Source organism: Podarcis bocagei, assembly GCF_964188305.1.
Source record: "Podarcis bocagei genome assembly, chromosome: 3".
NCBI classification, from domain to species: domain Eukaryota; kingdom Metazoa; phylum Chordata; class Lepidosauria; order Squamata; family Lacertidae; genus Podarcis; species Podarcis bocagei.
Window position 1 is genome coordinate 103,396,154 of NC_138127.1, and position 288,358 is coordinate 103,684,511.

The window sequence follows — 288,358 nt, forward strand, 5'->3', positions numbered from 1 at the left end:
CCGCCATCCCGCTGTCTCCCGAAGTGGTTTGGAGGCTGATGGCGGGGAGACCCCGCCGCCAGCCCCGCAAGCTCCGGGGACAGTGGGGAGGCGCAGGCTCTCCCCGCTGCCAGCCCCACAAGCGCCTGGGGGGAAATAAATATTTGTTCCTTTATTTCCCCCCCAAAAAACTTGATGCGTCCAATGGGCCGGTGCGTCCTATGGGACGAAAAATACGGTAGTATGGTGAGCACTTTGAGTCTCTTTGTCTTAAAACAAGGTTTCCTTGTTGTTGTTATTTTAAAGAATAAGGCCACATTTAGAATTCGGGGAGAAACTCCAACTGGGCAAAATATCTGGATTAGTTTGGTGTGCACCTTCAGTTGATAAGGCAGTCCTCAGGTTTTCTGGCACCACTGCTCCCATGACTGGCAAGAAGATGTGACCAAAAGGAGAGCCTTGTTGGATCAGACCAAAGGTTCATCCAAGATCCTGTTCTGACAGTGGCCAGGCAGATGCCCATGGGAAGCCCACCAATAAGACATAACCACAGGAGTGTGCCTCACCCACAAGTGGTATTCAGAGGCTCTGTGTTATCAAGGCTGGGACTGGACTCCTGACCTTAAGTCTCTGAGAAGACAGAGAAGTTGTAATATGTTCTGCTGTGGTTTTTCTCTCTTGCTGTAGTATTTGAGATCCCCTTCAGGCTTCAACCATGTGGACTGGCATTTTTCACTTTGCCCTTTAACTGAAATTTGTCAGGGATAATCTTCATGTGTGTTTAGGTGGTGGGGAATGTTGTTTCACCATTGGCATCTAAGTATAAATATTAAAAATTATGATGATGATGATGATGATGATGATGATAATAATAATAATAATAATAATAATAATAATAATAATATAATTTATACCATCTGACTGGGTCTCCCCAGCATTCTGTGCGGCTCCCATCAGAATATTAAAAACACGATAAAACATCACACATTAAAACTTCCCTAAACCGCGCGGTCCTCAGATGCCTTCTAGAAGTCAGATAATTGTTTATTTCCTTGACATCTGATGGGAAGCATTCCACAGGGCAGGCACCACCAAAACCCACAGTAATGAATGTGAATAGGGGAAGCATAACTTTGTTCTTAAGAGATATAATTTGCTCCTGAATAACTACTGGAGTTGGAACTAGAATGCAGAGCAGGTTTAACACAGATAGGGTACCTTTTCATAGCAAATTTTCATATAAACAGGTACCAGTCAAAGCTTGTAACCTGTACACAGCCCTCTGACCTCTCAAGGGTGGAGGGGTGAGTCATGCAAAACCCAATTTCACATTAAAGGGAAAGGCTGGGTGAGGAACCCCATTTACAACCTGAATGTTGGGCTCCTAGCCATCTGGATTATGTTACAGGAAGTAAGTGAGCTAGTATCTTTGTTATATGTACTTACAAGCCAGCTAAATAGATGGCCTCTTCTAAGGGCAGTTCTGTACTTCCTTTCAGTCAGTTCCCATCCATCCCTGGGTAGCATCTCCAGCAGAATCGGGGAATTCTAAGGAACTTCAAAGGCCCAAAGGCAAGGAATCCACTCATATACCATCCATTCAGCCCCTGCACCAAACCCACTAAAGACTCTCCTCCCTGAAAGGGAGGGGAGGGGTTGTGGTCGGGAGCCTGAGCACCGCCTAGCAGGGGGCGTGGCCCCCTGCCTCCAGTTCACCTGGCTGGCGCTCACGCCTCCCCGGTGGCCACCCAACCAGGTGCCACGGAGGGGGCGTGTTCAGCAGCCTTTTGCTGCAGCGCCAGCCTTTCCCCGGCCTCATTCTTCGTCGTCGCCCCATCGCGAGTCAGGCTCCACCTACTGGTGAATAACCCACTTGTTTCGATCCAATGCCTAAGCCAATACCTTTTCATTGCTGTAACCAATAAAGTTGTGGCCTTTTCTAGCCCATCAACCTTATATCACGTGTCCTTGTGTCTTCATTTCACTTCGCGGGGGTCGGGTCCTCGAACCACAATCACGGATTGCCTATCATCAACAGGGACAGTCTGTCGCCCACTCAATGACAGCATCCCACTGAGAAGTTTTTTATAATACCTCAGAGAAATGTGTTAATATAGATGAAGTGGTGGCTTTTGGCCAACCGATAGCCAAATGGCATTTAAACCACTGGGGAGTCTTGGCAGAAAACTTGTTCAGAATTTTTGGTATACCCATAGAGAACCAACATGGAGGACCTGATGGTTTCCTTATCTTTACAAATAAAAAGCTTTCTGGAAGTTTGCAAATCCTCCGCAAGAGTGGATTCACATCTCACAAGAACACAAGCCCACACACATTTTCCAGCAACATATTACATTTTATTCAAAATAGTATACAGGGTTGTTGTTGATGATGTTTCAAAAAATTCAATTCTACTGAAGTATTTTCTGGAAGCCAAACAACAGTAGATCAATCTATTCATCTGGGTAATATTAGTTGCTGAAATAAGCAAAAGTTGCTCTCCACCTTAGCCTTAATAAAATCTGCAGAAAGAAAAACATATATTCTGTGATTACTGGGTTTATGTGTTAACACAGAGACAGTACACACACACACACACACACACACACACACACACACGGGGGGACACTCCATAAGCAACAAACTTTTATATCACAAAAATGCCAATAACCTGTACATTATTAATTTTGACAATTTCTCAAATGAAAATTTACATATGAGCAAATTTGACTGAACATCCAACTAATATGAAGCACTAAATCTGACTTTTATAATGCACAGGGGGGAATGAAAAACAAAACAGCACATCCGCCACTGGATTAGGACCTTCAGGCTGAACACTTCCCTCACCCCTGACCTTGATACAGTCCAAATCCTTCTCGTTCCAAGTTGAGGAGTGACTTCTGAGAGCATGCCATCAGATTATAACATGAGGAACAGAGACGTGAAAACTGAAATACATGTTCCATTAGAGTTCATAGATAAAATATTAATCTTACGCTGTGCAGCATAATGTTCCATTACCACATGTTCCTAGGTTTGGTTGAGGTGTGTTGCATTTAGGCTCATCAGTGCAAAATCCTTCAGCATTATGGCAATCTTCACTAGTTTCTACTTTATTTGGCCAAGCTGCAGATCCTAGAGAAAGGGAACATTGTTTGATTAAGGGGTTCACTCATTCTTACTTGATAATTATAGATCGCAACCTGCTGCTGCTGCTGCTTTGGAATGGAACGGATTACCCTTTAACCCTCTAATAATAATACATTGGTACCTCAGGTTAAGTACTTAATTCGTTCCGGAGGTCCGTTCTTAACCTGAAACTGTTCTTAACCTGAAGCACCACTTTAGCTAATGGGGCCTCTTGCTGCTGCCGCGCCACCAGAGCACGAATTCTGTTGTCATCCTGAAGCAAAGTTCTTAACCCGAGCTACTATTTCTGGGTTAGCAGAGTCTGAAACCTGAAACGTATGTAACCTGAAGCGTATGTAACCTGAGGTACCACTGTACTGAAGTTCAGCATGCATTGTCCTTTGGTTAGCGTTGTGTACTTTCTGGTGACAATGCATTGCTTGCGAAAACACATATATGGAGGAAAATGATGAACAGAAATTTGTATGTTAAGTGAAAATGCACACAAATGTATGTTCACAGCTTTGTGTGGAATCTTTTTTTTTTAAAAAAAAATCAGAGACTGGTGCAGAAATGCAAGCAGGAGAAATCAGAGAAACCAAACACCTACAGATTAATTCATCACAAGGGAAGGGGGTCATATATTATTCTGCTAATGCTTCCTCTCTTCTAAAGAAGGGTTCACCTATCCATTCCACACTCCTTCCTTTTGCTTGTACAGTACTGAGAGATTTTCTCCCCTAAGTTTTCTGTGGATACATATTCACCAGCCCATGCCACTTTGCATTTTGTATGGTGTTCAAAGTTAGATGTCTATCAGTGTTAGAGGAACAAGAAACCCATTATTTTAGAAATCCACCTCTCAAACACATCTACACACACCCTTACAAGCGAGAGCAGGCAGCATGGTAAAGAGATGGCTTGAGCAAGACAGGATGATGGGCAGGTAGAAGAGTCCAAGGAGGACAGCAGCAATTGCTGAACTGAAACAAGAACGAAGGAGTCAGAGGAGAGGTGTGTGAAGAGAGAATGAGAGAGATCTTGAAAAGGAGGGGGAGAAGAGAGCAAGATAGACGAGGGCATGTAGTCTTCATCTTAATCTTGAGGGGAAAGTCTTCTGCAGAATTGGAGGAGAAGGCTATCTTGGTTATTGAATCCCAATTTTCACATCATCTCTGAACATTCTGATCTTGATGTACAGCTTACCTGGAAAACCTAGGAGCATCCCTGAAAGGGCAATGATGTAAAAGATGCTGATCTGCATTGCTGAAGTTTGAGTGGGAATTTCAAGTCAGAAACCAAGGAAGGGAGACCAAGAGTGCTATCAATTCCCTGTGTCATCAAAAAGAATGCATACTCACGTATTTATAGGTCTGTAAATGGCACTTGGAAGTCAGCCCTAGGATGTGCTGTACTAAAAGTACTGGATGTGGTAGCAGGAAAATTTTGGTCCACTGCTCCTCTTGAAGTCTTGGAGCATCAAAAAGAAGTAAAATACACTAACTTAAACATTCAGAGTAGCCACGTGGAAACATTATATTTTTATTGTTTTCAATGTCTATTTTAAAAAACATTAATTGCCTGTATTTTCTTTCCACTTTCTGGCTGCTATGGTCCATTGCTAAAACTAATGAACTGAACTGAAGAGTGCATGCAGATTAGTACAGTGAGCCCTCAGAGAGAGGGGGAGGAGGACTGCTCCCAGCTGTCTGAGATAGTACTCATGCTGTGTTTCTCTACATGGGGCAGATGTGTTCATGACTCTCAGGCACATATGGCAGTGGTTTTCAATCTTTTTGAGTCCACAACTCCCTTGACCAACCATATTCGGCTTCTAAAAAACGTTCACAACCCGGAACACTTACTTCTGGGTTTGCTGCATTTGGGAGCCGATTTGTTCAGGAGTCAAGTCGTTTGAGTACCAAGGTACCACCGTACAGGCAATCCCCACTTTTCTGCGGGTTCCGCTCTGGTCCCCTGTACACCTCACCAGGATGCAAGTAAGTGGGGATTCTCCATTGCGCCCTGCTCATCTCCAGCACTATTTTCAGCATGCATGTAAGAAGGAACATGCATGCCAATTGCGCACAAGTGGGAATTCCCCTTTTTCACTTTTCACTAGTACTTGCCAAATGAAAGAATCCTTCCATATTGATGGGTTTAAAATGTAAGCATGCGGCCCAGGTGCAAGGAATTCTGGAAGCAGAAGGAAGAATAAAATGGCAGGCAATATTAGGTCAAAACAGATGTCAGCTGGACATAATTAGTGGCAGTCATAGAGGAATGCCATCAGTGTTGACACCTGCCTTCACTTGGAATTTTATATCTTACTTTCTATTAACTTGTTTTATTTATTGCAAGATCTTTTGTTGAGCAGCATGCAAATAATGTCAGTAAATAAATGCTTTATTATTTGGAGCAGTGGGTGGTGACTGGGTGATTTTCCATAGCTACAGCTACAAGCGAAGTCTAGCAACTGGTTCACACCCCAATCTATAAGGTAAAAGGTAAAGGTAAGGGACCCCTGGACAGTTAAGTCCAGCCAAAGGCAACTATGGGGTGCAGCGCTCATCTAGCTTTTCAGGCCGAGGGAGCTGGCATTTGTCCACAGATAGGTTTCCGAGATATGTGGCCAGCATAACTAAATTGCTACTGGCACATGGAGGATTGTGACAAGTGCCATAGCACACAGAAATGCTGTTTCCCTTCCCAGTGCAGTGGTACCTCTTTATCTACTTGCACTGGTTTGCTTTCGATCTGCTAGGTTGGCAGAAGCTGGGACAGAGCAACAGGAGCTCATTCCGTCACACGGATTCAAACAGCCGACCTTCCGACCGGCAAGCCCAATGGTTTAGTGGTTTAGACCACAGCATCACCTGCCTCCCCCATCCCCCAATCTATAAGACTGATAGATAGTAGAGGTGTAAGAGAAACAATGAGTTATGTAAGCAAGATATTGCAAAAACCAATTTAACACTAAAGGCAAAGGTTGTGTTGCAAACCATGTGTACAACCTGAATGTCTAAAATTTCACTAACACTCTTGGTTATGTGGGCAGGAAGCAAGTGAGCTTGTTTTTTGTTATGTTGGTGGGTAGTTAGAAACTTGTGAAAGAGGTGACCTCCTCTAAAGTCAGTCTTACACCTCCATGCAGGCAGTAACTATGCATCAGAAATTTGAGGGTTGCAGTTCTGGTAGAATAAGGGAATTGTAAGGCACTAGCAGTCTGCCAAGAGAGGAAATCTACTAACCAGTGTCTGCCCCACTAATCAATTACAGCTTAGCACTTTGGTAACAGTTTATTGCACTGCAAACTCAACCCAAGCCCCCCCACATTTCCCAGCAACATGTCACATATTTATTATTATATTACAGTTCCCCGCCCCAAAATAAATCCATTCCATTGAAGTATTTTCTGGAGGTCAAGGTGGCTTTTCAAGATGGCGAACGGCACTTAGTCAGCGTGAGTGTGAGCTCCCTGATTTATCTTTTAAGATTGTTTTAATGAATATAGAAACCTATTATCTTTTAGCCTTTAACTTTAGTTTTTAGTTTTTTTAGTTTTAGTTTTAAATTAGTAAGTAGGAGGACGTCTCTTTTTATCGGGGAGACAACCATTGACCTTGAAACTGGGGCGGCTGCATGAAGAGAGAAATGACTAAGCAATTATATGGCCCTGCTTGTGGGAGAGGAATTGGGAAACGTACCAGAGATTCCGGGGATTTAGACGACACAGAGGAACTGAGATGCCTGCCTCTTGCTAAACAAACAAAAATTAGTGAATCTGAAAGTACAAAGGATATTTTTAATATTCCGGTTTCAAACTCTTTCACACTGCTAGCAGAGATGAATGACGAGGAAACCATTGTGAAAGAACCTTTTGATAACCTGCCTACTAAACCTTCAAGCAATAATAATACTGGCATCCACTTGAATGACTGCACTAGAGCCCGTGAAAGCTGCATTGATGAGATACTATTTGAACACTCGACTACTCTAGACCTAGTTGCTAAAACAGTGGACTATATCTTTAAATACATAAAAGACATCCGAGGATCCTTGGAGAAGATTATCTCGCTTGTATCCCTAACAGGTAAAGACAGTTCCCCTGATGTACCACCTGAGATGAAGCCCTTACAAATGCCCAGAGCACCCGTTTTACCTCATATCTCCTGTATAATTCCTCAAGCTGCTGGCAATCAGAAAAGTGAGCAAAGTGAGCAAAATAAGAAGGAACAACACTTTGCATCTCCTCACAAACTGCTGCTGCAAGCTACCAAAATCTGCCTAACGGTTTGCCCCTTTAGAGGCAAGGTGATAAACTGGCATTATAAGAGTGATATAAGGAGACACCTAGCGGAGCTTCTGATGGTAATCCCTAGCTCTATTGACCTGAAGCATACTGAGCATATTAGCAGCAGACCTCAGAGGCAGAGAGTGCTGCTCTCCTTTAAAACCAAAAAGCTCCCTGCACTTATTATGTCCTCAAGAAGCCTTCTAATTAACTATGGAATCCTTGCTACAAGAGTCTTTACCAATACCAAGATCTGCCCCCTCTTACCAAACTGCTTGTTCAAAAAGAAAGCAGATAAGTCTGAGGGTCCGCCAATTGCCACGACCCCAACTCCCCTGGCCGCAGATCTAATCAGCTGGATTGACATCTGGAGAATTCTATGGAGCGTGAGCTACTTCTATCCTTCTCCCAATTGCCAAATCGGGAGCGAACAGAGATAATGGACAGATTGGACGAGTTGCTACTCTGTCTCCGTAACTCAGAAGATCATGCTCATGTAAATAAGATGAATTCCTCACCAATTGTAGATCAGTCTACACAAGCCCAAGTGGTACCTGTTTTAACAACCTTTGATTTGCAACCTGGCTGTACACGGCCTCGAGATGTCAAGCCTGGGCAGGATACAGTGGAAGATTCGACAACCCTCTGGTCAAACTCGGAAGCTGTGGCAAGACTGAATGCTCTTTTGCAGTGGCGTAGCGTGGGGGGTGCAAGGGGTGCAAGCTGCACCGGGCGCAACATCTGGGGGGGGTGCGCTCGCTGCCTCCGGAGTCGCCGAAGAGCCTCGGGCGCAGGCTGTAGCAGAGCCGCATGTCTCGCGGCGCCCGGCTGAAGGCGCCCGGCAGGCAGCGGCTCTCAGCGCTCGCCGCGGAGGACGCGCCAGGCAGCCCCTCCTCACAGCCCCGCCTCCGCCGCTGCTGCTGCAGCTGCTGGGCCGTTGCATTTTCCTCGCCTCTCTGCCCCCCTCCTCCTCCAGGCAAGCGGCGTCGTTTGGGCAGCAGCGCCAGCGGCAACTCGCAGGTTAGGGGTTAGGGGGGGCGCAAATTACGTGCCTTGCCCCGGGTTAGGGGGCGCAAATTACTTGCGTTGCCCCGGGTGCTGACAACTCACGCTACGCCACTGCTCTTTTGGAGGCAAACCAAAAAGGATGCCTTCCATCTGCCTTACACTGCATGTTTCCTACAGCAACCACAGATCCAAAAGGCCCACCCCCTCAATCTTAGAGCATACTTTAAATGTAGAGTCTATGGACCTGTCGTTAAGTGATACTCCCGTGCACCAGAATCCATCCCTGCAGCTACCAATAATTAATCCTCAATCCATGGCTGCTGCTGCGGTAAGTGGTGCTCGGAAATTGCCCGGTAAGCAAGCTACAATCACTTCCTTCTTCCAGCCTCAAGCCCCCCCTCACCGCATGCATTCCCAGGTGGATTCTGCCGTGCTGGTTCCACAAGGCCCAGCATGACTTGAAGGGGTGACCAGGAGATTACTTACTTTCTTATCCTGGAATGTAGCTGGCATTAAATCTAAGCTGGGACCTAATTCCCAAAATTTCCAACTTTAGGGTGGTAACGAGGCTGGAAAGTGACCATTTTCCATTAGAACTCTCTCTGACTCTGGATGGAGAATTGGCTACCTATCCCTGTGTGCCTATTACAAATAACCAGCTTCAGATGAGGCCCACTGCCTTAAAATGGACCGACAATATGGCTCAACGGATAAATGAACTCCTTTGGCCTGACCAACTGCAAGAGACAAGGGACTCCCTTGTCCAGGCAGTTGAGCCACTGCCAATATATGACAATTTAGTAGAACTGCTAAAACCTTCGTTGGCTAAGACCCCAGTAATGAATAGTAACCATTTCTCTCATAAAAAGTGGTTTGACGAGGAATGTAGGCTCTTCAAGAACAACCTATATAATGAATTCTTGGCATATAGGGCATCAAATGACCCCGCACCTAGTAGTCACCTTATGAACCTCAAGAGAAGGTATAAAGCACTATTAAAGGAAAAGAAGCTTGTGGCAGTTTCTGGGGCAAATTCAAAGTGCTGTTTTTGTCCTATAAAACTTTAAACAGATCAGGACTGTAATACCTCAAGGGCCTCCTCTCCCCCATACAAACTCCCCCAGACCATGCAACCATCATCTAAGACCCTTCTTTGTGTGAACAATTAAGTGGCATAAAAAAGTTAAAGGTAAAGGACCCCTGACAGTTAAGTCCAGTAGTGAACGACTCTGGAGTTGCGGCACTCATCTTGCTTTACTGGCCGAGGGAGCCGGCATTTGTCGGCAGACAGTTTTTTTCTGGGTCATGTGACCAGCATGACTAAGCTGTTTCTGGCGAGACCAGATCAGTGCACGGAAACACCGTTTACCTTCCTGCTGGAGCGGTACCTATTTATCTACTTGCACGTGCTTTCGAACTGCTAGGTTGGCAGGAGCTGGAAGCGAACAATGGGAGCTCACCCCATCGCAGACCTCTGGAACAAATTAAGTTCGTAACTAGAAGTACCACTGCATATGTGTTAATAAACCATATATCGTAATATAATGAACTGCCCTGAGACCTCTGGGTATACAACGGTATATAAATTCAATAAATGAAATGAAATAATAACAACACGGTTGTGCCTCATTTTCAGAAGGAAACATAAACCCAGGGTAAGCACTTGTAACCCCTGGAATTTGCACCACTCAAAGATTGGGGTTTTGTGCAACAATATTAGCAATAAAGCTCAGCATGTTTTGGCATTCTGAATGTTCAAATGCATCAAATGAAGCATTTGTATGGTAGGTGATGGATATTATCTCAACATTGTACATTGCACTTCAGGGTGACACTGAAAAGTGATGGACTCTATGTTCCCCCATGCACACAGAGCTCCTGGGATGGGTGAGATCCGGATGGGGAGAAATTCATTTGGTGCAGAAGTCTAATGTGAACGTCCTTCCTTTGCATTTCCTGAGCCGATGTATGAACTGAAACACAGCCATCCTACTATGCAGCTTAGTTAGTTAATACTTTATTCGGCTATAAGCCCACAAGGTAAAAACCCATCAATAAATAAAATAGCATTTTACATTCTAAAATATCAACTAAAATATTTCAACGCATACTCTCCTTGACCTTACATACAATCTCTAGATGTACCATATTGTGGCCTTGATTATAAAGATGGTGGATAACAGCATTCCATGAAGTCTTTTATATGAAAGAACTGAATTCAGGAATCTGGCAACCTGTAATGTTCTATAAGAATCAATGTCCTGGAGTAGATAGGCTAGATGTGATTCAGGTGGTTTTGCAAGAGTTTCCAAAATGATTGAACTCAGAATCCTTGATCGGGGAACAATATATAAAGGACAATTAAACAAGATATGATGAAGGGATTCTATTGATTTGTTGTCACATGCGCATAAAACAGAGGTTTTACCATTAGAAAATCTATTGTTCAGCACATTTGAGGGGAACACATTAAATCTGGCTCTAACAAAAGCGAATCTATGCGACGCAACCGATAAGGTAGACAAATATTGAGGTATCTGGGGCATAAATGTAATGCCCTGGTTTATCAGGGAACATGTACCTCCACCTGTAGTAAGATTTTGTTGCAAATCAACCTCCTCCAATCTTTATTTGATGACCCTTTTTGCTGTAATTAGATCTAAATTTAGTATATCGGAAGGAGAGATTCCATATGTCAACAGTTTGGAATGGATTTTTCTTGCCCATGGGCTGGTAAATTCATCTCTCCAAAGACACTGAATAAGATGGTAATTTATGCCAATGGGCAATTTATGCCAAAGGGACAGCCAGTAATTAAAAGCATGTCTCCACATCAGGATCTCTAAGGAGGGGTCTTAAGTTCTAAGCGAATAGCAGAATTGCTTACACAGGAGGGTAGCTTCAAAAGGCGTCTGAGAAAAAGATTTTGCAATGTCACCAGAGGCATGAGGTTTACAAAAGCGCCCCGTAAAGGGACCGCATAGGCCATAGTTGCTACCATTTTTGCACTATAAACTTTTAAGGCAGATGGAACATGCATAGCCCCCTCTGTAAAGAAAAAGCGTAATAGAGCGTAGATAAGGGCTTTGCCCTTATTTTGTAAGCATGTGATATGCGCCTTCCATCCCATATTATGCTGGAAGTAAATTCCTAGATATTGAAATTTGTAGACTTGTTCAATTGGCTTCCCCTCGAGTTCCCACCTATACAATTTACGACTCCTGGAAAAAATTAGGACTTTAGTTTTAGAATGGTTAATAGTAAGTAAATTTGTTTGGCAATATAACGAGAAGATCTTAAAGGCCCTCCTCAAACTGATTCTTGAATATGAGAGGATCACCGCATCATCCGCAAAAAACAGTAAGGGGCAGTGATAGTCTGCAAGCCTGGGTGCATGAATGGTGGTTTGGGCCTCAACTAGGGGAGTTCTCATATCACTAATATAGAGGTTAAAGAGATAGGGGGCAAGGATGCACCCTTGTCGTACCCCCTTATTTATTGGTACAGAGTTTGTGAGATCACCCTCGGGCTATATGTTCCCCCATGCACACAGAGCTCCTGGGATGGGTGAGATCCGGATGGGGGAGAAATTCATTTGGTGCAGAAGTCTAATGTGAACTTCCTTCCTTTGCATTTCCTGAGCTGATATATGAACTGAAACACAGCCATCCTACTATGCAGCACACATGTCTTCCTACGTCACAATTTAGTTTTCCAGATTTTTTTGTAAGTGTTTAATTTTTTTAAATGGTTTTATCACAACCCTGAAACCCCGGGAGCAAATCTAAATCAGGAGGAGGAGTAGAAAACAATGCAGCTATTATTGGATTTATTTTAGAGAAATATTTGGATAATAATGCCTTACATCAGGAGAGTTTTCTTGCAAAAACACATAGATTGAGTAAAACTATGAACAGAAAAGCATCTTTTGGGTGAGAACGAACACCAATGATTGTTCACAGCTTTGTGTGAAAATTAGAAAAGAATCACCAATTCTTTCAGAAATGGGGTAAACAGAGCAGAGAAACTGAAACTGGCATATTAATTTATCCCAAAGGTAGGAGTAGATGGATTATTCAGTTTACACTTTGCCCCTTCCAAATATGGGGTCTCCTTTCGGCTTTCCTTTGCCTGTAGTTATATAACTTCTGCTATGAGAAGGCCACATTCATTCTTGTTACCCAATTTTGCATAAAGACTCTCCTCCTGCAAAAGAGGGGAGTGGTTGTGGGTGGGAGCCGGTCTCCACCTCAAGCAGAGGGTGTTAGCCCCCTGCCTCCCACTCACCTGGCTGGCACCCACGCCCATGGGCAGGCACCCAGCCAGGTGCCTTTGAAGGGGCGTGGACGGCAGCGTAAATTGCTGCAGCGCCAGCTACCCGGCCTCAATCTTCGTCGTCCCGTCGTGAGTCACCCACCCTCCACTCCCTTAGAGCTCAGGGTCTCAGTTTTCTTTTGGCCTTGCTATGGACCTTAGGTTGGTCACCCTAGTTGTCCGGGGGGGCTGGTAGAAATTTTTCCATTTGGCATTAGGCTTTGTGGTTTTTTTACCTACCTCGTAGCAATTGTCACAACTTTCGTGGTATTGGTGGGTAGGTTAGGCATTGGAATAATGTGTTGTGGTGTGTGGAAGGGCTAGGTGTGGTCATCGCCTACGCCTTCAATTTTTGGGTATTCCGTTAAAGGAATCCGGCGGTCGTGTATTCTGTCCGATGCCTGCATGGCAGGGGGCCATGGCACGAACCTCGGTGACATAAGGGGAAAGCTTATAGTTGGATTAGCATCAACAGGCTCCACCTACTGGTGAATAAACCCCCCTTTTAGACTCACCCCTCTCCGAGTGGGTGGAGTCAACTGACGTAATCCAATGCCTAAGCCAATACCTTTTCACTTGCTGAAATCAATAAAGTTGTGGCCTTTTCTTGCCCATTAACCTTATCTTACGTGTCCTTGTGTTTTCATTACACTATGTGGGGATCAGGTCCTCGAACCACAAGTCTATATTTCTTTAGGTCTCGATATTTCTGATGTTGATGTATGCCTTACCTGGAAAAGTTAAGAGCATCCATGAAAGGGCAACAATGTAAACGATGTCAAACTGCATTGCTGAAGACTAGGAATCTCAAGTCAGAAACCAAAAGAGGAAGACCAATAGTGCTGTTGATTTCCTGTGTTATCCAAAAATCTGTTTGTTCAGATCTTTGTAGGTGTACATGTAAACTTGATGACACAGTATTCCTGAAGTAATGGATGTGATAGTAATAAGTCTTGGTCCTCTGCTCTTCATAAAACCACAATGTACCCAAAGGAAGGAAGGAAAGTAGATTAACTTGAACATACTGTATATTCAGGATTCAGTGGACTGAAAAGATGATTTTTTATTATTTTCATAGTTTTTATTGTCTGTATTTTCTTTCCTATTTCCGGCTGCTATCACGCATTACTATTGAAATGAAATGAGCAGTACACTGAAATTAGTACAGTGAGCACTTGTCCTGAAAAGGGTTTTTATTTTTTTAAAGGAACATGGTTGTTGTTGTTTAGTCGTTTAGTCGTGTCCGACTCTTCGTGGCCCCCTGGAGCAGAGCACGCCAGGCCCTCCTGTCCTCCACTGCCTCCCGCAGTTTGGTCAAACTCATGCTGGTAGCTTCAAGAACACTGTCCAGCCATCTCATCCTCTGTCATCCCCTTCTCCTTGTGCCCTCCATCTTTCCCAACATCAGAGACTTTTCCAGGGAGTCTTCTCTTCTCATGAGGTGGCCAAAGTACTGGAGCCTCAGCTTCACAATCTATCCTTCCAGTGAGCACTCAGGGCTGATTTCCTTAAGAATGGAGAGGTTTGATCTTCTTGCAGTCCATGGGACTCTCATGGACAAAGACAACAGGCATATAAAAGGAACATGGTAACATTTAGTCAATGCAGAACTGTTGGAACTGTTCTGGTTTAAGTTCATATGCACTTTGGGTTAATGGGTCTTGATGGTTTCCTGGCAGTCCTCATATTTTCTGGCAGCAATGGTGACATGACTGGTAGAACAGAAGAAGATTCTTCAAGATCAGACCAACAGTGTGTTTCCCCAAGAAGTGTTAGCTTCTATTTTGTGTTCAGGAGTGAACCAAATATGGATTGGGCTAAACCAAAGAACCATGTATGCCCATGTACCACCTTATAGTGGATTTTTCTTTGCTTCGCCTTCATGTCAGGGAGGTCATGAGGATCCAGAAAGTCCATTGGTTGACTCAGCAGGAAGCTAGGTTGTAGTAATGGTAATAAAGTAAAGTAAAGTAAAGTAAAGTAAAGTAAAGTAAAGCAATTGGTAAACAAATGATCACCAGCTTCATGACTGGTAAGAGCAGAAGAAGAGAGAGAGGCACATAGATATAAATCTTTCTTATCTTGAGGTTAACTCACTTTTAACATTTATTTTTCTCAATAGTTAAAGGAATATTTTCCATTCAGTGCCAACTTCTTAGAGAGTATGAATGATTAAGAGATATAAAAATCCTGTTAAGTCAAGCAAGCAAATTAACCCTTTGATATAACATTATATTATTCCCCACTGTTTTTTTTTTTAAAAAATGAAAAGCAGAAGAAGGGCAGATTTGTGTGCTTCTGTGTGTGAACAGTGGCATATAAGTACAAATAAATAAATAAAATGTCACCATAGATAAAAGAAAGAATAAGAGAGCAAGAAGAACGTATATTTAAGTGTGACAACGTATATTTAAGTATGACAACGTATATTCAGAGAAGTGTAACAACCCAAGGTCACCCAGCAACTGCATGTGGAGGAATGGAGAAGCGAACCCGGTTTCCCAGATTACGAGACTACCGCTCTTAACCACTACATCACACTGGCAAGAAAAGTTAATGGAATACATGGAAATGGCAAAGCGGAGAGACTTAAAGACAAAGACAGTAAGGACTTCAAAAATGATTTGGAACCTTTTAAGATATATATACAGAAACAATATATTGAAATGAACTCACTTGTACACTTACAATAGACAAATACAAATAGTAAATATAAATAAAGACAAGAGACTAAGTACATATTAAGAAATAAATTTATTTTATCACAGAAGGGATATAAAACTATATGCAGAACAAAAATAACACATTCAAAGACATTCAAAACCAAAAAGGGAACATGGGGAAATTTGCGGGGGGCGGGGTATACTGAGTATGTAAAATGTAATTTGAGTTTTTGAATATGTTAAAATTTGTTTTAAAACCTAATAAAATTATTTTTTAAAAAAATAACACTGCTGCATTTTAGTAAATGTGGCCTTATACTTAAAAGAATGAAAAACAACTTGTTTTAAGACAAAGAGGCACAAAGTGCTCAATGTACTAATCTGCATGCACTGTTCGGTTCAGTTCAGTTCATTAGTTTTAGTCATGGACTATAGATTCCAGAATGGATGCGGGTGGTGCTTTGGTCTAAACCACAGAGCCTAGGACTTGCTGATCAGAAGGTCAGTGGTTTGAATCCCCGCGATGGGGTGAGCTCCTGTTGTTCAGTCCCAGCTCCTGCCTACCTAGCAGTTCAAAAGCATGTCAAAGTGCAAGTAGATAAATAGGTACCGCTCCGGCGGGAAGGTAAACAGCGTTTCCATGCGCTGATCTGGTTCACCAGAAGCAGCTTAGTCATGCTGGCCACATGACCCAGAAGCTGTCTGCGGACAAACACCGGCTCCCTCGGCCTATAGAGCGACATGAGCGCTGCAACCCCAGAGTAGTCCGCGACTGGACCTAATGGTCAGGGGTACCTTTACCTTTACCTATAGCATCCGGAAACGGGGAAAATCACAGGCAATATAATTTAAAAAAGGCATCAAAAACAATAAAAATCATGTTTTGAGCTGGCTGGACTCTGAATGTACAAGCTACTGTATTTTACTTCTTTTTGGTGTACTAAGATTTATTGAGGATCACCGGACATAGACTTCCTGCTATCACATCCATGACTTTAGGAATATTAAATCTGAGGGCTGATGTGCAAGTGCCATTTGCAAACCTATAGGACGTATGGGAAAGGTATTAGACAGGAAGCAAATCCTGAAACGTAATGGTCATAGGTTGAGGATGTTCTGCAGAACCAGAAAGCATTCTTCAGAAGGGTTAACTGATTCATAAGTCACAGACATTCAGTTAGACGTCCAAGGCTAATTGTTTGTATTGCAATAAGTCTTCATGTAAAATACGACTTGCGTGCTGTGTTATCAAGACTGCAGCCTGGGCTCCTGACACTGAGAACTGCCAGGAAACTGCCCTGCCCATTATCCCAAAGTGCATAGCAACCTAAGCCAGAGATTTTGCCCAGTGGGAGGTTTTTGCTGTGCTGTGTTACTAAATGTGGCCTCGTTCTTTAAAATAACAAAAACCAAATAGCAACCTGTTTTAAGACAAAGTGCTCAATGTTCTAATCTGCATGCACTCCTCAGTTCAGTTAATCAGTTTTAGCAATGGTCCATAGCAGCCAGAAAGTGGAAAGAAAATACAGGCAATTAATTTTTTTTAAAAAAATAGACATTGAAAAAAATAAAAAAATCATGTTTCCATCTGGCTGCACTCTGAATGTACAAGCTATTGTATTTTACTTCTTTTTCATGCTCCAAGACTTCATGAGGAGCAGTGGACCAAAACATTTCTGCTACCACATCCAGTGCTTTTAGTACAGAAAATCCTAGGGCTGACGTGTAAGTGCCGTTTGCAGACCTATAAAAACGTGAGCATGCATTCTTTTTGATGACACAGGGAATTGATAGCACTCTTGGTCTCCCTTCCTTGGTTTCTGACTTGAAATTCCCAGTCAAACTTCAGCAATGCAGAACAGCATCTTTTACATCATTGCCCTTTCAGGGATGCTCTTAGCTTCTCCAGGTAAGCCGTACATCAAAATCAGAATGTTCAGAGATGATGTAAAAATTGGGATTCAATAACCAAGATAGCCTTCTCCTCCAATTCTGCAGAAGACTTTCCCCTGAAGATTAAGATGAACACTATATGCCCTCATCTACCTTGCTCTCTCCTCCTCCTTTTCTAGATCTCTCTCATTCTCTCTTCACACCCCTCTGCTCTCCTTCATTCTTGTTTCAGTTGAACAATTGCTGCTGTCCTCCTTGGACTCTTCCACCTGCCCATCATCCTGTCTTGTTCAAGCCATCTCTTTACCATGCTGCCTGCTCTCGCTTATAAGGGTGTGTGTAGATGAGTTTGAGAGGTGGATTTCTAAAATAATGGGTTCCCCGTTCCTCTAAATTGATAGACATCTAACTTTGAACACCATACAAAATGCAAAGTGGGATGGGCTGATGAAAATGTATCCACAGAAAACTCAGGGGAGAAAATCTCTCAGTACAGGCAAAAGGAAGGAGTGTGAAATGGATAGGTGAACCCTTCTTTGGAAGGGAGGAAGCATTCGCAGAACAATATTTGAACCCCTTCCCTTGTGATGAATCAATCTGTATGTGACGCAAAAATTTTTTTAAAAAAATCCTTCCAGTAGCACCTTAGAGACCAACTAAGTTTGTGAGTGGTTAATGCTATGAGCTTTTGTGTGCATGCACACTTCTTCAGATACACATTCAGAAGGATTTCTATGGCAGACCAACAAGGCTACTGTAACTAATCTATAGGTGTTTGGTTTCTCTGATTTCTCCTGCTCGTATTTGTGCACCAATCTCTGATTTTTAAAAAATATGAATCCACACAAAGCTTTGAACATATATGGAATTGGCAGAAATGACTGGCAGAATCCGAGACCAGGGAGAAGAGATGGTGAAAGAAGACTGGAAGAAATTTAAAGACTATTTACAGAAATATTGTAAAATTAATGAATGCTAGAAAGATGTTGGATAGAAACTAAGGGGTTTCCAGCTGTAATGCTTTAGGAGATACGGGAAAAAAAAGGTTTACAAATGGGTAAAAGCTTAATGGTAAGGATTTGCTGAACTAACAAATTGAAGTGGAATACAAAGAAGGGAGGTATGAGGAGGTCTGGGGAAATAAGCTGTATTTTGTATTTTGTTTTCTTTTCATTTTCATTTTCATTGTTATCTTTTAAAAATTTTAATAAATAACTTTAAAAAAAACAAAAAAGCAAAGCTGTGAACATACATTTGTGTGCATTTTCACATACAAATTTCTGTTCATCATTTTCCTCCATATGTGTGTTTTCATAAGCAAAAACCTCTCATATAACGCATTGTCACCCCAAAGTACAGAAAACCAGAGGAAAATGCGTGCTCAACTTCAGTATTATTATTGTTGTAGCGTTAAAGGGTAGTCCGTTACATTCCAAAGCAGCAGCAGTAGGTGGTGATCTATAATTATCAAGTAAGAATGGAGGAATCCCTTAATCAATGTTTTCTTTTTCTAGGACATGCAGTGAGGACAGAGCCAATACAATCTACTGAAGATTGCAGTGCAATTAAAGGATTTTGCACTAATGAGCCTGGATGCAACACACCTTACCCAGTCCAAGGAACATGTGGAGAAGGCACATTATGCTGTTTACAGTAAGATTAATATTTTATCTATGAACTCTAATGGAACATGTATTTCAGTTTTCACATCTCTGTTCCTCATGTTATAATCTGATGGCATGCTCTCAGAAGTCACTCCTCAACTTGGAGTGAGAAGGATTTGGCTGTTCCATCTTTCAAATATGTTTGGTGACATTTTTATATATTTATTTGTGTTTATATACCACTTTTCATCCACATAGGTCAAGAGGGTGTTTGTGGGTCTCCCATTATTTTTTAAATTAACGAAGTTGGCAATAAAAAGCCAGAACAACCACGTACTGTTTAATCAAAGGATTCATTTGTTTGTTTGATTTAACAGGAATCTTACATGGCTTTATCGTTCGTAATTTCTAAGAATTTTACATCCCATATAAAATCAAACATTAAAAGCAAGTTAATCTTGGGTTGCCATGTTTCAAAATGTGAATATTCAGACAGAACTGTTTTTTTTTGGGGGGGGAGTTCTTGAGCTGCTTTTTGGGGGATGGAAAAATTGTTGAGGTTTTTCTTTGGGGGTGGGATCTCAAAAATAAAGGAATTGTGGAGCTTTTTAATGAATTTTCACCTAAAAAATTCACAGGTGTTGCCTATTTCCAAACAGTGAACCAAATCGGGCAAAAGTGCATCCATCTCCAACCTGGTGCCCTCCATACATTTTAGACTACAAGTCCCACAATCTCTATCTGCAATGATGGGGGTTGATGGGTCTTAAAGCCCAAGAACGCTAACATATGATTCAGTGAAAAAGAACAAATAAGAATAAGTAAAAAAATAATAATTAACTTATTTATATCACAATCCTTGGAATGGAAATTATTCCAAGGCACCTTGCATGTAACACTAAACTACATTTTTTACAGAAGACACACTGTATCGAGGTCAGGGGTGGGGGAAGTGTTCAGCCTGAAGGTCCCAATCCAGTGGCAGATGTGCTATTTTGTTTTTCATCCCCCCCCCCCGTGCATTTTAAAAGTCAGATTTAGTGCTGCATATTAGTCGAATGTTCAGTCAAATTTGCTCATTTGTAAATTTTCATTTGAGAAATTGTCAAAATTAATAAACAAGTCACTGGCATTTTTGTGATATGAAAGTTTGTTGCTTATGGAGGAGTGTTCCCCCCGTGTGTGTGTGTGTGTGTGTACTGTCTCTTTGTGTTAACACATAAACCCAGTGATCACAGAATATATTTTTTTTTCTCTCTGCAGATTTGGTACAGGGTAAGGTGGAGAGAAACATTTACTTATTTCAGCAACTGATATTACCCAGATGAACAGATTGATCTGCTGTTGTTTCGCTTCCAGAAAATACTTCAGTGGTATTGAATTTTTTGAAACAACAACAACAACCCTTTATACTATTTTGAATAAAATGTAATATGTTGCTGGAAAATGTGTGTGGGTTTGTGTTCTTGTGAGATGTGAATCCACTAATGCAGGGGATTTGCAAAGGTTCAGAAAGCTTTTTATTTGTAAAGTTAAGGAAACCATCAGATCCTCCATGTTGGTTCTCTATGGGTATACCAAAAATTCTGAACAAGTTTTCTGCCAAGACTCCCCAAAGTGGTTTAAATGCCATTTGGCTATCGGTTGGCCAAAAGCCACCACTTCATCTATATTAACACATTTCTCTGAGGTATTATAAAAAACTTCTCAGTGGGATGCTGTCATTGACTGGGCGACAGACTGTCCCTGTTGATGATAGGCAATCCGTGATTAGTGGGTTTGGTGCAGGGGCTGAATGGATGGTATATGAGCAGATTTCCTGCCTTTCGGGATTTGAGGTTCCTTAGAACTCTCTGATTCTGCTGGAGATGCTACCCAAGAATTCTAGATGGATGGGAACTGCCTGAAAGGAAATGCAGAACTACTCTTAGAAGAGGCCATCTATTTAGCAGGCTTGTAAGTATGTATAACAAAGATACTAGCTCACTTACTTTCTGAACATAATCCAGGAGGCCAGGAGCCTATGTGACATTTTAGATACACACCCAACGTTCAGGCTATAAATGTGGTTCATCACCCAGCCTTTCCCTTTAATGTGAAATTGGGTTTTGCATGACTCACCCCTCCACCCTTGAGAGGTCAGAGGGCTGTGTACAGGTTACAAGCTTTGACTAGTACCTGTTTATATGAACATTTGCTATGAAAAGCTACCCTATCTGTGTAAAACCTGCTCTGCATTTTAGTTCCACCTCCAGTAGTTATTCAGGACCAAATTATATCTCTTAAGAACAAAGTTGTGCTTTCCCCATTCCCATTTATTGCTATGAATTTTGGTGGTGCCTGCCCTGTGGAATGCTCTCCCATCAGATGTCCATGAAATAAACTATCTGACTTCTAGAAGACATCTGAGGACAGATGTTTAAGTTTAATGTTTTATCATGTTTTTAATATTCTGTTGGGAGCCACCCAGAGTGGCTTCAGGGGCCCAGACAGATGGTATAAATTATTATTATTATTATTATTATTATTATTATTATTATTTTGGTGGTGGTGGTGGACATGGCAGTCGACACAGAGATTTCTCCAAGTGGTTCTTTATAATAAGCTGGAACTAAACTCAACTGCAAACAGGCCTGCTTTTATAGGCAGCCGGCTGTCAACATTGTAACAACTGTTAGGATATTTCCGTTCCACCTTAAAAGGGAGCAGGCTGTGAGTCACAGAGTCTGTGTATTTCCTGTTCACAGGATGTTTATGTTTTCTGTTGCTTTCGTTTCTCTCTCTGTGCTGGAGACACTGACACAGGCAGTCATGTCTTTCTTTGTTCTGATCAACGCTTATTAAAACTTGTAAATAATGCTCTCCTGAGTGCGACTTTTGCTGTGACTATCTGCTGATAGAGTGTGCATGAGCTCTAGAATGTGGCAAGATATTTTCTAGAAACTCATATCGCTAATTGCTGATACTGCGTGCCTATGGGAGATCGATGGATCGTCCGACAGACGACTTGGGGCCATGATGGACTTTGTCTCCCTGGCAGTATCCCAACAACAACAACCCAGGGTTTCCAGCCTAAATTAACTTTCGTGAACCTGAGTGAAAACTATATACAAAATATCTCTAGTAGCCAGGGTGAGAACTTCAATACATAACTATTATTATTATTATTATTATTATTATTATTATTATTATTATTATTATTTTACCGTAACTTTTTATATTTATACTTAGATGCCAATGGTGAAACAGCATTCCCCATCACCCAAACATTCCTTAGGATTACCACTGTCAAATGTCAATAATTATTAAAGATTTTATTTTAGTTTTGAATGGGCAAGGTGAATAATGCCAGTCCACATGGTTGAAGCCGGAAAGGGATCTCAAATTCTACAGCAAGAGAGAAAAACCACAGCAGAACACATTACAACTTCCCTGTCTTCTCAGAGACTTGATGTCCTTGGCTGCTCCAAAACCTAATGTCCAAGACATAATGTTCAAAACTTAACATTTACTTACATAACATTTATGGATTAATGTCCCTTTGAGGAGAATGATGAAAGAAAAGCACCGTGCCTTATTCTTCAAGAGATAAGGTGTTCCAGGGAAAGGAAGCACTGGGCAGTACATTAGCTGAAGGAACTTTTCAAGGTTCCCTGGATACAGAGATATATTGTATATTACTTATATTAAGGACCCTGAACCATGCCTGTCCCACCCCTCCTGATTGTATGTGGCAAAGCTAAAATTTCTGCCGTGCACCTCACCATTTGAGTAAACTAATGGGATTTCACTCCTGTTGCTGTGATCCCAAAATGAGGATTTTAAATATTTTTCATGCTTCTTCTTCATATGGAAAGTGTCCAGGGACACACAATAGCATCATAGTATGATGTACAGGAATCATGCTTTCCTGAGAGGAAGAAAAATCTTGAAAAAATTACTGAGGCAAGAAGGGGTACATGGCTGCAGTTCATGCATATTCTTCAGTTGGAGATTTCCTCCACTATTATCTGAAGAGAGCATTGCTGCTTTCCTTGTTGCCACAACTTGTATTCATTCTTTGGACTTAGCTTGTAATATTTGTAGTGCATTGTAGTCTTCTACTACTTTGTACATGCCTACATCATTGCTTCTATGACTCCTAAATTGGCAGTCATTGTTGCTTTTAACAATAAACCAAATGGCCACTGTCAGAACAGGATCTTGGTTGAAGCTTTGGTCTAATCCAACAAGGGTCTCCTTTTGAGAGCCCGTGTGGTGCAGTGGTTAAGAGCAGAAGATTTGTAATCTGGTGAACCGGGTTCACGTCTCCGCTTCTCCACATGCAGCTGCTGGGTGACCTTGGGCTAGTCACACTTATTTGAAGTCTCTTAGTCCCACTAACCTCACAGAGTGTTTGTTGTGGGGGAGGAAGGGAAAGGAGAATGTTGGCCGCTTTGAGACTCCTTCAGGTAATGATAAAGCGGGATATCAAATCCAAACTCTTCTTCTTCTCCTTTTGGTCACATGGGAGCAGTGGTGCCAGGAAACCTGAGGACTCCCTCATCAACCGAAAGTGCATGCCAAACTTATCCTGATATTTTGCCCAGTTGGAGCCCGCCCCCCCCCCCGAATTCTAAATGTGGCCTTATTCTTTAAAATAACAACAACAAGGAAACTTTGTTTTTAGACAAAGAGCCCAAAGTGCTCACCATACTAATTTGTACATACTGTTCAGTTAATGAAAACACTAAAATTACTGTCTTGAGCTGTATTTTACTTCTTTTTGGTGCTCCAAGACTTCATGAGGAGTACTGGACTTCCTGCTAACACATCCAATGCTTTTCGGATACCAAATCCTAGGGCTGACATGTAAGTGCCGTTTGCAGACCTATAAATACGTGAGCATGCAATCTTTAGGATGGCACAGGAAATCGAGAGCACTCTTGGTCTCCCTTATTTGGTTTCCAACTTGGCATTCCCAGTCAAACTTCAGCAATGCAGATCAGCATCTTTTACATCATTGCTCTTTCAGGGATGCTCTTAGCTTCTCCAGGTAAGCCATACATCAAAATCAGAATGTTCAGAGATGATGTGAAAATTGGGGTTCGTTAACTAACATGGCTTTTTCCTCCACTTCTGCTAAAGACTTTTCCTTCAAGGCTAATATGAAAGCCATATGGCTTGATCTATGATACTCCCTCTCCTCTCTCTTTCTAAACCTCTCTCTTTCGCTCCTTCTGCACCTACTCTCAACACTTCCCTCCTTCATTCTTGTTTCCCTTGATCTATGCTGTCGCCCTTCTCAGACTCTGCCCCATCATCCAATCCCGTTCACACCATCTCTTTGCTATGCTGCATTTTCCAGATTTATGAGGGTGTGTGTAAATGTGTTTTGAACATGAGATAAGGATTTCCAATATAAAGGATTGTCTGATATTGATAAATATTTGACTTTTGCTGCCATATGAAGTGCAAAGTCTTATGGACTGGGGTGGGAGAGTGCTAGAGTCCTGTCTAGTCAAGTTGCATGGAATCATTTCCAATCTGTTACCTCCGAGGATGTGGACAGGCTGCTTGGATGAGTGAAATCAACCACCTGTTTCCTTGAACCTTGCCCATTCTGGCTAATAAAAGTGAGACGGGAAGGGCTGGGAGATGGGTTTTGCAGGGTGGTGAATTCTTCACTCTGTGAGGGATCCTTCCCAGGCCCGCTAAAAGAGGCGGTCATTAAACTGCTTCTTAAATTAAACCACCTACGCTCGAATATTCCATTCTTGGCAAGGTGATTGAGCAGGTGGTTGCTGAACCATGCCTGGTTCAACCATGCCTGGAGGATGCATACCATTTGGATCCCTTCCAATCGGGATTCAGGCCTCATCATGGGACTGAAACTGCCTTGGTCGCACTGGTTGATAATCTCCGGTGGGTTAGGGACAAAGGGGAAAGCTATTTCCTAGTTCTGCTGGATCTCTCAGCAGTCTTCAATACCTTCAACCATAACATCCTTCTGGACTGTTTAGAGGGGATGGGAGATGGGGGCACTGTTATACAGTGGTCCTGCTCCTTCCTCCTGGGCCATGTCCAGAAAGTGATGTTGGGGGATGAGTGCTCAGACCCCTGGGTTCTCACTTGTGGGGTGCCTCAGGATTCCGTCCTCTCCCCCGTGCTTTTTAACATCTATACGAAGCTGCTAGGAGAGATCATCAGGGGGTTTGGGCTGGGTGTCCATCAATATGCAGATGATACCCAGCTCTACCTCTCTTTCAAATCGGAATCAGTGAAGGTAATGAAGGTCCTGTGTGAGTGCCTGGAGGCGGTTGGAGGATGGATGGTGGTTAACGGATTGAGGTTGACTCCTGACAAGACAGAAGTACTGTTTTTGAGGGACAGGGGGTGGATGGGGTGGGGGACTCCCTGGTCCTGAATGGGGTAACTGAGCCCCTGAAGGACCAGGTGCACAGCCTGGGAGTAATTTTGGACTCACACCTGTCCATGGAGGCGCAGGTCAATGCTGTGTCCAGGGCAGCTGTCTACTAGCTCCACCTGGTACACAGGCTGAAACCCTACCTGACTGCAGACTGTCTCACCAGAGTGGTGCATGCTATAGTTATCTCTTGCTTGGACTGCTGCAATGCACTCTATGTGGGGCTACCTTTGAAGGTGACCTGGAAACTACAAGTGATCCAGAATGCGGCAGCTAGACTGGTGACTGGGAGCAGCTGCCGATACCACATAACACCAGTGTTGAAAGACCAACATTGGCTCCCAGTACATTTCCGAGCACAATTCAAAGTGTTGGTGCTGACCTTTAAAGCCCTAAATGGCCTCTGCCCAGTATACCTGAAGGAATGTCTCCACCCCCATCATTCAACCCGGACACTGAGGTCCAGCTCTGAGGGCCTTCTGGCGGTTCCCTCACTGTGAGAAGCGAAGCTACAGGGAAGCAGGCAGAGGGCCTTCTTGGTAGTGGCACCCACCCTGTGGAACACCCTCCCATGAGATGTCAAAGAAATAAACAAATATCCAACTTTTAGAAGACATCTGAAGGCAGCTCTGTTTAGGGAAGCTTTTAATATCTGATGAATTTTAATCTTTTGTTGGAAGCCGCCCAGAGGGGCTGGGGAAACCCAGCCAGATGGGTGGGGTATAAATAAATTATTATTACAGTGGTGCCTCGCAAGACGAAATTAATTCGTTCCGCAAGTTTTTTCTTCTTGCGAGTTTTTCGTCTTGCGATGCACGGTTTCCCATAGGAATGCATTGAAAATTAATTAATGCGTTCCTATGGAAACCACCTTCAGACCAGGTCCGGGGACAGTCTGTCCGCCGACCTCTTCTGAAGGCTGGGGGGGGGGGACAAGGGCTTTTCTTCCCACCCCCAGCATTTTAAAAAACCCCGGGACAGCGGAGGACTTCTCCGCTGTCCGGGGCGATGTAAAAGCCCTTGGGAAGGCAGGCAGGGGGGGACAAAGACTTTTGCCCCCCGCCCGCCTTCAGAAGAGGTCCTGGACCTCTTCTGAAGGCGGGCGGGGGGCAAAAGTCTTTGCCCCCCCCCCGCCTGCCTTCAAAAGCCGTCGGGGACAGCGGAGAAACGCGCTGCCTTTCTCCGCTCTCCCGGGAAGGCAGGCAGGGGGGAGCAAAGACTTTCGCCCCCCGCCCACCTTCAGAAGAGGTCCTGGCTTGCCGGCATCTCCCCGAAGCAGAGGACGGGCTCCACAGCTCACCCTCTGCTTCGGGATGCAGACTGCCGCCCCAAGCCTTGCGCGCAAGGCTTGCCGGCATCTCCCCCAAGCTTCCCCCGACCCCAGCTCCCAGAACAGGCTGCCACCCCAAGCCTTGCGTGCTAAGCGGGACCTCCCACCGGGCATGTGAGGCTTGCCGACATCTCCCCGAAGCAGAGGACGGGCTCCGCAGCTCACCCCCTGCTTCGGGATGCAGGCTGCCACCCCAAGCCTTGCTCACAAGGCTTGCCGGCATCTCCCCCAAGCAGGGGGCGGGCTCCGCAGCTCAACCCCTGCTTCGGGATGCAGGCTGCCGCCCCAAGCCTTGCGCGCAAGGCTTGCCGACATCTCCCCCAGGCAGGGGGCGGGCTCCGCAGCTCACCCCCTGCTTCGGGCTGCAGGCTTCAGAAGAGGTGCCTTCAAAAGCCGTCCGGGACAGCGGAGAAACGCGCTGCCTTTCTCCGCTCTCCCTGGAAGGCAGGCAGGGGGGAGCAAAGACTTTTGCCCCCCGCCCGCCTTCAGAAGAGGTCCAGGACCTCTTCTGAAGGCGGGCGGGGGGCAAAAGTCTTTGCTCCCCCCGCCTGCCTTCAAAAGCCGTCCGCGATAGCGGGAAGCTCTTCCCTGCTATCCCGGACTGCTTTTAAAATGCTGGCGGTGGGGAGCAAAGCCTTTCGGCCCCCGCCGGCCTTCCTGGACCTCTTCTGAAGGCCGGAGGGGGGGGGAAAGGCTTTGCTCCCCACCACCAGCATTTAAAAGAGGTCCCCGGAGATTTCCCTATGGGCTTTCTTCTTGCGAAGCAAGCCCATAGGGAAATTCGTCTTGCGAAGCGCCTCCAAAACAGAAAACCCTTTCGTCTTGCGGGTTTTCCGTCTTGCGAGGCATTCGTCTTGCGAGGTACCACTGTATTAACAATAGCTGCAAAAGTCACTCTGTCCCAATAACCTCTTTACACTATTTTTCCTCTCAGCCTGGGAAGAAGAGTGGTCTGTTGAACTGCAGATGACTCAATAATGAACCTTATCAGTTTTTGGGGCAAGTTCACAGACTCCTTTCATCCTTCCATCCAACTGAAGACAAATGAGCAATTACAGTATACTTCCAATTAAATTAAATTCCAAGTCTTTTTAGGGTTATTCAGTTCACTCTGTAAATAATAAAGGATGGGGAAGAGTCAGCTCTAATTTTCCATTGTAAACCTTTTGCAAAATAGAGCTTCCCTCCCTTTACCCCCTTTTTTCTGCACACACAGTTCCGTTGAATGTTATATTCCATATCTATAATCCAATTTATTCCCTCCTCACTTGTACAAGTATAATTTGAACTAACATTGAAAGGAGGGTTGCTGAATCATAAATGTAGAGAAGAAAACTTTATATAAAGAAACTGTAGGGTCCCCTCACCCTACACCGTCTTTTGCACTGAATGAAGTCTTCTCTCAAGTTCAAACCTTAAAGTCCTTGCAGTTGGTTCTGTTCCATAGTTTGTGATCTCATCTCTTCTAGCATGCACCTGCACTTTAGTCCAAATTAAGCTCTAATTATCAGGAGAGTCTCTTCTTCTTAATGGTGGCATAGGTGGGTTTTCAGCAGCTGAAGTGCTTATGCACTCAGCGCCTCCCTGCCTCCCACATTTCATGCTGGAGCGAGAGCCAGGTACCAAGACGAACTGTGAGTGAGGCCTCTCTGTCCCTGCAAGGAACTTGCAAAAATAATTACCCTCAATCATCCTTGTTTTTCCTTTGCCAGTGATTTCCCATTTGCAGCATTTTTGGTGTCCCATGTTGAGCTCCTAATGCCTTACTCAGAATGGAATCTGCAGGAGAGATTCTACATAATTAGCTATTTATTTACATAATTAAAAGGCAAAGGTACCTCTGCCCATACGGGCCAGTCGTGTCCGACTCTAGGGGCCAGCGCTGTCCGGAGACACTTCCGGGTCACGTGGCCAGCGTGACGAAGCTGCTCTGGCGAGCCAGCACCAGCGCAGCACACGGAAACGCCATTTACCTTCCCGCTATAAAGTGGTACCTATTTATCTACTTGCACTTAGGCGTGCTTTCGAACTGCTAGGTGGGCAGGAGCTGGGACCAAAAGATGGGAGCTCACCCCGCCACGGGGATTCGAACCGCCAACCATACGGTCGGCAAGTCCTAGGCACAGAGGTTTTACCCACAACGCCAACCACGTCCCGCATGTACATAATTAGCTAGTCCTTATAATTAAGAAAGATTTGCAACAATAATTTAAAAGACACAAAAATTTAAAACTAAAATAAATTATACCTAATTAAGACTCACATCAAATGCACTAGTTGAAATTCACATCTTATATTGGCTCATGTTAAACCTTAAACCCTATGGTTTAGCTCCATTGTGTTGGCTATTTGCAGTTGAGCAGCGCTGCAGAGAGCATGCTGGGGAGACCATGCATTAAAAAGAGACTCAAAAATAACTTAAACAAGGTTTTAATAACAAAAACAAAAACTCCATTTACACTAAATACATCAACAACCATGACCCAACAACCAACCCATCCCCCAGGGTAATGGGAGAGCTAGGTGCTGCTCCTTATATACTACACCCAATTGCTGACACAGCTTAATCAGTACAACTCAGCAGCACCTGCTGTTTCACAGCTGCAAAGCTGGGTCTCGTTATTTTGCTCTGGCCCTTGCTCTGGCCCCTTAAAGACATACACATCGAGTGGAACAATGATGAACCTTTACATTTAAAGAAACCATTCAACACATTGATGTCAGCAAAGCTCAGGTGCTGACAGGAGGAGGAGAAGCAGGCATAGGGAGAGGACAGTTAACACTGGAAGGCAGAGAGGAGGGGGAGAGCTGCTGTAACCTGAGCTCTGAACAAAGGGGAGGAGAAAAACAGGGCCAGAGGGACAGGCAGCTGTGTGAGAGCGACGATAGAGACATCGGTATGCAGGAAGCATTCTCTCCCAAATCTCATAGGATCTTGAAAGTGGTGAAAGATACTGGAAGAGAAGGTGGGGGCTTCTGTGCAGGGGATGGTGGAGGAGCTCATCCTGGGAAACTCCATCTTCTGAGGAGGAGGATGAGTAGAGGAGCTATGTCCTAGTTTGTTGTTTTAGCAATAAATCTGAAATAATTAACAGCCAGAGTCGTCTCACGTTTGTGGGAGAGACCAAGACTTAACAATTGACTATAATTTTGCCTCAATTTGGGAGAGACTATCACACCATGGGGGATACTGCCAGGGAGACAAAGTCCATCATGGCCCCATGTCGCCTCCGGACGTTCATCGATCTCCCGTAGACACGCAGTATCAGCAATTAGTGATACGAGCTCCAAAAATAGCTTGCCACATTCCATAACTGATGCATGATCTTATCAGCAGATAATGCACAGCAAAAGATGCACGCAGGAGAGCATTATTTACAAGTTTTAATAAGCGTTGATCAGAACAAAGAAAGACATGACTGCCTGCGTCAGTGTCTCCAGCACAGAGAGAGAAACAAAAGCAACAGAAAACATAAACATCCTGTGAACAGGAAATATGCAGACTCTGTGACTCACAGCCTGCTCCCTTTTAAGGTGGAACGGAAATATCCTAACATCCTCCCCCTTTCCGTGTAACCTGTAGTACCTGTGGTTCAACCCAATTGCAACTTCTGTACATAAACCTTAAGTTGTTCTCTGTTAACAACCTTAGACAACAGATCAGCAGGAATTTCATTTCCTGGCATGTAGGACACCCGAATGAGTCCTTTCTGAATACACTCTCTTGCACGATGTAGCTTAATCTGAAAGTACTTGGTTATTTGCTTGCAACTCTCCGAGTTCCGCAAAGCCAAACACGATCTATTGTCTTGATACACTTGTACAGGACATTTCACAGAAACTCTGATGTCCTTAAACAGTTGCATCAACCATTCACAATCCATGAGTGAAAATGACAGAGCATTGAGTTCTGCTTCACAAGAACTTAGGCTCACTGTTGTCTGCTTCTTGCACAACCAGTTAAACAGGCAGTGGTTGTACATGTAGCATACTCCAGAAGTGCTTGTACCATCCGTGGTGTCACTTCCAAAACTTGCATCTGCAAAGATTTCAAGACCTCCAGTCTTCTGACTGGTCAACCTCAGCCTGTAGTGCATAGTCCCTTTCAAATAGGGACTATATGCGCTTCAGAGCTTTCCAATCCTGAACAGTAGGATTGTTAGCATGTCTGCTAAGCAGGTTAGTGCTTACAGCTATGTCAGGTCTTGAGCATCTAGCAATGAAATTCAACTTGCCTAGAATGCATCTGTACAGCGTTGTGTCAGAAAACGCTTCAGCAGTACTATCTACCTGGTAACCTGTCACCATCGGTGTGTCTGCTGCGTTTGCATCAACCAAATTCAACCTGGTTAATACATCAGCAATTTTCTGTGTTTGGTGTACCAGAAAATTACCTGCTTGGTCCCTCTCCACTTGCAGAGAAAGATAGTTGGATACCTCACCAATATCCTTCATGTCAAAGTGCTCCTTCAGCTGAGCTAGGGTGCTTTGGTAGAAAGCCTGATTCTTCCAAAACATCAGAAGATCATCAACAAAACATAAACAATACAGTTTGTTTTGCCCCTCCTCCTTGACAAACACACATGGATCAGCCTTGCCCTGGTGAAAACCTAGAGAAAGCAATGTCTCAGTGAGTTTCGTGTTCCAACACCTGGCACTCTGCTTGAGACCATATAAGAATTTCCGCAGTTTACAGACCATTCCCTTCTGTATCTGCATTCCATCAGGCGGAAGCATATACAGCTCCTCCCCCAAAATCCCGTACAAAAAAGCTGTATTAATGTCATGATGGGAAACATGCAGTTTCTCCTCCACAGCGATCTTGAGCATCAGCCAAAAGCTCTCATATTTGACTGTGGGAGAGTAGGTCTCATGGTAATTCTGTCCTGGTACCTGTGAAAAACCTCTGGCAACCAATCTGGCTTTGTGTCTGACAACCTTGCCATTCTGGTCTGTCTTGGCCTTGAAGACCCATTTGCTGCCAACCAGTCTCATCCCTGGGACTACCGGTACCAGTTCCCAAGTTTGGTTCCTATTCAAGGAATCAACTTCAGCCTTCATGGCATTAAGCCAAGGCTCAGCATCTTTAGAGGTTAACTCCTGAACCTCTTTGAAGTTTGAAGGTTCCCACACCTTCTCTGAGCTACTAAGAACAGCTTTTGCCATCTTAGCAAACTCATCAGCAAATCTCTTTGGAGGTTTGCCCTTTGTCGCTCTTTCAGATCTGCGTACTAGACGCAAGTCTTCTGGACTCATCTCCTCTTTCTTAGGAGAAAAGTGACCAATGGTGAACAGTGGTTCTTCCAGTTCATTGTCAGACGCATCAGATGGTCTGACTGAGGCCTTTGCGCTCTTGTAGTCTGCTGTGTCATCACTGTCACTGACATCAGCAGCAGCGCTGCCCACTGAGCTGGAATCCGAACTCTGATCATCATCATCATCATCATCCTCAGCTTCCTCAGCATCATCTGCTTTTTTTCACATCACCTTCATCTTCCTCTGGGTAACTCTGGAAAATTCCCACATTTCACCCCCACTTAGGATTGTACTCAACACTCCTTGTGAACTTAATGGACTTAGAGTCAGTCATCCATACCCTGTATGCACCTTTTTCATACCCCATGAACAAACCACGTGCCCCACGCTTCCCAAGCTTGTTGCTTTGTGGGGTGTCTACCCACATGTCAGAACCAAAGATTCTCATGTGCCTGACACAAGGTTTTTTACCAAACATCTTCTCATAGGGAGTACAACCAATAGGTGATGACAATATGTGATTAAAAGTGTAAACAAAATTCGACAGAGCCTCCCTCCAAAACTTTTCAGGGATATTGGCATCATGCAACAAGGTTTTCAGGCCTTGAAGCAAAGTTTGATTTGCTCGCTCTGCAAGCCCATTCATCCATGGCGATCTAGGCGTTGACATATCATACTGGATTCCCTTCTCAGTCAGGAAAGCTTCAAACTGCTGAGAAGTGAATTCCCCACCTCGATCAGTAAACAACCAATGCGTTTACTGTGAACATTCTCCAACCAAGCACAGAATGCCTTGAACCTAGGAAACGCTTGTGATTTCTGCTCGAGCATAAACACATGAATGTACCTGGAAAAAGAATCAGTTAGAACCATGAAGTACCTTGCTCCACCCAAAGAGGGCACAAGTGGACCAACCAGGTCTGTGTGGACTAGCTGGTAGGGATTGGAAGCCTGCCTGCTAGACTCCTTGCCTTTTGGAGCAACCTTCACCTTGTTCTCTGCACAAGATACACATTTCATGTGATACCTACAGGGTTTGATGTTCAAACCCTGAACCAACTCAGGCATCTGGGCCAGTGCCTGCCAAGAGAGGTGGCAAAATCTTCTGTCTGCATCATGAATACATCCTGCATGAAGAATTTTGTTAGTTTGTGCAACACAACAAGAATCAACATTAGACACAGCAGCACCTTTGTCATCATAAGTTATACAGAACAAACCATCTATAAACTTTGCATGCAAAATGTCCTCTTTGCCTTTTCTCATGACACAGATGCTCCTCTTGAAGGATATCTCAAAGCCACGCCCAGTCAGCTGTGGGACACTGAGCAAATTGTCTGCAGCACCTGGAACATAAAGTACATCTTTGATGGTTGTGTGCAGACTTGCCAGTTTCACAGTCCCTTCTCCTGCAATTCGCAACGTCTTTCCATCAGCCAGGTGGATCTCTCCATCTTGAGGCTTGAAGGAGATAAAAAGATGCTTATCTTTTGTTAAATGGCGGGTGCATCCTGAATCCACAATAAATATGGCCTTGGCCTTTGGAGCAGCTTTTGCAGCAAGCAAAACCTTGTTTTTCACTGGCGTGGGCTTTTGCTGCTTGACCCCCTGCTCCTGGCCATCAGACTTGCCTTTAGCCTTTGGTGAAGCTGTGCCAGCAAACAAAGCCTTGTTTTCCACTGGCGTGGGCTCTTCACCCTCCCTCTGCTTCTGGCCATCTGCAGGCATCTGTCTCCGTTTATTTCTGGCTTTCTGGTATCTGTGAGGATGACCTTGGCTCCCATGAGAAACAGAGCTCTCAGCTGCCGACTCCTTGGCTCCCCCTGGAGGCTGGAATGCTGCCTGGGATGACATCACAGTCAGCTCCCCCTTAAGCTTGCAACCGGTGCCCTTGGCATCCCTGCATACACTCTCATTCTGGGAAAAAAGCCAGGACCTCCGATGCAGTCAAACTCTGGGCTGGGATGACCGGCAGATGAGCTACTTTCAAAGCATTCCACATCTGATGTGCTGTCGCATTGCCAGCCAGCGGTTTGTTTTTTTTATAAAATTTTTATTAGGGTTTTCAAAATTTTTTTTGACAAACACAAAAACATACAGACACAACAAACACATAACAAATATAATTTTAAAACCTTAATTTCTTAACCACTTTCCCAGACTTCCCCCACCTCCCCTTCTTGCATCCCTATTCCAATAATTAACTCAGCAAGTTCTTATCCCCAAATTATCCCTTATTAACATTTTACTTAAATCATCTTAATTAACCGAATTTAAACTTCTAAACCTCATTTTAAAACATGACATTCACCCCAAGTTCCCTTTCACGAGTTTCCCAATTTTTATAATTATTACCAAACAACTTATCCAATAAAAATATATAATTATACCCCTTTGGATTCCAAAATTTTCCCCCCCTTCCCCGGTTTTGATCCCCGAAAAATTGTCTTTCAGTCTATCAATTCTCAGCCTGGGTCTATCACGTCCGAGGCCCTTAAGTCTCTTTCAGTCCCTCTCAGCCAGTTTTGTTGACAATCCTTCATGTTGAACATCAAGTTTCGGAGCAGCTTTGACCCACTAGGGTCTATATTTTTTCCAACCAGGCCTCCATATTCGAAGAAAAAGTCCAGATCCTGTTTCTTAGTCTTTTCAGATACCAATGTCCCAAAAGTCCCAAATACCTCAATTTTCACCTTTATCAAATTTGTAATCCAAGGGTCTTCCATCGAATTTGTAATCCAAGGGTCTTCCGGACTCCCCATAAGGGAGAGTCCCCAATCTTCATTCTCCATTTCATACCAAGTTTTCATCATCCAAACCTTGCTTTCCTTATATTCCATCCTGACAGGCCTCTGGTTGTCCTTTTCCACCTGCCGCATTTCAGCTCCTCCATTCGACTCCTCTAAAACAAAACAAATTTCTTCTTCTCCAGCTGCAGTTTCTTCTTGAATCAAATCCTCAACAGTTTCAACAGAATTGTTTACTTTAGAGTTCAAGGTTGTAAGATTTGTAGCCATAACATCACTCAACTCTTGCAATATTCCCAGGAAATGAAACACTCTATCCAACTCTGCCTGTACTTTTCCATCTACAGCCATTGTAGTATCTCAGAACCCCCTCTAGAGGGATTCTGGTTACGATATTCTTTCTCCAACAATCAGGTTATTTTGTTATTTTGTTCTTATTTCTTCTTAATTTTCCAAAGCTTATAGTCCAATGTAACAAAAATAACCGGTGAAAATAGCACAAAGCCAAGTTTCCTGACTTTGACAGCTCATTTGACAGCTGTCAAACTCTATTTAAAACCTCCACAGGCTCTCTCTCGGTTCACTCCCGGATCCGGGGGGTTAAACTTCAGCTCTCCCAGTCAATTCTAATCCTCCAGCACCAAACATATGTAGTCAAATCGTGAAATTAAAAGTTTTTATCTCAACGAGAGAAAGACAGTCTCTCGACCTTAGTTATCCAAATTCTTGCTTTAAGATGCCTGCAAGGGGGGGGGGGAGGTGGACTTCCTTTTAGCACCTCCCCCGGTCGTGCCAAATTCAGTTAAAAGAAAATTTTAAGTCCAATTTCCGTATTACTCACGGGTTGTTACTTTGTAGTCCAAATGGTCAAGGAAAGAAGTCAGCGCTCTCCAGCCATGGCTTGCGGCTTCACTCCGTGGAAGAAGCGGTCTACTCACAGCACCACGCCACTCTCCGTCACCCGCTCCGGAGCCTTTAAAAAGGCTTCTTTGCGGGTCGGGGAGGGCGCTAATGGTGCCCACCGAGTCACCAAGTCCACAGGCTTCAGCACCTGTGGTTTCTAAGGGTCCCCGCGTTGCCGCCGCGGCAGGACCCCTCTTCTACAGAGCCGATTCCCTCCGGAGCTCGGAGGGAATCCGCCATTAGCTGATCGCGCCAACCCGGAAGTCGCCAGCCAGTGTTTTAATTTCCTCCAGAGAGACGGATAAGACTATTACGTCTATCGCCCTTAAATTTTGGGCCTTCCATCTATCTGTCAGAGGAACTGCAGGGGCCTCAGACACAGTATGCCTCACTCCAAACTGTCGTAGTAAACTTTCACTCCACACAGCCCACGTCTTGTAATTGTGGCCATTTAGCTTTGGGCACTCAGCAGCTTGAGAAGCTTGGAAAAACTCCATTCCAGCTTTTTACCTGAGCCGTGAGTCTATTTCACTTCAGAGACTTCTTATCTTGGCAGCTCATTAATCACGAATTCTGTTTGGCTCGACTCCCAGGCCAATTAAGCCAGCTGGACATCTAAGTCTCTCTCTTGCCGCGGCAAACAGAAAAGCCTTATTTTCTTTCGCTATCCCCACATACCTCAACACAGTCTGTTGCAGTCTTACTCTCCTGTAAGTTCCGTGAATCTGGGCCCATAACGTGTTGTTGGGATACTGCCAGGGAGACAAAGTCCATCATGGCTCCACGTCGCCTCCGGACGTCCATCGATCTCCCGTAGAAACGCAGTATCAGCAATTAGCGACACAAGCTCCAGAAATAGCTTGCCACATTCCAGAACTGATGCACGCTCTTAACAGCAGATAATGCACAGCGAAAGATCATAGAACCATAGAGTGGGAATAGACCACAAGGGCCATCGAGTCCAACCTCCTGCCAAGCAGGAAACACCATCAGAGCACTCCTGACATATGGTTGTCAAGCCTCTGCTTAAAGACCTCCAAAGTAGGAGACTCCACCACACTCCTTGGCAGCAAATTCCACTGTCGAACAACTCTTACTGTCAGGAAGTTCTTCCTAATGTTTAGGTGGAATCTTCTTTCTTGTAGTTTGGATCCATTGCTCCGTGTCTGCTTCTCTGCGGCAGCAGAAAACAACTTTTCTCCCTCCTCTATGTGACATCCTTTTATATATTTGAACATGGCTATCATATCACCCCTTAACCTCCTCTTCTCCAGGCTAAACATGCCCAGCTCCCTTAGCTGTTCCTCATAAAGCATCGTTTCCAGGCCTTTGACCATTTTGATTGCCCTCCTGTGGACACGTTCCAGTTTGTCAGTGTCCTTCTTGAACTGTGGTGCCCAGAACTGGACACAGTACTCCAGGTGAGGTCTGACCAGAGCAGAATACAGTGGCACTATTACTTCCCTTGATCTAGATGCCATACTCCTATTGATGCAGCCCAGAATTGCATTGGCTTTTTTAGCTGCCGTGTCACACTGTTGGCTCATGTCAAGTTTGTGGTCAACCAAGACTCCTAGATCTTTTTCACATGTACTGCTCTCAAGCCAGGTGTCCCCCATCTTGTATTTGCGCCTCTCATTTTTTTGCCCAAGTGCAATACTTTACATTTCTCCCTGTTAAAGTTCATCTTGTTTGTTTTGGCCCACTTCTCTAATCTGCCAAGATCGTTTTGAAGTGTGATCCTGTCCTCTAGGGTGTTAGCCACCCCTCCCAGTTTGGTGTCATCTGCAAATTTGATCAGGATGCCCTTGAGTCCATCATCCAAGTCGTTGATAAAGATGTTGAATAGGACCGGGCCCAAGACAGAACCCTGTGGCACCCCATTAGTCACTCTTCTCCAGGATGAAGAGGAACCATTGATGAGCACCCTTTGGGTTTGGTCAGTCAGCCAGCTACAAATCCACTGGGTGGTAGTATAGTCAAGACCGCAGGAGGTTAAGGGGTGAAATGATAGCCATGTTCAAATATATAAAAGGATGTCACATAAAGGAGGGAGAAAGGTTGTTTTCTGCTGCTCCAGAGAAGCGGACATGGAGCAATGGATCCAAACTACAAGAAAGAAGCTGTCAGGGAACTGCCATCAGAGGGAAGAGGAGAGGAAAGTCGCTCCAGTGATGCAGGGGAGGGAACTAGCAAGGAGAGAGAGAGAGCTTCCACGGGGGAAAGAAATCCAGGGGACACCAGGGAGAAAGGGGAAGCTGAGAGTAAGGCGGAGGGGAGGCTCAGAGACTCTTCCAGTGAAATCAGCGGAGAGAGCACAGGACCTCTGCTTGGAACACCCACGCTGCGCAGAAGGCTTCCACGCAGAGAATCTAGGAGGAGACTTGGAGTCAAGCAACTTTTATGTTGGAAGATATTTAGGTCCCGCCCACTGACGGATTCTGCCAGTGACTAAGACAGTCACGTTTCAAGGGCTGTCAAACCAGGGAAAGTTTTAGCTATACGGCTAGCTTGGAGCAGTTTGCAGTTTACGCACAAGCAACCCCAATTCTCATTACAGCAATTACTGCAGAAGTACGCTATTAGCTCTTTCTGCTTGTCCGTTGGTCTTGGTCCGTTGAGAGCCAGTGTGGTGTAGTTGTTAGGAGCGGTAGTCACGTAATCTGGGTAACCGGGTTCGCGTCTCTGCTCCTCCACATGCAGCTGCTGGGTGACCTTGGGCCAGTCACACTTCTTTGAAGTCTCTCAGCCCCACTCACCTCACAGAGTGTTTGTTGTGGGGGAGGAAGGGAAAGGAGACTGTTAGCCGCTTTGAGACTCCTGAAGGGGAGTGAAAGGCGGGATATCAAATCCAAACTCTTCTTCTTCTTCTTCTCCAGGTGTCTGGCCGTCGAGAAGCTCACTTCGATGTCCAGCAGGCCCATGTGCTTCTTCCAGAATCTGGAAGTAAATTGTCTGCCTCTGTCGGACAAAACCCTCAAGGGGGCGCCATGCAACCTGAAAACGTGATGTATAAACAGCCTGGCTGTCTCCTCTGCTGTCACTGCATGCGAGCAAGCAATAAAATGGCACATTTTGGTCAACAAGTCCACTACCACCATGACTGCTGTTTTCCCCCTGGACTTGGGTAAATCGGTCATAAAATCTATGGATTCCGGGGTGGGTAAGGGCTCCAGTAACCCCGTGGGTGGTGCCCTCTCCCCTTTAGCCCTCTGGCAGCGCTCACACCCCCTTACGTATTCTCTAACATCTTCCCTCACTCTTGGCCACCAGAACTGCCTGGTGACTAGCAACATGGTCTTGTGTTGACCAAAATGTCCCGCCGTGGGGTTATCATGTAGTTGTTTGAGTACTTTTCTCCTCAAGTCCCCTTCTGGTATGTACAATGCTCCCTTATAGTACAGCGCCCCCTCCTTTTCCTCAACCCCCCCCTGATTTTCTTCTGCGTCTCGTATCTCCCTGATTTTAGTTTGTGCGTACTCGTCATTCCTCGTCAACTCGGTTAGTTCTTGTCTCCCTATCAACACTCCCCCACACACCCATCAGTCCTCGGGTATCACATATCGTGCTTCTGGCTCTCCCTCTTCTTCCACGTACTCTGGTTTACGGGAGAGGGCGTCTGCCCTGACGTTTTCTTTTCCGGGCACATACTGAATTTCAAAGAAGAACTTGGAAAACTCCTGTGCCCATTGCACCTGTCTTTGGTTGAGAACTCGAGCAGTCCTCCAATATTCCAGGTTTTTGTGGTCCGTGCACACCTGGATCTTGTGCTTCGCGCCTATCAGGAAATGTCTCTAACGTCGAAAGGCTTCATGAATTGCCTGTAATTCCCGGTCATACGCTGTGTAGTTCTGCTCTGACTTGTTCAGCTTCCTAGAAAAAAAGGCACACGGCTTCCACTCTGATCGATTTCCTGGCTGGAGCAGCACGGCTCCGACCGCTCTGTCTGACGCGTCTGTTTCCACCCTCATAGGCTTCCGCAGATCCACGTGTAAGAGTTGCTCCTCCGAAGCAAACACCCTCTTTAGCTTTTCAAAAGACTCCTGAGCTGCTGCTGTCCATTCAAACTTCTTCTTGCTGCTGAGACAATCAGTTATGGGTGCCGTTAGGTGGGCGAAGTTCTTGATGAACTTTCTATAGAAGTTTCCAAACCCTAGGAACCTCTACATGTCCTTCCGGGTCTTGGGAGCCTTCCATTCTAGTACTGCCTGCACCTTGCCTGGGTCCATTGCCAGGCCTTTGTCTGACAACCTGTAACCCAGGAACTCCACCTCTCGGGCGTGGAATTGGCATTTCTCCAGTTTGACCCACAGCTGGTGCTCCTGCAGCCTTTTCAGCACTTCCCTGACATCTTTTACATGCTGCTCCTCGTTCTCTGAGTAGATAAGCATGTCGTCCAGGAAGGCCACACAATTCTTGTACAGCAGGGACCCCAGCACGTGGTGCATGAATGCTTGAAATGTGCTGGAACCCGATTGTAATCTGAAGGGCATCACGAGGTACTCAAAGGCCCCCAGAGGGGTGAACATCGCGGTTTTCCATTCATCCCCCTCCCTCATCCTTATCAAATTGTACGCCCCTCGAAGGTCCAACTTGGTAAAAACCTTCCCTTTCCTTACCCTGGCCAAAATGTCATCAATCCTGGGCATTGGGAAGGTCACTGGTTCCGATACCCGGTTGACGGATCGGTAATCTACGACCAAGCGGGGCTCCTTGGACTCTCTTTTGTCCACAAAGAACACTGGACTGCCCCCCACCGCCCTTGATTCTCATATAAAGCCCCTCTTCAGGTTCTTGTCAATGAACTTCCGCAACTCCTGCATCTCCCTGTCCGACATGGCATACAGCTTACCCACTGGTAACTGAGCCCCTGGGAGTAGGTTGATCTGACAGTCAAAGGGCCTGTGAGGGGGTAGTCTATCTGCCTCTTTCTCGCTGAAGACTTCTTCCAGGTCTGCATACTGAGGTGGTACTCTCACTTTTTCTCCCACCGCCATCCCTGCCACCCTGGCTACTGCCATCCTCGGGGTTTCCCCTTCGTGGCAGTGCTCTACGCAGTGAGCTGACCCAAAGGTGACTGTCCGCTGGTGCCACCCCACTACTGGATCGTGCAGTGCTAGCCAGCTCATTCCCAGTATGATTGGTGGCCCTGCTAATGTGGCAACGTGAAAGGCAATAGTCTCAGTGTGTCTGGAGACCCTCATTTTCATGGGAGGGGTCTGGTGGGTCACTTCCCCCCCCCCCAAGAGTTCTCTCCCATCAATGGTTGTTACTTGCAGGGGGTGTTCGAGAGGCACCACCTGGAGTTGGTGTTCTAGTGCAAAATCCCTGCTAAAGAAGTTGCAAGAGCTGCCAGAATCCAGCAATGCCTTCAGCTTAATAGGGTGTCCGTTGGGGAGCTCTAACACCACCTCTATGGCTATGGCTGCCCGGGGGGGGGGTCTGGTTTGGGCACCTTCACTGGTTGCTCGCCTGGCTGCTGTGCCCACTCTCCTGCAGCCAAGCCTTGCCGTTTCCCTGCTCCTGCTCTCCCCCAGCGGCCCCCACCATTCCTTGCCACGCCTTTCTCTGAGGGCAGACTCTGGCAAAATGTCCCGGCTGTAGGCAGAGAAAACACTTCCTGGTCATTTTCCCCTCTTTCTTGCGAACCTCGCCGGAGTTTGAAACCCCGCGCGCGCACACTCCTCCAATTTCCATTGGTTCCGCGGGCGGCACGGGCGGTGCAGGTGGCTCAGGCACGTCTGGAATGCGATTGTCATGCCAATGCTCCGCTCTCCCTTCCCGTCTTTCCAGAGCGCACGCCTCTTGGTGTACTCCCACAGCAAGCGCCATTTTAGTCAGCTGGTCCATCGATTGCGGGCGGGGCGAGCGGGAAAGTTCATCTTTTACCCAAGAGGATAAGCCCTCCTCAAATAGCATTTGTACTGGTTCGGAACCCAGTTCCCACCCAAGTTTGTGGATTAGCATGGCAAATCGTGACCAGTACTCTCTCACTGATTGGTTCCCTTGTTTGCACGCCATCAGCTCCTTGCGTGTCACGCTTTGCTCCACATCACTTGAGAACATATGGTCCATGGCGCTAAAAAATTTCCTCAAGTCCTTTAAGGCGGCATTCTCCGATGCCATTAAGGGCCTAATCCATTCTCTGGCCCCGCCTTCCAGGTGCCCTATCACAAAAGCGACCCTCCCCCCATCGTCTACAAAGTCCTCATACTGCAGGTCCAGCGCATATTGCACTTCTGTCTTAAATGCATTATAGTCTCTGGGGTTGCCTGAAAACTTCTGTACTTGTCCCGGTACCTTCCTTGCGATGGGGGTGGGCTTCCCCTGGGCATCCTGAGTCCGCCTTTCATCCAGCCGTGCCGCTAGTATAGCCAGTTGCTGCTCCAACTCTCTGTTTCTCTCTTCGAGCGTTGGTTCCTTCCTGGCCCCCTCTCCAGCGCCTGCTCCTCCAGTTTGACTCATGACGCTGCCTCTGCTGCTCTCCGCACAAGCAACGAGGAGACTGACGGACAAGCAGAAAGAGCTAATAGCGTACTTCAGCAGTACCTTCGGTGCTACGTCAACAAAAGGGGAAACGATTGGGTGGAAAAGCTAGCGCTGGCCGAATTTACATACAATAACGCTGAACATGTGTCCACGGGGATGAGTCCCTTCATGGCCAATTACGGGTGTCACCCCAGGGCCTTCCCAGGGGAGGGGGAGGGGAGGTGGAGTGTGCCGGCGGCCGAACAATTTGTGGAAGAAATGGAAGCTTTACACCAACAACTTAAGGTTAACCTGGAGAGGGCTAAGGAAGTATACAAGAGGCAGGCAGACAAGCACCGAAGAGAAGGGGAGACTATAAGGGTTGGAGATCAGGTGTGGTTGTCAACCAAAGGGTTACCGTTCAAAGGGGGGTGTAAGAAATTACAGCCGAGATGACTGGGACCCTTTGAAGTAACGCAGCAGGTAAATCCGGTGACCTTTAGACTAAGATTGCCCACCAACATGAAGCTACACCCGGTGTTCCACAGGTCCTTGCTCTCACCGTACCGGGAAGGGTGGGAATTGCAGGGAGGAGAAAGAGAAATCCCCAGGCATCCATGGGTGGAGGAAAGGGAATTCAGTGGGCAGGCAGCGGAAATCCTCGATTCAAGGTGGAGAGGGAGAAGGGTGGAATATTTGGTGGCCTGGGAAGGGGAACCAGAGTCGGAAAACGCTTGGGTTCCTGCGGAAGAGATCAGGGATGAGTATCTGCAGGAGGAGTTTCATAGCAGGTTCCCAAGGAAGCCCAAACCCCTTGGAAGGTTCTGGGGAGAGCAATTTGGCACCACGGAGGATGAAGAAGAGTTTGAGGGGTGGCCAGCCTCAGCAGAGGAGGAAGGAGGGGAAGCCAAGGGAGAGGAATCCGACTGGGGAGATTGGGCAGCAGAAAGAGATAGCAACAGATGGAGAGCGGTGTTTGAATCCTCTGAGGAAGGGGAGAGCTCCTTCCAGGGGTTTCCCGCGTTGCCGTCCGAGGAACGGAGGGGAGAGGGGGAGGGCCCTGGGAGGGAGGTGGATGTCAGGGAACTGCCATCAGAGGGAAGAGGAGAGGAAAGTCGCTCCAGTGATGCAGGGGAGGGAACTAGCAAGGAGAGAGAGAGAGCTTCCACGGGGGAAAGAAATCCAGGGGACACCAGGGAGAAAGGGGGAGCTGAGAGTAAGGCGGAGGGGAGGCTCAGAGACTCTTCCAGTGAAATCAGCGGAGAGAGCACAGGACCTCCGCTTGGAACGCCCACGCTGCGCAGAAGGCTTCCACGCAGAGAATCTAGGAGGAGACTTGGAGTCAAGCAACTTTTGTGTTGGCGCAAATTTAGGTCCTGCCCACTGACGGATTCTGCCAGTGACTAAGACAGTCACGTTTCAAGGGCTGTCAAACCAGGGAAAGTTTTAGCTATACGGCTAGCTTGGAGCAGTTTGCAGTTTACGCACAAGCAACCCCAATTCTCATTACAGCAGCTTCCACCTAAACATTAGGAAGAACTTCCTGACAGTAAGAGCTGTTTGACTCCTTTGCTGCCAAGGAGTGTGGTGGAGTCTCCTTCTTTGGAGGTCTTTAAGTAGAGGCTTGACAACCATATGTCTTTTTTTTTTGCATATATTTTTATTAGTTTTATATATAGTCATACAATTTTATCCAAATTTTACCTAATTTTAACAAAATACAACTTTTGACTTCCTTCTACTTCTCTGGTAATCATCCATTTTTACCCTTCAATACGCATTCCTTTAGTTGCATTGCCATTTGTCTTCCCTCCCCTTCTATTTTCTTTCAGCAATACCTCTTAAGGTTTTACAGTGCTTCTTGAAACCCCACTAGCGTTGTTTGTACCTCACATATATTTTTCAGATAATCTACAAATTTTCCCCAATCTTCGATGAACTTTTGGTTTCGGGCATATCTTATTTTCCCGGTCAGTTTATCCAGTTCCGCATAATCAGTCAGTTTCATTGTCCAATCTTGAATCGTCGGTATTTCCTCCTGTTTCCATTTTTGGGCCAGTAGAATTCTTGCTGCCGTGACTGCATACTGGAATAGCTTACAGTCTCTCCTTTGAATGTCTTTACCTGTAATCCCTAAAAGAAAGGCTTCTGGTTTCTTAACAAAGGTGTATTTTAACATCTTTTTCAATTCGTTATATATTGCTTCCCAGAAACTCTTTACTTTCTTGCATTCCCACCACATATGGTAGAATGTTCCCTCTTTTCCTTTACATTTCCAGCACTTATTACATGTCTTATACATTTTTGCCAATTTTACCGGAGTAATATACCATCTATAAAACATTTTCATTACATTTTCCTTCAATCCCATGCATGCAGTGAATTTTAAATTTTCTTTCCATAATTTCCCCCAATCTTCAAATTGAATGTTATATCCAAAGTCTTTGGCCCACTGTATCATTACTGATTTAACCTCTTCATCTTTCGTACACCATTCTAACAATATTTTATACATTTTTGACAGAGTTTTGTATTCATTATTTATTATCTCTGTTTGGAACCTTGAATCTTTTTCTGCATATCCACTTTCCTTTATATCTTTTTTAAACATTTCGTTTACCTGAAAATAATGCAACCAGTCATACACATAATCCTTAACTTGTACATATGGTTTTAGTTTCCATTTTCCTCCTTCTTTAGTTGTTAATTCTCTGTATGTAGCCCAATTCCCTCTCATATTAATTTTCTTTACACTCATTACCTCTAACGGAGATAGCCAATGTGGAACTCTTGGCTCCAGAAGGTTTTTATACCTGTCCCATACTTCTATTAATGAACTCCTGAAAATGTGGTTCCCAAATCCTTTATGAACTTTCTTCTTCTCACACCATAAATAAGCGTGCCACCCAAATCTGTCGTCATGACCTTCTAAGTCCAACAATTCCGTATTTTCTAATTTAATCCATTCCTTTAACCAGCAAAGACAAGCTGCTTCATAATATAACTTCAGATCTGGCAGGGCGAAGCCTCCCCTTTCCTTCGCATCTGTTAATAATTTATATTTTATTCTTGGCTTCTTGCCCTGCCAGATATACCTTGAAATCGTTCTTTGCCACTCTTTAAAAATCCCTACCCCCTTAATAACGGGGATAGTCTGAAATAAAAATAACATCTTTGGGAGCACATTCATTTTTATCGTAGATATTCTACCCAAAAAAGAGAGCTTCATTCTACCCCACACCTCCAAGTCATTCTTAATTCCTTTCCACATCTGAACATAATTATTCTGGAACAGGTCAATATTTTTAGGAGTTAACCAAATTCCTAAGTATTTTACTTTCTTTACCACCTCTATCTCTGTCTGTTGTTGCAACATTTCTACCTTATTGAACTCCATGTTTTTCACCATTATTTTAGTTTTTTTCTTATTCAATCTGAATCCGGCCACTTTTCCAAATTGTTCAATCTCCTCTAATACTTTTTTGACACTCTCCCCTGGTTCCTCCATCGTTATAACCAGATCATTGGCAAAGGCTTTTACTTTATATTCGTTCTGACCCACTGACACCCCTTTGATTGATTTATTTTGTCTAATCATATTTAACAGGACCTCCAGTACCGTTATAAATAACAATGGTGAGAGCGGACAGCCTCGCCTTGTTCCTTTGGTTATTTTTATATCTTCTGTAACCACATTGTTAACAATCAGTTTAGCTTTCTGTTCTGTATATATTGCCTTGATTCCATTAAAAAAGTCTTCCCCTACTTTCATATACTCTAAGTTTTTCAACATAAAATCCCATACAATATTATCAAAAGCTTTTTCAGCATCCACAAACATCAATATTGCTTGCTTCTCATTTCTGGCAGTCAAATATTCCAAAATATTAATTATATTCCTTACATTATCTTTCATTTGTCTGCCTGGCAGAAAACCTGCTTGATCTTTGTGGATAATATTTGTTAAAATCTTTTTCAATCTCTTCGCCAAAATTGCTGTAAATATTTTGTAATCCATATTCAATAAAGAGATGGGCCTATAATTTTTAACTTGAGTCAAATCAGAGTCTTGTTTCGGAATCAAAGTAATAAATGCTTCCTTCCATGTTTCTGGGATTTCTCTTAATTTCAAGATATTATTCATAACCTCTTTCAATGGAACTAACAAGGCGTTTCTCATTTCCTTATAGTATCCTGGTGTAAATCCATCCGGTCCTGGGGCTTTGCCTCTCTTCAGTTCTTTTATCACCTCTTTAATCTCTTCCACTTCTATAGGGGTATGCAGCTGGGCTTTTTGTTCTGTCGGGATCTTCTGCACCTTTTTATCTTTAAGAAATTTTTCTATTCTCCTTAAATTATTTCTCTCTTTATTGTTGTATAATTGACTGTAAAAGTCCAAGAATCCTTTTCTGATTCCTTTCGGGTTAACAATCTCATCACCATTTACAATAATTTTGTTAATCGTGTTCTGTTCTTTTCTCTTTTTGATTTGCCATGCAAGTAGTTTCCCTGATTTGTTAGCGAACTCAAAGTTTTTCTGTCGTAGTCTCTTTATATTCCATTCTACTTCTTGATTTATCATCATTGCAAATTGAGTTTGTAGAATCTTAATTTCTTGTTTAATTTTGACATTGTTTGGTTTTTTGATTAATTTCTGCTCATTGTCCATAGTCTGCTTCAAGATTTCCTTTTTTCCTTTTTCTCTCTGTTTATTCTTTAATGAGTTCTGTTGTATGAAAAATCCTCTCATAACTGCTTTGCTTGCATCCCAAACAATATTCATCTTTGTACCTTTGTTAGAATTATCCATAAAGTATTCCAATAATTTCTTTTGTGCTTTTTCCATAATATTCTGGTCATTCAACAAATAGTCATTAATTCTCCATCTAAAGGTTCTTTCTTCAAAACACTTTATTTCTAATTTTATTGGATTGTGGTCTGAAATCACTTTAGGTTGTATTTCTACTTGCTGGATTCTTGGAGTCAGTTCATTTGAGACCCATATTTGGTCGATTCTAGACATTGACTGATTCGGCTCTGAAGAATAAGTAAATTGCTTCTCCAATGGATGTCAACCAAATTACAATTCTTAATCATCGAGAAAAAAGTTTTTGGTAATTTCCCTTCTTTATTTATTCCTTCTCTTAGTCTGTCCATTTCCAGTGACACCACTCCATTCATATCTCCCATTATTACAATTTTCTGGTCCAAATATTCAAATAATTTTTCTTCCAATACTTTGTAAAAATCAGTCTTATTTCCATTAGGTGCATAGATCCCGACAATTATTAAATTTTCACCTTGCCATTTGATTTGGACTGCTATAATTCTTCCTTCCTCATCTTTGAAAATTTCTTTAGCATCAATTTTATTTTTGATATATAACACAACTCCTCTTTTTTTCTCCTTGTCCGAAGATACGAATTCATTCCCTAATCTTCTATTAATCAAAATTTTCCTGTGTCTTCTTGCCACATGTGTTTCTTGTAAACAAATGATATCCAAATTTTTCTTCCTTAAAAATTGTTCAATTTTATTTCGTTTTCTTTTATCATTCATCCCATTAATATTCCAACTCCAAAGTTTTAAAGCCATAATCAGATCAAATTAAATAAATTTAATTTAGATTTAAATTTCTATCTTCTTTTGTTCCATCTTCTTCTTCTACTTCTTCTTCTTCAGATCTCGATCCTTGGTCTTCTTCCTCTTCTGTCGATTCTAACTCATCCTTGGGTCGCGCTCCTGCTCCTGCTCCTTTTCCTCTTCTTCTTCCACTTGCAGTGGAATTTCCCTATTTCTTCTGGGCTTGTCAATCTGCATTTCTTAGTTTTGTAAAAGAATGAAATTCCTTCTGGATATTCCCATCTGAAGTCAATCTTGTTTCTCTTCAGAATCTGTACCAGTGGCTTGTAGGGATCTCTTCGTTTCAACAGCCGAATTGGAATATCTTTAAAGATGATTATGTAGCTCCCGTCAATGTATAATCTTTTCTCTATCTTCTTTTGTAATATCAAATTTCTCATCTCACGATCTCTGAACGTAATTAAACAATCCCCTGGAAATTTCTTTGCCTTTGTTGTTCTTACTCTCATTCTGAATGCATTTTGTACAGTTTTTCCAACTTCCTCTGTTGACATCTCCAGCCACTGCGCAATTTCTGTTATCAGTCTATCTTTAATGTTTTCATTCTGTATTTCTGGTACTGATCTCAACCTCAGATTAACTTCCCTCTGTCTCAATTCATTCATAGCAATTGCATCTTTAATTTCTTCCTGGGATTTATTTATTTCATTCATCTCCACCTTCAATTTTTCTTCCTCTCGCTTCACTTCCCTCATTTCCGATTTTGTCTTTTTCAACCCCTCTTCTACTGATTGTGTTCTTTTAGAAACCTCTTTTATTTGTCCTCTCAGTTCGTTAACTGTCTCATCAATTTTTTTATCCATTTTCCCAACCTTATTATCAACTTGTTCCATTTTTGATTCTAAATTCTTTTGGCTTTGTTTGATAGCTGCAAACATCTTCAATATTTCTGTTCTGAAATCCGATTCCTGCTTAGATGCCCTCCTGTCCATTGGTTTCCCCCCTTCCACCCCTTTCTTTTGTTCCATTTCCCAAATCTCTTATCAATTCCTCCTAATCAAATCACAGATATATTTAATTTACAAATTTCAGTTCAAAAAAATAAGGAAAGAAAGTAAATAAACACAATTGAATAATCAGGGAAATGACAAAAGTATCTTATCCAAGTCTTTTGCTGATGAGAGTAATTTATAATACCTCCAAAAGTCAAAAACCAAAGTACTTAATCCCTCCTTAATTTCTGGAGGGTGGGGGATGTACCACCACCAGATGATAATGTTCTTGCCCCCAAATGGGCTAATCCTTAATTGGAGTCTTCCCTTTATCTTTATATTTGTAATCCTAATAGGTTTATAATCCCAATATAATCCAAATAAAATTGTAATCCAAGTGAAAAATCCCAATGGGTTGAGTCTAATAAAAACCAGTAGAGTTTTATTCCAAAGGAGACATCCAAACAGAAATCTAGTCCAGATAAATTTGTAGACCAATAAAAGAGGGGAGCATCAACCGTTGCTGTCCGTGAATAAACAAAGGGTAGAATCCACTTAGAATGAAACAAAAGAACCAAGTAGGAGCCAAGGTCACACTTGAAAAAAATTCCACCAATTTGAAAGGCAGCTCAGAAAAACAAATTGTAGTAGCACAGTCCCACCACTGGGGAATTTATATCCAAATTTAAAAGGCAAAAAAAATCAAGAAAAAAATAGAGTTATTTAAACCAAATTCCCGCATTTCGTCTGTTATTTTATTATGTCCAAAGTTTATATCCAATTTGGAAAGATTTAAAGATTGGAGAATGGAGAAATAGGAGGTATATGCCAAATTGTTATAACTGTAGCCTTTGAAAAGTGCACTTTGTCTTTAAAAGTGAAAGCGGTGCAGCGGTAAACTTCCTTCTTTGATTATCCTCCGTATCATCGAGGATCTTTATATACCCCTTTAGTTACATTCTGTTCCCCTAATAATCCATTTACTCCTTTACATTCTTCCAAATTAGACAAACTTACTTTTAACTTCTTTATCTTGTTTCTAAAAGTTACGGGGAAACGGAAACAATAGCCACTAATGGCAACTAACTTTCATTTTCCAGCTCTGCATACGTTGCTGCGTCAAAAGTGATTCCAGACAAAAGTTGAACTCGAAAAATAAAATCTTACTTAATTCTGAACTTTCCTTAAGTCGCACCTTCAAAACAGCACTTAAATTGAGTCCAAATTTCCTTTGGTTTGAGAGCGGAGAGCTGTTCTTCGCAAGCTCGGGGCTTCGCTATTCGGATGCAGCAATGGCTTCCCGATAGCCCACTAACCCGTTCTGCTGTGCTCTTCACCCTTTTCAGGGTTACCTGACGGCCGGATGAGCAGTTTTTGGGCACCGCCGGGAACCTGATACCCTGGACACCTTCCACAGATTTTCTGGGGAGCTACTGCACCCTGTAGCCCCCCTTTCCCATTCGAAATAGCTGGGATCTCTCGCTCCGAGAAATCCCTCGCTTGCGGCAAGATCGCGCGCCACCGGAAGTCCAGCTTGACAACCATATGTCAGGAGTGATGGTGTTTCCTGCTTGGCAGGGGGTTGGACTCGATGGCCCTTGTGGTCTATTCCAACTCTATGATTCTATGATTCTATTCTATGATTCTATGATAACTCAGCAATTGTGTCCCATTTACAGTAAAAGGTACCAATGCCTGTGAAAGTCATTGAAGTAGCCAACAGAGGAGACGAAAAAGGAATAAGTACCCCTTCTGTTGGACAAATGAGAAAGCAGAACTTGAGAACTTCTGCCTTACCCATAGAAGGTGACCACTCACTCAGATCTCCCCCGGTCATAATCATTAAATGGTTTTTCTTTCGTTTATTAACCAATTAATATGAATCCTGTGAAGCGTCTAGAACATATTGAATAATGCAATACTACAATAATAACATGTACACCTGAAGAAGGGCTGAGGTGAGTTTATCAGATGGGGAGGCCAGTGCACATCATGCTGCTCCTAGTTTCCTTGACCTAAAAAAAAATAAATGAAGTAACTTAAACTGCAGAAACAATTGTGCAGGGTGTGGGTGCTTTCCAGCGTTTTTCTTGGTTGGACAGATGTTGTGGTTGTGTTCAAGGTGCCATTAGCTCCTGGCTCTCCAGTAGCACCTTTTCTCTTTGAGGTCAAGGTTTCAGACCTTGAAAGGCTATGAGAGGTTGCTGGATTAAGCCTTCAGGACAGTATAGCTGTGTCCCACTCTCACAAGAATAGCTCCATTGGCGTAAGGAAAAGGAGGGTGTCAGGGACAGAGGGCATCACTTTGAGTAAGAGGGAAACATTCCCTTAGGATGGGCCAATTCCTTGGGGAATGAACAGCTATTCTCTTGTGCCATGGGTAGTTCTCCAAGGGGTGTAGGGCTTCTAGTAGTGGGTGATTTGCTCATTAAGAACATAGATAGTTGTGTATGCGATGAAAAGCCAGGAACTCCAAGATGTAGAGGGTACAGATAACTAGGCACAGCTTTGTAGGCATGGATGAGACAATCTACTGGACATTTGAAACATGCCAGAGTGTGTGCAAAGTAGACCACACAGATGGAAACACTGAAGAGACACGAAAATATATTTGCATGATTTAATAACAAAACTCCTCTAACATACATCTTACATAGTGTCTATAATCATCACCCACCCACCCACCAGGGGGCAAAGTAAAATACATACTATACATTATATATCATTGACAATTGCTGACACAGCTAATTACAGTGACTTATCAGCACCTACTACACTGCTACACAGCTGTAAAACTAGGTCAGGATATGCACCCTGGCTTTTAAAGTGGTACACACACTGTGGAACAATAATGAACCCTAACGTTTAAACAACATTTCCCCTGTGGTTCATAACTGTGGAACAGAAATGTAAAGGATATTCTGTACATATCTTTCATGTGTGACCTTCAGAGTGCCTTAGTAAAAATGTCAGCAATTTGGTTGTCACCTGAAACATACTGAAAAGCGATTATTTTGTCAGCAATTAGCTTATTTGCAAATTGCAAACATAATCTCAAAACTCTAGTGCGTTGCGTATTAGTTTCTGAACACAGAATAGCGAGTCCACTCTGGGAATCGAGGTAGACATTGACTGGTAGTGTTACTTGTATCTGTAGATCTGCAAATACTTGTAGGTACCATTCTACATTGCAAATAGCCTGAATGCATGGGCATAATTCACTCTCCATCGTGGAGAGACATATAATGGTTTGTTTCTGGGACTTCCATTCAAATGGACACCCGTTATAGCAGAAAACCATACCAGACACACCCCTGTAATTATTTTGTTCTACTGCATGAGATGCATAGCAAAAAATTTCAAAACCTGAATTGACACTTGATATGGAAATGATTGCCTCCACACCCAGCACATTCTGATTTGTCCTTGTACCTCTTGTTGAACTTCCTGCGCTCCTGCTTCGTCTGGTATACGTCATTGTCTTTGCTGGGGGATGCTTCATTACTGCTAGCCTCCTCATGGTGCACTGGGATTAGCTTCTTATCAGGATGCAGGCTGCTGTCCTTGAGAATATCCTGGGCGAAGAGTTCAGCAGCTTTTGAGGCCACAGCCTCCTCAATGGTCTTCTGCAGTGTGAGTTATGGCTTTGAGAGAAGACGCCGTTGTGTAGCCTTATTGGAATTCACTGATTGGGTATGCGTTGCTCCGGGGCAGGAGGAAGGTAGTCAAATGACACCTGAGGTTGATTCAAAGAAAGAGTTTATTCTGCTCTCCGGATAGCAGAAGGCACTTGCGTGATCAACTCCACAGCAAGTCCAAAGAAATGACAAGTTTCATGCAGTACCGTATTTTTCGCTCTATAGGACACACTTTTTCCTCTCCAAAAATTAAGGGGATATGTGTGTGCGTCCTATGGAGCGAATGCAGCCTCCTTGGCTTCAGTGATAGCAACGCGAAGCCTCGGAAGCGCAGAGGGAGCGCTCCCTCCACGCTCCAGAGGCTACACGTTGCTTTCGCTGAAGCCTGGAGAGCGAGAGGGATCGGTGCGCACCGATCCCTCTCGCTCTCCAGGCTTCAGGGATAGTCGCCTGAAGCCTTTGGAGTGCAGCGGGACCTCGCGCTGCGCTCCAAAGGCTCCGGGTTCCTTTTGCTGAAGCCGGGAGAGCAAGACTCTCCTGGCTTCAGCAGAGAGGGAGAGCTGCGCAGCGCCCTTTCAGCGAAGCGGGAGGAGAAATGGAATGGGCTCTGTTTCTCCTGCCGCTTCGCTGAAGGGGTGCTGAGCAGAGAGGGGGATAAATTTTTTTTCTTGTTCTCCCCCTCTAAAACAAGGTGCGTCCTATGGTCGGGTGCGTCCTATAGAGCGAAAAATACGGTATTTATATCCTCCAGACACTCTCTTCCCCAGCCACGTCAACTTGTAAACACAGGTTGACTTCACGTATGTTTCTGCTCTGGTACTCTCAACCATAAAAGGATCTTCCTTCCTGTACTTCTGACCATAAAAGGATCTTCCTCTTCCTACTCTTATCTGGGAAGATGTAATCATCTCCGGGAACACACTCTAGCGTTTGTTCCAGGACCTGGGTTTGTGTGTTAGAGTGTGTTCAGGATGTAAGATAAAGCACACACGCATCATCCCTGCTGTACTGGAACTTGGCAAGGTCACTCATTGCCACCACGGACTGATAAGGGAGAGAGCTCTATTCTTGTTATGGATTAACTCAACGGCTTGAGTTTATGCATTTTAGCTAAGGAAAAATAGGGATTTTAGTGCAATTTAAAACTGCCTGCACAGTCAGTTTTGGGGTTTTGGAAACGCATTCCTTCATTCCCTACTCTTCTTTTGGACAGCCTTTCGGCTCGTCCCAAGGTACTGGCCTGTATTCTCGTGTCAGTGCTATAATCTGGGGCCGAATCATTCGTAACATCATTTTATGCATCATATTTTGTAAGCATTGCATTAAGCAGGGTATACAGGAGCAGAAAAGAAGCAAGATTAGTCCATTAACAGCATTACAAGTCCTCTAAGCCACCCAAGGTTCAGAAGCCACTGAGTCAACCAAGACATGTCCCATCCGTTCCAGGTTGGGACAGGAACATGGGCTACTTTCTCTCTTTCTGTTGCCACGTGTCAAATAGCTATACCATGGTCAGAGCCATGGTCAGAGATGTTAAAGCCACAGGCTCCTTCTGTCAAATTTAACGCACCCCAAAATCCGGCGGAAGCCAAAATCAGGGCCGTAACTGAGGACTCATTCCAAGGCACAAGGAGGAGGGGTACTCCTCCCAAAGCATTTGTAGGTCACAGAGTGCAAGAGGTTCCGGGTGCAGACTGTGCAATTGGTTCGGTTTTGCAGAACAGGCTTCCATTTCTGCGTGTTGCGGGCACTCCATTCTCCCATTAGCCGCTGGTGTGGTCATGTGGTGTGGGCATGGCAATGGCCAGAAATCAGAAGACTACCATCCCGGCTAAAACCATGTCCCCCCACAGCCCTACATGAATCATTTGGGCACAGGGATATATTTATTTCCTAATACCTTCTTCTTCTAATACCAAGGGTACCTCCCACAAAGCTATATACAAAGCTACATATTCAAAGGGAAAGAAAAGAAAATGTCCTCTTTTAGTCCACGCTGGATTTTTCTCGTGCCGTGCGTAGAGATGCCAGCTTCCAGGGGTGGCACCAGCAGGGCAGTCGTCTGGTGGGTGCTGAGCCGATGCGGTGAGGAGAAGCGTGAGACGGCGTCTGTAGGGCACTGAGAGATGGTGAGTTGAAGGGGTTGGTGTAAATCAATCGTAGCAGTCCAATCTCATACTGCCTGGGGTTTGCTTCATCCTTCAAATCAGGCCTGCTGGAATATATGCAGTCAGGTGTTGGAGGCCCATTCTCTCCCATAGGTGGTGGCGTAACCGGGTTAAGAACCTCAGTAACTCGAAGCTGCAACTGCGGGTGCAGGAGCAGTGCTTGGCAAAGGGAGATAGAAAAATAAGTTCTTTTCATGTCCAACAATTCTGGCCCAGCGTGAGGAAGACGCACGTGATTTCCTGTCCAAAGGTGAACTTGTCAGCTTTTGTAATCAGAGTGGCAGCAGTCACTGCTGTTCGCATGCAGGGAGGCAAACTTTGTTTCGTATTGGTTAATTTTTCAGACAAATAGGCTATGGGTTGGTCATCATCAGGGTCTAACAATTACCTTGATAAAATTACCTTGATAAAAAACATATTTCGCCATGTGCAAATGGCTCTGGGTACCTACTAGGTCCACAAATCACCATATAGCATATATTCAATACACACACACAAAACGACAATTTGAGCCCAACAAAGGACTGCTGGACATCCAAAGGGCCCCATTACCCCATTAATGCCTTCTGTTTCTTCAGCCAATTCCCATCCCTGTACTATAATGCCCTCAGGACCAAAGGCGCTATGCCCACTTTATCACTATATGATCTTATATACTGAAACACCCTTTTGTACTGTCAGTTTGTCCACTTCACCTCCTTTTCTTAGCTCCTTTCTAAATTCTTCAGTCCCAACATCATCATCATTATTTTCCCCCCTTCCTTTTCTCTCTCTCTCTCTCTTTTTTGACACTGACACAAAGATGAAGTACGTTAACAAGCTAACACAGGTGATGATCTGGCATCTGAAATCATTCACACAAACAGAAGGCTTAAAAACACATAAAAAACATGTACCAGATGCTGGCTCTTCTCCAGGGTTAAATGTGATTGTAGAATACACACACACAAATTGCAAACAGAGATTAAATCACAAAAGAATGAGATCCTCTTGGAAGGTAGCATATTACTGTGATTATCCTACCTTTGCCTTTTAAGATATGCTTCTATCTTAAACTCTTTCTGCAGAATATTTACTGCGAAAGGGTGTTCTGTTGGGCTGCATTTGAAAGTTGATTGACCTTTTGAATAAACTGTAGGACAGTCCTTCCCAGTTTTCCCTATTATTATCTATTATTTATCTGCAAATGATTTAATCTTGATATACTTATCCACGTACTTAATTGACTTGGGACAGTGGTTCAGTTATAATTATGGTACAACAATAAGTTAAGTGCTACCTGCTGTATGGCTGAATTTTCTTATAAGAAAACATCTGATGACAGTCAGAAAGGGTATTCCTATTAAACAGGAGGAATAAGCAACTCATGCTGACTAAATATAAACTCATTTCTGCATCTGTATATATCACACACAGAAGGAGACAGAGTGCAACTCAACTTTTTTTGCATATCTATTTAATTCAATCCTATGCAGAGCAGATGGGGGGGGGGGGGTTTGAGGACTTTGATTGTACATTTGTGTTCTTCCTCTTCCTTCCTTCCTTTTTTTTGGGGGGGGGATGGAATCCTTTCTGATTTCTCCTGCATTTTTGGTCCTGCTTGCGTATGCTACAGAGGATGTAAACAAATCTTACACTAGAGAAAAGCTCTGTAGCTTTTGTGTATCACTGTAGCTTTGTGTACACTGTATCTTAAGTGTATTCTGCTGAAGGACTAAGCTTGCTTGGTGTTATTTGCTTTATGAATTAAGGTCCCAGTTTCCCAATACACACATTTGCTATTTCACCCCAACACTCTTCCTACATGGATTCACACACACACAAAATTCTTATCAAGTAGTTACAGGAATATTAAACTGGAGTGTGCCTGAATTTGCGTCAGTGTAACCATGTTTGATAATAATAAAATTCTGCACATTTATGTAATTCAGACATACAAATTATAATGCACTTTTACATTCAGTTGGGCCAGTTTTCAGAACATTCTGTTTTACTTAGCATTTTGGTTTGAAAACCCAAGTTCCACTTTCTCTGCACTTCCTGCAAGATTGTATATTATTAAACAATAAAAGGCACAATTTTCCAAGAGAACATATGTCTTGGAATTGCATATAATCCCCACCAGGCATCAGAAACTGGCAGATATTACTTGGAAATTTCAAAATTAATGCCCAGATAATTCATATCTTTTCCCCCTGGGTGGTCGCAAATATAAACTTGAAAGTCTTTTGATACATTCATATAAAAGTTCATTTACACCTTACATACTTCAGATAGAAATGGTTCTGGAAAAATGCAGTTACAATCAGAACACAAAATTCTTCCTCTTCCAATTATTCACCATGGTTCATTGTACATACTTTCTCCATTTACCTTAATACATCAATTTGCATGCAAACATTAAAAATCACTTTTCCTTCAAAGGAACCGTACATAAGGTAACTTTATTCAATATTGCCTTTCACCCTTAGAGAAACCTAGGAGGAATCACCTACTGGGTGACTGTATCAATAAGCATTGAGGTATTTGTCTATCAACATCTTAATTCTGCTGTCACTAATGCATTTGACAACTTTGGAGGTTCAATCAACACAAAGAGCTTCAATATCTCCCTTTCTCATATAAGATGTTTCTTCTGGAACACTTTCCACAGCCTAATGTGAACAGGGAAATAAAAATTATTTTGCCTAAGACCTCTCCTGGCATGTACACTCAGAGCCATCTCAATTTTCAATTAATAGATGTCCAAGGAGGTATCTTTCATGGGAGGGACATACTAAAAAAGCACAAACAACATTCCAGGTCTCTATTCTTGCTGTTAATTTATAGATGGTTAGCTGTCCAGCTAGCCAAAAAGAGGGCTGTTCCATAATATATTATATTCTTAGTTCTTAATTCAGAATTCTTTAAAAGTTGGTTTTAACAGCGCATGCAAGACTTTGACTAAGTGTGTCGCTGGTCACACACAGCCTTTATGCAATTCAGCTTTTACTATATTTAGTAAACTCTCTCTCAATAATAGCATCTTAATATTTTACTTTCTTAACATATTACTTTCATAGTAACAGATGGTTGTTCCTCAGTGGTCTTCTGCAGTGTGAGGTCTGGCTTGGCGAGAAGAAGCCGTTGCAGACGGTTGTTCCAAACCCTGCAGACAATTTGTTTTGAGTTCTAAGTCTCAGAACTCACAGTGCAGTGCGGCCTTTCGGAGGGTGACGATGTGGCTGTTGATCGACTCCCCCTCTGCCTGGTCCTGGTGGTGGAACGCATTGCAACAGCAATTTTGGACAGCTTTGGAGTGTAGTGGTTTTTGAGCTTCTCTTTTAGCACGTCCCATGGTGCTGCCTGGACTGCTAGTGGCGAGACCAAAACTTGGGCTGTCCTGAACACCTTAGGCCCACAGAGGCTGAGGAATAGGCCCCGCTTATGCCCCTTTGACCCTTCCATCAGCTTGTTTGCTTGGAGGTAGCAGGTGAGCCGAGCAAGGCTCTGCCGCGAGTTTGTGGGGAGGACCGCACCCCCCTGAAGCCCTTTTTCCACCTTAGGCCTGGGGGTGGGCCCCATACTCCACCTCAGCATATAAGGCTCCAAGGAGGCCCGGGACATTGCTGCTGTTGCTTTACCGGTGAGTCTTGGGGAGGACCGCTCCCTCCTGAAGCCCTTTTTCCACCTTGGGCCTGGGGGTGGGCCCCAAACTCCACCACAGCATATAAGGCTCCAGGGAGGCCTCGGGTGTGTGGGGTGGGGTGGGTGTTTAGTTGGGTGGGGGAATTTGTTTAATTTAATTATGTTGTGTTTGTAACTTTGTTTTTTGTTTTTATAGTTTTATTGTTCTGTTAGTTTGTTTTTTGTATAGGTTTTAATTTGATTTTAAGGGGAGGGGTCAGGGCTGCCTGGGAGTGGGTCCCAGCAAACAAAATGGCTGGGGCAGGTTCCACGGGGGGGATGCACTCGGACAACCAATCTCAGTGATCATGGGTAGGAGGAGGAGTTACGCTAAGACCAGACCATGTCATTACCGAGGAAGCAGGCATAGTCGTTGTCTGAGGACTACCCCTGCCTCCAGGTCTGGTCCTGACCGGAAGGATACTGGAATCAACAAGGGAAACCCACATGACCTGAAAGTGTTGCTGTGCAATGCCAGGTCAATGATGAATAAAACTACTGCCATCCACGACCTGATTGTGGATGGAGGATTTGACCTGGCATGTGTGACAGAGACCTGGTTGGATGAAGCAGATGGGCCTGTCCTTGCCGCTGCATGTCCACCAGGTTTCTCTAACGCACAGCAACCCAGGCCTTGTGGGCGGGGAGGGGGGGTTGCAGTGATTTTTAGGAAGTCATTAGTTTGCACCAGGCGTCCTATTGGAAAGACCCAATTCTCTGAGTGCATGTTCTGGAAGTTGGGCAATAGGGGCAGTACAGGATTCCTATTTGGGACTTCCGGGTTGGCGCGAAAAGCTAATGGCGGATTCCCTCCGAGCTTCGGAGGGTATCGGCTCTGTAGAGGACGGGTCCTGCTGCGATGGCGACGCGGGGACCCTTAGAAACCACAGGCGCGGAAGCCTGTGGACTTGGTGACTCAGCGGGCACCGTTTGCGCCCCCCAACCCGCGAAGAAGCCTTTTTAAAGGCTTCGGAGCGGGGGACAGAGTGTGGCGTGGTGCTGTGAGTAAACCGCTACTTCTACAGAGTGAAGCCACAAGCCATGGCTGGAGAGCACTGACTTTCTTCCTTGAAATTTGGACCATAAAGTAACAACCCGTGAGTACTACGGAAATTGGACTTAAAATTTTTTTTTTAATTTCGGCACGATCGGGGGGAGCGTCAAAAGGAAGTCCCCCCCCAGTCTTGTAGTCAATTTAAAGCAAGAATTGGATAGCTAAGGTCGAGAGACCATTTCTCTCTTTGCGAAACAAAAGTTATTAATTCCACGATTTGGTAATACAAGTACAGTGTCTAAGGATAAGAACTGTTTTTTAAAATTTGATCTGTAACCTCCCCTGGATCCGGGAGTGATCCGGGAAAGAGTTGGCTGAGGAGACATAAGGAGTTTGACAGCTGTCAAACGAGCTGTTAAAGTTAGTAAAAATTAACTTGTGGCTATCTCTGCTGGTTATTTTGTTACATTTGACTTTAAGTCGCTGAAAGTAAAGAAGAAACAAAACAAAACAAAGTAAACTGACTGTTGGAGAAAGAATTCTAAGTAACCAGAATCCCTCTAGAGGGGGTTCTGTACATTACAATGGCTGCAGATGGAAAAATACAGGCTGAGCTGGAAAGAATATTCTTTCTCGTGGGAAAGACCAGAGTGAAGCTATGGCTACAGATATTAAGACCTTGAATGCTACAGTAAACAAACTTGCTGATGGTACCAAGGACTGGATTCAAAAAAATATTGCAGCTGAAAAAGAAGAGAAATATGTTGTTCCAGAGGAATGGGAAGGAGGAGCTGAAAAGCCGTTGGTGAAAAAGGACAACCAGAGGCCTCCAAAATTGGATTACAAAGAATATAAGATTTGGACAATTAAAATTTGGTTTGAAATCGAGAAGGAAGACTGTAGAGACTTTCCCAAGGGGAGATTGGAAGACCCTTGGATTACAATCTTGCATAAGCAGAAAGATGGAGCCTTTGGGACATTTGAGACATTTGGACTTAAAAGAAATATGAAATATGTTTTGGGCTCCAGTTTTGTTTGTGGAGGACTGGCTGGAAGAAATATTGACCTTATTGGGACAGAGCTTCTCCGAGAAACGAGGTTCAACTTAAAGGACTATCAACAAAACCGGCTGAGAGGGACTGTGGGAGATTTGAGGGCCTCGGACGTGAGAGATCCAGGCTGAGAACTGATTGGCCTAGGCTATTTGGGGGGGGGGGAATCGAAACCGGGAAAGGGTGTGTGTGAAAATTTTGGAATGTAAAGGGTGTATAATTATAAGCTGTCTTTTAGTTATTTGTTATGTAATCTATAAAAATTGGGAATTTTGTGGAAGGGAATTTGGGTCGACCTTAGAAAAGGGTGTAAGGATTTATATTATGGTTTAACTTAGACATATAAGATAAATGTGGTTTTTAAGACGAATTAAGTAAAATATTGATAAGGTTAAAGTGGAAATAATGAACTTGCTGAATTAACTATTGGAATGGGGATATAAGAAGGGGAGGGGTGGGGAGGTCAGGGATAGAGGTTAAGAAATTAAGGATATGAGATTATACGTGTGTGTCTTTGTTTTTGTATGTTTGTATGTTTGTCTTAAACGTGTAAAACCAATAAAAATCTTATTAAAAAAAAAGTACAGGATTCCTATTTGTGTACCGACCTCCCCACTGCACCAAGGATTCCCTGCCTGAGCTGCTTCAGGTCGTGGCGGATGTCCACCTGGAGACACCTAGTTTGGTTGTCCTAGGGCAGTGTTTCCCAACCGGTGTTCCGCGGCACACGAGTGTGCCGTGAGACATCGGCTGGTGTGCCGCGAGATGCCTGGAGGGAGGCGGGCGAGTCGGGCGGCGAGAGGCGGGGTGGCGGCGGCGAGGAGAGGCCGCGCCTCCTGCTGCTGCCTGGCGCTCCTCCTCGCAGCCGGCAGCGCTGCCTGGGCGCCTCCGCGCGACTCTGCCTCGCTGGGTTTGGTCTCCCAGCAGAGACGGGTCACACGCGCACCTCCCTCCCTCCCTCAGCCTGCGCAGAGGGAGAGCCAGAGAGAGGCATCGCTCCTGCGCGGCGGGAGAGGGAGCAGCCGGAGCGATGCCCCAAACAAGCTGAATTCCGAGCGAGGGACTGAGGGGGGAGGGAAAAAACTTTCACTTTCGTGCGTCCCTCCCGGCGTGACGCTGCGCGCTGACGTCACGGGGCGGGGCTTTAATGGTGGTGTGCCGCGAGATTTTTTTTCAGTAAACAGGTGTGCCGTTGCCCAAAAAAGTTTGGGAAACACTGTCCTAGGGGATTTTAACATCCATGGCGACACGACCTTACAAGGGGCTGCTCGAGACTTCGTGGAAAGCATGGCCTCCATGGGGCTGACCCTGAATAAGTCTGGCCCAACTCATAGCTTGGGGCATGCCTTAGACCTGGTGTTCACCTCTATGGATGTTGGTGATCTGACACTAAGTAAAAGCGAAACCAAAGAAGTGCCATGGTCAGATCACTTCCTGGTGCAACTGGACTTCTCCGCGACCCTTCCCCTCTGCAGGGAGGCGGGACCGATTCAGATAGTCCGCCCCCGCCACTTAATGGATCCAAATGGTTTCCAGAGAGTGGTAGGGGATGTTTTATCCCATGTTGATGGCCTTTCAGCTGATTCCCTGGTGGCCCGCTGGAATGTGGATTTAACCAGGGCTATTGACTGTTTGGCTCCAAAGTGCCCTCTCCGATTGCATGGAGCCCGGACAGCCCCGTGGTTTTCCACGGATCTGAGGGCAATGAAACAATCGTTGAGATGGCTAGAGAGCCGGTGGCGGATAACCCATTCTGAATCTGACCGGACATGGGTTAGAGCTCAATGTCGAGCCTACCAAGTGGCGATAGCAACGGCGAAGAAGACTTTCTTCACCGCCTCTATTGCATCTGCGGAAAACAGCAGCAGGAGACTCTTTCAGGTGGTTCGCACTTTAGCGGAACCACCTGCTCCATCAGGGCCCAGTAGGGGCAACATAATCTCCTGCAATGACTTTGCAAAGTTTTTTGCAGATAAAGTCGCTCAGATTCGATAAGAGGTAGACTCCACCGTGGGAGCAGGGCCGGGGCGGGAGAGTGCTAGCGTCCTGTCTAGTCAAGTTGTGTGGGATCAGTTCCAATCTGTTACCCCCGAGGATGTGGACAGGCTGCTTGGACGAGTGAAACCAACCACTTGTCTCCTTGATCCTTGCCCAATCTGGCTTATAAAAGCTAACCGGGAAGGACTGGGCGATGGGCTTCGTGGGGTGGTGAATGCTTCCCTCAGTGAGGGAGCCTTTCGAGACTCGCTGAAAGAGGCGGTTATTAAACCGCTTCTTAAAAAACCATCTTTAGATGCGGCCACAATAGCCAACTATCGCCCAGTCTCAAATCTTCCATTCTTGGGCAAGGTGATTGAGCGAGTGGTTGCTGAACAACTCCAGGCACGCCTGGAAGAAGCGTACCATTTGGATCCCTTCCAGTCGGGATTCAGGCCTCATCATGGGACTGAAACTGCCTTGGTCGCACTGGTTGATGATCTCCGGTGGGCTAGGGACAAAGGTGAGAGCTGCTTCCTAGTTCTACTGGATCTCTCAGCGGCGTTTGATACCATCGACCATAACATCCTTCTGGACCGTCTTGAGGGGCTGGGTGCTGGGGGCACTGTTATACAGTGGTTCCGCTCCTTCCTCCTGGGCCGTGTTCAGAAAGTGGGGGGGGGGATGAGTGTTCAGACCCCTGGGCCCTCACTTGTGGGGTGCCTCAGGGTTCTGTCCTCTCCCCCATGCTTTTCAACATCTACATGAAGCCGCTGGGAGAGATCATCAGGGGATTTGGGCTGGGTGTTCATCAGTATGTGGATGATACCCAGCTCTACCTCTCTTTCAAATCAGAACCAGTGAAGGCAGTGAAGGTCCTGTGTGAGTGCCTGGAGGTGGTTGGAGGTTGGATGGCGGCTAACAGATTGAGGTTGAATCCTGACAAGACAGAAGTACTGTTTTGGGGGGACAGGAGGCGGGCAAGTAACTGTGCCCCTAAAGGACCAGGTGCGCAGCCTGGGCGTCATTTTGGACTCTCAGCTGTCCATGGAGGCACAGGTCAAATCTGTATCCAGGGCAGCTGTTTACCAGCTCCATTGGGTACGCAGGCTGAGACCCTATCTGCCTGCAGACTGCCTCGCCAGAGTGGTGCATGCTCTGGTTATCTCCCGCTTGGATTACTGCAATGCGCTCTACCTTTGAAGGTGACCCAGAAACTACAACTAATCCAGAACGCGGCAGCTAGACTGGTGACTGGGAGCGGCCGCAGAGACCACATAACACCGGTCTTGAAAGACCTACATTGGCTCCCAGTACATTTCCGAGCACAATTCAAAGTGTTGGTGCTGCCCTTTAAAGCTCTAAACGGTCTTGGTCCAGTATATCTGAAGGAGCATCTCCACCCCCATCGTTCTACCCGGACACTGAGGTCCAGCACCGAGGGCCTTCTGGCAGTTCCATCACTGCGAGAAGCCAAGTTACAGGGAACCAGGCAGAGGGCCTTCTTGGTAGTGGCGCCTTCCCTGTGGAACACCCTCCCACCAGATGTCAAAGAGAACAACAACTACCAGGCTTTTAGAAGACATCTGAAGCTCAGCCGGCCTGCTTTTATAGGCAGCCAGTTGTCTACATTGTAACAACAACAACCCAGGGTTTCCCGCCTAAATTAATTTACGTGGACCTAAGTGAAAACTATATACAAAATACCCTTAGTGGCCAGGGTGAGAACTTCAATACATAATACTAATACTAATACTGCTACTACTACTAATAATAATACCATAACTTTTTATATTTTTACTTAGATGCCAAAGGTGAAACAACATTCTCCACCACCCAAACACTGCTTAGGATTACCACTAACAAATGTCAATAATTATTAAAGGTTTTAGTTCATTTTTGAATGGGGAAGGTGAATAATAACAGTCCACATGGTTGAAGCCGGAAGGGGATCTCAAATTCTGCAGCAGGAGAGAAAAACCACAGCAGAACACATTACAACTTCCCTGTCTTCTAAGAGACTTGATTTCCTTAGCTTCTCCAAAACCTAATTTCCAAGACTTAATATTCAAAACTTAACATTTAGTTACATGTAAACTTTTTGGATTAAAGTCCCTTTGAGAAGGAGAATGAGGAAAGAAAAGCACCGTGCCTTATTCTTCAAGAGATAAGGTGTTCCAGGGAGAGGAAGCACTGGGCAGTACATTAGCTGAAGGAACATTTCAAGGTTCCCTGGATACAGAGATATATTGTATATTACTTATATTAAGGACCCTGAACCATGCCTGTCCCACCCCTCCTGACTGTATGTGGCAAAGCTAAAATTTCTGCCATGCACCTCGCCATTTGAGTAAACGAATGGGATTTCACTCCTGTTGCTGTGATCCCAAAATGAGGATTTTAAATATTTTTCATGCTTCTTCTTCATATGGAAAGTGTCCAGGGACACACAATAGCATCATAGTCTTATTCAACATCTTTATCAACGACTTGGATGATGGACTCAAGGGCATCCTGATCAAATTTGCAGATGACACCAAACTGGGAGGGGTGGCTAACACCCCAGAGGACAGGATCACACTTCAAAACGACCTTGACAGATTAGAGAACTGGGCCAAAACAAACAAGATGAACTTTAACAGGGAGAAATGTAAAGTATTGCACTTTGGCAAAAAAAATGAGAGGCACAAATACAAGATGGGGGACACCTGGCTTGAGAGCAGTACATGTGAAAAGGATCTAGGAATCTTGGTTGACCACAAACTTGACATGAGCCAACAGTGTGACGCGGCAGCTAAAAAAGCCAATGCAATTCTGGGCTGCATCAATAGGAGTATAGCATCTAGATCAAGGGAAGTAATAGTGCCACTGTATTCTGCTCTGGTCAGACCTCACCTGGAGTACTGTGTCCAGTTCTGGGCACCACAGTTCAAGAAGGACCCTGACAAACTGGAACGTGTCCAGAGGAGGGCAACCAAAATGGTCAAAGGCCTGGAAACGATGCCTTATGAGGAACGGCTAAGGGAGCTGGGCATGTTTAGCCTGGAGAAGAGGAGTTTAAGGGGTGATATGATAGCCATGTTCAAATATATAAAAGGATAAATAAAAAAATTCCTTCCAGTAGCACCTTAAAGACCAACTAAGTTAGTTCTTGGTATGAGCTTTTGTGTGCATGCACATAGAGGAGGGAGAAAGGTTGTTTTCTGCTGCTCCAGAGAAGCGGACACGGAGCAATGGATCCAAACTACAAGAAAGAAGCTTCCACCTAAACATTAGGAAGAACGTCCTGACAGTAAGAGCTGTTCGACAGTGGAATTTGCTGCCAAGGAGTGTGGTGGAGTCTCCTTCTTTGGAGGTCCTTAAGCAGAGGCTTGACACCCATATGTCAGGAGTGCTCTGATGGTGTTTCCTGCTTGGCAGGGGGTTGGACTCGATGGCCCTTGTGGTCTATTCCAACTCTATGATTCTATGATAGTATGATGTACAGGAATCATGCTTTCCTGAGAGGAAGAAAAATCTTGGAAAAATTACTGAGGCAAGAAGGGGTCCATGGCTGCAGTCCATGCATATTCTTCAATTGGTAGGAAGAAGCACAAAATGAGGTGCAACTTTGGAGATTTCCTCCACTATTATCTGAAGAGAGCATTGCTGCTTTCCTTGTTGCCACGGCTTGTATTCATTCTTTGGACTTAGCTTGTAATATTTGTAGTGCATTGTAGTCTTCTACTACTTTGTACATGCTTACATTGGCAGTCATTGTTGCTTTTAACAATAAACCAAATGAGGAAGGAAGAAGGTAAAACAATTCCAGGTTGCCTTGTCATTGAATATACAGTATCAGCTCCATCTCCATTTTCTAGAGCAGCAACAGGGGTCCAACACCCAGAGAGGATAATTAGAGCCTCTGAATACCACTTGTGGGTGTGGCACACTACTGTGGTTATGTCTTGTTGGTGGGCTTCCCATGTGCATCTGGTTGGCCACTGTCAGAACAGGATCTTGGATGAACCTTTGGTCTGATCCAACAAGGGTCTCCTTTTGAGATCCAATGTGGTATACTGGTTAAGAGCGGAAGACTCGTAATCTAGTGAGTCGGGTTCACGTCTCCGCTCCTCTACATGCAGCTGCTGGGTGACCTTGGGCCAGTCACACTTCTCTAAAGTCTCTCAGCCCCACTCACCTCACAGAGTGTTTGTTGTGGGGGAGGAAGGGAAAGCAGAATGTTGGCCGCTTTGAGACTCCTTCAGGTAATGATAAAGCGGGATATCAAATCCAAACTCTTCTTCTTCTCCTTTTGGTCACATCTTCTTGCCAGTCATGGGAGCAGTGGTGCCAGAAAACCTGAGGACTGCCTCATCAACCAAAAGTGCACAGCAAACTAATCAAGATATTTTGCCCAGTCCCCCCCAAATACTAAATGTGGCCTTATTCTTTAAAACAGCAGCAACAAGGAACCCTTGTTTTAAGACAAAGAGACTCAAAGTGCTCACCATACTAATTTGTACATACTGTTCAGTTCATTTTACTACTTTTAGCCATGAACTATAGCAGCAGGAAACAGGAAGAAAAATACAATTTAATGAAAACACTAAAATTATTGAGCTGTATTTTACGTCTTTTTGGTGCTCCAAGACTTCATGAGGAGTACTGGACTTCCTGCTAACACATCAGTGCATTTAGGATACCAAATCCTAGGGCTGACGTGTAAGTGCTGTTTGCAGACCTATAAATACGTGAGCATGCAGGAAATCGAGAGCACTCTTGGTCTCCCTTCTTTGGTTACCAACTTGGCATTCCCAGTCAAACTTCAGCAATGCAGATCAGCATCTTTTACATCATTGCCCTTTCAGGGATGCTCTTAGCTTCTCCAGGTAAGGCATAGATCAAAATCAGAATATTCAGACATAATGTGAAAATTGGGGTTTGTTAACTAGCATGGCTTTTTCCTCCACTTCTGCTAAAGACTTTTCCTTCAAGGCTAATATGAAAGCCATATGGCTTGATCTATGATGCTCCCTCTCCTCTCTCTTTCTAAACCTCTCTCTTTCTCTCCTTCTGCACCTACTCTCAACACTTCCCTCCTTCATTCTTGTTTCCTTTGATCTATGCTGTCGTCCTTCTCAGACTCTGCCCCATCATCCAATCCTGTTCACACCATCTCTTTGCTATGCTGCATTTTCCAGATTTATTGAGGGTGTGTGTAAATGTGTTTTGAACATGAGATAAGGATTTCCAATATAAAGGATTGTCTGATATTGATAAATATTTGACTTTTGCTGCCATATGAAGTGCAAAGTCTTATAGACAGGGGCAGGAGAGTGCTAGAGTCCTGTCTGGTCAAATTGCATGGAATCAGTTCCAATCTTTTACCTCCGAGGATGTGGACAGGCTGCTTGGACAAGTGAAATCAACCACCTGTTTCCTTGAACCTTGCCAATTCTGGCTAATAAAAGTGAGAAAGGAAGGGCTGGGAGATGGGTTCTGCAGGGTGATGAATGCTTCCCTCTGTGAGGGAGCCTTCCCAGACCCGCTGAAAGAGGCGGTCATTAAACTGCTTCTTAAATTAAACCACCTACTATCGCCCAGTCTCAAATATTCCATTCTTGGCAAGGTGATTGAGCAGGTGGTTGCTGAACCATGCCTGGAGGATGCATACCATTTGGATCCCTTCCAATCGGGATTTAGGCCTCATCATGGGACTGAAACTGCCTTGGTCACGCTGTTCCGCATCCTCCAGACATGCTATCACCCAGTCTCAAATCTTCCAATTGATGCTTTTGAATTATGGTGCTGGAGGAGACTCTTGAGAGCCCCTGGACTGCAAGAAGATCAAACCTATCCATTCTGAAGGAAATCAGCCCTGAGTGCTCATTGGAAGGACAGATCCTGAAGCTGAGGCTCCAATACTTTGGCCACCTCATGAGAAGAGAAAACTCCCTGGAAAAGACCCTGATGTTAGGAAAGATTGAGGGCACAAGGAGAAGGGGACCACAGAGGACGAAATGGTGGGACAGTGTTCTCGAAGCTACCAGTATGAGTTTGACCAAACTGCGGGAGTCAGTGGAAGACAGGAGTGCCTGGCGTGCTCTGGTCCATGGGGTCATGAAGAGTCAGACATGACTAAATGACTAAACAACAACAAATTTTTGATTTCACCTCCATAATACTCTCCACTCTTGCACGTAACCTGCAATATTATGGATTTACCTTTTACAGCATATGCCTCTGCTTCCATTCTGACAGTGTCTATAGAAAACAAACTGTTTTTCACAGCTAGTTCTTCCGAAGCATCGGCCACCCTTTTTTAAACATTCTTGGTGATCGATTTTTGTAGGCTTTACATAACTGTACACAAAACCTGTTCAAGAAACATAATATACCAGAATCAAATAACTGGACACTTTCTCATTCAATTCCTCTTGAATCTCCTACAACGGCTACTGTTTATTTTTTTACCTTTTTTAAAGCAAAGCCTCCAAACAAATGCTGAGTTTCCCAAACAGGTTGGACATTCGAGGAAATCTGAGAGGAGCAAATAATACCTCAAAAAAGCTGATGAATTTTCTAAGACTTGTTTCTGAACTGGAGGTCTGCATTAAAATATAAACATGAGGCTTATAGTTCAGCTACTCCTTGTTTTTATTTAGGGCGGATTGAAAGTTGCCTATTAAAATTCTGCCTGCTTGCCAGGGTTGGGGGAGGTGAGGCAACTGAGCACCTTTCTTCTTTTCTTTTGTAGAGCCAGTGGCGAAGCTGCATGCTCCGCTACCGGGGGCGGAGAGCAGGCGGGGGAATGGCATGCACCCTGGGGGACATGGAGTGTGTTCTGGGGGTGTGGTGCGCCACCTGCGGGTGTGTGGCGCCCAGCGTGCGTACGTGTGCATGGCGTGTGTCCGGCGGGGCCACCGCGATGGCACCCTACCTGAATAGTGGTGCTGGGGGTGGTCCGCTCCCTCTGCAGCCCTAGTCCTCTGCCAGTGTTTAGAGCAATGTCAGATTCCAATCTCTTTATAAGAGAACTTGGTGGGGCTTACTGTTGAATACACCTGCATAGGATTTTATTCACTGCAGATGGTGACAGCAGTCACAAAATTAAAAGACGCCTGCTTCTTGGGAGAAAAGCAATGGCAAACCTAGACAGCATATTAAAAAGCAGAGACATCACCTTGCCAACAAAGGCCTGTATAGTTAAAGCTATGGTTTCCCCAGTAGTGATGTATGGAAGTGAGAGCTGGACCATAAAGAAGGCTGTTCGCTGAAGAATTGATGATTTTGAATTATGGTGCTGGAGGAGACTCTTGAGAGTCCCATGGACTGCAAGAAGATCAAACCTCTCCATTCTTAAGGAAATCAGCCCTGAGTGCTCACTGGAAGGACAGACCATGAAGCTGAGGCTCCAATACTTTGGCCACCTCATGAGAAGAGAAAACTCCCTGGAAAAGACCCTGATGTTGGGAAAGATTGGGGGCACAAGGAGAAGGGGACGACAGAGGACGAGATGGTGGGACAGTGTTCTCGAAGCTACCAGCATGAGTTTGCCCAAACTGTGAGAGGCAGTGGAAGACAGGAGTGCCTGGCGTGCTCTGGTCCATGGGGTCATGAAGAGTCGGGCACGACTAAACAACTAAAGAACAGGATTTTATGTTAAATTTGAATTAACTGGGCATTAATTTGTATTTTTTTTTGAGAATCAATAAAAATTAGTTGGGGGGGGGAGGATTTCAATTGTGGGCCACCTACACACCTCCCCCCCCCCCGAGCTACCATTACCAGAGTTTCTTGGAAAGAGGAACTGACTGTTAAGCCGTTCTGGAAGTGCCACTCTCACCCTTGAGTGCAGGTGGATTTGGCACATCTCAACTCCCCTGGGAAGAAGACTCAAAATGGTTTAGCCCTGCGGAGGAGTTGGGGAAGGGTCAGGTGAGATGGCAGGCCAATCAGGATGGGGAAGAAGCCAGGCTTTATAAGATGGCTCCACCCCAAATACTTTACTCTTCTCTTTGTGATTCCTTCCCTCCCTTTGTGGCATGGACTTTGCTACTTGCATGTTTGGGGGATGAGTAGGATTTGGGGGGGAGCCCTAGGAAGCCCCTCCTCTTTTTCCCCTACTCCCTACTGCTGGGAGCCCAATTTTTGAAGTGGTGTTTTTAATTTGTTTGTTTGGCTTTCAGTATTGGCAGGAAAGTCAAGTGGGGTGTATATTAGGGCAGTTCATAAAAAACGTTTTGAAAATGCCTGCTCCAAAGGTCTTATCTTACTAAACTAGGGATTATATAGCTATATCTGAAATTTCATGCAAATCTTCCATTCTTGGGCAAGGTGATTGAGCATGTGGTTGATGAACAATTCAAGGCACACCTGGAAGAAGCAGACCATTTGGATCCCTTCCAGTCGGGATTCAGGCCTCATCATGGGACTGAAACTGCCTTGGTCACACTGATCGATCATCTCTGGTGGGTTAGGGACAAAGGGGAAAGCTGTTTCCTAGTTCTCCTGGATCTCTCAGCAGTCTTCAATACCATCAACCATAACATCCTTCTGGACTGTCTAGAGGAGCTGGGAGATGGGGGCACTGTTATACAGTGGTCCCGCTCCTTCTTCCTGGGCCGTGTCCAGAAAGTGATGATGGGGGATGAGTGCTCAGACCCCTGGGCTCTCACTTGTGGGGTGCCTCAGGATTCCGTCCTCTCCCCCGTGCTTTTTAACATCTATACGAAGCTGCTAGGAGAGATCATCAGGGGGTTTGGGCTGGGTGTCCATCAATATGCAGATGATACCCAGCTCTACCTCTCTTTCAAATTGGAATCAGTGAAGGTAGTGAAGGTCCTGTGTGAGTGCCTGGAGGCGGTTGGAGGATGGATGGTGGTTAACGGATTGAGGTTGACTCCTGACAAGACAGAAGTACTGTTTTTGAGGGACAGGGGGTGGATGGGGTGGGGGACTCCCTGGTCCTGAATGGGGTAACTGAGCCCCTGAAGGACCAGGTGCACAGCCTGGGAGTAATTTTGGACTCACACCTGTCCATGGAGGCGCAGGTCAATGCTGTGTCCAGGGCAGCTGTCTACTAGCTCCACCTGGTACACAGGCTGAAACCCTACCTGACTGCAGACTGTCTCACCAGAGTGGTGCATGCTATAGTTATCTCTTGCTTGGACTGCTGCAATGCACTCTATGTGGGGCTACCTTTGAAGGTGACCTGGAAACTACAAGTGATCCAGAATGCGGCAGCTAGACTGGTGACTGGGAGCAGCCGCCGATACCACATAACACCAGTGTTGAAAGACCTACACTGGCTCCCAGTACATTTCCGAGCACAATTCAAAGTGTTGGTGCTGACCTTTAAAGCCCTAAATGGCCTCTGCCCAGTGTACCTGAAGGAACTTCTCCACCCCCATCATTTAACTTGGACACTGAGTTCCAGCTCTGAGGGCCTTCTGGCGGTTCCCTCACTGTGAGAAGCAAAGCTACAGGGAAGCAGGCAGAGGGCCTTCTTGGTAGTGGCACCCAGCCTGTGGAACACCCTCCCATCAGATGTCAAAGAAATAAACAAATATCCAACTTTTAGAAGACATCTGAAGGCAGCTCTGTTTAGGGAAGCTTTTAATATCTGATGAATTTTAATCTTTTGTTGGAAGCCGCCCAGAGGGGCTGGGGAAACACAGCCAGAGGGGTGGGGTATAAATAAATTATCATTATTATTAACAATAGCTGCAAAAGTCCCTCTGTCCCAATAAATAACCTCTTTTCACTATTTTTCCTCTCAGCCTGGGAAGAATAATAATATAATAATAATAATTTATTATTTATACCCCGCCCATCTGGCTGGGTTTCCCCAGCCACTCTGGGCGGCTTCCAACTGAATATTAAAAACAGTGCAGCTTCAAACATTAAAAACTTCCCTAAAGAGGGCTGCCTTCAGATGACTTTTAAAAGTAAAATAGTTGTTTATTGCTTTGACATCTGCTGGCAGGGCGTTCAACAAGGTAGGCGCCACTACCGAGAAGGCCCTCTGCCTGGTTCCCTGTAACCTTACTTCTCGCAATGTGGGAACCGCCAGAAGGCCCTCGGTGCTGGATCTCAGTGTCCGGGCTGAACGATGGGGATGGAGATGCTCCTTCAGGTACACTGGGCAGAGGCCATTTAGGGCTTTAAAGGTCAGCAGCAACACTTTGAATTGTGCTCGGAAACGTACTGGGAGCCAATGCAGATCTCTCAGAACCGGTGTTATGTGGTCCCGGCGGCCACTCCCAGTCACCAGTCTAGCTGCTGCATTCTGGATTGATTGCAGTTTCCGGGTCACCTTCAAAGGTAGCCCCACGTAGAGCGCGTTGCAGTAGTCCAAGCGGGAGATAACTAGAGCATGCACCACTCTGGCAAGACAGTCCGCGGGCAGGTAGGGTCTAAGCCTGCGTACCAGGTGGAGCTGGTAGACAGCTGCCCTGGACACAGAATTAACCTGTGCCTCCATGGACAGCTGTGAGTCCAAAATGACTCCCAGATGTTTTTTTAAGAAGCGGTTTAATGACCGCCTCTTTCAGCGGGTCTGGGAAGGCTCCATCACAGAGGGAAGCATTCACCACCCTGCAGAGCCCATCGCCCAGCCCTTCCCAGCTCGCTTTTATCAGCCAGGATGGGCAAGGATCAAGGAGACAGGTGGTCGGTATCACTTGTCCAAGCAGCCTGTCCACATCCTCGGAGGTAACAGATTGGAATTGATCCCATGTAACAGGACTAGACAAAACTCTAGCACTCTCCCACCCTGGCCCTGTTCCCACGGTGGAGTCTACCTCCTTCTGAATCTGAGCGACTTTATCTGCAAAAAACTTTGCAAAATCATTGCAGGAGATCTTGGGGTCCCTACCAGGCCCCGGTGGTGCAGGTGGTTCCGATAGATTGCGAACCACCTGAAAAAGTCTCCTGCTGCAGTTTTCTGCAGATGCAATGGAGGCGGTGAAGAAGGCCCTCTTCACCGTTGCCATTGTCACTTGGTAGACTCGACGTTGAGCTCTAGCCCGTGTCAGGTCTGATTCAGAATGAGTTTTCCGCCACCGGCGCTCTAGCCGTCTCAACGATTGTTTCATCACCCTCAGCTCCAGGGAAAGCCACGGGGCTGTCCGGGCTCCATGCAGTCGGAGAGGGCGCTTCGGAGCCAGACAGTCAATAGCCCTGGTTAAATCCACATTCCAGCGGGCCACCAGGGAATCAGCTGAAAGGCCATCAACTTGGGATAAAACATCCCCAACCACTCTCTGGAAGCCAATTGGATCCGTTAAGTGGCGGGGGCGGACCATCCGAATCGGTCCCACCTCCCTGCAGAGGGGAAGGGTCGCGGAGAAGTCCAGTTGCACCAAGAAGAGTGGTCTGTTGAACTGCAGATGACTCAATAATGAACCTTAGTTCTGTTGAATGTTATATTCCATATCTATAATCCAATTTATTCCCTCCTCACTTGTACAAGAATAAATTGAACTAACATTGAAAGGAGGGTTGACAAATCATAAATGTAGAGAAGAAAACTTTATATAAAGAAACTGTAGGGTCCCCTCACCCTACACCGTCTTTTGCACTGAATGAAGTCTTCTCTCAAGTTCAAACCTTAAAGTCCTTGCAGTTGGTTCTGTTCCGTAGTTTGTGATCTCATCTCTTCTAGCATGCACCTGTACTTTAGTCCAAATTAAGCTATAATAATAATAATAATAATAATAATAATAATAATAATAATAATAATAAAAATTTTTATTTATATCCCGCCCTCACCAGAAGTAGCCGGGCTCAGGGCGGCTAACAACAATAAAACAGTACAATAGTACAACACAACACAGCACTCTAAAATCATTCCTAATCAAATTAAATCAAATTAAACCACTGGCAACCATTGGGCCAGAGCTCCGCGAAAATTGCCAAAGGAGGGAGTCAGGCTGTGCCCTGGCCAAAGGCCTGGTGGAACAGCTCTGTCTTGCAGGCCCTGCAGAAGGATGTCAAGTCCCGCAGGGCCCTGGTCTCTTGTGACAGAGTGTTCCACCTGGCTCTAGTTGAGGCCAGCCTAACCTCTCTGTGGCCTGGGACCTTCAAGATGTTTTTATTTGAAGACCGTAAGTTTCTCTGTGGGACATACCAGGAGAGGTGGTCCCGTAGGTACGAGGGTCCTAGGCCGTATAGGGCTTTAAAGGTTAAAACCAGCACCTTAAACCTGATCCTGTACTCCACCGGGAGCCAGTGCAGCTGGTATAGCACCGGGTGAATGTGATCTCGCAGTGAGGACCCCGTAAGGAGTCTTGCTGCAGCATTCTGCACCTGCTGGAGTTTCTGGGTCAGTCTCAAGGGCAGCCCCACGTAGAGCGAGTTACAATAATCCAGTCTGGAGGTGACCGTCGCGTGGATCACAGTGGCTAGGTCAGGGCGAGAGAGGTAAGGAGCCAACTGCTTAGCTTGGCGGAGATGGAAAATTGCCGCCTTTGTTATAGCTGCAATCCGCGCCTCCAAGGAAAGGGAGGTGTCTCAGATTACACCCAAACTCCTAACGGACGGTCTGGCACTAATTGCACCCCCGTAAGAGATGGGAGTTGCCCCCCCATCCCATATCGTCCCGTTCCAGCCACAGGACCTCTGTCTTCGAAGGATTTAGCTTCAACCGGCTCCCACGTAACCATCCAGCCACAGCTTCCAAACATCTGGTCAGTGTGTCTGCGGCCAAGTCAGGATGGCCATCCATCAACAGATAGAGTTGGGTGTCATCAGCATATTGATGGCAACCCAGCCCAAAACTCCGGACAAGCTGGGTGAGGGGTCGCATACAGATGTTGAAAAGCATCGGAGGGAGTATCGCACCCTGAGGTACTCCACATACCAAGGAGTGGCGCGATGACAATTCCCCCCCAAGCGCCACCCTCTGTGCCCGACCAGAGAGAAACGAGCGCAGCCATTGAAGGACTGTGCCCTGGATCCCCACGTCGGCAAGGCGGTGGTCCAGGAGCTCGTGATCGACCATGTCGAAAGCTGCTGACAGATCTAGAAGAATCAGCAGCCTCGACCCGCCTCGATCCAGCTGTCTACGAAGATCATCTGTTAGGGCAACCAGAGCCGTCTCGGTCCCATGACCAGCGCAGAAGCCGGACTGGAATGCATCCAGAGCCGATGTTTCATCCAGAAACCCACCAAGCTGTTCAGCAACCACTCTCTTAATCACCTTACACAGGAATGGAAGATTCGAAACCGGGCGGTAATTGGATAGATCTAAAGGATCTAGTTGTTGGGAAAAAGCACCAGTGCAAAAGCCAGCTCCAGATGGCTGGAATGCAAAACAGGATGTTGTTGTTTCCTACTGTACTGTTGGAGAAAAGGAGGAGCCTATTCTCTGTACTGAGCACCGGATGTTAGCTCAGAGTGTCATCTGACCTGTGCTGGAAGTACAGGGGAGGAGTTGTGACTCTTCTGCCGGAGTCTGGAGGGTACAGACACGTTTTCTCTGTACTGCTGAATGACAGGAATAAAACATGTAAATAGGACTCCTGTCTGTCTTTCTTCCCCTCCCTGGGGCGAATGCAGGGAGGGAGGAGGAGGAGGAGGGTATGTTCTCCTCACGTCTGAGGAGAATCGCCGATTTATGACCTTGCCTGCCGGAGGACGCAGACGGAAGGTCAGCAAGGATCCCAGCCGAATGCCTGGAGTGAGGCCGGTGTACCTCTGACCGCGGCTGGAATCCTAACATCAATGATGTTTTCTTTAAGAGCAGGCGCACCACTGCCTCCTTCAGTTCCCCTGGGAATGTCCCCGTGCCAAGGGACAAATTGATGATATCCCCCAGGAGGGCCCGCACCTCATCTGGACATGCTCTAATCAGCCAAGACGGGCAAGGGTCGAGAGGACAGGTGGTGGGCTTTCCAGCTCGTAGGAGTCTGTCCACATCGGCTGGGGATATCCGGTTGAAGTGGTCCAATACTGGACCCGAGGACAGTCGGGGGGCCTCCAGTTCCTTTATTGTATCCAAATTGGCGGGGAGGTCATGGCAGAGCAACAAAACCTTCTCCGCAAAAAAAGCTCGCAAATGCCTCACAGCTTGTCCAAAATGTATAACTTGCTGTTGAAATGGAATACGCAGGATGAAACTGTTAAATCAGCGATGATTAAGTGGGCACAGGATATAGGTCATAACATTATGTTTGATGACTGGGAATGGCTGTGGACCACCGGTATTAAATTTACGGCATGTAATGCCTTAAAAGAAAATATTATGAAAATGATATACAGGTGGTACATGACCCCAGTCAGGCTTGCAAAAATCTATCATTTGCCCGATAATAAATGTTGGAAATGTAAGGAAACTGAGGGTACATTCTTTCACCTTTGGTGGACGTGCCCTAGGATTAAGGCTTTATGGGAAATGATATATAATGAAATGAAAAAGGTATTTAAATATACCTTCCCTAAGAAACCAGAGGCCTTTCTTCTGGGCATTGTTAGAAGATAGAACATTCTTTATGTATGCTACAACAGCAGCAAGAATTCTCATTGCAAAGTATTGGAAGACAGAAGACCTACCCACCGTGGAAGAATGACAGATGAAGGTAATTGACTATATGGGATTGGCAGAAATGACGGACAGAATCCGAGACCAGGGAAAAGAGGCGGCAGGAGAAGATTGGAAGAAATTCAAAAACTATCTTAAGAAGTATTGTAAAATTATTGAATGTTAGAATGACGCTGGTTTTAAAAACTAGGGGGTTTATAGCGGTAAGGGTTAAATTTAAAGAAAAATAGAGGATGTAAATTAAATAAAATTAGAGTAAGGATTTGCTGGGAAAAATTTGAAAATAGAATGCAGAAAGGGGAGGTATGGGGAAGTCAGAGAAAGAAGTTACAAGAAAATAAGGATTTGAAATTATACCTGTTATTTGTTTTTAGTGTTTGTGTTTGTTTGTGTTATTTGTATTTGTTTAAAATTTGTGAAAAGTGAATAAAAATGTATATATAAAAATAAAAAAAAACAAATGCCTCACAGCTGTGTGTCAAATTATTATTTAAATTTGGCTGTCCCTCAAGGGACGTTAAAGACCTAATTATACTAAATAATTGCGCGGGGCGAAAGCTAGCGGATGCAATGGAGGCCGAGAAGTAAGACTTCTTAGCAGCCTTCACCGCCATCTCGTAGGTTTTCATAAAAGCCCTATAAGATGTTCTTGAAGCTCCGTCACGGGCACACCGCCATACTCGCTCTAGCCGTCTGAGGTCCCGCTTCATTTTCTGGAGCTCCTCGGTAAACCAGGGAGCCCGGTTTCTGTGGGGTCACAGAGGGCGCTTAGGTGCGATCTCATCGATGGCTGCCAGGAGCTGGATATTCCAGCCCTCAACAAGCTCAGTCAATGAGTCGCCAGGGGGAGCAAGGTCCCGCACAGTTTGGCGGAATCTATCAGGGTCCATCAGCGTCTGCGGGCGAGCCCAAATCGGCTCCCCACCTAAGCAGGGTGGGTGTGGAAAGTCAGTCCTGGCTTTCAGAGCATAGTGATCAGACCATGGCACCTTCATCGAAGGAGACATGATCACATCTATACCTACGCCAAAGATCAAATCCAGCATGTGGCCTGCTCTATGTGTGGGGCCTGAAACAAACTGGGAGAGCCCTAGTGTCGCCATGGAAGACACCAGGTCCAGAGCCTGTGAGGAGGGAATGGCATCAGCATGGATGTTGAAGTCCCCCAATACCAATAGGTTTGGGAACTCCAAGGCCCAGCCGGCCACCACCTCCAATGGCCTGACAGGGTGGCTGCTGTTGCGCTAGGTGGCCGGTACACCAGCCAGACAGCCAAGCTCTCCTCGGAGCCCCACACTAGGCCAACACATTCAATGCCGGGGATTGATGGCGATGGTAGAGCCCTGAAAGGACAATCTTCCCGGATTAATAATGCCACAAGACCCACAGTCTGCGACTGGTGGAGGACGGAGAAACTCGGGGGTGCCATCTCTCATAAGGAAACGGTTTCCCCTTCGCGCACCCAGGTCTCCGTCACACAAGCCAGGTTGACCCCCTGCGAGGTAAAGAAATCTCGCAGGGTGGCAGTTTTGTTGCCTATAGACCTGGCATTGAAAAGCACCAGTGACGGAGGTGAGTAATAATCCTTGCTCACCCTACCCTCGTCCCTCGGGATGAGGCGAAGCTCTAATTATCAGGAGAGCCTCTTCTTCTTAATGGTGGCGTAGGTGGGTTTTCGGCAGCTGAAGTGCTTATGCACTCAGCACCTCCCTGCCTCCCACATTTCATGCTGGAGCGAGAGCCAGGTACCAAGATGAACTGTGAGTGAAGCCTCTCTGTCCCTGTGAGGAACTTGCAAAAATAATTACCCTCAATCATCCTTCTTTTGCCTTTGACAATAATTTCCCATTTGCAGCATTTTTGGAGTCCCATGTTGAGCTCCTAATGCCTTACTCACAATGGAATCTGCAGGAGAGATTCTACATAATTAGCTATTTATTTACATAATTAGCTAGTCCTTATAATTAAGAAAGATTTGCAACAATAATTTAAAAGACACAAAAATTTAAAACTAAAATAAATTATACCTAATTAAGAATCACATCAAACACACTAGTTGAAATTCACATCTTCTATTGGCTCATGTTAAACCTTAAACCCAATGGTTTAGCTCCATTGATGTCAGCAAAGCTCAGGTGCTGACAGGAGGAGGAGAAGCAGGCATAGGGAGAGGACAGTTAACACTGGAAGGCAGAGAGGAGGGGGAGAGCTGCTGTAACCTGAGCTCTGAAAAAAGGGGAAGAGAAAAACAGGGCCAGAGGGACAGGCAGCTGTGTGAGAGCCACGATAGAGACATTGGTATGCAGGAAGCATTCTCTCCCAAATCTCGTAGGATCTTGAAAGTGGCGAAAGATACTGGAAGAGAAGGTGGGGGCTTCTGTGCTGGGGAAGGGGGAGGAGCTCATCCTTGGAAAATCCATCTTCTGAGGAGGAGGATGAGTAGAGGAGCTATGCCCTAGTTTGTTGTTTTAGCAATAAATCTGAAATAAAAAACAGCCAGAGTCATCTCACGTTTGTGGGAGAGACCAAGCCATAACAATTGAGTATAATTTTGCCTCAATTTGGGAGAGACTATCACACCATGGTTTCACCTCTCAGTTCTACAACATTTAACTCCCCTAAGAGCTGGGATGTAGACCTCCAAGACTACAACTCTTTATCTACTTGCAATGGTGTGCTTTCGAACTGCTAGATGGGCAGAAGCTAGGACAAAGCAACAGGAGCTCACCCCATTGCGGGGATTCAAACTGCCAACCTCACAATTGGCAAGCCCAAGAGGCTCAGCTGTTTAGACCACAGCACCACCCACATCCCAGTGGAAAAGCCCTAATAGAGGCCTACAGAATACATACCGATCTTAAAGTATAGAATGAGACACATCATATGCCAATGAGAGATTGAAGTTTAGAGAGTGAACATGAAATTCAGATTACAAGGATTGACTTTCACTCTGCTCTGAATCCACCAGGTCATTCTTTCTCCCGTCTGCACTAGGTAGAGAAGAACACTAATTAAACTGACAAGATTTGTATGCATGGTGAAACTCAAACATAGCAGTCGGGAATTCAAAAGCACTGAAAATATGCAAAGTCATGTTATTATTAGAGAGTATCCAAAAGAGTATCCAAACTCCTGTTATTATTAGAGAGTATCCATTCAGTAGAAATGATGGCAAACTAGAAGAAAGAGAAAGTTCAGCCATGATGGGTGGTATTAGATGTGTCAGAATTTAAGAAATGGCTTCTGCTAAGTAATCTCATTTTCCCTGTCCAGATGGTGGCATAGGGGTTGATTCTCCAGAAAAGGTTTCCTCCGTGGAAGAAGACAAGAAGGTAAGCTTCACACTGAACATACAAGCTGAAGGAACTGAAGTTTCCATGAAGAGGTTAGTCAGAGACATCAAGGCCTTCCTTACCGGGGAAACTGGAATCACAGAATATTCCCTGAATGCTGGAGGCCAAGGAATCCCTCGGAAACCCAACTCAGCAGTACAGCAGATCCAATTTACTCTACATATAAAAGGGCAAGGCATGGAATCAGCTCTTAAGAGATTACTTGAAAAGACCAGGTTTCTTCTCCTAGCACAAAAGGATTTCCGTGATATTTCAATGTACATAAAAGGCGCAGGAATTAGTCCTTCCACCAACAGTTTAATACAAGAGATCAATGTTTTCCTAAAAGAAGAACGTGGAGGGACCGAGGTTTACCCAATGGACGAAGAGAAGAAGGTCAGCTTCACACTGAACATACAAGCTGAAGGAACTGAAGTTTACATAAAGAGGTTAGTCGGCGACATCAAGGCCTTCCTTACCGAGGAAAATGAAATCACAGAATATTCTCTGAATGTCGAAGGCCAAGGAATCCCTGGGCAACCGAACTCAGCAGAACAGCGGATCCAATTTACTCTGCATATAAAAGGGCAAGGGATGGAATCAGCTCTTAAGAGATTACTCGAAAAGACCAGGTTTCTACTCCTAGCCCAAAAGGATTTCAGTAATATTTCAATGAACATAAAAGGCGCAGGAATTAGTCCTTCCACCAACAGTTTAATACAAGAGATCAATGTTTTCCTAAAAGAAGAACGTGGAGGGACTGAGGTTTACCCCATGGAAGAGGACAAGAAGGTCAGCTTCACACTGAACATACAAGCTGAAGGAACTGAAGTTTCCATGAAGAGGTTAGTCGGCGACATCAAGGCTTTCATTTCCGAGGAAAAGGAAATCACAGAATATTCTCTGAATGTCGAAGGCCAAGGAATCCCTGGGCCAGCCAACTCAGCAGAACAGCGGATCCGAATTAGTCTGCATATAAAAGGGCAAGGGATGGAATCAGCTCTTAAGAGATTACTCGAAAAGACCAGGCTTCTTCTCCTAGCCCAAAAAGATTTCCGTAATATTTCAATGAACATAAAAGGCGCAGGAATTAGTCCTTCCACCAAAAGTTTAATACAAGAGATCAATGTTTTCCTGAAAAAAGAACGTGGAGGGACCGAGGTTTACCCCATGGAAGAGGACAAGAAAGTCAGCTTCACACTGAACATACAAGCTGAAGGAACTGAAGTTTCCATAAAGAGGTTAGTCGGCGACATCAAGGCCTTCCTTACCGAGGAAAATGAAATCACAGAATATTCTCTGAATTTCGAAGGCCAAGGAATCTCCATGCAACCCAACTCAGTAGAACAGCGGATCCGATTTACTCTGCATATAAAAGGGCAAGGGATGGAATCAGCTCTTAAGAGATTACTCGAAAAGGCCAGGTTTCTTCTCCTAGCCCAAAAGGATTTCCGTAATATTTCAATGAACATAAAAGGCGCAGGAATTAGTCCTTCCACCAACAGTTTAATACAAGAGATCAATGTTTTCCTAAAAGAAGAACGTGGAGGGACCGAGGTTTACCCAATGGACGAAGAGAAGAAGGTCAGCTTCACACTGAACATACAAGCTGAAGGAACTGAAGTTTACATAAAGAGGTTAGTCGGCGACATCAAGGCCTTCCTTACCGAGGAAAATGAAATCACAGAATATTCTCTGAATGTCGAAGGCCAAGGAATCCCTGGGCAACCGAACTCAGCAGAACAGCGGATCCAATTTACTCTGCATATAAAAGGGCAAGGGATGGAATCAGCTCTTAAGAGATTACTCGAAAAGACCAGGTTTCTACTCCTAGCCCAAAAGGATTTCAGTAATATTTCAATGAACATAAAAGGCGCAGGAATTAGTCCTTCCACCAACAGTTTAATACAAGAGATCAATGTTTTCCTAAAAGAAGAACGTGGAGGGACTGAGGTTTACCCCATGGAAGAGGACAAGAAGGTCAGCTTCACACTGAACATACAAGCTGAAGGAACTGAAGTTTCCATAAAGGGGTTAGTCGGGGACATCAAGGCCTTCCTTACCAAGGAAAAGGAAATCACAGAATATTCTCTGAATGTCGAAGGCCAAGGAATCCCTGGGCAACCGAACTCAGCAGAACAGCGGATCCAATTTACTCTGCATATAAAAGGGCAAGGGATGGAATCAGCTCTTAAGAGATTACTCGAAAAGACCAGGTTTCTTCTCCTAGCCCAAAAGGATTTCCGTAATATTTCAATGAACATAAAAGGCGCAGGAATTAGTCCTTCCACCAACAGTTTAATACAAGAGATCAATCTTTTCCTAAAAAAAGAACGTGGAGGGACCGAGGTTTACCCCATGGACGAAGACAAGAAGGTCAGCTTCACACTGAACATACAAGCTGAAGGAACTGAAGTTTCCATAAAGAGGTTAGTCGGGGACATCAAGGCCTTCCTTACCGAGGAAAAGGAAATCACAGAATATTCTCTGAATGTCGAAGGCCAAGGAATCTCCATGCAACCCAACTCAGTAGAACAGCGGATCCGATTTATTCTGCATATAAAAGGGCAAGGGATGGAATCAGCTCTTAAGAGATTACTCCAAAAGACCAGGTTTCTTCTCCTAGCCCAAAAGGATTTCCGTAATATTTCAATGAACATAAAAGGCGCAGGAATTAGTCCTTCCACCAACAGTTTAATACAAGAGATCAATGTTTTCCTAAAAGAAGAACGTGGAGGGACCGAGGTTTACCCAATGGACGAAGAGAAGAAGGTCAGCTTCACACTGAACATACAAGCTGAAGGAACTGAAGTTTACATAAAGAGGTTAGTCGGCGACATCAAGGCCTTCCTTACCGAGGAAAATGAAATCACAGAATATTCTCTGAATGTCGAAGGCCAAGGAATCCCTGGGCAACCGAACTCAGCAGAACAGCGGATCCAATTTACTCTGCATATAAAAGGGCAAGGGATGGAATCAGCTCTTAAGAGATTACTCGAAAAGACCAGGTTTCTACTCCTAGCCCAAAAGGATTTCAGTAATATTTCACTGAACATAAAAGGCGCAGGAATTAGTCCTTCCACCAACAGTTTAATACAAGAGATCAATGTTTTCCTAAAAGAAGAACGTGGAGGGACCGAGGTTTACCCCATGGACGAAGACAAGAAGGTCAGCTTCACACTGAACATACAAGCTGAAGGAACTGAAGTTTCCATAAAGAGGTTAGTCGGGGACATCAAGGCCTTCCTTTCCGAGGAAAAGGAAATCACAGAATATTCTCTGAATGTCGAAGGCCAAGGAATCCCTGGGCAACCGAACTCAGCAGAACAGCGGATCCGATTTATTCTGCATATAAAAGGGCAAGGGATGGAATCAGCTCTTAAGAGATTACTCGAAAAGACCAGGTTTCTTCTCCTAGCCCAAAAGGATTTCCGTAATATTTCAATGAACATAAAAGGCGCAGGAATTAGTCCTTCCACCAACAGTTTAATACAAGAGATCAATCTTTTCCTAAAAAAAGAACGTGGAGGGACCGAGGTTTACCCCATGGATGAAGACAAGAAGGTCAGCTTCACACTGAACATACAAGCTGAAGGAACTGAAGTTTCCATAAAGAGGTTAGTCGGGGACATCAAGGCCTTCCTTACCGAGGAAAAGGAAATCACAGAATATTCTCTGAATGTCGGAGGCCAAGGAATCCCTGGGCAACCCAACTCAGCAGAACAGCGGATCCGATTTACTCTGCATATAAAAGGGCAAGGGATGGAATCAGCTCTTAAGAGATTACTCGAAAAGGCCAGGTTTCTTCTCCTAGCCCAAAAGGATTTCCGTAATATTTCAATGAACATAAAAGGCGCAGGAATTAGTCCTTCCACCAACAGTTTAATACAAGAGATCAATGTTTTCCTAAAAGAAGAACGTGGAGGGACTGAGGTTTACCCCATGGAAGAGGACAAGAAGGTCAGCTTCACACTGAACATACAAGCTGAAGGAACTGAAGTTTCCATAAAGGTGTTAGTCGGGGACATCAAGGCCTTCCTTACCAAGGAAAAGGAAATCACAGAATATTCTCTGAATGTCGAAGGCCAAGCAATCCCTGGGCAACCGAACTCAGCAGAACAGCGGATCCGATTTATTCTGCATATAAAAGGGCAAGGGATGGAATCAGCTCTTAAGAGATTACTCCAAAAGACCAGGTTTCTTCTCCTAGCCCAAAAGGATTTCCGTAATATTTCAATGAACATAAAAGGCGCAGGAATTAGTCCTTCCACCAACAGTTTAATAGAAGAGATCAATGTTTTCCTAAAAGAAGAACGTGGAGGGACCGAGGTTTACCCCATGGACGAAGACAAGAAGGTCAGCTTCACACTGAACATACAAGCTGAAGGAACTGAAGTTTCCATAAAGAGGTTAGTCGGGGACATCAAGGCCTTCCTTTCCGAGGAAAAGGAAATCACAGAATATTCTCTGAATGTCGAAGGCCAAGGAATCTTTGGGCACCTGAACTCAGCAGAACAGCGGATCCGATTTATTCTGCATATAAAAGGGCAAGGGATGGAATCAGCTCTTAAGAGATTACTCGAAAAGACCAGGTTTCTTCTCCTAGCCCAAAAGGATTTCCGTAATATTTCAATGAACATAAAAGGCGCAGGAATTAGTCCTTCCACCAACAGTTTACTACAAGAGATTAATCTTTTCCTAAAAAAAGAACGTGGAGGGACCGAGGTTTACCCCATGGACGAAGACAAGAAGGTCAGCTTCACACTGAACATACAAGCTGAAGGAACTGAAGTTTCCATAAAGAGGTTAGTCGGCGACATCAAGGCCTTCCTTACCGAGGAAAAGGAAATCACAGAATATTCTCTGAATGTCGAAGGCCAAGGAATCTCCATGCAACCCAACTCAGTAGAACAGCGGATCCGATTTATTCTGCATATAAAAGGGCAAGGGATGGAATCAGCTCTTAAGAGATTACTCCAAAAGACCAGGTTTCTTCTCCTAGCCCAAAAGGATTTCCGTAATATTTCAATGAACATAAAAGGCGCAGGAATTAGTCCTTCCACCAACAGTTTAATACAAGAGATCAATGTTTTCCTAAAAGAAGAACGTGGAGGGACCGAGGTTTACCCCATGGACGAAGACAAGAAGGTCAGCTTCACACTGAACATACAAGCTGAAGGAACTGAAGTTTCCATAAAGAGGTTAGTCGGGGACATCAAGGCCTTCCTTACCGAGGAAAAGGAAATCACAGAATATTCTCTGAATGTTGAAGGCCAAGGAATCCCTGGGCAACCGAACTCAGCAGAACAGCGGATCCGATTTATTCTGCATATAAAAGGGCAAGGGATGGAATCCGCTCTTAAGAGATTACTCGAAAAGACCAGGTTTCTTCTCCTAGCCCAAAAGGATTTCCGTAATATTTCAATGAACATAAAAGGCGCAGGAATTAGTCCTTCCACCAACAGTTTAATACAAGAGATCAATCTTTTCCTAAAAAAAGAACGTGGAGGGACCGAGGTTTACCCCATGGACGAAGACAAGAAGGTCAGCTTCACACTGAACATACAAGCTGAAGGAACTGAAGTTTCCATAAAGAGGTTAGTCGGGGACATCAAGGCCTTCCTTACCGAGGAAAAGGAAATCACAGAATATTCTCTGAATGTCAAAGGCCAAGGAATCTCCATGCAACCCAACTCAGTAGAACAGCGGATCCGATGTATTCTGCATATAAAAGGGCAAGGGATGGAATCAGCTCTTAAGAGATTACTCGAAAAGACCAGGTTTCTTCTCCTAGCCCAAAAGGATTTCCGTAATATTTCAATGAACATAAAAGGCAAAGGAATTAGTCCTTCCACCAACAGTTTAATACAAGAGATCAATCTTTTCCTAAAAAAAGAACGTGGAGGGACCGAAGTTTACCCCATGGACGAAGACAAGAAGGTCAGCTTCACACTGAACATACAAGCTGAAGGAACTGAAGTTTCCATAAAGAGGTTAGTCGGGGACATCAAGGCGTTCCTTACCGAGGAAAAGGAAATCACAGAATATTCTCTGAATGTCAAAGGCCAAGGAATCTCCATGCAACCCAACTCAGTAGAACAGCAGATCCGATTTATTCTGCATATAAAAGGGCAAGGGATGGAATCAGCTCTTAAGAGATTACTCCAAAAGACCCGGTTTCTTCTCCTAGCCCAAAAGGATTTCCGTAATATTTCAATGAACATAAAAGGCGCAGGAATTAGTCCTTCCACCAACAGTTTAATACAAGAGATCAATCTTTTCCTAAAAGAAGAACGTGGAGGGACCGAGGTTTACCCCATGGACGAAGACAAGAAGGTCAGCTTCACACTGAACATACAAGCTGAAGGAACTGAAGTTTCCATAAAGAGGTTAGTCGGGGACATAAAGGCCTTCCTTACCGAGGAAAAGGAAATCACAGAATATTCTCTGAATGTCGAAGGCCAAGGAATCCCTGGGCAACCCAACTCAGTAGAACAGCGGATCCGATTTATTCTGCATATAAAAGGGCAAGGGATGGAATCAGCTCTTAAGAGATTACTCCAAAAGACCCGGTTTCTTCTCCTAGCCCAAAAGGATTTCCGTAATATTTCAATGAACATAAAAGGCGCAGGAATTAGTCCTTCCACCAACAGTTTAATACAAGAGATCAATCTTTTCCTAAAAAAAGAAGGTGGAGGGACCGAGGTTTACCCCATGGACGAAGACAAGAAGGTCAGCTTCACACTGAACATACAAGCTGAAGGAACTGAAGTTTCCATAAAGAGGTTAGTCGGGGACATCAAGGCCTTCCTTACCGAGGAAAAGGAAATCACAGAATATTCTCTGAATGTCGAAGGCCAAGGAATCCCTGGGCAACCGAACTCAGCAGAACAGCGGATCCGATTTATTCTGCATATAAAAGGGCAAGGGATGGAATCAGCTCTTAAGAGATTACTCGAAAAGACCAGGTTTCTTCTCCTAGCTCAAAAGGATTTCCGTAATATTTCAATGAACATAAAAGGCGCAGGAATTAGTCCTTCCACCAACAGTTTAATACAAGAGATCAATCTTTTCCTAAAAAAAGAAGGTGGAGGGACCGAGGTTTACCCCATGGACGAAGACAAGAAGGTCAGCTTCACACTGAACATACAAGCTGAAGGAACTGAAGTTTCCATAAAGAGGTTAGTCGGGGACATCAAGGCCTTCCTTACCGAGGAAAAGGAAATCACAGAATATTCTCTGAATGTCGAAGTCCAAGGAATCTCCATGGAACCCAACTCAGTAGAACAGCGGATCCGATTTATTCTGCATATAAAAGGGCAAGGGATGGAATCAGCTCTTAAGAGATTACTCCAAAAGACCCGGTTTCTTCTCCTAGCCCAAAAGGATTTCCGTAATATTTCAATGAACATAAAAGGCGCAGGAATTAGTCCTTCCACCAACAGTTTAATACAAGAGATCAATCTTTTCCTAAAAAAAGAAGGTGGAGGGACCGAGGTTTACCCCATGGACGAAGACAAGAAGGTCAGCTTCACACTGAACATACAAGCTGAAGGAACTGAAGTTTCCATAAAGAGGTTAGTCGGGGACATCAAGGCCTTCCTTACCGAGGAAAAGGAAATCACAGAATATTCTCTGAATGTCGAAGTCCAAGGAATCTCCATGGAACCCAACTCAGTAGAACAGCGGATCCGATTTATTCTGCATATAAAAGGGCAAGGGATGGAATCAGCTCTTAAGAGATTACTCCAAAAGACCCGGTTTCTTCTCCTAGCCCAAAAGGATTTCCGTAATATTTCAATGAACATAAAAGGCGCAGGAATTAGTCCTTCCACCAACAGTTTAATACAAGAGATCAATCTTTTCCTAAAAAAAGAAGGTGGAGGGACCGAGGTTTACCCCATGGACGAAGACAAGAAGGTCAGCTTCACACTGAACATACAAGCTGAAGGAACTGAAGTTTCCATAAAGAGGTTAGTCGGGGACATCAAGGCCTTCCTTACCGAGGAAGAGGAAATCACAGAATATTCTCTGAATGTCGAAGGCCAAGGAATCCCTGGGCAACCGAACTCAGCAGAACAGCGGATCCGATTTATTCTGCATATAAAAGGGCAAGGGATGGAATCAGCTCTTAAGAGATTACTCGAAAAGACCAGGTTTCTTCTCCTAGCCCAAAAGGATTTCCGTAATATTTCAATGAACATAAAAGGCGCAGGAATTAGTCCTTCCACCAACAGTTTAATACAAGAGATCAATCTTTTCCTAAAAAAAGAAGGTGGAGGGACCGATGTTTACCCCATGGACGAAGACAAGAAGGTCAGTTTCACACTGAACATACAAGCTGAAGGAACTGAAGTTTCCATAAAGAGGTTAGTCGGGGACATCAAGGCCTTCCTTACCGAGGAAAAGGAAATCACAGAATATTCTCTGAATGTCGAAGGCCAAGGAATCCCTGGGCAACCGAACTCAGCAGAACAGCGGATCCGATTTATTCTGCATATAAAAGGGCAAGGGATGGAATCAGCTCTTAAGAGATTACTCGAAAAGACCAGGTTTCTTCTCCTAGGTCAAAAGGATTTCCGTAATATTTCAATGAACATAAAAGGCGCAGGAATTAGTCCTTCCACCAACAGTTTAATACAAGAGATCAATCTTTTCCTAAAAAAAGAACGTGGAGGGACCGAGGTTTACCCCATGGACGAAGACAAGAAGGTCAGCTTCACACTGAACATACAAGCTGAAGGAACTGAAGTTTCCATAAAGAGGTTAGTCGGGGACATCAAGGCCTTCCTTACCAAGGAAAAGGAAATCACAGAATATTCTCTGAATGTCGAAGGCCAAGGAATCTCCATGCAACCCAACTCAGTAGAACAGCGGATCCGATTTATTCTGCATATAAAAGGGCAAGGGATGGAATCAGCTCTTAAGAGATTACTCCAAAAGACCCGGTTTCTTCTCCTAGCCCAAAAGGATTTCCGTAATATTTCAATGAACATAAAAGGCGCAGGAATTAGTCCTTCCACCAACAGTTTAATACAAGAGATCAATCTTTTCCTAAAAAAAGAACGTGGAGGGACCGAGGTTTACCCCATGGACGAAGACAAGAAGGTCAGCTTCACACTGAACATACAAGCTGAAGGAACTGAAGTTTCCATAAAGAGGTTAGTCGGGGACATCAAGGCCTTCCTTACCGAGGAAAAGGAAATCACAGAATATTCTCTGAATGTCGAAGTCCAAGGAATCTCCATGGAACCCAACTCAGTAGAACAGCGGATCCGATTTATTCTGCATATAAAAGGGCAAGGGATGGAATCAGCTCTTAAGAGATTACTCCAAAAGACCCGGTTTCTTCTCCTAGCCCAAAAGGATTTCCGTAATATTTCAATGAACATAAAAGGCGCAGGAATTAGTCCTTCCACCAACAGTTTAATACAAGAGATCAATGTTTTCCTAAAAGAAGAACGTGGAGGGACTGAGGTTTACCCCATGGAAGAGGACAAGAAGGTCAGCTTCACACTGAACATACAAGCTGAAGGAACTGAAGTTTCCATAAAGGGGTTAGTCGGGGACATCAAGGCCTTCCTTACCAAGGAAAAGGAAATCACAGAATATTCTCTGAATGTCGAAGGCCAAGGAATCCCTGGGCAACCGAACTCAGCAGAACAGCGGATCCAATTTACTCTGCATATAAAAGGGCAAGGGATGGAATCAGCTCTTAAGAGATTACTCGAAAAGACCAGGTTTCTTCTCCTAGCCCAAAAGGATTTCCGTAATATTTCAATGAACATAAAAGGCGCAGGAATTAGTCCTTCCACCAACAGTTTAATACAAGAGATCAATCTTTTCCTAAAAAAAGAAGGTGGAGGGACCGAGGTTTACCCCATGGACGAAGACAAGAAGGTCAGCTTCACACTGAACATACAAGCTGAAGGAACTGAAGTTTCCATAAAGAGGTTAGTCGGGGACATCAAGGCCTTCCTTACCGAGGAAAAGGAAATCACAGAATATTCTCTGAATGTCGAAGGCCAAGGAATCTCCATGCAACCCAACTCAGTAGAACAGCGGATCCGATTTATTCTGCATATAAAAGGGCAAGGGATGGAATCAGCTCTTAAGAGATTACTCCAAAAGACGAGGTTTCTTCTCCTAGCCCAAAAGGATTTCCGTAATATTTCAATGAACATAAAAGGCGCAGGAATTAGTCCTTCCACCAACAGTTTAATACAAGAGATCAATGTTTTCCTAAAAGAAGAACGTGGAGGGACCGAGGTTTACCCAATGGACGAAGAGAAGAAGGTCAGCTTCACACTGAACATACAAGCTGAAGGAACTGAAGTTTACATAAAGAGGTTAGTCGGCGACATCAAGGCCTTCCTTACCGAGGAAAATGAAATCACAGAATATTCTCTGAATGTCGAAGGCCAAGGAATCCCTGGGCAACCGAACTCAGCAGAACAGCGGATCCAATTTACTCTGCATATAAAAGGGCAAGGGATGGAATCAGCTCTTAAGAGATTACTCGAAAAGACCAGGTTTCTACTCCTAGCCCAAAAGGATTTCAGTAATATTTCACTGAACATAAAAGGCGCAGGAATTAGTCCTTCCACCAACAGTTTAATACAAGAGATCAATGTTTTCCTAAAAGAAGAACGTGGAGGGACTGAGGTTTACCCCATGGAAGAGGACAAGAAGGTCAGCTTCACACTGAACATACAAGCTGAAGGAACTGAAGTTTCCATAAAGGGGTTAGTCGGGGACATCAAGGCCTTCCTTACCAAGGAAAAGGAAATCACAGAATATTCTCTGAATGTCGAAGGCCAAGGAATCCCTGGGCAACCGAACTCAGCAGAACAGCGGATCCGATTTATTCTGCATATAAAAGGGCAAGGGATGGAATCAGCTCTTAAGAGATTACTCGAAAAGACCAGGTTTCTTCTCCTAGCCCAAAAGGATTTCCGTAATATTTCAATGAACATAAAAGGCGCAGGAATTAGTCCTTCCACCAACAGTTTAATACAAGAGATCAATGTTTTCCTAAAAGAAGAACGTGGAGGGACCGAGGTTTACCCCATGGATGAAGACAAGAAGGTCAGCTTCACACTGAACATACAAGCTGAAGGAACTGAAGTTTCCATAAAGAGGTTAGTCGGGGACATCAAGGCCTTCCTTACCGAGGAAAAGGAAATCACAGAATATTCTCTGAATGTTGAAGGCCAAGGAATCCCTGGGCAACCGAACTCAGCAGAACAGCGGATCCGATTTATTCTGCATATAAAAGGGCAAGGGATGGAATCCGCTCTTAAGAGATTACTCGAAAAGACCAGGTTTCTTCTCCTAGCCCAAAAGGATTTCCGTAATATTTCAATGAACATAAAAGGCGCAGGAATTAGTCCTTCCACCAACAGTTTAATACAAGAGATCAATCTTTGCCTAAAAAAAGAACGTGGAGGGACCGAGGTTTACCCCATGGACGAAGACAAGAAGGTCAGCTTCACACTGAACATACAAGCTGAAGGAACTGAAGTTTCCATAAAGAGGTTAGTCGGGGACATCAAGGCCTTCCTTACCGAGGAAAAGGAAATCACAGAATATTCTCTGAATGTCAAAGGCCAAGGAATCTCCATGCAACCCAACTCAGTAGAACAACGGATCCGATTTATTCTGCATATAAAAGGGCAAGGGATGGAATCAGCTCTTAAGAGATTACTCGAAAAGACCAGGTTTCTTCTCCTAGCCCAAAAGGATTTCCGTAATATTTCAATGAACATAAAAGGCGCAGGAATTAGTCCTTCCACCAACAGTTTAATACAAGAGATCAATGTTTTCCTAAAAGAAGAACGTGGAGGGACCGAGGTTTACCCCATGGACGAAGACAAGAAGGTCAGCTTCACACTGAACATACAAGCTGAAGGAACTGAAGTTTCCATAAAGAGGTTAGTCGGGGACATCAAGGCCTTCCTTTCCGAGGAAAAGGAAATCACAGAATATTCTCTGAATGTCGAAGGCCAAGGAATCTTTGGGCAACCGAACTCAGCAGAACAGCGGATCCGATTTATTCTGCATATAAAAGGGCAAGGGATGGAATCAGCTCTTAAGAGATTACTCGAAAAGACCAGGTTTCTTCTCCTAGCCCAAAAGGATTTCCGTAATATTTCAATGAACATAAAAGGCGCAGGAATTAGTCCTTCCACCAACAGTTTACTACAAGAGATTAATCTTTTCCTAAAAAAAGAACGTGGAGGGACCGAGGTTTACCCCATGGACGAAGACAAGAAGGTCAGCTTCACACTGAACATACAAGCTGAAGGAACTGAAGTTTCCATAAAGAGGTTAGTCGGGGACATCAAGGCCTTCCTTACCGAGGAAAAGGAAATCACAGAATATTCTCTGAATGTCGAAGGCCAAGGAATCTCCATGCAACCCAACTCAGTAGAACAGCGGATCCGATTTATTCTGCATATAAAAGGGCAAGGGATGGAATCAGCTCTTAAGAGATTACTCGAAAAGGCCAGGTTTCTTCTCCTAGCCCAAAAGGATTTCCGTAATATTTCAATGAACATAAAAGGCGCAGGAATTAGTCCTTCCACCAACAGTTTAATACAAGAGATCAATGTTTTCCTAAAAGAAGAACGTGGAGGGACTGAGGTTTACCCCATGGAAGAGGACAAGAAGGTCAGCTTCACACTGAACATACAAGCTGAAGGAACTGAAGTTTCCATAAAGGTGTTAGTCGGGGACATCAAGGCCTTCCTTACCAAGGAAAAGGAAATCACAGAATATTCTCTGAATGTCGAAGGCCAAGGAATCCCTGGGCAACCGAACTCAGCAGAACAGCGGATCCGATTTATTCTGCATATAAAAGGGCAAGGGATGGAATCAGCTCTTAAGAGATTACTCCAAAAGACCAGGTTTCTTCTCCTAGCCCAAAAGGATTTCCGTAATATTTCAATGAACATAAAAGGCGCAGGAATTAGTCCTTCCACCAACAGTTTAATAGAAGAGATCAATGTTTTCCTAAAAGAAGAACGTGGAGGGACCGAGGTTTACCCCATGGACGAAGACAAGAAGGTCAGCTTCACACTGAACATACAAGCTGAAGGAACTGAAGTTTCCATAAAGAGGTTAGTCGGGGACATCAAGGCCTTCCTTTCCGAGGAAAAGGAAATCACAGAATATTCTCTGAATGTCGAAGGCCAAGGAATCTTTGGGCACCTGAACTCAGCAGAACAGCGGATCCGATTTATTCTGCATATAAAAGGGCAAGGGATGGAATCAGCTCTTAAGAGATTACTCGAAAAGACCAGGTTTCTTCTCCTAGCCCAAAAGGATTTCCGTAATATTTCAATGAACATAAAAGGCGCAGGAATTAGTCCTTCCACCAACAGTTTACTACAAGAGATTAATCTTTTCCTAAAAAAAGAACGTGGAGGGACCGAGGTTTACCCCATGGACGAAGACAAGAAGGTCAGCTTCACACTGAACATACAAGCTGAAGGAACTGAAGTTTCCATAAAGAGGTTAGTCGGCGACATCAAGGCCTTCCTTACCGAGGAAAAGGAAATCACAGAATATTCTCTGAATGTCGAAGGCCAAGGAATCTCCATGCAACCCAACTCAGTAGAACAGCGGATCCGATTTATTCTGCATATAAAAGGGCAAGGGATGGAATCAGCTCTTAAGAGATTACTCGAAAAGACCAGGTTTCTTCTCCTAGCTCAAAAGGATTTCCGTAATATTTCAATGAACATAAAAGGCGCAGGAATTAGTCCTTCCACCAACAGTTTAATACAAGAGATCAATCTTTTCCTAAAAAAAGAAGGTGGAGGGACCGAGGTTTACCCCATGGACGAAGACAAGAAGGTCAGCTTCACACTGAACATACAAGCTGAAGGAACTGAAGTTTCCATAAAGAGGTTAGTCGGGGACATCAAGGCCTTCCTTACCGAGGAAAAGGAAATCACAGAATATTCTCTGAATGTCGAAGTCCAAGGAATCTCCATGGAACCCAACTCAGTAGAACAGCGGATCCGATTTATTCTGCATATAAAAGGGCAAGGGATGGAATCAGCTCTTAAGAGATTACTCCAAAAGACCCGGTTTCTTCTCCTAGCCCAAAAGGATTTCCGTAATATTTCAATGAACATAAAAGGCGCAGGAATTAGTCCTTCCACCAACAGTTTAATACAAGAGATCAATCTTTTCCTAAAAAAAGAAGGTGGAGGGACCGAGGTTTACCCCATGGACGAAGACAAGAAGGTCAGCTTCACACTGAACATACAAGCTGAAGGAACTGAAGTTTCCATAAAGAGGTTAGTCGGGGACATCAAGGCCTTCCTTACCGAGGAAGAGGAAATCACAGAATATTCTCTGAATGTCGAAGGCCAAGGAATCCCTGGGCAACCGAACTCAGCAGAACAGCGGATCCGATTTATTCTGCATATAAAAGGGCAAGGGATGGAATCAGCTCTTAAGAGATTACTCGAAAAGACCAGGTTTCTTCTCCTAGCCCAAAAGGATTTCCGTAATATTTCAATGAACATAAAAGGCGCAGGAATTAGTCCTTCCACCAACAGTTTAATACAAGAGATCAATCTTTTCCTAAAAAAAGAAGGTGGAGGGACCGATGTTTACCCCATGGACGAAGACAAGAAGGTCAGCTTCACACTGAACATACAAGCTGAAGGAACTGAAGTTTCCATAAAGAGGTTAGTCGGGGACATCAAGGCCTTCCTTACCGAGGAAAAGGAAATCACAGAATATTCTCTGAATGTCGAAGGCCAAGGAATCCCTCGGCAACCGAACTCAGCAGAACAGCGGATCCGATTTATTCTGCATATAAAAGGGCAAGGGATGGAATCAGCTCTTAAGAGATTACTCGAAAAGACCAGGTTTCTTCTCCTAGCTCAAAAGGATTTCCGTAATATTTCAATGAACATAAAAGGCGCAGGAATTAGTCCTTCCACCAACAGTTTAATACAAGAGATCAATCTTTTCCTAAAAAAAGAACGTGGAGGGACCGAGGTTTACCCCATGGACGAAGACAAGAAGGTCAGCTTCACACTGAACATACAAGCTGAAGGAACTGAAGTTTCCATAAAGAGGTTAGTCGGGGACATCAAGGCCTTCCTTACCAAGGAAAAGGAAATCACAGAATATTCTCTGAATGTCGAAGGCCAAGGAATCTCCATGCAACCCAACTCAGTAGAACAGCGGATCCGATTTATTCTGCATATAAAAGGGCAAGGGATGGAATCAGCTCTTAAGAGATTACTCCAAAAGACCCGGTTTCTTCTCCTAGCCCAAAAGGATTTCCGTAATATTTCAATGAACATAAAAGGCGCAGGAATTAGTCCTTCCACCAACAGTTTAATACAAGAGATCAATCTTTTCCTAAAAAAAGAAGGTGGAGGGACCGAGGTTTACCCCATGGACGAAGACAAGAAGGTCAGCTTCACACTGAACATACAAGCTGAAGGAACTGAAGTTTCCATAAAGAGGTTAGTCGGGGACATCAAGGCCTTCCTTACCGAGGAAAAGGAAATCACAGAATATTCTCTGAATGTCGAAGTCCAAGGAATCTCCATGGAACCCAACTCAGTAGAACAGCGGATCCGATTTATTCTGCATATAAAAGGGCAAGGGATGGAATCAGCTCTTAAGAGATTACTCCAAAAGACCCGGTTTCTTCTCCTAGCCCAAAAGGATTTCCGTAATATTTCAATGAACATAAAAGGCGCAGGAATTAGTCCTTCCACCAACAGTTTAATACAAGAGATCAATCTTTTCCTAAAAAAAGAAGGTGGAGGGACCGAGGTTTACCCCATGGACGAAGACAAGAAGGTCAGCTTCACACTGAACATACAAGCTGAAGGAACTGAAGTTTCCATAAAGAGGTTAGTCGGGGACATCAAGGCCTTCCTTACCGAGGAAAAGGAAATCACAGAATATTCTCTGAATGTCGAAGTCCAAGGAATCTCCATGGAACCCAACTCAGTAGAACAGCGGATCCGATTTATTCTGCATATAAAAGGGCAAGGGATGGAATCAGCTCTTAAGAGATTACTCCAAAAGACCCGGTTTCTTCTCCTAGCCCAAAAGGATTTCCGTAATATTTCAATGAACATAAAAGGCGCAGGAATTAGTCCTTCCACCAACAGTTTAATACAAGAGATCAATCTTTTCCTAAAAAATGAACGTGGAGGGACCGAGGTTTACCCCATGGACGAAGACAAGAAGGTCAGCTTCACACTGAACATACAAGCTGAAGGAACTGAAGTTTCCATAAAGAGGTTAGTCGGGGACATCAAGGCCTTCCTTACCGAGGAAAAGGAAATCACAGAATATTCTCTGAATGTCGAAGGCCAAGGAATCCCCGGGCAACCGAACTCAGCAGAACAGCGGATCCGATTTATTCTGCATATAAAAGGGCAAGGGATGGAATCAGCTCTTAAGAGATTACTCGAAAAGACCAGGTTTCTTCTCCTAGCCCAAAAGGATTTCCGTAATATTTCAATGAACATAAAAGGCGCAGGAATTAGTCCTTCCACCAACAGTTTAATACAAGAGATCAATCTTTTCCTAAAAAAAGAACGTGGAGGGACCGAGGTTTACCCCATGGACGAAGACAAGAAGGTCAGCTTCACACTGAACATACAAGCTGAAGGAACTGAAGTTTCCATAAAGAGGTTAGTCGGGGACATCAAGGCGTTCCTTACCGAGGAAAAGGAAATCACAGAATATTCTCTGAATGTCGAAGGCCAAGGAATCTCCATGCAACCCAACTCAGTAGAACAGCGGATCCGATTTATTCTGTATATAAAAGGGCAAGGGATGGAATCAGCTCTTAAGAGATTACTCCAAAAGACCCGGTTTATTCTCCTAGCCCAAAAGGATTTCCATAATATTTCAATGAACATAAAAGGCGCAGGAATTAGTCCTTCCACCAACAGTTTAATACAAGAGATCAATCTTTTCCTAAAAAAAGAACGTGGAGGGACCGAGGTTTACCCCATGGACGAAGACAAGAAGGTCAGCTTCACACTGAACATACAAGCTGAAGGAACTGAAGTTTCCATAAAGAGGTTAGTCGGCGACATCAAGGCCTTCCTTACCGAGGAAAAGGAAATCACAGAATATTCTCTGAATGTCGAAGGCCAAGGAATCTCCATGCAACCCAACTCAGTAGAACAGCGGATCCGATTTATTCTGCATATAAAAGGGCAAGGGATGGAATCAGCTCTTAAGAGATTACTCCAAAAGACCCGGTTTCTTCTCCTAGCCCAAAAGGATTTCCGTAATATTTCAATGAACATAAAAGGCGCAGGAATTAGTCCTTCCACCAACAGTTTAATACAAGAGATCAATCTTTTCCTAAAAAAAGAACGTGGAGGGACCGAGGTTTACCCCATGGACGAAGACAAGAAGGTCAGCTTCACACTGAACATACAAGCTGAAGGAACTGAAGTTTCCATAAAGAGGTTAGTCGGGGACATCAAGGCCTTCCTTACCGAGGAAAAGGAAATCACAGAATATTCTCTGAATGTCGAAGGCCAAGGAATCCCTGGGCAACCGAACTCAGCAGAACAGCGGATCCGATTTATTCTGCATATAAAAGGGCAAGGGATGGAATCAGCTCTTAAGAGATTACTCGAAAAGACCAGGTTTCTTCTCCTAGCCCAAAAGGATTTCCGTAATATTTCAATGAACATAAAAGGCGCAGGAATTAGTCCTTCCACCAACAGTTTAATACAAGAGATCAATCTTTTCCTAAAAAAAGAACGTGGAGGAACCGAGGTTTACCCCATGGACGAAGACAAGAAGGTCAGCTTCACACTGAACATACAAGCTGAAGGAACTGAAGTTTCCATAAAGAGGTTAGTCGGGGACATCAAGGCCTTCCTTACCGAGGAAAAGGAAATCACAGAATATTCTCTGAATGTCGAAGGCCAAGGAATCTCCATGCAACCCAACTCAGTAGAACAGCGGATCCGATTTATTCTGCATATAAAAGGGCAAGGGATGGAATCAGCTCTTAAGAGATTACTCAAAAAGGCCAGGTTTCTTCTCCTAGCCCAAAAGGATTTCCGTAATATTTCAATGAACATAAAAGGCGCAGGAATTAGTCCTTCCACCAACAGTTTAATACAAGAGATCAATCTTTTCCTAAAAAAAGAAGGTGGAGGGACCGAGGTTTACCCCATGGACGAAGACAAGAAGGTCAGCTTCACACTGAACATACAAGCTGAAGGAACTGAAGTTTCCATAAAGAGGTTAGTCGGGGACATCAAGGCCTTCCTTACCGAGGAAGAGGAAATCACAGAATATTCTCTGAATGTCGAAGGCCAAGGAATCCCTGGGCAACCGAACTCAGCAGAACAGCGGATCCGATTTATTCTGCATATAAAAGGGCAAGGGATGGAATCAGCTCTTAAGAGATTACTCGAAAAGACCAGGTTTCTTCTCCTAGCCCAAAAGGATTTCCGTAATATTTCAATGAACATAAAAGGCGCAGGAATTAGTCCTTCCACCAACAGTTTAATACAAGAGATCAATCTTTTCCTAAAAAAAGAACGTGGAGGGACCGAGGTTTACCCCATGGACGAAGACAAGAAGGTCAGCTTCACACTGAACATACAAGCTGAAGGAACTGAAGTTTCCATAAAGAGGTTAGTCGGGGACATCAAGGCCTTCCTTACCGAGGAAGAGGAAATCACAGAATATTCTCTGAATGTCGAAGGCCAAGGAATCCCTGGGCAACCGAACTCAGCAGAACAGCGGATCCGATTTATTCTGCATATAAAAGGGCAAGGGATGGAATCAGCTCTTAAGAGATTACTCGAAAAGACCAGGTTTCTTCTCCTAGCCCAAAAGGATTTCCGTAATATTTCAATGAACATAAAAGGCGCAGGAATTAGTCCTTCCACCAACAGTTTAATACAAGAGATCAATCTTTTCCTAAAAAAAGAACGTGGAGGGACCGAGGTTTACCCCATGGACGAAGACAAGAAGGTCAGCTTCACACTGAACATACAAGCTGAAGGAACTGAAGTTTCCATAAAGAGGTTAGTCGGGGACATCAAGGCCTTCCTTTCCAAGGAAAAGGAAATCACAGAATATTCTCTGAATGTCGAAGTCCAAGGAATCTCCATGCAACCCAACTCAGTAGAACAGCGGATCCGATTTATTCTGCATATAAAAGGGCAAGGGATGGAATCAGCTCTTAAGAGATTACTCGAAAAGACCAGGTTTCTTCTCCTAGCCCAAAAGGATTTCCGTAATATTTCAATGAACATAAAAGGCGCAGGAATTAGTCCTTCCACCAACAGTTTAATACAAGAGATCAATGTTTTCCTTAAAAAAGAACGTGGAGGGAACGAGGTTTACCCCATGGACGAAGACAAGAAGGTCAGCTTCACACTGAACATACAAGCTGAAGGAACTGAAGTTTCCATAAAGAGGTTAGTCGGGGACATCAAGGCCTTCATTACCGAGGAAGAGGAAATCACAGAATATTCTCTGAATGTCGAAGGCCAAGGAATCTCCATTCAACCCAACTCAGTAGAACAGCGGATCCGATTTATTCTGCATATAAAAGGGCAAGGGATGGAATCAGCTCTTAAGAGATTTCTAGAAAAGACCAGGTTTCTTCTCCTAGCCCAAATGGATTTCCGTAATATTTCAATGAACATAAAAGGCACAGGAATTAGTCCTTCCACCAACAGTTTAATACAAGAGATCAATGTTTTCCTAAAAAAAGAACGTGGAGGGACCGAGGTTTACCCCATGGAAGAGGACAAGAAAGTCAGCTTCACACTGAACATACAAGCTGAAGGAACTGAAGTTTCCATAAAGAGGTTAGTCGGGGACATCAAGGCCTTCCTTACCGAGGAAAATCAAATCACAGAATATTCTCTGAATGTCGAAGGCCAAGGAATCCCTGCGCAACCGAACTTAGCAGAACAGTGGATCCGATTTATTCTGTATATAAAAGGGCAAGGGATGGAATCAGCTCTTAAGAGATTTCTAGAAAAGACCAGGCTTCTTCTCCTAGCCCAAAAGGATTTCCGTAATATTTCAATGAACATAAAAGGCGCAGGAATTAGTCCTTCCACCAACAGTTTAATACAAGAGATCAATCTTTTCCTAAAAAAAGAAAGTGGAGGGACCGAGGTTTACCCCATGGACGAAGACAAGAAGGTCAGCTTCACACTGAACATACAAGCCGAAGGAACTGAAGATTCCATAAAGAGGTTAGTCGGGGACATCAAGGCCTTCCTTACCGAGGAAAAGGAAATCACAGAATATTCTCTGAATGTCGAAGGCCAAGGAATCCCTGGGCAACCGAACTCAGCAGAACAGCGGATCCGATTTATTCTGCATATAAAAGGGCAAGGGATGGAATCAGCTCTTAAGAGATTTCTAGAAAAGACCAGGTTTCTTCTCCTAGCCCAAAAGGATTTCCGTAATATTTCAATGAACATAAAAGGCACAGGAATTAGTCCTTCCACCTACAGTTTAATACAAGAGATCAATGTTTTCCTAAAAAAAGAACGTGGAGGAACCGAGGTTTACCCCATTGACGAAGACAAGAAGGTCAGCTTCACACTGAACATACAAGCTGAAGGACCTGAAGTTTCCATAAAGAGGTTAGTCGGGGACATCAAGGCCTTCCTTACCGAGGAAAAGGAAATCACAGAATATTCTCTGAATGTCGAAGGCCAACGAATCCCTGGGCAACCGAACTCAGCAGAACAGCGGATCCGATTTACTCTGCATATAAAAGGGCAAGGGATGGAATCAGCTCTTAAGAGATTACTCGAAAAGACCAGGTTTATCCTCCTAGCCCAAAAGGATTTCCGTAATATTTCAATGAACATAAAAGGCGCAGGAATTAGTCCTTCCAACAACAGTTTAATACAAGAGATCAATGTTTTCCTTAAAAAAGAAAGTGGAGGGAACGAGGTTTACCCCATGGACGAAGACAAGAAGGTCAGCTTCACACTGAACATACAAGCCGAAGGAACTGAAGATTCCATAAAGAGGTTAGTCGGGGACATCAAGGCCTTCCTTACCGAGGAAAAGGAAATCACAGAATATTCTCTGAATGTCGAAGGCCAAGGAATCTCCATGCAACCCAACTCAGTAGAACAGCGGATCCGATTTATTCTGCATATAAAAGGGCAAGGGATGGAATCAGCTCTTAAGAGATTACTCCAAAAGACCCGGTTTCTTCTCCTAGCCCAAAAGGATTTCCGTAATATTTCAATGAACATAAAAGGTGCAGGAATTAGTCCTTCCACCAACAGTTTAATACAAGAGATCAATCTTTTCCTAAAAAAAGAACGTGGAGGAACCGAGGTTTACCCCATGGACGAAGACAAGAAGGTCAGCTTCACACTGAACATACAAGCTGAAGGAACTGAAGTTTCCATAAAGAGGTTAGTCGGGGACATCAAGGCCTTCCTTACCGAGGAAAAGGAAATCACAGAATATTCTCTGAATGTCGAAGTCCAAGGAATCTCCATGGAACCCAACTCAGTAGAACAGCGGATCCGATTTATTCTGCATATAAAAGGGCAAGGGATGGAATCAGCTCTTAAGAGATTACTCCAAAAGACCCGGTTTCTTCTCCTAGCCCAAAAGGATTTCCGTAATATTTCAATGAACATAAAAGGCGCAGGAATTAGTCCTTCCACCAACAGTTTAATACAAGAGATCAATCTTTTCCTAAAAAAAGAAGGTGGAGGGACCGAGGTTTACCCCATGGACGAAGACAAGAAGGTCAGCTTCACACTGAACATACAAGCTGAAGGAACTGAAGTTTCCATAAAGAGGTTAGTCGGGGACATCAAGGCCTTCCTTACCGAGGAAAAGAAAATCACAGAATATTCTCTGAATGTCGAAGGCCAAGGAATCCCTGGGCAACCGAACTCAGCAGAACAGCGGATCCGATTTATTCTGCATATAAAAGGGCAAGGGATGGAATCAGCTCTTAAGAGATTACTCGAAAAGACCAGGTTTCTTCTCCTAGCCCAAAAGGATTTCCGTAATATTTCAATGAACATAAAAGGCGCAGGAATTAGTCCTTCCACCAACAGTTTAATACAAGAGATCAATCTTTTCCTAAAAAAAGAACGTGGAGGGACCGAGGTTTACCCCATGGACGAAGACAAGAAGGTCAGCTTCACACTGAACATACAAGCTGAAGGAACTGAAGTTTCCATAAAGAGGTTAGTCGGGGACATCAAGGCCTTCCTTACCAAGGAAGAGGAAATCACAGAATATTCTCTGAATGTCGAAGGCCAAGGAATCTCCATTCAACCCAACTCAGCAGAACAGCGGATCCGATTTATTCTGCATATAAAAGGGCAAGGGATGGAATCAGCTCTTAAGAGATTACTCCAAAAGACCCGGTTTCTTCTCCTAGCCCAAAAGGATTTCCGTAATATTTCAATGAACATAAAAGGCGCAGTAATTAGTCCTTCCACCAACAGTTTAATACAAGAGATCAATCTTTTCCTAAAAAAAGAAGGTGGAGGGACCGAGGTTTACCCCATGGACGAAGACAAGAAGGTCAGCTTCACACTGAACATACAAGCTGAAGGAACTGAAGTTTCCATAAAGAGGTTAGTCGGGGACATCAAGGCCTTCCTTACCGAGGAAAAGGAAATCACAGAATATTCTCTGAATGTCGAAGTCCAAGGAATCTCCATGGAACCCAACTCAGTAGAACAGCGGATCCGATTTATTCTGCATATAAAAGGGCAAGGGATGGAATCAGCTCTTAAGAGATTACTCCAAAAGACCCGGTTTCTTCTCCTAGCCCAAAAGGATTTCCGTAATATTTCAATGAACATAAAAGGCGCAGGAATTAGTCCTTCCACCAACAGTTTAATACAAGAGATCAATCTTTTCCTAAAAAAAGAAGGTGGAGGGACCGAGGTTTACCCCATGGACGAAGACAAGAAGGTCAGCTTCACACTGAACATACAAGCTGAAGGAACTGAAGTTTCCATAAAGAGGTTAGTCGGGGACATCAAGGCCTTCCTTACCGAGGAAAAGGAAATCACAGAATATTCTCTGAATGTCGAAGGCCAAGGAATCCCTGGGCAACCGAACTCAGCAGAACAGCGGATCCGATTTATTCTGCATATAAAAGGGCAAGGGATGGAATCAGCTCTTAAGAGATTACTCGAAAAGACCAGGTTTCTTCTCCTAGCCCAAAAGGATTTCCGTAATATTTCAATGAACATAAAAGGCGCAGGAATTAGTCCTTCCACCAACAGTTTAATACAAGAGATCAATCTTTTCCTAAAAAAAGAACGTGGAGGGACCGAGGTTTACCCCATGGACGAAGACAAGAAGGTCAGCTTCACACTGAACATACAAGCTGAAGGAACTGAAGTTTCCATAAAGAGGTTAGTCGGGGACATCAAGGCCTTCCTTACCGAGGAAAAGGAAATCACAGAATATTCTCTGAATGTCGAAGGCCAAGGAATCCCTGGGCAACCGAACTCAGCAGAACAGCGGATCCGATTTATTCTGCATATAAAAGGGCAAGGGATGGAATCAGCTCTTAAGAGATTACTCGAAAAGACCAGGTTTCTTCTCCTAGCCCAAAAGGATTTCCGTAATATTTCAATGAACATAAAAGGCGCAGGAATTAGTCCTTCCACCAACAGTTTAATACAAGAGATCAATCTTTTCCTAAAAAAAGAACGTGGAGGGACCGAGGTTTACCCCATGGACGAAGACAAGAAGGTCAGCTTCACACTGAACATACAAGCTGAAGGAACTGAAGTTTCCATAAAGAGGTTAGTCGGGCACATCAAGGCCTTCCTTACCGAGGAAGAGGAAATCACAAAATATTCTCTGAATGTCGAAGGCCAAGGAATCTCCATGCAACCCAACTCAGTAGAACAGCGGATCCGATTTATTCTGCATATAAAAGGGCAAGGGATGGAATCAGCTCTTAAGAGATTACTCCAAAAGACCCGGTTTCTTCTCCTAGCCCAAAAGGATTTCCGTAATATTTCAATGAACATAAAAGGCGCAGGAATTAGTCCTTCCACCAACAGTTTAATACAAGAGATCAATGTTTTCCTTAAAAAAGAACGTGGAGGGAACGAGGTTTACCCCATGGACGAAGACAAGAAGGTCAGCTTCACACTGAACATACAAGCTGAAGGAACTGAAGTTTCCATAAAGAGGTTAGTCGGGGACATCAAGGCCTTCCTTACCGAGGAAGAGGAAATCACAAAATATTCTCTGAATGTCGAAGGCCAAGGAATCTCCATTCAACCCAACTCAGTAGAACAGCGGATCCGATTTATTCTGCATATAAAAGGGCAAGGGATGGAATCAGCTCTTAAGAGATTACTCCAAAAGACCCGGTTTCTTCTCCTAGCCCAAAAGGATTTCCGTAATATTTCAATGAACATAAAAGGCGCAGGAATTAGTCCTTCCACCAACAGTTTAATACAAAAGATCAATCTTTTCCTAAAAAAAGAAGGTGGAGGGACCGAGGTTTACCCCATGGACGAAGACAAGAAGGTCAGCTTCACACTGAACATACAAGCTGAAGGAACTGAAGTTTCCATAAAGAGGTTAGTCGGGGACATCAAGGCCTTCCTTACCGAGGAAAAGGAAATCACAGAATATTCTCTGAATGTCGAAGGCCAAGGAATCCCTGGGCAACCGAACTCAGCAGAACAGCGGATCCGATTTATTCTGCATATAAAAGGGCAAGGGATGGAATCAGCTCTTAAGAGATTACTCGAAAAGGCCAGGTTTCTTCTCCTAGCCCAAAAGGATTTCCGTAATATTTCAATGAACATAAAAGGCGCAGGAATTAGTCCTTCCACCAACAGTTTAATACAAGAGATCAATCTTTTCCTAAAAAAAGAAGGTGGAGGGACCGAGGTTTACCCCATGGACGAAGACAAGAAGGTCAGCTTCACACTGAACATACAAGCTGAAGGAACTGAAGTTTCCATAAAGAGGTTAGTCGGGGACATCAAGGCCTTCCTTACCAAGGAAAAGGAAATCACAGAATATTCTCTGAATGTCGAAGGCCAAGGAATCTCCATGCAACCCAACTCAGTAGAACAGCGGATCCGATTTATTCTGCATATAAAAGGGCAAGGGATGGAATCAGCTCTTAAGAGATTACTCGAAAAGGCCAGGTTTCTTCTCCTAGCCCAAAAGGATTTCCGTAATATTTCAATGAACATAAAAGGCGCAGGAATTAGTCCTTCCACCAACAGTTTAATACAAGAGATCAATCTTTTCCTAAAAAAAGAAGGTGGAGGGACCGAGGTTTACCCCATGGACGAAGACAAGAAGGTCAGCTTCACACTGAACATACAAGCTGAAGGAACTGAAGTTTCCATAAAGAGGTTAGTCGGGGACATCAAGGCCTTCCTTACCGAGGAAAAGGAAATCACAGAATATTCTCTGAATGTCGAAGGCCAAGGAATCCCTGGGCAACCGAACTCAGCAGAACAGCGGATCCGATTTATTCTGCATATAAAAGGGCAAGGGATGGAATCAGCTCTTAAGAGATTACTCGAAAAGACCAGGTTTCTTCTCCTAGCCCAAAAGGATTTCCGTAATATTTCAATGAACATAAAAGGCGCAGGAATTAGTCCTTCCACCAACAGTTTAATACAAGAGATCAATCTTTTCCTAAAAAAAAAACGTGGAGGGACCGAGGTTTACCCCATGGACGAAGACAAGAAGGTCAGCTTCACACTGAACATACAAGCTGAAGGAACTGAAGTTTCCATAAAGAGGTTAGTTGGGGACATCAAGGCCTTCCTTACCGAGGAAAAGGAAATCACAGAATATTCTCTGAATGTTGAAGTCCAAGGAATCTCCATGCAACCCAACTCAGTAGAACAGCGGATCCGATTTATTCTGCATATAAAAGGGCAAGGGATGGAATCAGCTCTTAAGAGATTACTCGAAAAGACCAGGTTTCTTCTCCTAGCCCAAAAGGATTTCCGTAATATTTCAATGAACATAAAAGGCGCAGGAATTGGTCCTTCCACCAACAGTTTAATACAAGAGATCAATGTTTTCCTTAAAAAAGAACGTGGAGGGAACGAGGTTTACCCCATGGACGAAGACAAGAAGGTCAGCTTCACACTGAACATACAAGCTGAAGGAACTGAAGTTTCCATAAAGAGGGTAGTCGGGGACATCAAGGCCTTCCTTACCGAGGAAAAGGAAATCACAGAATATTCTCTGAATGTCGAAGGCCAAGGAATCCCTGGGCAACCGAACTCAGCAGAACAGCGGATCCGATTTCTTCTGCATATAAAAGGGCAAGGGATGGAATCAGCTCTTAAGAGATTACTCGAAAAGGCCAGGTTTCTTCTCCTAGCCCAAAAGGATTTCCGTAATATTTCAATGAACATAAAAGGCGCAGGAATTAGTCCTTCCACCAACAGTTTAATACAAGAGATCAATGTTTTCCTTAAAAAAGAACGTGGAGGGAACGAGGTTTACCCCATGGACGAAGACAAGAAGGTCAGCTTCACACTGAACATACAAGCTGAAGGAACTGAAGTTTCCATAAAGAGGGTAGTCGGGGACATCAAGGCCTTCCTTACCGAGGAAAAGGAAATCACAGAATATTCTCTGAATGTCGAAGGCCAAGGAATCCCTGGGCAACCGAACTCAGCAGAACAGCGGATCCGATTTATTCTGCATATAAAAGGGCAAGGGATGGAATCAGCTCTTAAGAGATTTCTAGAAAAGACCAGGTTTCTTCTCCTAGCCCAAAAGGATTTCCGTAATATTTCAATGAAAATAAAAGGCACAGGAATTAGTCCTTCCACCTACAGTTTAATACAAGAGATCAATGTTTTCCTAAAAAAAGAACGTGGAGGAACCGAGGTTTACCCCATTGACGAAGACAAGAAGGTCAGCTTCACACTGAACATACAAGCTGAAGGACCTGAAGTTTCCATAAAGAGGTTAGTCGGGGACATCAAGGCCTTCCTTACCGAGGAAAAGGAAATCACAGAATATTCTCTGAATGTCGAAGGCCAACGAATCCCTGGGCAACCGAACTCAGCAGAACAGCGGATCCGATTTACTCTGCATATAAAAGGGCAAGGGATGGAATCAGCTCTTAAGAGATTACTCGAAAAGACCAGGTTTATCCTCCTAGCCCAAAAGGATTTCCGTAATATTTCAATGAACATAAAAGGCGCAGGAATTAGTCCTTCCACCAACAGTTTAATACAAGAGATCAATGTTTTCCTAAAAAAAGAACGTGGAGGGAACGAGGTTTACCCCATGGACGAAGACAAGAAGGTCAGCTTCACACTGAACATACAAGCTGAAGGACCTGAAGTTTCCATAAAGAGGTTAGTCGGGGACATCAAGGCCTTCCTTACCGAGGAAAAGGAAATCACAGAATATTCTCTGAATGTCGAAGGCCAACGAATCCCTGGGCAACCGAACTCAGCAGAACAGCGGATCCGATTTACTCTGCATATAAAAGGGCAAGGGATGGAATCAGCTCTTAAGAGATTACTCGAAAAGACCAGGTTTATCCTCCTAGCCCAAAAGGATTTCCGTAATATTACAATGAACATAAAAGGCGCAGGAATTAGTCCTTCCACCAACAGTTTAATACAAGAGATCAATGTTTTCCTACAAAAAGAACATGGGGGGACCGAGGTTTACCCCATGGACGAAGACAAGAAGGTCAGCTTCATACTGAAAATTCAAGCCCAAGGTGCTGACTATTCTATGAGACTTTTAGTCACTGGGATCAAAGCTTTCCTTAGTAGGGAAAGGGAAATCACAGATCATTTCACTAAAACTGATGTTGAATGGATGGGTGGATCAGGAAACAGCATAGAAGACAAAAAGCTCTATACCTTGAACATAAGAGCACAAGGAACTGAACCATCTATTAAGAGATTAATCCAAAAGGTCATGTTTCTTCTAAAAGGCAAAAAGAAGATCCATGATATATCCCTGAACATACAAGGCCAAAGAATTAGTACATCAATTAAAAAATTAATCCAAAGCAGTAATGAGTTCCTGAACACAGAACACAGAGGGACTGAGGTGTCATCCAAGGAGGACAGAAAGGTCAGCTTCACGCTGAACATGCAAGCTCAAGGACCAGAAGTTTCCATGAAGAGGTTAGTCACCAACATCAAGGCTTTCCTTACCAAGGAAAAGGAAATCACAGATCATTCCCTGAATGCTGAAGGTCTACAAATTGGTGGGGCACCCAACTCAGTAGAACAGCAGACCCGATTTACTCTGATCATAAAAGGCCAAGGGACGGAAGCAGCTCTCACCAGATTAGTTCGAATGATCAAACTTTTCCTTTCAGGCAAAAAGGAAATCACTGATATTTCCTTGAACATTAGTGGCCAGGGGATTAGTTTTTCTCTCAATAAATTAATCCAGGAGATTAATGTTTCCCTTAATGTTTAAGGTGAAAAGTCTGTTGCTTCCTTCAATAGTAAATGTGTTAAAGTGCAAAGGCAGTGTTCAGTGCTAGATAACGGAGACGTTAAATGTAGCAAACTATTAAACTATAGCAAATGTCCTAAGTAATACATTCTAGGCCTAATAGCTAATTTTTATCTTAACAGAGGTTTCCCAGTGAGCTGATTCCTTTCAGAATAAAACTTTCAAAGTCACATCAGAGATTGAAATGAATTCTTTTCACAATATTGGAATTGTTCCCTGTGCACCAATATTTGTTTTTATTTGTTTTTAATTTTTTTGCCACTATGGAATGTTCTCCCCTCCACACCCCTTAGCTCTCTTTTGGGGCTTCTCCTGTCTGTTTCAGAGGCTATTATTATTATTATTATTATTATTATTATTATTATTATTATTAGCATATGCTCTGGATGGAAATGGGCTAAAGCCCTGTTTTGCACTTGTAAGTGCTTGCACTATGCTTCTGCTTTTGGGATTGGTTAAATGAATCCTTTCCATTGCAGAATGGAAAGAGTCATGGTATTTCAATTGGTATTATGGTATTATGATTTTCTTTCCCCAAAGTGTCTGGGAGAGGGTTTTTTTTATTTTTGGCCTCCTCTGTTAAGCGCCAATGGTTTCATTTAATGGTCAAGTATATTTGTCGGGGCTACCAGCATGAGTTTGACTAAACTGCAGGAGGCAGTGGAAGACAGAAGTGCTTGGCGTGCTCTGGGCCATGGGGTCACGAAGAGTCGGACACGACTAAACGACTAAACAACAACAAGAGGAATATTTGTCGACAATGATGCTGAAAGTGCTTCTCTTCACCCTTGCTGTCTGTTCTTTCTAGCTGCACTGTATCTTGCTTTCTAATCTATTGCATCTGTGACTCATTGTTATGCTACCAGGGCTTAATTTTGTGCTCTAGCCCAATCCAGGATGAGTCAAATGCTCCTCCCAGATGCTGTCACTAAAACATCATTAGTGAGAAAAAGCACTACTGGCTGTGGTGCATATTCCTGATGGTGCACGGCTCTCTTCAGACCCACATCCATATGAATTCCTGAGTCACTGAATTCTAAATGTTCTTTTTTATGTCAGATGTTTACCTCACATTAGGAATGGGGTAGAGAGAAGGAGAGGCCCATAGAATCACAGAGTCACAGAGTAGTAGAATTGGACTGACCCTAGGGGTCATGTAGCCCAATTCCCACCCCCATGCAGGAATCACAAGTAAAGAATCTCTGGCAGATGGTTATCCAATCTGTGCTTTACAACTTCCAGTGGAGGAGATTCCATCACCTTCTGAGCTGTACCATTCCACAGTAGAACATTTTGCTGCCAGAAGATCTTCCTAAAGTTTAGTAAGAATCTCCTTTCTTGTAATTTCATTCCATTGGCTCTAGTCCTACCTTCCTTCCCTAGTCCTACCCTTGGCAGGGGGTTGGACTCGATGGCCCTTGTGGTCTCTTCCAACTCTATGATTCTATGATTCTATTCTATGACTCTACCCTCTGGAGCAGCAGAAAACAAACTTGCTCCATATTCCATGTGTCAGTCCTTCACATACTTGAAGATTGCTATCATTAGGGTTTGACCACAGGAATGATCCCTTGTAATCATGAAGTCTCTTTTGTGTCAGACATGAAGACGGTAAATGTGTGTCAAAGCCCCTTTGCATTAGAAATTTCATCTTTGAGTCATCTATTTAAAACCACATTGACCTCATAAGTAGCAGCCCACTTTGTATCAAGTTTAACACTAGAAATACAATTCCTGCGGGACGCGACTGGCACTGGGTTAAACCACAGAACCTAGGGCTTGTTGGTCAGAAGGTCGGTGGTTCGAATCCCCAGCTGTATGCCAGCTCCCTCAGCCAATAAAGCGAGATGAGCACCGCAACCCCAGAGTCAGCCACAACTGGACCTAATGGTCAGTGGTCCCCTTTACCTTTACAGTTTCTGCAAGTAATGTTGAATAGATGATCTCACTAAGTCTACCAAAACAGAAAGGTCCTTTTCAATAACTATGGGTGTTAATGTGCCATGGAGGTGCATAAACCATCATCCTCTTTCTGAGTCAAGTATAAAATCCTTTAGGTTGTTAGAGCCAAAGGAGCATCTGGACCTGTGTACTATTGGAGATAATCTTAAAAGGAAAGCCCCCGTGAATTTTTTAATGAAAGAACCTTTAAACGACAAAGTATTAGACAAAAATACTAGTTAAGGGGAAAGTTCTGGAACATGAAAAACTGCTCAATACCTTAAGCTAGGAAATTAAATATAGTGTGAATATACTAACTAATAAACTTCAGGTAAAATGAAGCATGGCTGTTTTAAGCAAAATATATCAGAAATGGAATTGATTAGGTGGGAAATAGTGTAAGAGACTAATGCTAAGAGACTATGGAGCTGTATGGAGAAAGGTGTTGAAAAATATCCTATTAAGGTGGGAAAATATCATATTAAGGCTTTGAATGAGGTTGTAGACCTGGAAGTAGAAGACAATGCCAAGAAAGCATGGTGGTAATAAGGAAGCGTGGGTTGATGAAGAATCTCTGGCATGATACAAGGTAGAGATAAGATGAAGACCATCTGGTAATATTGCAAAAGGAATCTGGAGTAAATCATATAAATAGCCTATTTTAAGTCCATGAGACTCACACTTGACAGGACAATGAACATCATTGGATTCAGAACATATCATATAACTCCTGGCTTGGTCAGAATCTTGCCTGCTAGGTGGCAGTCAACCTGTCTAATAAGGCTTGTAATCTATCAACTATTTGTTTATTGAGTTCAGTTTCTAGAATAGGATGTGTGTGTTGAAGTTGTTTACTGCATATGAAAGCTGGATTAACAAATTTATGAATAAATAAAACATTGAAAAAGCATTCTGAATCTGTCTTCTCTTGAGTCTATAAAAAGAAATGCTGGTGGTGCCTGAGAGTTGTATAAAATCTCTTTTTCATACATTCAGATACTCCAATAGTGAAAAAATGATAATCAATAACTCAGTTGAATAATACATAGGTCATCATTGCATGCCTCTTCAATCCAGTTGGCTTAGCAGGCCATCCTCCACTCTCCACCACAATGTGTATACAATTATCCCTATGGGTTCTCAAATGTGACTCTTGCAAACTGTCCCACATTTCTTTGGCTGAGGCCTTGTCAGGGACAAACTAAACCTGATGGATGCTAACCCTGTAGACACACCGATGACAACAGGTTATCAGCTAGATGACACTGAAGAAGCATTTTCTGACACTACACTGTACAGAAGTGTGCTAGGCAAACTAAACTTCGTTGCCAGATGTTCAAGACCGGACATTGCAGTTAGCTGTAATTTGCTAAGCTGACAAGTCAACAATCCTACTGTTAAGGATTTGAAAGCTCTGAAACACATAGCACACTATTTGAAAGGCACTATGCATTACAGACTGAGATTTAACAATCAGGACTTCCGGGTTGGTGCCTCCGGCACTTCCGGGTTGGTGCCTCCGGCAATGGCGGAATTCCTCTGATCGGGAGGAATCTGCCCCGTGGGAATTTCGGTCTGTACCGCCACGGTGAAGGCGGAGACCCGTACAAATCACAGGCGGGAGAAGCCTGTGAACGTGGGATTCGGCGGGCACCTTTTGCGCCTCCCCTACTCGCAGGAAAACCCGGTTTCGGGGATCCGGAGCCACGTGGGGTGAGCGCCGCGGTGCTTCTAATCGTCTGCTTCTTCCACGGAGTGAAGCCGCATAGGTGTTGCCGGAGAGCACTGACTTTTTCCTGTGGACAATTGGACTCTAAAGTAATGACCCGTGAGTAGAACTGAAGTGGGAGAATTGGATTTTTAAATGTTTAATTTGGCATCGAAACAGGGAGGTTCAATACAGGAAGTCCGCCTCCCCTTTTGTAAATAAATTAAAGCAATGAGCCTGCAAGCTGAAGTCTTGGAAACCCTTTTGTAAAAAGACTAAAATCTCCATCAGCAAAGAACTAAACCCCCCTTTGGAGACAGGAGACGGGGGGCGAAGTGGTGGACTGAATATGCCTGTAGGAGAGAGTTAAGAGAGTTAAAATACCGCCGCTCAGACCCTGGAAATGGGCTGCTAGCAGGATCGATGTCTTTTGGAATGTTCATTGACAGCATTTAGAACGTTCATTGACAGGTAGTGAAATAAGAGAATACATTGTTTCTACTGTCTCCGGCTGCTTTTAAAGAGGAGTAAAAGTAACTGAAAACAAACTAACTTTGGATTATTGGAACATTGTTTAAAAGAGGACAGTACTGACTAATACAAATAGAAACTGTTTCCCTAGCGGAAGCTTTTGAAATTGGTTGCTCCATAGGAGCTGGGCTAGGGGAATTTCCAGCTGCAAGATAAAGTGTGACACTCTGGGATTGACCTTGAGTCTCTTAAGTGCTATGGCAAATGGAAAGGAAAAAATAGACGGAATGTCGACAGAAGAGGCCTTAGCGGCCGTATTAGTGAAAATAAACGATTCGCTGGAACAGCTTCACAAGAAAACAGACGTGATGAATGTGAAAGTAAATGCTGCAAATACTAAAATAGACTTAATGGTAGAAAGTTTAAATAATCTGGGACAAAAGGTGAATACCAATACAGAAACCATCCAGAAATTGAAACAGGAATCTACTCTGATACGGCAAACTGCGGATGAAGTCAAGGAGAAAACCCTTGCCGCTGAATTTAAAGCAATTCAACTGGAGAGAGAGAGAGTCCCATCCATACAAGGACAACTTGATGAACATAAGCTGACATTTGTTATGATTGAACTTAAAGAGAAACAGATGAATTTGAGGATCAGAGCCCTACCTGAGGAAAAGGAAAACTTGACAGAGTTCCAGGAGGAGACAGGACTATCATTGGTTTAGAAAGAGAGGTTTTTGGGGGTTAGTATGACCGCCAGAAATGTGAATTTATTCAAGGACAACTGTGAAGGACGTTGGATTGAAGAGAAGGGGGATTTGGAAATATGGTCAAATCTGAAGTTGTTATTGTTGGGCCGAGTTGCTGTGGTGGGAATGAGGGTTGGTGTGTTGTCGGGGATGTTGCTTTTGTTTCAAACATTGCAAGCTTTGGATGGGATGGATTGTTTCAGGAGGTGGCAGAGGGACGTATCTAGAGTTTGGCAGGGCAGGAAGCCACAAGTAAAATTTAAGATATTGACGGATGCCAAAGAAGGAGGTGGACTTGCCCTGCCAGACCCCTAAACTTTGTTGTGAACCACCTGCTTTTTGCTGGCTGAGAGAATGGTTGCTTCTTGAAAGCACTGAAGTGTTGGATAATGGCAGATAAAGTTGATGGACTATATGGAATTGGCGGAAATGACTGGCAAGATCCGAGACCAGGGAGAAGAGTTGGGGAAGAAGACTGGAAAAAGTTTAAAGACTATTTATAGAAATATGGTAAATTATGCCTCAGGCATCAAAAAAATGTAAAACTAAAGAATGATTGGAATAAATTTTTAAGTTATATTGAAGGTAATTTGGGAATTAAAAAAATAACAGTGGACGGAATTTAAAACCTGTGATGTATAGAGTTATTATAATACAACTGCAGAATGGTTATAAGTTTATCTAACCTAAATCGAGATGGAAGGAAGCCAATGTGTAACGTCTGTAAGTTTGTTTCTTTTATGTTAATATGTGTTAATCTGATATCTATTTTCTATTCTTTTTCTTTTCTATCTTTTTCTATTTCTTTATTTTTACGTTTTAAATGTCTGTATGTTTTGGCTGATGTAGTTTGCAAGAATTTAATAAAATTTACTATTAAAAAAAAAGAAATAGGGTAAATTAATGAATGATAGAAGAATGTTGGAATGAAGTTATATGGCTTTAGTAGTAGAAATGTTATAAGGAATTAAGTATAAATAGATTAATAGAAAATTAAAGGAAAAAATAAGGTAAGAATGTGTTAAGATAATTATAGGATAGAAAACAGAGGAAGGTAGAAAGGAATTGCTGAAATAATAAATAGAAGTGGAATACAAAAAGGGAGGTGTGAGGAGGTCGTTGGAAATAAGCGAATGAAAGATAGGATATTGAAAATGTTTAAGGTGTTTTTAAATTGTTTTTGTTTTGTTTTGTATGTAGTGTTTTTGTATTGTATTTGTATTGTCTTTTTTCTTTTTTCTTTTTTCTTGTAGTGTTGTGTTGAAATTGTTTGAAAAGTAATAAATATCATTTTTTAAAAAAAGAGATTTAACAATCAGAAGTCTGGAGGTCGTGAAACATTTGCAGATGCAAGTTTTGGAAATGACACTACAGACAGGAAAAGCACGTCTGGAGTTTGCTATATGTACAATCAGGGTCTATTTGATTGGTCGTGCAAGAGGCAAACCACAGTTAGCTTAAGTACTTGTGAAGCTGAACTGAATGCACTGTCTTATTCTAACCCACAATAACTCAGCAATTGTGTCGCATTTACAGTAAAAGGCACTGATCATTGAAGTAGCCAACAGAGGAGAGGAGACGAAAAAGAAATAAGTACCCCTTCTGTTGGACAAATGAGAAAGCAGAACTTGAGAACTGCTGCCTTATCCATAGAAGGTGACCACTCAGATCTCCCTTGGTCATAATCAATAAATGGTTTTTCTTTCGTTGATTAACCAATTAATACGATTCTGTGAAGCGTCTAGAACAGACTGAAGAATGCAATACTACAGTACATAACACAATAAAAACATGTACACCTGAAGACGTGCTGAGGTGAGTTTATCAGATGGGGAGGCCAGTACACATCATGCTGCCCCTACTTTCCTTGACCTAAAAAAAATAAAATCAAGTAACTTAAACTGCAAAAACAATTGTGCAGGGTGTGGGTGCTTTCCAGTGTTTCTCTTGGTTGCACAGATGTTGTGGTTTTGTTCAAGGTGCCATTAGCTCCTGGCTCTCCAGTAGCACCTTTTCTCATTGAGTTCAAGGTTTCAGACTTGAAACCTATGAGAGGTTGCTGGATTAAGCCTTCTGGACAGTATAGCTGTGTCCCACTCCCACAAGGGTAGCTCCATTGGCGTCAAGGAAAAGGAGGGTGTCAGGACAGAGAGCATCACATTGAGTAAGAGGGAAACATTCCCTTAGGATGGGCCAATTCCTTGGGGAATGAACAGCTATTCTCTTGTGCCATGGATAGTTCTCCAATGGGTGTAGGGCTTCTAGTAGTGGGTGATTTGCTCATTAAGAACATAGATAGTTGTGTATGCGATGAAAAGCCAGGAACTCCAAGATGTACAGGGTACAGATAACTAGGCACAGCTTTGTAGGCATGGATGAGACAATCTACTGGACATTTAAACATGCCAGAGTGTGTGCAGAGTAGACCACACAGATGGAAACACTGAAGAGACACAAAAAATATATTTGCATGATTTAATAACAAAACTCCTCTAACATACATCTTATATAGTGTCTATAATCATCACCCACCCATCAACCAACCAGGGGTCAGAGAAAGTACATACTACACATTATATTGCTGACACAGCTAATTGCAGTGACTTATCAGCACCTACTACACTGCTACACAGCTGTATAAACTAGGTCAGGATATGCACCCTGGCTTTTAAAGCGGTACACACACTGTGGAACAATAATGAACCCTAACATTTAAACAAACTATTCAACATTTCCCCTGTGGTTCATAATTGTGGAACAGAAACATAAAGGATATTCCGTACGTATCTTTCATGTGTGACCTTCAGAGTGCCTTGGAAAAAATGTCAGCAATTTGGTTGTCACCTGAAACATACTGAAAAGTGATTATTTTGTCAGCAATTAGCTTATTTGCAAATTGCAAACATAATCTCAAAACTCTAGTGCGTTGCGTATTAGTTTCTGAACACAGAATAGTGAGTCCACTCTGGGAATCGAGGTAGACATTGACTGGTAGTGTTACTTGTATCTGTAGATCTGCAAATACTTGTAGGTACCATTCTACATTGCAAATAGCCTGAATGCATGCGCATAATTCACTCTCCATCGTGGAGAGACACATTATGGTTTGTTTCTGGGACTTCCATTCAAATGGAAACCCGTTATAGCAGAAAACCATACCAGACACACCCCTGTAATTATTTTGTTTTACTGCATGAGATGCATAGCAAAAAATTTCAAAACCTGAATTGACACTTGATATGGAAATGATTGCCTCCACACCCAGCACATTCTGATTTGTCCTTGTACCTCTTTTTGAACTTCCTGCGCTCCTGCTTCGTCTGGTATACGTCATTGTCTTTGCTGGGGGATGCTTCATTACTGCTAGCCTCCTCATGGTGCACTGGGATTAGCTTCTTATCAGGATGCAGGCTGGTGTCCTTGAGAATATCCTGGGCGAAGAGTTCAGCAGCTTTTGAGGCCACAGCCTCCTCAATGGTCTTCTGCAGTGTGAGTTCTGGCTTTGAGAGAAGACGCCGTTGTGTAGCCTTATTGGAATTCACCGATTGGGTCTGCGTTGCTCCGGGACAGGAGGAAGGTAGTCAAATGACACCTGAGGTTGATTCAAAGAAAGAGTTTATTCTGCTCTCCGGATAGCAGAAGGCACTTGCGTGATCAAGTCCACAGCAAGTCCAAAGAAATGACAAGTTTCATGCAGTATTTATATCCTCCAGACACCCTCTCCCCCTTCCCCAGCCACGTCAACTTGTATACGCAGGTTGACTTCACATATGTTCCTGCTCTGGTACTCTCAACCATAAAAGGATCTTCCTTCCTGTACTTCTGACCATAAAATGATCTTCCTCTTCCTACTCTTATCTGGGAAGACGTAATCATCTCCGGGAACACGCTCTGGCGTTTGTTCCCTGGACCTGGGTTTGTGTGTCAGAGTGTGTTCAGGACGTAAGATAAAGCACACATGCATCATCCCTGCTGTACTGGAACTTGGCAAGGTCACTCATTGCCACCACGGACTGATAAGGGAGAGAGCTCTATTCTTGTTATGGATTAACTCAACGGCTTGAGTTTATGCATTTTAGCTAAGGAAAAATAGGGATTTTAGTGCAATTTAAAACTGCCTGCACAGTCAGTTTTGGGGTTTTGGAAACCCATTCCTTCATTCCCTACTCTTCTTTTGGACAGCCTTTCAGCTCGTCCCAAGGTACTGGCCACTATTCTCGTGTCAGTGCTATAATCTGGGGCTGAATCATTCGTAACATCATTTTATGCATCATATTTTGTAAGCATTGCATTAAGCAGGGTATACAGGAGCAGAAAAGAAGCAAGATTAGTCCATTAACAGCATTACAAGTCCTCTAAGCCACCCAAGGTTCAGAAGCCACTGAGTCAACCAAGACATGTCCCATCCGTTCCAGGTTGGGACAGGAACATGGGCTACTTTCTCTCTTTCTGTTGCCAGGTGTCAAATAGCTATACCATGGTCAGAGCCATTAAAGCCACAGGCTCCTTCTGTCAAATTTAACGCAGCCCAAAATCCGGCGGAAGCTAAAATCGGGGCCGTAACTGAGGACTCATTCCAAAGCACAAAGAGGAGGGGTACTCCTCCCAAAGCATCTGTAGGTCACAGAGTGCAAGAGGTTCCGGGTGCAGACTGTGCAATTGGTTCGGTTTTGCAGAATAGGCTTCCATTTCTGCGTGTTGCGGGCACCCCATTCTCTCATTAGCCGCTGGGTTACTGTCAGGGAACTGCCATCAGTGCCGGAGGGAGAGAGTGAGCTCCAGAGGAATCCCAGAGAGCGTCCTGGGATTGGGAGAGGCAGCCCATCTTCTGGGAAAGGGAATCAGCTCAGCTCCAGTGGAGAAGGGGGGCAGATGGGGGAATCTGAGAGGGAGTCACATGACTCCTTGCCGGGGACCAGCTGGGGGAGGAAGGGTCCTCCGCTGGCTATGCCCTCCATGACAGAAGGCTTCCGCACAGGGAGAGTAGGAGGAGACTGGGTGTGAAAGAACTTCTATGTTGGAAGAAGTTTAAGCAACGCCCACTGACGGATTCTGCCAGCGATTGAGACAGCCACGGGTGAGTGGCTGTCCGGACAGGAAAGGTTCACTCAGGCAACCCAGCCAGGTGTTGGCACCGGCTTACGCACGAGCAACCCCTAGAACCATTACAGCAATCCGTCAGTCCCTGACATTGCTTGTGCACAGCCCCGGAGAGGCAGCACTATGAGCCAAACAGAGCCGGCCGCAGGAACAGAGCAAGAAGCCTTGGTGCGAGGTCTGGTCGAGAGAAACTGAGACCTGGAGGCGCATGTAGCTACCCTGACGGTGCTGCTGGAGGAGAGAAGGGCTCAGGATGCACAGGTCAGAGCCACCCCAATAGGGAGGAAGGTTCATGGGCTGGTACACAAATTTGGTGGAAAGCCCCAAGACTACAATGCATTCCGAACGGAAATCCAGTACGCTTTAGAACTGCAGAAATATGACTTTGCTGATGAAGGGGAGAGGGTGGCTTACATTGTGGGACATCTGCAGGATGGGGCACGTGAATGGATCAGGCCCCTAATGGCGACGCAGAATGATGCATTGAAACATCTCAAGAAATTCTACCAAGTGATGCACGCGATGTTCTCCAGCGAGGTTAAGCAAAGCGTGACATGCCGGGAGCTGATGGGGTGCAAGCAGGGGATGCAATCCGTCAGAAACTACTGGTCACGTTTTGCGATGTTAGTCAACAAGCTTGGGTGGGATCTGGGCTCTGAACCAATGCAAATGTTATTTGAGGGGGGTTTGTCCCCTGAAGTGAAAGACGAATTGTCCCGAGCGCCCCGCCCGCGGTCGATGGATGAACTCACAAAGACTGTGCTTGCGATCGGTGTACACCAGGAAGCACGGGCTCAGGAGAAGTGGGAGATAAGGGCAGAACGTTTCCATGACAACCGCATTCCTGAAATGCCAAGGGAGCCTTCCCAGGCGGCGGAGCCGATGGAAATTGATGCAGCGCGCACGCGCGAAGTTTCAAATGCTGGTGAAGGTCGGAAGAGGGGGGGAAAGGTGTGGAAAACTACCAAGAAGTGTTTCCTCTGTCAGTGACCGGGACATTTTGCAAAGGCCTGCCCTCAACGGAAGGCCTGGCAAGGCATGATGGGAGCTGCAGGCCACGACGAGAAGGGGGAGGAGGGGCAGGTGCAGGGAAATGCCAACGCCTGGCTGCCAACCAGCGGGGCCAGCAGCCAGGCCAGCAACCAATAGAAGTGCCCCAGCCTGACCCCCCCAAGGCAGCAATAGCCATAGAGGTGGAGCTAGAACTCCCAAACGGGCACCCCATCAAGGTGGAGGGACTGCTAGATTCTGGCAGCTCGTGCAATTTCTTCAGCAGGGATTTCGCTCTGGAGCACCAACTCCACCTGTTGCCACTAGATTTTCCCTTGCAGGTGAACACCATAGATGGCAGGGAACTCCTGGGAGGGGAAGTGACACACCAGACACCGCCAATGCGAATGAGGGTCACCAGGCACACGGAAACCATTGCCTTTCACATGGCCACGCTGGCAGGACCCCCAATAATACTAGGAATGAGCTGGCTGGCAATGCATGACCCGGTGGTGTCATGGCATCAGCGGTCGGTCACCTTTGGGTCAGCTTACTGCTCAGAACACTGGGAGGGGAGGAGCCAAGAATGACTGTAGCCAGGGTGGCGGGGTTGGCCCTGGGCAGGTGCACCACAATATGCTGATTTGAAGGAGGTCTTCAGTGAAAGGGAGGCAGACAAACTACCCCCTCACAGGCCCTTTGACTGCTAAATCGACCTGCTTCCAGGGGCTCAGTTACCAGTGGGTAAGCTGTATGCCATGTCCGACCGGGAGATGCAGGAGCTGAGGCAGTTCATTGACAAGAATCTAAGAGAGGTTTCATAAGGGAATCTAAGGCGGTGGGGGCAGTCCAGTGTTCTGTGTGGACAAAAAGGACACTAATCAGCCCAGATTAGTTGTGGATTACCGGGCCCTGAACCTGGTATCAGAACCCGTGACTTTCCCAATGCCCAGGATTGAGGATATTTTGACACGTGTGAGGCAGGGGAAGATTTTTACCAAGCTAGACCTCAGGGGAGCATACAATCTGATTAGGATAAGGGAGGGGGACGAATGGAAAACAGCCATGTTCACCCCCCTGGGGGCTTTTGAGTACTTAGTCATGCCTTTTGGATTACAATCGGGCTCGGCCTGCTTTCAAGCCTTCATGCACCATGTGTTGGGGGCCCTGCTGTACAAGAATTGTGTAGCCTTTTTGGATGACATCTTAATCTATTCGGACGATGAAAGGCAACACGTCAGAGACGTCAGGGAGGTGCTACAGAGATTGAAGAAACATCAGTTGTGGGTCAAGCTGGAAAAATGCCAATTCCATGCTAGGGAGGTCGAGTTCCTGGGGTACAGGCTGTCAGACAAGGGACTAGCCATGGATCCGGGCAAGGTGAAGGCAGTGCTGGCATGGAAAGCCCGCAAAAACAGAAAGGATGTGCAAAGGTTCCTAGGCTTCAGCAACTTCTATAGGAAGTTCATAAAGAACTTCGCTCACTTGACAGCACCCATTACGGATTGTCTTAGCAAAAAGAAGTTTGCGTGGACAGAGGGAGCGCAGCAATCCTTTGAAAAACTGAAGAGGGCGTTTGCCTCAGCAGAGCAGCTCCTGCACGTGGATCTGGAGAAGCCCATGAGACTATAGATGGACGCATCCGACCGCGCCATTGGAGCGGTCCTTTTGCAGCCCGGGGTCAAGCAGGACTGGATGCCGTGTGCCTTTTTCTCGAGGAAGCTGAGCAAGTCAGAACAAAACTACACAGTGTATGACCGAGAACTGCTTGCCATCTATGCGGGTTTTCGGCAATGGAGACATCTGTTGATAGGGGCGCGGCACAAGATCCAGGTCCGAACTGACCACAAGAACTTGGAATACTGGCGGACCGCACGGGTGCTCAACCAGAGGCAGGTCAGATGGTTCCAGGAGTTCGCCAAGTTTTCCTTCGAGATCCGGTACGTGCCAGGAGAGGAAAACCTAAGGGCAGATGCTCTCTCCCGGAAATCGGAGTACATGGAAGGAGAGGGGCCACCAGAGACCAGGCACGTGTTCCCCGAGGACCGGTGTGTGTGTGGGGGGGGAGCGTTGGTTGGGAAACAGGAACTGGCAGGGCTCACCAGAAACGATGAGTTTGCTCAGACCAAAATCAGGGAACTCAGGGCTGGAAAGGAAGTCAATGGATGGTTTGAGGAAAAGGAAGGGCTATTGTATGTACCTCGGGAGACTTTGAGGCGGAAGGTACTTAAACAACTCCACGACAACCCTACAGCTGGGCACTTTGGGCAGCACAAGACCATGCTACTTGTCACCAGGCAGTTCTGGTGGCCAAAGGTGAGGGAAGACGTAAGAGAATATGTACGAGGGTGCGACCGATGCCAGAGGGCTAAAGGGGAAAGGGCGGCCCCTGTGGGGTTACTGGAACCCTTACCCACACTGGAAAGGCCCTGGGAGGTGGTGTCCATTGATTTTATGACAGATCTGCCCAAGTCAAGGGGAAAGACAGCGGTCATGGTAGTAGTCGATCTACTGACCAAAATGTGCCATTTTGTAGCGTGCTCACATGCAGCAACGGCAGAGGAGACAGCCAAACTGTTTGGGGCTCCTTTGAGGGTAATCTTGGATCGCGGGAAACAATTTACTTCCCGGTTCTGGCAGAAACTCATGAGCTTGCTACAGGTCGAGGTGAGCTTCTCGACGGCGAGGCACCCGGAAACCAACGGACAAGCCAAAAGACCGAACGGCATACTCCAGCAATACCTGCGCTGCTATGTCAGCGAGAGACAGAACAATTGGGTAGAGAAATTAGCTTTGGCTGAATTTGCGTACAATAACGCTGAACACGTGTCCAGGGGAATGAGCCCTTTCATGGCCAATTACAGGTGTCACCCCAGGGCATTCCCGGGGTGGGGGGAGGAAGGATGGAGCGTACCGGCGGCTGAGCAATTTGTGGAGGAAATGGAGGCCTTACACCAGCAACTCAGGCTGAACATAGAGCGGGCCAAGGAAGTTTACAAGAGGCAGGCGGACAGGCACCGTCGGGAGGGGGAGGCCATACGGGTGGGAGACCGGGTGTGGTTATCATCCCAAGGGTTGCCCCTAAAGGGAGGCTGCAAGAGGTTGCAGCCTAGGCGGCTAGGGCCTTTTGAGGTCATGCAGCAGGTGAACCCAGTGGCATTTAAACTCGTTACCTAACAGCATGAAGATACATCCAGTGTTCCACAGGTCCGTACTTTCACCGTACAGGGAGGGGTGGGAATTCCCGGGACGGGAGGGAGGGGTTACCACCCACCCGCGAGTCGAGAAGAGGGAACACTGTAACGAAGCCACGGAAATACTCGATTCAAGGTGGCGAGGTCGCCAGGTAGAGTACTTGGTAGCCTGGGAGGGGGAACCCAGGTCGGAAAACACGTGGGTCCCTGCTGAATCAATCACTGTCGAGTATCTGGTGGAAGAATTCCACACTTTGTTCCCGGATAAGCCCAAACAATTAGCTAGATTTTGGGAGGAAGAATTTGGACCCACAGACGACGAAGGGGACTTTGTGGGTTTTCCTGCCTCCAAAGAGGAGGGAGAGGAGGTGTCCGAGGGAGAAGAATCAGACTGGGAAGGTCAACCAGCGGGTAGAGATCCGAGCGGATGGGAGGCTGGTTCTGAATCCTCAGAAAAGGATGACGGCTCCTTTAGGGGAGTCCCCACATCGTCAGCCGAGGAGAGAGAGGAGGTTGTGTCGGAAAATTGCGCCGGGGGTGGGAGGGGTCCTGGGGAGGAAGTGGATGTTAGGGAACTGCCATCAGTGCCGGAGGGAGAGAGCGAGCTCCAGAGGGATCCCAGAGAGCGTCCTCGGATTGGGAGAGGCAGCCCATCTTCTGGGGAAGGGAATCAGCTCAGCTCCAGTGGAGAAGGGGGGCAGATGGGGGAATCTGAGAGGGAGTCACATGACTCCTTGCCGGGGACCAGTGGGGGGAGGAAGGGTCCTCCGCTGCCTACGCCCTCCTTGCGCAGAAGGCTTCCGCGCACGGGTGAGTGGCTGTCCGGATAGGAAAGGTTCACTCAGGCAACCCAGCCAGGTGTTGGCACCGGCTTACGCACGAGCAACCCCTAGAACCATTACAGTTACCTTAAGTGGTGTGGGCACAGCGATGACCAGAAATCAGAAGACTACCATCCCGGCTAAAACCATGTCCCCCCACAGCCCTACCTGCATCATTTGGGCACCGGGATATATTTATTTCCTAATACCTTCTTCTTGTAATACCGAGGGTACCTCCCACAAAGCTATATACAAAGCTACATATTCAAAGGGAAAGACGCTTGATTTTTTTCGTGCTGTGCGTAGAGATGCCAGCTTCCAGGGGTGGCACCAGCAGGGCAGTCGTCTGGTGGGCGCTGAGCCGATGTGGTGAGGAGAAGTGTGAGGCGGCGTCTGTAGGGCACCGAGAGATGGTGAGTCAAAGGGGTTGGTGTAGATCAATTGTAGCAGTCCAATCTCATTCTGCCTGGGTTTTGCTTCATCCTTCAAATCAGGCCTGCTGGAATACATGCAGTCAGGTGTTGGAGGCCCATTCTCTCCCATAGGTGGTGGCATAACCGGGTTAAGAACCTCAGTAACTCGAAGCTGCAACTGCGGGTGCAGGAGCAGTGCTTGGCAAAGGGAGATAGAAAAATAAGTTCCTTTCATGTCCAACAATGCTGGCCCAGCGTGGGGAGTGATGCAGGTGGTTTCCTGTCCAAAGGTGAACTTGTCAGCTTTTGTAATCAGAGTGGCAGCAGTCACTGCTGTTCGCATGCAGGGAGGCAAACTTTGTTTCGTAGTGGTTAATTTTTCAGACAAATAGGCTATGGGTTGGTCATCATCAGGGTCTAACAAATTACCTTGATAAAATTACCTTGATAAAAAACATATTTCGCCATGTGCAAATGGCTCTGGGTACCTACTAGGTCCACAAATCACCATATAGCATATATTCAATACACACACACAAAACGACAATTTGAGCCCAACAAAGGACTGCTGGACATCCAAAGGGCCCCATTACCCCATTAATGCCTTCTGTTTCTTCAGCCAATTCCCATCCCTGTACTCTAATGCCCTCAGGACCAAAGGCGCTATGCCCACTTTATCACTATATGATCTTATATACTGAAACACCCTTTTGTACTGTCATTTTGTTCACTTCACCTCCTTTTCTTAGGTCCTTTCTAAATTCTTCAGTCCCAACATCATCATCATTATATTTCCCCCTTCCTTCTCTCTCTCTCTCTCTCTCTCTTTTGACACTGACACAAAGATGAAGTACGTTAACAAGCTAACACAGGTGATGATCTGGCAGCTGAAATCATTCACACAAACAGAAGGCTTAAAAACACATAAAAAACATGTACCAGATGCTGGCTCTTCTCCAGGGTTAAATGTGATTGTAGAATACACACACACAAATTGCAAACAGAGATTAAATCACAAAAGAATGAGATCCTCTTGGAAGGTAGCATATTACTGTGATTATCCTACCTTTGCCTTTTAAGATATGCTTCTATCTTAAACTCTTTCTGCAGAATATTTACTGCGAAAGGGTGTTCTGTTGGGCTGCATTTGAAAGTTGATTGACCTTTTGAATAAACTGTAGGACAGTCCTTCCCAGTTTTCCCTATTATTATCTATTATTTATCTGCAAATGATTTAATCTTGATATACTTATTCACGTACTTAATTGACTTGGGACAGTGGTTCAGTTATAATTATGGTACAACAATAAGTTAAGTGCTACCTGCTGTATGGCTGAATTTTCTTATAAGAAAACATCTGATGACAGTCAGAAAGGGTATTCCTATTAAACAGGAGGAATAAGCAACTCATGCTGACTAAATATAAACTCATTTCTGCATCTGTATATATCACACACAGAAGGAGACAGAGTGCAACTGAACTTTTTTTGCATATCTATTTAATTCAATCCTATGCAGAGCAGATGGGGGGAGGGTTGAGGACTTTGATTGTACATTTGTGTTCTTCCTCTTCCTTCCTTCCTTTTTTTTTTTTTTTTTTTGATGGAATCCTTTCTGATTCCTCCTGCATTTTTGGTCCTGCTTGCGTATGCTACAGAGGATGTAAACAAATCTTACACTAGAGAAAAGCTCTGTAGCTTTTGTTTATCACTGTAGCTTTGTGTACACTGTAGCTTAAGTGTATTCTGCTGAAGGGCAAAGCTTGCTTGGTGTTATTTGCTTTATGAATTAAGGTCACAGTTTCCCAATAAAAAACATTTGCTACTTCACCCCAACACTCTTCCTACATGGATTCACACACACACACAATTCTTATCAAGTAGTTACAGGAATATTAAACTGGAGTGTGCCTGAATTTGCGTCAGTGTAACCATGTTTGATAATAATAAAATTCTGCACATTTATGTAATTCAGACATACAAATTATAATGCACTTTTACATTCAGTTTGGGCCAGTGTTCAGAACATTCTGTTTTACTTAGCATTTTGGTTTGAAAACCCAAGTTCCACTTTCTCTGCACTTCCTGCAAGATTGTATATTATTAAACAATAAAAGGCACAATTTTCCAAGAGAACATATGTCTTGGAATTGCATATAATCCCCACCAGGCGTCAGAAGCTGGCAGATATTACTTGGAAATTTCAAAATTAATGCCCAGATAATTCATATCTTTTCCCCCTGGGTGGTTGCAAATATAAACTTGAAAGTCTTTTGATACATCCATATAAAAGTTCATTTACACCTTACATACTTCAGATAGAAATGGTTCTGGGAAAATGCAGTTACAATCAGAACACAAAATTCTTCCTCTTCCAATTATTCACCATGGTTCATTGTACATACTTTCTCCATTTACCTTAATACATCAATTTGCATGCAAACATTAAAAATCACTTTTCCTTCAAAGGAACCATACATAAGGTAACTTTGTTCAATATTGCCTTTCACCCAAGAGAAACCTAGGAGGAATCACCTACTGGGTGACTGTATCAATAAGCATTGAGGTATTTGTCTATCAGCATCTTAATTCTGCTGTCACTAATGCATTTGACAACTTTGGAGGTTCAATCAACACAAAGAGCTTCAATATCTCCCTTTCTCATATAAGATGTTTGTTCTGGAACACTTTCCACAGCCTAATGTGAACAGGTAAATAAAAATTATTTTGCCTAAGACCTCTCCTGGCATGTACACTCAGAGCCATCTCAATTTTCAATTAATAGATGTCCAAGGAGGTATCTTTCATGGGAGGGACATACTAAAAAAGCTAAACAACATTCCAGGTCCCTATTCTTGCTGTTAATTTATCGATGGTTAGCTGTCCAGCCAGCCTAAAAGAGGGCTGTTCCAGAATATATTATATTCTTAGTTCTTAATTCAGAATTCTTTAAAAGTTGGTTTTTACTCATGAAAACCTCAACCAATAATCTGAGTGCATTTTAACAGCACATGCAAGACTTTGACTAAGTGTGTCGCTGGTCACACACAGCCTTTATGCAATTCAGCTTTTACTATATTTAGTAAACTCTCTCTCAATAATAGCATCTTAATATATTTCTTTCTTAACATATTACTTTCATAGTAACAGATGGTTGTTCCTCAATGGTCTTCTGCAGTGTGCGGTCTGGCTTGGCGAGAAGAAGCTGTTGCAGGCGGTTGTTCCAAACCCTGCAGACAATTTGTTTTGAGTTCTAAGTCTCAGAACTCACAGTGCAGTGCGGCCTTTCGGAGGGTGGCGATGTAGCTGTTGATCGACTCCCCCTCTGCCTGGTCCTGGTGGTAGAACGCATTGCAACAGCAATTTTGGACAGTTTTGGAGTGTAGTGGTTTTTGAGCTTCTCTTTTAGCTCGTCCCATGGTGCTGCCTGGACTGCTAGTGGCGCGACCAAAACTTGGGCTTCCTGAACACCTTAGGCCCACAGAGGCTGAGGAATAGGCCCCGCTTATGCTCCTTTGACCCTTCCATCAGCTTGTTTGCTTGGAGGTAGCAGGTGAGCCGAGCAAGGTAGGAGTCCCATGATTCAGAAGCTGGGGGAAATGGCAGTAGAGGCACAAGTGAACCACTGTTCCGATGATTGATGGAACACAGTGCTCTAGCCAGTACAGTCAGCTCTTAATTGGGTTCTGTTCAGCGATTTCGCTCAGTGTTTCAGCTCAGTGATTCCCCTCAGTGAGTGTCCGAATCTGGCTGTGCTCTGATGTCCATCAGATCCCACCTTCGCTGCCATTATTAAGTTTTGGGTGGACATAGTAGTCGACACATAGATTTCTCCAAGTGGGTTTCCCACCTAAATTAATTTACGTGGACCTAAGTGAAAACTATATACAAAATAACCTTAGTGGCCAGGGTGAGAACTTCAATAAATAATAATAATAATAATAATAATAATAATAATAATAATAATAATAATAATAATACCATAACTTTTTATATTTTTACTTAGATGCCAGTTGTGAAACAGCATTCTCCATCACCCAAACACTCCTTAGGATTACCACTGACAAATGCCAATAATTATTAAAGGTTTTAGTTCATTTTTGAATGGGCAAGGTGAATAATGCCAGTCCACATGGTTGAATCCGGAAGGGGATCTCAAATTCTACTGCAGGAGAGAAAAACCACAGCAGAACACATTACAACTTCCCTGTCTTCTAAGAGACTTGATTTCCTTAGCTTCTCCAAAACCTAATTTCCAAGACTTAATATTCAAAACTTAACATTTACTTACATGTACGCTTTTTGGATTAATGTCCCTTTGAGAAGGAGAATGATGAAAGAAAAGCACCGTGCCTTATTCTTCAAGAGATAAGGTGTTCCAGGGAGAGGAAGCACTGGGCAGTACATAGAATCATAGAATCATAGAATCATAGAATCATAGAATCATAGAATCATAGAATCATAGAGTTGGAAGAGACCACAAGGGCCATCGAGTCCAACCTCCTGCCAAGCAGGAAACACCATCAGAGCACTCCTGACATATGGTTGTCAAGCCTCTGCTTAAAGACCTCCAAAGTAGGAGACTCCACCACACTCCTTGGCAGCAAATTCCACTGTCGAACAGCTCTTACTGTCAGGAAGTTCTTCCTAATGTTTAGGTGGAATCTTCTTTCTTGTAGTTTGGATCCATTGCTCCGTGTCCGCTTCTCTGGAGCAGCAGAAAACAACCTTTCTCCCTCCTCTATGGAGCTGAAGGAACTTTTCAAGGTTCCCTGGATACAGAGATATATTGTATATTACTTATATTAAGGACCCTGAACCATGCCTGTCCCACCCCTCCTGACTGTATGTGGCAAAGCTAAAATTTCTACCATGCACCTCACCATTTGAGTAAACTAATGGGATTTCACTCCTGTTGCTGTGATCCCAAAATGAGGATTTTAAATATTTTTCATGCTTCTTCTTCATATGGAAAGTGTCCATGGACACACAATAGCATTATAGTATGATGTATAGGAATCATGCTTTCCTGAGAGGAAGAAAAATCTTGGAAAAATTACTGAGGCAAGAAGGGGTCCATGGCTGCAGTCCATGCATATTCTTCAATTGGTAGGAAGAAGCACAAAATGAGGTGCAACTTTGGAGATTTCCTCCACTATTATCTGAAGAGAGCATTGCTGCTTTCCTTGTTGCCACGGCTTGTATTCATTCTTTGGACTTAGCTTGTAATATTTGTAGTGCATTGTAGTCTTCTACTACTTTGTACATGCTTACATTGGCAGTCATTGTTGCTTTTAACAATAAACCAAATGAGGAAGGAAGAAGGTAAAACAATTCCAGGTTGCCTTGTCATTGAATATACAGTATCAGCTCCATCTCCATTTTCTAGAGCAGCAACAGGGGTCCAACACCCAGAGAGGATAATTAGAGCCTCTGAATACCACTTATGGGTGTGGCACACTACTGTGGTTATGTCTTGTTGGTGGGCTTCCCATGTGCATCTGGTTGGCCACTGTCAGAACAGGATCTTGGATGAACCTTTGGTCTGATCCAACAAGGGTCTCCTTTTGAGAGCCAATGTGGTATAGTGGTTAAGAGCGGAAGACTCGTAATCTGGTGAGTCGGGTTCACATCTTCGCTCCTCCACATGCAGCTGCTGGGTGACCTTGGGCTAGTCACACTTCTCTAAAGTCTCTCAGCCCTACTCATCTCACTGAGTGTTTGTTGTGGGGGAGGAAGGGAAAGCAGAATGTTGGCCGCTTTGAGACTCCTTCAGGTAATGATAAAGCGGGATATCAAATCCAAACTCTTCTTCTTCTCCTTTTGGTCACATCTTCTTGCCAGTCATGGGAGCAGTGGTGCCAGAAAACCTGAGGACTGCCTCATCAACCAAAAGTGCACAGCAAACTAATCAAGATATTTTGCCCAGTCCCCCCCCCCCGAATACTAAATTTGGCCTTATTCTTTAAAACAGCAGCAACAAGGAAACCTTGTTTTAAGACAAAGAGACTCAAAGTGCTCACCATACTAATTTGTACATACTGTTCAGTTCATTTTACTACTTTTAGCCATGAACTATAGCAGCAGGAAACAGGAAGAAAAATACAATTTAATCAAAACACTAAAATTATTGAGCTGTATTTTATGTCTTTTTGGTGCTCCAAGACTTCATGAGGAGTACTGGACTTCCTGCTAACACATCAGTGCTTTTAGGATACCAAATCCTAGGGCTGACGTGTAAGTGCTGTTTGCAGACCTATAAATACGTGAGCATGCAGTCTTTTGGATGACATAGGAAATCGAGAGCACTCTTGGTCTCCCTTCTTTGGTTTCCAACTTGGCATTCCCAGTCAAACTTCAGCAATGCAGATCAGCATCTTTTACATCATTGCCCTTTCAGGGATGCTCTTAGCTTCTCCAGGTAAGGCATAGATCAAAATCAGAATATTCAGACATAATGTGAAAATTGGGGTTCGTTAACTAGCATGGCTTTCTCCTCCACTTCTGCTAAAGACTTCTTCTTCAAGGCTAATAAAGCCATATGGCTGATCTTTGTTGCTTCATCTCCTCTCCCTTTCTAACCCTCTCTCTTTCTCTCCTTCTGCACCTACTCTCAACACTTCCCTCCTTCATTCTTGTTTCCCTTGATCTATGCTGTCACCCTTCTCAGACTCTGCCCCATCATCCAATCCTGTTCACACCATCTCTTTGCTATGCTGCATTTTCCAGATTTATGAGGGTGTGTGTAAATGTGTTTTGAACATGAGATAAGGATTTCCAATATAAAGGATTGTCTGATATTGATAAATATTTGACTTTTGCTGCATATGAAGTGCAAAGTCTTATGGACTGGGGCGGGAGAGTGCTAGAGTCCTGTCTGGTCAAATTGCATGGAATCCATTCCAATCTGTTACCTCCAAGGATGTGGACAGGCTGCTTGGACGAGTGAAATCAACCACCTGTTTCCTTGAACCTTGCCCATTCTGGCTAATAAAAGTGAGAAAGGAAGGGCTGGGAGATGGGTTCTGCAGGGTGGTGAATGCTTCCCTCTGTGAGGGAGCCTTCCCAGACCCACTGAAAGAGGCGACCATTAAACTGCTTCTTAAATTAATCCACCTACTATTGCCCAGTCTCAAGTATTCCATTCTTGGCAAGGTTATTGAGCAGGTGGTTGCTGAACCATGCCTGGTTCAACCATGCCTGGAGGATGCATACCATTTGGATCCCTTCCAATCGGGATTTAGGCCTCATCATGGGACAGAAACTGCCTTGGTCACGCTGTTCCGCATCCTCTAGACATGCTATCACCCAGTCTCAAATCTTCCATTCTTGGGCAAGGTGATTGAGCAAGTGGTTGATGAACAACTCAAGGCACGCCTGGAAGAAGTGGACCATTTGGATCCCTTCCAGTCGGGATTCAGGCCTCATCATGGGACTGAAACTGCCTTGGTCGCACTCAACGATAATCTCGGGTGGGTTAGGGACAAAGGTGAAAGCTGTTTCCTAGTTCTGCTGGATCTCTCAGCAGTCTTCAGTACCATCAACCATAACATCCTTCTGGACTGTCTAGAGGGGCTGGGAGATGGGGGCACTGTTATACAGTGGTCCCGCTCCTTCCTCCTGGGCCGTGTCCAGAAAGTGATGTTGGGGGATGAGTGCTCAGACCCCTGGGCTCTCACTTGTGGGGTGCCTCAGGATTCTGTCCTCTCCCCCGTGCTTTTTAACATCTATACGAAGCTGCTGGGAGAGATCACCAGGGGGTTTGGGCTGGGTGTCCATCAATATGCAGATGATACCCAGCTCCACCTCTCTTTCAAATCGGAATCAGTGAAGGTAGTGAAGGTCCTGTGTGAGTGCCTGGAGGCGGTTGGAGGATGGATGTGGTTAACGGATTGAGGTTGAATCCTGACAAGACAGAAGTACTGTTTTTGAGGGACAGGGGGTGGATGGGGGTGGGGGAGTCCCTAGTCCTGAATGGGGTAACTGAGCCCCTGAAGGACCAGATGCACAGCCTGGGAGTAATTTTGGACTCACACCTGTCCATGGAGGCGCAGGTCAATGCTGTGTCCAGGGCAGCTGTCTACTAGCTCCACCTGGTACACAGGCTGAAACCCTACCTGACTGCAGACTGTCTTGCCAGAGTGGGGCATGCTCTAGTTATCTCTTGTTTGGACTGCTGCAATGCACTCTATGTGGGGCTACCTTTGAAGGTGACCTGGAAACTACAAGTGATCCAGAATGTGGCAGCTACACTGGTGACTGGGAGCAGCCGCCGATACCACATAACACCAGTGTTGAAAGACCTACATTGGCTCCCAGTACATTTCCAAGCACAATTCAAAGTGTTGGTGCTGACCTTTAAAGCCCTAAATGGCCTCTGCCCAGTATACCTAAAGGAACATCTCCACCCCCATCATTTAACTCGGACACTAAGGTCCAGCTCTGAGGGCCTTCTGGCAGTTCCCTCACTGTGAGAAGCAAAGCTACAGTGAAGCAGGCAGAGGGCCTTCTTGGTAGTGGCACCCGCCCTGTGGAACACCCTCCCATCAGATGTCAAAGAAATTAACAACTATCTGACTTTTAGAAGACATCTGAAGGCATCCCTCTTTAGGGAAGCTTTTAATATCTGATGAATTTTAATCTTTTGTTGGAAGCCGCCCAGAGGGGCTGGAGAAACACAGCCAGAGGGGTGGGGTATAAATAAATTATTATTATTATTATTAACAATAGCTGCAAAAGTCACTCTGTCCCAATAAATAACCTATTTTCACTATTTTTCCTGTCAGCCTGGGAAGAAGAGTGGTCTGTTGAACTGCAGATGTCTCAATAATGAACCTTATCAGTTTTTTTGGCAAGTTCACAGACTCCTTTCATCCTTGCATCCAACTGAAGACAAATGAGTAATTACAGTATACTTCCAACTAAATTAAATTACAAGTCTTTTTAGGGTTATTCAGTTCACTCTGTAAATAAAGGATGGGGAAGAGTCAGCTCTAATTTTCCACCGTAAACCTTTTGCAAAATAGAGCTTCCCTCCCTTTACCCCTTTTTTTTTTTACACACACAGTTCCGTTGAATGTTATATTCCATATCTATAATACAATTTATTCCCTCCTCACTTGTATAAGTATAATTTCAACTAACATTGAAAGGAGGGATGCCGAATCATAAATGTAGAGAAGAAAACTTTATATAAAGAAACTGTAGGGTCCCCTCACCCTACACCGTCTTTTGCACTGAATGAAGTCTTCTCTCAAGTTCAAACCTTAAAGTCCTTGCAGCTGGTTCTGTTCCGTAGTTTGTGATCTCATCTCTTCTAGCATGCACCTGTACTTTAGTCCAAATTAAGCTATAATAATAATAATAATAATAATAATAATAATAATAATAATAATAATAATAAATTTTATTTATATCCCACCCTCCCCAGCCGAAGCCGGGCTCAGGGTCGCTAACAACAATAAAACAGTACAATAGTACAACACAACACAGCACTCTAAAATCATTCCTTATAAAATTAATTCAAATTAAACCACTGGCTTCCAGGTGCAAAAGTCAAAAATAAGAAACAGAATTGTTAGAACCCAAAACTAAGAATTTGTCAAGAATGTATAACCTGCTGTTGAAATGGAATACTCAGGATGAAACGGTGAAATCTGCTATGATTAAATGGGCACAAGATGTTGGACATAATATTATGTTTGCTGACTGGGAACAGTTATGAACCACAGGTATGAAGTTCACGGCATGTAATGCCTTAAGAGAGAATATTATGGAAATGATATACAGGTGGTACATGACCCCAGTCAAGCTTGGAAAAATCTATCATTTGCCCGATAATAAATGCTGGAAATGTAAGGAAACTGAAGGTACATTCTTTCACCTTTGGTGGACGTGCCCTAGGATTAAGGCTTTCTGGGAAATGATATATAATGAATTGAAAAAGGTATTTAAATATACCTTCCTGAAGAAACCAGAGGCCTTTCTCCTGGGCATTGTCGGCAAATTGGTGCAAAAGAAAGACAGAACTTTTTTTATGTATGCTACAACAGTAGCAAGAATACTAATCGCTAAGTATTGGAAGACACAAGATCTACCCACTCTGGAAGAATGGCAGATGAAGGTGATTGACTACATGGAACTGGCTGAGATGACTGGCAGAATCCGAGACCAGGGAGAAGAGTCAGTGAAAGAAGACTGGAAGAAATTTACAGACTATTTAAAGAAAAATTGTAAAATTAATGAATGTTAGAAAGATGTTGGATAGAAATTAAGTGGTTTCCAGCTGTAATGCTTTAGGATATATGAAAAAAGGATTATAAATGGGTAAAAGTTTTATGGTAAGGATTTGCTGAATTAACAAACTGAACTGGAATACAAAGAAGGGAAGTATGAGGAGGTTGGAGGAAATAAGGGTATGGAAGTTATGTTATTGAAAATTAATGTGTGTTTTTAACTGCTTATTATTTTGTATGTTTATTTTTCATTTTTTCTTATATTCAAAAATTTTTCTCAATAAATATCTTTTAAAAAAACCAAACAAATTAAACCACTGGCAACCATTGGGCCAGAGCTCCGCGAAGATTGCCAAAGGAGGGAGTCAGGCTGTGCCCTGGCCAAAGGCCTGGTGGAACAGCTCTGTCTTGCAGGCCCTGCAGAAGGATGTCAAGTCCCGCAGGGCCCTGGTCTCTTGTGACAGAGTGTTCCACCTGGCTCTAGTTGAGGCCAGCCTAACCTCTCTGTGGCCTGGGACCTTCAAGATGTTTTTATTTGAAGACCGTAAGTTTCTCTGTGGGACATACCAGGAGAGGTGGTCCCGTAGGTACGAGGGTCCTAGGCCGTATAGGGCTTTAAAGGTTAAAACCAGCACCTTAAACCTGATCCTGTACTCCACCAGTGCAGCTGGTATAGCACCGGGTGAATGTGATCTCGCAGTGAGGACCCCGTAAGGAGTCTCGCTGCAGCATTCTGCACCTGCTGGAGTTTCTGGGTCAGTCTCAAGGGCAGCCCCACGTAGAGCGAGTTACAATAATCCAGTCTGGATTAATAATCACATCAAACACACTAGTTGAAATTCACATCTTCTATTGGCTCATGTTAAACCTTAAACCCAATGGTTTAGCTCCATTGATGTCAGCAAAGCTCAGGTGCTGACAGGAGGAGGAGAAGCTGGCATAGGGAGAGGACAGTTAACACTGGAAGGCAGAGAGGAGGGGGAGAGCTGCTGTAACCTGAGCTCTGAACAAAGGGGAGGAGAAAAACAGGGCCAGAGGGACAGGCAGCTGTGTGAGAGCCATGATAGAGACATTGGTATGCAGGAAGCATTCTCTGCCAAATCTCATAGGATCTTGAAAGTGGCGAAAGATACTGGAAGAGAAGGTGGGGGCTTCTGTGCTGGGGAAGGGGGAGGAGCTCATCCTGGGAAACTCCATCTTCTGAGGTGGAGGATGAGTAGAGGAGCTATGAGACCAAGCCATAACAATTGACTATAATTTTGCCTCAATTTGGGAGAGACTATCACACCATGGTTTCACCTCTCAGTTCTACAACATTTAAGTCCCCTAAGAGCTGGGATGTAGACCTCCAAGACTACAACTCTTTATCTACTTGCAATGGTATGCTTTCGAACTGCTAGATGGGCAGAAGCTAGGACAAAGCAACGGGAGTTCACCGCATTGCAGGGATTCAAACTGCCAACCTCACAATTGGCAAGCCCAAGAGGCTCAGTTGTTTAGACCACAGCACCACCCACATCCCAGTGGAAAAGCCCTAATAGAGGCCTAGAGAATACATACCGATCTTAAAGTATAGAATGAGAGACATCATATGCCAATGAGAGATTGAAGGTTAGAGAGTGAAAATGAAATTCAGATTACAAGGATTGACTTTCACTCTGCTCTGAATCCACCAGGTGATTCTTTCTCCCGTCTGCACTAGGTAGAGAAGAACACTAATTAAACTGAGAGGATTTATATGAATGGTGAAACTCAAACATAGCAGTCGGGAATTCAAAAGCACTGAAAATATGCACTGAAAATAAGTCCTGTTATTATTAGAGAGTATCCAAAAGAGTATCCAAAGTCCTGTTATTATTAGAGGATATCCATTCAGTAGAAATGATGGCAATCTAGAAGAAAGAGAAAGTTCAGCCACGATGGTTGATATTAGATGTGTTAGAATTTAAGACATGGATTTTGCTAAGTAATCCCATTTTCCGTTTCCAGATGGTTGCATAAGGGATGATTCTCCAGAAAAAGTTTCCTCCGTGGAAGAAGACAAGAAGGTCAGCTTCACAGTGAACATAAAAGCTGAAGGAATTGAGGTTTCCATGAAGAGGTTAGTCAGCGACATCAAGGCTTTCCTTACTGAGGAAACGGGAATCACAGAATATTCCCTGAATGTCGAAGGCCAAGGAATCCCTGGGCAACCCAACTCAGCAGAACAGCGGATCCGATTTACTCTGCATATAAAAGGGCAAGGGATGGAATCAGCTCTTAAGAGAGTACTCAAAAAGACCAGGTTTCTTCTCCTAGCCCAAAAGGAATTCCGTAATATTTCAATGAACATAAAAGGCGCAGGAATTAGTCCTTCCACGAAGAGTTTAATACAAGAGATCAATGTTTTCCTAAATATAGAACGTGGAGGGACCGAGGTTTACCCCATGGACGAAGACAAGAAGGTCAGCTTCACACTGAACATACAAGCTGAAGGAAATGAAGTTTCCATAAAGAGGTTAGTCGGTGACATCAAGGTCTTCCTTACCGAGGAAAACAAAATCACAGAATATTCTCTGAATGTCGAAGGCCAAGGAATCCCTGGGCAACCCAACTCAGCAGAACAGCGGATCCGATTTACTCTGCATATAAAAGGGCATGGGATGGAATCAGCTCTTAAGAGATTACTCGAAAAGACCAGGTTTCTTCTCCTAGCCCAAAAGGATTTCCGTAATATTTCAATGAACATAAAAGGAGCAGGAATTAGTCCTTCCACCAACAGTTTAATACAAGAGATCAATGTGTTCCTAAAAAAAGTACTTGGAGGGACCGAGGTTTACCCCAACGAAAAAGACAATAAGGTCAGCTTCACACTGAACATACAAGCTGAAGGAACTGAAGTTTCCATGAAGAGGTTAGTTGGCGACATCAAGGCTTTCCTTACCGGGGAAAAGGAAATCACAGAATATTCTCTGAACGTCGGAGGCCAAGGAATCCCTGGGCAACCCAACTCAGCAGAACAGCGGATCCGAATTACTCTGAATATAAAAGGGCAAGGGATGGAATCAGCTCTTAAGAGATTACTCGAAAAGACCAGGTTTCTTCTCCTAGCCCAAAAGGATTTCCATAATATTTCAATGAACATAAAGGGCGCAGGAATTAGTCCTTCCACCAACAGTTTACTACAAGAGATCAATGTGTTCCTAAAAAAAGTACTTGGAGGGACCGAGGTTTACCCCAACGAAAAATACAAGAAGGTCAGCTTCACACTGAACATACAAGCTGAAGGAACTGAAGTTTCCATAAAGAGGTTAGTCGGCGACATGAAGGCCTTCCTTACCGAGGAAAACGAAATCACAGAATATTCTCTGAATCTCGAAGGCCAAGGAATCCCTGGGCAACCCAACTCAGCAGAACAGCAGATCCGATTTACTCTGCATATAAAAGGGCAAGGGATGGAATCAGTTCTTAAGAGATTACTCGAAAAGACCAGGTTTCTTCTCCTAGCCCAAAAGGATTTCCGTAATATTTCAATGAACATAAAAGGCGCAGGAATTAGTCCTTCCACCAACAGTTTAATACAAGAGATCAATGCTTTCCTCAAAAAAGTTCGTGGAGGGACGGAGGTTTACCCCAACGAAAAAGACAAGAAGGTCAGCTTCACACTGAACATACAAGCTGAAGGAACTGAAGTTTCCATGAAGAGGTTAGTTGGCGACATCAAGGCTTTCCTTACCGGGGAAAAGGAAATCACAGAATATTCTCTGAACGTCGGAGGCCAAGGAATCCCTGGGCAACCCAACTCAGCAGAACAGCGGATCCGAATTACTCTGAATATAAAAGGGCAAGGGATGGAATCAGCTCTTAAGAGATTACTCGAAAAGACCAGGTTTCTTCTCCTAGCCCAAAAGGATTTCCATAATATTTCAATGAACATAAAGGGCGCAGGAATTAGTCCTTCCACCAACAGTTTAATACAAGAGATCAATGTTTTCCTAAATATAGAACGTGGAGGGACCGAAGTTTACCCCAACGAAAAATACAAGAAGGTCAGCTTCACACTGAACATACAAGCTGAAGGAACTGAAGTTTCCATAAAGAGGTTAGTCGGCGACATCAAGGCTTTCCTTAGCGGGGAAATGGAAATCACAGAATATTCCCTGAATATCAGAGGCCAAGGAATCCCTGGGCAACCCAACTCAGCAGAACAGCGGATCCGATTTACTCTGCAGATAAAAGGGCAAGGCGTGGAATCAGCTCTTAAGAGATTACTCAAAAAGACCAGGTTTCTTCTCCTAGCCCAAAAGGAATTCCGTAATATTTCAATGAACATCAAAGGCACAGGAATTAGTCCTTCCACCAACAGTTTAATACAAGAGCTCAATGTTTTCCTCAAAAAAGTACGTGGAGGGACCGAGGTTTCCCCCATGGAAGAAGACAAGAAGGTCAGCTTCACACTGAACATACAAGCTGAAGGAACTGAAGTTTCCAAAAAGAGGTTAGTCGGCGAAATCAAGGCCTTCCTTACCGAGGAAAACGACATCACAGAATATTCTCTGAATGTCGAAGGCCAAGGAATCCCTGGGCAACCCAACTCAGCAGAACAGCGGATCCGATTTACTCTGCAGATAAAAGGGCAAGGGATGGAATCAGCTCTTAAGAGATTACTCAAAAAGACCAGGTTTCTCCTCCTAGCCCAAAAGGAATTCTGTAATATTTCAATGAACATAAAAGGCACAGGAATTAGTCCTTCCACCAACAGTTTAATACAAGAGATCAATGTTTTCCGAAATATAGAACGTGGAGGGACCGAGGTTTACCCCAACGAAAAATACAAGAAGGTCAGCTTCACACTGAACATACAAGCTGAAGGAACTGAAGTTTCCATGAAGAGGTTAGTCGGCGACATCAAGGCTTTCCTTACCGGGGAAAAGGAAATCATAGAATATTCTCTGAATATCGGAGGCCAAGGAATCCCTGGGCAACCCAACTCAGCAGAACAGCGGATCCGATATACTCTGCATATAAAAGGGCATGGGATGGAATCAGCTCTTAAGAGATTACTCGAAAAGACCAGGTTTCTTCTCCTAGCCCAAAAGGAATTCCGTAATATTTCAATGAACATCAAAGGGGCAGGAATTAGTCCTTCCACCAACAGTTTAATACAAGAGATCAATGTTTTCCTAAATATAGAACGTGGAGGGACCAAGGTTTCCCCCATGGAAGAAGACAAGAAGGTCAGCTTCACACTGAACATACAAGCTGAAGGAACTGAAGTTTCCATGAAGAGGTTAGTCGGCGACATCAAGGCTTTCCTTACCGGGGAAAAGGAAATCACAGAATATTCTCTGAATATCGGAGGCCAAGGAATCCCTGGGCGACCCAACTCAGCAGAACAGCGGATCCGATTTACTCTGCAGATAAAAGGGCAAGGCATGGAATCAGCTCTTAAGAGATTACTCGAAAAGACCAGGTTTCTTCTCCTACCCCAAAAGGATTTCCGTAATATTTCAATGAACATAAAAGGTGCAGGAATTAGTCTTTCCACCAACAGTTTAATACAAGAGATCAATGTTTTCCTTAAAAAAGAACGTGGAGGGACCGAGGTTTCCCCCATGGAAGAAGACAAGAAGGTCAGCTTCACACTGAACATACAAGCTGAAGGAACTGAAGTTTCCAAAAAGAGGTTAGTCGGCGAAATGAAGGCCTTCCTTACCGAGGAAAACGACATCACAGAATATTCTCTGAATGTCGAAGGCCAAGGAATCCCTGGGCAACCCAACTCAGCAGAACAGCGGATCCGATTTACTCTGCAGATAAAAGGGCAAGGGATGGAATCAGCTCTTAAGAGATTACTCAAAAAGACCAGGTTTCTTCTCATAGCCCAAAAGGAATTCCGTAATATTTCAATGAACATAAAAGGCACAGGAATTAGTCCTTCCACCAACAGTTTAATACAAGAGATCAATGTTTTCCTAAATATAGAACGTGGAGGGACCGAGGTTTACCCCAACGAAAAGTACAAGAAGGTCAGCTTCACACTGAACATACAAGCTGAAGGAACTGAAGTTTCCATGAAGAGGTTAGTCGGCGACATCAAGGCTTTCCTTACCGGGGAAAAGGAAATCATAGAATATTCTCTGAATATCGGAGGCCAAGGAATCCCTGGGCAACCCAACTCAGCAGAACAGCGGATCCGATATACTCTGCATATAAAAGGGCATGGGATGGAATCAGCTCTTAAGAGATTACTCGAAAAGACCAGGTTTCTTCTCCTAGCCCAAAAGGAATTCCGTAATATTTCAATGAACATCAAAGGGGCAGGAATTAGTCCTTCCACCAACAGTTTAATACAAGAGATCAATGTTTTCCTAAATATAGAACGTGGAGGGACCAAGATTTCCCCCATGGAAGAAGACAAGAAGGTCAGCTTCACACTGAACATACAAGCTGAAGGAACTGAAGTTTCCATGAAGAGGTTAGTCGGCGACATCAAGGCTTTCCTTACCGGGGAAAAGGAAATCACAGAATATTCTCTGAATATCGGAGGCCAAGGAATCCCTGGGCGACCCAACTCAGCAGAACAGCGGATCCGATTTACTCTGCAGATAAAAGGGCAAGGCATGGAATCAGCTCTTAAGAGATTACTCGAAAAGACCAGGTTTCTTCTCCTAGCCCAAAAGGAATTCCGTAATATTTCAATGAACATCAAAGGGGCAGGAATTAGTCCTTCCACCAACAGTTTAATACAAGAGATCAATGTTTTCCTAAATATAGAACGTGGAGGGACCAATGTTTCCCCCATGGAAGAAGACAAGAAGGTCAGCTTCACACTGAACATACAAGCTGAAGGAACTGAAGTTTCCATGAAGAGGTTACTCGGCGACATCAAGGCTTTCCTTACCGGGGAAAAGGAAATCACAGAATATTCTCTGAATATCGGAGGCCAAGGAATCCCTGGGCGACCCAACTCAGCAGAACAGCGGATCCGATTTACTCTGCAGATAAAAGGGCAAGGCATGGAATCAGCTCTTAAGAGATTACTCGAAAAGACCAGGTTTCTTCTCCTACCCCAAAAGGATTTCCGTAATATTTCAATGAACATAAAAGGTGCAGGAATTAGTCTTTCCACCAACAGTTTAATACAAGAGATCAATGTTTTCCTTAAAAAAGAACGTGGAGGGACCGAGGTTTCCCCCATGGAAGAAGACAAGAAGGTCAGCTTCACACTGAACATACAAGCTGAAGGAACTGAAGTTTCCAAAAAGAGGTTAGTCGGCGAAATGAAGGCCTTCCTTACCGAGGAAAACGACATCACAGAATATTCTCTGAATGTCGAAGGCCAGGGAATCCCTGGGCAACCCAACTCAGCAGAACAGCGGATCCGATTTACTCTGCAGATAAAAGGGCAAGGGATCGAATCAGCTCTTAAGAGATTACTCAAAAAGACCAGGTTTCTTCTCCTAGCCCAAAAGGAATTCCGTAATATTTCAATGAACATAAAAGGCACAGGAATTAGTCCTTCCACCAACAGTTTAATACAAGAGATCAATGTTTTCCTAAATATAGAACGTGGAGGGACCGAGGTTTACCCCAACGAAAAGTACAAGAAGGTCAGCTTCACACTGAACATACAAGCTGAAGGAACTGAAGTTTCCATGAAGAGGTTAGTCGGCGACATCAAGGCTTTCCTTACCGGGGAAAAGGAAATCATAGAATATTCTCTGAATATCGGAGGCCAAGGAATCCCTGGGCAACCCAACTCAGCAGAACAGCGGATCCGATATACTCTGCATATAAAAGGGCATGGGATGGAATCAGCTCTTAAGAGATTACTCGAAAAGACCAGGTTTCTTCTCCTAGCCCAAAAGGAATTCTGTAATATTTCAATGAACATCAAAGGGGCAGGAATTAGTCCTTCCACCAACAGTTTAATACAAGAGATCAATGTTTTCCTAAATATAGAACGTGGAGGGACCAAGGTTTCCCCCATGGAAGAAGACAAGAAGGTCAGCTTCACACTGAACATACAAGCTGAAGGAACTGAAGTTTCCATGAAGAGGTTAGTCGGCGACATCAAGGCTTTCCTTACCGGGGAAAAGGAAATCACAGAATATTCTCTGAATATCGGAGGCCAAGGAATCCCTGGGCGACCCAACTCAGCAGAACAGCGGATCCGATTTACTCTGCAGATAAAAGGGCAAGGCATGGAATCAGCTCTTAAGAGATTACTCGAAAAGACCAGGTTTCTTCTCCTACCCCAAAAGGATTTCCGTAATATTTCAATGAACATAAAAGGTGCAGGAATTAGTCTTTCCACCAACAGTTTAATACAAGAGATCAATGTTTTCCTTAAAAAAGAACGTGGAGGGACCGAGGTTTACCCCATGGAAGAAGACAAGAACGTCAGCTTCACACTGAACATACAAGCTGAAGGAACTGAAGTTTCCAAAAAGAGGTTAGTCGGCGAAATGAAGGCCTTCCTTACCGAGGAAAACGACATCACAGAATATTCTCTGAATGTCGAAGGCCAAGGAATCCCTGGGCAACCCAACTCAGCAGAACAGCGGATCCGATTTACTCTGCAGATAAAAGGGCAAGGGATGGAATCAGCTCTTAAGAGATTACTCAAAAAGACCAGGTTTCTTCTCCTAGCCCAAAAGGAATTCCGTAATATTTCAATTAACATAAAAGGCACAGGAATTAGTCCTTCCACCAACAGTTTAATACAAGAGATCAATGTTTTCCTAAATATAGAACGTGGAGGGACCGAGGTTTACCCCAACGAAAAGTACAAGAAGGTCAGCTTCACACTGAACATACAAGCTGAAGGAACTGAAGTTTCCATGAAGAGGTTAGTCGGCGACATCAAGGCTTTCCTTACCGGGGAAAAGGAAATCATAGAATATTCTCTGAATATCGGAGGCCAAGGAATCCCTGGGCAACCCAACTCAGCAGAACAGCGGATCCGATATACTCTGCATATAAAAGGGCATGGGATGGAATCAGCTCTTAAGAGATTACTCGAAAAGACCAGGTTTCTTCTCCTAGCCCAAAAGGAATTCCGTAATATTTCAATGAACATCAAAGGGGCAGGAATTAGTCCTTCCACCAACAGTTTAATACAAGAGATCAATGTTTTCCTAAATATAGAACGTGGAGGGACCAAGGTTTCCCCCATGGAAGAAGACAAGAAGGTCAGCTTCACACTGAACATACAAGCTGAAGGAACTGAAGTTTCCATGAAGAGGTTAGTCGGCGACATCAAGGCTTTCCTTACCGGGGAAATGGAAATCACAGAATATTCTCTGAATATCGGAGGCCAAGGAATCCCTGGGCAACCCAACTCAGCAGAACAGCGGATCCGATTTACTCTGCAGATAAAAGGGCAAGGCGTGGAATCAGCTCTTAAGAGATTACTCAAAAAGACCAGGTTTCTTCTCCTAGCCCAAAAGGAATTCCGTAATATTTCAATGAACATAAAAGGTGCAGGAATTAGTCCTTCCACCAACAGTTTAATACAAGAGATCAATGTTTTCCTCAAAAAAGTACGTGGAGGGACCGAGGTTTCCCCCATGGAAGAACAGAAGAAGGTCAGCTTCACACTGAACATACAAGCTGAAGGAACTGAAGTTTCCATGAAGAGGTTAGTCGGCGACATCAAGGCCTTCCTTACCGAGGAAAACGAAATCACAGAATATTCTCTGAATGTCGAAGGCCAGGGAATCCCTGGGCAACCCAACTCAGCAGAACAGCAGATCCGATTTACTCTGCATATAAAAGGGCAAGGGATGGAATCAGCTCTTAAGAGATTACTCGAAAAGACCAGGTTTCTTCTCCTAGCCCAAAAGGAATTCCGTAATATTTCAATGAACATAAAAGGCGCAGGAATTAGTCCTTCCACCAACAGTTTAATACAAGAGATCAATCTTTTCCTCAAAAAAGTACGTGGAGGGACCGAGGTTTCCCGAATGGAAGAAGACAAGAAGGTCAGCTTCACACTGAACATACAAGCTGAAGGAACTGAAGTTTCCAAAAAGAGGTTAGTCGGCGACATCAAGGCCTTCCTTACCGAGGAAAATGAAATCACAGAATATTCTCTGAATATCGGAGGCCAAGGAATCCCTGGGCAACCCAACTCAGCAGAACAGCGGATCCGATTTACTCTGCAGATAAAAGGGCAAGGCGTGGAATCAGCTCTTAAGAGAGTACTCAAAAAGACCAGGTTTCTTCTCCTAGCCCAAAAGGAATTCCGGAATATTTCAGTGAACATAAAAGGCGCAGGAATTAGTCCTTCCACCAACAGTTTAATACAAGAGATGAATGTTTTCCTCAAAAAAGTACTTGGAGGGACCGAGGTTTCCCCCATGGAAGAAGACAAGAAGGTCAGCTTCACACTGAACATACAAGCTGAAGGAACTGAAGTTTCCAAAAAGAGGTTAGTCGGCGAAATCAAGGCCTTCCTTACCGAGGAAAACAAAATCACAGAATATTCTCTGAATGTCGAAGGCCAAGGAATCCCTGGGCAACCCAACTCAGCAGAACAGCGGATCCGATTTACTCTGCAGATAAAAGGGCAAGGCGTGGAATCAGCTCTTAAGAGATTACTCAAAAAGACCAGGTTTCTTCTCCTAGCCCAAAAGGATTTCCGTAATATTTCATTGAACGTAAAAGGCGCAGGAATTAGTCCTTGTACCGACAGTTTAATGCAAGAGATCAATGTTTTCCTGCAAAGAGCACTTGGAAGGCCCGAGGTTTACCCCAAGGAAGAAGACAAGAAGGTCAGCTTCACACTGAACATACAAGCTGAAGGAACTGAGGTTTCCATGAAGAGGTTAGTCAGTGACATCAAGGCTTTCCTTACCGAGGGAAAGGAAATCACAGAATATTCTCTGAATGTCGGAGGCCAAGGAATCCCTGGGCAACTCAACTCCGCAGAACAGCGGATCCGATTTACTCTGCATATAAAAGGGCAAGGGATGGAATCAGCTCTTAAGATATTACTCAAAAAGACCAGGTTTCTTCTCCTAACCCAAAAGGAATTCCGTAATATTTCAATGAACATAAAAGGCACAGGAATTAGTCCTTCCACCCACAGTTTAATACAAGAGATCAATATTTTCCTAAAAAAAGAACGTGGAGGTACCGAGGTTTCCCCCAAGGAAGAAGACAAGAAGGTCAGCTTCACACTGAAAATTCAAGCCCAAGGCACTGACTATTCTATGAGACTTTTGGCCATTGGGATCAAAGCTTTCCTTACTAGGGAAAGGGAAATCACAGATCATTTCACTGAAACTGATGTTGAATGGATGGGTGGATCAGGGAACAGCATAGAAGACAAAAAGCTCTATACCTTGAACATAAGAGGACAAGGAACTGAACCATCTATTAAGAGATTAATCCAAAATATCATGTTTCTTTTAAAAGGCAAAAAGAAGATCCATGATATATCCCTGAACATACAAGGCCAAAGAATTAGTACATCAATTAAGAAATTAATCCAAAGCAGTAATGAGTTCCTGAACACAGAACACAGAGGGACTGAGGTTTCATCCAAGGAAGACAGAAAGGTCAGCTTCACACTGAACATGCAAGCTCAAGGACCAGAAGTTTCCATGAAGACGTTAGTCACCAACATCAAGGCTTTCCTTACCAAGGAAAAGGAAATCACAGATCATTCCCTGAATGCTGAAGGTCTACAAATGTGTGGGGCACCCAACTCAGTAGAACAGCAGATCCGATTTACTCTGATCATAAAAGGCCAAGGGACGGAAGCAGCTCTCACCAGATTAGTTCGAATGATCAAACTTTTCCTTTCAGGCAAAAAGGAAATCACTGATATTTCCTTGAACATTAGTGGCCCGGGGATTAGTTTTTCTCTCAATAAATTAATCCCGAAGATTAATGTTTCCCTTAACGTTAAGGTGAAAAGTCTGTTGCTTCCTTCAATAGTGAATGTGTTGAAGTGCAAAGGCAATGTTCAGTGCTAGATAACGGAGACGTTAAATGTAGCAAAGTATGTGCTAACTAATACTTTCTAGGCCTAATAGATTTTTTTTATCTTAACAGAGGTTTCCCAGTGATCTGATTCCTTTCAGAATAAAACTTTCACATCAGAGTCACATCAGAGATTGAAATGGATTCTTTTTACAATATTGGAATTGTTCCCTGTGCACCAATATTTTTTATTTTATTTTTTGCCACTATGGAATGTTCTCCCCTCCACACCCCTTAGCACTCTTTTGTGGCTTCTCCTGTCTGTTTCAGAGGCTATTATTATTATTATTATTATTATTATTATTATTATTATTATTATTATTAGTGTATCCTCTGGATGGGAATGGGCTAAAGCCCTGTTTTGCACTTGTAAGTGCTTGCACTATGCTTCTGCTTTTGGGATTGGTTAAATGAATCCTTTCCATTGCATATTGGAAAGAGTCATGGTATTTCAATTTTATTATGATTTTCTTCCCCTAAAGTGTATGGGAGAGGGTTTTTTTATTTCAAAATAAGTTTTGGCCTTTGGACTCCTCTGTTAAGCGTCAATGGTTTCATTTAATGGTCAAGTATATTTGTTGAGGCTACCAGCATTTTTACTAAACTGCAGGAGGCAGTGGAAGACAGAAGTGCTTGGCGTGCTCTGGGCCATGGGGTCACGAAGAGTCGGACACAACTAAACGACTAAACAAGAAGAAGAAGAATATTTGTCAACAATGATGCTGAAAGTGCTTCTCTTCACCCTTGCTGTCTGTTCTTTCTAGCTGCACTGTATCTTGCTTTCTAATCTATTGCATTTGTGACTCATTGTTATTCTACCAGGGCTTAATTTTGTGCTCTAGCCCAATCCAGGATGTGTCAAATGTTCCTCCCAGATGCTGTCACTAAAACATCATTAGTGAGAAAAAGCACTACTGGCTGTGATGCATATTCCTGATGTTGCACGGCTCTCTTCAGACCCACATCCATATGAATTCCTGAGTCACTGAATTCTAAATGTTCTTTTTTATGTCAGATGTTTACCTAACATTAGGAATGGGGTAGAGACAAGGAGAGGCCCATAGAATCACAGAGTCACAGAGTAGTAGAATTGGACTGACCCTAGGGGTCATGTAGCCCAATTCCCACCCCCATGCAGGAATCACAAGTAAAGAATCTCTGACAGATGGTTATCCAATCTGTGCTTTAAAACTTCCAGTGGAGGAGATTCCATCACCTTCTGAGCTGTACCATTCCACAGTAAAGCAAGATGAGCACCGCAACCCCAGAGTCAGCCACAACTGGACCTAATGGTCAGTTGTCCCCTTTACCTTTACAGTTTCTGCAAGTAATGTTGAATAGATGATCTCACTAAGTCTACCAAAACAGAAAGGTCCTTTTCAATAACTATGGGTGTAAATGTGCCAAGGAGGCGCATAAACCATCATCCTCTTTCTGAGTCAAGTATAAAATCCTTTAGGTTGTTAGAGCCAAAGGAGCATCTGGACCTGTGTACTATTGGAGATAATCTTAAAAGGAAAGCCCCCGTGAATTTTTTAATGAAAGAACCTTTAAACGACAAAGTATTAGACAAAAATACTAGTTAAGGGGAAAGTTCTGGAACATGAAAAACTGCTCAATACCTTAAGCTAGGAAATTAAATATAGGGGGAATATACTAACTAATATGCTTCAGGTAAAATGAAGCATGGCTGTTTTAAGCAAATTATATCAGAAATCGAATTGATTAGGTGGGAAAAAGTGTAAGAGACTAATGCTAAGAGACTATGGAGCTATATGGAGAAAGGTGTTGAAAAATATCCTATTAAGGTGGGAAAATATCATATTAAGGCTTTGAATGAGGTTGTAGACCTGGAAGTAGAAGACAATGCCAAGAAAGCATGGTGGCAATAAGGAAGCGTGGGTTGATGAAGAATCTCTGGCATGATACAAGGTAGAGATAAGATGAAGACCATCTGGTAATATTGCAAAAGGAATCTGAAGTAAATCATATAAATAGCCTATTTTAAGTCTATGAGACTCACACTTGACAGGACAATGAACATCATTGGATTCAGAATATATCATATAACTGTCAGTTTCTCAGCTCGCAGTCAGAGGTAACTGGCCTCCCCCGGGCAATCGGCTGAGATACTTGTTGACCTTCCCGTCTGTGTCTCCCGGCAGGATACAGGCAAGGTCATAAATCGGCGATCCTCCTCAGACGAGAGAAGAACACACCCTCCTCCTTCTCTCCCTCCCTGCATTCCCCCAGGGAGGGGAAAAGAGACAGACAGGAGGCTATTTACATGTCTTTTATTCCTGTCATTCAGCAGTACAGAGAATCGTGTCTGTACCCTCCAGACTCCAGCAGTAGAGTCACAACTCCGCCCCTGTACTTCCAGTACAGGTCACATGACACTCTGAGCTAACATCCGGTGCTCAGTACAGAGAATAGACTGCCCCTTTTCCCCAACAGTACAGTTCCAGACAACAACATCCTGTTTTGCATTCCAGCCACCTGCAGCTGGCTTTTGCATTGCTGCTTTTTTCCAACAATAACTCCTGGCTTGGTCAGAATCTTGCCTGCTAGGTGGCAGTCAACCAGTCTAATAAGGCTAGTAGTCTATCAACTATTTGTTTAATGAGTTCAGTTTCTAGAATAGGGTGTGTGTGTTGAAGTTGTTTACTGCATATGAAAGCTGGATTAACAAATTTACGAATTTTCCTGCTTGGCAGGGGGTTGGACTCGATGGCCCTTGTGGTCTCTTCCAACTCTATGATTCTATGATTCTATGAAATAAAACATTGAAAAAGCATTCTGAATCTGTCTTCTCTTGAGTCTATAAAAAGAAATGCTGGTGGTGCCTGAGAGTTGTATAAAATCTCTTTTTCATCCATTCAGATACTCCAATAGTGAAAAAATGATAATCAATAACTCAGTTGAATAATACATAGGTCATCATTGCATGCCTCTTCAATCCAGTTGGCTTAGCAGGCCATCCTCCACTCTCCACCACAATGTGTATACAATTATCCCTATGGGTTCTCAAATGTGACTCTTGCAAACTGTCCCACATTTCTTTGGCTGAGGCCTTGTCAGGGACAAACTAAACCTGATGGATGCTAACCCTGTAGACACACCGATGACAACAGGTTATCAGCTAGATGACACTGAAGAAGCATTTTCTGACACTACACTGTACAGAAGTGTGCTAGGCAAACTAAACTTCGTTGCCAGATGTTCAAGACCGGACATTGCAGTTAGCTGTAATTTGCTAAGCAGGCAAGTCAACAAAGACTCTCCTCCCTGCAAGGGAGGGGAGTGGTTGTGGGTGGGAGCCCGAGCACCACCCAGCAGGGGGCGTTGCCCCCTGCCTCCAGCTCACCTGGCTGGCGCTCACGCCCCCCCGGTGGCCACCCAACCAGGTGCCGCGGAGGGGGCATGTTCAGCAGCCTTTTGCTGCAGCGCCAGCCACTCCCTGGCCTCATTCCTCATCGTCGTCCCGTCGCGAGTCAACAGGATTGCCAGCAGACTGTCCTCTTCGCTGCCTGCTGGAACTGGGGAAGTACTTTGCACGGCTTGAAGTGGTTGGGGGTGCTGGGGTAGCGGACTTTACTGTTAGCCGGCTGTGTTGTTTTAGTGGGTTTTAGTGGGGTTACTCCGCTTTCTGATATACTGCTTGCCTTCAACTTCCTTTCTTCCTCCCCCCCCCCGCCACTCATAGAATCATAGAATCATAGAGTTGGAAGAGACCACAAGGGCCATCGAGTCCAACCCCCTGCCAAGCAGGAAACACCATCAGAGCACTCCTGACATATGGTTGTCAAGCCTCTGCTTAAAGACCTCCAAAGTAGGAGACTCCACCACACTCCTTGGCAGCAAATTCCACTGTCGAACAGCTCTTACTGTCAGGAAGTTCTTCCTAATGTTTAGGTGGAATCTTCTTTCTTGTAGTTTGGATCCATTGCTCCGTGTCCGCTTCTCTGGAGCAGCAGAAAACAACCTTTCTCCCTCCTCTATGTGACATCCTTTTATATATTTGAACATGGCTATCATATCACTCCTTAACCTCCTCTTCTCCAGGCTAAACATGCCCAGCTCCCTTAGCCGTTCCTCATAAGGCATCGTTTCCAGGCCTTTGACCATTTTGGTTGCCCTCCTCTGGACACGTTCCAGTTTGTCAGTGTCCTTCTTGAACTGTGGTGCCCAGAACTGGACACAGTACTCCAGGTGAGGTCTGACCAGAGCAGAATACAGTGGCACTATTACTTCCCTTGATCTAGATGCTATACTCCTATTGATGCAGCCCAGAATTGCATTGGCTTTTTTAGCTGCCGCGTCACACTGTTGGCTCATGTCAAGTTTGTGGTCAACCAAGACTCCTAGATCCTTTTCACATGTACTGCTCTCAAGCCAGGTGTCACCCATCTTGTATTTGTGCCTCTCATTTTTTTTTGGCCAAGTGCAATACTTTACATTTCTCCCTGTTAAAATTCATTTTGTTTGTTTTTGCCCAGTTCTCTAATCTGTCAAGGTCGTTTTGAAGTGTGATCCTGTCCTCTGGGGTGTTAGCCACCCCTCCCAGTTTGGTGTCATCTGCAAATTTGATCAGGATGCCCTTGAGTCCATCATCCAAGTCGTTGATAAAGATGTTGAATAAGACCGGGCCCAAGACAGAACCCTGTGGCACCCCACTAGTCACTCTTCTCCAGGATGAAGAGGAACCATTGATGAGCACCCTTTGGGTTCGGTCAGTCAGCCAGTTACAAATCCACTGAGTGGTAGCATAGTCAAGACCGCATTTTACCAGCTTCTTTACAAGAATATCATGGGGCACCTTGTCAAATGCCTTGCTGAAATCAAGGTAGGCTACATCCACTGCGTTCCCTTCATCTACCAGGCTTGTAATTCTGTCAAAAAACGAGATCAGGTTAGTCTGACATGACTTATTTTTCAGAAATCCATGCTGACTATTGGTGATCACAGCATTCCTTTCTAGGTGCTCACAGACTGTTTGCTTAATGATCTGCTCCAGAATCTTCCCTGGTATTGATGTCAAACTGACTGGGCGGTAATTATTTGGGTCCTCTCTTTTCCCCTTTTTGAAAATAGGGACAACATTTGCCCTCCTCCAGTCTGCCGGGACTTCGCCTGTTCTCCAGGAATTCTCAAAGATGACTGCCAGTGGTTCTGAGAGCACATCTGCCAGTTCTTTTAATACTCTTGGATGCAGTTCATCTGGCCCTGGAGACTTGAATACATCTAAACTAGCCAAGTATTCTTGTACTATCTCCTTAGTTATTCTGGGCTGTGTTTCCTTTGCTGAATCATTTGCTCCAAATTCTTCAGGTCGGGCATTGTTTTCTTTATAGGAGAAGACTGAGGCAAAGAAGGCATTGAGGAGTTCAGCCCTTTCTGTGTCCCCTGTTTGCATTTCGCCATCTTCTCCTTTGAGTGACCCCACTGTTTCTTTGTTCTTCCTTTTGCTACGAACATACCCATAAAAGCCTTTTTTGTTGCTTTTAACCTCTCTAGCAAGCCTGAGTTCATTCTGTGCTTTAGCTTTTCTGACTTTGTGTATACACATGCTGGCTATTTGTTTGAATTCCTCTTTCGTGGTTTCCCCCCTTTTCCATTTTTTGTACACATCCTTTTTTAATCTTAATTCAGTTAAAAGTTCTTTAGATAGCCACCCTGGCTTCTTTAGGCACCTTCCATGTTTCCGTCTCATTGGTATTGCCTGACGTTGTGCTTTTACTATCTCCCTCTTAACAAACTCCCAGCCATCATGAACTCCCTTTCCTTTTAGTATTACTGTCCATGGGATCTCATCCAGCACTTCCCTAAGTTTTATGAAGTCGGCTTTCTTAAAGTCAAGAAATTGAGTCCTAGTATGCTTGGCTGCTCCTTTCCACTGTATAGTAAACTTCAGAAGAGCATGATCACTCGCGCCTAATGATCCATCCACATCTACCCCACTAACCAGGTCATCAACATTGGTTAGGACCAGATCTAAAATGGCTGTTCCTCTTGTTGCTTCTCCCACTTTCTGGACAATGAAGTTGTCTGCAAGGCCAGTGAGGAATCTGTTTGACCTTATGCTCTTGGCTGAGTTTGACGTCCAACAAATATCCGGGTAATTGAAGTCCCCCATTACTACTATCTCCCTTCCTTTTGCATGCTTGGCCATCTGTTCCCGGAAGGCATCATCTATGTCCTCCGTTTGGCTTGGGGATCTATAGTAAACTCCCACAATGAGGTCTCTGTTATTCTTCTCTCCCTTAATTTTGACCCAAATGCTCTCACTTTGGCTTTGAGGTTCTAAATCTTGGATCTCTTCACAGGTATACACATCCCTGACATATAACGCCACTCATCCTCCTTTCTTGTCTGGTCTGTTTCTCTGAAATAGATTGTACCCCCCCCCATTATTACATTCCAATCGTGGAACTTATCCCACCAGGTTTCAGTGATGCCTATTATGTCATATTTAGTTTGCTGTACCAAGAGCTCAAGCTCATCTTGTTTATTTCCCATGCTTTGCACATTAGTGTACAGACATTGAAGTCCATTAATCATTCCCCCGTGCCTCTTATTTAAGGATTTTTTCCTCCCACCACTAGGTCCGCGTGCTGTTTGCTCCATTTGGTCTATGACATTTGGATGATCATCTTCATTAATTGATAGACTCCTACCTTCAGGAGCACTGTCTCCCTCCCCCACATTAGTCAGTTTAAAGCCCTCCTGATGAGGTTTCTGAGATTTTTGGCAAAAACATTTCTCCCAACCGTTGTGAGGTGCAGCCCATCACTTGCCAGAAGTCCATCTTCAAGAAACTGCAGTCCGTGATCTAAGAATCCAAACCGTTCCTTTTTACACCATTTGCGAAGCCAGCTGTTCACTTCCACTATTTTCCCCTCTCTCCCTGGGCCACGTCGTTCAACTGGGAGGACAGACGAGATGACAATTTGTGCATTTAGTTGCTTCAATTTCCTGCCGAGAGCCTAGTAGTCTCTTTTGATCTTCTGGAGGCTATTGCTTGCAGTGTCATTGGTTCCCACATGAACCAAGAGGAAGGGGTATTTGTCAGTGGGTTTTATGATTCCTTGCAGTCGTTCAGTTACATCTTGGATCTTAGCCCCGGGGAGACAGCACACTTCCCGAGACATCTTGTCAGGCCCACAGATCACTGCTTCTGTTCCCCTCAGTAGGGAATCCCCTATCACCACTACACGCCTCCTCTTGGGTTTGGTCGGGGTTCTTCCGTGAACTGTCCGTTCCAAGGTCGCCTGCACATTCCCTGAGGACTGACTTTGCTGCTCGTCTTCATATGCCTGATCGACTGTAATGAGGGAGAGATCCTCAAATGGAGTCTGCTCTTCGTCTTCCATGCTAGGGGAGAGGACCTCAAAGCGATTGTGTATTTCTAAACAATCAGAGTGAACCCTGGGCCTCCTACTTCTTTGAGTCACATTTCTCCATATATCTGGCTCCTGTGTTGGTGAACTAGCCTCCTTCTCAGGGGAGTCCCCTGTCTCCTCCTTGGTGGGGACGGTGTGCTCTGTTGCTTCCAAGAAGAGCTCCAGCTCTCTATTTCTTTGGAGCATAGCTACACGTTCCTCCAGTTGCTGGACTTTGTCTTTTAAAAGGGCAATCAACATGCAATTGCTGCAGGTAAAGCTGCCTGCAACCTTTGGCAAGATGGCAAACATTGCGCAGGAATCGCAGGCGACTGCAGCTGTTCCCTCCCCTTCCATCTTGAGATCGTGTCGTTGGGGGTGGCTACAGAGGTCCTCCATCATAAAAAGCTTGAAGACAAGACAAATAACTTCCCCCACAAAAAAAAACCTAGGTCTCCCCCAACAACTCAAGCGGCATTTAATTGTTGCTGCTGCAGAGGACGTGTTTCCCCCCACGTTTGGCTGTTCCGCTGTAAGTTTTCTCCCCGTTAAGTCTTCCTGCCCCTCTTGCAAATGCTTGTGATCCCGCTACTGAGGGGTTCCCTTTGCCGTGTTCTTAAGCTCTCCTGGAGGCTTCCTTTGAGCCTTCCTCTGTCTCTTCCCCAGCGCTCCACAGACTGTGCTCTAGAAACTCTCCATGTGAGTGTGTGCGTTATCTCCGATCTAACTGAGCTGGTTGGGGATCTTCAGCGCTCATTCTGTGTGTCTACGTGCAGCTGGGGGTGAAAAAACCTGAAATCCTTTGGGCTTTGCTTGTTCAGCGCGTGGTAGGCAACCCCCCCAACCTCAGTGTAGTTATTAGTGGATAATATCTTGTTAGTGATTGCTGGAAGAGAAAGGATCTTGGGCTATGCAGCGTTCCCCCGACCTAGGGACAGCCACTCAGCGTGTGTGTGTGTGACTGGGTGTGCGTGGGGCGATTGTGTGTTGGAGAGGGGCCCCTGCGTTGGTGTGCGCTCACAGCATCGCCCAGCTTGTTTCAGTGGGTTTTTTTTTCTTGCCTTACACGTTCTCAAGCCTCCATTGTCCTCCGCCCCCATCGTGGCTAGATTGCATCGCTTTATTAGCTTTGCCAGGGTCCTATTTGTTCTCCTGCTTCTTGGCATTAGCCCTAGTTCTCCATGTGCATGTCTGCCACCCCCTTTCCGGCTTGTCCTCATTTTAATTAGCTCAGCTTTCCTATCCCCGTTTGTGGAGGGGGATTTGCTTAGTCTGCATTTGCTTAACGAAATATAACTAAATAAGGCAGTCAAAGTCCCTTTGTGCTTTGGATCTTTGCCCCCCCCCACCGCTTGGAATTTGAATAGTGGTACTCGCTGGTCTTGTTGTAGAATTACTTTAGGCAACTGTTAAAGCTGTTAAAGCTTCTCACGTGCGTTTAAAATCTCCAGCCGGTACTTTTCTTTAAAGGGTGTTTTTTTGGAGGGGCTTCGCTTAGCCCAGGGGTCTGCAACCCGTGGCTCCGGAGCCGCATGTGGCTCTTTTACACCTTTGCCGCGGCTCCAGGGCGGATACTAGCGAGGGAAGGAGGCGCATTGTGCGCCCCGACACTCCCCACTGTGGCGGGCACTGTACTGGCTGTGATGTCGCATGGGGGCGGTGTGTGCGTTAGTCACGCACCATCCCGACATCACCTTCCCGCCCGCTACATTGTAAGGGGCATGTACGCTGGTCACTGCATTGAAAGGGGGCATGTACGCTGGTCACTGTTTTGAAGGGGAGTGAAGAACACACACACACAAAAAGGTAATTTGTTAATTTAATGTTTATTTCTATGAGGAGGAGTAATTCTGAGGGGTCAAACAAAGAAATAATAAAAAAGTGACAAAAAAGTTATTTTTATAATGACGGGTTTTGCGGCTCCCACTTTTTTTTCCTTCGGAAACGGGTCCAAGTGGCTCTTTTTGTCTTAAAGGTTGCAGACCCCTGGCTTAGCCTGACCGTTTCTGTCTCTGAAATTGGCTGTTGAACAGGGAATCTACTCACCTACTCCCCCCCCTCCCTGCTTGTGGTCCTTTATTTCTTCGTTTCTTTCATTTCGTTCAAGATCACCGGGGCTCTGAGTCTTGATCCCCCCCCTCACCTTAGGTTTTCCGAGTGACTCATGCTGCTATTGTGCTGTCGACCGGCAAGAAATATAGTTGCTAACGACTGATAGTTAAGGGCGTATTTCCTGCAGGCAGCTGCACTCTTTGTGTTACCTTTTGTTCTAGCAGCCGAAGGATTGCTATTGTTGTCAGGTTGCCCGGCAACTGATCAACTTGCAGTTTCCTGTTTGCATAGCTTGGAGAACCTTAGCAGTAGGGAGCCATTGTTTATTGTTCGTTTAGCAAAGTGGAGCTTAGCAGCTTTAGTTGAAGTTTTAGCTCCTGTTTTCCCTGGATTTACCACCATAGGGAGTGGCTTCTCTTATTTAGCTGCGACTCAGTTTACTTCTGTGTTAATTGCTCAGCATCTGATTATTTTACTAGCGTGGTACATTGACTTTATTGTACTTTGTTTATACAATTGAGAATATTGCTGTACTTGAAGGAAGTTTATTTGACAGCACCTCTTGAGCAGCAACAGCTATATTCTATCTTACTGGGACTGAATAATAGCATCATTTAAAACAGCATCATTTAAAAATTGGCTATTGTGTAATAAATATCAACAGCAGTAATAAATATCAACAGCAATAGTTTATTAGTTATCCAGTCAATTGTACCCAAGTTAACTCCAAATTTGGGATTTCATTGTAAACAATACTAACAATTGATCACAATAATTACTAATCAATTAGTTATAATAATAACATAAGTTTAATTTCAAATAATAATAAGAATAATAAATATTGTTAACTAATCTAATCAATATTTAGGTAATAATAATAATAAACAAGTTTAGAAAACAAAAAAAATAATATATAATAACAATCAATAAATAATAATAATAGATAAAATAATAATAATAATAATAATAATAATAATAATAATAATAATAATAATAATAATAATAATAATAATAAATTTACAAATAGATACGAATAGTCATATATAAATTTAAATTATATATAAAATATATATACACCCACCCACACACCCACACCCACACACTAACAGCTTTTAGATTAGTACTGTATAAAGCGCATCCCATGGCTCCTAAGAGAAAGCGCACATCTGAAGCTGCACGCAATGCATCAGGGAGCACATCCCGGGGACAACAGGGCAATAGTAATAATCAAAAGCCCATCTCCCACTTCCTCAACGCTTTTAGATCATTTATCGATGATTATGAACAACGCTTCCCCGACGTGAACCACAACCCCCCCCTCTTCTCCTGATGTCATCCCGGATACTCAGGTGGTTCCAGAGAGTTCACGTTCTTCCCAATGGGACGAACTACCTACTACATCGGCCGCCCTCTTTAATGATTCTCAGCTGGCAGAGGCGGCTGCAAATTCCAGCTCAGAAGTGGTTCGGACCAGGTCCCAGTCACAGGCTTCGGCATCCGTGTCTCGTGTTCGGGGGGGGGAGTGACATCTAAGTCTACTCGCAATAACAATCTTGTTGCCCCTAGCTCTTCTAATCGCTCACAGGGCAAGCGGCTCAGGGTGCAGTCACCTGATTCAGTGTCTTCTTCGGCGGCAGAGGACGAGCAACAGGAGGTGGAGCATGACACCACTGTAGCGTCAGTGGAGAAGCCTTCGGGTAAGAGGCGTGAGAAGAAGAAGCACACGTGTAGGAGAAGCAGGTCGAGGAAGGACGACATGGACGATGATACAGGTACTTCTTCCGAGTTGATAGCGATGCGTCCCTGGGATCCTACTGGGGAAAAGGCGAGGAAGTGTCCGGTCTTCTGGACTGGGCGCTCTCTAGGAGGGCCAATTGCCACCAGAAAAAGTTTGGGGAACCCAGGAGTGGAAGGATGGGGCTCTGGTAAAGGACGCCACCACATCCACCTATTCAACTTCAGATGTCATACCAGGTGATCATCTATCCCCTAAATTACGTGCAAAAATCTTAAATGGAGAGTTTGTTGACATGTTTAAGTTAGTTCCTCCTGCAGAGGAGTTAGGTAGGGGCGAAAATAGGCCTTCCCATGGGAAGAGAAGGAGCAAGTACCCTTCTGTGCCTAGGACATTTGAAAACTGGCTCGATGGTTTTCAGGCCTTTATGGGGACGATTGTTGCTGCCTATCCCAAGCGGGCGGTTCACCTTGTTGCTTACCTTTCGCATATCCGTACGGCTTGTGCCCTCTCAGGGGAGGCCGCCGCCATAAGCTATGACAAGAAGTTTCGAAAGAAGGCTTCTAGGATCCCATTAGCACGCTGGGATCAGATTGAGAACGGCATCTGGTCGGTAGCTGTTGGTCCATACGTAGAGAAGAAACCAGTCGACCCATATCGATCGGCCAGGACCGAGCAAAGAAGGGATTTCAAGCGTAGGGTATGCTGGGAGTACAATAAAGGGTTTTGCCAAAGGCCATCTTGTAAATACCCACACGAATGCGAAAGATGCGCCGGGGCCCACCCTGTAACATCTTGCTTTAAGGGGGGAAGCAGCCCTTTTCGTGGAGGCCGGGGGTTCCATCATTCCAGTTCCAGGGGAGCCCCCGTGGCAGGGAACAGAAGATGAGGTAGTTCTGGAATTGGCGTTTCCCCCCATCAAGCTCACCCCTCTTTGCAACCTTCTGTCCTTCTACCCGGATAAAAACGCAGCTTCCTACCTCCGGGAAGGATTTTCCAGCGGGTTTAGAATCCCTATTGCAGGTTCTTTGATAGCAAAAGATTCCCCCAATCAAAAGTCAGTTAGGGAGAGACCGGAAGCTGCTGAGAGAAAGATAGCCAAGGAAGTGAGCGCTGGCAGGGTAGCAGGCCCGTTTGACAGACCCCCTATCCCTAACTTACACGTATCACCATTAGGCATCGTCCCCAAGAAGACCCCAGGGGTATTTAGGCTCATTCACAATCTTTCTTATCCGAAAGGCGGCTCGGTTAACGATGCCATCCTGCAAGAGTTATGCAAGGTAAAATACGCCTCTTTTGACCAGGCAGTTAAACTAATCCGGAGTTTTGGTCGCGGGGCACTTTTAGCAAAGTGCGATATTGAATCGTCCTTCTGCCTTTTGCCAGTGCACCCCAGTGACTTCTGGTTGCTGGGTTTCAAATTTCAAGGGAAATACTACGTTGACAGGGCCATGCCAATGGGCTGCGCAGTAGCCTGTTCAGCATTCGAAACTTTCAGCACATTCTTGGACTGGGCCTTGCGTTTTAGGACCAATTCCATTGGGGTCACACACTATCTGGATGATTTTCTTTTCGTGGAAAAGTCCAACACGGGGGAATGCGCCTCCTTGCTTGGGGCTTCTCATCTCTGGCCCAGGACTTGGGTGTTCCCCTCACAGCCGAAAAGACTGAGGGACCGGCTACGCGCCTCACGTACCTGGGTATTGAGTTGGACACGGTGGCCCAGTCATCCCGCCTACCTGGGGAAAAAATTGACGCCCTTAAAGAAATAATCCGAGATGCCCTTACCGTAAGGAAGATCACCCTTAGACAAATTCAGTCCCTATTAGGTCATTTTAACTTCGCTTGCAGGGTAGTTTCCCCCGGTCGCCCCTTCTGCGCTCGCCTAGCCAGGCTGTCAGTTGGTCTCAGACACCCACACCACAGTGTCCGTCTGCCCAAGTCGGTTAAGGCCAACCTGGAGGTGTGGATGACATTTTTGGAAAACTACAATGGGGTATCTCTATGGCAGGATGTTTTAAATTTGTCATCGGACTTCCAGGTCCAATCAGACGCGGCTGGGTCTCTAGGCTTTGGCTTATACTTCAGGGGACATTGGTGTGCTCAACGGTGGCCAACGGGATGGCAGGGTCAGGCCATCACGCGGGATCTCACCTTTCTTGAGTTTTTTCCTATAGTGGTGGCCGTTCACATCTGGACGGAGGAGTTTCGAAATCGCCGCGTATGCTTCAGGACCGACAACCTGGCAGTGGTGAACATACTAGCCAGGCAGTCATCTCAGTCTCCGAGGGTCTCCTCCCTTCTGCGGGCGTTCGTTCTCCGGTGCCTTGAGTACAACATAATATTTTCAGCCAAGTTTATTCCTGGGACCAGTAATGATATAGCCGATGCCTTGTCTCGCTTTCAGATATCTCGCTTCCGGTCGCTAGCACCTGGTGCACAACCGTTGCCCGAACCCTTTCCGGAGCACCTGTGGAACGTTGGAGACGCAAAGTGATTCAGGGAGTATTAGCATCTGTCACACCCTCCACTCTCGGGTCTTACAAGAAGGCCTGGTGCGATTTCCTGGGTTTCAGGTCTGGGTTATCTGGGCTGTCACATAACGTGCCACCCACCACTGACGATGTTCTTCAGTACCTTTCCCATCTTGATGATTTGGGACGTGCTCCCAAAACCTTAAAGATACACGTAGCGGCCATCAGCTTCTTTTCTAAAGCCACATTTTCCTATGACCTGTGCAGCGACTTCCTGATCCGCAGAGCTATTGAAGGTTGCGGCAGGTCACAACCCCCCAGGGCTGAGGGCCGTAAGCCAATTTCTTATGGGTTGCTATCTCAATTACGCACGAACCTCAGGTCAATTTGCTGGAGCAGGTTTGAGGCCCGCCTCTTTTCTGCGGCGTATGCCATTGCCTTTTTTGGTGCTCTGAGAGTTGGCGAAGTGGTTGTGGAAGCTAGCGCAAGGGGTTCAACGCGCGGCCTCCTTATTGAGGATGTGCAGTTGTCCGAATCGACTTTGACCGTCAGGGTACGCCAGTCCAAAACTGATCAGGCTGATAGGGGGGTTCTAGTTAAGCTGACAGCGTCGGTTCAGAAGGGCCCATGTCCGGTAAAGGACACTAGGCGGTACCTCTACCTTAGACCACCCGGCCCTGGTCCGCTCCTGGTTCACGAAGATGGGTCACCCTTGTTGAGACACCAATTCACCAGAGTACTTCGCAAGGCTATTGAGGCTTGTGGTCTATCCACCCAGGAGTACGCTGCACACTCATTTAGGATTGGCGCCGCAACCACGGCTGCGCACCTGGGGTTACCGGCAGACAGGATCAAAGAAATGGGCCGGTGGAAATCCAATGCTTATAAGTCTTATATTCGCTAGTACGTGACCTGCCGCTTTACCCTACTTACCTGCCTTTTATTTTCTGTCTTTTACCCCCAGCTATGCTCAGAAGAAGCGTGTGGATTTGCGGCCACAGTATAGTTCATTGGGCCCGCGTACGAGCGGTGAGCTGCGGCCTGGCACCCAGTCTTGGCCTTCCACATGCTGTTCGAGTTTCCTGGTTTTCGAGAAGAGGCATGCGTTGGGAGGAGCTTATGCCATTGCTGCGGGAGAAAGTAGCCAAGTTCGGCCCTCCCGACATCCTTGTGATTCATTTGGGGGAGAATGACCTTGCTAACAGAAGGAGTGTGGACTTGCTATGGAGCATAAAAAGTGACTTGAATGCATTTGCAGCCTTGTGTCCCAGAACGACGGTGTTCTGGTCCTCCTTCCTGAAAAGAACTGTTTGGCGCGGTGCACAAAGCTGTATGGCCATTGAAAGAACCAGGAAACTCGTAAATCGGGCCGTAGCCCATTGGGTGCGCTTTATGTATGGCCGAGTCATTTATCATGACCGTATCCGGATCAGCGACCAAGCTTTATACTGGAATGACGGTGTCCACCTATTGGATCTGGGGAACGACATTTGGTTAGCTAGTGTCATAAAAAGCATCTGGGATTGGTTGCAGCTTTGAGGGTATAGGCGGCGAGCCTTTGGCTCTGGTGTCGGTTAGGCATTGGAATAATGTGTTGTGGTGTGTCAAAGTGCTAGGTGTGGCCATCGTCTATGCCTTCAATTTTTAGGGGTATTCCGTTAAAGGAATCTGGCGGTCATGTATTCTGTCCGATGCCTGCTTGGCGGGAGGCCATGGCACGACCCTCGGTGACAGCAGGGGTGAGCCTACAGTTGGATTAGCATCAACAGGCTCCACCTACTGGTGAATAAACCCACTTGTTTCGATCCAGTGCCTAAGCCAATACCTTTCATTGCTGTAATCAATAAAGTTGTGGCCTTTTCTAGCCCATCAACCTTATATCTCGTGTCCTTGTGTCTTCATTTCACTTCACGGGGGTCAGGTCCTCGAACCACAATCCTACTGTTAAGGATTTGAAAGCTCTGAAACACATAGCACACTATTTGAAAGGCACTATGCATTACAGACTGAGATTTAACAATCAGAAGTCTGGAGGTCTTGAAACATTTGCAGATGCAAGTTTTGGAAGTGACACTACAGACATGAAAAGCACGTCTGGAGTTTGCTATATGTACAATCAGGGTCTATTTGATTGGTCGTGCAGGAGGCAAACAACAGTTAGCTTAAGTACTTGTGAAGCTGAACTGAATGCACTGTCTTATTCTAACCCACAATAACTCAGCAATTGTGTCACATTTACAGTAAAAGGCACGGATCATTGAAGTAGCCAACAGAGGAGAGGAGATGAAAAAGAAATAAGTACCCCTTATGTTGGACAAATGAGAAAGCAGAACTTGAGAACTGCTGCCTTACCCATAGAAGGTGACCACTCAGATCTCCCCTGGTCATAATCAATAAATGGTTTTTCTTTCTTTGCTTAACCAATTAATACGAATCCTGTAAAGCGTCTAGAACAGATTGAAGAATGCAATATTACAGTACATAACACAATAAAAACATGTAGACCTGAAGAAGGGCTGAGGTGAGTTTATCAGATGGGGAGGTCAGTACACATCATGCTGCCCCTACTTTCCTTGACCTAAAAAAAATAAAATCAAGTAACTTAAACTGCAAAAACAATTGTGCAGAGTGTGGGTGCTTTCCAGTGTTTTGGACTGTCTGTCATATGTATGACTATCTCTTGGTTGGATAGATGTTGTGGTTGTGTTCAAGGTGCCATTAGCTCCTGGCTCTCCAGTAGCACCTTTTCTCATTGAGGTCAAGGTTTCAGACTTGAAACCTATGAGAGGTTGCTGGATTAAGCCTTCTGGACAGTATAGCTGTGTCCCACTCCCACAAGGGTAGCTCCATTGGCGTCAAGGAAAAGGAGGGTGTCAGGACAGAGAGCATCACATTGAGTAAGAGGGAAACATTCCCTTAGGATGGGCCAATTCCTTGGGGAATGAACAGCTATTCTCTTGTGCCATGGATAGTTCTCCAATTGGTGTAGGGCTTCTAGTAGTGGGTGATTTGCTCATTAAGAACATAGATAGTTGTGTATGCGATGAAAAGCCAGGAACTCCAAGATGTACAGGGTACAGATAACTAGGCACAGCTTTGTAAGCATGGATGAGACAATCTACTGGACATTTAAACATGCCAGAGTGTGTGCAGAGTAGACCACACAGATGGAAACACTGAAGAGACGCAAAAAATATATTTGCATGATTTAATAACAAAACTCCTCTAACATACATCTTATATAGTGTCTATAATCATCACCCACCCATCAACCAACCAGGGGCAGAGAAAGTACATACTACACATTATATTGCTGACACAGCTAATTGCAGTGACTTATCAGCACCTACTACACTGCTACACAGCTGTATAAACTAGGTCAGGATATGCACCCTGGCTTTTAAAGCGCTACACACACTGTGGAACAATAATGAACCCTAACATTTAAACAAACTATTCAACATTTCCCCTGTGGTTCATAATTGTGGAACAGAAACATAAAGGATATTCCGTACGTATCTTTCATGTGTGACCTTCAGAGTGCCTTAGTAAAAATGTCATCAATTTGGTTGTCACCTGAAACATACTGAAAAGTGATTATTTTGTCAGCAATTAGCTTATTTGCAAATTGCAAACATAATCTCAAAACTCTAGTGCGTTGCGTATTAGTTTCTGAACACAGAATAGTGAGTCCACTCTGGGAATCGAGGTAGACATTGACTGGTAGTGTTACTTGTATCTGTAGATCTGCAAATACTTGTAGGTACCATTCTACATTGCAAATAGCCTGAATGCATGCGCATAATTCACTCTCCATCGTGGAGAGACACATAATGGTTTGTTTCTGGGACTTCCATTCAAATGGAAACCCGTTATAGCAGAAAACCATACCAGACACACCCCTGTAATTATTTTGTTTTACTGCATGAGATGCATAGCAAAAAATTTCAAAACCTGAATTGACACTTGATATGGAAATGATTGCCTCCACACCCAGTACATTCTGATTTGTCCTTGTACCTCTTTTTGAACTTCCTGCGCTCCTGCTTCGTCTGGTATACGTCATTGTCTTTGCTGGGGGATGCTTCATTACTGCTAGCCTCCTCATGGTGCACTGGGATTAGCTTCTTATCAGGATGCAGGCTGCTGTCCTTGAGAATATCCTGGGCGAAGAGTTCAGCAGCTTTTGAGGCCACAGCCTCCTCAATGGTCTTCTGCAGTGTGAGTTCTGGCTTTGAGAGAAGACGCCGTTGTGTAGCCTTATTGGAATTCACCGATTGGGTCTGCGTTGCTCCGGGACAGGAGGAAGGTAGTCAAATGACACCTGAGGTTGATTCAAAGAAAGAGTTTATTCTGCTCTCCGGATAGCAGAAGGCACTTGCGTGATCAAGTCCACAGCAAGTCCAAAGAAATGACAAGTTTCATGCAGTATTTATATCCTCCAGACACCCTCTCCCCCTTCCCCAGCCACGTCAACTTGTATACGCAGGTTGACTTCACATATGTTCCTGCTCTGGTACTCTCAACCATAAAAGGATCTTCCTTCCTGTACTTCTGACCATAAAATGATCTTCCTCTTCCTACTCTTATCTGGGAAGACGTAATCATCTCCGGGAACACGCTCTGGCGTTTGTTCCCTGGACCTGGGTTTGTGTGTCAGAGTGTGTTCAGGACGTAAGATAAAGCACACATGCATCATCCCTGCTGTACTGGAACTTGGCAAGGTCACTCATTGCCACCACGGACTGATAAGGGAGAGAGCTCTGTTCTTGTTATGGATTTACTCAACGGCTTGAGTTTATGCATTTTAGCTAAGGAAAAATAGGGATTTTAGTGCAATTTAAAACTGCCTGCACAGTCAGTTTTGGGGTTTTGGAAACCCATTCCTTCATTCCCTACTCTTCTTTTGGACAGCCTTTCGGCTCGTCCCAAGGTACTGGCCAGTATTCTCGTGTCAGTGCTATAATCTGGGGCCGAATCATTCGTAACATCATTTTATGCATCATATTTTGCAAGCATTGCGTTAAGCGGGGTATACAGGAGCAGAAAAGAAGCAAGATTAGTCCATTAACATCATTACAAGTCCTCTAAGCCACCCAAGGTTCAGAAGCCACTGAGTCAACCAAGACATGTCCCATTCGTTCCAGGTTGGGACAGGAACATGGGCTACTTTCTCTCTTTCTGTTCCCAGGTGTCGAATAGCTATACCATGGTCAGAGCCATGGTCAGAGATGTTAAAGCCACAGGCTCCTTCTGTCAAATTTAACGCAGCCCAAAATCCGGCGGAAGCTAAAATCGGGGCTGTAACTGAGGACTCATTCCAAGGCACAAGGAGGAGGGGTACTCCTCCCAAAGCATCTGTAGGTCACAGAGTGCAAGAGGTTCCGGGTGCAGACTGTGCAATTGGTTCGGTTTTGCAGAATAGGCTTCCATTTCTGCGTGTTGCGGGCACCCCATTCTCCCATTAGCCACTGGGTTACTGTCAGGGAACTGCCATCAGTGCTGGAGGGAGAGAGCCAGCTCCAGAGGAATCCCAGAGAGCGTCCCGGGATTGGGAGAGGCAGCCCATCTTCTGGGAAAGGGAATCAGCTCAGCTCCAGTGGAGAAGGGGGACAGATGGGGGAAACTGAGAGGGAGTCACATGACTCCTTGCCGGGGACCAGCGGGGGGAGGAAGGGTCCTCCGCTGCCTACACCCTCCTTGCGCAGAAGGCTTCTGCGCAGGGAGAGTAGGAGGAGACTGGGTGTGAAAGAACTTCTATGTTGGAAGAAGTTTAAGCAATGTCCACTGATGGATTCTGCCAGCGATTGAGACAGCCACGGATGAGTGGCTGTCCCGACAGGAAAGGTTCACTCAGGCAACCCAGCCAGGTGTTGGCACTGGCTTACGCACGAGCAACCCCTAGAACCATTACAGCAATCCGTCAGTCAGTGACGTTGCTTGTGCACAGCCCCGGAGAGGCAGCACTATGAGCCAAATAGAGCCGGCCGGAGGAACAGAGCAAGAAGCCTTGGTGCGAGGTCTGGTCGAGAGAAACCGAGACCTGGAGGCGCATGTAGCTACCCTGACGGTGCTGCTGGAGGAGAGACGGGCTCAGGATGCACAGGTCAGAGCCACCCCAATAGGGAGGAAGGTTCATGGGCTGGTACACAAATTTGGTGGAAAGCCCCAAGACTACAATGCATTCCGAACGGAAATCCAGTACGCTTTAGAACTGCAGAAATATGACTTTGCTGATGAAGGGGAGAGGGTGGCTTACATTGTGGGACATCTGCAGGATGGGGCACGTGAATGGATCAGGCCCCTAATGGCGACGCAGAATGATGCATTGAAAGATCTCAAGAAATTCTACCAAGCGATGCACGCGATGTTCTCCAGCGAGGTTAAGCAAAGCGTGACACGCCCGGAGCTGATGGGGTGCAAGCAGGGGAGGCAGTCCGTCAGAAACTACTGGTCACGTTTTGCGATGTTAGTCCACAAGCTTGGGTGGGATCTGGGCTCTGAACCAATGCAAATGTTGTTTGAGGGGGGTTTGTCCCCTGAAGTGAAAGACGAATTGTCCCGAGCGCCCCACCCACGGTCGATGGATGAACTCACAAAGACTGTGCTTGCGATCGGTGTACGCCAGGAAGCGCGGGCTCAGGAGAAGTGGGAGATAAGCGCAGAACATTTCCATGACAATCGCATTCCTGAAATGCCGAGGGAGTCTTCCCCGGCAGTGGCGCCGATGGAAATTGATGCAGCGCACGTGCGCGCGCAGTTTCAAATGCTGGTGAAGGTCGGAAGAGGGAGGGAAAGGAGTGGAAAACTACCAAGAAGTGTTTCCTCTGTCAGTGACCGGGACATTTTGCAAAGGCCTGCCCTCAACGGAAGGCCTGGCAAGGCATGATGGGAGCTGCAGGCCACGACGAGAAGGGGGAGGAGGGGCAGGTGCAGGGAAATGCCAACGCCTGGCTGCCAACCAGCGGGGCCAGCAGCCAGGCCAGCAACCAATAGAAGTGCCCCAGCCTGATCCCCCCAAGGCAGCGATAGCCATAGAGGTGGAGCTAGAACTCCCAAACAGGCACCCCATCAAGGTGGAGGGACTGCTAGATTCTGGCAGCTCGTGTAATTTCTTCAGCAGAGACTTCGCTCTGGAGCACCAACTCCACCTGTTGCCACTAGATTTTCCCTTGCAGGTGAACACCATAGATGGCAGGGAACTCCTGGGAGGGGAAGTGACACACCAGACACCACCAATGCGAATGAGGGTCGCCAGGCACACGGAAACCATTGCCTTTCACATGGCCACGCTGGAAGGACCCCCAATAATACTAGGAATGTGCTGGCTGGCAATGCATGACCCAGTGGTGTCATGGCATCAGCGGTCGGTCACCTTTGGGTCAGCTTACTGCTCAGAACACTGTCTGGGAGGGGAGGAGCCAAGAATGACTGTAGCCAGGGTGGCGGGATTGGCCCTGGAGCAAAAAGGGTAGGTGCCACCACAATATGCTGATTTGAAGGAGGTCTTCAGTGAAAGGGAGGCAGACAAACTACCCCCTCACAGGCCCTTTGACTGCCAAATCGACCTGCTTCCAGGGGCTCAGTTACCAGTGGGTAAGCTGTATGCCATGTCCGACCGGGAGATGCAGGAGCTGAGGCAGTTCATTGACAAGAATCTAAGAGAGGTTTCATAAGGGAATCTAAGGCGGTGGGGGGCAGTCCAGTGTTCTGTGTGGACAAAAAGGACACTAATCAGCCCAGATTAGTTGTGGATTACCGGGCCCTGAACCAGGTATCAGAACCTGTGACTTTCCCAATGCCCAGGATTGAGGATATTTTGACACGTGTGAGGCAGGGGAAGATTTTTACCAAGCTAGACCTCAGGGGAGCATAGAATCTGATTAGGATAAGGGAGGGGGACGAATGGAAAACAACCATGTTCACCCCCCTGGGGGCTTTTGAGTACTTAGTCATGCCTTTTGGATTACAATCGGGCTCGGCCTGCTTTCAAGCCTTCATGCACCATGTGTTGGGGGCCCTGCTGTACAAGAATTGTGTAGCCTTTTTGGATGACATCTTAATCTATTCGGACGATGAAAGGCAACACGTCAGAGACGTCAGGGAGGTGCTACAGAGATTGAAGAAGCATCAGTTGTGGGTCAAGCTGGAAAAATGCCAATTCCATGCCAGGGAGGTCGAGTTCCTGGGGTACAGGCTGTCAGACAAGGGACTAGCCATGGATCCGGGCAAGGTGAAGGCAGTGCTGGCATGGAAAGCCCGCAAAAACAGAAAGGATGTGCAAAGGTTCCTAGGCTTCAGCAACTTCTATAGGAAGTTCATAAAGAACTTCGCTCACTTGACAGCACCCATTACGGATTGTCTTAGCAAAAAGAAGTTTGCGTGGACAGAGGGAGTGCAGCAATCCTTTGAAAAACTGAAGAGGGCGTTTGCCTCAGCAAAGCAGCTCCTGCACGTGGATCTGGAGAAGCCCATGAGACTATAGATGGACGCATCCGACCGCGCCATTGGAGCGGTCCTTTTGCAGCCCGGGGTCAAGCAGAACTGGATGCCGTGTGCCTTTTTCTCGAGGAAGCTGAGCAAGTCAGAACAAAACTACACAGTGTATGACCGTGAACTGCTTGCCATCTATGCGGGTTTTCGGCAATGGAGACATCTGTTGATAGGGGTGCGGCACAAGATCCAGGTCCGAACTGACCACAAGAACTTGGAATACTGGCGGACCGCACGGGTGCTCAACCAGAGGCAGATCAGATGGTCCCAGGAGTTCGCCAAGTTTTCCTTCGAGATCCGGTACGTGCCAGGAGAGGAAAACCTAAGGGCAGATGCTCTCTCCCGGAAATCGGAGTACATGGAAGGAGAGGGGCCACCAGAGACCAGGCACGTGTTCCCCGAGGACCGGTGTGTGTGTGGGGGGGGGAGCGTTGGTTGGGAAACAGGAACTGGCAGGGCTCACCAGAAACGATGAGTTTGCTCAGACCAAAATCAGGGAACTCAGGGCTGGAAAGGAAGTCAATGGATGGTTTGAGGAAAAGGAAGGGCTATTGTATGTACCGCGGGAGACTTTGAGGGGGAAGGTACTTAAACAACTCCACGACAACCCTACAGCTGGGCACTTTGGGCAGCACAAGACCATGCTACTTGTCACCAGGCAGTTCTGGTGGCCAAAGGTGAGGGAAGACGTAAGAGAATATGTACGAGGGTGCGACCGATGCCAGAGGGCTAAAGGGGAAAGGGCGGCCCCTGTGGGGTTACTGGAAACCTTACCCACACTGGAAAGGCCCTGGGAGGTGGTGTCCATTGATTTTATGACAGATCTGCCCAAGTCAAGGGGAAAGACAGCGGTCGTGGTAGTAGTCGATCTACTGACCAAAATGTGCCATTTTGTAGCGTGCTCACATGCAGCAACGGCAGAGGAGACAGCCAAACTGTTTGGGGCTCCTTTGAGGGTAATCTCGGATCGCGGGAAACAATTTACTTCCCGGTTCTGGCAGAAACTCATGAGCTTGCTACAGGTCGAGGTGAGCTTCTCGACGGCGAGGCACCCGGAAACCAACGGACAAGCCGAAAGACCGAACGGCATACTCCAGCAATACCTGCGCTGCTATGTCAGCGAGAGACAGAACAATTGGGTAGAGAAATTAGCTTTGGCTGAATTTGCGTACAATAACGCTGAACACGTGTCCAGGGGAATGAGCCCTTTCATGGCCAATTACAGGTGTCACCCCAGGGCATTCCCGGGGTGGGGGGAGGAAGGATGGAGCGTACCGGCGGCTGAGCAATTTGTGGAGGAAATGGAGGCCTTACACCAGCAACTCAGGCTGAACATAGAGCGGGCCAAGGAAGTTTACAAGAGGCAGGCGGACAGGCACCGTCGGGAGGGGGAGGCCATACGGGTGGGAGACCGGGTGTGGTTATCATCCCAAGGGTTGCCCCTAAAGGGAGGCTGCAAGAAGTTGCAGCCTAGGCGGCTAGGGCCTTTTGAGGTCATGCAGCAGGTGAACCCAGTGGCATTTAAACTCAAGTTACCTGACAGCATGAAGATACATCCAGTGTTCCACAGGTCCGTACTTTCACCGTACAGGGAGGGGCGGGAATTCCCGGGACGGGAGGGAGGGGTTACCACCCACCCGCGAGTCGAGAAGAGGGAACACTGTAACAAAGCCACGGAAATACTCGATTCAAGGTGGCGAGGTCGCCAGGTAGAGTACTTGGTAGCCTGGGAGGGGGAACCCAGGTCGGAAAACACGTGGGTCCCTGCTGAATCAATCACTGACGAGTATCTGGTGGAAGAATTCCACAGTTTGTTCCTGGATAAGCCCAAACAATTAGCTAGATTTTGGGAGGAAGAATTTGGACCCACAGACGACGAAGGGGACTTTGTGGGTTTTCCTGCCTCCGAAGAGGAGGGAGAGGAGGTGTCCGAGGGAGAAGAATCAGACTGGGAAGGTCAACCAGCGGGTAGAGATCCGAGCGGATGGGAGGCTGGTTTTGAATCCTCAGAAAAGGATGACGGCTCCTTTAGGGGAGTCCCCACATCGTCAGCCGAGGAGAGAGAGGAGGTTGTGTCGGAAAATTGCGCCGGGGGTGGGAGGGGTCCTGGGGAGGAAGTGGATGTCAGGGAACTGCCATCAGTGCCGGAGGGAGAGAGCGAGCTCCAGAGGGATCCCAGAGAGCGTCCTCGGATTGGGAGAGGCAGCCCATCTTCTGGGGAAGGGAATCAGCTCAGCTCCAGTGGAGAAGGGGGGCAGATGGGGGAATCTGAGAGGGAGTCACATGACTCCTTGCCGGGGACCAGTGGGGGGAGGAAGGGTCCTCCGCTGCCTACGCCCTCCTTGCGCAGAAGGCTTCCGCGCACGGGTGAGTGGCTGTCCGGATAGGAAAGGTTCACTCAGGCAACCCAGCCAGGTGTTGGCACCGGCTTACGCACGAGCAACCCCTAGAACCATTACAGTTACCTTAAGTGGTGTGGGCACAGCGATGACCAGAAATCAGAAGACTACCATCCCGGCTAAAACCATGTCCCCCCACAGCCCTACCTGCATCATTTGGGCACCGGGATATATTTATTTCCTAATACCTTCTTCTTCTAATACCAAGGGTACCTCCCACAAAGCTATATACAAAGCTACATATTCAAAGGGAAAGACGCTTGATTTTTCTTGTGCTGTGCGTAGAGATGCCAGCTTCCAGGGGTGGCACCAGCAGGACAGTCGTCTGGTGGGCGCTGAGCCGATGTGGTGAGGAGAAGTGTGAGGCGGCGTCTGTAGGGCACCGAGAGATGGTGAGTCAAAGGGGTTGGTGTAGATCAATTGTAGCAGTCCAATCTCATACTGCCTGGGGTTTGCTTCATCCTTCAAATCAGGCCTGCTGGAATACATGCAGTCAGGTGTTGGAGGCCCATTCTCTCCCATAGGTGGTGGCATAACCGGGTTAAGAACCTCAGTAACTCGAAGCTGCAACTGCGGGTGCAGGAGCAGTGCTTGGCAAAGGGAGATAGAAAAATAAGTTCCTTTCATGTCCAACAATGCTGGCCCAGCGTGAGGAGTGACGCACGTGGTTTCCTGTCCAAAGGTGAACTTGTCAGCTTTTGTAATCAGAGTGGCAGCAGTCACTGCTGTTCGCATGCAGGGAGGCAAACTTTGTTTTGTAGTGGTTAATTTTTCAGACAAATAGGCTATGGGTTGGTCATCATCAGGGTCTAACAAATTACCTTCATAAAATTACCTTGATAAAAAACATATTTCGCCATGTGCAAATGGCTCTGGGTACCTACTAGGTCCACAAATCACCATATAGCATATATTCAATACACACACACAAAACGACAATTTGAGCCCAACAAAGGACTGCTGGACATCCAAAGGGCCCCATTACCCCATTAATGCCTTCTGTTTCTTCAGCCAATTCCCATCCCTGTACTCTAATGCCCTCAGGACCAAAGGCGCTATGCCCACTTTATCACTATATGATCTTATATACTGAAACACACTTTTGTACTGTCATTTTGTTCACTTCACCTCCTTTTCTTAGGTCCTTTCTAAATTCTTCAGTCCCAACATCATCATCATTATTTTCCCCCCTTCCTTCTCTCTCTCTCTCTCTCTCTTTTGACACTGACACAAAGATGAAGTACGTTAACAAGGTAACACAGGTGATGATCTGGCAGCTGAAATCATTCACACAAACAGAAGGCTTAAAAACACATAAAAAACATGTACCAGATGCTGGCTCTTCTCCAGGGTTAAATGTGATTGTAGAATACACACACACAAAAAGCAAACAGAGATTAAATCACAAAAGAATGAGATCTTCTTGGAAGGTAGCATATTACTGTGATTATCCTACCTTTGCCTTTTAAGATATGCTTCTATCTTAAACTCTTTCTGCAGAATATTTACTGCGAAAGGGTGTTCTGTTGGGCTTCATTTGAAAGTTGATTGACCTTTTGAATAAACTGTAGGACAGTCCTTCCCAGCTTTCCCTATTATTATCTATTATTTATCTGCAAATGATTTAATCTTGATATACTTATTCACGTACTTAATTGACTTGGGACAGTGGTACAGTTATAATTATGGTACAACAATAAGTTAAGTGCTACCTGCTGTATGGCTGAATTTTCTTATAAGAAAACATCTGATGACAGTCAGAAAGGGTATTCCTATTAAACAGGAGGAATAAGCAACTCATGCTGGCTAAATATAAACTCATTTCTGCATCTGTACATATCACACACAGAAGGAGACAGAGTGCAACTCAACTTTTTTGCATATCTATTTCATTCAATCCTATGCAGAGCAGATGGGGGGTTGAGGACTTTGATTGTACATTTGTGTTCTTCCTCTTCCTTCCTTCCTCTTTTTTTTGGATGGAATCCTTTCTGATTCCTCCTGCATTTTTGGTCCTGCTTGCGTATGCTACAGAGGATGTAAACAAATCTTACACTAGAGAAAAGCTCTGTAGCTTTTGTGTATCACTGTAGCTTTGTGTACACTGTATCTTAAGTGTATTCTGCTGAAGGACAAAGCTTGCTTGGTGTTATTTGCTTTATGAATTAAGGTCCCAGTTTCCCAATACACACATTTGCTATTTCACCCCAACACTCTTCCTACATGGATTCACACACAAAAAAAATTCTTATCACGTAGTTACAGGAATGTTAAACTGTAGTGTGCCTGAATTTGTGTCAGTGTAACCATGTTTGATAATAATAAAATTCTGCACATTTTTGTAATTCAGACATACAAATTATAATGCACTTTTATATTCATTTTGGGCCAGTGTTCAGAACATTCTGTTTTACTTAGCATTTTGGTTTGAAAACCCAAGTTCCACTTTCTCTGTGCTTCCTGCAAGATTGTATATTATAAAACAATAAAAGGCACAATTTTCCAAGAGAACATATGTCTTGGAATTGCATATAATCCCCACCAGGCGTCAGAAACTGGCAGATATTACTTGGAAATTTCAAAATTAATGCCCAGATAATTCATATCTTTTCCCCCTGGGTGGTCGCAAATATAAACTTGAAAGTCTTTTGATACATCCATATAAAAGTTCATTTACACCTTACATACTTCAGATAGAAATGCTTCTGGGAAAATGCAGTTACAATCAGAACACAAAATTCTTCCTCTTCCAATTATTCACCATGGTTCATTGTACATACTTTCTCCATTTACCTTAATACATCAATTTGCATGCAAACATTAAAAATCACTTTTCCTTCAAAGGAACCATACATAAGGTAACTTTGTTCAATATTGCCTTTCACCCAAGAGAAACCTAGGAGGAATCACCTACTGGGTAACTGTATCAATAAGCATTGAGGTATTTGTCTATCAACATCTTAATTCTGCTGTCACTAATGCATTTGACAACTTTGGAGGTTCAATCAACACAAAGAGCTTCAATATCTCCCTTTCTCATATAAGATGTTTGTTCTGGAACACTTTCCACAGCTAATGTGAACAGGGAAATAAAAATTATTTTGCCTAAGACCTCTCCTGGCATGTACACTCAGAGCCATCTCAATTTTCAATTAATAGATGTCCAAGGAGGTATCTTTCATGGGAGGGACATACTAAAAAAGCACAAACAACATTCCAGGTCCCTATTCTTGCTGTTAATTTATGGGTGGTTAGCTGTCCAGCCAGCCAAAAAGAGGGCTGTTCCATAATATATTATATTCTTAGTTCTTAATTCAGAATTCTTTAAAAGTTGGTTTTTACTCATGAAAACCTCAACCAATAATCTGAGTGCATTTTAACAGCACATGCAAGACTTTGACTAAGTGTGTCGCTGGTCACACACAGCCTTTATGCAATTCAGCTTTTACTATATTTAGTAAACTCTCTCTCAATAATAGCATCTTAATATATTTCTTTCTTAACATATTACTTTCATAGTAACAGATGGTTGTTCCTCAGTGGTCTTCTGCAGTGTGCGGTCTGGCTTGGCGAGAAGAAGCCGTTGCAGACGGTTGTTCCAAACCCTGCAGACAATTTGTTTTGAGTTCTAAGTCTCAGAACTCACAGTGCAGTGCGGCCTTTCGGAGGGTGGCGATGTAGCTGTTGATCGACTCCCCCCTCTGCCTGGTCCTGGTGGTAGAACGCATTGCAACAGCAATTTTGGACAGTTTTGGAGTGTAGTGGTTTTCGAGCTTCTCTTTTAGCACGTCCCATGGTGCTGCCTGGACTGCTAGTGGCGCCGCCAAAACCTGGGCTGTCCTGAACACCTTAGGCCCACAGAGGCTGAGGAATAGGCCCCGCTTATGCTCCTTTGACCCTTCCATCTGCTTGCTTTCTTGGAGGTAGCAGGTGAGCCGAGCAAGGTAGGAGTCCCATGATACAGAAGCTGGGGCAAATGGCAGTAGAGGCACAAGTAAACCACTGTTCCGATGATGGATGGAACACAGTGCTCTAGCCAGTACAGTCAGCTCTTAATTGGGTTCTGTTCAGCGATTTCGCTCAGTGTTTCAGCTCAGTGATTCCCCTCAGTGAGTGTCCGAATCTGGCTGTGCTCTGATGTCCATCAGATCCCACCTTTGCTGCCATTATTAAGTTTTGGGTGGACATAGTAGTCGACACATAGATTTCTCCAAGTGGGTTTCCCACCTAAATTAATTTACGTGGACCTAAGTGAAAACTATATACAAAAAAACCTTAGTGGCCAGGGTGAGAACTTCAATACATAATAATAATAATAATAATAATAATAATAATAATAATAATAATAATACCATAAATTTTTATATTTTTACTTAGATGCCAGTTGTGAAACAGCATTCTCCATCACCCAAACACTCCTTAGGATTAGCACTGACAAATGCCAATAATTATTAAAGGTTTTAGTTCATTTTTGAATGGGCAAGGTGAATAATGCCAGTCCACATGGTTGAAGCCGGAAGGGGATCTCAAATTCTACTGCAGGAGAGAAAAACCACAGCAGAACACATTACAACTTCCCTGTCTTCTAAGAGACTTGATTTCCTTAGCTTCTCCAAAACCTAATTTCCAAGACTTAATATTCAAAACTTAACATTTACTTACATGTACGCTTTTTGGATTAATGTCCCTTTGAGAAGGAGAATGATGAAAGAAAAGCACCGTGCCTTATTCTTCAAGAGATAAGGTGTTCCAGGGAGAGGAAGCACTGGGCAGTAAATTAGCTGAAGGAACTTTTCAAGGTTCCCTGGATACAGAGATATATTGTATATTACTTATATTAAGGACCCTGAACCATGCCTGTCCCACCCCTCCTGACTGTATGTGGCAAAGCTAAAATTTCTGCCATGCACCTCGCCATTTGAGTAAACTAATGGGATTTCACTCCTGTTGCTGTGATCCCAAAATGAGGATTTTAAATATTTTTCATGCTTCTTCTTCATATGGAAAGTGTCCATGGACACACAATAGCATTATAGTATGATGTATAGGAATCATGCTTTCCTGAGAGGAAGAAAAATCTTGGAAAAATTACTGAGGCAAGAAGGGGTTCATGGCTGCAGTCCATGCATATTCTTCAATTGATAGGAAGAAGCACAAAATGAGGTGCAACTTTGGAGATTTCCTCCACTATTATCTGAAGAGAGCATTGCTGCTTTCCTTGTTGCCACGGCTTGTATTCATTCTTTGGACTTAGCTTGTAATATTTGTAGTGCATTGTAGTCTTCTACTACTTTGTACATGCTTATATTGGCAGTCATTGTTGCTTTTAACAATAAACCAAATGAGGAAGGAAGAAGGTAAACCAATACCAGGTTGCCTTGTCATTGACTATACAGTATCAGCTCCATCTCCATTTTCTAGAGCAACAACAGGGATCAAACACCCAGAGAGGATAATTAGAGCCTCTGAATACCACTTGTGGGTGTGGCACACTACTGTGGTTATGTCTTGTTGGTGGGCTTCCCATGTGCATCTGGTTGGCCACTGTCAGAACAGGATCTTGGATGAACCTTTGGTCTGATCCAACAAGGGTCTCCTTTTGAGAGCCAATGTGGTATACTGGTTAAGAGTGGAAGACTCGTAATCTAGTGAGTCGGGTTCACGTCTCCGCTCCTCTACATGCAGCTGCTGGGTGACCTTGGGCTAGTCACACTTCTCTAAAGTCTCTCAGCCCCACTCACCTCACTGAGTGTTTGTTGTGGGGGAGGAAGGGAAAGCAGAATGTTGGCCGCTTTGAGACTCCTTCAGGTAATGATAAAGCGGGATATCAAATCCAAACTCTTCTTCTTCTCCTTTTGGTCACATCTTCTTGCCAGTCATGGGAGCAGTGGTGCCAGAAAACCTGAGGACTGCCTCATCAACCAAAAGTGCACAGCAAACTAATCAAGATATTTTGCCCAGTCCCCCCCCCGAATACTAAATGTGGCCTTATTCTTTAAAACAGCAGCAACAAGGAAACCTTGTTTTAAGACAAAGAGACTCAAAGTGCTCACCATACTAATTTGTACATACTGTTCAGTTCATTTTACTACTTTAGCCATGAACTATAGCAGCAGGAAACAGGAAGAAAAATACAATTTAATGAAAACACTAAAATTATTGAGCTGTATTTTATGTCTTTTTGGTGCTCCAAGACTTCATGAGGAGTACTGGACTTCCTGCTAACACATCAGTGCTTTTAGGATACCAAATCCTAGGGCTGACGTGTAAGTGCTGTTTGCAGACCTATAAATACGTGAGCATGCAGTCTTTTGGATGACATAGGAAATCGAGAGCACTCTTGGTCTCCCTTCTTTGGTTTCCAACTTGGCATTCCCAGTCAAACTTCAGCAATGCAGATCAGCATCTTTTACATCATTGCCCTTTCAGGGATGCTCTTAGCTTCTCCAGGTAAGACATACATCAAAATCAGAATGTTCAGAGATGATGTGAAAATTGGGGTTCATTAACTAACATGGCTTTCTCCTCCACTTCTGCTAAAGACTTTTCCTTCAAGGCTAATATGAAAGCCATATGGCTTGATCTATGATGCTCCCTCTCCTCTCTCTTTCTAAACCTCTCTCTTTCTCTCCTTCTGCACCTACTCTCAACACTTCCCTCCTTCATTCTTGTTTCCTTTGATCTATGCTGTCGCCCTTCTCAGACTCTGCCCCATCATCCAATCCTGTTCACACCATCTCTTTGCTATGCTGCATTTTCCAGATTTATGAGGGTGTGTGTAAATGTGTTTTGAACATGAGATAAGGATTTCCAATATAAAGGATTGTCTGATATTGATAAATATTTGACTTTTGCTGCCATATGAAGTGCAAAGTCCTATGGACTCAGGTGGGAGAGTGCTAGAGTCCTGTCTAGTCAAGTTGCATGGAATCAGTTCCAATCTGTTACCCCCAAGGATTTGGACAGGCTGCTTGGACGAGTGAAATCAACCACCTGTTTCCTTGAACCTTGCCCATTCTGGCTAATAAAAGTGAGACGGGAAGGGCTGGGAGATGGGTTTTGCAGGGTGGTGAATCTCTGTGAGGGATCCTTCCCAGGCCCACTAAAAGAGGCGGTCATTAAACTGCTTCTTAAATTAAACCACCTACGCTCGAATATTCCATTCTTGGCAAGGTGATTGAGCAGGTGGTTGCTGAACCATGCCTGGTTCAACCATGCCTGGAGGATGCATACCATTTGGATCCCTTCCAATCGGGATTCAGGCCTCATCATGGGACTGAAGCTGCCTTGGTCACACCGGCTGATAATCTCTGGTGGGTTAGGGACAAAGGGGAAAGCTGTTTCTTAGTTCTGCTGGATCTCTCAGCAGTCTTCAATACCATCAACCATAACATCCTTTTGGACTGTCTAGAGGGGCTGGGAGATGGGGGCACTGTTATACAGTGGTCCAGCTCCTTCCTCCTGGGCCGTGTCCAGAAAGTGATGTTGGGGGATGAGTGCTCAGACCCCTGGGCTCTCACTTGTGGGGTGCCTCAGGATTCCGTCCTCTCCCCCGTGCTTTTTAACATCTATACGAAGCTGCTAGGAGAGATCATAAGGGAGTTTGGGCTGGGTGTCATCAATATGCAGATGATACCCAGCTCCACATCTCTTTCAAATCAGAATGGTAGCGAAGGTCCTGAAGGTAGTGTTGGTCCTGTGTGAGTGCCTGGAGGCGGTTGGAGGATGGATGGGGTTGGAGGATGGATGATGGTTAACGGATTGAGGTTGAATCCTGACAAGACAGAAGTACTGTTTTTGAGGGACAGGGGGTGGATGGGGGTGGGGGACTCCCTGGTCCTGAATGGGGTAACTGAGCCCCTGAAGGACCAGGTGCACATCCTGGGAGTAATTTTGGACTCACACCTGTCCATGGAGGCGCAGGTCAATGCTGTGTCCAGGGCAGCTGTCTACTAGCTCCACCTGGTACACAGGCTGAAACCCTACCTGACTGCAGACTGTCTTGCCAGAGTGGTGCATGCTCTAGTTATCTCTTGCTTGGACTGCTGCAATGCACTCTATGTGGGGCTACCTTTGAAGGTGACCTGGAAACTACAAGTGATCCTGAATGCGGCAGCTAGATTGGTGATTGGGAGCAGCCGCCGATGCCACATAACACTAGTGTTGAAAGACCTACATTGGCTCCGAGTACATTTCCGAGCACAATTCACAGTGTTGGTGCTGACCTTTAAAGCCCTAAATGGCCTCTGCCCAGTATACCTGAAGGAACATCTCCACCCCCATCATTTAACTCGGACACTGAGGTCCAGCTCTGAGGGCCTTCTGGCAGGGAGAAATGTAAAGTATTGCACTTGGGTATGGCAGCCGAGAGGCCAAAAGTGCCTTGAGTGCCAAGGAAAACAAACATGGAGCCTGGCACGCTTCCCTTGCGCAGCTCTGCTGCCTGTCCGTGCCGATACAAAAGTCCTCTGCCTACCTGGCTGTTAGCAGAGAGTACACAGCGGTGAGAAGCAATTGCAGCATGTGGGTAATAAATTCAGAGCAGACACAAAGGCGTTCCTTATCTTCTCTTGCCTTTAATCATGTAGAATAACAGCATAAATTCAGACCTGGCGAAACCTCGCCCATTCTCTCCTCCGTACACAGACAGACTGAAACACTTAGCATCAAGCCACTCCCGTATGTGTTTCTAACCACGCCTCAGGAAAGAGACGTCACCAGAACTCTTTAACCCTGTGAGTTCTGAAACCAATAACACCCCCTCTCGTGTTGAATCCTGAGGGAAACTGTGAACCCCTATTTACAGACCTCTTTGAGTTCAACTCACCTCCCATTGCCTTTTGCCTCCCACTGGCATCTATCCCAGGCAATTGTTGAATCGCTTCCACACTCCCAGAATCACACTGTGCGAAACCAACCCACGCACTGGTGACCTGAAACCTCTCAGGTGGAACCCCCTTTGTGGTGCGAGTTGACCGCCGGAGCACAACCTCGGGCGCTCCTCCTGACCCACTGGGGTCAGCAAGTGTCTCTCCCAGCACAGAGGACTCCCCCTCTGACTTGCTGCGTCTTCGGGCCGCCTGCACTTGGCTAACAGGAGATGAAGGCTCGCTCTTGGGTTCCCTCTTAACCTGTGGAGAAACCCACCCCTGTGCTTGACCATCATCAGCAACCTGGTCTTCAGCAACAGGCTCCACCTCTGCCTCTCCTTCCTCCCTTTCTTCCTCCCTTTCCTCCCCCTCAGAATCGGACAAGCATTCTGAGAGAAAATCAGAACTAACCCTAGGTCGTGACCAACCACCCTGCTCAAAGAACTCAGCATGCTTGCTGACCAGCAGCTTGGTCTGATAACCCTCTGGGTATGCAAACTTCCACCCATTTGTTGCAGGATCATACCCACAGAAGATCATGTCCTGGTACCTAGGACCACCCTCCTTCCGTTGCGCTGTTGGTATCGGCACTGAAGCCTTGGAACCAAACGAACGGAAGAAATGCACCTGTGGCTTCCTCTTGTGCAACAGAAAAAACGGTGTGTCATCTACATCGTGATTGTAGGACCTGTTAAAAACAAAGCTGGCAAACTTCCAAGCCTCACTCCAAAAGCTCTGAGGCAGCCCAGAGTCACACAGCAAAACCCTGACAGCTTCAGCCAGTGCTTCACTCCTGTGCTCTGCCATGCCTCTCTCTTGAGGAGACTTTGCACCCGTCACCTGGTGACGAATTCCCTTTTCCTTGAAGAACTCCTTCAGAGCAGACCCAGTGAACTGTGACCCACGGTCGCTCCTGAACTCTTGCACCTTGGTGGAGAACCTTAGTTCCACCTCCGCAACCCAATCCTGGATGAGTTGCGCTGCCTCCCTCTGCGTCCTGAGAGAGAAACACCATAAATTCTGAGAAAAATCATCTGCCACTGTCAGCAGATACCTGGCCCCACCCAGACTCTCACACTTCATGGGTCCTGTAAGGTCTGTGTGAACCAACTCAAAAGGTTTTGTGGTTACCCTCTTTACCCCGGGAAACCTGCACCTTTGAACCTTGCTGCATGCCCTGCACACTAGGGATCCCTCACATGGTGTGATTTTACAACCTTTGGTGCAGCCTGGCAACCTCTTAACATCTTCCAAACAAGCATGAGACATTCTCTTGTGCCATATATGAACACATGAATCATGGCTGGGAACACTAGCACACTGCGCCTGTGCTTTTCCTGCATTCCCACCACCCTCCAGAGGTGTTTCCAGAACAAAGAGATTGTTCTTGCATTCCACGTTGACAAGTTGTCTCCCCCCTCTGAAAATGGAACAGGTATCATTTTCAAAACAAATTTTGTACCCCTGCTTCGCGAGAGCAGGTATCGATAACAGGCAACACTTCATCCCTGGTACAATGAAACACTCCAGCTCCGCCTGCAAAACAGAAACATAGACATCAGCAACATTAAAAACTGATTTTTGTGTCCCATCAGCTAATGTAACAGTCATTCCAGCTGAAACAGCCCTGCAATTCCGCAGCCTCCCAGTAGATGGCGTTATCAGGTGATGACTGGCACCCGAATCCACAACCCACTTCACAGCTGTGTCCCTGCTGGTATTGTTTTGTAGCGTCGCCATGGCAACAAACGTCCCGCTGCCGCCCCTGTCCTTGGCAGCCTCTAAAACCGCAACTTCTTCCGTTGCTCTGAAGACTGGACTTATCTCAGCGTTCCCAGACAACTCTGCAGCCGTTATCTCCCTCTGCAGCAGATGGCTGGCCTTGAAGCATTCAGCTCTGTCCTGTTTCCCAGGCTTCGACTCACGACGCAAACAACTCTTGGCAGCCTTTGGAAAAAGAGGCTTCTTTGAGCTTTTACTGCTCACCGCCCCCCCCACTGCTCCCAGGGCTCCCAGGACGCTTTCCTGAACCCCCTCTGATGGGTAAAGGGCCCCCAGCAGCTTGCCTCTCTCCAAGCTCCTCACGCAGACACGTTGCATCACCCACGCAGCTTTTAGACTCTGCAAAACTGGCAGCAACAGCAGCAGTGGCAATAGTCCCTTCGTCCCCCTCAGGGGTCCTACAGCCTTTCCCAGCTGTGCACCGGCTTCCACGAAGGTGGTCAGTGCCCTCTTGCCTTTCCTGTTCTGATGCAGCCATCTCCCGGCCCTTGCTTCCGCCCCCAGCTTTACACACTTCCTGGAGAGCTAGCCAAGCGACCTTAGGCTTCCTTGCATCCAGAACAATAGGCCTCAAATCAGCACTTACATTCTCAGCCAAAAACGCCAGAACACGCTCCTCAGCTTCACGTTGGCTTGCAACCGCCCCAGCTGACGTAGACATCGGCGTGACTGTTTCCCAGAGCTTGGCTCCGACTAGGGACAACTCTGCTAAATAACTCCACTCCAACCACGTTTGGCTGGTTAACTTCGCACATGGCAGCTTAAGCTCAAAGCCATGTTCCTGGGACTGAGCCATCTCCTCCTCCCCCGGGGTAAGCGTACTCACGACTAGCATCAGCTTCCTCTGGCCTCCGGCAGATCGGCTCCTCCTCCCAGCGAGCTCCTTCCAGCCTCAAAGACAGCAAAGCTCGGGCTGGCCCCAGCAACCTTTCAGCTGGCTTCCCCCACACGTGGGACGTTCCTGCAACAGCTTCAAAGCGTTGGCAAACACCCATAACCTATGGCAGCCGAGAGGCCAAAAGTGCCTTGAGTGCCAAGGAAAACAAACATGGAGCCTGGCACGCTTCCCTTGCGCAGCTCTGCTGCCTGTCCGTGCCGATACAAAAGTCCTCTGCCTCCCTGGCTGTTAGCAGAGAGTACACAGCGGTGAGAAGCAATTGCAGCATGTGGGTAATAAATTCAGAGCAGACACAAAGGCGTTCCTTATCTTCTCTTGCCTTTAATCATGTAGAATAACAGCATAAATTCAGACCTGGCGAAACCTCGCCCATTCTCTCCTCCGTACACAGACAGACTGAAACACTTAGCGTCAAGCCACTCCCGTATGTGTTTCTAACCACGCCTCAGGAAAGAGACGTCACCAGAACTCTTTAACCCTGTGAGTTCTGAAACCAATAACATTGGGCAAAAAAATGAGAGGCACAAATACAAGATGGGTGACACCTGGCTTGAGAGCAGTACATGTGAAAAGGATCTAGGAGTCTTGGTTGACCACAAACTTGACATGAGCCAACAGTGTGACACAGCAGCTAAAAAAGCCAATGCAATTCTGGGCTGCATCAATAGGAGTATAGCATCTAGATCAAGGGAAGTAATAGTGCCACTGTATTCTGCTCTGGTCAGACCTCACCTGGAGTACTGTGTCCAGTTCTGGGCACCACAGTTCAAGAAGGACACTGACAAACTGGAACGTGTCCAGAGGAGGGCAACCAAAATGGTCAAAGGCCTAGAAATGATGCCTTATGAGGAACGGCTAAGGGAGCTGGGCATGTTTAGCCTGGAGAAGAGGAGGTTAAGGGGTGATATGATAGCCATGTTCTAATATATAAAAGGATGTCACATAGAGGAGGGAGAAAGGTTATACTATGAAGCTGCAGCTTTCTGCTGGTTGAAAGATTGGTTTCTTCTTGAGAACACTGATGTACTTGATCTGGAAGGGTTTAACAATGCTTTTGGATGGCATGCATATTTGTGGTACGACAAGGTAAAAATTCATATGGCTTTTAAGAACCATATTGTCAGGAAGGCAGTGTTTAATGTCTGGATAAAATACAAAGACTTATTAGAAAAGGTGGTTGTCACCAATGGAAGCCAAGGCTCAGAAAAGTCTCAATATGGAGGCCAAATGGCCGAAATATTGGGAAATACTAGAAAAGGAAGGGGACACTTGGAGATTGCAGAGTTTTGAGAAATTAAAGGACAAAGTGCGAGATTGGTTACATTATGCTCAGATTAGGGAGGTCTTTAATTTGGATAAAAAAACAGGTTTCCAGGTGGAAAAATCGAAACTAGAAACAGAACTGTTGGAACCTAAGACCAAGGTACTTTCAAAAATGTATTACTTGCTGTTGAAATGGAATACGCAGGATGAAACTGTCAAATCTGCTATGATAAAATGGGCACAGGACATTGGGCACAATATTATGTTTGCTGACTGGGAAAAGTTATGGACCACCGGAGTGAGGTTCAAGGCATGCAATGCCTTGAAAGAAAACATTATGAAAATGATATACAGGTGGTACATGACCCCAGTCAAGCTGGCAAAAATATATCATTTGCCCGATAACAAATGTTGGAAATGTAAAGGAACTGAAGGAACATTCTTTCACCTCTGGTGGACATGCCCAAGGGTTAAGGCTTTCTGGGAAATGATCTATAATGAGTTAAAAAAGGTATTTAAGTATACCTTCCTTAAGAAACCAGAGGCCTTCCTTCTGGGCATTGTCGGCCAAGGGGTGTTAAAGAAGGATAGAACTTTCTTTATGTATGCAACAACAGCAGCAAGAATACTCATCGCAAAGCACTGGAAGACACAAGATTTGCCCACTCTGGAAGAATGGCAGACGCCACTGATAGACTACATGGAACTTGCTGAAATGACTGGCAGAATTCGAGACCTGGGAGAAGAGACGGAGGAAGAGGACTGGAAAAAATTTAAAGACTATTTACAAAAACATTATAAACTGTATGAATGCTAAGAGAATGCATGATAGAAAACAACATGGCACCAGTAATTTAGTTGTAAGATGTATGAATAAGTGATGATTAACAAAAGGATGAAATTTGAAGTAATATTATGTTTAAGTTAAGCAGTTCAGTATATGATAAAATATTGAAAATTCGGGACATAATATCTGAGAACTATAAAATAAGAATTGAAATAAGGTAATAATTTGCTGCTTATAACTATATGACTGAGAACGCAGGAAAGGGTGATGTGAGGAAGTCCAAAGAATATGAAAGTATGATTTATGAACAACTGTTTTTTATTCGTATTCCTTCTTACTCTTTGTTTATTTCTTAATTTTGCTTTGATTTTTTCTGTTTGCTGTATGGTGATGGTATTTTATATGTTCAGTGGTTTGTTTGTTGTTTAAAAATTGCAATAAATATCTTTTAAAAAAAAGAGAGAGAAAGGTTGTTTTCTGCTGCTCCAGAGAAGCGGACACAGAGCAATGGATCCAAACTACAAGAAAGAAGATTCCACCTAAACATTAGGAAGAACTTCCTGACAGTAAGAGCTGTTCGACAGTGGAATTTGCTGCCAAGGAGTGTGGTGGAGTCTCCTTCTTTGGAGGTCTTTAAGCAGAGGCTTGACAACCAGATGTCAGGAGTGCTCTAATGGTGTTTCCTGCTTGGCAGGGGGTTGGACTCGATGGCCCTTGTGGTCTCTTCCAACTCTATGATTCTATGATTCTATGGTTCCCTCACTGTGAGAAGCAAAGCTACAGTGAAGCAGGCAGAGGGCCGTCTTGGTAGTGGCACCCGCCCTGTGGAAGACCCTCCCATCAGATGTCAAAGAAATTAACAACTATCCGACTTTTAGAAGACATCTGAAGGCAGCCCTGTTTAGGGAAGCTTTTAATATCTGATGAATTTTAATCTTTTGTTGGAAGCCGCCCAGAGGGGCTGGGGAAACACAGCCAGAGGGGTGGGGTATAAATAAATTATTATTATTATTAACTGTAATGGGAATCAGGGTTGCTTGTGCGTAAACTGCAAACTGCTCCAAGCTAGTCGTATAGCTAAAACTTTCCCTGGTTTGACAGCCCTTGAAACGCGACTGTCTTAGTCACTGGCAGAATCCGTCAGTGGGCGGGACCTAAATTTCTTCTAACATAAAAGTTGCTTGACTCCAAGTCTCCTCCTAGATTCTCTGCGTGGAAGCCTTCTGCGCAGCATGGGCGTGCCAAGCGGAGGTCCTGTGCTCTCTCCGCTGATTTCACTGGAAGAGTCTTGGAGCCTCCCCTCCGCTGTACTCTCAGCTTTCCCTTTCTCCCTGGTGTCCCCTGGATTTCCTTCCCCCGAGGAAGCTCTCTCTCTCTCCTTGCTAGTTCCCTCCCCTGCATCACTGGGGCGTCTTACCTCTCCTCTTCCCTCTGATGGCAGTTCCCTGACATCCACCTCCCTCCCAGGGCCCTCCCCCTCTCCCGTCCGTTCCTTGGACGGCGATGCGGGAAACCCCAGGAAGGAGCTATCCCTTTCCTCAGAAGAGTCAAACACCGCTCTCCATCTGTTGCTATCTCCTTCCGCTGCCCAATCTCCCCAGTCGGATTCCTCTCCCTCGGCTTCCCCTCCTTCCTCCTCTTCTGAGGCTGGCCACCCCTCAAACTCTTCTTCATCATCCGTGGTGCCAAATTGCTCTCCCCAGAACCTTCCCAGGGGTTTGGGCTTCCTTGGGAACCTGCTATGAAACTCCTCCTGCAGGTACTCATCCCTGATCTCTTCCGCAGGCACCCAAGCGTTTTCAAACTCTGGTTCCCCTTCCCAGGCCACCAAATATTCCACCCTTCTCCCTCTCCACCTTGAATCGAGGATTTCCGCTGCGTGACCATTGAGTTCCCTTTCCTCCACCCGTGGATGCCTGGGGATTTCTCTTTCTCCTCCCTGTAATTCCCACCCTTCCCGGCACGGTGAGAGCAAGGACCTGTGGAACACCGGGTGTAGCTTCATGTTGGTGGGCAATTTCAGTCTAAAGGTCACCGGATTTACCTGTTGGGTAACTTCAAAGGGTCCCAGTCGTCTCGGCTGTAATTTCTTACACCCCCCTTTGAATGGTAACCCTTGGGTTGACAACCACACCTGATCTCCAACCCTTATAGTTTCCCCTGCTCTTCGGTGCTTGTCTGCCTGCCTCTTGTATACTTCCTTAGCCCTCTCCAGGTTAACCTTAAGTTGTTGGTGTAAAGCTTCCATTTCTTCCACAAATTGTTCGGCCGCTGGCACACTCCCCCTCCCCTCCCCCTCCCCTGGGAAGGCCCTGGGGTGACACCCATAATTGGCCATGAAGGGACACATCCCCGTGGACACATGTTCAGTGTTATTGTATGCAAATTCGGCCCGCGCTAGCTTTTCCACCCAATCGTTCCCCCTTTCGTTGACGTAGCAGCGTAGGTACTGCTGAAGTACGCTATTAGCTCTTTCTGCTTGTCCGTTGGTCTCCGGGTGTCTGGCTGTCGAGAAGCTCACTTCGATGTCCAGCAGGCCCATGAGCTTCTTCCAGAATCTGGAAGTAAATTGTCTGCCTCTGTCGGACAAAACCCTCAAGGGGGCGCCATGCAACCTGAAAACGTGATCTATAAACAGCCTGGCTGTCTCCTCTGCTGTCACTGCATGCGAGCAAGCAATAAAATGGCACATTTTGGTCATCAAGTCCACTACCACCATGACTGCTGTTTTCCCCCTGGACTTGGGTAAATCGGTCATAAAATCTATGGATACCACCTCCCATGGCCTTTCCGGGGTGGGTAAGGGCTCCAGTAGCCCCGCAGGTGGTGCCCTCTCCCCTTTAGCCCTCTGGCAGTGCTCGCACCCCCTTACGTATTCTCTCACATCTTCCCTCACTCTTGGCCACCAGAACTGCCTGGTGACAAGCAACATGGTTTTGTGTTGACCAAAATGTCCCGCCGTGGGGTTATCATGTAGTTGTTTGAGTACTTTTCTCCTCAAGTCCCCTTCTGGTATGTACAATTCTCCCTTATAGTACAGCGCCCCCTCCTTTTCCACAAAACCCCCCTGATTTTCTTCTGCGTCTCGTATCTCCCTGATTTTAGTTTGTGCATACTCGTCATTCCTCGTCAACCCGGTTAGTTCTTGTCCCCCTATCAACAGTCCCCCACACACCCATCGGTCCTCGGGTATCACATGTCGTGCTTCTGGCTCTCCCTCTCCTTCCACGTACTCTGGTTTACGGGAGAGGGCGTCTGCCCTGACGCTTTCTTTTACGGGCACATACTGAATTTCAAAGAAGAACTTGGAAAACTCCTGTGCCCATCGCACCTGTCTTTGGTTGAGAACTCGAGCAGTCCTCCAATATTCCAGGTTTTTGTGGTCCGTGCACACCTGGATCTTGTGCTTCGCGCCTATCAGGAAATGTCTCCAACGTCGAAAGGCTTCATGAATTGCCTGTAATTCCCGGTCATACACTGTGTTGTTCTGCTCTGACTTGTTCAGCTTCCTAGAAAAAAAGGCACACGGCTTCCACTCTGATCGATTTCCTGGCTGGAGCAGCACAGCTCCCGCCGCTCTGTCTGACACGGCTGTTTCCACCCTCATAGGCTTCTGCAGATCCACGTGTAAGAGTTGCTCCTCCGAAGCGAACACCTTTTTTAGCTTTTCAAAAGACTCCTGAGCCGCTGCTGTCCATTCAAACTTCTTCTTGCTGCTGAGACAATCAGTTATTGGTGCCGTCAAGTGGGCGAAGTTCTTGATGAACTTTCTATAGAAGTTTCCAAACCCCAGGAACCTCTGCACGTCCTTCCGGGTCTTGGGAGCCTTCCATTCTAGTACCGCCTGCACCTTGCCTGGGTCCATGGCCAAACCTTTGTCCGACAACCTGTAACCCAGGAACTCCACCTCTCGGGCGTGGAATTGGCATTTCTCCAGTTTAACCCACAGCTGGTGCTCCTGCAGCCTTTTCAGCACTTCCCTGACATCTTTCACATGCTGCTCCTCGTTCTCTGAGTAGATAAGCACGTCGTCCAGGAAGGCCACAGAATTCTTGTACAGCAGGGACCCCAACACGTGGTGCATGAATGCTTGAAATGTGCTGGAGCCCGATTGTAATCCGAAGGGCATCACGAGGTACTCAAAGGCCCCCAGAGGGGTGAACATCGTGGTTTTCCATTCATCCCCCTCCCACATCCTTATCAAATTGTCCGCCCCTCGAAGGTCCAACTTGGTAAAAACCTTCCCTTTCCTTACACTGGCCAAAATGTCATCAATTCTGGGCGTTGGGAAGGTCACTGGTTCCGACACCCAGTTGATGGACCTATAATCTACGACTAAGCAGGGCTCCTTGGAGTCTCTTTTGTCCACAAAGAACACTGGACTGCCCCCCACCACCCTTGATTCTCGTATAAAGCCCCTCTTCAAGTTCTTGTCGATGAACTTCCGCAACTCCTGCATCTCCCTGTCCGACATGGCGTTCAGCTTACCCACTGGTAACTGAGCCCCTGGGAGTAGGTTGATCTGACAGTCAAAGGGCCTGTGAGGGGGTAGTCTATCCGCCTCTTTCTCACTGAAGACTTCTTCCAGGTCTGCATACTGAGGTGGTACTCTCACCTTTTCTCCCACCGCCATCCCTGCCACCCTGGCTACTGCCATCCTCGGGGTTTCCCCTTTGTGGCAGTGCTCTACGCAGTGAGCTGACCCAAAGGTGACTGTCCGCTGGGGCCACCCCACTACTGGATCGTGCAGTGCTAGCCAGCTCATTCCCAGTATGATTGGTGGCCCTGCTAATGTGGCAACATGTAAGGCAATTGTCTCAGTGTGTCTGGCGACCCTCATTTTCATGGGAGGGGTCTGGTGGGTCACTTCCCCCCCCCAAGAGTTCTCGCCCATCAATGGTTGTTACTTGCAGGGGGTGTTCGAGAGGCACCACCTGGAGTTGGTGTTCTAGTGCAAAATCCCTGCTAAAGAAGTTGCAAGAGCTGCCAGAATCCAGCAATGTCTTCACCTTAATAGGGTGTCCGTTGGGGAGTTCTAACACCACCTCTATGGCTATGGCTGCCCGGGGGGGGGGTCTGGTTTGGGCACCTTCACTGGTTGCTCGCCTGGCTGCTGTGCCCGCTCTCCTGCAGCCAAGCCTTGCCGTTTCCCTGCACCTGCTCTCCCCCCGCGGTCCCCACCATACCTTGCCACGCTTTTCTCTGAGGACAGACTCTGGCAAAATGTCCCGGCTGTAGGCAGAGAAAACACTTCCTGGTCATTTTCCCCTCTTTCTTGCGAACCTCGCCGGAGTTTGAAACCCTGCGCGCGCGCGCTCCTCCAATTTCCATTGGTTCCACGGGCGGCATGGGCGGTGCAGGTGGCCCAGGCACGTCTGGAATGCGATTGTCATGCCAACGCTCCGCTCTCCCTTCCCGCCTTTCCAGAGCGCGCACCTCTTGGCGTACTCCCACAGTATGCGCCATTTTAGTCAGCTGGTCCATCGATTGCGGGTGGGGCGAGCGGGAAAGTTCATCTTTTACCCAAGAGGATAAGCCTTCCTCAAATAGCATTTGTACTGGTTCTGAACCCAGTTCCCACCCGAGTTTGTGGATTAGCATTGCAAATCGTGACCAGTACTCTCTCACTGATTGGTTCCCTTGTTTGCACCCCATCAGCTTCTGGCGTGTCACGCTTTGCTCCACATCACTTGAGAACATATGGTCCATGGCGCTAAAAAATTTCCTCAAGTCCTTTAAGGCGGCATTCTCCGATGCCATTAAGGGCCTACTCCATTCTCTGGCCCCGCCTTACAGGTGCCCTATCACAAAAGCGACCCTCCCCCCATCATCTGCAAAGTCCTCATACTGCAGGTCCAGCGCATATTGCACTTCTGTCTTAAAAGCATTATAGTCTCTGGGGTTGCCTGAAAACTTTTGCACTAGTCCCGGTACCTTCCTTGCGATGGGGGTGGGCTTCCCCTGGGCATCCTGAGTCCGCCTTTCATCCAGACGCGCCGCTAGTATAGCCAGTTGCTGCTCCAACTCTCTGTTTCTCTCTTCGAGCGTTGGTTCCTTCCTGGCCCCCTCTCCAGCGCCTGCTCCTCCAGTTTGACTCATGACGCTGCCTCTGCTGCTCTCCACACAAGCAACGAAGGACTGACGGATTGCTGTAATGGAAATCGGGGTTGCTTGTGCGTAAACTGCAAACTGCTCCAAGCTAGTCGTATAGCTAAAACTTTCCCTGGTTTGACAGCCCTTGAAACGCGACTGTCTTAGTCACTGGCAGAATCTGTCAGTGGGCGGGACCTAAATTTCTTCCAACATAAAAGTTGCTTGACTCCAAGTCTCCTCCTAGATTCTCTGTGTGGAAGCCTTCTGCGCAGCGTGGGCGTGCCAAGCGGAGGTCCTGTGCTCTCTCCACTGATTACACTGGAAGAGTCTTGGAGCCTCCCCTCCGCTGTACTCTCAGCTTCCCCTTTCTCCCTGGTGTCCCCTGGATTTCCTTCCCCCGAGGAAGCTCTCTCCTTGCTAGTTCCCTCCCCTGCATCACTGGGGAGTCTTACCTCTCCTCTTCCCTCTGATGGCAGTTCCCTGACATTAACAATAGCTGCAAAAGTCACTCTGTCCCAATAAATAACCTATTTTCACTATTTTTCCTCTCAGCCTGGGAAGAAGACTGGTCTGTTGAACTGCAGATGACTCAATAATGAACCTTGTCAGTTTTTTTGGCAAGTTCACAGACTCATTTCATCCTTGCATCCAACTGAAGACAAATGAGTAATTACAGTATAATTCCAACTAAATTAAATTACAAGTCTTTTTAGGGTTATTCAGTTCACTCTGTAAATAATAAAGGATGGGGGAAAGTCAGCTCTAATTTTCCATCGTACACCTTTTGCAAAATAGAGCTTCCCTCCCTTTACCTTTTTTTTTTACACACACAGTTCCGTTGAATGTTATATTCCATATCTATAATCCAATTTATTCCCTCCTCACTTGTATAAGTATAATTTGAACTAACATTGAAAGGAGGGTTGCCGAATCATAAATGTAGAGAAGAAAACTTTATATAAAGAAACTGTAGGGTCCCCTCACCCTACACCGTCTTTTGCACTGAATGAAGTCTTCTCTCAAGTTCAAACCTTAAAGTCCTTTGCAGTTGGTTCTGTTCCGTAGTTTGTGATCTCATCTCTTCTAGCATGCACCTGTACTTTAGTCCAAATTAAGCTATAATAATAATAATAATAATAATAATAATAATTATAATTATAATAAATAATAAATAATAATAATAAATTTTATTCATATCCCGCCCTCCCCGGCCGAAGCCGGGCTCAGGGCGGCTCACAACAATAAAAAAGTAGAATAGTACAACACAACACAGCACTCTAAAATCATTCCTTATAAAATTAATTCAAATTAAACCACTGGCAACCATTGGGCCAGAGCTCCGCAAAGATCGCCGAAGGAGGGAGTCAGGCTGTGCCCTGGCCAAAGGCCTGGTGGAACAGCTCTGTCTTGCAGGCCCTGCAGAAGGATGTCAAGTCCCGCAGGGCCCTGGTCTCTTGTGACAGAGTGTTCCACCAGATCGGAGCCATAGCCGAAAAAGCCCTGGCTCTAGTTGAGGCCAGTCTAACCTCTCCTTGGCCTGGGACCTTCAAGATGTTTTTATTTGAAGACCGTAAGTTTCTCTGTGGGACATACCAGGAGAGGCGGTCCCATAGGTACAAGGGTCCTAGGCCGTATAGGGCTTTAAAGGTTAAAACCAGCACCTTAAACCTGATCCTGTACTCCACCAGTGCAGCTGGTATAGCACCGGGTGAATGTGATCTCGCAGTGAGGACCCCGTAAGGAGTCTCGCTGCAGCATTCTGCACCCGCTGGAGTTTCTGGGTCAGTCTCAAGGGCAGCCCCAAGTAGAGCGAGTTACAATAATCCAGTCTGGAGGTGACAGTCTTCTGAAATTAATCCTGCGACCAGTCAGGCTTCCCCTGTGCAGCTCTATTCGGGGAGCTGACCTGGCAGGGAGCAGAGTTAGCAGCAGTCCTGCATCCGTGTGAGATGAGGGATAAATCAAGTCCAAAGACAGTTCGGTTCTTATCTCTAGAAGCGTTTATTTACAAAGCAGTAAATCCATCAGAGCATTCTGGCATCGCTGTGTTCAAAAGCACATTCACAGCTTCTCTGAGCTGAGCTGCGTCTCTCAGTCTCACTCAGTCAGAAGTAAAAGCAAGTCTCACAGACAAAGCCTGTGACGTACGGCCCTGTGTCAGGCTCCTCCCAGATACAGGACACCACGGAGTTTTAACCCTGTCAGTTCCAAACTCCACAGATCACAGTGGCTAGGTCAGGGCGAGAGAAGTAAGGAGCCAACTGCTTAGCTTGGCGGAGATGGAAAAATACCGCCTTTGTTATAGCTGCAATCTGTGCCTCCAAAGGAAGGGAGGTGTCGAAGATTACACCCAAACTCCTAACGGATGGTCTGGCACTAATTGCACCGCCGCAAGAGATGGGAGTTGCCCCCCCAATCCCATATATTCCCGTTCCAGCCACAGGACCTCTGTCTTCGAAGGATTTTCTTCAACCGGCTCCCACGTAACCATCCAGCCACAGCTTCCAAAAATCTGGTCAGTGTGTCTGGGGCCGAGTCAGGATGGCCATCCATAAAGAGATAGAGTTGGGTGTCATCAGCATATTGATGGCAACCCAGCCCAAAACTCCGGACAAGCTGGGTGAGGGGGCGCATAAAGATGTTGAAAAGCATCGGGGAGAGTATCGCACCCTGAGGTATTCCACACACCAAGGAGTGGCGTGATGACAATTACCCCGCCCCAAGCGCCACCCTCTGTCCCCGACCAGAGAGAAACAAGCGCAGCCATTGAAGGACTGTGCCCTGGATCCCCCCGTCAGCAAGGCGGTGGTCCAGGAGTTCGTGATCGACCATGTCGAAAGCTGCTGACAGATCTAGAAGAATCAGCAGCCCCGACCCGCCTCGATCCAGCTGTCTATGAAGATCATCTGTTAGGGCAACCAGAGCCGTCTCGGTCCCATGACCAGTGCAGAAGCTGGACTGGAATGGATCCAGAGCTGATGTTTCATCCAGAAACCCACCAAGTTGTTCAGCAACCGCTCTCTCAATCACCTTACCCAGGAATGGAAGATTCGAAACCGGGCGGTAATTGGATACATCTAAAGGATCTATTGTTTTCTTTAAGAGCGGGCGCACCACTGCCTCCTTCAGTTCCCCTGGGAATGTCCCCGTGCCAAGGGACAAATTGATGATATCCCCCAGGAGGGCCCACACCTCGTCTGGACACGCACTAATCAGCCAAGATGGGCGCGGGTCGAGAGGACAGGTGGTGGGCTTTCCAGCTCGGAGGAGTCTGTCCACATCGGCTGGGGATATCCGGTTGAAGTGGTCCAATACTGGACAGTCGAGGGGCCTCCAGTTCCTTTATTGTATCCAAAGTGGCAGGGAGGTCATGGCGGAGCAACAAGACCTTCTCCGCAAAAAAAGCTTACAAATGCCTCACAGCTGTGTGTCAAATTATTATTTAAATTTGGCTGTTCCTCAAGGGACGTTAAAGACCTAATTATACTAAATAATTACACGGAGCGAAAGCTAGCGGATACAATGGAGGACGAGAAGTAAGACTTCTTAGCAGCCTTCACCGCCATCTCGTAGGTTTTCATAAAAGCCCTATAAGATGTTCTTGAGGCTCCTTCACGGGCACCCCACCATACTCGTTCTAGCCGTCTGAGGTCCCGCTTCATTTTCTGGAGCTCCTTGGTAAACCAGGGAGCCTGGTTTCTGTGGGAGAGTCGCCAGGGGGAGCAAGGTCCGGCAAGGCTTGGCGGAATCTATCAGGGTCCATCAGCCTCTGCGGGTGAGCCTAAATAGGCTCGCCACCTAAGCAGGGTGGGGGTGGAAAATCAGTCCTGGCTTTCAGAGCGTAGTGATCAGACCATGGCACCTTCATCGAAGGAGACATGATCACATCTATACCTACGCCAAAGATCAAATCCAGCATGTGGCCTGCTTGATGTGTGGGGCCCGAAACAAACTGGGAGAGCCCTAGTGTCACCATGGAAGACACCAGGTCCAGAGCCTGTGAGGAGGGAGTGGCATCAGCATGGATGTTGAAGTCCCCCAATACCAATAGGTTAGGGAACTCCAAGGCCCAGCCGGCCACCGCCTCCAATGGCCTGACAGGGTGGCTGCTGGTGCGCTAGGTGGCCGGTACACCAGCCAGACAGCCAAGCTCTCCTCGGAGCCCCACACTAGGCCAACACATTCAATGCCGGGGATCGATGGCGATGGTAGAGCCCTGAAAGGACAACCTTCCCGGATTAATAATGCCACCCCTCCCCCCGGCCCACAGTCCGCAACTGGTGGAGGGCGGAGAAACTCGGCGCCATCTCTCGTAAGGAAACTGTTTTCCCTTCGCGCACCCAGGTCTCCGTCACACAAGCCAGGTTGCCCCCCTGCGAGGTAAAGAAATCGTGCAGGGTGGTGGTTTTGTTGCCTATAGACCTGGCATTGCACAGCACCAGTGACGGAGGTGAGTAATCCTTGCTCACCCTACCCTCGTCCCTCAGGATGAGGCGAAGCTCTAATTATCAGGAGAGCCTCTTCTTCTTAATGGTGGCGTAGGTGGGTTTTCGGCAGCTGAAGTGCTTATGCACTCAGCACCTCCCTGCCTCCCACATTTCATGCTGGAGCGAGAGCCAGGTACCAAGATGAACTGTGAGTGAAGCCTCTCTGTCCCTGCGAGGAACTTGCAAAAATAATTACCCTCAATCATCCTTCTTTTTCCTTTGACAATGATTTCCCATTTGCAGCATTTTTGGTGTCCCATGTTGAGCTCCTAATGCCTTACTCAGAATGGAATCTGCAGGAGAGATTCTACATAATTAGCTATTTGTTTACATAATTAGCTAGTCCTTATAATTAAGAAAGATTTGCAACAATAATTTAAAAGACACAAAAATTTAAAACTAAAATAAATTATACCTAATTAAGAATCACATCAAACACACTAGTTGAAATTCACATCTTCTATTGGCTCATGTTAAACCTTAAACCCAATGGTTTAGCTCCATTGATGTCAGCAAAGCTCAGGTGCTGACAGGAGGAGGAGAAGCCGGCATAGGGAGAGGACAGTTAGCACTGGAAGGCAGAGAGGAGGGGGAGAGCTGCTGTAACCTGAGCTCTGAACAAAGGGGAGGAGAAAATCAGGGCCAGAGGGACAGGCAGCTGTGTGAGAGCCACGATAGAGACATTGGTATGCAGGAAGCATTCTCTCCCAAATGTCGTAGGATCTTGAAAGTGGCGAAAGATACTGGAAGAGAAGGTGGGGGCTTCTGTGCTGGGGAAGGGGGAGGAGCTCATCCTGGGAAACTCCATCTTCTGAGGAGGAGTATGAGTAGAGGAGCTATGAGACCAAGCCATAACAATTGACTATAATTTTGCCTCAATTTGGGAGAGACTATCACACCATGGTTTCACCTCTCAGTTCTACAACATTTAAGTCTCCTAAGAGCTGGGATGTAGACCTCCAAGACTACAACTCTTTATCTACTTGCAATGGTGTGCTTTCGAAATGTTAGAATGGCAGAAGCTAGGACAAAGCAACGGGAGTTCACACCATCGCGGGGATTCAAACTGCCAACCCCACAATTGGCAAGCCCAAGAGGCTCAGTTGTTTAGACCACAGCACCACCCACACCCCAGTGGAAAAGCCCTAATAGAGGCCTACAGAATACATACCGATCTTAAAGTATAGAATGAGAAACATCATATGCCAATGAGAGATTGAAGGTTAGAGAGTAAACATGAAATTCAGATTAGAAGGATTGACTTTCACTCTGCTCTGAATCCACCAGGTGATTTTTTCTCCCGTCTGCACTAGGTAGAGAAGAACACTAATTAAACTGACAGGATTTGTATGAATGGTGAAATTCAAACATAGAAGTTGGGTATTCAAAAGCACTAAAAATATGCAAAGTCCTGTTATTATTAGAGAGTATCCATTCATTAGAAATGATGGCAATCTAGAAGAAAGAGAAAGTTCAGTAATGATGGTTGATATTAGATGTGTTAGAATTTAAGACATGGATTTTGCTAAGTAATCCCATTTTCCCTTTCCAGATGGTGGCATAAGGGATGATTCTCCAGAAAAAGTTTCCTCCGTGGAAGAAGACAAGAAGGTCAGCTTCACACTGAAAATAGAAGCTGAAGGAACTGAGGTTAACATGAAGAGGTTAGTCAGCGACATCAAGGCTTTCCTTACCGAAGAAACGGGAATCACAGAATATTCCCTGAATGCCAGAGGCCAAGGAATCCCTGGGCAACCCAACTCAGCAGAACAGCGGATCCGATTTACTCTGCATATAAAAGGGGAAGGGATGGAATCAGCTCTTAAGAGATTACTCGAGAAGACCAGGTTTCTTCTCCTAGCCCAAAAGGAATTCCGTAATATTTCAATGAATATAAAAGGAACAGGAATTAGTCCTTCCACCAACAGTTTAATACAAAAGATCAATGTTTTCCTAAAAAAAGAAGGTGGAGGGACCGAGGTTTACCCCATGGAAGAGGAAAACAACGTCAGCTTCACACTGAACATACAATCTGAAGGAACTGAAGTTTCCATGAAGAGGTTAGTCGGCGACATCAAGGCTTTCCTTACCGAGGAAAAGGAAATCACAGAATATTCTCTGAATGTCGAAGGCCAAGGAATCCCTGGGCAACCCAACTCAGCAGAACAGCGGATCCGATTTACTCTGCATATAAAAGGGCAAGGCATGGAATCAGCTCTTAAGAGATTACTCGAAAAGACCAGGTTTCTTCTCCTAGCCCAAAAGGAATTCCGTAATATTTCACTGAACATAAAAGGCGCAGGAATTAGTCCTTCCACCAACAGTTTAATACAAGAGATCAATGTTGTCCTAAAAAAAGAACGTGGAGGGACCGAGGTTTACCCCATGGAAGACGACAAGAAGGTCAGCTTCACACTGAACATACAAGCTGAAGGAACTGAAGTTTCCATGAAGAGGTTAGTCGGCGACATCAAGGCTTTCCTTACCGAGGAAAAGGAAATCACAGAATATTCTCTGAATGTCGAAGGCCAAGGAATCCCTGGGCAACCCAACTCAGCAGAACAGCGGATACGATTTACTCTGCATATAAATGGGCAAGGCATGGAATCAGCTCTTAAGAGATTACTCGAAAAGACCAGGTTTCTTCTCCTAGCCCAAAAGGAATTCCGTAATATTTCACTGAACATAAAAGGCGCAGGAATTAGTCCTTCCACCAACAGTTTAATACATGAGATCAATGTTGTCCTAAAAAAAGAACGTGGAGGGACCGAGGTTTACCCCATGGAAGAAGACAAGAAGGTCAGCTTCAAACTGAACATACAAGCTGAAGGAACTGAAGTTTCCATGAAGAGGTTAGTCGGCGACATCAAGGCTTTCCTTACCGAGGAAAAGGAAATCACAGAATATTCTCTGAATGTCGAAGGCCAAGGAATCCCTGGGCAACCCAACTCAGCAGAACAGCGGATCCGATTTACTCTGCATATAAAAGGGCAAGGCATGGAATCAGCTCTTAAGAGATTACTCGAAAAGACCAGGTTTCTTCTCCTAGCCCAAAAGGAATTCCGTAATATTTCACTGAACATAAAAGGCGCAGGAATTAGTCCTTCCACCAACAGTTTAATACATGAGATCAATGTTGTCCTAAAAAAAGAACGTGGAGGGACCGAGGTTTCCCCCATGGAAGAGGACAAGAAGGTCAGCTTCACACTGAACATACAAGCTGAAGGAACTGAAGTTTCCATGAAGAGGTTAGTCGGCGACATCAAGGCTTTCCTTACCGAGGAACGGGAAATCGCAGAATATTCTCTGAATGTCGAAGGCCAAGGAATCCCTGGGCAACTCAACTCAGCAGAACAGCGGATCCGATTTACTCTGCATATAAAAGGGCAAGGCATGGAATCAGCTCTTAAGAGATTACTCGAAAAGACCAGGTTTCTTCTCCTAGCCCAAAAGGAATTCCGTAATATTTCAATGAACATAAAAGGCGCAGGAATTAGTCCTTCCACCAACAGTTTAATACAAGAGATCAATGTTGTCCTAAACAAAGAACGTGGAGGGAACGAGGTTTACCCCATGGAAGAAGACAAGAAGGTCAGCTTCACACTGAACATACAAGCTGAAGGAACTGAAGTTTCCATGAAGAGGTTAGTCGGCGACATCAAGGCTTTCCTTACCGAGGAACAGGAAATCGCAGAATATTCTCTTAATGTCGGAGGCCAAGGAATCCCTGGGCAACCCAACTCCGCAGAACAGCGGATCCGATTTACTCTGCATATAAAAGGGCAAGGCATGGAATCAGCTCTTAAGAGATTACTCGAAAAGACCAGGTTTCTTCTCCTAGCCCAAAAGGAATTCCGTAATATTTCACTGAACATAAAAGGCGCAGGAATTAGTCCTTCCACCAACAGTTTAATACAAGAGATCAATGTTGTCCTAAAAAAAGAACGTGGAGGGACCGAGGTTTACCCCATGGAAGAAGACAAGAAGGTCAGCTTCACACTGAACATACAAGCTGAAGGAACTGAAGTTTCCATGAAGAGGTTAGTCGGCGACATCAAGGCTTTCCTTACCGAGGAAAAGGAAATCACAGAATATTCTCTGAATGTCGAAGGCCAAGGAATCCCTGGGCAACCCAACTCAGCAGAACAGCGGATCCGATTTACTCTGCATATAAAAGGGCAAGGCATGGAATCAGCTCTTAAGAGATTACTCGAAAAGACCAGGTTTCTTCTCCTAGCCCAAAAGGAATTCCGTAATATTTCACTGAACATAAAAGGAGCAGGAATTAGTCCTTCCACCAACAGTTTAATACAAGAGATCAATGTTGTCCTAAAAAAAGAACGTGGAGGGACTGAGGTTTACCCCATGGAAGAAGACAAGAAGGTCAGCTTCACACTGAACATACAAGCTGAAGGAACTGAAGTTTCCATGAAGAGGTTAGTCGGCGACATCAAGGCTTTCCTTACCGAGGAAAAGGAAATCACAGAATATTCTCTGAATGTCGAAGGCCAAGGAATCCCTGGGCAACCCAACTCAGGAGAACAGCGGATCCGATTTACTCTGCATATAAAAGGGCAAGGCATGGAATCAGCTCTTAAGAGATTACTCGAAAAGACCAGGTTTCTTCTCCTAGCCCAAAAGGAATTCCGTAATATTTCACTGAACATAAAAGGCGCAGGAATTAGTCCTTCCACCAACAGTTTAATACATGAGATCAATGTTGTCCTAAAAAAAGAACGTGGAGGGACCGAGGTTTCCCCCATGGAAGAGGACAAGAAGGTCAGCTTCACACTGAACATACAAGCTGAAGGAACTGAAGTTTCCATGAAGAGGTTAGTCGGCGACATCAAGGCTTTCCTTACCGAGGAACAGGAAATCGCAGAATATTCTCTGAATGTCGGAGGCCAAGGAATCCCTGGGCAACCCAACTCAGCAGAACAGCGGATCCGATTTACTCTGCATATAAAAGGGCAAAGCATGGAATCAGCTCTTAAGAGATTACTCGAAAAGTCCAGGTTTCTTCTCTTAGCCCAAAAGGAATTCCGTAATATTTCAATGAACATAAAAGGCGCAGGAATTAGTCCTTCCACCAACAGTTTAATAGAAGAGATCAATGTTGTCCTAAAAAAAGAACGTGGAGGGACTGAGGTTTACCCCATGGAAGAAGACAAGAAGGTCAGCTTCACACTGAACATACAAGTTGAAGGAACTGAAGTTTCCATGAAGAGGTTAGTCGGCGACATCAAGGCTTTCCTTACCGAGGAACAGGAAATCGCAGAATATTCTCTGAATGTCGAAGGCCAAGGAATCTCCATGCAACCCAACTCAGCAGAACAGCGGATCCGATTTACTCTGCATATAAAAGGGCAAGGCATGGAATCAGCTCTTAAGAGATTACTCGAAAAGACCAGGTTTCTTCTCCTAGCCCAAAAGGAATTCCGTAATATTTCACTGAACATAAAAGGCGCAGGAATTAGTCCTTCCACCAACAGTTTAATACAAGAGATCAATGTTGTCCTAAAAAAAGAACGTGGAGGGACCGAGGTTTCCCCCATGGAAGAGGACAAGAAGGTCAGCTTCACACTGAACATACAAGCTGAAGGAACTGAAGTTTCCATGAAGAGGTTAGTCGGCGACATCAAGGCTTTCCTTACCGAGGAACAGGAAATCGCAGAATATTCTCTGAATGTCAGAGGCCAAGGAATCCCTGGGCAACCCAACTCAGCAGAACAGCGGATCCGATTTACTCTGCATATAAAAGGGCAAGGCATGGAATCAGCTCTTAAGAGATTACTCGAAAAGACCAGGTTTCTTCTCCTAGCCCAAAAGGAATTCCGTAATATTTCAATGAACATAAAAGGCGCAGGAATTAGTCCTTCCACCAACAGTTTAATACAAGAGATCAATGTTGTCCTAAACAAAGAACGTGGAGGGAACGAGGTTTACCCCATGGAAGAAGACAAGAAGGTCAGCTTCACACTGAACATACAAGCTGAAGGAACTGAAGTTTCCATGAAGAGGTTAGTCGGCGACATCAAGGCTTTCCTTACCGAGGAACAGGAAATCGCAGAATATTCTCTGAATGTCGAAGGCCAAGGAATCCCTGGGCAACCCAACTCAGCAGAACAGCGGATCCGATTTACTCTGCATATAAAAGGGCAAGGCATGGAATCAGCTCTTAAGAGATTACTCGAAAAGACCAGGTTTCTTCTCCTAGCCCAAAAGGAATTCCGTAATATTTCACTGAACATAAAAGGCGCAGGAATTAGTCCTTCCACCAACAGTTTAATACAAGAGATCAATGTTGTCCTAAAAAAAGAACGTGGAGGGACCGAGGTTCACCCCATGGAAGAAAACAAGAAGGTCAGCTTCACACTGAACGTACAAGCTGAAGGAACTGAAGTTTCCATGAAGAGGTTAGTCGGCGACATCAAGGCTTTCCTTACCGAGGAACAGGAAATCGCAGAATATTCTCTGAATGTCGGAGGCCAAGGAATCCCTGGGCAACCCAACTCAGCAGAACAGCGGATCCGATTTACTCTGCATATAAAAGGGCAAGGCATGGAATCAGCTCTTAAGAGATTACTCGAAAAGACCAGGTTTCTTCTCCTAGCCCAAAAGGAATTCCGTAATATTTCACTGAACATAAAAGGCGCAGGAATTAGTCCTTCCACCAACAGTTTAATACAAGAGATCAATGTTGTCCTAAAAAAAGAACGTGGAGGGACCGAGGTTTACCCCATGGAAGAAGACAAGAAGGTCAGCTTCACACTGAACATACAAGCTGAAGGAACTGAAGTTTCCATGAAGAGGTTAGTCGGCGACATCAAGGCTTTCCTTACCGAGGAAAAGGAAATCACAGAATATTCTCTGAATGTCGAAGGCCAAGGAATCCCTGGGCAACCCAACTCAGCAGAACAGCGGATCCGATTTACTCTGCATATAAAAGGGCAAGGCATGGAATCAGCTCTTAAGAGATTACTCGAAAAGACCAGGTTTCTTCTCCTAGCCCAAAAGGAATTCCGTAATATTTCACTGAATATAAAAGGCGCAGGAATTAGTCCTTCCACCAACAGTTTAATACAAGAGATCAATGTTGTCCTAAAAAAAGAACGTGGAGGGACCGAGGTTTACCCCATGGAAGAAGACAAGAAGGTCAGCTTCACACTGAACATACAAGGTGAAGGAACTGAAGTTTCCATGAAGAGGTTAGTCGGCGACATCAAAGCTTTCCTTACCGAGGAACAGGAAATCACAGAATATTCTCTGAATGTCGAAGGCCAAGTAATCCCTGGGCAACCCAACTCAGCAGAACAGCGGATCCGATTTACTCTGCATATAAAAGGGCAAGGCATGGAATCAGCTCTTAAGAGATTACTCGAAAAGACCAGGTTTCTTCTCCTAGCCCAAAAGGAATTCCGTAATATTTCACTGAACATAAAAGGCGCAGGAATTAGTCCTTCCACCAACAGTTTAATACATGAGATCAATGTTGTCCTAAAAAAAGAACGTGGAGGGACCGAGGTTTCCCCCATGGAAGAGGACAAGAAGGTCAGCTTCACACTGAACATACAAGCTGAAGGAACTGAAGTTTCCATGAAGAGGTTAGTCGGCGACATCAAGGCTTTCCTTACCGAGGAACAGGAAATCGTAGAATATTCTCTGACTGTTGGAGGCCAAGGAATCCCTGGGCAACCCAACTCCGCAGAACAGCGGATCCGATTTACTCTGCATATAAAAGGGCAAGGCATGGAATCAGCTCTTAAGAGATTACTCGAAAAGACCAGGTTTCTTCTCCTAGCCCAAAAGGAATTCCGTAATATTTCAATGAACATAAAAGGCGCAGGAATTAGTCCAACCACCAACAGTTTAATACAAGAGATCAATGTTGTCCTAAAAAAAGAACGTGGAGGGACCGAGGTTTACCCCATGGAAGAAGACAAGAAGGTCAGCTTCACACTGAACATACAAGCTGAAGGAACTGAAGTTTCCATGAAGAGGTTAGTCGGCGACATCAAGGCTTTCCTTACCGAGGAACAGGAAATCGCAGAATATTCTCTTAATGTCGGAGGCCAAGGAATCCCTGGGCAACCCAACTCCGCAGAACAGCGGATCCGATTTACTCTGCATATAAAAGGGCAAGGCATGGAATCAGCTCTTAAGAGATTACTCGAAAAGACCAGGTTTCTTCTCCTAGCCCAAAAGGAATTCCGTAATATTTCACTGAACATAAAAGGCGCAGGAATTAGTCCTTCCACCAACAGTTTAATACAAGAGATCAATGTTGTCCTAAAAAAAGAACGTGGAGGGACCGAGGTTTACCCCATGGAAGAAGACAAGAAGGTCAGCTTCACACTGAACATACAAGCTGAAGGAACTGAAGTTTCCATGAAGAGGTTAGTCGGCGACATCAAGGCTTTCCTTACCGAGGAAAAGGAAATCACAGAATATTCTCTGAATGTCGAAGGCCAAGGAATCCCTGGGCAACCCAACTCAGCAGAACAGCGGATCCGATTTACTCTGCATATAAAAGGGCAAGGCATGGAATCAGCTCTTAAGAGATTACTCGAAAAGACCAGGTTTCTTCTCCTAGCCCAAAAGGAATTCCGTAATATTTCACTGAACATAAAAGGCGCAGGAATTAGTCCTTCCACCAACAGTTTAATACATGAGATCAATGTTATCCTAAAAAAAGAACGTGGAGGGACCGAGGTTTCCCCCATGGAAGAGGACAAGAAGGTCAGCTTCACACTGAACATACAAGCTGAAGGAACTGAAGTTTCCATGAAGAGGTTAGTCGGCGACATCAAGGCTTTCCTTACCGAGGAACAGGAAATCGCAGAATATTCTCTGAATGTCGGAGGCCAAGGAATCCCTGGGCAACCCAACTCAGTAGAACAGCGGATCCGATTTACTCTGCATATAAAAGGGCAAGGCATGGAATCAGCTTTTAAGAGATTACTCGAAAAGACCAGGTTTCTTCTCCTAGCCCAAAAGGAATTCCGTAATATTTCAATGAACATAAAAGGCACAGGAATTAGTCCTTCCACCAACAGTTTAATAGAAGAGATCAATGTTGTCCTAAAAAAAGAACGTGGAGGGACTGAGGTTTACCCCATGGAAGAAGACAAGAAGGTCAGCTTCACACTGAACATACAATCTGAAGGAACTGAAGTTTCCATAAAGAGGTTAGTCGGCGACATCAAGGCGTTCCTTACCGAGGAAAACGAAATCGCAGAATATTCTCTGAATGTCGAAGGCCAAGGAATCCCTGGGCAACCCAACTCAGCAGAACAGCGGATCCGATTTACTCTGCATATAAAAGGGCAAGGCATGGAATCAGCTCTTAAGAGATTACTCGAAAAGACCAGGTTTCTTCTCCTAGCCCAAAAGGATTTCCGTAATATTTCAATGAACATAAAAGGCACAGGAATTAGTCCTTCCACCAACAGTTTAATACAAGAGATCAACGTTTTCCTTAAAAAAGAACGTGGAGGGACCGAGGTTTCCCCCATGGAAGAAGACAAGAAGGTCAGCTTCACAGTGAACATACAAGCTGAAGGAACTGAAGTTTCCATGATGAGGTTATTCGGCGACATCCATGATTTCCTTATCGAGGAAAAGGAAATCGTAGAATATTCTCTGACTGTCGAAGGCCAAGGAATCCCTGGGCAACCCAACTCCGCAGAACAGCGGATCCGATTTACTCTGCATATAAAAGGGCAAGGCATGGAATCAGCTCTTAAGAGATTACTTGAAAAGACCAGGTTTCTTCTCCTAGCCCAAAAGGAATTCCGTAATATTTCACTGAACATAAAAGGCGCAGGAATTAGTCCATCCACCAACAGTTTAATACAAGAGATCAATGTTGTCCTAAAAAAAGAACGTGGAGGGACCGAGGTTTACCCCATGGAAGAAGACAAGAAGGTCAGCTTCACACTGAACATACAAGCTGAAGGAACTGAAGTTTCCATGAAGAGGTTAGTCGGCGACATCAAGGCTTTCCTTACCGAGGAAAAGGAAATCACAGAATATTCTCTGAATGTCGAAGGCCAAGGAATCCCTGGGCAACCCAACTCAGCAGAACAGCGGATCCGATTTACTCTGCATATAAAAGGGCAAGGCATGGAATCAGCTCTTAAAAGATTACTCGAAAAGACCAGGTTTCTTCTCCTAGCCCAAAAGGAATTCCGTAATATTTCACTGAATATAAAAGGCGCAGGAATTAGTCCTTCCACCAACAGTTTAATACAAGAGATCAATGTTGTCCTAAAAAAAGAACGTGGAGCGACCGAGGTTTACCCCATGGACGAAGAAAAGAAGGTCAGCTTCACACTGAACATACAAGCTGAAGGAACTGAAGTTTCCATGAAGAGGTTAGTCGGCGACATCAAGGCTTTCCTTACCGAGGAAAAGGAAATCACAGAATATTCTCTGAATGTCGAAGTCCAAGGAATCCCTGGGCAACCCAACTCAGCAGAAAAGCTGATCCGATTTACTCTGCATATAAAAGGGCAAGGCATGGAATCAGCTCTTAAGAGATTACTCGAAAAGACCAGGTTTCTTCTCCTAGCCCAAAAGGAATTCCGTAATATTTCAATGAACATAAAAGGCACAGGAATTAGTCCTTCCACCAACAGTTTAATACAAGAGATCAATGTTGTCCTAAAAAAAGAACGTGGAGGGACTGAGGTTTACCCCATGGAAGAAGACAAGAAGGTCAGCTTCACACTGAACATACAAGCTGAAGGAACTGAAGTTTCCATGAAGAGGTTAGTCGGCGACATCAAGGCTTTCCTTACCGAGGAACAGGAAATCGCAGAATATTCTCTTAATGTCGGAGGCCAAGGAATCCCTGGGCAACCCAAGTCAGCAGAACAGCGGATCCGATTTACTCTGCATATAAAAGGGCAAGGCATGGAATCAGCTCTTAAGAGATTACTCGAAAAGACCAGGTTTCTTCTCCTAGCCCAAAAGGAATTCCGTAATATTTCACTGAACATAAAAGGCGCAGGAATTAGTCCTTCCACCAACAGTTTAATACAAGAGATCAATGTTGTCCTAAAAAAAGAACGTGGAGGGACCGAGGTTTACCCCATGGAAGAAGACAAGAATGTCAGCTTCACACTGAACATACAAGCTGAAGGAACTGAAGTTTCCATGAAGAGGTTAGTCGGCGACATCAAGGCTTTCCTTACCGAGGAAAAGGAAATCACAGAATATTCTCTGAATGTCGAAGGCCAAGGAATCCCTGGGCAACCCAACTCAGCAGAACAGCGGATCCGATTTACTCTGCATATAAAAGGGCAAGGCATGGAATCAGCTCTTAAGAGATTACTCGAAAAGACCAGGTTTCTTCTCCTAGCCCAAAAGGAATTCCGTAATATTTCACTGAACATAAAAGGCGCAGGAATTAGTCCTTCCACCAACAGTTTAATACAAGAGATCAATGTTGTCCTAAAAAAAGAACGTGGAGGGACCGAGGTTTACCCCATGGAAGAAGACAAGAAGGTCAGCTTCACCCTGAACATACAAGCTGAAGGAACTGAAGTTTCCATGAAGAGGTTAGTCGGCGACATCAAGGCTTTCCTTACCGAGGAAAAGGAAATCACGGAATATTCTCTGAATGTCGAAGGCCAAGGAATCCCTGGGCAACCCAACTCAGCAGAACAGCGGATCCGATTTACTCTGCATATAAAAGGGCAAGGCATGGAATCAGCTCTTAAGAGATTACTCGAAAAGACCAGGTTTCTTCTCCTAGCCCAAAAGGAATTCCGTAATATTTCACTGAACATAAAAGGTGCAGGAATTAGTCCTTCCACCAACAGTTTAATACATGAGATCAATGTTGTCCTAAAAAAAGAACGTGGAGGGACCGAGGTTTACCCCATGGAAGAAAACAAGAAGGTCAGCTTCACCCTGAACATACAAGCTGAAGGAACTGAAGTTTCCATGAAGAGGTTAGTCGGCGACATCAAGGCTTTCCTTACCGAGGAACAGGAAATCGCAGAATATTCTCTGAATGTCGGAGGCCAAGGAATCCCTGGGCAACCCAACTCAGCAGAACAGCGGATCCGATTTACTCTGCATATAAAAGGGCAAGGCATGGAATCAGCTCTTAAGAGATTACTCGAAAAGACCAGGTTTCTTCTCCTAGCCCAAAAGGAATTCCGTAATATTTCACTGAACATAAAAGGCACAGGAATTAGTCCTTCCACCAACAGTTTAATACAAGAGATCAATGTTGTCCTAAAAAAAGAACGTGGAGGGACCGAGGTTTACCCCATGGAAGAAGACAAGAAGGTCAGCTTCACACTGAACATACAAGCTGAAGGAACTGAAGTTTCCATGAAGAGGTTAGTCGGCGACATCAAGGCTTTCCTTACCGAGGAAAAGGAAATCACGGAATATTCTCTGAATGTCGAAGGCCAAGGAATCCCTGGGCAACCCAACTCAGCAGAACAGCGGATCCGATTTACTCTGCATATAAAAGGGCAAGGCATGGAATCAGCTCTTAAGAGATTACTCGAAAAGACCAGGTTTCTTCTCCTAGCCCAAAAGGAATTCCGTAATATTTCACTGAACATAAAAGGTGCAGGAATTAGTCCTTCCACCAACAGTTTAATACATGAGATCAATGTTGTCCTAAAAAAAGAACGTGGAGGGACCGAGGTTTACCCCATGGAAGAAAACAAGAAGGTCAGCTTCACCCTGAACATACAAGCTGAAGGAACTGAAGTTTCCATGAAGAGGTTAGTCGGCGACATCAAGGCTTTCCTTACCGAGGAACAGGAAATCGCAGAATATTCTCTGAATGTCGGAGGCCAAGGAATCCCTGGGCAACCCAACTCAGCAGAACAGCGGATCCGATTTACTCTGCATATAAAAGGGCAAGGCATGGAATCAGCTCTTAAGAGATTACTCGAAAAGACCAGGTTTCTTCTCCTAGCCCAAAAGGAATTCCGTAATATTTCACTGAACATAAAAGGCACAGGAATTAGTCCTTCCACCAACAGTTTAATACAAGAGATCAATGTTGTCCTAAAAAAAGAACGTGGAGGGACCGAGGTTTACCCCATGGAAGAAGACAAGAAGGTCAGCTTCACACTGAACATACAAGCTGAAGGAACTGAAGTTTCCATGAAGAGGTTAGTCGGCGACATCAAGGCTTTCCTTACAGAGGAAAAGGAAATCACAGAATATTCTCTGAATGTCGAAGGCCAAGGAATCCCTGGGCAACCCAACTCAGCAGAACAGCGGATCCGATTTACTCTGCATATAAAAGGGCAAGGCATGGAATCAGCTCTTAAGAGAGTACTCGAAAAGACCAGGTTTCTTCTCCTAGCCCAAAAGGAATTCCGTAATATTTCACTGAACATAAAAGGCGCAGGAATTAGTCCTTCCACCAACAGTTTAATACAAGAGATCAATGTTGTCCTAAAAAAAGAACGTGGAGGGACCGAGGTTTACCCCATGGAAGAAGACAAGAAGGTCAGCTTCACACTGAACATACAAGCTGAAGGAACTGAAGTTTCCATGAAGAGGTTAGTCGGCGACATCAAGGCTTTCCTTACCGAGGAACAGGAAATCGCAGAATATTCTCTAAATGTCGGAGGCCAAGGAATCCCTGGGCAACCCAACTCAGCAGAACAGCGGATCCGATTTACTCTGCATATAAAAGGGCAAGGCATGGAATCAGCTCTTAAGAGATTACTCGAAAAGACCAGGTTTCTTCTCCTAGCCCAAAAGGAATTCCGTAATATTTCACTGAACATAAAAGGCGCAGGAATTAGTCCTTCCACCAACAGTTTAATACAAGAGATCAATGTTGTCCTAAAAAAAGAACGTGGAGCGACCGAGGTTTACCCCATGGACGAAGACAAGAAGGTCAGCTTCACACTGAACATACAAGCTGAAGGAACTGAAGTTTCCATGAAGAGGTTAGTCGACGACATCAAGGCCTTCCTTACCGAGGAACAGGAAATCACAGAATATTCTCTGAATGTCGAAGGCCAAGTAATCCCTGGGCAACCCAACTCAGCAGAACAGCGGATCCGATTTACTCTGCATATAAAAGGGCAAGGCATGGAATCAGCTCTTAAGAGATTACTCGAAAAGACCAGGTTTCTTCTCCTAGCCCAAAAGGAATTCCGTAATATTTCACTGAACATAAAAGGCGCAGGAATTAGTCCTTCCACCAACAGTTTAATACAAGAGATCAATGTTGTCCTAAAAAAAGAACGTGGAGGGACCGAGGTTTACCCCATGGAAGAAGACAAGAAGGTCAGCTTCACCCTGAACATACAAGCTGAAGGAACTGAAGTTTCCATGAAGAGGTTAGTCGGCGACATCAAGGCTTTCCTTACCGAGGAAAAGGAAATCACGGAATATTCTCTGAATGTCGAAGGCCAAGGAATCCCTGGGCAACCCAACTCAGCAGAACAGCGGATCCGATTTACTCTGCATATAAAAGGGCAAGGCATGGAATCAGCTCTTAAGAGATTACTCGAAAAGACCAGGTTTCTTCTCCTAGCCCAAAAGGAATTCCGTAATATTTCACTGAACATAAAAGGTGCAGGAATTAGTCCTTCCACCAACAGTTTAATACATGAGATCAATGTTGTCCTAAAAAAAGAACGTGGAGGGACCGAGGTTTACCCCATGGAAGAAAACAAGAAGGTCAGCTTCACCCTGAACATACAAGCTGAAGGAACTGAAGTTTCCATGAAGAGGTTAGTCGGCGACATCAAGGCTTTCCTTACCGAGGAACAGGAAATCGCAGAATATTCTCTGAATGTCGGAGGCCAAGGAATCCCTGGGCAACCCAACTCAGCAGAACAGCGGATCCGATTTACTCTGCATATAAAAGGGCAAGGCATGGAATCAGCTCTTAAGAGATTACTCGAAAAGACCAGGTTTCTTCTCCTAGCCCAAAAGGAATTCTGTAATATTTCACTGAACATAAAAGGCACAGGAATTAGTCCTTCCACCAACAGTTTAATACAAGAGATCAATGTTGTCCTAAAAAAAGAACGTGGAGGGACCGAGGTTTACCCCATGGAAGAAGACAAGAAGGTCAGCTTCACACTGAACATACAAGCTGAAGGAACTGAAGTTTCCATGAAGAGGTTAGTCGGCGACATCAAGGCTTTCCTTACCGAGGAAAAGGAAATCACGGAATATTCTCTGAATGTCGAAGGCCAAGGAATCCCTGGGCAACCCAACTCAGCAGAACAGCGGATCCGATTTACTCTGCATATAAAAGGGCAAGGCATGGAATCAGCTCTTAAGAGATTACTCGAAAAGACCAGGTTTCTTCTCCTAGCCCAAAAGGAATTCCGTAATATTTCACTGAACATAAAAGGTGCAGGAATTAGTCCTTCCACCAACAGTTTAATACATGAGATCAATGTTGTCCTAAAAAAAGAACGTGGAGGGACCGAGGTTTACCCCATGGAAGAAAACAAGAAGGTCAGCTTCACCCTGAACATACAAGCTGAAGGAACTGAAGTTTCCATGAAGAGGTTAGTCGGCGACATCAAGGCTTTCCTTACCGAGGAACAGGAAATCGCAGAATATTCTCTGAATGTCGGAGGCCAAGGAATCCCTGGGCAACCCAACTCAGCAGAACAGCGGATCCGATTTACTCTGCATATAAAAGGGCAAGGCATGGAATCAGCTCTTAAGAGATTACTCGAAAAGACCAGGTTTCTTCTCCTAGCCCAAAAGGAATTCCGTAATATTTCACTGAACATAAAAGGCACAGGAATTAGTCCTTCCACCAACAGTTTAATACAAGAGATCAATGTTGTCCTAAAAAAAGAACGTGGAGGGACCGAGGTTTACCCCATGGAAGAAGACAAGAAGGTCAGCTTCACACTGAACATACAAGCTGAAGGAACTGAAGTTTCCATGAAGAGGTTAGTCGGCGACATCAAGGCTTTCCTTACAGAGGAAAAGGAAATCACAGAATATTCTCTGAATGTCGAAGGCCAAGGAATCCCTGGGCAACCCAACTCAGCAGAACAGCGGATCCGATTTACTCTGCATATAAAAGGGCAAGGCATGGAATCAGCTCTTAAGAGATTACTCGAAAAGACCAGGTTTCTTCTCCTAGCCCAAAAGGAATTCCGTAATATTTCACTGAACATAAAAGGCGCAGGAATTAGTCCTTCCACCAACAGTTTAATACAAGAGATCAATGTTGTCCTAAAAAAAGAACGTGGAGGGACCGAGGTTTACCCCATGGAAGAAGACAAGAAGGTCAGCTTCACACTGAACATACAAGCTGAAGGAACTGAAGTTTCCATGAAGAGGTTAGTCGGCGACATCAAGGCTTTCCTTACCGAGGAACAGGAAATCGCAGAATATTCTCTAAATGTCGGAGGCCAAGGAATCCCTGGGCAACCCAACTCAGCAGAACAGCGGATCCGATTTACTCTGCATATAAAAGGGCAAGGCATGGAATCAGCTCTTAAGAGATTACTCGAAAAGACCAGGTTTCTTCTCCTAGCCCAAAAGGAATTCCGTAATATTTCACTGAACATAAAAGGCGCAGGAATTAGTCCTTCCACCAACAGTTTAATACAAGAGATCAATGTTGTCCTAAAAAAAGAACGTGGAGCGACCGAGGTTTACCCCATGGACGAAGACAAGAAGGTCAGCTTCACACTGAACATACAAGCTGAAGGAACTGAAGTTTCCATGAAGAGGTTAGTTGGCGACATCAAGGCTTTCCTTACCGAGGAACAGGAAATCGCAGAATATTCTCTGAATGTCGGAGGCCAAGGAATCCCTGGGCAACCCAACTCCGCAGAACAGCGGATCCGATTTACTCTGCATATAAAAGGGCAAGGCATGGAATCAGCTCTTAAGAGATTACTCGAAAAGGCCAGGTTTCTTCTCCTAGCCCAAAAGGATTTCCGTAATATTTCACTGAACATAAAAGGCGCAGGAATTAGTCCTTCCACCAACAGTTTAATACAAGAGATCAATCTTTTCCTAAAAAAAGAACGTGGAGGAACCGAGGTTTACCCCATGGAAGAAGACAAGAAAGTCAGCTTCACACTTAATATTCAAGCCCAAGGCACTGACTATTCTATGAGACTTTTAGCCACTGGGATCAAAGCTTTCCTTACTAGGGAAAGGGAAATCACAGATCATTTCACTAAAACTGATGTTGAATGGATGGGTGGACCAGGAAACAGCATAGAAGACAAAAAGCTCTTTACCTTGAACATAAGAGGACAAGGAACTGAACCATCTATTAAGAGATTAATCCAAAAGGTCATGTTTCTTCTAAAAGGCAAAAAGGAGATCCATGATATATCCCTGAACATACAAGGCCAAAGAATTAGTACATCAATTAAAAAATTAATCCAAAGCAGTAATGAGTTCCTGAAAGTTCTGGAACATGAAAAACTGCTCAATACCTTAATCTAGGAAATTAAATATAGGGGGAATATACTAACTAATATACTTCAGGTAAAATGAAGCATGGCTGTTTTAAGCAAATTATATCAGAAATGGAATTGATTAGGTGGGAAATAGTGTAAGAGACTAATGCTAAGAGACTATGGAGCTATATGGAGAAAGGTGTTGAAAAATATCCTATTAAAGTGGGAAAATATCATATTAAGGCTGTGAATGAGGTTGTAGACCTGGAAGTAGAAGACAATGCCAAGAAAGCATGGTGGCAATAAGGAAGCGTGGGTTGATGAAGAAACTCTGTCATGATACAGAGTTTCATCTTATCTCTTCATCTTATCTCTGGTAGAGATAAGATGAAGACCATCTGGTAATATTGCAAAAGGAATCTGAAGTAAATCATATAACTAGCCTATTTTAAGTCCATGAGACTCACACTTGACAGGACAATGAACATCATTGGATTCAGAACATATCATATAACTCCTGGCTTAGTCAGAATCTTGCCTGCTAGGTGGCAGTCAACCAGTCTAATAAGGCTTGTAATCTATCAACTATTTGTTTAATGAGTTCAGTTTCTAGAATAGGATGTGTGTGTTGAAGTTGTTTACTGCATGTGAAAGCTGGATTAACAAATTTATGAATAAATAAAACATTAAAAATGCATTCTGAATCTGTCTTCTCTTGAGTCTATAAAAAGAAATACTGGTGGTGCCTGAGAGTTGTATAAAATCTCTTTTTCATATATTCAGATACTCCAATAGTGAAAAAATGATAATCAATAACTCAGTTGAATAATACATAGGTCATTATTGCATGCCTCTTCAATCCAGTTGGCTTAGCAGGCCATCCTCCACTCTCCACCACAATGTGTATACAATTATCCCTATGGGTTCTCAAATGTGACTCTTGCAAACTGTCCCACATTTCTTTGGCTGAGGCCTTGTCAGGGACAAACTAAACCTGATGGATGCTAACCCTGTAGACACACCGATGACAACAGGTTATCAGGTAGATGACACTGAAGAAGCATTTTCTGACACTACACTGTACAGAAGTGTGCTAGGCAAACTAAACTTCGTTGCCAGATGTTCAAGACCGGACATTGCAGTTAGCTGTAATTTGCTAAGCAGACAAGTCAACAATCCTACTGCTAAGGATTTGAAAGCTCTGAAACGCATAGCACACTATTTGAAAGGCACTATGCATTACAGACTGAGATTTAACAATCAGAAGTCTGGAGGTCTTGAAACATTTGCAGATGCAAGTTTTGGACGTGACACTACAGACAGGAAAAGCACGTCTGGAGTTTGCTATATGTGTCAGCATCGCCCTAGAGCCAGTGCGCCGACTGGACTCATGTACCTCAACCCCGACTGGGCTAGGCGAGCTGGGTAGCACCGCCAGAGACCTCCTTTCTCACAGGAACAGGTCACAGTGCTGTGGACTCACAGCTTAGAGCTGAGAGCACCGGATTCACTGTCTCAATAATACAGTCGTTGCGCAGCAGAGTTTTGCAGAGTCTTGCAGAGTATAAACCACTCGGAGAGCAGCTCTGTAAAATATCTTCCTTTTATTCTGTAACTACAACTATGGTACAAAACTATATACAGAGCTGAATATTCTAAGCATAAATCAATGCTACACTGAAAGTCTGCAGCTGCTCCTAGCAGCAATTTTATCTCTAGGATCTCCAACACTCTCACTTTCTCTGATACACTGACTGACTGACTCTCTCTCACACACACAGATATGTTGCTGGGCAGAATAAGTAGATAGGCAGGACACGCCTCCTTCTCTGTGGAGAGTCAGCAGAGACCATCAGGAGATGATCAGGAGATTCTTGGGTATGGGAGGGGTGAAATCTCCTCATCCTCCCCCATTTCATCCGACCATTTCAAGAATCTTTAACATAACTGCAACTTGCACATACACTCCAAAAGTTGTTCTCTGCTTACAACCTTGGTTAACATATCTACAGGTATCTCTTTTCCCGGCATATAAAACACTTTTACAATACCATTTTGAATAAGCAGCTTCTGGAAAAATCTTCACACACATTTCTTCCTCTCAGATACAAATTGACATTTCTAATTAGGCAGATTTGAACAAACCAATTTTCAGAACTCAAATACACGCTTTCCTTCAAATATCAGGTAAGGAAATAAATAAAGCGTTTTGTGCTACTACTCTCAGCACACTTCATGCTAGGTTTGAAAACCCCACCAGAGTTGCTCGTGACCGCAGTCTTTGCAAACTCTTCAGAAAACCTTTTCGGTGGTACACCCTTGGTTGTTCTCTCGGACCTGCGCAAAACTCTCTGATTCTCTTGTTCTGGTGCTTCCTCCTCTTTGGGAGAATGGGGAGCTAAAATATATGAAGCTGCTAAGTCTGAGTCAGCGTCAGACTCACCTGAGGCTTTTGGGCTCTGATAATCTGTGCCATCATCTGGAACTACATTGGCATCAGGATTATCACCACCAACAACACTTGTCTTCCTCTTAACTTTCTTTGCCCCTTTTGCACCATCATCACAAATGGGATGGCACTGAAAAACGCCAACTTTGTCCCATTGTGGATTGTCATCAATACTCCTGGTCAGCCTTATGGTTTTCGTGTCTGTGATCAGAACACGATAAGACCCTTTCTCATATCCTAGGAAAACACCATGTTCTCCACGCTTGCTCAGTTTGTCACCCTGCGAGGTGTGCACCCAAACCTCCGAACCAAAAATTTTAAAATGCTTTACACATGGCTTTCTTCCGTGAAGCATCTCATATGGGGTGCAATTTATACTAGACTGGTACCTCCTGTTATACACATGACAGAAAAATGAAAGAGCTTCAGCCCAAAAAGGATTGGGCAGCCCCGAATCATGTAACAGTGTTCTGATTCCTTGCTGCAGGGTCTGGTTTACTCTCTCTCACATAAACCATTCTGCCAGGGTGATCTGGGTGTGGCGGTCCTATGCTCAATGCCCTGTTCAGAAAGAAAACTCTCAAACTCTTCTGAACAAAACTCTCCACCCTTGTCTGTGAAAAGAAAACGTACATTCTCATTATGTACATTTCTGAGCCATTTACAAAACTGGCGAAACTTGGTAAAGGCTTCAGACTTTTTCTGCAGCATATAGATCCAAACATATTTCGAATAGGAGTCTATCAGAACCATGAAAAACCTTGAATTGCCTCTAGAGAGCGCTAGAGGCCCCACTAAGTCTGCATGAATGACTTCATATGGTTTCTTGGCCTCTCTCCCAGACTCTGTACCTTTGGGAGCTTGCCTTGCCTTACTCTCAGCACAAGAAACACATTTCATGTGGTAGGGACATTCTTTCAACTTCATACCCTGAACCATATCAGGCATTTTTGCCACAGCCTGGAAATTCAAATGACCATAAACGCGATGGTAATAATGAATACATTGGTCATGCAACTTCTCATTCTTATCCACAGATAAATTGCAACACTCTTTCTCAGTTGCTTCTGCAGCGCCTGTACCTGAAACAAAAGGCAATTGGTACAATCCATTTACACATTTTGCATACAAAATAAGCTTGCCATCTCTAAGAATTTCACAGCGAGATTTAGCAAACACCACCTTAAACCCTTGACGATCAAGCTGGGAAACACTCAACAAATTGTCCTGAATATCAGGCGCATACAGGACATTCTTAATAGTTGCATTCAGGCTCTTTAAGAACACAGTTCCCTGAGCCACGCTCGTGAGAACTGTCCCATCTGCTTGATGAATTTCTTTCTCTTGCTTCTCAAGCTGAACAAAGAGATTCTTATCTTTGGCCACGTGGTTTGAACAGCCAGAGTCGACCACGAAGAAACTCCGCCCACGTTGACTGGAACAGCGAGAGATCAAGGCCTTTGAAGTAGCAGGTGCTTGGGGATTTCTTCCTCCTCCCCCTCTGCCTCTGAAGTTTCCCTTCTTCTTTGAAGACTTCTTACACTGGAAACTCAAATGGCCTTGTGCTCCACAAGAAAAGCACCGCTTCAATTTCAAAGCTTTAACAGCAGCAGTTTCACTTTCACTTTCCCCTGCTGAAGACTCAGGCACATTTTCAAGCACATTTTTAACAGCACAGTCCCGGCTTTCACTAACAGCCTGTCTGCGATCCCACTCATTCAGAAGCACGCTAGACACATAATCTTCTGTTAGCCGGTCAGAAGGCATTGTGGAAATCTGGGCAGCTACTCCATCATAAGACTCATCTAGGCTATTGATCATCAGCATTGCAAATACAGCCTCTGAAATAGCCAGGTCTCGCTGAACAAGGTCCTGTCTGAGACGCTTTAATTGAGATAGATGGCTAGGCAAATCACCACCTTTCTCCAACTGCAGCCTGCACAGCTTCTTAAAGAAAATCACACTGGAACCAGCATTTTGTCTCAGATGCATATCTCTCAACTTATGCCAAACAGCTTGTGCAGTCTCTTGACCCTCTAAGTTCACCAGCAAGTGGTCTGAAACACTCAAAACAATTGTCCCTCGGGCTTTCATATCTGCAGCATGCCATTCAGCCCACTCATCATCATCCTTATCTGGAGGGTCATCTTCTATCGTGTGAAATAGCTTTACCCTCTGTAAAAGCGCTTTCATCTTTACTTGCCAAACTGCATAGGTTTCAGGCGTGAGGAGAGGAAAGGACAGAGCCATCTGGCCAGAATGTGCACAGGCCATGTCTGCTATTACTTAGAGCAAGACACTTCCCTCGTGCAACACAGATAAAGCCTTGACTCCTTCAGCCACTCTCTCCCCCACTCAGAGCGCAATTAACAGGCAAACAGGGATGCTATCTTCTTCCTTTGGCAGTCAGCAACATACCTCCATAAATCAAGCAGCAGCAACAGCAACAGCGGCAGCTTGAATACTCTGCTCCAAAACAGCTCTGCTTCTGGGCACCGCAAATCAGTCCAGCATGCAGCGTCCGTTCCACCGTCCGGCAATCAGCAACAGAAACCTCTGGCGACTGGGACGACTGGGACGCCTGGGATGACTGGAACAACATCAGGTCAGACGACTGGAACAACGACTGGGCCCATAACCGATGTCAGCATCGCCCTAGAGCCAGTGCGCCGACTGGACTCATGTACCTCAACCCCGACTGGGCTAGGCGAGCTGGGTAGCACCGCCAGAGACCTCCTTTCTCACAGGAACAGGTCACAGTGCTGTGGACTCACAGCTTAGAGCTGAGAGCACCGGATTCACTGTCTCAATAATACAGTCGTTGCGCAGCAGAGTTTTGCAGAGTCTTGCAGAGTATAAACCACTCGGAGAGCAGCTCTGTAAAATATCTTCCTTTTATTCTGTAACTACAACTATGGTACAAAACTATATACAGAGCTGAATATTCTAAGCATAAATCAATGCTACACTGAAAGTCTGCAGCTGCTCCTAGCAGCAATCTTATCTCTAGGATCTCCAACACTCTCACTTTCTCTGATACACTGACTGACTGACTCTCTCTCACACAAACAGATATGTTGCTGGGCAGAATAAGTAGATAGGCAGGACACGCCTCCTTCTCTGTGGAGAGTCAGCAGAGACCATCAGGAGATGATCAGGAGATTCTTGGGTATGGGAGGGGTGAAATCTCCTCAATATGTACAATCAGGGTCTATTTGATTGGTCGTGCAAGAGGCAAACCACAGTTAGCTTAAGTACTTGTGAAGCTAAACTGAATGCACTGTCTTATTCTAACCCACAATAACTCAGCAATTGTGTCACATTTACAGTAAAAGGCACTGATTATTGAAGTAGCCAACAGAGGAGAGGAGACGAAAAAGAAATAAGTACCCCTTCTGTTGGACAAATGAGAAAGCAGAACTTGAGAACTGCTGCCTTACCCATAGAAGGTGACCACTCAGATCTCCCCTGGTCATAATCAATAAATGGTTTTTCTTTCGTTTATTAACCAGATATTACGAATCCTGTGAAGCGTCTAGAACAGATTGAAGAATGCAATATTACAGTACATAACACAATAAAAACATGTAGACCTGAAGAAGGGCTGAGGTGAGTTTATCCGATGGGGAGGTCAGTACACATCATGCTGCCCCTACTTTCCTTGACCTAAAAAAATAAAAACAAGTAACTTAAACTGCAAAAACAATTGTGCAGGGTGTGGGTGCTTTCCAGTGTTTTGAACTGTCTGTCATATGTATGACTATCTCTTGGTTGGACAGATGTTGTGGTTGTGTTCAAGGTGCCATTAGCTCCTGGCTCTCCAGTAGCACATTTTCTCATTGAGTTCAAGGTTTCAGACTTGAAACCTATGAGTGGTTGCTGGATTAAGCCTTCTGGACAGTATAGCTGTGTCCCACTCCCACAAGGGTAGCTCCATTGGCGTCAAGGAAAAGGAGGGTGCCAGGACAGAGAGCATCACATTGAGTAAGAGGGAAACATTCCCTTACGATGGGCCAATTCCTTGGGGAATGAACAGCTATTCTCTTGTGCCATGGATAGTTCTCCAATGGGTTTCTAGTATTGGGTGATTTGCTCGGTAAGAACATAGATAGTTGGGTATGCCATGAAAAGCCAGGAACTCCAAGATGTACAGGGTACAGATAACTAGGCACAGCTTTGTAGGCGTGGATGAGACAATCTACTGGACATTTAAACATGCCATAGAGTATGTGCAGAGTAGACCACACAGATGGAAACACTGAAGAGACGCAAAATAATAATAATATATATTTGCATGATTTAATAACAAAACTCCTCTAACATACATCATATAGTGTCTATAATCATCACCCACCAACCAACCAGGGGTCAGAGAAAGTACATACTACACATTATATTGCTGACACAGCTAATTGCAGTGACTTATCAGCACCTACTACACTGCTACACAGCTGTAAAAACTAGGTCAGGATATGCACCCTGCCTTTTAAAGCGGTACACACACTGTGGAACAATAATGAACCCTAACGTTTAAACAAACTATTCAACATTTCCCCTGTGGTTCATAATTGTGGAACAGAAACATAAAGGATATTCTGTACATATCTATCATGTGTGACCTTCAGAGTGCCTTAGTAAAAAAGTCAGCAATTTGGTTGTCACCTGAAACATACTGAAAAGCGATTATTTTGTCAGCAATTAGCTTATTTGCAAATTTCAAATATAATCTCAAAACTCTAGTGCGTTGTGTATTAGTTTCTGAACACAGAAGAGCAAGTCCACTCTTGGAATCGAGGTAGACATTGACTGGTAGTGTTACTTGTATCTGTAGATCTGCAAATACCTGTAGGTACCATTCTACATCATAAATGGCCTGAATGCATGCACATAATTCACTCTCCATCGTGGAGAGACATATAATGGTTTGTTTCTGGGGCTTCCATTCAAATGGACACCCGTTATAGCAGAAAACCATACCAGACACACCCCTGTAATTATTTTGTTCTACTGCATGAGATGCATAGCAAAAAATTTCAAAACCTTTGTCAATACTTGATGTAAACTGAAACCTATAATGTTTGGTATGCTTAAGGTACATTACAACTCTCTTAAGAGCAGAGAAACATTGCGTAGTGGGTTTTCCACAAACCTTGCTAGAAAGTGAAATGCATAAGTTATATCTGGCCTTGAGATTCTAAATTGTTAAAACCTTCTCATGGGACGTATTTGACTCCAAAAGAGTACAATGCCCAATGTATTTGCAGAAGGGAATGGGGATAGATGCAAGTGTTACATAAATGTACAGACAAACAGATGTTGTTAGCACAACTATTTCCCCTAGCTAGGTTTGGGCTTTGTAGCCCTTGACCATTCAAATACAAGCTTTTGGTCTTGTGATTCTCAATATTAAAAAAAATTCAGGTAAGGGAGGGCTCCCACCTCTGGGAGCTAATACTTTTTTGTGTACAGGTGACTCTCAACAACACAAGGAACTGCAGCCAAAGATAGGAAAAGAGCAGGTAAGGGAACACCTAGCTACTTTAAACAAATTCAAATCTCTGGGACCCGATGAGCTGCACCCAATGGTACTTATTGAATTTATGGATGTACTCTCTAAGCTTCTGTCTATAACCTTTGAGAATTCTTGGAGAACAATTCAGGAGATGATTATCAAATTTGCAGATGACGCTGAACTTGGAGGGATAGCTAATGCCACAGAAGACAGAATCAGGATTCAAGACAAACTTAACAGAGTGGAGAACCCAGACTCATGAGGAACAACTGAGGGAGTTGGGTGTGTTTAGCCTGGAAAAGAAAAGACTGAGAAGAGAGCCACCTTCAAATAGCTCAAGGGCTGTCACATGTAAGATGGAGAAAAAATAATTTCCAGCTCTGTCAACCAGTTACCCAAAATTGCTCAGCGAAGGCTCTACCCCAAGGGTGGCTGGCTGGGAAGCTCTCAAAGCAAAATGGCTCTGAACTCCAGGGGAAGCAGCCTTATATAGACTTTGCCTTCCCCTTTGCAAGGGCTCATGGGACAGCATTTTCCCATGAGCCCATTGCACATACAAGATACTGGGCAAAACTTTGTCCAGTATTTTGCTCAAATCTATGGGCCACAGCGCCACTGGGTAAAGATGCCCGACACTTATTGGGCATGGAACGAGGCTTACAGGTGTTGATAACAAGACCATCCTGGCAAATACAAGGATTCATGTTCTGATTTTTTCTACAGCCCTTGTTGTTGTTTAGTCATTTAGTCGTGTCCGACTCTTCGTGACCCCATGGACCAGAGCACGCCAAGCACGTCTGTCTTCCACTGCCTCCCGCAGTTTGGTCAGACTCATGTTTGTAGCTTCGAGAACACTGTCCAACCATCTCGTCCTCTGTCGTCCCCTTCTCCTTGTGCCCTCCATCTTTCCCAACGTCAGGGTCTTTTCCAGGGAGACTTCTCTTCTCATGTGGTGGCCAAAGGATTGGAGTATCAGCTTCAGGATCTGTCCTTCCAGTGAACACTCAAGGCTGATTTCCTTCAGAATGGAGAAGTTTGATCTTCTTGCAGTCCATGGGACTCTCAAGAGTCTCCTCAAGGACCATAATTCAAAAGCATCAATTCCTCAGCGATCAGACTTCTTTATGGTCCAGCTCTCACTTCCATACATCACTACTGGGAAAACCATAGCTTTAACTATACGGACCTTTGTTGGCAAGTGATGTCTCTGCTTTTTAAGATGCTGTCTAGGTTTGTCATTGCTTTTCTCCCAAGAAGTCTACAGCCATTAGGGTTAGGATATATGAGAAAGGAGGTATACTAGGATCACCTGAGAGATGCCAGCTTCACTAATATCATGATCCATAGAAATAAACCATATAAGAAAAAGCCCAGACCAGTGCCCATTGCTACAATATGGGTGCACAGAGGTCCCCTTTCCCCCTCCCTCCACTTTAGTTAGGTTTGAAAGAAGGATTCTTTTGCAACTAATAGAATAGTCTGAAGGCTCTACTTTAGTTTGGTGCCCTTGACCAGCTCTCAGCTGTCCCCGCAGGCCAAAAGAGGTTGGTGATCCCTGACCTATCAGATAGGCTTATAAACTATGTGTGCTGACCAGACAAAATAAAAACTGTATCTTTAAACAAATCTTAGAAACAGTAAAACTTTATTTCCAAACCAGTGAACCCTGAGCATATTCTTGGAGTAATAAAATGTTAATGTACCATATTGTAGTTCCTCTTTCTGGTACACTGTGCTTTTTAAAGGATCAATGCGCTAAGCATTTCGGCCATAATGCATGTTGCATCAGGAATGCTAATGCATAATGCAGAACACTATAAATGGATGAGTTTTTAGCTTTTCAGATAGCACTGGAAAGCATAGTGGCTCAGTGTGCATCTCTCACTGGCTTCCTTGAAATCTCAGAGAGGCTTCAGCCATGCAAACCTGCTGCCTTGTGATAGTTGCCCTTTCATCGATACTCTCAGTTTTTCCAGGTGAGTCATATTTCAGAAGGGATGCGGGTGGTGCTGTGGGTTAAACCACAGAGCCTAGGAATTGCTGATCAGAAGGTCCACGGTTCGAATCCCCGCGATGGGGTGAGCTCCCGTTGCTCAGTCCCTGCTCCTGCCAACCTAGCAGTTCAAAAGCACATCAAAGTGCAAGTAGATAAATAGGTACGGCTCCGGTGGGAAGGTAAACAGCGTTTCCGTGCGCTGCTCTGGTTCACCAGAAGCGGCTTAGTCATGCTGGCCACATGACCCAGAAGCTGTACGCCGGCTTCCTCGGCCAATAAAGTGAGATGAGCACCCCAACCCCAGAGTCAGCCACTACTGGACCTAATGGTTAGGAGTCCCTTTACCTTTTACATATATCATAACAGATACGCCAACTCCATAGGGCTGAGGTGTCTTCAGCCCCCTCAATGTTGAGGGGGCAGAGGAGGCCGAGTTTGTGGCTTACAGGGTAAACAGGAAGTCCAAAAGACAAGTAGATCACCACTTGCCTCTGCTTTTAACCCACTAGGTGGTTCTAGAGCAGCTAATCTCCCATGTGCACTAGATAGAGCATAAAACTGATTGAGCTGGAAGAAATAGTTGAAAGGGTGACAATCAAATGCAACAGCCAGATGTTCACAAGTACAGTGGTGCCCCGCAAGACGAACGCCTCGCAAGACGGAAAACCCGCTAGACGAAAGGGTTTTCCGTTTTGGAGGCGCTTCGCAAAACGAATTTCCCTATGGGGTTGCTTCGCAAGACGAAAAAATCTTGCGCGTCCCCGCGGGTTTTTTTCACTCTCCCCCCTTTTCCTAAGCCGCCTATCAGCTGTTCTGCTGAAAAACCCGCTTAACAGCTGATCACGGAAAGCCGCTAGACCGCTGTAGCGCTAATCCACTAGGCTGTCAATGGGCTTGCTTCGCAAGACGAAAAAACCGCTAGACGAAGAGAATCGCGGAACGGATTCTTTTCGTCTTGCGAGGCACCACTGTACTATATGCATGCTAAGTATTGTTGTTATTAGAAGGTTTTGAATGGACCCTTCTCTTCAAATGATGATACCCTGGCAGAAAGAGAAAAAACACCCAATATATCTGCCAGAAAGATGAAGTCGCTATTGCTAAACAACCCCATTTTCTCTTTACAGTTGATGGCTTCAGAGCCGATTCTCCAGAAACATGCACCAAGGTCTCAGGAATTTGCTCTAAGACCCCATGTCAACAGCTCCACCACAAGCTTGGAATGTGCGGTCCACAACTCTATTGCTGCCATTTCCAGTAAGATTTCTCTCTCTTTCAAATCAATGGCTTGCCATAATGACTCCTACACTGTCATCAGAAGGACTAGAATCAAGAGTAGGGCTCTACATGACGTGAAAGATGCAAATTATATAGAAGGTCTGTTCTTTTAAGTCAGATGAAAGCCAGACATAGAATTAAAGAGTTGGAAGGGATTCGGAGGGTCATCTAGTCCATCTCCCTGAAATGCAGAAATCTCAACTAAAGCATCCATGAAAGATGACCAGACAACCTCTGCTTTAAAACCTCCAAAGAAGGAGATTCTACCACATTCTGAAGGAGTCCATTCCACTGCCGAATAGCTCTTACCATCAGAAAGTTCTTCCTGATGTTTAGTCAGAATCTCCTTTCTTGTAACTTGAATCCACTGGTTCAGGTTCTACCCTCCAGAGCTGGAGAAAACAATCTTGGTCCATCTTCCATATGACAGCCCTTGAGATATTTGAAGGTGTTCCTCCTAAGGCTTGGTTTCCAGACCTTTGATCATATTCATTGCCTTCCTCTGCACATGTTCCAGCTTGTCAATATCCTTCTTAAATTGTGGTGCCCAGAACACAGAATTCCAGGTGTGATCTGACCAAGGCAGGATAGAGTAGTGCTGTGACTTCCTTCATCAGAACACTAGAATTTTATTAACACAGCCTAGAATAGCATTAGCTTTTGTTCACTCCTGCATTACACTATTTACTCACGTTAAGCTTGTGGTCTAATACGACAGCTGATTCTCCAGAAACGTGAAAATACATTACAGGGCCATAGCTGTCAAGCGTCCCTTATTTGGCAGGACAGTCCCTTATTCCAGCTCCATGTTCCGCTGCTGTCCCTTATTGATGATCTCTTAAATAAGCTATTGAAGGTAATGGGGCCCTTTCTATGTCCAGCTTGCTTTGTCAACAACAAATTGTTGCTTTTTTGTGTTGAATATATGCTATATGGTAATTTATGGACCTAATAGGTATCTAAAGCCATTTGCACGCAACAAAATAAAATAAAAGCTAAAGCACAGAATGAACTCAGGCTTGCTAGAGAGGTTAAAAGCAACAAAAAAGGCTTTTATGGGTATGTCCGTAGCAAAAGGAAGAACAAAGAAACAGGGGGTCACTCAGAGGAGAAGATGGTGAAATGCAAACAGGGGACACAGAAAGGGCTGAACTCCTCAATGCCTTCTTTGCCTCAGTCTCCTCCGATAAAGAAAACAATGTCCGACCTGAAGAATTTGGAGCAAATGATTCAGCAGAGGAAACACAGCCCAGAATAACTAAGGAGATAGTACAAGAATACTTGGCTAGTTTAGATGTATTCAAGTCTCCAGGGCCAGATGAACTGCATCCAAGAGTATTAAAAGAACTGGCAGATGTGATCTCAGAACCACTGGCAGTCATCTTTGAGAATTCCTGGAGAATAGGAGAAGTCCCAGCAGACTGGAGGAGGGCAAATGTTGTCCCTATTTTCAAAAAGGGGAAAAGAGAGGACCCAAATAATTACCGCCCAATCAGTCTGACATCAATACCAGGGAAGATTCTGGAGCAGATCATTAAGCAAACAGTCTGTGAGCACCTAGAAAGGAATGCTGTGATCACCAATAGTCAGCATGGCTTTCTGAAAAATAAGTCATGTCAGACTAACCTGATCTCATTTTTTGACAGAATTACAAGCCTGGTAGATGAAGGGAACGCAGTGGATGTAGCCTACCTTGATTTCAGCAAGGCATTCGACAAGGTGCCCCATGATATTCTTGTAAAGAAGCTGGTAAAATGCTGTCTTGACTATGCTGCCACTCAGTGGATTTGTAACTGGCTGGCTGACCGAACCCAAAGGGTGCTCATCAATGGTTCCTCTTCATCCTGGAGAAGAGTGACGAGTGGGGTGCCACAGGGTTCTGTCTTGGGCCCAGTCTTATTCAACATCTTTATCAACGACTTGGATGATGGACATCAAGGGCATCCTGATCAAATTTGCAGATGACACCAAACTGGGAGGGGTGGCTAACACCCCAGAGGACAGGATCACACTTCAAAATGACCTTGACAGATTAGAGAACTGGGCAAAAAGAAACAAGATGAATTTTAACAGGGAGAAATGTAAAGTATTGCACTTGGGCAAAAAAAAATGAGAGGCACAAATACAAGATGGGGGACACGTGGCTTGAGAGCAGTACATGTGAAAAGGATCTAGGAGTCTTGGTTGACCACAAACTTGACATGAGCCAACAGTGTGACACGGCAGCTAAAAAAGCCAATGCAATTCTGGGCTGCATCAATAGAAGTATAGCATCTAGATCAAGGGAAGTAATAGTGCCACTGTATTCTGCTCTGGTCAGACCTCACCTGGAGTACTGTGTCCAGTTCTGGGCACCACAGTTCAAGAAGGACACTGACAAACTGGAACGTGTCCAGAGGAGGGCAACCAAAATGGTCAAAGGCCTGGAAACAATGCCTTATGAGGAACGGCTAAGGGAGCTGGGCATGTTTAGCCTGGAGAAGAGGAGGTTAAGGGGTGATATGATAGCCATGTTCAAATATATAAAAGGATGTCACATAGAGGAGGGAGAAAGGTTGTTTTCTGCTGCTCCAGAGAAGCGGACACGGAGCAATGGATCCAAACTACAAGAAAGAAGATTCCACCTAAACATTAGGAAGAACTTCCTGACAGTAAGAGCTGTTCGACAGTGGAATTTGCTGCCAAGGAGTGTGGTGGAGTCTCCTTCTTTGGCGGTCTTTAAGCAGAGGCTTGACAACCATATGTCAGGAGTGCTCTGATGGTGTTTCCTGCTTGGCAGGGGGTTGGACTCGATGGCCCTTGTGGTCTCTTCCAACTCTATGATTCTATGATTCTATGAAATAGGTATTTTATAAAAGTAATTGTTGATCCCTTATTTTGGCTGCTGATCCCTTATTTTTGAGGCTGCTGGTCCCTTATTTTCAAATCTGTAAGTTGACAGCTATGTACAGGTCTTTCATTAACTACTGCTGCTCAGTCATAGCTATCCCATCCCGGGCCATCTCTAAGCAAAGAGATGGTTGTTATGAGGAATAACAGCCTCATAACAGGAATTACATCAATGTGTTATAGATGAGGCTGCCTCTGAAGACAGTTTGGAAACTTCAGTTGGTGAAGAATTCAGTGGCCAGGTTGCTTACCAGGGCAAGACAGTTTGAACTTATTGCGCTGATCCTGGCCTGACTTCACTGGCTGCCAAATAATTTCCCTCACTCAATTCAAAGTGCTGGTTTTGACGTATAAAGCCTTCAATGGTTCATAACCACAATACCTCAAGGTCTCTCTCTCTCTCTCTCTCTCTCTCTCTCTCTCTCTCTCTCTCTCTCTCTCTCCATATGATCATAATCTGAGGCAATTCTTTGTGTGCCCACTCCACAAGAGGTCCAGAGGGTGAAAACATGAGAGCAGGCCATTTCTGCAGTGGCTTCTCTTTTTTGGGGGAAAGTTCTTCTCAGGTAGACTCACCTGTCACTTTCTTTACATATCTGTGAGCATCAGGTGAAAACATTCCTCTTCTCCCGAGCCTTTGGCTTACTGAACATCCTATGACCTTGTAAACTATACATGTGGTGGTGAGATTATTGTTTTGTTTGTTATATATATAAATTTGTGTTTGCATACTGTAAAATGCCCGGTGATCTTCAGATGAAGGGTCTGTGTGTGTGTGTGTGTGTGTGTGTGTGTGTGTGAGAGAGAGAGAGAGAGAGAGAGAGAGAGAGAGAGATTGAAAATAAATAAATAAAACTAAAATTAATGAGGCATTTTCTCCATGCTGCAGAACCCTCATAAACAAGCAGAAAAAACCACTGACTGGAGGTTTGAATTTTCTCATTTCAGAGTCAAAAATAACTGCAACGCAGAAGAGTCTCCAGAGAACTGTAGGAAGCTCTCGGGCACTTGTACATATTCGCCATGTCAAACTAAGGACCGAGAACTTGGAATGTGTGGTGAAAAAATGTATTGCTGCAATATATAGTAAGATTTTTATCTTTTCCTGATAGTTTTCTCCCCAAAACGACTTTTCCACTTCCACTAGAATTATTTATTGCAGACTGTCAATACGATTTAATCAAGGTCACCTACTTATGCAATTGTCCTGTTCCCATTTGTGGACTGGTAAGTCCTATGTTGATGGAAAGGGTTTACTTCTTATGGACCCGCTTACACTGCCCCATGCCCACCCCTGCGGGTGAAAACAATAGCAATGATGAGCACAACAAACTCCACAAGACAATAATGTGGGATTAAGAACTGGCCACAACATTATTGATTACAGATTCAGGTAGGCTTTGTCTCAGGTGTTTCTCCATTATCAGTTTCCTGATGGAGGACTGACACTTGAGCAGGGTCAGGCCTGGGATAGGGGTCAGGCGGCGCCAACGGCAGGGTCAGGCCTTGAGCAGGGTCAGGCGGTGCCAACGGCAATGGCGGTCTCCTTCTGAGTAGGAGGAGAAGCTCCGAGGAATTTTGGGGGTCTCGCCGCTACGGCGCAGCGGAGACCCGAAAAAACTGCAGGTGGGAGAAGCCTGCAGCCGTGGGACCCGGTGGGCGTCAGAAGCGCTCCCCCATTTAGCGAGGGAACCCCGTGAGGGGCTCCGGAGCCGAGCAGGGGTAGCGTGGCGCTGAGGGACGATCGCTACTTCCTTGGAGTGAAGCCGTGCAGCTGTTGCCGGAGAGCGCTGTACTCTTTCCTTTGAAATTTGGATTACAAACTTCAACCCGTGAGTAAGACTTTTGAATTAGGAGATCAAAGGATTGGATTACCTATGATCGGGAAAAAAGACTTTAAACTTGGCACTGAAGCGGGAAAGACGCAAAAAGGAAGTCCGTCTTCCGCTCTTGTAGATAGAAACAAAGCAAAGACCTTCAAAGCTAGAGCCATAGAAACCAAATTGAAAAGGCTCGGATTTCAATGTCTGAAGTAGGAACCCCCCCCCCCTCCGGAGTGAGGGGAGAGGGGAATTTTGTGGACTTGAGTTTGAGATTGAAAAGAAGGGGGGGAAGAAACCACTGCCTAACCCCTGATTTTGGACTGCCAGAGACAATAAGAAAGTGTTGCACCATTTATAAAGATTTGTAACTGTTTGAGGTTACTCTGCTTCTGAACTGGAAGGGACTCTTTGTAACAGTTGGAGTTGGAATTGGAAGAACTCTCTGTAATTGTTGCCTTTATCTGAAAAGTGAATGTAGGACAGGACTGCCTTTGGATAATTGTTCTGAAAGTAACATTGTTGCAAAAGTACTCCCCTAGAGGAGGTTTGGGATATAACTGGGGACTTTCCACTACAAGGTCTGAAATTCTTCCCATCGGAAAGGAATTTGAACTGCGCAAGTGACCTTGATGTCGAATAACAAAGCAATGGATCAGGATAAGCCCCAGCTGCAGTCAACAAGAAGTAAGACTAAACTACAACAAAGAAGACAATCAGTAGCAGCACCGCCTGTTGCTGAAAAAGAGGACACTGGACAAAATACTGCAAAAAGTTCAGGTGCTGAAGAAAATCTAAGTGCATCATTGGATAGAATATTTGCAGCTTTGGAAAAATTGTCAGCTAAAATCGATTTAAATACTACAACTATTAGCTCCAATACGCAAGCTATTGACAGATTAGTACAGGAATCTAAACTGACAAAGAAAATTGCTGAAGAAGCCGGAGAGAAGGTGCTGGTAGTTGAAGGAAAATTGCAACCAATCAACAAGCAAATAGAAGAGCATAAGGCACAACTGTCCTTATTGGAATTGAGAGATAAACAGGCGAATCTGCGGATTAGGGTGGTACCGGAATCAGAAGAAGGTAACTTGTCTGAATTTATTACACAGGAATTTGAAGATTTCTGGGGCCTTGAACCAGATAAAGACTTTAAGATAGTGACTGCCTTTAGACTTGGCAGAGGGAATAAAGAGGGAAGAAAGAACAAGGTAAGAGACTGTTTAATAACACTTGGATCTAAAGAAGAGAGAGACAAAATACTAGGCCTACACTACCAGAAATCACTTGAAATAGAGGGTTCAAGGATAGAGATCTACAAAGACATCCCAAAACACCTACTGGATCTTAGAGCGAAATATAGTGACTTGGTGACTCTATTAAGAAGGAACAGCATTGTCTTCCGGTGGGAGTTCCCACAGGGACTGTCCTTTACTTACAAAGGGAAAAAAGTTAAAATAAAATCGGAAGAGGATAAAGAGAAGTTTTTGAAGGTGCATGAGGAAGATCTGTACAAGGAAGTGGACAGCAGAGAACAAAGGCCGAGACCAGGAATTCTAGACCCAACAAAGCCAATACTGGAGGATAAACCAAAAGCGACACCGCCCACAGACCAGGAGCAAACAGCGGGAGCAGTTGGAGGAGAAGCAGAATAACCCAACGACGTTCTCAAGATGGAGGGGGAGGGAACAGCTGCACTCGCCTGCGGTTCCTGCGCAGAAAACTCCATTCCTCATAAGGCATCGTTTCCAGGCCTTTGACCATTTTGGTTGCCCTCCTCTGGACACGTTCCAGTTTGTCAGTGTCCTTCTTGAATTGTGGTGCCCAGAACTGGACACAGTACTCCAGGTGTGGTCTGACCAGAGCAGAATACAGTGGCACTATTACTTCCCTTGATCTAGATGCTATACTCCTATTGATGCAGCCCAGAATTGCATTGGCTTTTTTAGCTGCCGTGTCACACTGTTGGCTCATGTCAAGTTTGTGGTCAACCAAGACTCCTAGATCCTTTTCACATGTACTGCTCTCAAGCCAGGTGTCCCCTATCTTGTATTTGTGCCTCTCATTTTTTTTGGCCAAGTGCAATACTTTACATTTCTCCCTGTTAAAATTCATTTTGTTTCTTTTTGCCCAGTTCTCTAATCTGTCAAGGTCGTTTTGAAGTGTGATCCTGTCCTCTGGGGTGTTAGCCACCCCTCCCAGTTTGGTGTCATCTGCAAATTTGATCAGGATGCCCTTGAGTCCATCATCCAAGTCGTTGATAAAGATGTTAAATAAGACCGGGCCCAAGACAGAACCCTGTGGCACCCCACTAGTCACTCTTCTCCAGGATGAAGAGGAACCATTGATGAGCACCCTTTGGGTTCGGTCAGTCAGCCAGTTACAAATCCACTGAGTGGTAGCAGAGTCAAGACCGCATTTTACCAGCTTCTTTACAAGAATATCATGGGGCACCTTGTCAAATGCCTTACTGAAATCAAGGTAGGCTATATCCACTGAGTTCCCTTCATCTACCAGGCTTGTAATTCTGTCAAAAAATGAGATCAGGTTAGTCTGACATGACTTATTTTTCAGAAATCCATGCTGACTATTGGTGATCACAGCATTCCTTTCTAGGTGCTCACAGACTGTTTGCTTAATGATCTGCTCCAGAATCTTCCCTGCTATTGATGTCAGACTGACTGGGCAATAATTATTTGGGTCCTCTCTTTTCCCCTTTTTGAAAATAGGGACAACATTTGCCCTCCTCCAGTCTGCCGGGACTTCGCCTGTTCTCCAGGATTTCTCGAAGATGACTGCCAGTGGTTCTGAGATCACATCTGCCAGTTCTTTTAATACTCTTGGATGCAGTTCATCTGGCCCTGGAGACTTGAATACATCTAAACTAGCCAAATATTCTTGTACTGTCTCCTTAGTTATTCTGGGCTGTGTTTCCTTTGCTGAATCATTTGCTCCAAATTCTTCAGGTCGGGCATTGTTTTCTTTATCGGAGAAGACTGAGGCAAAGAAGGCATTGAGGAGTTCAGCCCTTTCTGTGTCCCCTGTTTGCATTTCACCATCTTCTCCTCTGAGTGACCCCACTGTTTCTTTGTTCTTCCTTTTGCTACGAACATACCCATAAAAGCCTTTTTTGTTGCTTTTAACCTCTCTAGCAAGCCTGAGTTCATTCTGTGCTTTAGCTTTTCTGACTTTGTGTCTACACGTGCTGGCTATTTGTTTGAATTCCTCTTTGGTGGTTCCCCCCCTTTTCCATTTTTTGTACACATCCTTTTTTAATCTTAATTCAGTTAAAAGTTCTTTAGATAGCCACCTTGGCTTCTTTAGGCACCTTCCATGTTTCCGTCTCATTGGTATTGCCTGACGTTGTGCTTTTACTATCTCCCTCTTAACAAACTCCCAGCCATCATGAACTCCCTTTCCTTTTAGTATTGCTGTCCATGGGATCTCACCCAGCACTTCCCTAAGTTTTATGAAGTCGGCTTTCTTAAAGTCAAGAAATTGAGTCCTAGTATGCTTGGCTGCTCCTTTCCGCTGTATAGTAAACTTCAGAAGAGCATGATCACTCGCGCCTAATGATCCTTCCACTTCTACCCCACTAACCAGGTCATCAACATTGGTTAGGACCAGATCTAAAATGGCTGTTCCTCTTGTTGCTTCTCCCACTTTCTGGACAATGAAGTTGTCTGCAAGGCCAGTGAGGAATCTGTTTGACCTTATGCTCTTGGCTGAGTTTGACGTCCAACAAATATCCGGGTAATTGAAGTCCCCCATTACTACTATCTCCCTTCCTTTTGCATGCTTGGCCATCTGTTCCAGGAAGGCATCATCTATGTCCTCCGTTTGGCTTGGGGATCTATAGTAAACTCCCACAATGAGGTCTCTGTTATTCTTCTCTCCCTTAATGATAAGTGATATGATAGCCATGTTCAAATATATAAAAGGATGTCACATAGAGGAGGGAGAAAGGTTGTTTTCTGCTGCTCCAGAGAAGCGGACACGGAGCAATGGATCCAAACTACAAGAAAGAAGATTCCACCTAAACATTAGGAAGAACTTCCTGACAGTAAGAGCTGTTCGACAGTGGAATTTGCTGCCAAGGAGTGTGGTGGAGTCTCCTACTTTGGAGGTCTTTAAGCAGAGGCTTGACAACCATATGTCAGGAGTGCTCTGATGGTGTTTCCTGCTTGGCAGGGGGTTGGACTCGATGGCCCTTGTGGTCTCTTCCAACTCTATGATTCTATGATTCTATGAACTTTACAATGTCTCTGCAAGTATTAAGCTGGAATATTCAAGGTTTGAAATACCCAGACAAGAGGAAAAAAATCTTTCACCTATTGAAAAAGGAAAAATTGGACTTGATATGCCTGCAAGAAACCCACGTTACTAGAACACACAGGAAAGTTTTAATTAACAAAAGATTAGGACAAGAATTTATTTCATCAGATAAAGTCAAAAAGAGAGGAGTTGTGATCTATGCAAAAGAAAGTCTATTACCTAAATTTATTTTTAAAGATGATCAAGGAAGATTTGTGGCTATTGAAATACAATATCAAGGTGAGAAATTTTTGATAGTAGGAATATATGCACCAAATGAGGGGAATTCAGAATTTTATAAGAAATTGCATGAGACATTGTTGGACTTTATGGACTTAAACATTATTATGCTTGGAGATATGAATGGAGTGGTGTCAACAAATATGGATAAGTCAGAAAGACAAGTGGTGACAAAAGATGGAAGACTACCAAAAACTTTCTTTGAACTGACGGACAATATGGACTTAATTGACATCTGGAGAACTAAGAACCCCCTAGACAAAGAAGGGACATTCTTTTCTGAAAACCCAAAAGACATGGACAAGGATCGACCAAATCTGGATAACCAGAGGAATGGCTCCCAAGGTTCGAAAAGTAGAAATCTGCCCAAAAACTTGCTCCGACCACAACCCTGTGAAGATGGAAATGAAACAAATATTGACTGGATCCTTCAGATGGAGGATGAATGACGCCTTGTTTAGAGATTCAGAAATCATTAAGAAGGCCCAAAAAACAATAAAAGACTATTTCGAGATAAATTTGAACACTACAGTGGAAAAAAGAACAATTTGGGACGCAAGCAAAGCTGTAATGAGAGGGTTTTTGATACAACACAATTCATTAAAAAGGAAAATTCAAAATGAGAAAAAAGAGAAGATTTTGGAGAAAATAAAAGAAGGAGAGAAAAAACTCAGGACCAAACCAAAATCCCAAGAGATCCTGAGAGAAATTAAGTTACACCAAGTACAATATATGAAATTGATAAACCAGGACATTGAATGGAAAGTTAAGCAGATGAGACAAAAAACCTTCGAATCAGCTAACAAATGTGGGAAATTGTTAGCATGCCAACTGAAGAAGAGACAAAAATTAAATATTGTAACCAATCTTGAAGTGGATGGAAAAAACATTCAGAAGCCACAGGAGATTAGAAGCTGCTTCCAGAGATATTTCAAAGAGCTTTATACACAAGGGCCGCAGATGGAGTCAAAAATGGATCAATTTTTGAATACCAATGGATTACAAAAAATCTCTCAAGAAAATAAAGACTTTCTGAATCATAAAATATCTGAACAAGAGGTGGAAGGCGCAATTCAAAATATGCAACTGGGTAAATCTCCAGGACCTGATGGACTTACCTCCAAGTACTATAGAACTTTGAAAGACTGGTTAATTCAACCTTTGAAGGAGCTTTGTAATGAAATTATGGAAGGGAAAAAGGCACCTGAGACGTGGAAAGAAGCTTACATCACACTTATACCGAAAACTGAGTCTGAGAAGACACAATTTAAGAACTATCGTCCCATATCCCTGCTTAACGTGGATTACAAAATCTTTGCTGATATTTTGGCCAGAAGATTGAAAAAAGTTTTGGCAGAGATAATACATAAAGACCAGGCTGGCTTTCTTCCTGGAAGGCACTTATCGGACAACACGAGGAATATTATTAATATTCTAGAAAAGTTGCAGTTGAACATCAATACTAAAGCAGTTTTGATCTTTGTAGATGCGGAGAAAGCCTTTGACAACATTTCTTGGAGTTTTATGAAGAAAAATCTTCAGGGGATGGGGGTTGGACAGAATTTTGGAAATGGTATAGGTGCGATATACTCTGAACAAAAAGCTAAATTGATAGTTAATAACATGGTTACTGAAGAGTTTGAAATAGAGAAAGGGACACGACAAGGTTGCCCAATTTCCCCATTGCTTTTTATTTCAGTCCTGGAGATTCTCTTAAACATGATTAGAAGGGACCAGCTGATCCAGGGTATTCAGGTCGGAGTTAAACAATACAAACTTAAAGCCTTTGCAGATGATCTTGTTATGACATTACAGGAGCCAATACCTAGTACTAAGAGGGCCTTAGAAGTAATCCAGGAATTTGGTCAAGTGGCAGGTTTTAAACTGAATAAATTGAAAACTAAGGTTTTGGAGAAAAAATTGACACTGATAGAAAGAGAAAGGTTTCAGAATGAGACAGATTTAACAATAGTAAAGAAGGTAAAATACTTGGGGGTGAATATGACATCTAAGAATGTAAATCTTTTTAAAGATAATTATGAAAAATGCTGGTCAGAGGTGAAAAAAGACTTAGAAATCTGGACGAACTTGAAGCTTTCCTTGCTGGGTCGAATTGCTGTTATTAAGATGAATGTGTTGCCCAGAATGTTATTTTTATTCCAATCATTGCAAATCATTGATAAGATGGACTGTTTCAAGAAGTGGCAAAGAGACATATCTAGATTTGTCTGGCAGGGCAAAAAGCCCAGAATAAAATTTAAAATTCTTACTGATGCTAAAGACAGAGGGGGGTTTGCCCTGCCAGACTTAAAACTTTATTATGAGGCAGCAGCTTTCTGCTGGCTGAAAGAATGGCTACTTCTGGAAAATACAGATGTATTGGACCTTGAAGGGAGTGACAATGTATTTGGGCGGCATGCATATCTTTGGTACGGCAAGGTAAAAGCGCACAAGGCATTTAAAAAACATATTGTCAGAAAAGCACTGTTTAATGTCTGGATAAGGTATAAAGACTTTTTGGAGAATAAAACTCCAAGGTGGGTATCACCTATGGAGGCGAAAGCCTTGAAAAAACTTAACATGGAAGACAAATGGCCAAAATACTGGGAAATTTTAGAACAGGAGGGTGATAAATTGAAATTGCAGAGTTATGACAAGCTTAAGGAGAAGGTGCGGGACTGGCTACATTACTTTCAAATAAGAGAGGTCTATAACTTGGATAAAAAAATTGGTTTCCAGGTGGAAAAATCAAAGTTGGAAACAGAACTGTTAGAACCCAATGTAAAGATATTTTCGAGAATGTATAATCTGCTGTTGAAATGGAATACTGAGGAAGAAACAGTAAAATCGGCAATGATAAAATGGGCACAAGACATAGGTCATAACATTATGTTTGCTGACTGGGAGAAGTTGTGGACCACCGGGATTAAATTTATGGCATGTAATCCCTTAAGAGAGAATATAATGAAAATGATGTATAGGTGGTACATGACCCCAGTCAAGCTTGCAAAAATATATCATTTGCCCGATAACAAATGTTGGAAATGCAAAGAGATTGTAGGTACATTCTTCCACCTTTGGTGGACGTGCCCAAGGATCAAGGCCTTCTGGGAAATGATATATAATGAACTGAAAAAGGTATTTAACTATACTTTCCCGAAGAAACCAGAGGCCTTCCTCCTGGGCATAGTTGACCAATCGGTGTTAAAGAAGGATAGAACTTTTTTATGTATGCTACAGCAGCAGCAATAATTCTCATTGCAAAGCATTGGAAGACACAAGACCTACCCACCTTGGAAGATTGGCAGATGCAACTAATGGACTACATGGAAATGGCGGAAATGGCTGGCAGAATCCGAGACCAGGGAGAGGAGACAGTGGAGGAAGATTGGAAGAAATTTAAAATTTATTTGCAGAAATATTGTAAAATTTATGAATGTTAAGGACATTGAAACGAATTGCAGGGGCCTTAGCAACAAAGTAAAATGTAAGATTGGATTAACAACAGATAAATTAGTAAGATATGAATTTGCTGAATTAATTTCTATAAAGGGATACAAGAATGGGAGACGTGAGGAAGTCGGGAAAATAAGTTAATTGAAGATGAGAAACTAAGAAAGAGGGAATTTTTGTTTTTTGTTATTATATGTGTTTTTATCTCTTTTTTCTTTTTCTTTTGATGTGTTCAGTGTTTGTATTTTTGTAGTGTATTGTTTTTTGTGATGTTGTATTTTCTTTGTTTTTGTATGCTTTTTTATTGTGAAAACTTAATAAAATATTTTAAAAAAAATATAGGGACCATGTCGACTTCCGGGGTCAGCGCCATCGGCAATGGCGGAATTCCTCTGACTAGGAGGAATTTGCTCTGTGGGAACCGGGTCTGGCCGTCACAGTGAAGGCAGAGACCCTTCAAAAATCACGGGCGGCTGAGACACAAGATTTGCCCACCTTGGAAGAATGGCAGATGCAAGTGATAGACTATATGGAGTTGGCAGAAATGACTGGCAGAATCCGAGACCTGGGAGAAGAGCTAGTGGAAGAGGACTGGAAGAAGTTTAAAGACTACTTGCAAAAACATTGTAAAATGTTGGGATGTTAAAATGTTGAAATGCTAAAATGATGCAAGATATAAAGACAAAGTGGCATTAGTGATATAAGTATAAGGAGTATGTAACAAATGTTTCAAAAGAGAAGGGTGAAAAAATTAGAATACACTGTGTCAAATGCAACCAAAAGGATATAAAGGGAAAAATTGGAGACACAATGGGTTGAAATGCATAATATAGACTAAGATTTGAAAGAGGATAAGATATTGCTGAATATGATTTGTGTAAAAAGGAACATAGAAAAGAGAGATACGAGGAAGTCAGGAAGTAGGGTTACGAAAACAATATGCAAAAATTTGGATTTTTATGTTTTTCTTTTCTTTTATGCCTTTTTCATGTCTTTTCTTTTTGCCTCTTATGTTTTTTTATTGTATTTCTTTGTGTGTGGTAATGTTTTCTTTTTGGGTTTGATTGGAAGGTTGGTTTCATTGTTTAAAACTTCAATAAATATCTTTTTTAAAAAAAACAAAATCGCAGGCGGCTGAAGCCTGTGAACGTGGGATTCGGCGGGCACCTTTTGCGCCCCCCTACTCGTGGGGAACCCCAATTTCGGGGCTCCAGAGCGAGGCGGGATGAGTGGCGTGGTGCTGTGAATCGACTGCTTTTTCCACGGAGCGAAGCCGCACAGTGCCGGAGACTGCTGACTTTTTCCTGTGGGCAATTGGATTTTAAAAGCAACTACCCATGAGTAGGATAAATTGGAAGATTTTAAAGGGAAAAAAGGATTTAATTTGGCACTGAAGCGGGGAGGCTCAAACAGGAAGTCCTCCTTCCGGTTTTGTATATAGATCAAAGCAAAGAGACTGCAAGCTAAAATCTCGGAAAATAGACTGGAAAAGACTAATTTCTCAACATTAAAAAGAAAGTGACTCCCCCCCCCCTTTGGAAGCAGGAGAAGAGGGGGGAAGTTTGACTAAATATACCTGCAAGAGAGAGAGGGAAGGAAGCCAAAATTCCACCGCTCAGAACCTGGGAATGGGTTGCCGATAGGAAAATAAGACAATAGGACAATAAGACTGCTAGCAGGGCAGCAGTTGAAGGAGCAAAAAGGGTTTTCTTGTGTGTGTGTGTTTCTTTGTGGCTGATTAGCTGTTCTCCCTGTGCAAAGGTCAGGGCGCGCGCAGTTTGATCCAACTTTTAGATTTAGGGGAGCTAGTCTCAAACGTTTGTTGGGGGAGACCTAATTTTTTGGGGGGGGAGTTATTTGTCCTGTCTTCACGCTTTGTATGATGGAGGACCACTGTAGCCACCCCCAACGACACGTTCTCAAGATGGAGGGGGAGGGAAAAGCTGCAGTCGCCTGTGGTTCCTGCGCAATGTTTGCCATCTTGCCAAAGGTTGCAGGCAGCTTTACCTGCAGCAATTGCATGTTGATTGCCCTCTCACAAGACAAAGTCCAGCAACTGGAGGAACGTGTAGCTACGCTCCAAAGAATTAGAGAGCTGGAGCTCTTCTTGGAAGCAACAGAGCACACCGTCTCCACCAAGGAGGAGACAGGGGACTCCCCTGAGAAGGAGGCTAGTTCACCAACACAGGAGCCAGATATATGGAGAAACGTGACTCAAAGAAGTAGGAGGCCCAGGGTTCGCTCTGATTGTTTAGAAATACACAATAGCTTTGAGGTCCTCTCCCCTAGCATGGAAGACGAAGAGCAGACTCCATTTGAAGATCTCTCCCTCATTACAGTCGATCTGGTATATGAAGACGAGCAGCAAAGCCAGTCCTCAGGGAATGTGCAGGCGACCTTGGAACGGACAGCTCACGGAAGAACCCCGACCAAACCTAAGAGGAGGCGTGTAGTGGTGATAGGGGATTCCCTACTGAGGGGAACAGAAGCAGTGATCTGTGGGCCTGACAAGATGTCTCGGGAAGTGTGCTGTCTCCCCGGGGCTAAGATCCAAGATGTAACTGAACGACTGCAAGGAATCATAAAACCCACTGACAAATACCCCTTCCTCTTGGTTCATGTGGGAACCAATGACACTGCAAGCAATAGCCTCCAGAAGATCAAAAGAGACTACGAGGCTCTCGGCAGGAAATTGAAGCAACTAAATGCACAAATTGTCATCTCATCTGTCCTCCCAGTTGAACGACGTGGCCCAGCGAGAGAGGGAAAAATAGTGGAAGTGAACAGCTGGCTTCGCAAATGGTGTAAACAGGAACGGTTTGGATTCTTAGATCATGGACTGCAGTTTCTTGAAGATGGACTTCTGGCAAGTGATGGGCTGCACCTCACAACGGTTGGGAGAAATGTTTTTGCCAAAAATCTCAGAAACCTCATCAGGAGGGCTTTAAACTGACTAATGTGGGGGAGAGAGACAGTGCTCCTGAAGGTAGGAGTTTATCAATTGCTGCAGATGATCATCCAAATGTCATAGACCAAATGGAGCAAACAGCACGCAGACCTAGTGGTGGGAGGAAAAAATCCTTAAACAAGAGACACGGGGGAATGATTAATGGACTTCAATGTCTGTACACTAATGCGCAAAGCATGAGAAATAAACAAGATGAGCTTGAGCTCTTGGTACAGCAAACTAAATATGACATAATAGGCATCACTGAAACCTGGTGGGATAAGTCCCACGATTGGAATGTAAAAATGGGGGGATACAATCTATTTCAGAGAAACAGACCAGTCAAGAAAGGAGGAGGAGTGGTGTTATATGTCAGGGATGTGTATACCTGTGAAGAGATCCAAGATTTAGAACCTCAAAGCCAAAGTGAGAGCATTTGGGTCAAAATTAAGGGAGAGAAGAATAACAGAGACCTCATTGTGGGAGTTTACTATAGATCCCCAAGCAAAACGGAGGACATAGATGATGCTTTCCTGGAACAGATGGCCAAGCATGCAAAAGGAAGGGAGATAGTAGTAATGGGGGACTTCAATTACCCGGATATTTGTTGGATGTCAAACTCAGCCAAGAGCATAAGGTCAAATAGATTCCTCACTGGCCTTGCAGACAACTTAATTGTCCAGAAAGTGGGATAAGCAACAAGAGGAACAGCCATTTTAGATCTAGTCCTAACCAATGTTGATGACCTGGTTAGTGGGGTAGAAGTGGAAGGATCATTAGGCGCGAGTGATCATGCTCTTCTGAAGTTTACTATACAGCGGAAAGGAGCAGCCAAGCATACTAGGACTCAATTTCTTGACTTTAAGAAAGCCGACTTCATAAAACTTAGGGAAGTGCTGGGTGAGATCCCATGGACAGTAATACTAAAAGGAAAGGGAGTTCATGATGGCTGGGAGTTTGTTAAGAGGGAGATAGTAAAAGCACAACGTCAGGCAATACCAATGAGACGGAAACATGGAAGGTGCTTAAAGAAGCCAGGGTGGCTATCTAAAGAACTTTTAACTGAGTTAAGATTAAAAAAGGATGTGTACAAAAAATGGAAAAGGGGGGAAACCACCAAAGAGGAATTCAAACAAATAGCCAGCACGTGTAGACACAAAGTCAGAAAAGCTAAAGCACAGAATGAACTCAGGCTTGCTAGAGAGGTTAAAAGCAACAAAAAAGGCTTTTATGGGTATGTTCGTAGCAAAAGGAAGAACAAAGAAACAGTGGGGTCACTCAGAGGAGAAGATGGTGAAATGCAAACAGGGGACACAGAAAGGGCTGAACTCCTCAATGCCTTCTTTGCCTCAGTCTTCTCCGATAAAGAAAACAATGCCCAACCTGAAGAATTTGGAGCAAATGATTCAGCAAAGGAAACACAGCCCAGAATAACTAAGGAGACAGTACAAGAATATTTGGCTAGTTTAGATGTATTCAAGTCTCCAGGGCCAGATGAACTGCATCCAAGAGTATTAAAAGAACTGGCAGATGTGATCTCAGAACCACTGGCAGTCATCTTTGAGAATTCCTGGAGAACAGGCGAAGTCCCGGCAGACTGGAGGAGGGCAAATGTTGTCCCTATTTTCAAAAAGGGGAAAAGAGAGGACCCAAATAATTACCGCCCAGTCAGTCTGACATCAATACCAGGGAAGATTCTGGAGCAGATCATTAAGCAAACAGTCTGTGAGCACCTAGAAAGGAATGCTGTGATCACCAATAGTCAGCATGGATTTCTGAAAAATAAGTCATGTCAGACTAACCTGATCTCGTTTTTTGACAGAATTACAAGCCTGGTAGATGAAGGGAACGCAGTGGATGTAGCTTACCTTGATTTCAGACTTCGCCTGTTCTCCAGGAATTCTCAAAGATGACTGCCAGTGGTTCTGAGATCACATCTGCCAGTTCTTTTAATACTCTTGGATGCAGTTCATCTGTCCCTGGAGACTTGAATGCATCTAAACTAGCCAAGTATTCTTGTACTATCTCCTTAGATGATGGACACTAGGAGTCTTGGTTGACCACAAACTTGACATGAGCCAACAGTGTGATGCGGCAGCTAAAAAAGCCAATGCAATTCTGGGCTGCATCAATAGGAGTATAGCATCTAGATCAAGGGAAGTAATCGTGCCACTGTATTCTGCTCTGGTCAGACCTCACCTGGAGTACTGTGTCCAGTTCTGGGCACCACAGTTCAAGAAGGACACTGACAAACTGGAACGTGTTCAGAGGAGGGCAACCAAAATGGTCAAAGGCCTGGAAACGATGCCTTATGAGGAACGGCTAAGGGAGCTGGGCATGTTTAGCCTGGAGAAGAGGAGGTTAAGGGGTGATATGATAGCCATGTTCAAATATGTAAAAGGATGTCACATAGAGGAGGGAGAAAGGTTGTTTTCTGCTGCTCCAGAGAAGCGGACACGGAGCAATGGATCCAAACTACAAGAAGATTCCACCTAAACATTAGGAAGAACTTCCTGACAGTAAGAGCTGTTTGACAGTGGAATTTGCTGCCAAGGAGTGTGGTGGAGTCTCCTACTTTGGAGGTTTTTAAGCAGAGGCTTGACAACCATATGTCAGGAGTGCTCTGATGGTGTTTCCTGTTTGGCAGGCGGTTGGACTCGATGGCCCTTGTGGTCTCTTCCAACTCTATGATTCTATGATTCTATGATTCTGTGCTGTATTTTGAAATGCGTCCTGACTGTGAGTAGACCATCCGCTGACAGTTAGCTGAGTAAGAGAGATGCATTGTTTCTAGCTGCCCACTTTTGATCTTAAAAAGGAGAAAAGTAACTGAAAATGGAAACTAACTTTTTCGTTTGAGTTGTGTTTTAAAAGGTGTTAGTTTGGATTGATGCAAGAACAGATATTAACTGTTTCCCCCTAGAGGAAGTTTTTGAAACTGTTACAAGACTTGGTTTAGGGGAATTTTCCACTGTTAAGATAAAGCTGTGGGACTGTGGGACTGACCTTGGGTTTATTCTTTTTGCTTTAAAAAAAAAAGAGTGTTATGGCAGATGGGAAAGAAAAAGTAGATCCATCATTCCCAGACAAAACAACAAGGTCTGGGAAGCCTTGGCAATGAAGAGCGTCAACATCTGGCCCCTCTGCCTCATCTGCCTCATCTGTGGTTGTACCAACACGACCTAAATTAAAAGGAATGTCAACAGAAGAAGCCCTTGCGCTTGCATTAAGTAAGATAAATGAATCTTTGGAACAACTTAACAAGAAAGTAGATACTACAAATGCAAAGTGGATGCTACAAATGCAAAAGTGGATGCTGCAGTTACTGAAATTGATGCAAATACAGAAAGCATAAATAGCTTGGGACAAAAGGTGAATGCTAACACAGAAACTATTGAGAAACTGATACAGGAATCTAACTTGACACAACAGACTGCAGAGGAAGTTAAGGAAAAAGTCACTTTGGTGGAATTTAAGGTGACACAATTAGAAACAGAGAGAGTTCCAGATCTGCAGAGGCAACTTCATGACCATAAGCTGACGCTTTCTATGATTGAGCTGAAGGAGAAACAGACAAACTTGAGGATCAGAGCTGTACCTGAACTGGAAAAGGACAGTTTGATAGACTTTCTCACGCAGGAACTTGCAGAATTTTGGGAGCTGGATTTGGAACAAGAGGAATTTAAAATTGTGAGGGCCTTTAGATTGGGAAGAGGGGGGAAGAAAGAGAAGAACAGAATAAGAGACTGTTTGATTACCCTCAGATCCAAAGAAGAGAGAGATAGAATTTTGGGTTGGCATTACCAGAAGACATTGGTATAATGGGTTGGGAGTTACTCGTGCGTAATCCTGCTCCGTTCGAGCATTAGATTGCCTGGTTAAACCCTCCGGACTGCACAGCCCATCTCAGCGTGGCTGCCCTTAGTCACTCGTAGAATCTGTCTGTGGGCGTTTCTTAAAGCGTTGCCAACATAAGAGTTGTTTGACGCCCAATCGTTTCCGCCTCTCACTGTGCGGGAGTCTCCTGCGCAGGGTGGGCGTGGGCAGCGGGGTGCTTGGGCTCTCCTCGCTAACTTCCAACAAAGAGTCCTGGAGCCCCTGCACCTCCCTGTCCCGTTGCTCTCCTGGATCCCTGGTGTTACACTCATTCTCTTCCCCTTCTTCCCGGCTGAGTCTCCCTCTAGCGCTTGGACCTTCCCCTGCAGAATCAGAGACCCTCTCCTTCTCCCGTGCCTCTGATGGCAGTTCCCTGACATCTGGTAATACAACAGTCAAGAGTGGAAATATTTAAAGATATCCCGAAACATCTTTTGGACCTTAGGTCCAACTACGGAGATTTGGCTGCCTTGCTGAGAAGGAATCAAATCATCTTTAGGTGGGAATTTCCCCAAGGCCTAGCCTTCAGCTTTAAAGGAAGGAAAATAAAAATAAGATCAGTAGAAGATAAAGCAAAGTTCTTGAATAATTACGAGGAAGATCTGCAGAAGGAACTTGGAAAAGAGTCAAGAGCATCGGACAGAAGATCACCAGACAGAGGACTAGAGCAAAGAGCATTGGACAGAAGACCACCAAAAAAAGGAATAGTGGACATTGCAACACTACCTTTTGGACTGGATCGTCTAGCAGCGCCGACACCACCAACAGAAGAAGAGCAGGCATTGGGTGCAGTTGGAGGAAAATCAGAGTAAATACATCATGGCACTGCAAGTATTTAGCTGGAATGTAAATGGACTGAACTCCCCGGAAAAAAGGTGGAGAGTCTTTCATTTATTGAAAAAAGAACAACTGGACTTGATTTGTTTGCAAGAAACGCATGTGACAAGGCTACACAGGAAGATATTGAGTAACAAAAGATTGGGCCAAGAATTTATTTCATCAGACAAAGTCAAAAAAAGAGGAGTAGTCCTTTATGCAAAGGAGAGCCTATCACCGAAATTTATATTTAAAGATGACCAAGGAAGATTTGTTGCAATTGAAATTCAATCACAAGGAGAGAAATTTTTGATAGTAGGCATTTACGCACCAAATGAGGGAAAATCGGAATTCTATAAGAAGTTACATGAGACTCTGGTGGACTATATGCATTACAATATGATTTTGATGGGGGACATGAATGGAGTGGTGTCTACAAATATGGACAAGGCATTGAGACAGGTAGTTACTAAGGATGGTAGACTACCAAAAACATTTTTTGATATGACTGACAATATGAATTTAGCTGATATTGGGAGAATGAAGAACCCTTTGGGAAGAGAGGGAACTTTCTTCTCTGAGGCCAAAATGACATGGACAAGAATTGACCAAATTTGGGTAACTAGAGGGTTGGCTCCGAAGATTAGAAAAGTGAAAATTTGTCCTAAAACTTACTCCGATTATAATGCTGTGAAGATGGAAATGAAACTAACACCATCTGGTTCCTTTAGATGGAGGATGAATGACACTTTGTTTAGGAACGAAGAAGTGACTAAGAAGGCCCAAAAAACCTTGAGAGATTATTTTGAGATTAATATGAATACCACTACCGAAAAAAGAGTAATCTGGGACGCAAGTAAAGCGGCTATGAGAGGATTTTTGATATAACAGAATGCAATTAAGAAGAGAGTTCAAAATGAGAAAAAAGACAAGATTTTGGAGAAAATAAAGGAAGGAGAGAAAAAATTGAGAGTGAAACCAAAGTCGCAGGAGATCTTGAAAGAGATAAAGTTATATCAAGTCCAATACACGAAAATGATGAACCAGGAAATAAAATGGAAAATTAAACAGATAAGACAAAAGACATTTGAATCAGCAAACAAATGTGGGAAACTTCTGGCTTGGCAAATGAAAAAAAGACAAAAACTTAATACTATTACAAATTTGGAAGTGGAAGGGAAAAATATACAGAACCCAGTGGAGATCAGAAAGTGTTTTCAGAGGTACTTTAAACAATTATATATCCAGGATACTCAGAAAGAAATGGACATTGACCGATTTTTGAAAACAAAGGGACTACAAAAAATCTCTCAAGAAAATAGACTAATGTTGAACAACAAAATAACGGAGCAGGTGGTAGAAGGGGCCATCCAGAATATGCAATTGGGCAAGTCTCCAGGACCGGACGGTTTGACTTCAAGATATTATAGATCTCTGAAAGAATGGTTAGTACAGCCATTAAAAGAAGTTTGTAATGAAATACTGGAAAGGAAAAGGGCACCAGAGTCGTGGAAGGAAGCATACATCACACTTATACCGAAAACAGAGTCTGAGAAGACACAGCTTAAGAATTACCGCCCCATATCTTTGCTTAATGTGGATTACAAATTTTTTGCAGACATTTTGGCTAAAAGATTAAAAAAGGTACTAATAGAAGAAATTCATAAAGATCAAGCGGGCTTTCTCCCGGGCAGACACTTGTCTGACAATACGAGGAATATAATTAATATTTTAGAAAAATTACAGGTGAATATTAACACTAAAGCAGTTTTTATATTTGTGGACGCGGAGAAAGCCTTTGACAATATTTCCTGGAGTTTTATGAAGAAGAATTTACAGGGCATGGGGGTTGGCCAAGGTTTTGGAGATGGTATAGGTGCAATTTACTCAGAACTAAAGGCTAAATTAATTGTAAATAATGTAGTGACTGAAGAATTTAAGATAGAGAAAGGAACACGACAAGGTTGCCCAATCTCCCCATTGCTTTTTATATCTGTCTTGGAGGTTCTCTTAAACATGATTAGAAGGGACCAAATGGTTAAAGGTATACAAGTCGGAGCTAAACAGTACAAATTGAAAGCATTTGCCGATGATTTGGTACTGACATTACAGGAGCCAGAATCTAGTACCAAAAGAGTATTGGAACTGATTAACAATTTGGTCAGGTATCGGGTTTTAAGCTAAATAAGATGAAAACTAAGGTTTTAGAGAAAAATCTAACGGATTGAAAGAGAGAGGTTTCAGAAGGAGACAGGATTAACATTGGTTAAGAAAGTGAAATACCTAGGGGTTAATATGACTGCCAAAAATGTGAATTTATTTAAGGATAACTATGAAAAATGTTGGTTGGAAGTGAAAAAGGATTTAGAAATATGGTCAAACTTGACGTTATCACTGCTAGGCCGAATTGCAGCGATAAAAATGAATGTATTGCCAAGGATGCTGTTTCTGTTCCAAACATTGCAAATTTTGGATAAAATGGATTGTTTCAAGAAGTGGCAGAGAGATATTTCTAGATTTGTCTGGCAGGGCAAGAAGCCTCGAATAAAATTTAAGATATTAACCGATGCTAAAGAAAGAGGTGGATTTGCCCTGCCAGACTTTAAACTTTATTATGAATCGGCCACGTTTTGCTGACTGAGAGAATGGCTGCTTCTTGAAAATACTGACGTACTGGACCTAGAAGGTTTTAACAACGTATTTGGGTGGCATGCATATTTGTGATATGATAAGGTTAAAGCACATAAAGTGTTTAAAAACCATACTGTCAGAAAAGCAGTGTTTAATGTCTGGATAAGATATAAGGACTTGCTTGAAAATAAAACCCCAAGGTGGCTGTCACCAATGGAAGCGAAGGCTCAGAAAAAGCTCAATATGGAGGCCAATTGGCCGAAATATTGGGAAATTTTGGATCAAGAGGGAGACAGATTAAAATTGCAGAGTTTTGAAAAACTAAAAAATAGAGTGCGAGATTGGCTCCATTATTACCAAATGATGGAGGCGTACAATTTGGATAAAAAAATTGGTTTCCAGGTGGAAAAATCAAAATTGGAAACAGAACTGTTAGATCCCAAAACTAAGAATTTGTCAAGAATATATAACTTGCTGTTGAAATGGAATACTCAGGATGAAACGGTGAAATCAACTATGATTAAATGGGCACAAGATGTAGGACATAATATTATGATGGCTGACTGGGAACAGTTATGGACCACAGGTATGAAGTTTACAGCATGTAATGCCCTAAGAGAGAATATAATGAAAATGATATACAGGTGGTACATGACACCAGTCAAGCTTGCAAAAATATACCACTTGCCCGATAATAAATGTTGGAAATGTAAAGACACTGAAGGCACATTTTTTCACCTTTGGTGGACGTGCCCAAGGATTAAGACATTCTGGGAAATGATCTATAATGAAATGAAAAAGGTACTTAAATATACCTTTCTGAAGAAACCAGAGGCCTTTCTCCTGGGCATGGTCAGCCAACTGGTGCCAAAAAAGGATAGAACTTTTTTTTATGTATGCCACAATAGCAGCAAGAATACTCATCACGAAATATTGGAAGACACAAGATCTACCCACCCGGGAAGAATGGCAGATGAAGGTGATGGACTACATGAAACTGGCGGAAATGACTGGCAGAATCTGAGATCAGGGAGAAGAGTTGGTGGAAGAAGATTGGAATAAATTTAAAGCTTATTTACAGAAACATTGTAAAATTAAGGAATGTTAGAAGGATGTTGGAATGAAATAATGTGGTTTTAGCAGAAATGCTATAAAGGATTAAGAAAAAATAGATTGCTAAATGGTGAAGGAAGGAAAGTAAATTTACATTATATTAAGATAAAATAGAGGACAAAAATTGGAAAAGATGGAAAGGACTTGTGGTTCGAGGACCCCACCCCGGTGAAGTGAAATGAAGACACATGGACACGTGATATAAGGTTAATGGGCTAGAAAAGGCCACAACTTTATTGGTTACAGCAATTGAAAAGGTATTGGCTTAGGCATTGGATCGAAACAAGTGGGTTCTTCACCAGTAGGTGGAGCCTGTTGATGCTAATCCAACTATAGGCTCACCCCTGCTGTCACCGAGGGTCGTGCCAAGGCCTCCCGCCAAGCAGGCATCGGACGGAATACACGACCCCCAGATTCCTTTAAAGGAATACCCCTAAAAATTGAAGGCATAGGCGAGGGGCGAAAGGAGGAAGAATGAGGCCGGGGGAAGGCTGGCGCTGCAGCAAAATGCTGCTGAACACGCCCCCTCCGTGGCCCCTGGTTGGATGGCCACCGAGGGGGCGTGAGCGCCAGCCAGGTGAGCGGGCAGCAGGGGGCCCCGCCCCCTGCTAGCCGGGGCTCGGGCTCCGACCACAACCCCTCCCCTCCCTTTCAGGGAGGAGAGTCTTTGCTGAAATAGCTAACTGAACTAGAATACAAAAAAGGGAGGTGTGAGGAGGTCAAGGAAATAAGCAAATGAAAGATAAGTTATGGGAAGATTCTTTGTATTTCTTTTTTGTTTCTTTTTTGTTTTTTCTTCTTTCTCTTTTCTCTTTTTTATTTTTTATTATTGTGATGTGATGTTTTGTATCTTTTTAATATGCTGTTTTTTAATTTTTTTCTTTTTGTAACCCTTTAAAATTAATAAATATTATTTTTTTTAAAAAAGGGATAGAGACCATGTCATGACACAGGTCAACTGAGGTGGCCCATCCCCAGGGGTGCTGGCTATAGGGGGGCTGAGCCCCCCAATACTGAGGGGGCTGCCATCCCCCACTGCCCCTGGGCGAGCACCAGCCCACCAAGTGGGAGAGGAAGGCTAGGAGGGCAATGTTCACCCTCCATGCCCCCTGCCACCGACAGGTGAGCACCAGCCCACTGGGTGGAAGCAGGAGGCTTGGGGGCGATTTTTGCCCTTTGCATCCCCTGCCGCAATCACCAGAGTGTCCCGTTAGGTGCCTGCATGTCCTGGCAGACTTTGCCCGACTGGGGGCATGTTGCGCATGTGATGACATGCACGTGCAACAGCCCCCCCCCCAATGTTTTGCCAAACCTGGTGCACCTGCCCACCCCCAGCCCATATGGAAGCTCTATGGCCAGTTTGCCTCACACTTGACTTCTGGAAATAGACCCCTCAAACAGGGTACCCTGAAACTGCAGCTGCTTGAAGTTGGGGTGATGCACCATTTAACCCCAAACTTGGTATTGGTCTAAAGATTCTACCCAATGCCTTATCTGCCCAAAGTTGTGACAGTTGAAATTGAATTGAAATACTTTATTGTCACTTGTACAACTTGTGTACAGTGGGATTACACAAGCACCTCCCCACTCAGCTCTCTTAGTGTTAATTCCCCTCGTTTACTGATGCACACCCACCAAACCCGAAAGTCAGTTGCCCTGTTGTTAGCTTTTCATTCAGCAGCCTAACAGCCCACAGATAGAAGCTGTTCTTTACCCTGTTGGTGTGACTAATCATGCTTCTATATCTTCTGCCTGAGGGCAGGAGATCAAGAAAGTGCCAGCCAGGGTGTGAATCATCCTTGAGAATTTCGTCACTCTCCTGAGGCAACGTTCTTCCGCTATTTCATCCAGCGGGTTCACGGGACAGCCCATAATATCTTGTGCTGTATTCACCACCCACTGTAGGCACTTCTTAGTTGATGTCAAACCAGCATACCACACCGTGATGCAGTATGAAAGGACACTTTCTATTGTTGACTGGTAGAAGGAGATCATCAAATGTTGATTGGCATCCTTCTTTTGCAATACTCTGACAGTTGCTATGAAGAAGGCAAAACTTCCAAAAGGATCCAATTTGTCTGTAGACCAGAGCCATAGCTAGGTGATCTTGCGCCCCTGGCAGAACTGTCCAGATTGCGCCCCCTAGTCACTGACAAATTCTGCCTCTCCTCCAACGCATCATCCTTGAGAATTTCCTAACTCTCGACTTCCGGTCGAGCCACGGACCCGACGCAAGCGGGATTTTCTCGGGAGAGAGAAAGTCCGGGTTCTCGAGGGTAAACGGGGGTGCTACAGGGCGCGGTAGCCCCCCAAAACCCCTCTGGAGGGAAACTAGAGGGTCAGGAGCCCAGTGGAGCCATCTGCAGATCGCCCGACCGTCAGGTAACTCCGTAACAGGAGCGAAGAGAACAGCGGGCGGAGAAAGCAGGCACCCTTGAGAGCGCAGCCCCAGGATTGCAGGGCGAGTGATCGATTCTCAAAAATAAAGAATCTAAGCCAAACTTAGATTTTGGAATATAATTGGAGCATACAAAAGGAAGGCTTGGGAAAAGAAGGTGGAAAAAGAGGTCAGTTTTCATCTGAAATCGGAGAACGACACAAGACTACGAGCGGAGCGTGGAGAGGAGGTTGGTAACGCAAGTGGCTAGAACTTCTCCCTCTTAAAAAACTTGCTAAAAGTGATACAAACTGTTGCAAAAAGTAACAAAGAGTTGCATAAGAAGGGAATAACTAAAGGAGGGAGCAGAGGGTAACTATTTTAGGACTCTAAAAGGCTCTCGATATAATGAAGGGTCTGAAAGAGAAAGGATACTTCTCGGTAATTTCACTTTCAAAAGACCCCACTGCGCAACAAAGTAGAACTTTTGTGCCTCCATTTTAACAGAAAGGAAAAGTTACCCAGCCATAAGTAAAATATGGAAAGTCAATACTAGACAGCATAAATTACTGTCTCACTATTCTTTACCCCTGCTTTTAAATAAATTTAACTGTTTAAACACTACGGGAAGGACTGTGTTTGAATGAAGGCTCTACCTTCGTAATTGGTTCTTTTTTATGTGTATCCGTGGAATGAAATGAGAAAAGAGCTGCCTAACAGGCTGTATGAAGGACACTATTTTTATTTGGAACTAAGTGAACCAGGATTTGAACTAACAAACTACTCCCTGTTATTTTTTTCTATTTTTTTTTAATCTGATAGGGGAACAGTCTGGACTATTAAAAATTATTTTGTTCTATTCTCCCCTCTACTTGTTTTGTACAGCTGAATCTAAATTGGATATTTTTAAATATGGAGTCCTCGGCAACTTTTGGATTTATTTTTGGATAGATTCTGTGAAGAGAATCAGAACTTACAGGGTTAAACAGTTCTGAGTGACGTCTCACATTCTGAGGCGTGGCTATGTTCACATACGGGAGTGGTTTCTCTGTGTGTGAGTCTTCTTTCGGTTTGACCGAGAGGCGAAAGATGTGTGCTATTTCGCCAGGATGATTTAAGATGTTTTGCTACACGATTAAAGACTGTTGGAGATAAGCAACAAGCCTGCGTACAGTCTGATTTATTACCCACACATTGCAACAGTTTTCTACCGCTGCGGAGACTCTGCTGAAGGACGCTGATGGTGAGCTACGCACAGGAGTCCAGTGTGGTGCAGCAGAATGTGCCAGACACCATCATCAAGCCACAGATTCTTCTGGACACCTCCTTCTATTTCCTCTCTTTGGATATACTGGGTACTTTTGGATCCCCTTATCAATACCTTCAGTAACTTTGGCCATTTAATTGGATTATTTTTATTGGATTATAATATAGAGCTATTGAACTTTATTGGATACAGTTAATATACAGATTTTGGATTACAACAATTTGGGCAGCATGAGAATTTGGAAATTTATTTGTTCATAACAAATGGATATGGATTTAGCGTAAGTGGTGGCAAGAAGAAGGAAGAAAGGAAGAAGAGCTTTGGTGTGGGATTGGCCTCTTTAAAGCTGAAATTTATAGGTTAACAGGTGTTCTGCCATACAAGTAGAAATTATAACGGAAAAATTTAGTTAGTAAAATTTATTTAGTAAAAAATTGCTTGTTGTTTAGTCGTTTAGTCGTGTCCGACTCTTCGTGACCCCATGGACCAGAGCATGCCAGGCACTTCTGTCCTCCACTGCCTCCCGCAGTTTGATCAAAAAAATTAGCTTATATAAGCTAATTGACATATAAATTTAAGTGTATGAGAATTTAGGAGGGGGGTCCTTTTATGCCTTTCTTTATTTTATATATCATTTGTGGAAAAATGTTTTAATGATTGCATATTTGGGTTGAATATCTTATTCTTACTGGCTGCATTTTAGGCGTCTGGATTTTGATCATAATGTCTCATACACAAAAGAAAGGGGGGGATGGGGGAACACCGGCAGAGAGGAGAGGTTCAAAACAAGAATCGGATTTCAAAGGAGAGATTATGAAAATGTTTGCAGAGGTTAATTCCAACATCAAGCAGAGTGAAAAGAATATAGAAGCGAAATTGGAACAAATAGATAAGAGAATGGGCCAAATGGACAAAAAAATTGATTCTACAGTCAATGAGCTGAAAGGGCAGCTGAAGGACGTGAGCAAGAGGACACAGAACTTGGAAGAGGGAATGAAAAAGACAAGGGTGGAAATGAGGGAGATGACGAAGGATGAAGAGAGAATATGGGCGGGAATGTCGGAAATTAATAAAACCCAAGAGGAGGTCTGGGATGCGATCTCTATGAATGAACACAGGCAGAGAGAAGTAAATTTAAGATTGAGACTTGTCCCAGAGCTGCAAGGAGAAAATATTAAAGAGAAATTAATAAAAGAAATCGCACAATGGATGGAGATGGATACAGAAGAGGTGGCAAAATCTGTGCAAAGTGCATTTCGATTGAAGACAAGATCAGCTAAGGCAATAAAGTTTCCAGGAGACTGCCTGATTACTTTTAAGGATAGGGAGATGAGAAACCAGATGCTCCAAAAGAATAGAGAGAAGAGACTGAATAACGAAGGAAATTATATAATTATCTTCAAAGACATCCCGATCAGGCTTCTTAAATGGAGAGACCCATATAAACCAACAGTACAGATCCTAAAAAAGAATAACATAGAATTCAGATGGGAATACCCGGAAGGGATTTCCTTTGTCTATAAAAGTAAAAGACATATACTCACGAGCCTGGAAGAATTAGGGAAATTTTTGAGAAAATACAAAGAGCTACGAAGTGAGGACGGAGAAGCAAGAGGAGTGGAACCAGGAATGGAGGCTGCAGGAGGAGTGGATCCGGAGGAGATAGAAAAAGATAAAAAGAAAGAAGAAGAAGAGGAAGAAGAAAAAGAAGAAGAAGACGGATTATAAAATTTATAACAAAGAATTCAAAATGGCCAAAATGGAGCTGAATTTATGGACTTGGAACATCAATGGGATTAACGATAAAAAAACCGAAATAAAATCGAACAACATTTAAAAAAGAAAAATTTGGATATTATCTGTCTACAAGAAACTCATGTGGCGAGAAGACATAAAAAAATTTTAATCAATAAAAGACTGGGAAATGAATTTATATCTTCAGATAAGAGTAAAAAGAGAGGGGTAGTTTTGTATATTAGGAAAAATATCAAAGCTCAACAAATTTTTAAAGATGAAGAAGGCAAAGTTATGGCAGTTCAAATAAAGTGGCAAGGAGAAAAAATAATAATAGTCGGGATCTATTCACCAAACGGAAACAAGACAGACTTTTACAAAAATTTAGAAGAAAAACTGTTCGAACATATGGATCAGAAAATTATAATAATGGGAGACCTGAATGGAGTGGTGTCAATGGAAATGGACAGATTGAAAACAACTGGGGTGAGCAAAGATGGAAAACTACCTAAGACTTTTTTTTCAATGATAAAGAACTGTAATTTGATTGATATTTGGAGACTTAGACACCCGTTGGAGAAACAATTTACGTTCTACTCAGAACCAAACCAATCTCTGTCAAGAATAGACCAAATTTGGGTCTCAAATGAGCTAACTCCAAGAATCTCAGAAGTTGAAATTCAACCAAGAGTGATTTCGGATCATAGTGCAATAAAATTCAAATTAAAGGGCTTTGAAGAAAGAACATTTAGATGGAGAATGAACGACTATCTTTTGGATGATCAGAAAGTAGTAGAAAAGGCTCAGAAGTATTTGTCGGAGTATTTTTTGAACAATTGTAATAAGGGGACAAAAATGAACATGGTATGGGACGCCAGCAAAGCAGTGATGAGAGGATTTTTTATCCAGCAGAACGCTATGAAAAATAAAAATAGAGAGAAGAATAAGAAGGAAATACTAAAACAGATAATGGAGAATGAACAAAAATTGATAAAGAAACCAAACAATGAGAAGATAAGACAGAGTATAAAGACCCTACAAACACAATTCACAATGATAATAAACAAGGAAGTAGAAGGGAATATAAAAAGAATGAGACAAAGAAATTTTGAATTTGCGAATAAATCAGGAAAATGGCTGGCGTGGCAGATCAAGAAAAGAAAGGAACAGAATACAGTAAATAAAATCGTCATCGACGGCACAGAAATAGAAAATCCGAAACAAATTAGAAAAGGATTCTTGGACTTTTATAGACAATTGTATAAAAGCAAGGAAAAGAATAATATGAGAAAGATAGACAGATTTTTAAGGGAAAAAGAAGTGCAGAAAATCCCGACGGAGAAAAAAGATTTTTTGAATGCCCCAATTGAAACCGAAGAAATAAAAGAGGTAATAAAAGAACTGAAAAAAGGAAAAGCTCCAGGACCAGATGGATTTACAGCCAGATATTATAAGGAATTGAGAAGCATCCTACTTGCAGCGGCGTAGCGTGGGTTATCAGCACCCGGGGCAACGCAAGTAATTTGCGCCCCCTAACCCGGGGCAAGGCAAGTAATTTGCGCCCCCTAACACCTAACCATGGTCATTAATACGCCAAGACGCACGTCTTTGGGCGTCACGGCGCAGCCTTCTCAGTCTCCCTCCCCGGCCCGGCTAGTCCCGACGCGGCTTCTTTCTGGCGCGGGGAGGGGGCGGCTCTGGGGCCAGTGCGTCGGCCGGCCTCCGGTGCGGGTGGGGGGGCCCCGTCGGGGCGGGTGGGCGGTCTTGGCGCGCAGGCAGTAGAGCGCCGCCGATGGCGCGTTTGGCGGGCTGCGCGCGTCCAGACAGCGACCCGAGCCTGGGCGGCATGGCGCTTGGTGCCGGAGCCTCCGCCCGCAGCGCCCTGTCGGGAGACCCGGCCGGAAGGAGCCTCGAGCCGGCTGTGGGACGCGGTTGAAGCAGCCAGGGCGGCATGGCAGGCGGCGGCGGCTCCTCGGCGACTCCACGCGGCCAGCCCAGCGCGCTGGCCGAGCCCCACAGGCGAACGCTGCCCGTCGGTGAGGAGGGGCTGCCTGGCGCGCCCTCTGTGGCCCTGACGCGCGGGGACCGCGGCGAGCGCTGAGAGCCGCTGCCAGCTACAGCCTGCGCCCGAGGCTCTTCTGCAACTCCAGAGGCAGCGAGCGCGCCCCCCCAGAAGTTGTGCCCGGTGCGGCTGGCACCCCTGGCACCCCCCACGCTACGCCACTGCCTACTTGTACCATTGAAAGAAGTTATAAATAACATATTAAAGAATAGTGAAATTCCGGAAACATGGAAAGAAGCCTTTATCACATTCATCCCAAAACAAGATTCGGATTTGACACAGGTCAAAAATTATAGGCCTATTTCATTGTTGAATACTGATTATAAAATCTTTGCGAGTATATTAGCAAAGAGAATGAAAAAAGTACTGCAAGAATTTATACATAAGGATCAAGCGGGTTTTCTTCCTGGCAGACAGATGAAGGATAACATAAGAAACATAATAAACATATTGGAATAGCTGAATGCCAGGAATGAAAAACAAGCTATCTTAATCTTTGTAGATGCTGAAAAGGCCTTTGACAATATATCATGGAGCTTTATGTTAAAAAATTTAGAGTATATGGAAGTGGGTAAGGAATTCTATAATGGGATAAAGGCAATATATACAGAACAGAAAGCGAAGCTGATAGTAAACAATTATACTACAGAAGATATCAAAATAACCAAGGGTACAAGGCATTATTATTCATTATGGTGCTGGAAGTTTTGCTAAAATCACTAAGAAAAAATGAAGATATAAAAGGGGTGTCTATAGGGAAAAACGAATACAAAGTTAAAGCATTCGCGGACGACTTGGTAATGACGGTAGAAGAACCAGTGGAGTTAAGAAAATCTCAGAAGAAATAGAGCAATTTGGTCGAGTTGCAGGATTCTATCTCAAAAAAAAAGAAGACAAAAATTATTGCTAAAAATATGAATCAAGAATTAATTGAGGAAATACAACAAAGGAGAGAGATAGAAGTGGTAACAAAGTGAAGTATTTAGGAATATGGATAACCCCCAAGAACACTGACTTGTTTCAAAACAACTATTTACCTGCGTGGAATCAAATAAAAAGGGATCTGGAGGTGTGGGGAAGACTGAAACTGTCCTTTCGGGGGACATTATCTATGATAAAAATGAGTGTGCTACCAAAGATGTTATTCCTTTTCCAATCGCTGCCAATAATCAAAGGGGCGTCAATTTTTAAAGAATGGCAAAAAATAATTTCAAGATATATCTGGCAGGGCAAGAAGCCAAGGATTCAGTTTAAGTTATTAACAGATGCGAAAGAAAGAGGTGGCTTCGCCCTGCCAGACCTGAAATTATATTACAAAGCATCATGCCTCTGTTGGATAAAGGAATGGATCAAATTAGAGAATGGAGAGTTGTTAGATTTAGAAGGATTTGACAACAGATTTGGTTGGCATGCTTATCTATGGTATGAGAAGAAAAAAATTCACAAAGGTTTCGAAAACCACATCTTTCGAAGATCACTGATAGAGGTGTGGGAGAGGTATAAAAATTTGCTGGAACCTAGACTCCCCCATTGGATTTCACCATTAGAAGTCATGAGTGTGAAAAAAATCAATATGAGGGGGAGGTGAACAACATATGGAGAATTGGTAATAAGAGAGGGGGGGAATGGAAAATGAAAACTTATGAAGAGGTGAAAGAATCCATCTATGATTGGTTACATTATTATCAGATCAGCGAAATGTTTAAAAAAGATTGCAAAATATGTGGTTATGAAGGTAAAGAATCAAAATTTCAAGTGGAGGTACTGAATAATGAGTATAAAAATCTGTCTAAAATGTATAAAATGTTGCTGGAGTGGCATACAAAAGATGAAGAGGTAAAAGCAGTAATGATACATTGGGCAAGAGATTTTGGTTATAATATACAGTATGATGACTGGATGAAATTATGGAATGAAAGGTTAAAATTTACGGCATGTACTGCATTGAAAGAAAATGTAATGAAAATGGTTTACAGATGGTATATAACGCCAGTTAAACTGGCTAAAATGTACAAAACATGCAACAAGTGTTGGAAATGTAAAGAAAAAGAAGGCACTTTCAATCATATGTGGTGGGAGTGTAAAAGGGTGAAAGGCTTCTGGGAAATGATATACAATGAATTGAAAAAGATGTTGAAATATACGTTTGTTAAAAAACCAGAGGCCTTCCTATTAGGAATGGTAGGAAATGAAATTAATAAGAGAAACTGTAAACTGTTTCAATATGCAGTGACTGCTGCAAGGATACTTCTGGCCCAAAGATGGAAGCAGGAAGAAATTCCAACAGTGGAAGAATGGAGAAGGAAATTGACTGAATATGCAGAACTGGATAAATTGACTGGGAAGATTCGATATCAGAAAGACCAAAAGTTTATCGAGGACTGGGGGAGATTTACAGAATATCTGAAAAACATATGTGATGTACAGACAACGCTTGTTGGTTTTGAAGAGACTCTGTGAGATAGTAAGAAATAGTGCAAAAAAGAGAGTAAGAGGAAAAGGAATTCTAAAAGGCAATATTATGTTTTGAAATGCGTTAACAAAATAGAAATTTTACGAAAGATTGACAGAGAAACTGAGGGAAGTCAAAAATTGAAGAATGAGTGTGAAAATATTTGTTGACTGTATAAAATGGTTTGGAAAATGAATATATATATATATATATATATTTAAAGAGAATTTCCTCTCTCTCCTGAGGCAACATTCTTCCGCTATTTCATCCAGCGGGTTCACGGGACAGCCCATAATATCTTGTGCTGTATTCACCACCCTCTGTAGGCACTTCCTAGTTGATGTCAAACCAGCATACCACACCGTGATGCAGTATGAAAGGACACTTTCTATTGTTGACCGGTAGAAGGAGATCATCAAATGTTGATTGACATCCTTCTTTTGCAATACTCTGACAGTTGCTATGAAGAAGGCAAAACTTCCAAATGGATCCAATTTTTCTGTAGACAAATTCCTTCCCAGCTCTGAATACGACCAGAGCCATAGCTAGGTGATCTTGCGCCCCTGGCAGAACTGTCCAGATTGTGCCCCCTAGTCACTGACAAATTCTGCCTCTCCTCCAACGCACCCCCCCCCCATTCAATTCACCCTCTATTGAAAACCTTTTCTTATGAGGCAATAATCAATATTTTTATTTATGGACATATTTTAGCTGATTTTGCACTCCCTCTCACCTGTGCCCCTGGTGGGAGCCCACCTCTCCACCCCATAGCTATGGCCCTGAATATGGCAGCCATTTTATAAACAACAGCAAGGTCGATACAGCAGGTGCTCATGGAAGCAAAACAAGGTTAGCATGAAAATTAAAAAGAAGCAGCCTAATGGGAGGGCAAGTGGGCTGCTCTTTGCCCAACTGTGTTGCAAAAGGCAAGCACAGTCGGGAGTTTTTGCAGGCGGCAGACCATAGTGCAGATCCCTATGCAACTCTGAGGGGCAAGAACTTGGAATGTGTGGCACAGGAATCTATTGTTGCAGTATTCTATAAGACTTCACTCTTTTTCAGATGAATGGCTCCCTGCATCTGCCTGCAAATTTATTTCTTAATATTATAAATAATAATAAATAATGATTTTTTATTTATACCCCACCCTTCCCACTTTAAAAACTCGGCTTAGGGCGGCTAACAGCAAATATAAAACATTGATTAAAATGCGACTTAAAAACAGCATAAAATACAACATAAATGCAGCATCAATGTCAATAAAATTCAAAAATTCAGGGGTCATTTAGGGGAAAGAAAACCCCAGTCAGTAAGCATCAAATGATCACCAGGGCTAATTGGCCAAGTTGGTCCTACTAGGTCCTATTAGATCATCATCATCATTGTTTTATAAATTTCACCTGTTTATATGGCAGTTCTATTCATATTTATGGCAAAATAAGTCCCACCTTCCTGGAACGTGCATCCTTTTTGCAGCATAGACTTGGAATTGCAAATGTAGCAACAAACTTGCTCACTTTTTGTTATTTCTCTTAACAGTGCAGATCCACAATCTAGTCCTCCTGCAGAGACTGAGGTTTATGGGACTGACGTTGAACCCAGTCTGGCCCAGTTTACCCTTACCATAAAGGGCAAAGGACCAGAGGCTTCTTTCACCACTTTAATCCAAGGGATCAAATCTTTCCTTACAAGGGAAGATGAAATAATTGGTTCTTCCGTGGACATAGGAAATCAAAAAATGGATGCTTCACTCAACCCTACAAGAGGAAACATCTATCTTATATTGAGCATACGAGGCCAAGGAACGGATGCTGGTCTCAACAGATTAATCAATGAGATCCGTGATCTACTTAGCAGAGAAGACCAAATAACTGATATTACCCTGAGCATACAAGGTCAAGAGATTGATGCTTCTATCAAAAGATTAATCAAAGAGATCAATGTTTCCTTGAGGACAAATCAAGAAATCATAGATGATTCACCCAACAAGTCAGATCAAGGCCAATTGTCTAGTTCTTCCTGGGATACAGGACATGAGGCCAATGCTGATTCACCTGACCAAGGAGACCATGCTTTCTTGGAGAAAGAAGGCCAACTAACTGGCTCTTCCGTGAACATAGAACATGAGGCGAATGTTAGTTCATCCCACCAAGAACAGTTTATCATGAAAATACAAGGTCAAGGGACTGATGACTCTGTCAATAGATTAGTCCAAGCAATCAATGCTCTACTTAACAGAGAAGGGCATATAAGAGATTCTTCCCTGAATAAAGAAAACCACGGGGACCATTTTACTCTGACGCTGAAAATCTGGGGGTTTCCTGCTTTTCTCAACAGAACAGCCCAAGAGATCGTGGCTTTGATAGGAAGAGAAGGCCAAATAACCAAGTCTTTCCTGAACATCAAAGTCGACATGTTTTATGTGTCACCCAACACAGGAGGTTTGCTTTAAAATATTCAAAATGTGTATTACACATAAGGGTACTTGCAGCGGGGATCCATCCCTCTTGGAGTATCAGAATGCTATGCCCATTGCATGCCTGGCAAATGTTCATCATAACAGTCAAGCACATTTTGCTGGGTGGTGGCAAATTAAGTATAGAGCCTGATCAAAATATATTGAATACCAATTTAGATAATGCTAGGCTCCTAGAATATATGTTGATAAAAAAAGAGTGGACTAAGACACGTCAGCTGCCAATGTAGCTTAGAGAGCAAAGAAGTAGCAGAGAAGACCATGGATCAGTTCTTGCCTCTGCACCTCTAGTAGCTGTTCTCCCATCTGCCTGGGTACAGAAGAACATTTACTGACCTGGGAGGATTAGTAGGAAGGTTGCAATCAAAAGTAGCAGTCAGACATTCAGAATTACTACAGGGGAACAACCCACCCCCCGCAAAAGGCACCAGTGTCTCTCAAGACAGGTGGATGCCAACAATACTCTATACTGTCATTATCAGAAAGGATCCAAAAGATCATAGAATAGAATAGAACAGAATAGACTCAAGGGCCATCTAGTCCAAACCCTCTGCAATGGAGGAATCTCACCTAAAGTATCCATGGCAGGTGGCCAGATCTTACTGTCCATACGGTAAAGGTAAAGGACCCCTGGACGGTTAAGTCTAGTCAAATCCAACTATGGGGTGTGGTGCTCATCTCTGCTTTGTTGAATAGCACATCCCTATTTTCATCTGAGAAATGTTGGAGGGTATGCATGCTAATTATAGTCATTATTATAATGTCTGCAAGCGCCTTTCTGTTCAAAGGATGTTACCCTGGCCGGGGGGGGGGGGTGAAAGAACAACCAAGGTATCTGGTGCATGATTTGTCAAATTTCAAGAAATGACTTTTGCTTAACTACCCTTTCTTCTCTTTGCAGATCCTGACATGACTATTCAATCTCCAGAAACATGTTCTTTGCAAGGGGGCTCCTGCACACAGGACCCATGCACTGCTGAAGGGCAAATACTCGGCATGTGTAGTGCAGGAATGTATTGCTGCAGTACTGAACTTTATGGTGTTGACGTTTCACCCGGGGATAGCCATTTTACTCTGACCATAAAAGGCCAAGGAACGGGTAATTCTGTCCAATCATTAGCGAAGGCGATCAAATTGTTGTTTAAGAATGAAGATGAGATTATCAGTCCTTCCTTACACATACAAAGTGAAGGGTTAGGAGGTCAGAGTTCTGGTTTTATACTGACCATACAAGGCCAGGGGACTGATGCTGCTCTGGAAAGATTAATCCAAGCAATCCACGCTCTGCTTAAAAGAAAAGGCAAGATCAGCAACGTTACTATGGACTTACAAGGCCAAGGGATTGCTGATTCTCTCAAAAGATTAATCCAAGAAATCAATGGTTCCCTGGAAAAAAGAGGCCCAGTGACTAACAACCTGGGTGGTGTTAACAACCTGGGTGGTGTTTGCACTGATGATATTCAAGAGGTTTGTACACGGAACATGGGTAATTGTAGGAAGATGCCATGCCAGGGGAAGGAGAAGGATATTGGCTCCTGTGGTCCAGGCTTCTATTGCTGTAAAAGGTCTTGATTTCTTTTGCTCTGATGCAGTAAATGGCAGCATCAATTAAAAGGATATTTCAAAATTCGTGTTTCCTGTTTTCGTGTCATAATTTGTGAATGTGGTCAAAAAAAATAACTCAAGCTGGCATTAGAACACTTCAGATGTGCTTAATGTGCTTTTTTAAAGGCACTTAGCCGAAAGCCCATGGCATATAAGGGAGTCCTGATTCTATTGACACAAAAACAAACCCCACAGTATTTAAAAGCACTGACTCCCTTCAATATCTTTTTTTTTTTTTTGGATTTGAACTATAAAAAAGGAATATTCATTCAATTAAACACTTAAAGAATTCATTGGTTCAGGCCCTTCCCTCCAGAGTAGCAGAAAGCATGTGTGCTCCATTTTCCATTTGAAGATGGCCACCATATCATCTCTTGGTCTTCTCTACCCCAGGACAAACATATCTAGCTTCTTCAACAGTTCCTCATAAAGCTTGGTTTCTGGGCTGTTTAGCATCTTAGTTCCTCTCCTCTGTGATTGAAGCCCATCCTTGTTTTACTTAGACCACACTGCTAGGACCATGGAGGCACAAGTTAATTCTGTGTCCAGGGTGGCTGTCTACCAGCTCCACCTGGTACGCAGGCTAAGACCTTACCTGCCTGCGGACTGTCTCGCCAGAGTGGTGCATGCTCTAGTTATCTCCTGCTTGGACTACTGCAATGCGCTCTACGTGGGGCTACCTTTGAAGGTGACCCAGAAACTGCAATTAATGCAGAATGCGGCAGCTAGACTGGGAGTGGCCGGCGGGACCACATAACACCAGTCCTGAGAGATCTGCATTGGCTCCCAGTACATTTCTGAGCACAATTCAAAGCGTTGGTGCTGACCTTTAAAGCCCTAAACGGCCTCAGTCCTGTATACCTGAAGGAGCGTCTCCACCCCCATTGTTCAGCCCGGACACTGAGGTCCAGCGCCGAGGGTCTTCTGGCGGTTCCCTCATTGCGAGAAGTGAGGTTACAGGGAACCAGACAGAGGGCCTTCTCAGTAGTGGCACCCACCCTGTGGAACGCCTTCCCTTCAGATGTGAAGGAAATAAGTAGCTTTCTTATCTTTAAAAGACAGCTGAAGGCAGCCCTGTTTATGGAATTTTTAAATATTTAATGCTGTATTGTTTTTAACACTCTATTGTAAGATGCCCAGAGTGGCTGGGGAAACTCAGCCAGATGGGCGGGGTATAAATAATAAATTATTATTATTATTATTATTATTATTATTATTATTATTATTATTATTATTATTATTATTATTTTATGTGTATCCTTCCCATCTGATGTCAGGCTTCAAGGAATTGGCTCCCTCCCCCGTGGCAGTAAATAAGAAGATCAAACAAAAGGAACATCTTACCAGTTAGATTCTTTAATAATTAAAGCGAGAGATAAAAAAACATGTCTCCCTAGAATGGCGGTGCTCCCAATTAAGGCTCACTCCCCCTCCCCCCTTATTAATCTACATCACTCCTTGTAATCTGAGTTTGTACCCTATGCGCTTTCTGTGCTTTCTGTTCTAAGACTTTCTGAGCTCTTCTTGACCTTGGGCTTTGGCTTGGAGCCAATTTGATTCCCTCCCTCCCTCTCTCTCTCTTTTCTTTTCCTTTCTCCTCCTGCAATGAGGCTACATTTTAATATTTTAATTTTTCAATATTTTAATGTTGTATTTTAATTTTGTTTTTAAGTTGTAATCATTCAACTTGTTTTTATTATTGCTTGTTAGCCGCCCTGAGCCCGGCCTTGGCTGGGGAGGGCAGGGTAATAATAATAATAATAATAATAATAATAATAATAATAATAATAATAATAATAATAATAATAATTCAGGACCAGGGAGTCCTTCCCCACCCACATCCTATCCCCCATAAACAGTAATTCTGTCTTATCAGGATTCAACCTCAGTCTGTTAGCTGCCATCCATCAGAAATGTTGCCCAGGTGGAGGCCTTTGCTGGGATTCCAGCTATGGTGCATTTCATTAAAAATTGCACTATTCCTTTAAAAACAACAGAAACCGTCCCATCAGCAGAAAAAGGTCTAAAGTTCTAATTTCTATGTACTCTTCAGTTCAGTTCACTTTAATTGCTTTGGTTATGGACAACAGCAGCCGGAAGCAGGAAAGAAAACACAGCAATTTTAATTAAAAACTTGAAAACAATAAAAACCATACTTCAAGCCAATGGACCCTGGATTTATCTTCAAATTAATGTACCTCGCTGCACTTATTTTGGGTACACAGTGTCTTGCCATGCAGCCTGCTGTTTCCATGAAAGCCTGAAGTTCTAATATGCAACCTGATACCCATTTTTAGGCTCCTTCTACACCAATGTCTGAAAGATACTCATGAACCCATGAAGTGACAGGATCAGGATCAGAAGGAAAATGGGTGCTGATTGACTTGAGCCACTTGGTTTAGAAAGTGACGTGGAGGTTGTCCCAGAAAGAGCAAACTCTGAGAGAAAGCAATCAGAAATCATGTCTGAACTTTAGGGTGAATCTGCTTTTCCTCTTCTCCTGGGGGAAATCGCTCTTCAGCATTCATTTGAAACAAACGGCAATTCAGTTTTTCTCTGGATTGGTGTCTGCTATGATTTAGCACTAAAGAGCATTTTCCCACCCCCTGAGAAAGGAGCAGGGCAAGGGAGAAACGGCTCAGATTCATGGCTAGAAAGTGCAGATCAAGTGGGGAACTGCTTGGGCACGTGCTTTCCAGGCATTGTACAAGCGGAAGTGTGGAAGAACCCTTCGCCAACTTCATCAGGAATAAAGCAATAAATACCTACTAGGTACCCAGTGCCTTCACACTCATACCCACCCACATCCAGGGCTTTGTTTCTGCTGGAACTGACCATGACTCAGTTGTCAGGAATGAGCCAGCTGCTAGTGACACTCTACAGCCAGCTGCAGAACGGAAAGAGTTAGATCTGCAGCAGGCTGAACAGCAGCCAGTGTCCAGTGCAACTCCCATGGGTATTGGAATGTTGGTTGCCAAGGGAACGACTGGTCCATCAAATATCTCTAGTCCCCTCCCAAGTGGGGGAGACCACTTCATTTTCTTCCTGCGCAACAGCCGCCATCTTTTTTCCTCCTCAGCCCGAGCCGCTTTCATGTCTGATCTTGTTTTGCCAGTTTCTAATTGGGGCTCTCTGCCGAAGACTGTGCAGCCAAAAATCCAATTAGTTTTTACACCTCCTGCATTCCCTTTAGATAATTGATTCTTTCTTGGTGAGGTTCGCCAAATCATGAGATAGCAAGTATAATGAGTAGAAAAGAACAGCAGCCTCTCACATCATGAATCCATCAATAAAGAGAAGAGTCTCTTTCAAGTCCAAGCTTTGGCATCCAGTGACTGGGAAGTTTAGCAGATCCTTTTCCATCTCCTTCCATCCTGTTTTTTAGTCCGAATTTTGGTAAATTTTAAAGAACAGGAATCTCCTGGCTCCCTGGAATGGCTCTCGAGAGTGCCCAATTCGTACAGTGCTCAGGACCCAGCGTCCCCGCCCTTGCATTATGCAGTGAGCAGCAGATAATGGATGATCTCTGGGTGATGGCTGAGGAGATTTCACCCCTCCCATATCCAAGAATCTGCTGATGAGTCTGGTGATTTTCCAGAGAGGAGGGGCGGTGTTCTGCTCTCTTCTTATTCCGCTCCAGCCTAACAGTCAGTTAGTCAGTGTGTCGGAGAGAGACAGACTGAGTGCTAGAGAGAGATCGTGTGTATAGATAAGGTTGCTGCTAAGAGCAGCTGCAGATACTCAGTGCAGTTCAATTTTTTAGTTTAGACCTCATTTAGCTCTGTATATAGTTGTGTATTATAGTTGTAGGTAGAATAAAAGAAGATATTCTACAGAGCTGCTCTCTGAGTCGTTTATGCTCTGCTATACTCTGCTGTGCGACGACTGTCTTCTTGTGGAAGTGAATCCGGTGCTCACAACTCTAAGCTGTGAGTCCACAGCACTTTGACCTGTTCCTGTAAAGAAGGTGGTCTCTGGAAGTGCTACCCAGCTCGCCTAGCCCAGTCGGGGCTGAGTGGATGAGTCCAGTTGGTGACACTGGCTCAAGGGGTGATGCTGACATTGGCCAGCCCCCCCCCAGGCGGGGGGAGGGGTCGGCAGGGATAACTACTCCCTATCATTCCTGATAACCTGCATGACTAGGGTCCGATGTAATGGGAAAACAGCCATTTCCATCAGCCAGGAAACCAGAAGTCTTTAGAAGGGTCATCTTGAGTAATGATGCCGGAGGCTTTGTTTAAGCCGTCTGGAGCTGGGAACCTGGACTCCTGACATCAGTTATGGTACCTTTCAGGTGGGCACCATTGCTGTTATAAGAGAGCAAGGGAGGCATTCATGGTGAATTCTGGCGCCTCTTTTCTAGAAAAATAGCACTGCGCACATCACAACTCTTTGTGTAACTAGGTCATTGCTATCAAGTGACATTTTCCCCACCCCAATTTATCCTGGGGGGGTCCATGGACTTTCCCCCACCCTACCACCAAGCCCTATGCAAGCCATAAAATCTGTGACATGGGAGAAACCAACCCCCACTAACAAACCTGGCATTAATGGTGTCCATGCTACAGAGGGACATTTTACACACACCATGAATAGACATGAAAAATTATGGGATTGTAATCCTTCCCACAAATCAATATAATTGGAGCTCACTGGGGAAATAAATGCTTTGAGCCCCACAGTTGGATTTACCTGGCACTCAGTTTCACTTCCCCCCACTGGAATTAGTTTGGAAAGGAAGATTCTTTGTAGCCAATAGAATACTTTGCAATCTTCTTCAATGCAGTGGGTGTTTGGTGCCCATGACAGTTCCTTCAGCTTGCAAATCTGCCCACAGTCCGGGAAAAATATATGATTCCTGACGTATGAGTTAGGCCCTTGAGGAACATGTGCTAATTGTTCAGGATAAAAACTGTATATTTTTGAAAAATGTTAGAAACAGTAAAATCCTTATTTACGAACCAGTAAATCCTGAGTATAATCTTAGACCAATGCAATGTTAATGTACCGTTTTTAGTTCCTCTTACTGGCACACCATGACTTTTAAAGAAATGATGCAGCAATACATTAACAACAACAACAATGACAACAACAACAACAACAATAACAACAACAACAATAATTTACTTATACCCCGTCCATCTGGCCGGGTCTCCCCAGTCACTCTGGGTGGCTTCCATCATAATATTAAAAATACAATAAAACATCAAACATTAAAAACTTCTCCAAACAGGGCTGCCTTCAGATGCCTTCTAAAAGTCAGATAGTTGTTTAGTTCCTTAAGATCTGATGGGAAGGTATTCCACAGGGCGGGTGCCACTACCAAGAACGCCCTCTGCCTGGTTCCCTGTAACTTTACTTCTTGCAGTGAGCGAAATGCCAGAAGGCCCTCAGCACTGAATCTCAATGTCTGGGCTGAACGATGAGGATGGAGACGCTCCTTCAGGTATCCTGGGTCGAGTCTGTTTAGGGCTTTAAAGGTCAGCACCAACACTTTGTGGTGCTCAGAAACATATTGGGAGCCAATGTGTAAAAGTTCCTATAAATTCCTATAAATAGATGAACATTCAGCTTTCCAAATGATGCTAAAACCTGATAGTGCATTGCTTCGGTATCTATCACTCACTGCGGCCTCCTTGAGTTCCTTGTGAAACCTCAACCATGCAAGTCTGCTGCCCTTTCATAGCTACCATTTTACTGATGTACCTAATTTTTCCAGGTAAGCCATATATCAGAACTGCAAACCATCAGAATTCAGTATCAACATGATAGAATGACAGGAGAATGGAAGTCTTATAGAATTGGGCAGCCCACCTGTTGCCTACAAGCTAGATCTGCCCTTCCAAATATTTATTTGTTTTATTGAAGCTCCAAAAAATATCAATCAAACTGTGGTAAAAAGGGACAATGTATTTAAGGTTCATAATTACCTAAGTATGGCATATGGGTGTGCAAAATTCTTAATGTTTAGGTATATTGTGACTAAAGGCTATCTGCTCTCCCCCCAAAAACAAATAAATAAATAAATTGTTCACTGAATTATCAGCATCTGGAGACAGCTCTCAGTCGAGGAATCTGTTAGGTCATCAATTCCATTCCTTCTCCTGCAAGTTGGCTCAGTTGGATAATCCCCATTACAATGATTTCAATGACCCATGGTGCTCACCATTATCCCCATTTGTCATGTGCCAAGAAGCAGACAACACATCAAAGCTCCACCTAATACCCTATCCAGCAGGAAAGTTACTCACATCCTACTGGTCACAAGCTGGCAAATAAAAAAGCTTTTGAATGTGTTCCAAGCTCAACTCCCATCCATGGTAGCTGCATCTCATTTTAAGTGAAATTTATGAAATACAACATACAGATTTTATTACCCAAGTCCTGCTCCTTTAACAAGGAAAGGTATTGATTTCCTGTTCTATAGTTGAGATATTGTTCTCTGGCCAGTACCTCATCATCACCATGCCAAGAGCCTCCTGAAGTCTGGCATCCATTCTTTATTACCATCCTTTTGGCCCTACCAACTAAGGAGTTCCAGAGGTGGTGAAGCTGATGGTAAGGAAACCAGCGGCAAGGGTATTCTAGTCTGGTGAGTGTATAGTCCCACTAGGCTTGGCTGTAGCAGAGAAACAGAGATAGGCATCATCAACCTGTCTATTTCAACAGATTGAGATTTTTCTTCATGTGCTTGACTCCAAAGGGACAGAGCCTCCAAGAAGCTCTGCTTATAAAGATGCCAACTAGAGAAGTGACCCAACTCTCTATGCTTCCTGGAAGACATTGGAGCAGGATTTAATCTGGAAAAACACACAAGGCTAGTTGCAAACTGGTCCAGACAGCCCCTGCTTTCTTCCTGCAGCTCTTGTGTAACTTTCTTGAAAGGAGAATTCAAGGTGCTGAGACAGCTCTAATGGAAATGTGTCTTTAAGCTGGCTCTGGGGAATGTGTCTGGCAAGTAAATTGTTCCCCATTTAGTTGCATTAACAGCTGCTCCTGTGTGCAAAGACGTTGCACACAATTCTGCTTCCGGTGATGAAGTTGGGTGGTTTTCACAACATATACAGTAAAGTAGGCAGCTGCCTGCAGTTGTAATAATATTGTAGTAATGTTAGCAATAAATACATTTTTTCATATTTCTATGCACTATAGGTCAACACTTGGATAGAGGTATTGTCAGCGGATATGAGCCTCAAAAAGTCCTCAGAAGTTCACTGAGGGACCTTGGGCCAGTCCCTGCATCTCAGGATGACTGAAAGAGTTGTGATGGGGATGAAGTAAAGTGGGGAAGAACTGAACTATATCCCATGGTTGTAGTGGGGATTACATGAGGTGAGGTAGAACTGTATAAATCACCTGGAGAAAATATGTGATATAGCTACAATGAATGAATGAATGAATGAGATCCCTCTACTGTCTTGTATAGTATAGGGAAAGTGTGTGATGAAAAAGTGTGTAATAAAAAAAATTGAAGAGTCTGGGGTGAAAGAAATGTCAGCCCCCAGCAAGGATGTTCTTACACAGGGATTCTTGACTTTCAGTGAGCTTCGGTACCCAAACCATCCCAGATTTGACCTGGAGAGAACACAAATATCTTCATAGGCTTACGTAGATGAAGACATAGTAAAGGACCCTGACCATTAGGTCCAGTCGTGACTGACTCCGGGGTTGTGGCACTCATCTCGCTTTATTGGCCAAGGGAGCCAGCGTACAGCTTCCGGGTCATGTGGCCAGCATGACCAAGCTGCTTCTGGTGAACCAGAGCAGTGCACGGAAATGCCATTTACCTTCCCACCGGAGCGGTACCTATCTATTTGCACTTTGACGTGCTTTCGAACTGCTAGCTTGGCAGGAGCAGGCACCGAGCAACGGGAGCTCACCCCGTCGTGGGGATTCGAACCGCCGACCATCTGATCAGCAAGTCCTAGGCTCTGTGGTTTAACCCACAGCGCCACCTGCGTCCCCCAGATGGGTCCACATTAAAAAGTAAACAGTGTCAGTGTCTAATACTTCCCAGAAATAAAATATAATTGGAGTTCTCTAGGGGAATAATTCACTTTTATTAAAAACTTTGACCGCCATGTATGCACAGTTGTGCATAGAAGCATTATGCAGCACCGTATTTCCCCTCCTTCCAATGAAATTAGGTTGAAGGGTGGATGATTTTGTAAGCAAAGTCTGGTGACCCTTGGTCTTTGAGGTCAGCATATGAGCCATGCCTGCTGACCATACAGGAAAATACTATATCTTTCAATAAAATCTTAGAAAAAGAATAATCCTTTTCTCCAAACCAGTGAACCCTGATTATAGTCTTAGAATAATGTAATGACAATGTACCATATTTAAGTTCCTCTTACTGGAACACTGCTTCTTGTAAAGGAATGATGCAACAAAACTCTGAAATTTTGCAAATGGCCTTAATGCACACATGGAAAAATAGCATAAAGTCCTATAAATAGATGAGCACTTGGCATTCCAAAAGACTCTGGAACTTGGTAGTGCTCTGCTTGGGTGTCCATTTCTCACTGGCCCCCAAGGAATCCTAATGAAAGTTCCACCATGCAAGTCTGCTGTCCATTCATAGCTACCATTTTATTGATGCTCCTGGATTCTCCAGGTAAGTCTAATACCAGAACTGCAAACCATTAGATTTCAGTTGCAGAACTATAGCAGTAAAGGAGAATGGAGGACATCTAGACCTGGGCCAGGCAACCAAGTGGCTACAGGCTAGATATGCCCTTCTGGAGATACACACACACACACACACACACACACACACACACACACCCCTACGAAGTATTCATCATGGTGTAGTAAAAATGGTATGATGTCATTAATTCTCATAATTACCTACTATCACAAATGGATTTGCAAAATTCTGTTTTGGTAAATTGTGACTGAGCACTATCTCCTATTCTCCAATTGTTTAGTGGTGAGCCATGCAAATTTACATTTTGAATGGATGTATTTGGCATTCAGAAACTAGCTGGAGATTAGAGGATTTGATTCTGCAATGTGCAGGGGTCAGCTTCACAAGTGCCTTCCCTACAGTTAAGGACCTTGCTAAAAAGCACCCAGCAGGGTTGAATCCTCTGCTCAACACCTGTTGGATGCATTCCCAACAGAGCAAGCAGGGATGATCTTAATTGTCTGTTTTAATCATATTTGCACATCAGGTTCTAATGCTGTTAGTGTCCTCAATTTCAGGGGCTTCTTATCTTCAGCCTCTTATAGTGGTTTTAACTGCAAGTCTTTTATTTCTTACACTCTTACAGTTGCTTTAACTGCACGTTTTTATTTGTTTTTAGTTTTTATTTGTTTTAATTATCAGTTTTTATCCATCCATTATCCTTGTTTAATCTTGTATTTTATTCAGATGCTTTATCCTATGCTTGTTTCTTTGTCCTTATTTGCTCCAACATTTATCAGTTAAAAAAAATCCCCTAACTGCTATTTTATTTATATGTTTGTTTTTTATCCTGGTCTGTGACCGTAATAAAGTTCATTCATTCAGCAGACCTATTCTATTTTTCCTCTGTTTCCCCCCCCCCCAACGCACTCCACTATATGTTAAAAAAACAACAACTAGTCAATTATGTCAATTTCTCTTTATTTATTTTCATCTACAGTCGTACTTTGGTTTTCATAGAATCATAGAGTTGGAAGAGACCACAAGGGCCATCGAGTCCAACCCCCTGCCAAGCAGGAAACACTATCAGAGCACTCTTGACATATGGTTGTCAAGCCTCTGCTTAAAGACCTCCAAAGAAGGAGACTCCACCACACTCCTTGGCAGCAAATTCCACTGTCGAACAGCTCTTACTGTCAGGAAGTTCTTCCTAATGTTTAGGTGGAATCTTCTTTCTTGTGGTTTGGATCCATTGCTCCGTGTCCACTTCTCTGGAGCAGCAGAAAACAACCTTTCTCCCTCCTCTATGTGACATCCTTTTATATATTTGAACATGGCTATCATATCACCCCTTAACCTCCTCTTCTCCAGGCTAAACATGCCCAGCTCCCTTAACCGTTCCTCATAAGGCATCGTTTCCAGGCCTTTGACCATTTTGGTTGCCCTCCTCTGGACATGTTCCAGTTTGTCAGTGTCCTTCTTGAATTGTGGTGCCCAGAACTGGACACAGTACTCCAGGTGAGGTCTGACCAGAGCAGAATACAGTGGCACTATTACTTCCCTTGATCTAGATGCTATACTCCTATTGATGCAGCCCAGAATTGCATTGGCTTTTTTAGCTGCCGCGTCACACTATTGGCTCATGTCAAGTTTGTGGTCAACCAAGACTCCTAGATCCTTTTCACATGTACTGCTCTCAAACCAGGTGTCACCCATCTTGTATTTGTGCCTCTCATTTTTTTTGGCCAAGTGCAATACTTTACATTTCTCCCTGTTAAAGTTCATCTTGTTTGTTTTTGCCCAGTTCTCTAATCTGTCAAGGTCATTTTGAAGTGTGATCCTGTCCTCTGGGGTGTTAGCCACCCCTCCCAATTTGGTGTCATCTACAAATTTGAACAGGATGCCCTTGAGTCCATCTGGGAATAACACTGATTGAGCCGAGAATAATAGTTGGAAAAGTTACAATCAGATATAGAAGTTAGACATTCAAAATAAATTTAAAAATGAGAAAATTGTCCTGTAGAACTTAGAGACCAACTGAGTTTGTTCTAGGTATAAGCTTTATTGTGCATACACATATCTACAGATACACTGAAGATGCTACTGGACAATTTTCTTATTTTTTTATTTCGACTGCGTCAGACCAACATGAATTTACCTACTTGAATTTAGACATTCAAAAGACAATCACAAAATGCTAAGTAGCTAGAAGAGGTCCTTAGAATATATTTTGATTTTTAAAATGGAGTAACACTTGGCAGATGACAGTGAGAATTTGTGGTTTAGAGATAATAATAATATTATTTATTTATTTATTTATTTATTTATTTATTTATCCATCCCTCCATCCCTCCTGTCCATCTGGCGGATTTCCCTGTTGGGAAACTGCCAGGGAGATATAGTCCATCATGGCCCCAAGCCGGCTGCCGGACGTCCATCGATCTCCCGTAGACAGGCAGATCCAGCAGTTAGCGACACGAAGCTGTTCTGGAAATAGATTGCCACATTCCAGAGCTTGTGCACACTGTTCTTTATCAGCAGAAAACACAGCCAAAACTTGCACCGCAGAAGAGCATTTTTTACAGACTTTATTTAGCGTTGAACAGAACAAAGAAAAACATGACCGTTCTGAGTCAGCGTCTCTGACCGACTGACGAAATCAAAAGGAACAGCAAACATAAAACATCCTGTGAACAGGACATGCGCAGACTCTGTGATTTACAAAGCCTGCTCCCTTTTAAGGTGGAACGGAAATATCCTAACATCCCCCAGCCACTCTGACCAGCTTACAACAAAATATTAAAAATATAATAAAACATCAGCCATTAAAAACTTCCCTAAACAGGGCTGCCTTCAGATGTCTTCTAAAAGTCAGGTAGAGTGTGAACAAGAGGTACAGAAGGCCCTGGATCAACTTTAGCCTCTGTACAGATTCCACTGGTTGGTTCTGGAATAGCTATTCTCCCATTTGCACTAGGTAGAGAATAACACTGATTGACCTGAGAGCAGTATAGTGGTGCCTCGCAAGACGAAAATAATCCGTTCTGTGATTCTCTTCATCTAGCGGTTCTTTCGTCTTGCGAAGCAAGCCCATTGACGGATTAGCGGATTAGCGCTATTAGCGGCTTTTAGTGGCTTTTAGTGGCTTTTAGTGGCTTTTAGCGGCTTATCGGATCAGCTGATAAGTGGCTTAGCGGCTTAGAAAAAGGGGGGAAGGAAAAAAACCCCGCAGGAACTCGCAAGACATTTTCGTCTTGCGAAGCAAGCCTATAGGAGATTCGTTTTGCGAAGCACCCCCAAAACGGAAAACTCTTTCGTCTAGCGAGTTTTCCGTCTTGCGAGGCATTCGTCTTGCAGGGCACCACTGTAGTTGGAAAAGTTACAATCAGATATAGAAACCAGACATTCAAAAGCACCATATACTGTATTTTTCGCTCTATAAGACGCACCAGACCATAAGACGCACCTAGTTTTTGGAGGAGGAAAACAAGAAAAAAAATATTCTGAATCCCAGAAGCCAGAACAGCAAGAGGGACCGCTGCTTTCTCTGCGCAGAGAAAGCAGCAATCCCTCTTGCTGTTCTGGCTTCTGGGATAGCTGCACAGCCTGCATTCACTCCATAAGACACCCACACATTTCCCCTTACTTTTTAGGAGGGAAAAAGTGAGTCTTATAGAACGAAAAATAAGGTACTTGCTAAGTATTGTCACAATTAGAAAATATCTAGAATATACATATCTTTTCTATTTAAATGATAGTAACCTGGCAGAAAGGGAATTAATAGACATGATGTATGGTGCCAGGTGTGTTGGAATTTAAGAAAAAGCATTTGCTTAAAAATACCATTTATTTTCCTTTACAGTTCTGGGTTTCAATGGTTTGTCCTCGACAGTAGAAGACCAAGGTATGAATGCTGAGCACAAGAGAGAAATCCAGATAACCGATTTTACACTTAATATACAAGTCCAAGGGGCTCGTGCTTCTCTCCAGAGATTTGTTGAAGACCTCAAAGCTCTCCTTTACAAAAATGTTGAAATAAGTGATACTTCTATTAATATAGAAAAAAAAGACAATGGCGGTTTTCACAATAGAGAAGATGATGGGGAGGGATTCATAATCACCATAAAAGGTAAAGGGACTGAAGCCTCTGTCAACAGATTAGTCCAAAAAATCAATGCCTTAATTAGCACATATGGTGAACTAAAGAATACTTCCATGGATATTGAAAGGATTGACTCTCCAAACAACAATGGACATATGGGAGTTTATTTTATCCTGAACATACAAGGCCAAGGGGATGATGATACCTTAAACAGATTAGTTAAAAAGATCAAGTACTTTCTTGGCAATGAGGAGCAAATAAATGATTACACAGTGAACCTGCAAGGCCAAAGCAAAGGACATGAAGTAATGCTTTTCACACTAAAAATACAAGGAAAGGGGGCTGATGCTTCTATCAAGAGATTAGTTGAAAGCATCAATGCCATGCTTCAGACAGAAGGCCAAATAACTCACAGTACCATCAACATAGAAGGCCAAGGGATTGGTCCTTCTATCCACCAATTAATAAATGAGATCAATGTTTCCCTGAAAAACAGGCCCAACAAAGGTACTACTTTCCTAATCGAAAGAGACCGGCGGGTCATGTTTACATTGAAGATACAAGGCCAAGGGGATGATGCTTCCCTAAAGAGATTTGTCGAAAAGATCAAGGCTTACCTTGGAAAGGAAGGACATATAATGGATTATTATGTGAGCGTGAAACGGCAAAGCCATGGCGACCATGGGATTAATTTTACTATCACCATAGAAGGCAAAGCGACTAATGATTCTCTCAGGGGATTTGTGGAAAACATCTATGCGATCCTTGAAGGAGAACAGAAAATAGCTAACATGAACATGAACATAAAAGGTCAAGGGATTGGTACTTCTGTCCACAAATTAGTCCGAGACTTCAATGTTTCCTTGAAAAAGAGGCCCAGTCTGATTGACAATGAACACAGCGAAAGAGGCAAGCAGCTCAAGTTTACCTTGAACATAAAAGGCCAAGGGGATGATGCTTCCAGACAGAGATTAGTCGAAAAGATCAAGGCTTTACTTGAAATGCAACAACATCCAACGGATTATTCTGTGAGTGTGGAAGGCCAAAAGCGGGGCAACCATGGGAATCATTTCACTGTCACCATAGAAGGCAAAGCGACTGATAATTCTCTCAGGGGATTTGTGGAAAACATCTATGCGATCCTTGAAGGAGAACAGAAAATAGCTAACATAAACATGAACATAAAAGGTCAAGGGATTGGTACTTCTGTCCACAAATTAGTCCGAGACTTCAATGTTTCCTTGAAAAAGAGGCCCAGTCTGATTGACAATGAACACAGCGAAAGAGGCAAGCAGCTCAAGTTTACCTTGAACATACAAGGCCAAGGGGACGAAGCTTCCGGACAGAGATTAGTCGAAAAGATCAAGGCTTTACTTGAAATGCAACAACATCCAACGGATTATTCTGTGAGTGTGGAAGGCCAAAGGCAGGGCAACCATGGGAATCATTTCACTGTCACCATAGAAGGCAAAGCGACTGATAATTCTCTCAGGGGATTTGTGGAAAACATCTATGCGATCCTTGAAGGAGAACAGAAAATAGCTAACATGAACATGAACATAAAAGGTCAAGGGATTGGTACTTCTGTCCACAAATTAGTCCGAGACTTCAATGTTTCCTTGAAAAAGAGGCCCAGTCTGATTGACAATGAACACAGCGAAAGAGGCAAGCAGCTCAAGTTTACCTTGAACATAAAAGGCCAAGGGGATGATGCTTCCAGACAGAGATTAGTCAAAAAGATCAAGGCTTTACTTGAAATGCAACAACATCCAACAGATTATTCTGTGAGTGTGGAAGGCCAAAGGCAGGGCAACCATGGGAATCATTTCACTGTCACCATAGAAGGCAAAGCGACTGATAATTCTCTCAGGGGATTTGTGGAAAACATCTATGCGATCCTTGAAGGAGAACAGAAAATAGCTAACATGAACATGAACATAAAAGGTCAAGGGATTGGTACTTCTGTCCACAAATTAGTCCGAGACTTCAATGTTTCCTTGAAAAAGAGGCCCAGTCTGATTGACAATGAAGACAGCGAAAGAGGCAAGCAGCTCAAGTTTACCTTGAACATACAAGGCCAAGGGGATGACGCTTCCGGACAGAGATTAGTCAAAAAGATCAAGGCTTTTCTTGACAAGGATGGTCAAATATCAGATTACTTTGTAAACATTAAAAGCCAAGACCTAGGCAACCAGGTGACTCATTTTACAGTCACCACAGAAGGCCAAGGGACTGATGATTCACTAAGAAGATTAGTGGAAAATATTGATGCAATCCTTCAAGGAGAACGGAAAATTACTCACATAACCATCAGCATCCAAGGCCAAGGTATTAGTGCTCCTCTCCACCAATTAATCCAACAGATAAATGCTTCTCTGAACAAAAGGCCCGATGTGGTTGTCCCTGTATCTAGTAGAAACCAGCTGATCAAGTTTACATTCACTATGCAAGGCCAAGGCAACGACCCTTCTCAAAAGAAGTTGGTCCAAAAAGTGAAGAGTTTTATTTACCAGGAAGGGCATATACATGATTTTTCTGTGAACTTGGAAAGTGAAGGCCAAGGCAACCAGATATTTCCTTTTAAAGTCACTGTGGAAGGCAAAGGGACTAATGGCTCTATAAAGAGATTGCTTCGAAATATCTATTTCATTCTTCAGGCGGACGTCAAAATATCTGATATTACCAGCAACATACAAGGTGAAGGGATTGATGCTTCTCTCCACCAATCAATCAATGAGATCAATGCTTCCTCAAGAAAGGATAATTAACTGATTATTTCCTGACAATAGAAAACCAAAGGACTGCTTTTTAACCCAGAAGGAATGAATAGATGGTATCCAAAGAAAGTGCAGGACTACATGGGTTCTTGTTACAGGAAACTATGTACAGAGAATTTGAAAGGAAATGGATCAAGTGGTCCAGGCTTGTACTGCTGCAAAATAATGTGAGATTTCTATCTTTTTCAAATAAATGGCACCAGAAATGATACATGTATATTAAGTGTCTATGTCTCATGTTTGGGTATTATAACTTGAATATATACTCTGCAAAAGTGCTCCTCAAACTGGCTTTAGAATGATAAGCATGCCATGGAGGCTCATTAGCCATAACTAGTCAGCTTTGAGGAAGTGATGGAGTCAAGGAAGTGGTTAGGTCATCAGTTCCATTCCTTTTCATGCAGGTTGGCTCAGTTGGATGCTCTCCACTGCAATGATTGCAATGACCCATGGTGCACACCATCATCCCCATGTCTCATATGAGAAGCAGCGGTCAACACAGAGAAGCTCAACCCAATCCCCCATCCAACAGGGATGATTCTGGCATTATCATTCTTATGTACCTGAGTGGAAAGGTGCATCTAGTCACAAGCTGGCAAATAAACTTTTGAATGTGAGCCAAGCTCAGCTCCCATTCATGGTGGCTGCTTCCTATTTTAAGTGAAATTTATAAAATATAACATACACATTTTATTACCCAGTCACAGACCCTATAACTATGAAAGTTACATTGCTCTCTAGTTGAGTTACAGTTCTCTATCCAGCCTGGCTGGGTTGTGGCATGGTGGGGCCTCATCATCACCATAACAAGGACTTCCTGAGGTATGGCACCATCCCTTCCCACCATTCCTTTGACCCTACCAATTAAGGAATTCCTGATGGGATGCGGGTGGCGCTGTGGGTTAAACCACAGAGCTTAGGACTTGCCGATCAGAAGGTTGGCGATTCGAATCCCCACGACGGGGTGAGCTCCCGTTGCTCGGTCCCTGCTCCTGCCAACCTAGCAGTTTGAAAGCACATCAAAGTGCAAGTAGATAAATAGGTACCGCTCCGGCCGGAAGGCAAACGGCGTTTCCGTGCGCTGCTCTGGTTCGCCAGAAGTGGCTTAGTCATGCTGGCCACATGACCCGGAAGCTGTCTGCAGACAAACGCCGGCTCCCTCAGCCCATAGAGTGAGATGAGCACCGCAACCCCAGAGTCGGCCACGACTGGACCTAATGTTCAGGGGTCCCTTTACCTTTAAGGTGCTGATGGAGATGGTAAGGAAACCAACATCACATCTCCTTCTGCCAAGGTTGGAGTTGTCACTTTGATGCATTCTTTGGTCCTGGGGGTCCCCCTTGCCCAGTAGTATACAATCGAAGCTAATAGCCATCAGCACATCATCTTCTAGTAATATTTGTATTTTAGTTATACATCATATATGAAAACGTATTCTTACATACAGAAAAAACAAACAAACTTTCCAAAGTAAATGCAAAAACTAAGCTTGTGGTTTTGAGGAGCTATAGCTTGCTGCTTCTTTCTCAGCTGTAAGAATTATGCTTGGAGCCTCCAAGAAACGATATAATTTTTGCAGGCGTTTGATGACTGATAGATCCTGGCCATAAATAACCTGAAACCAATAACTGTGAGAATATGTGATGGCTTTTCCATGTTCTTTGTCCTTTGTAAGTTCTAAAAGTGGTCCCTTCCAACTCTTCTATGATTCTATGAAAAGTGTCGTTTAGAGGGAGCAAAGAGAGGGCCCCACTAAAGAGTCTTCATGGGTTGTGGCAATAGTAGTGACAGAGTAGAGCCATATGGGGAAAGGCACTCTTTGAAGAAACCTGATTCCACAGTAATAGGCATGCATGCGAAAACACCCAAGGCCTTGAGGCTGACCTAGTGGCTTATTGGCTGCTAGTAAAAAAAAGGGGGGGAGGTAATGGTACAGTTATAGGTCCTTAAATAAAGGTGTAAAGTGTGGTCTGAAGGATACAGCAGTGTGCTGGTTGCAGCTTCCAGATTAGCATTAAGGACAGCCCCACATAGAGCACATTACACAACTCCAGCTTTGCATGAGTCACAATGGCAAGACTATCCAAGTTTGGTGACTGTATGGTCCCACTTGGCTCCGCCGTAACAGAACTAGGAATCATTGCCCTGCCTATATTAACAGACTGAGATCTTTCTTCATGTGCATGACTCCAAAAGGATAGAGCAACCCAGAAGCTGTACGTATAAAAAGGGTGTCAACTAGAGAAGTGACCCTGCTTCCCGGAAGATGGTGGAGCAGGATTTATTCTGCAGAAGCACTCAAGAGCAAGTGGCTTCCTGATCCAGGCAGTCCCTGCATCCTACCTGCCATTCTTATCAGCCCGGACCATCGTTCAGCCCGGACACTGAAATCCAGCGCTGAGGGCCTTCTGGCAGTTCCCTCATTGCGAGAAGTGAGGTTACAGGGAACCAGGCAGAGGGCCTTCTCGGTAGTGGCGCCCACCCTGTGGAACACCCTCCCTTCAGATGTGAAGGAAATAAGCAGCTATCCTATCTTTAAAAGACATCTGTTCAGGGAAGTTTTAATATTTAATGCTGTACTGTTTTTAACACTTGATTGGGAGCCACCCAGAGTTGCTGGGGAAATTCAGCCAGATGGGCGGGGTATAAATAAATTATTATTATTATTATGCAACTTCCTTGAAAGGAGAAATCAAGTTGCTGAGACAGCTCTAATTGAAATGTGCCTTTCACCTGGAAAAACTGTCTAAGAAGTAAATTATTCCCCATTTGGTAGCATTAACTGTGCTCCTGTGTGCCAAAATTCTGCTACTGGGAATGTCACAACACACACCCAATAATAGTGGCAGTTTTCTGCAGTTAGAATTATACTGATATCCAGCAGAGGGCATGATCCTAAAATGTTCTCAGAAGCTCTCCAGGTGACCTGCGGCCGGACCCCGACTGTCAGGCTGACTTGCATCCCAGGGTTGTTGTGGGGATTACATGAGGTGAGGAAGAATTGTGTGTGCCCCTTGTGTACAATTATTATTATTATTATTAGAGTTTATGTACCACCCTATACCTGAAAGTCTCAGGGTAGTTCACAGAAAAGATCTCAACATATATAATTAGAATAAAAAACACAACCCAATAACACTCCTCCAAAAAAGAACATTTTAAAAGGGTATAGGATGTCAAACAGATCAACCAAAGGCCTGTTCAAAGAGGAAAATTTTTGCCTAGTGCCGAAAGGTGTGTAATGAAGGTGCCAGGTGAACTTCTTTGGGGAGAGCATTCCACAGATGGGGAGCCACTGCAGAGAAGGCCTCTTCTCGTGTTGCCACCCTCCAGACCTCTCGAGGAGGAGGCACACGAAGGAGGGCCTCAGAAGATGACCTCAGGGTCCAGGTAGGTTCATATGAAAAGAGGCGGTCCTTGAGGTATTGTGGTCCTGAGCCACAATAAGGCTTTGTAGATCAAAACCAGCACTTTCAGTTGGGCCTGGAAACTAATTGGTAGCCAGTACAGTCAGAGCAGGATCGGTGTAATATGCTTAAACCATCTTGCTCCATGAGCAACCTGGCCACTGAATTCTGCACCAGCTGAAGATTCTGAACCGTCTTCAGAGGCAGCCCTACATATAACGCATTGCAGTAATCTAACCTTGAGGTTACCAGAGCATAGACAGCAGTAGTTAGGCTATGTCTGTCCAGATAGAGGTGCAGCTGGCCCACCAGTTGAAGCTGATGGAAGGCACTCCAGGCCACTGAGGCCAACTGAGCCTCAAGCGATAGGAAAGGATCCAGGAGTACCCTCAAGCTATGAACCTGCTCCTTCAGGGAAATGTAATCCCATCAACAGCAGATGACCTTCCACCCATTGGGTCTACGAAACCCCCAGTAACAGTGCCTCAGTCATATCTGGATTGAGCTTCAGTTTGTTGGCTCTCATCCAATCCATTACCAAGGCAAGACACTGGTCCAGCACTTCCACTGCCTCACCTGCAGATGTAAAGGAGAAATAGAGCTGAGTGTCATCAGCATACTGCTGACAAAGTACTCCGAACCTCTGGATAACCCCACCCAGAAGTTTCATGTAGATGTTAAACAATATGGGGGATAGGATTGAGCCCTACAGAACCCCACATTGAAGGTTCCAGAAGGCTGAAAAGCACTTCCCCAGTAATACCCTTTGGGAATAACCATCCAAGTAAGACTGGAACCAAAACAAAGTGATGCCACCCATCCCTAGTTTGGAGAGTTGCTCCAGCAGGATACCATGGTTGATAGTATTGAAAGCCACTGAGAGGTCGAGAACAATTAAAAGGGACATGTTTCCCTTGTCTCTCTCTCGACAAAGGTCATCATACAGGGCAACCAAGGCAGTTTCTATGCCAAAATCAGGCCAAAACCCCAATTGAAATGGATCCAGAAAATCAGTTTCAGTAATAATAATAATAATAATAATAATAATAATAATAATAATAATAATAATAATAATAATAATAATAATAATAATGTATTATTTATACGCCACCCCTCTGGCTGGGTTTTCCCAGCCACTCTGGGTGGCTTCCAACAAAATATTAAAATACAATAGTCTATTAAACAATAAAAGCTTCCTTAAACAGGGCTGCCTTCAGATGTCTTCTAAAAGTCTGGTAGTTGTTTTTCCCTTTGACATCTGGTGGGAGGGTGTTTCACAGGGCGGGTGCCACTACTGAGAAGGCCCTCTGCCTGGTTCCCTGTAACTTGGCTTCTCGCAGCGAGGGAACCGCCAGAAGGCCCTTGGCACAGGACCTCAGTGTCCGGGCAGAACTTTGGGGGTGGAGATTGAGGAGATTTCACCCCTCCCATATCCAAGAATCTCCTGAGGAGTCTGCTGATTCTCCAGAGAGGAGGAGGCGTGTTCTGCTCTCTACTTATTCTGCTCCAGCACCGAGTCAGTCAGTCAGTGTCGGAGAGAGAGAGAGAGACTGAGTGTTAGAGATCGTGCGTAGAGATAAGGTTGTTGCTAAGAGCAGCTGCAGACACTCAGTGCAGTGCAGCATTCATTTATGCTTAGACCTATTTAGCTCTGTATATAGTTGTATAATAGTTGTAGATAGAATAAAGAAGATATTCTACAGAGTTGCTCTCCGAGTTGTTTATATATTCTGCTAGACTCTGCTATACTTGGATGATGGACTCAAGGGCATCCTGATCAAATTTGCAGATGACACCAAACTGGGAGGGGTGGCTAACACCCCAGAGGACAGGATCACACTTCAAAACGACCTTGACAGATTAGAGAACTGGGCCAAAACAAACAAGATGAACTTTAACAGGGAGAAATGTAAAGTATTGCACTTGGGCAAAAAAAATGAGAGGCACAAATACAAGATGGGGGACACCTGGCTTGAGAGCAGTACATGTGAAAAGGATCTAGGAGTCTTGGTTGACCACAAACTTGACATGAGCCAACAGTGTGACGCGGCAGCTAAAAAAGCCAATGCAATTCTGGGCCTCATCAATAGGAGTATAGCATCTAGATCAAGGGAAGTAATAGTGCCACTGTATTCTGCTCTGGTCAGACCTCACCTGGAGTACTGTGTCCAGTTCTGGGCACCACAATTCAAGAAGGACACTGACAAACTGGAACGTGTCCAGAGGAGGGCAACCAAAATGGTCAAAGGCCTGGAAACGATGCCTTATGAGGAACGGCTAAGGGAGCTGGGCATGTTTAGCCTGGAGAAGAGGAGGTTAAGGGGTGATATGATAGCCATGTTCAAATATGTAAAAGGATGTCACATAGAGGAGGGAGAAAGGTTGTTTTCTGCTGCTCCAGAGAAGCGGACACGGAGCAATGGATCCAAACTACAAGAAAGAAGATTCCACCTAAACATTAGGAAGAACTTCCTGACAGTAAGAGCTGTTCGACAGTGGAATTTGCTGCCAAGGAGTGTGGTGGAGTCTCCTACTTTGGAGGTCTTTAAGCAGAGGCTTGACAACCATATGTCAGGAGTGCTCTGATGGTGTTTCCTGCTTGGCAGGGGGTTGGACTCGATGGCCCTTGTGGTCTCTTCCAACTCTAGGATTCTATGATTCTACTCTGCTGTGCGAAGACTGTCTTCTTGTGGGAGTGAATCTGGTGCTCACAACTCTAAGCTGTGAGTCCACAGCACTTTGACCTGTTCCTGTGCAGAAGGTGGTCTCTGGAAGTGCTACCCAGCTCGCCTAGCCCAGTCGGGGCTGAAGTGGATGAGTCCAGTTGGTGGCACTGGCTCAAGGGCGATGCTGACAGAGATGCTGCTTCAGCTATACTGGATCGAGGTTGTTTAGGGCTTTAAATGTCAGCACCAACACTTTGAATTGTGCCTGGAACCATACTGGGAGCCATATAGATCCTTTAGGATTGGTTTTATATGGCCCCAGTGGCCACTCCCAGTCACCAGTCTAGCTGCCACATTCTGGATCAGTTGTAGTTTATGGGTCACCTTAAAAGTAACCCCACATAGAGTACATTGCAGCAGTCCAAGCGAGAGATAACTAGAGCATGCACCACTCTGGCGAGACAGTCTGCGGGTAGGTAGGGTCTCAGCCTGCGTACGAGATGGAGCTGATAAACAGCTGCCCTGCACACAGAATTGACCTGTGCCTCCATGGGCAGCTGTGAGTCCAAAATGACTCCCAGGCTGCACATCTGGTCCTTCAGGGGCACAGTTACCCATTCAGGACCAGGGAGGCCTCCACACCTGCTCGCTTCCTGTCCCCCCAAAACAGTACTTCTGTCTTGTCAGGATTCAACCTCAATCTTTTATCTGCCATGCATCCTCCAACCGCCTCCAGACACTCACACAGGACCTTCACCACCTTCACAGGTTCTGATTTGAAAGAGAGTTAGAGCTGGGTATCATCCGCATACTGATGAACACCCAGCCCAAATCCCCTGATGATCTCTCCCAGCAGTTGCATGTAGATATTGAAAAGCATCGGAGAGAGGACAGAACCCTGAGACACCCCACAAGTGAGAGCCCAGGGGTCTGAACACTCAGCCCCCACCACCACTTTCTGAATACGGCCCAGGAGGAAGGAGTGGAACCACTGTATAACAGCGCCCCCCAGCTCCCAGCCCCTCTAGATGGTCCAGAAAGATGTTATGGTCGATGGTGTCAAAAGCCACAGAGAGATCCGGCAGAACTAGGAAACAGCTCTCACCTTTGTCCCTAGCCCCCCGGAGATTATTGACCAGTGCGACCAAATGGTCCATTTCTTCCAGGCGTGCCTGGAGTTGTTCAGCAACAACTTGCTCAATCACCTTGCCAAAGAATGGAAGATTTGAGACTGGGCAATAGTTGGCCATATTGGCAGCATCTAAAGATGGCTTTTTTAGAAGCAGTTTGATGACCTCCTCATTTAGCGGGTCTGGGAAGGCTCCCTTACAGAGAGAAGCATTCACTACCTCACGAAGCCCTTTGCCCAGCCCTTCCTGGCTAGCTTTTATAAGCCAGGATGGGCAAGGATCAAGGAGACAGGTGGTTGATTTAACTCATCCAAGAAGCCTGCCCACATCCTCAGAGGTAGCAGATTGGAATTGATCCCACGCAATTTGACTAGACAGGACTCTAACGAAATAATGAGACCCAGTTTTACAGCTGTGAAACATGGCAGGTGCTGCTAAGTTGTGTTAATTAAGCTGTGTCAGCAATTGGGTATAGTATATAAAGAGCAGCACATAGCTCTCTCATTACCCTGAGGGGTGGGTTGGTGGTTGGTTCATGTTTGTTGATGTATTTAGTGTAAAAGGAGTTTTTGTTTTTGTTATTAAAACCTTGTTAAAGTTATTTTTGAGTCCCTTTTTAATGCATGGTCTCCCCAGCAAGCTCTCTGCAGCGCTACTAAACTGCAAATAGCTAACATCGCCCTGGCCCTGCTCCCACAGTGGAGTCTACCTCTTCCCGAATCTGAGCAACTTCATCTGCAAAAAACTTTGCAAAATCATTGCAGGAGATCATGTGGCCTGTACTGGGCTGCAATGGAGCAGGTGGTTCCGCTAAATTGCGAACCACCTGAAAGAATCTCCTGCTGCTGTTTTCTGCAGATGCAATAGAGGTGGTGAAGAAAGTCTTCTTCGCCATCGTTACTGCCACTTGGTAGGCTCAACACTGAGCTCTAACCCATGTTAGAATGAGTTATCCACCACAGGCACTCTAGCCATCTCAGCAATTGTTTCATTGCCCTCAGATCTGTGGAAAACCATGGGGCTGTCCAGTCTCTGGGCCATTGGAGAGGGTGCTTTGGAGCCAAACAGTCAATAGCCCTGGTTAACTCCACATTCCAGCGGGCCACTAGGGAATCAGCTGAAAGGCCATCAACATGGGTTAAACATTCCCTACCACTCTCTGGAAACCATTTGGATCCATTAAGTGGCAGGGGCGGACCATCTGAATTTGTCCCACCTCCCTGCTGAGGGGAAGGGTGACGGAGAAGTCCAGTTGCACCAGGAAGTGATCTGACCATGGCACTTCTTTAGTTTTGCTTTTACTTAGTGTCAGATCACCAACATCCATAGAGGTGAACACCAGGTCTAAGGCATGTCCGCAGCAATGAGTTGGGCCAGACTTATTCAGGGACAGCCCCATGGAGGTCATGCTTTCCACGAAGTCCCAAACAGCCCCTTGTAAGGTTGTGTCAGTATGGATGTTAATATCCCCTAGGACAACCAAACTAGGTGTCTCCAGGAGAACATCCTCCACGACCTGAAGCAGCTAGGGCAGGGAATCCTTGCTGCAGTGGGGAGGTTGGTACACTAAAAGGAATCCTGTTCTGCCCCTATTGCCCAACTTCCAGAACATGCACTCAGAAAACTGGGTATTCCCAATAGGACGCCTGGTGCAAACTAATGACTTCCTAAAAATCACTGCCCCACTGCCCACAAGGTTGCTGTACGTAAGAGAAACCTGGTGGACAAGCAGAGGCAAGGACAGGCCCATCTGCTTCATCCACCCAAATCTCTGTTACACATGCCAGGTCAAGTCCTCCATCAAGTCATGGATGGGAGCAGTCTTATGGATCATTGACCTGGCATTGCACAGCAGTACCTTCAGGTTATGTGGGTATCGCTTGCTGAATCAAGTATCCGTCCAGTCAAGACCAGATCCAGCAGCAGGGATAGTCCTCAAACAACGACTAAACCTGCCCCCTCGGTAATGACATGGTCTGGTCTTAGCGTAAATCCTCCTACTGCCTGTGATCACTGAGATCGCTTGTCCCAGTGCAACCCCCCCCCCCCCCGGTGTAACCTGCCCCAGCCATTTTGTTTTTCCCAGGGGAAAAACTATATCTTTCAAGAAAATCTTAGAAGCAGAATGATCCTTTTTTCCAAACCAGTGAACCTTGAGTATAGTCTTATAATAATGTAATGGCAATGTACCGTATTTTAGTTCCTCTTACTGGAACACTGCTTCTTGAAAGGAAAGATGCAACAAAACTCTGACATCTTGCAAATGACATTAAAGTACACATGGAAAAGTAGCATAGAGTCCCATAAATAGATGAGCACTCGGCTTTCCAAAAGACGCTGGAACTTGGTAGTGCACTGCTTGGGTGTCCATTTCTCACTGGCCTCCAAGGAATCCTAATGAAAGCTCCACCATGCAAGTCTGCTGTCCATTCATAGCTACCATTTTATTGATGCTCCTGGTTTCTCCAGGTAACTCTAATACCAGAACTGTAAGCCATCAGATTTCAGTTGCAGAACTATAGCAGTAAAGGAGAATGGAGGACATCTAGAATTGGGGCAGGCAACCGGGTGGCTACAGGCTAGATCTGCCCTTCTGGACACACATACCTACTATCACAAATGGATTTGCAAAATTCTGTTTTGGTAAATTGTGACTGAGCACTATCTCCTATTCTCCAATTGTTTAGTGGTGAGCAATGAAAAATTACATTTTGAACGTATGCATTTGGCATTCAGAAATTGTCTGTGGATTGGAGGATTTCCTTCTACAGTCTGCAGGGGTCTAATGCAGAAATGTCTTCCCCAGAGGCAAGGGTCTTGCTAAAAAGCACCCAGCAGGGATGAATCCTCCATTCACCAACTCTTGAATGTATTCCCAAGAGAGCAAGAAGGGTTGATCTACCTGTCCCATGTTTGCAAAGTCTGTGCTGCTGAGTTTTGGCTTTGACACCATGTTCCCACTTCTTCACCTTTCCCATACTGTAGACCTATAACCAGAAACCAATCACAGCAACATGTCATGCTCCAATTGCAGCTCTGGCTGGAGTTTAAGGACACCTGTACCCTAAATGCCATACACTAGTCTGACCATATATTTCATAAGTCCTGAATAAGGTGTGAATATATTTCGGCAAACCTTCTCTGTTTCTCTTCTTTGTCCCCAAACCCACTCCACTATATGTTTTCTTAAAAAAACCAGCTAGTCTATAATGTCAAAATATTTCTCCCCTCCACTATGTTATCACAGGATAAATGCAAGGAATTAGCAAGGAATCCAGTCTACCAGTAAAAGGAATAGCTTTTGCATAAGAACCACACTTTGTCTTTGCAATGGAGGGCAGTCTTCATAATGGTCCAGATAGATGCATGGAATGCACGGGTGTTTGTAGAAGGGATTGATGGAACAAGATGGTTTTTTCTGGCTCTGGTGGGTGGGACATGAACCAATGGCTTCAGGTTACAGGAAAAGAAATTCTGACTAAACATCAGGAAGAACTTTCTGATGGTAAGAGCTGTTCAAAAGTGCAACAAACTCCCTTGGCCAATTTTTAAGGAGAGGTTGGATGGCCATCTGTTATGGACGCTTTAGCTGAGTATCCTGCATTGCAGGGGCTTTTACTAGATGACCCATGGGGGTCTCTTCCAGTGCTATGATTATATGAGAACTAAAAATGGGATCATATGGTACCATCCCTCATTGCTGCTATTTATCACAATATTGTGCATGGAGTGCAATGGTACTTGTAGCAGGGACACATCTGTCTTTGTATATCATAAGACACACAGGTTGAAGTCCTGGCCGAATATGCATGCTGTAATTATGTCTGGCAGGCAAGCAAGCCCCAATAAGAAGACTCTCGGCAGTTTTACGTAGGTTTATTTACAAAAAAACACATCCAGAACACGGCTTCTTGCCTGCTCTCATTTACAATAGCTGGTCACTCTCAAACTTCACCCCTCCCACAGCAGTTAAGTTTCTGAGTCTAACTTTCCCCCTGCACTCTGGGTGGGGCACGTTCCTGAATCCCCCCCAATAATTCCCCTCCTCTTCCTCCTTCTCCTCTTCTTCCTCCCTCCACCCTCTGGCTCTAGGTTTGTTGGGGTGGCTACAGTGAAACCCCGTCTGTAGTTCAGGAGTATGGACATGCTCTGCAAATTCGCAGGATCTGTCTGATGGGCCATATCCCTTTCACTCTA

The 288,358-nt window shown here is 44.5% G+C and overlaps 1 long non-coding RNA gene across 1 annotated transcript; it reads left to right on the forward strand.

Annotated features, from left to right (window-relative positions):
- The first annotated feature begins 38,204 nt into the window (after positions 1-38,204).
- Positions 38,205-222,811, forward strand: LOC308584301. The gene is made up of 2 exons (XR_014006757.1): positions 38,205-38,418; positions 222,709-222,811. It is a non-coding gene; the product is annotated as an uncharacterized lncRNA (long non-coding RNA).
- Positions 222,812-288,358: the final 65,547 nt, after the last annotated feature.